The sequence below is a fragment of the Emydura macquarii genome, unplaced genomic scaffold (genome assembly GCF_026122565.2).
Source record: "Emydura macquarii macquarii isolate MOO-44397 ecotype Brisbane River unplaced genomic scaffold, CSIRO-AGI_Emac_v2 contig_1876, whole genome shotgun sequence".
Classification (NCBI taxonomy): Eukaryota; Metazoa; Chordata; order Testudines; family Chelidae; genus Emydura; species Emydura macquarii.
Genome location: NW_027132013.1, coordinates 3,364,392 through 3,612,907, shown reverse-complemented (window position 1 = coordinate 3,612,907; position 248,516 = coordinate 3,364,392). Strand labels below are relative to the sequence as shown.

The 248,516-nt window shown below is 39.7% G+C and overlaps 2 protein-coding genes and 1 long non-coding RNA gene across 6 annotated transcripts; all 3 read right to left on the bottom strand.

The window, feature by feature from the left end:
• Positions 1–6,368: 6,368 nt before the first annotated feature.
• On the bottom strand, positions 6,369–14,922 carry LOC137159611 (uncharacterized). Its single transcript, XR_010921663.1, has 3 exons — positions 14,897–14,922; positions 11,196–11,270; positions 6,369–6,500 (listed from the first exon to the last, which is right to left on the bottom strand). It is a non-coding gene; the product is annotated as an uncharacterized lncRNA (long non-coding RNA).
• A 6,020-nt stretch (positions 14,923–20,942) lies between these two features.
• On the bottom strand, positions 20,943–27,669 carry FADD (Fas associated via death domain). 3 transcript variants are annotated; one of them, XM_067558227.1, is made up of 3 exons: positions 27,650–27,669; positions 23,628–23,936; positions 20,943–22,957 (listed from the first exon to the last, which is right to left on the bottom strand). In XM_067558227.1, the coding sequence occupies exons 2-3, from the start codon at positions 23,923–23,925 to the stop codon at positions 22,680–22,682; spliced, it is 576 nt and encodes a 191-aa protein (XP_067414328.1). In that variant the 5' UTR covers positions 23,926–23,936; positions 27,650–27,669; the 3' UTR covers positions 20,943–22,679. The 3 variants fall into 3 exon arrangements, with proteins under 3 accessions (XP_067414328.1, XP_067414329.1, XP_067414326.1); XM_067558228.1 differs by lacking the exon at positions 27,650–27,669 and adding an exon at positions 24,522–24,572; XM_067558225.1 differs by lacking the exon at positions 27,650–27,669 and adding an exon at positions 24,258–24,332.
• An 18,042-nt stretch (positions 27,670–45,711) lies between these two features.
• ANO1 (anoctamin 1) lies at positions 45,712–168,290 on the bottom strand. 2 transcript variants are annotated; one of them, XM_067558224.1, is made up of 26 exons: positions 167,963–168,290; positions 115,328–115,506; positions 109,969–110,295; positions 103,474–103,572; positions 101,574–101,725; positions 99,990–100,044; positions 95,873–95,924; positions 92,508–92,573; positions 91,722–91,777; positions 90,002–90,043; positions 82,871–82,935; positions 81,703–81,837; positions 77,081–77,241; positions 70,773–70,855; positions 67,678–67,749; positions 64,452–64,526; positions 62,390–62,591; positions 61,213–61,324; positions 60,621–60,678; positions 60,409–60,509; positions 59,741–59,886; positions 57,678–57,830; positions 54,739–54,791; positions 51,339–51,523; positions 48,235–48,340; positions 45,712–46,291 (listed from the first exon to the last, which is right to left on the bottom strand). In XM_067558224.1, the coding sequence occupies exons 1-26, from the start codon at positions 168,018–168,020 to the stop codon at positions 46,031–46,033; spliced, it is 3,054 nt and encodes a 1,017-aa protein (XP_067414325.1). In that variant the 5' UTR covers positions 168,021–168,290; the 3' UTR covers positions 45,712–46,030. The 2 variants fall into 2 exon arrangements, with proteins under 2 accessions (XP_067414325.1, XP_067414324.1); XM_067558223.1 differs by lacking the exon at positions 92,508–92,573.
• Between the last annotated feature and the right edge of the window lie 80,226 nt (positions 168,291–248,516).

Here is a 248,516-nt window from a genome sequence, read left to right as displayed (position 1 = left end):
GCTGCAGGCTATAGATTTCTCCTTGTGTCCCTTTGCTTTTCTTATCAATTCCTAGCTTCTGATTTATATTCATTACTATTAATTTCCTCCTTCTTCTATTTGTTATTTTTAAAATTGTATTATTAAATGCAGCAACAAGGTTTCCCTACTCCACCTTGCTGCAACTGAGGAACCATGCTGCAACTGATTCTTTTTGTGTGGATGCATGCTACCTTCCCTGTTTAAAGAGCTGCAAAAGAGAATTAATTCTGCTTCTAGCAACATTAACTCCCTCTTCTAGCAGTCCATGGATGTTGGAAGGGAGCGTTTTATCTATATCGGCTTCCCCTCAATTCCAGCCTGCCCCAATTCTATCATTCTCCCTGTTCCACAGATCCCTGACTGCACAATCAGGTACACAGATACTTGCTGGTGCATAGGCTTCTGGAAAAGAAGTATGCAGAACTGGCTTCTTTCTCCTCTTCTGATATTTTTGGGTTGTATCTGCCTTTATTTATCCCATTTGCCCCTTTCACACATTGAGTAGAGGAAAGAATAGATGCCATGATGATTTTTGTATCAGCAGCAGTTGAGGTCTACTGTAGAAATACCCAAGGCCCTGACTTTGCAAGCAGACCTATGCACATTGAGCTCTACCCCTATGCTGAGCCACAGTGATAGAGCATTGCATGGATACAAAATTTGTATCCGCATCTGATCCACAATCTGCAAACATGGTCCACAAATATCCACATCTGCAGATGTCTGCAGATGTGGATAACTGCAGCTATAAAATCTATATCTAAAGATACCTATATCACAGATTTGCCGGGCTTTACACATTGAGCTAAGTTGGACTCCACATAGGCATAAGGGTTTGACCAGGTGCAGCAGATTTCAGGATCAGGACCAAAATTAGCAACCTTTACATCAAGTAATGTTATACTCTACACAATATCTATAAAGTATATTGGATATATAAAATTAATGTAAATCCTAGTTATTTTCATGTTTTTACAAAGAGTGTGTTTTACAGATTATTTAGTGTTCATAGTCACTCACTAGTTAGTCTAGTATACCAAGAAAAATACTTTTTTCCTTACCAAAAACTTAACCAGAGCGTATAGAATAGGCAGTGCATGGGGAGAAGAAAGGCTTGCCACCTTAGTTCCCTATAATCAAAGGAGTTTTACACCTCTCTTTGTACAAGATCAGCAAGCCGTCTTGGTACTTGGGTGTATCTCCGTGAATAATAAGAGTTTATTATACTTTTAGCCATGTCCTCATAGAGCCATTCTCTACGTCAGTGGAAACAAAGTCATCAACACAATGAACCCCACAAGTCAAATGTCTCTTTCAGCTGTTTCTCTACAAAACAATCATATAATCAAGTTCAAAGAAAAGGAGTTGGAAAATGGAAGAGGAAAAAATCCTTCTTTGCTTGATGACATGGTAAGTTAGAGCTCAGATTTTATCAAGCTCAGCAAAAGAGCAACTCCTACCACCCTCTTCCCAGCCTAGCTAGTTTTACACAATAAGATCATTGGGTTCAGCTGTACAATGAGGATAGACACCTGCTTCAGAATAAGAGTCATGGGGTAAGGTTTTAACCCAAACCCTGTCAGCTATGATGTAGGGTGTGCAGCCAGAAGCGGAACAAACAAAAGGGCTGTTCTTTCATGGCAGTATATAATGGTATCTATGCCTTAAATTCAAATGCTGCCCACATAGTGCACTGTGGTTCAATGTATTGATATTTTTCTTTTTGTTCCTCAAAGCTACCCTCTTACATAAAACGCCCATTAGAAAAATCAGATTGCGTGCATAGCTTTTTCCCTCTGAGTTGAGCTTAAAGTACCTTATTTACTCCTTGTCTTTATAGATGACTTTGACTTATCAGGAAAATGTGTTTTGTACACATTTCAAAGTCACTGCTTGCTGAATTGAATGGGTAGAGAGAATGGGTTTGTCTGTCTTTTTTTGCCAACAGCACTGATTATTCTTTTGTTAATAGATAGATGTGACTTAGAGTCTGTCCTTGCTATAGAAGATGCATCTTCTGGAGGTAGGTAGAAGAAAGAGATCACTCTCCAGGGAGGAGGAATAAGAGGGGAAGAAGCCAGAGGGTAACCTACAGACAAGAGGACAGAAGTAATTAATGGTAGTGTCCATTTATAAAGATAAGTGCATTCAAATGTATGTCAGCCCTTTGGCTATAGAAGTCAAGATTTCCAGAAACTAGGGTCTTATTCACTTTTCCTTTACATCAGCTCTGCACTGATGTAACTCCATTGACTTCTTTGGAGTTACTCCTGATATACATTAGTATAAATAAGGTCAAAATCAGGTCCATTCAATGCTAAAGAATAATTGCATTTTTGAGCTGGATACATGTTATATAAGCCAAAGGAAAAGATATATCAATATCATATATTTTATTTGATTTAGCTAGAACAAAAAAACCCTCCAGATTTCTTACTATGCACTAAAGATGTTCTTTTCCATTTTTTTCCAACAAAACTAAACAAAGAACTTTGTGGGTAAAGTTTTAAGGCACTGGATAACATGAGCTTATAGCATTTACTATATGAGGAATTATGCATGGCTAAAAATCCTCCAATGTTTTCAAAATGTAATCCCCATTCCTGCAATGAGAACTGCATAGGCAGCCCTAAGTGCAGCCCCACTGAACTCACAAGGGCCCTCTGCCTAGGGGTTTGTTTTTGTGACTCTCAGTTTAGGACTGGGGTCTTATTACTTACTCCTGTCTTAATTGTGTGATTTATAATTGAGAGGGACATCTCCAAAGGGGGAAGATTTTTAAAATAAATAATATTTAGATTTATCTCAAAGTAAGCATCCACCAAAATTCAGTAATATGCACTAAACTATCAGCAAGGAAATTAATTTTAACAAATGTTCATCAAATAGCTTTTGGAAATAACATGAATTTTAAATAACCAATTTAAAACAATTATAAATTCAGAGAGGTCAGATTGTACAGTGGAGATGAAGGAAGATCCATTTCTTATTTACTTTTTGTTACATGTATTTTTTTTGTTTAATGAAAATTTACATTTTGGAAGGGCCAGATGCATGCACAAGTCTGTGACAGCAACAGGGCCAGTGCAAGAGTATTACGTGCCGTAAGCAAACCTTCAGCCTTGAGCCCTTCTACCCCCAAATTTTTTTGAAAATGAACATTGTGTATTAGTATGAATAACAATTCTGTATTTATAATTACAGATATAATTACATGAAAAAGGAGAATATTATACTGATTGTACATTCTTATTGTTCTACACTCTTCACAGGATCTGTGCTAGAAGAAATGCACATTATAATGTGTAATATGGCTCACATTATGTAATACTGTGTGTTCCTGCAACAAAGTTGATCATTAGAACTTAGAATTTAACTTTCCGTGATTTCTGCAAATGCAGAAACAAGTTCTTTTGGGTCAATGTTTTGTGCAGTTTCATGTTCTATTGACAAGGTGGATAGTCCAACAAGTCTTTCTTGCGTCATTGAGGAACGAATGTATGTTTTGATCAACTTTAGCTTGGAAAAGATTCACTCACCACTGGTCTCAAAAACAGGAAGGGTCAAGAGGATGTGGAGAGCAATAAATGTATTGGGGACACTCATTTTATTTTTGCATACTGAGTTCAATACATATTGAGGTGATGCAAAATTTGGAACTCATCTTACAATGGCTCTCAATTCACTTCACAGTATCTTTGGAGTCCCCATGTTTTAAAGCAAGCAATGTTCCATAATTTGCTTTGATGTTCTATTCTGCAAACTGAACATCATAGAGGAAGCCAAACACAGAACTAATTTGATGCATCTGTGTGAATCTTTCTTCAACCAATTGTATTGCTGTGTCAAGGACTGCAAAATAAAAGTTCACTTTGAATTTTTCCTTGGAGCTCTGAATAGACTCATAGTCTGCTTCATATGTGAACTGCTTCCTCTTTCTCCTAATACGGACCGGATCTGGTTCAAAGGTATCTCCAAATCTTCAGCAAGTTCACGTGCATCTACCAGGGTTTTCTCAAACTTTTTGTCACTCCTACAGTCTGCAAGAAACTTCTTGGTTTCTCTCAGTTGATTAATGGCATCATGTATGTCAAATTCCTTCGCCTGAAGTTGCTTGCTAGTCATATTGATCTCAAAAAGGATGTCACACAACAAGAGAAACCACAAACTTGAAAACTAGAAATGCCTTTTGCAAGAGCTTGTGCATCTACTTGTGAGGTATTGCCAGATGATCTGTTAGGGTAGTGTCATCAGAGATTTCAATTAGTGTATCATAAATATCACCTAGCTGATAGAGAAGAGTTTTCAAAGCATTAATATCAGTAGCTCTAGACCTTTCATTCCCACTGCTGAAGCCTGTCTGTTTACTTATGTAATTTACAAATAGTTCATTCAGTTTTTTGATGCCCCCAAATTTTGCCACTCTAAGTGACCACTTAGTTTACCTAGTGGTTGCACCAGCCCTGGACACCAATAATAATTAAGAATAATAATTAAACAAGATGTGGCTAGAGTTAGTATTTCAGAAACAGCTCCAATAACGTGCCATAGTTCTTGAATAACTAACAAAATACTCAGATGTTTGTGAGACTTTGCAAAGTGTGTTAGTAGGAGAAGTAAATCAAAATGAACATGAAAAGAGACAGAAATAAACAGTTGTGTTATGAAGCCTACAACTGCTTATTGCTTTGGATTCAATCATTATTGCTGTTTTTTGATTTATTGATTTTAATTGGACTGAAGTTCAGCAGCTGTGTAAATATTTGCAGGATTGCGGCCCAAAGCAGTAGAATGAAGAGATATGCAATGATGTTCTCTTAGAGCTTGATCCAGCCTGCACTGAAGTCAATCAAAACTCGTATTGATGTCAATAGTGTAGGATGAGGCCCTTGCACTAATAAAATCCATTACTTAAAGAAAAAACAATAAAAATCCAAAAAATGGTATTACTATAGTGCCTTTGATCTCGAAGGATACCAAAGCACTTTACAGACTTGGCCTTAATCATAAAGTGAGCTCCGTGGAAGCAAAGCCTGCGCCCACTCAGTCTTCAAATCAATGAGGCCCCAAGCAGATGCAGAGGTTGGCCTGTGTGGAGCTTACTGCAGAATTGAGGCCCAAGTTTGTAGTGTTGTGAGATCCTTTGGGATGGAAGGAGCTGCTGAAATTTAAATTTTTATTATTTTAATACTCACACATGTAACTAACTTCATGTACATTAGTCACAATGAAATAAAAAAGGATCTGCATAAATGAACTGTTATGCCTGTGCAGAGTCCTGTTGACTTCAGGAGGATTCTGAGGAAATAAACGTCCGCCCACCTTGGATCCCTTTGGAGGATTTTGCAGGATCAGGCCACAAACTGACATTAAAAACTTCCACCACCACCAAAATGTATCCGTCTCTGAAATGCCGTAGACTATCCTTTTCTCTGATCTTTGTCCTTTATAGTGAGTTTAGGTATTACTTGTAACAATAATAGGTAAACAATTTTCAGAGAGGCTACCCTGTTGCTGTCGTACTCTAATTTTAAACTGGGCTATTCATAATGAGTGAAATTCACTTCACATTCACAATACCTGAGTAAGTAGACATTAATGTGGGTGAGATCTGTGAGGGGTGTAATAGGTAAAATCCATCATTCCCCAACCCAGGGCCAGGGGACTGAAAGACAGCCCCCTCCATAATGACTTCCCCAGCCTTGGAGCTGGAATACTGAATGATGGCCCCTGTCCCCTTGCATGGATGGTTAGTACTAATGGATCTACATACTTTTTTTATGCCGGTAGCTGGCTGGCTGAGTTTGTGATTGAAATTATTATTGTAATGGTGCTGGAATATTACTGTATAACTTTTTATGTATTAGGGTACCTAGAGGCTTCCATAAGCATCATTTTATTATTTAAGTATCAATAAATAATAGATCCAATAGCCTCTCCTCTGGTCTGGCATTAGTGATGTCATCTGTACTGACCTGACCAGAGCCATCCACCCTGCACACAGGGAATACAGAGACCTCCTGTATATCTCCTTCAACCATGTGTCCTCCATCAGCATACTGCACATGGAGGATTTAAATGGTGAGGACGTCCTTGTGCAGACCATTGCACAGGGATGAATTGCATTCACTATGCAAAGTCATAGAGGATAGATACCAATATATAGCCTCTCAGCCATTATAGGTACATTCTGTAGATGCATCTTCGGTGCAGACATAACTAATTTGACTGTTTTAGACCTTACCTGTTCTGGAGGGAGTACCCAGAACCCCCCAAACCTAAATCCTACCTTTTGACACCAATCTTTCAACTACACAATTGGATTTCAAGCCAGATAACCAAGTAACTAGATTTCTGTTTTTAATTGATTTTAGGCCAGTAATATGTCTGAGAAAATAATCCTCATGGTAACAGCCCACTGAAGCCTCCAGTCGACTCCTTCCTCAGGCACTGGTTTCAGTATAGCTTCTTCCCCGCCCCTGCCAGAGACACATCCACTGATGAAGTAATGGCTACCATTCAGAATGAAACGAAGCATCCTTATTTTGGACTACTAGCAGTCTGCATTTCTACTGTCAAATAGCTTTTCTATACCTATGTAAGCAGGGTCTGAATGAGCTTCCCCTGCCAAGCTGGCTGGGGGAAGGGGACCAGGCATCAGGGCCAGACTGTATTTGCAGGAGTTTAGGTGCTCAGCATGATGGGATGGGACTGCTTTGCCCAAATGATCCCTTGGTTGGTATTGGGTTACAAATCACTGTAGTGTTAAATGCAGGGGTAATGAAATGTTGTTCTCATTACTGCATGAGCAAAGGGCAGCAGAACTGAGTTTAGCCTGGGCTGATTGAAGGGTCACTATCATCTGAACCAAACTGGCTAAACAAGGGATTGCGATGCTAGCACTGTGAAGGTTGAGGAGGGTGGGGACAGGTATCTGAAAATGTGGGTTTTGCCTAAGTGCCCCAGGCATATTTAACCTTCTTCTCCCATTATGCAAAGATAGAGCTAATTGAGATTCTATGATGAGTCCTTTGTTTTGTTAAGTGCTTGCTAGAGCTGAAATCATCTACTGTAGGACAGCGCTCCTGCCCAGTTTCATCAGCACTGAGGCTCACCCATTAAGTAAGAGCTGACAGTCACAAAGAGCTGAGAGATTCAGGGAGCTGGGAGGAACCTCAAGAGACTTAGTCATAGTGGAGAAGCAGGTGGTAGCAGGCAGAAGCACAAGGTGCTAGTGTGCACGCAGCAGAGCAGCTAGTGGAGTGACTGGCAGAGCAATGAGTGGCCTGGGGGGTGGCAAGTGGCCAGACAGCAGAGTGAGCAAAGTGCCTTCTTTCCCTCTCTCTTCTCCCCTCCCCTCCCCACCCCACACCAAACAGCTAGGGAAATGAACTCCGCAGCTGCACCTCTAGACTCTGTATCTACCCTGACTAAAACAATACCTGAGTGGGGTGCTATGAAGAGAAGGGCACATTAAAGGAACTTCTCGTTGCTGGACTTAAGAATCTGAGGCAAAAGGAAACTGCTCAAAGTACTCTGGGGTAGGTATTCTCTTCATGGTTTTATGCGTATGAATTCTGCTGTACTTGCAGCATTTTCCCTAGTTTGCTGAGTTACTTTTCCCCTTTTTATTAAAAATCTCTTTTCTACACTCAGTCTCTGTGCTTGCAATAGGGAAGTATTGCCCCTAGAGGCACCCAAGGGGTGGTGTATCATTTTTCCAGGTTACGAAGGGGGGGCTAGGGCCAGTTTTGTGTTGTATTGTTGAAGAAACCCCTAGATATTGAACCCAGCCCTTGTTGCTGGAAGAAGGGCTACACTTAGTTCATCTTCTTTAAGATGGTGCAGTCCAGGGTGCCATAAAGCTGCATTTTTATACTTTATGACATTGGATTTTGGACCCAATTTTGCCATCTTTAAGCAGGCAAATCTCCCATTGACATCACTGGCAAATTTGCCATCTAAATACTGTAGGATGTCATACGCAGAAAGAGTTAAAAATTGCTGCAAGTGTGCATTGTTCATGCCTGTTGAGTATGTCTTTTGCTCTTTAAATGGGTGTCATATTTCTTTATGATGGTATCACACAGTTTTTATGGAGGTGTAGCAAAAGCTGGTGACACCTGTTTCCTTCTATAAAAAGCCACATAAAATCCATCTGCAAGATTCGTAGACTAGCTATCTCCGGAGATGGGAAAGATGGGAAATATCCTGTCGTGTCGTCCCCCCCCCCACCTTCTGACAAAACACTTATTGTCTTGAGGGAGTGGGGCAAGTTCTGTGACCTGGCTCAGGCCTGCTTGTTGCTAGATAATAATTAGACTTAACACTTAATTAGCACTGTACAAACATTAACTAGTTAATCATTAGCTAATATCTTACTGCACTGTGATGGCAGTACAGACATAGCAAATGAACAGTAACAGTCTTGTGTATGCAATGAAGGGAATGAAGTCCAGGAAGGAACAGTTAGGATTCATTCAGGGAACCAGTTTATAGTCAGGCTGATGCAGTAATAAGCAAGGGGGACATTTTCTTATGCCCTCTGTTTATTTCTGGGCTAAAATTCGTGTTCTTCTAAAATCTGCTCTCATGAGACTTTTTGACTTATGCCATATTATTAACATCATGACTCTCATATAAAAGAGCCAGCATAAATATTTTCTTAAGAACAGACTCCTAGGCTGGGCCATAAGTAAAGCTGTCAAAACAGAGGAAAAAGAACTCATTAAATTCTTGTACATAGAGATGCAGTATGCTCCTCACTTTGCCTACTTTATGCAACACATATAGCTTGTTTTAATTCCAACTATAGTTCAAAGCCCATCCCAAATCAATATACATGTTATTTAAAGGACAAAAGGTTATGCTGTTATGTGCACAGCAGTAACTTTTCTTTTAACAGTAACATTTCTTTTAATGGTTCATATTTCTTCACCTACAAAGAACACTATTTTGTATATTTCAGATTTGGAATATTTTGCCTCTGAAATTAATTTGGTGATCTCAGTCCACTTCCCAGCACTTAGATGCCATCCTCACAAAAGCCATCATTGCAACTGGCATCAAATAGCCCTCTTGTTGGCTCTCTCATCAGTGAAGCCAAGGACCAAAAGGGCAGAGAGAATGGCCTGTCCTTTGCCACTTAGAGACAGTCATTCAGGGGAGCACAAGAAAATTTGTACTTCTGCTGTCTGAGCTGACTTAGACCCTGTCTACACTTACCTCCAAGATTCGGCAGCAATCGAGGGTAGTTATGCAAGCTACGCAAAAAACTTGTGTAACTCCCGTCGACTTCTCTGCTTCTCTTCTGCGCACCGTCTTCATTGCACTGCGCCGACGGGAACCGCGTTCCCATCGACGCAGCGCTACGCCACTTGTGAAGGTGGTCTTAGTACATCGATTTCTGGATCGACTGAGCGGGTCTTCACTGACCGCTCAGTCGATCCACAGAAATCAATCTGATGGCGGTGACTTTGCCGCCGTCAGTGTAGCTGTAGCCTTATTTATGAATAACTAAAAGGCTTCGTTCTCCAAAACTTTCAGTCCAATGTTTCATGAGCATTAAACTCACATGAGCAACTAAAAATGTACATCAAACAACTTCCCTTTTACTGTGGACCAGGCATGCTGCTCCTTTGCCATAAAAGCCCTGCAGCCAGTGATGAAAATTTTTCAGGTGTGTAAAGCTATCATAAATTGTCTTACGGTGCCATCCTGCTGGGTGCATGAGTATAGGGGCAGAATAAGTTGTTTCAGTAGTACATAGATTTTGTGCAGCTCCATACAGTGGAACAGCTTCTAGGAAGCCTTTGTGGGGCTGCTGTAAATTAGAGAAGCCTATGGTTGCTCTAATATACACCATATGATACATCAACAGGCTCCTGTAACACTCCAGAATTGGGAGAGTGTAAAGATGTCAAAGCCATCTTTGCCCCCTCCTTCCCTTGGGCTGCACATTCGCTACTTTGCCTCTTGGAGAATCAGAACAGAATCTCTCCTAGAACGTACACCTGATGTTCTTACGGTTTATCTAAAAGTAGAATGCAAGTAGTGTTAACAAAGGTAGGGCTCCACCTGGAGCTTGCCACAAAGACATAGATCCATACGGAGAAACTGTCAAACTGTAGTCCAAAGAATTGAGTTGGCTTAATAAATAGTCCTTACAAGATAGTCTTGGTTTTCCAGAACATTTTACAATAATTTTGTTTAGAAGTGTTTGAATATATCAGGGCAGGAGGAGGCACTTGACTTTAGTCTCAAGCTCTTCATTGGAGTCTCATGGTAAATTGTGCCTTTTTTTTTTAAGCATAAATAGCATAAATATGATTCCCTACATATATCTTCAAAGCAAAGTACAAACATTAATGCTTTCTGCAGCAATATTCAGCTGTTGGATACAATCTTGACAATCCACATGCCAAGTGGAACCTTGAAGAAATTCAGCTAATTAACCTTTTGACTAATCAAGGGAATTTTCAGTGTAACTAGTAGATGAGAGGACCATAACCCTATTTCAAACAGGGAATTTTGGATTATCAAGGTTATCCTCTAAATGAAAATGTCAATTTTCAGGCCTACCAGAACTTAGGGTGTTCATTTAGTAGTTTCTGGAGATAGGTCTGAACTACAAAATGCAAATCTTAATCTGGATTTTGGAGCTCCCAAAAATTATGAAGTGCTTAGTTCCAGGGGGTGGTTCAATCCAATATTCAGAAATGTGTTAGCAGTGAAATTTGCATTGAAGTCCAGGTTCAGATTCTATACTGCTCCGGTGGCTAGAGGTGTTTGAGGCTGGAGGTTTGATTCAGGCCCTTAACTAATTGTTTTATTATAATATCTAGGAACTGTGGACCTGAATCTGAGAGGTGCTGAATTCTTCCTGCAGAAGTCAGTGGGAGTTGAGGTCATTTAGCATGTCATAGTAATTTTTGGTATTTTGCTGGACTGGGCTGAAATTGTCTTCTATTCTTTGAAATTCCTTTCTTTTATAGTTCCAAATGGGATAAAGCAGCTTTTTGATGCTGCATAAAACCACATTGAAATACGGAGGATTTACTTCTATTCTGGAAAGACAAGGACATGTAATAATTGCAACAGTGCTGCAGGCAACTACAGCAGAGAAGTCCTTGTCCCAGAAGTTGAACTGCCAGAAGACACACAGTACATCTTACCTTTATCTGTTTACAGTCAGAATCCTGAAGAAAAGTCTGCATCAAAAGTCAGTTGTTAATGCTCTTGAGAAGATTCTGTAGAGAGCATGAATGAAAGGTTTTTCAGTTCCTGTGGTTCATTTCAGTTGCATGATTTGTGTTTTGTTTTGTTAGTATTCAACAATGCCACCACCTTTGTGAAACCAAAAAATTTTGTAGAAACATATTAGAAATATTCCCTAATCAACTCTTACCAGAAGAAACAGGACACTACTTCTGCTGTAGTGATGAGCATGATAACATTTCCAAAAACAGGATTTTCTCTGTCCTGCACACAGGTGTTGTGGCAACTTTAGTAGTAGCTCTGTTTGCTACTTTAGGTTGGTAAGCAAACTCAGCTATTCACCTTATTTGAATACACTAGATTTAACTGCAGCTTGATCATCTGAATCATTAGGGTTTAATTCAAGCAAATTCGCAGCCCTTTGCAAAGCTATAACCCTCATTGCAATGCCAGCGTTTGACCTGCCCTAAGCTCCTGTGGCACGATGGATGTAAGGTTGTTCAGCTCTTACATGGGCATAAGGGTCCAAACTAGGGGTTTGTGTTTGTGGAAAGGAATTAAAGGGTACCCACTTTCCTTTTAAACAGGACAATGGAGTTAATCTGTGATGTGACCCCAGGCAGGGCTGCATTAGAAAGAGAGATGTCCTGATTCCCCAGGAGCTCAAGTTATTAGCCCCATAGCTCAGTTCACGCAAATCAACTTATGCTCCTCATAATGCAGCACTGGATCACAAGCAGTAAAGATCACAGCACATTAGTGAGTCTCCTTGTAGATGTGGGCTTGGCAGCAGCATCTTCATCCGTCATTGTCAGGTACAGTGGTCTCACTTTAAAACTTTCCAGTTTTGCTTGATTACAGTATTGCCAATAATATGCATATGCTATAGTAAGAATACTAAGTTTTGGGAAAGTGTGAACACTGAAGTAATGTTATTTACTTACTAAAACAAATCCAAGGCTTTTAAACCATGTCATTTTAATATTAAATGTTCATACATATACCTTTTAAGTATTCCAGCTAAATCTCTTACAAGGGAGTTAACAAGGCTGTCAATCCACAATCTTTTGTGATCACTAATTCCCATGAATAATGAAGAGTATATAAAGAAAACCTATACCCTGTGCTTATTTCTTCATTGCAATTTGCCCCTTTTACACTACCCATTAGAAATCTGATTAAAATGGTCCCTAGGGAATATCTGCAGAGTAGAGGGTTTCCCCATCTGGACTAAGGATTCTGTGCTTTCCCCTCTCCAGCTCCTATCTTAAGTGATATCAGGGAGAAAGGAGGCATTCTGGGGAGATTCTACAGAGAGGGAGGGAGGGAGGAATTGCCAGAGGATGCTGTGGGCTAGCTATTCTCAGCTGTTCACAGGGATTGTGGGCAGCCCTCTGGCTGTTCAGGTCTTTGGCTGCCCCAAAACTACGGGGAGCACAAACGTGGATTAAAGACGCCTTTGTCCATCCCCACACAAGAACAACTGCACAGAATGCAGAAATGGAGAATCAGGGCCCTTATGCTGAGGGCTGATCATTCAACAAATATTAAAAACAACAATCAAAGACCTCTGTTGGCAGCTGCCTAGGTTACATAGTTAAGGACTTACTTTGTTTATTAACATTGTGTTCATTTGAAACAAAATATAGGGCATCAGTCAAATTCTTACTTACTTGGGTATCTTTAGTCATATCAGTAAGGGTTACTCACGCAAATAAATGTTTGCAGTGTTGGGAACTATGTTTAATTGGTCCCCAGAAAATAAAATAAATGATTTTTCTCTAGAGAAGCAAATAGTTAATAAATAGATTATCTTGCCAGTCTTTTTGTTTGTTTGTTTTTAAAATTGCTCCTTGTTAATACCCAAGTGTTTAAATCCAAATGGTAGCTATAAAATCATTCTCTTGCGCAAATTTGGACAAGGCCAATTTCTGTCGAATCACAACATAAAACTGTAAATTAAAGCAACATGCATCAGCTTCCTCACTGACCTATTTTCTCCTTAGATTTTTGTAATATACCCCTGGTAACTCTCCAAATATAGCTTGTACAGTAATTTAGGCTTCACACTGAAACTTTGTTTTAGATTTAAATCTATTATGAGCCCTGAACAAAATTCCAAGGGGACAGGAAGTTTTCCAAGCCTCTCAGTAAATGTAACTGCTTGTCTATCGCTGGGTTATCAGGAATGTGTGTAAATTAGACGGATTTTAACATTTTTCTTTTTAAAAAGGTGATGTACATATTGAGTGAAAATATAATCTATTTTGCTTTCTATTGTTAAAAGTGATGTTTTTACCAGAAAATAAGATTGCTAAATTATACAAAAAAATCTTGGCTAAGTGACATATAATAGCATTGCAAATTCAGACAGACTGTACACTACATAGTTTTTAGCTCTAATTAGTTTTAATTTGTGTGCATATAAATTAGTAATTGCATGAACAAACATGCCACTAAACACATAATTCCCAGTTTTCATGAGTGAATGTGGCTGCAAAAACTGATGCACCCTCAAATATTTTCAGAATATTTTTAGAAGACTGTTGAAAATAAGCTCCTTAATTCTTAGGCCAAGACCCTCTGCTGTGCCCAGTCTCTGCTGGATACAGCAATGAGGAAGGGCTCTCAGTTGTAGCTGCCTGATCCTAGGACTGTTTTTTGTCAGAGTGTAGACTAGCCTGAAGGTTGCTATGAACTGTGCCAACTTGTAACAGCTCTCAGAGTGCTCTGCTAGGTGGAATGGGAGGAAATCAGCACAGTCCTGCCACACACCCCTACTTACTCCCTACGTAGGAGGCTGCCATGGGGGTGGTAATTAAGGAGTCAGCTATGCCAACAGTGTATGACTACTAGCAATTTCCCCACACTGGTTCTGCCCACTTTGTGCCACTGGAGTAGGGTAAAGGGACTAGATGATGATCTATCTTCTAGGGTCTGGGGTTCAAGCCTACAAAATACTTCACACTCTTGGTTCCAACTGTTTCTTCAACTTACTAAAATTGGGCAATAGATGCTGGAATGCCACAGGAAGTATTCACCAATGAGTCTACTGTTCAGAAAATAGGATAGAAGGACTGACTGGGGGTGTGGGTTTTATTGTTTAGATATAATTGGTTCTGTGTGTAGTGTACTAGATGGCAAGGGGTAAGAGAAGTTACTTTTAAGAAAAACAAGTGGGGACTCATGTGCCTATTTAAACAAACCAGAATTTTTATGAGGCCTTGAATAACATCAGAGAGTAATTATTCTAAGAGAAGGGTAGCCTTGAGTAGAACTACAAACAAAAGTTTAAAAAACCCTCTAAAATCAATTAAAGGCTACACACAGACAATTATTTTTTCCACAAAGTGTTTTCATACAACCTTTTTGATCTACCTTTACACATGCATGCTTTCTGCAGATGTCAGTTACTGATTTGTGTACAAAATCAGCTATTGATTTATATGTACAAATGCCTTTTTTGTATACAAGTGTCAGAGAGCACCTCCATTGCTACCCAGTGAACCTCACAGTTTGACCACTTCAGATGGTTTCACAATCAGAAACATATACCAAGCCCTTTACCTTACACCAAGATGTGTATTTATTTCCCTCTTACATAGTAATACTGTGTAATACAGACTTATAGCAAAGGCAGACTCCAGCACAAGCTCACCCTCTGAGTTTCCTTATGAATGCCTCTTGAGCTACATTACTACTAGTTGCTGGTTCCTCCCCTTATATTCACCTCCCCACCCCCCATTACCTTGTTAGCCCAGTGATTGACATCCACATGTTTACCATCCCCCTCCAGAAAGTGTATAATTGTCCTCAGCTGAGCCTGCAGCCTCCTCCATGCTGTAGCCATGTTAATGATCATGATGCTGTGATAGCATCCTGTCACAAGGTCACTTTTTGCACAGACAAAACTTTGTCACAGGTAAATAATAGTGCATGCAAAACTATACCCATAGTTCTAGAAGAGTGGATAAAGCCCTTCTGAAAAAGCAGTTCAACATATGAAGTACCTGTTGTTCTGAGACCACAGCAAGCAAACTTTGATCATGTGTGCTACTGACTTCAGCAGGAGTTTAAAAAAGCAACAAAAGCATGCAGAACAGGTTTACCAAAATTTTCACTTGCAGTTGTTATTTCTTAATCACAAAAGTAAGATGAGAACAGGCCTTCTTGCACATTTTTAACAAATAGTGAAAAAGGCCAAGTAGTATTTTACACTATGACAATGGTCCAAATTTATCTTTGGTGTAATTCCATTTAAATTGCTTTCTTAAATTCAAGGTTGGCTAAAATGCTGTCAGCATCCACCAAAAAAAAAAAAAAAAGGTTACAGCGCTTTTCTTTATAGGTATTTTTCTTTGAACAGCTAGAATTCAGAAAGATGGGGAAAATGGACATTAATGCTACTTGAGCTTCTGCAGTTAAAACACAAGAATCTGATATGCTTGGAAATACAGCACACTAAAATTAAACAACTTCAGCCTCTGTCATTTGTCATATATCTCTGGAAATGTCAAAATTACTAAATGAACATACAGATTAAAATAAAATTGTGCATGACAATGAGCATTGCAAAAAAACCACTGAGATTCTTTTTAAAGCTGTAGCTATTTTAGAGATGAATGGTAAGATACTCCAAAAAAGTAAAACAGTATGAAAGAAATAATTCTGCTGATGAAATTTATGCTTACTTCCAGTGCTTAATTTGTGCCAGGGCTGAGCCCCGGCATCTCTAGGCTTGGCACTTCATAGTCCCAGCACCTCTGGCCTTGCTGCAGCAGTTATGGAGGTAAACAAATATTGCTTGAGCCCTCCCTTGCACCTCTTTCATTAAAAATTAAGCACCGCCTACTTCAGTACACACTCTTCATAGCCCAAAGGGTGGCTGCAAATCTGTATAGGTTCCTATATGCAAGTGGGCATGTGTTTCTTCATGTTATATGCAGGTCTGTATGTGTTTCCTTATTAAGTTAAAGAAATCTTTGCTTCCATGCCAGCAGCCTTGGCAGAATATAATGAACTTCCTTTCCTTTAAACCTACAATTCCCAGAATCCAGTGCAACACGCAGACTCCTATACAGCCCTAACTGCTCTAACAATGAAAGGGTTATGAAAGTAGCAACAATTTTTTAAAGTTCTTGTAGTTTAACATCAGGGAAGGAGGCAGCCCCTTCCCCCCAGTAAAAAAAAACTCACTTTTCTATGGTATATGGAAGAGGCAGTTAATTCATTTCTGTGATTTCATCATTGTACTTTTAAAATTTGCAGTAAAAACTCTGGCACAGGAAATAAGTAATAAACCAGAGAGCAGTTCAGAAAATCTCTCCTAATGATGGAAATTTATGAACATATTTCAGAGGGTAAAAGAAGATCCATGAAGGGAAAGGGAAAAAACTGAAAAGAATAATATGAATCAGACTTAAAATGAAAGTTAAAGATATTCAAGATGAGAAAAGTATACGTTAAGAAGACAGAGGTGAAAGGTACAGCTCAGAAAGATTCAACATGTACACAATGTGCTGCTTGTGTTAATAAGGGGACTGTATGGAGCAGTTAGCATATGTGAAGCATGCTGGTATTTCAGGGCAGTGAAATGTGTGTGATAAAATGTGCTCCAGAAGCTAGAGAATGTGGAAGCAAAACAAACATTTCACTTAAAACCTTATTGAAAACGACTTTGCATAAAAGGAATTTTAATTATGGCCCACAACATACATACTTAAGTTCTTTAATTTATGAAAAAAATAATGGCACATGCATTTTTTTTTTTTACATTTAAATATATTATGTATGATTCATATCCCAAAACACTAAGGCAAGTGGGGTGGGGAGGTGGGAGTCAGGAAAGATGACAGCCCCACTATCTCCCCTCTCCAGTGACCTGACGAAAGAGCCCTCCAGAAGTACGCTGTCTGAGATCAGAGATGGGAGAGATGTCCAGCACCACCTTCGCACTAGTAGCTCATTTTGATTTTTTTTTTTAAACAGCTCAAAAGCAGACCATGGGGTCAAGTCAGTAAGGCTTTAGTAACTTTCATGAAGTACTTGGCTCTCACAGGGTAATGGAAAGATAAGATATGAAGTTGGTAGAATGAGCATGACAAGGCACTCATATTACAGGAATACATGCAGTGTATAAATTATCTATATTTTCAAATGGTATGATGTAATGTTAGTACTGGATTGGCTATGCTAATTAGGGTAGCCAGATGTCCCAATTTTATAGGGATAGTCCTGATATTCAGGGCTTTTTTCTTATATAGGCGCCTAGTACCACCCAATTGCTGTCCAGATTTTTCACACTTGCTATCTGGTCACCCTAATGCTAATGTGTTGTTTAATCTCTGAGTATGCCAAGATATTTCCAGAAGGCTGAACAGACTCAGACTGAGCCATGTGTTCATGGTTTTAAAAAAAAACAAAACAAAAAAACAGTGCTGTGCCTTCTCTCCTGCCAAATAAGACTCCTGAGTCTTTAGGCAACATTGCATGTGGAGATCAAAAACGAAAGACAATATTAGGGAACTCTAGTACATTACATCTCTTGCCCATACAACACTTTGTGCAGGGATTTGGTTTCAGGCTCTCCAGAGAAGGCAGAACCTTTCTCAGATTACACTAGCCTGCTGCAGAATGATGGGATACATTCACTTCTCCATACTGTGGCAATTATGCCCCAGTAGTAATTACAAGAAATTCCAAGGGGGACAGTAGTAAATCTTATATATTGTTTGATCTTATGAAAAGGAACACTAGTAACCTATGCCCCAATGTAGATTTTAATATTGCTACTTTTTAAAAACAAGATTTAGTATCAATGTAAATGTTTTAATTCAATTTAAGAAGTATAATTGAAAACAGATTTTTGTTTGGCTTTAAGCATTCTCCTACATTTTTTGTAACCTGCATCACTGCACATGAGGACCAGGAAGCAAAACTGTGTAGCAATATAGTATGTTAAAATATATCTGAAACTGACTAGTCTATTTTTATTGTACACAAAGTGAAATGCAAAAAGTAAATACAGAATGGTGAAATATTTCTAACATTTTTTAGTTTTCTTGATATTTATTATTTTAAGGATATGACTTCATGCTCTCTCTTTGAATGGTATTACTTCATTTATTAGTCACATAATGTAGAGAATTTAAATTAGAGATTAGCTTTGCATGTCTTTCATTTAAACTTCTGCTGTACACAATCTATGAGTGGGTGAGGGAGTGTTAATGACAAAACTTTGCCCAGTGCTCTCAGAGCTCCTGATAATGATAATGAACAATTTTTACCCCCATTTTATATTTGGGGAAATCGGGGCACATAGAGGCCAAGAGATTTTTTCTTTCCCATGCTTAGAAGAGGCTTATTGGTAGTTAGGAACAGAAGAGAGGTCTTCCATTCCCTTTATTAATCAGACACAGATTCCCTCACAGTTTATGTGACTATAAGTTGAATTTTAGATTTTTAATCACAATTTTTCTATACTGGAAACTCAAGAAAAATTAAACTCTGAATGAAGGCTCCCCTATTTTTCCTTTTCTGATACATATGTCAAAATAGGGAACTATATAATAGAGAACTGCACATTTTTAATTTTTCCTCCTCTATCAACATAGATACCAACTTCATTTTTTCACAAAAGGAAAGTTATTTGCTTCTTCAGACTGTGATCTCTGTCACGCACTTGAATGCTTCGCTGCCATGTGTGAAGTGTCTGGGATGAGAACCAGGACCTCCAAATCAGAGGTCATAGTTCTTTCCCAGAAGAAAGTGAATTGTTCTCTCCCGGTGAAGGGGAAGCAGCTGCCTTTAGTAGAAGAGTTTAAGTATCTAGGGGTCTTGTTCACAAGTGATGGTAAGCGGGAGATTGACCAGTGGATTGGTGCAGCAGGGATGCAGGTGCTGTACTGATTTGTGGTGGTGAAGCAGGAGCTGAGTTTTCAGACTAAGCTCTCAGTTTACAGGTCAATCTATGTTCCCATCCTCACTAATGAGTCATGAACTTTGGGTAATGACCAAAAGGACGAGATCACAGGTACAAGCAGCAGAAATGAGGTTTCTCCGCAGGGTGACTGGGCCGATTCTCCGAGATAGGATGGGAGGCTTGGCTGTTCAGGAGAGCCTTGGAGTAGAGCCACTTCTCCTCCAGCTCAAGAGAAGTCAGCTGAGGTAGTCTGGGCACCTGATAAGGATGCACCCAAGTAGGCATCCTTTGGAACTATACCAGGTACGTCCCACTGGCAGGAGGCCCTGAGGCTGACCCAGGACACACTGGAGAGATTATATCTCCTGGCTAGCCTAGGAATCCCCCAGGAGGACCCTGTTGCAGAAGAAAGGGCGATCTGGTCCTCCCTACTCTCCATACTGCTGCTGTGACCCTCAAAAAGAAAAGTAGCATAAAGGAAAAGAAGAAGGAAGTTGTTTTAGGAAATAACATTTTGTGAATTGTATATATATGTGCATAAAAAATTCCCTGGTATAAAATCTTACATTACAATTTCAACCTTACATGCAGAAATTCAAACATGATCTATTTGGTGCATCCTACCACTCCCCCTTGCTTCCTTATGCCACAGCATTAACAAATTTTATATTATGTTCCACTTCTTGAGCAGATTTGGTTTTTAACATAGTATGGGTCAGGTGTTGCTATCTCTTGTAGTTATTCTACCACAGGTGAAAACTATTCCAATTATTTTCAAAACAAGATATTCTAATTACATGTAATTAAGTACCATACTTGTAATCTTTGTGTCACATATACGTATATCTTCTGTGAACCAAAAGTCCATCTGTTATGTTAAATACTGGGAATAAGGGGGGAAAAGTAACGAGGACAAAATACTTGGGACATTGAACTGTGAGTTGTTGCAGAGCAGGCTTGCTATTTCATTACAAAAGTACATTTGCATTGTCTGTAAACATAACAGCTCACCCAGCCAATGTTACTAAAACCCCCCTGAATATAGAGAATGGTAGGCAGAAAATTTTATAAGAGATAGTGTTATCTTTACAGCAGGAAGAATGAAAGAATCCATAGATATTTTAACATAATAAAATTTGTTGAATTAGTCATTCTGCTCCAGATTAGCATTTTATTCAGCACTGAATTCAAAATTTGTGTTTACTTATTCATTAGTTCTTAAGAACTAAACTCTTTTGAAGTCTGTGTGACATACAGGCAGAACAAGCTATTGTTCTATTATAGTTCAATTACTTAAAACTGTACATGCATAAAGGCAGACGTGGAAGCTACTGCCTCACCCTTTATTCCTTTCTATGTAGACAGTTGAAAACATTGGTCTCTGGCTTATTATGATCATAAATATCTTTGTACCAATCTTTCATTGTTCAGCATGAAGGTACTGGGTACACATTACATCAAAGTTTCTATTAATTGTAATCAAGTGTTAACTTATCAATTTCTGAAGCTCAGACGTCAGCTGAATTGAAAATTTGGGGACACTCATGACAGTTTTGCGTGGCTTCTGTGTGCGATCATTCCTACTGAATTTCAGGCTTCTTGTCAATTTCATACTGTGCTGAGTGCAGTGATGCTGCCCTGTGGTGAGGAGCTGACAAACAGCAGTACTGTGTCAGCTACACAGAACAAAATGAGAAAGGTTCAGGAGCATAGTGAAGCATCTCGCTTCAGGTATGAATTTTACATTCTGTTCTTGGTAGGATGTTTCTGAGGCCAGCAGCTGTGCTAGTCAAAGTTACATCAATATTGATTTCAGAGGAATTCATGCACGGTGCTGGCGCTAGACGTAGGAGACATGGAAGGCATGAAAGCAGGTTTTAAAGTAGGTGCAGTTTTCACAATCGTGGGGTAAGGGCCAAATTTGAAGTTTGCAGGAGGCCCCACATGACCTTAAACTGGCTTGCCCAGCCATGCTTTTTGACTGTGGGCTGTTTCTGGCTTCCTCAAAGAGAGTGGTGTTAAGGAGCTGAGGTGAGAGAAAACTGGAGAAAGCTGATTGAAGGAGTATTGGACCAGGAGCCACGCTCAATTACAGCACCATGTGACGAAGGAGAACCGATTCTCATCCGCATAGTAAAGTGGATAAACTGTAGGTGATGGGATTATATTTCCTTCAGTAACTTCATTTCTCCATAAGAAAAAGCTTTTGTTTATTCATTGTGTATCTCTTTATCGTAACATGCAATATTATTAAGAGCATAGACAACTGAATTGTACTTTCATCATTGAAAACTGTGGACCATCAGAATGGGGTCAGTGCTTTGGGTTCTACTCACAGGGTGGGCTCTCAGATTCTCTGTGGTGGTGGGTTTGAGCAGAGTTCTCAGAAGGACGGTAACAATGGGAAGGAATCTTTTGCATTCCAGGAGGAACATGGAGGGCCCTTTACACAACTACATAAGGTCTTTTATTTATTTTACAGTGTTGGGATAGCAGCCCTTTCTTTATGGCGGGGAAGGGACTTTGTCTCAGGTAATTTGTTCTGAAAATAGGCACTTTTGAGCTGAAAAAAGGCCATCAGAATGGCTCGGACCCTTGCACTGCAATATTAGGGCCTAATTCTATATGGTGCTTAACATCCTTGCATGGAAAAAGAGGGCATGAAGGACCACTCGGAACATATTCCTTATCTCTCATGATCTTGCAGCATGTGGCTAGTATCTGTTTTGGTGTTTTTTCTTATAAACAAAATTATTCAGCCACCTCAAATTTGGAAATGCATAGATGTCAGGAAATTTTAAATATGGTTCCCACGGCAATCATACTGAGTACAAATTTCAAGGCAAAAATTTAAAAGCAGCTGCAGTCATGCAAAATGCCATGTCTGGATAGTGAGCTGAGTTATGGCTGCTGAAGGAATTGCAACTTTGAATTTCTTGATTTTTGCAGATTTAAAAATAATATTTTGTACGTAGGAAGCACTTCATCCAAGGAGCACAAAACTCTTTATAAGCTTTTTTTGAATAAGCTCCACAACACTCCTTCAAGATAGGTACCACAGATAACTAGTAGTATTCCTATTTTGCAGATGTGGGAGGCAAAGAGCATTTCACACTCAAGTGCCTAAATATGACTCTGGTCACCAAGCTTTAAGTATCTACAAATCAGAGGCTAAGGCCAGACATTTCATAAAATACTAATGAATCTGGCTGCCTAACTTGAGAAAAGATAAGAATTTTTACTGGGCAGGCACTCATGTTTTCTGAAATATAAAAACCCTTTAAATTGTCTCAGACTGAAAATTAAGGCACCCAAAATCATAAGTGTTTTTTGAAAATCTTGGTCTGTGTTTCTAAACATGAATGTAAGCTCTTAAGTCAATGGCGAGGTAACGAATAGAACTGTCAGTATCCTGACTCTTGTTCTAATAATTCAACTGCTTTCCCTTCCTTTTCATTTAAGCTTTTTCAGTTGTAATGTTGCATTTATATATATATATATCTGTATTGATTTCATTGTTTCAATTCTCCAGTTGTGAAAGTTTGTCTTCGAGTTTGTCTGCTACCAGGTTCATTCTACAATCCCGAAGGGCTTTTAGTAAGTCAGCAACCTTCGCTTCCTTTCCCTTCAATTTCTGCCACTCTCGAAGTGACTGCATCAATTGTTCTTGCAGGTTATAGGGATTGGCTGTTAGAATTCTATCAATTTTTGTATCAGAAATTCCTAATTTTCGAACTAGCACTTTCCAGTTTTTCCCAACGTTTTCACATATAACTTCAAAAGCTAGAGTCTGCTGACCTGAAAAGTAAACAAAATGACAAAATCCAGTTTATGCCAAGTGAATGATTTACAAAAGAGACATTTAACAAGTGCATTTCTCTATTCATTTTTACTGTATAGATTTGTCCATGTACATAGTAAGGACCACACTGTAGTTGCAAAGCCACTGGATGTGCTGAGCTGTGTAGGAACACCTCATACCTGATGTAGTTTTCACAGGCCTTGTGTCACACAGTGACAACACTTCTCCATGAGTGCCAGGGGAGCTGCTCCTACTCCTTCTGAAAAGCTGGTTGCGGCGTGCACTCCCTCACTCTCCTGTGTATATGTGTGGCCAGTGCAGGAAGAAGGTAGTTGTGGAACTCCATGGGACAGTCTAGAGCCATAGTGCTAGATTTGGGGTCCTTGCTAACAATGAGTAAGACTCAAATAGTGCATAGTACGTATACTGGTCTTTTGCAAAGGGGTGAATTTCACAACAAAACTATTTCCAGCTATTTGAAACATTATTCACCTTTTTTTTTTTTTTTTTTTTAAAAAGAGTAAGGCAGAACTCCTCTCCAACAGTGTTTGCGGGTTAGTTTTAAAGATGTCCACATCTAGCTTACTAAAAAATACCCAAAACATTTATCAGTGTTTGCCAAGGTGTTAGTTTGTGAAATAAAAATAAGAAGATGTGTCCACCTACGTTTTTCTTTCACATCTAATTGGTCGACAACTTCACCTTGTCCACCGTCGATGAACTCCTCTAGCTGCATTTTCAGATCTTCTCTTTTAATGGTTTCGATCATGCACTGGAGAAAATCTAACTTCTCTCTTGCAATCTCCCGCTGTTCCAGGAGGATGGTGAAGAGATCATTGCCACTTTTTACAGACTCAAGCTTCCTTTTGCCAATTTTCTCCCGGCACAGAAATTTAAGGGCAGAGAGCTCACTGTCAGATAAGCTCATGGAAAATGAATGCAGCAGAGACAAAAATGAGTCCATTTTGGTAAGCTCTGTGAAAGAATATCAAGAAAAAAAAAATTTTTTTGTATAAGAAAACATACAGGAAGTCTCACAAATTGTCTGCTTTCTACATTCCCAGGAAAAGCCTTTTATTAAATATACAAGTTATTAAAAATGAAAGTATAGTTCTTTGGCATGATTACACACCTGGAAGGCAATTAAACATTAGCTATTTCTCTACAAACATTTCTTACTTTCACTTTCACAATCCTTATTATTGATAAAATCTTACACTTTCCAAAGTTTGGAACAAACTTCACTACACTTTCTCTTGGAAAGACATGTTTAATTTCACGGGAGTTGCTACTTACTTCCTGGTTTAATCTGTTGCACTGAAAGCCTAGCTGCGGTGAAGAAAAACTTCACTGTGCGGAAGGCAAGCTTGCTTTCCCTTTACACAGGCTGCCTGTCACCGGAAATCACATGAATGAGTGATGCAAACATTTCAGCCTCAGGGAGTGCTCTATTTTCCAGTGAACAGTAGATGGCAATACCATACAGCTATCTATCCTACCTTATACACACACACCCCCTGAATACTAGTGCTATGTACACACATACTACTGAATAAATACATCAAAATATGTAGTCTAAAGATCCACAGAAGAGCCATCCAAAATGGTCCTAAGTTATTATGAAAAAGCAAAGCAAATCAACTGAATGTTAAGTAAAACATCGCAGTTAAGGATTGTGTATATATTTAAATTAAATCCTTCCCCTTAAGTATTATAACTCATTAAGTGTAAAAACTGATGTTAAAAAATACAAAACACGGAAGACAGTATTCTGAAAGTATTCAGAAGTTTTAATCTGAATTACTATGGTAGCTGCATAAAGGTTTATTTCACACTAAAAAAGGGGGACAGATTTATGCCTGGCGTAACTCCCTTTAAGTCAGCAGACTTACACCAAGAATTAACTTAGCCTATTCTTTTTACTATTCCAATACTAAGCCCTAATCATAAGAGACTCACAAGCCTATTTTAACTCTTTGTTCAGTTCTGGGCATCTAAACTGAGATTGAACTATGATATCATGTTTAAACCAGACCGCTGGAAGTGTACTTTCATTTTTCAATGTTGTGGGAGGCAGATGTAACCCCCTTTTTTTTCTGGGTTACTTGGGAGCAGGCAACACTCACCGGTGTGCCTGACGTTGCTAACAGCAAAGGAGATCCTGAGTATCCTAGTGATGATGTAGGATAGGTGGGAATCCTCTATCCACCCCTCTACTGCAGTCCCATTACTTCTAAAGGAATTTAAAATTGGCGGTGCCTCCACCTGGCTGGCCCCTACACACGCTCAATAGCAGGCCTTGGGAGCTTCCAGGACTAAATCTAGTCTAAGGATTATAATAATCCGAGACATAGCTCTAACTCAACAATTGCAATTATGCAAACTAAACATCCAATACATTTAAATTAATTAGAGTTAACACACCTTTACTTAACAAATTAAAGAAAAATGGCATAAGAGACTGAAATTAAACATCCCTATTATTTTAAATCCACAGGGACAGCTGAATAAACCAATTAATAAAAATAGTCTACAGTAACAAATGAAACTTGTCTAATTGGCATCTACACTGCCGCTATTTACCTCACTTCCAGAGTGTACACTCCCCTAGAGTTCAGCGCTCTAACCCCTTGCTTGCGTGGGCGCGCTTGAAGATCTGAAGAAGGAGGCAGCACTCTGTTGGTTCAGTGTACCAGTTCAGCCCAGTTATCAAGCTGGAGATCTGGAGTTGGCCCAACCAAATGTCTGCAGTCCTGACCCTGCTTGATGGGACACTCACTCTCTCTCTCTGCCTCTTCTCAGGCCCAGTCAAAGTCTCTCTGCTGTTCCCCTTCCTTTATATGCCCTGCCCCCAAACAACAGAGGGAGAACACTCAGACCACCTTCACTGCAGGCCCACCTCAGGCAACTCCAGGCTCAGTCCCTGCCCTGGCTTGGGCAATGCCACCAACCTCCGAAGCTCCCTGCTTGATCAAAACTCCAGCAGACTCTCAGCAGCAGCTTGGGGATCCCAGCCTCAGCTGTGCTCCACCCCAGCACCAAAATGGAGTCCCCCACATGCTTTTCTCTGATTCCCTGGAAGGGGAAGAAGAGCCTCTCTCCTTTTTCCCCAAGGCATCATGGGAGTTGTAGTCTCCCAGCATCTTCCCAACTATAAAACTCCCAATTAAGTTCCAAGGCCCCTGAAGTACAGAGTGCCTACACAGAGATAAATTAGGATGAGGCAATTATGGAGTGAATCAGGGTGCCTGCTGCTAAGTATACTGTGCCTATTCCATATAGCGTCCTGCAGAGTTAGGGTTTAGAGTATTGATGGCACAGAAGAGTAGGTGACCAAGTTCAGAATAAAATGAGGGCATCTTAAATCTCAGTTGAGAACTATCCTCAGAGTGAGGTATGCATAATTAACCGAGGAATTTTATATTATATTATACAAAGTGTGTGTTTTTGGTGCCATCTTTCAGGGCAGCATCTGCCTCCTGCTGCAAGAAAAAAAGCAGGTCCACCTGCTTGGATGATTAGCTGTGCATAGTTTCCCACACTTTGAAAACATTTGCAAATGGTAAGTGGCTAAATAAGCCAGGACCTAGGGATAACTAGGGCCCCCATTTGCAGGAGGATTTTCTGGATGCTGGCCAAGTTTAGCATTTACATAGTCCTTTACAATCATTAATTTATCAATCAGCCATAAATCTGAAAGGCCTACTTCTCTTCTTTTTACAAGAAGGGAATGAATCACTGTAGTGGAGTGGTGAAATGAGTTGACAAAGGGACCCAGTGTCATAGCCAGGATCAGAACATAGGGACGATCTTGGGGACAAGGAATAAAAGACTCCTATTGCCCCCTCATGTTATTACGCTGCTTCCCTTGTGGCCAGAAGTCAAAATGGCTGCTCAATGGAGGAGTCAGCCCAGCTGCAGGCCATCGGCAGGAACAGGAGCAGCTGTCTGAGTGAAATGCCATCCACACCAATGAATTGATATCAGATTCTTCTAAAAGCTGAGGGAGCCTATTATCATGAATTTCACTGACCTCAGAGGTGAAGCCTGGAATTACAAATAACCCACAATTGTTAAGAAAAATCAGACAAATTTTCAAACCCAGCAACAATTAATATTTTCGAGCTTATTTTTATACAGAGAAAGGCGGGGAGCTTTTCTTAAAAATGAAAGCTAGGTTTAGCCCAGACATTTCTAACTCTCTAAGCCCTGGGGGAGCTTGCAGTTGTGGGCTTTACAAGGACCTACCGCTGGACTTCTCTCATAACTTTGTAAACCAACCTGAAGTTCTCCTGTGTACTCTGGTGTGGGTGGGGGGGACGGAGAGGTCTCTCTCATTTTCTTCCCCAATTCACACACATTATTAATTATTTCTAGCACAGCCTTCAATTTGCTAGGCACTGTACATACACAGCAGGCACAGTCCCTGCCTCAAATATTATTGTCTGTGGCTCCCACATCTTTATCCTCATGCTCCAGTTTTAGGGAGAACAAAAGCCATTTTCTATAACTTAACTTTCTGGTTAAAAGAGTTTAAAAAAAAAAAAAAAAAAAATCCCAGAAGAACAAACCATCTCCAAACAAATATTCCCATTAAATCATTTCCTCCCCACGCTTACAAGTGAAACCTTTGACTCTACTTTCAACTAATCACAAAAATCAGGATTACTATTGGTGCCTTCACTAACCTCCTCTCTTCTTCTTTGTTCTCCTGATGTAGGGGAAGTGATTGCATTTCCTATCAGGCAGGTGTTATAAGCTGGCTAATGTGTATGCGGCACCACTGCCCTTCACTGGATGGAATATCAGACCTGCTTAAAGGGCTTATCCTTTGGGAGTCACATAGGTGTGGGAAGAGGAGAATTACCAGCTACAGGGTGATATGGAGAGGATATGCTAATACCTGGAGAGAATTATCAACACTGAGGATGTGCATGATGGGATTCACTCCTGGCTGTTTCCCTATCTGTTTTCTAAGGGACAGAGTAGGTCTAAGTATTTTCTTTCTCATGTCCTGATGATTCCTTTAAATAAAGGCATGAGACACCAGAGACACTGTGGGATGGTGTACTGAGGTCAAACAGGAAAGATCCATTCACAACACAGCAATTTGAAACACACAGGTTCAGAATGTAAGAAGTTATCAGGCATAAGACCCAATAACAAACAATATAAAGTTTCTGATTGTACAGAATGAGGCATCTCAGTGTACATTTTTATTCTGCAATAAAATATGAATCTAATATGACTCTATCAAACACTGCACCAGTGAAAAAAACAAAATACGCGGAGCTCAAGTCAGGCTTGGTGTTGTCAGTGGGCCAAGTTCACAGCTGAGTCTATGTTAAGGAACTCTGAATTACCATAATTTACACCTTTTTGGTAGCGCCCTCAGCCGGTAAATTAAAATAATTTAAACTGGATTAGACACCCATAAATTCAGGGCCAAATTCAGAGCTGATAGGTGAAGTGGTGCAATTGCAGTTCACTATGTAAGTGTGTGTGTAAGGGAGTCTAAATTGGCATCATTGCACATTGAGGGGCTCAAAGATATAAATCAACACTTTAATTCCTTTAGACTCACCTTTGAAATTTGGCACAGTGGAGTTTACCAGTTTTTTTTACCACTTTTACCAGGCCTGAATTTGATCTGTTAAGTCTAGTCTGACACATGCACAGCTGGAAAATGAAGGAGCTTGCTGTCCTTTAGTCTACTGCCTCTAAAGGCAATTCACAAGGCTGAGTGAAGTTGATGTCTACCAGTGGGCAACAAATGGTAACCTTTTCAATGTGCAGAATGAAGTTTAACAGAACTATTTATTTGAACAGTTCAACTTTCAATGGCAGTTTCCCAGCTAGTTAGCTGTGTGAGTGATCATGCCACATAATCAAATGGTGTCTAGATTTCATGGGCAATATCTTACAAAATCAGACAGAGGGAGCTCAAAGCTTTATAGAACATTAAATAGATCTTCTGTTCAGTTTCCGTAGCAGTATTAGTAAGAGCGCCAACTATCTAGACTGCTATAAGGTGTCAATTTCCAAGGTATCTAGGCCTCCACTACAAATTTAAAGACTGCAAAATTTATTCTGTAAAGGATTTTGCTCTCTGCTCTATGAGTTGGCTGCAGTTACTTTGTGTGTGTAACTGTGGTGTAAATGGTACAGTTTAGATGTCTATTGAGAAGTACATCATTTGTTAACAGTTGCTTTAAAAGCAGCATACCAAGTTGTGTGCATTGTACGCTAATGAGATTTAAATAAAGTATATAGTACTGTGCTTGAAATTTGAGCAATTTGTTACGTGGGTTTGTATTACACTTTTGGAAGGTGCTTTTTGTAGCCCAGCCTTGGCGCATCTGGCTGAGTTTTTCTCATTCTGGGAAACCTTACAGTCTGGTCCCCTGTTTATTCTTTCTGTATTCTAATAGCTGGGATCACACAATGCTTGCAGTAGGAGCTAAGGTCTACCTGCTCTAATCTAATGTAGATACCAGGGCTCATTGTCATCATATCGAAGCCGCTGCATCCAGTTGTGATTACAGTGTTTTCTCTGTTACTCTTAAGCAGCCTCCTCTGGGTCTGAGGTCAATGCGTCTTTATCAACTGGCCAAACAGCCTCATCTAAATAATGTCTGCCACCCCTCTCCTCGAAGACACGCTGTGGTAGGCTTGAAACATAAGGAATCTGACAGCTTTACCAGACCACTCTTTCTCATCTAATATTGATTGCCCTCCCTTCCCGTGACTAGACTGGGAGCCATGGGTACAGAGTATTAGGTGTTTATATTATTGCAGAAGCGCTGTATACATTTCATCTCTTGCTTTGTTTCTGAGTTACAAGCCTTTCAGTTCATATTTATTTTGCTTGCCTTTGATGTGGTGAAATTCTAAATCAATTTGATATTTTAGCAGGGTGCCCTGCTCCCTCATTTACCTGGATCGCCAAGGGAAGAGGACATGTTGGTCAAAGGATCTATATTGGCCCCATGACTGGGATTGTTCAGATTAGTGGAGATCTCAGAAACATGTCTTTTAAATGGCTGCTAACACATATGTGACCTGAGTATCTGGATCAAAATTGGGGCCGCAGCTGCAGGGTGAGGAGAAAGCCAACAGGCAGCTTCAGAGGCAGAAACTACATTCAGACTGGATGGGACTTGAGAAAACTTGCCTCCCTGCTGCAGTTGCTTTATAGGTGGATAAATAGGTTTTTATGGGACTGGCTGGGCTGACTGCCATAAGAGTGGTTAAATCAACAAGGACCACTTGGTTTTAATCTTAGCAAATAAGAAGAAGGGGGGAGCGGGGGTGGAATCCAAAATGATGTGATATTGAAATTCATTGCATTCCCAGCATGGTGTGACAAATCGTTTTGCTGGCATCCTCTTCCTACAGAACTGAATGGATTTCCCAACACACACTCCAGCCAGAATGAGGCTATGGAAGAAAGCAGACTTACTTCTCTGGCCAGACAAAAAAGGGAAAACGTAATTGAAGCCAACAATTGTCAATTGCTTAGCAAGAGAGATAATTAGTACCTGGAACTGATGGTTGATGTCTTCTTTTTAAATAGACTAACATAGATATGAATGATGGAGATGTTATCTACCTGACTTTCAACAAAATGGGTTTCTAGTATCATTTTCTTTTAAAGAACTTAGGGGGCATCTCAGAAAGAAATACTGAAGAATATTTTAGTTAAGGAGAAAGTAACAATTCAGAGGGAAAAAAAAGAAACCAGGACAAAGAAAGTAATTTAGCTGAATAATAGCATCTCTTGTAATTCTAAGATAGCTAAGCTGACTCTCGTTGTTTTTGCTATCTATCCAGCTTCTTGTGCTACTTTCATCTTGAGGGTCTTTTATATGTGAGATCATGAGTGCTCTGCATGGACGTTAAAGGTCCCTTGGTACTTTTCATTAATGAAGTGGTTTGCCTTTGTGTCTTTGGCCAAAATTTACTCTTTTCTACAAGTGTGCTGTGTGCCATTTGGTGGCTGCCCTCCATGACACAGGTGGTTGCATTTGGATAAGGAAGCTGTTTATGTATTATTTGTAAAGTTCTTCAGGATCCTAAGAGGGACTCGTCCAGGGTAAAAGAATCAGAAATGTAAAAATATTTTGACTTAAAAGAGAGAAAATTTAAAGTGGACTTCTGAAATAGCACCCTGTTGGAAAACCCCCCACAACTACAGCCAAGGAACTGAACTTCAGCAAAATATCTTGCAAACAGTTAAAAGATCTGGCCAAGTAAAAAGAACAACAAAAAATAAGTTAGCTGCTGAACTTAATATTGAAATAAGGGGAGCGTTAATCCAACCAACTGTTGATACATTTATGTTGTGTTACTATTGGCAGGAGAAGGGTAGCATTATTTAAATTCACTTCAGGGGAAAGGTAAATTTTAAACTCCTATTTGTTTTTCCCTAGCTTAAAACCTCTTATATTTGATTTTTTCCTTAAATATTTAATATCATTAATGATTATCATACAACGTATTTATTAACAGCCATTATACATGTAACTATTATGATACATCCAAACATTAGATTAACATTACATTGCAGTCCTCTAAAACAGTGTTTCTCAACCTTTTAAGTAGCAAGTACCCCCTAACTTATTAAAATTTTAATGAGTATCCCAACACTCTATTTTCCACTTTGAGAAATACAATCTTTTCCCCCTTTACCGCTGGATGACTGTATTTCTCATAAAGCAGGAGAGTTCTGAGTTCTGCAATGCTGTGTGGCTGTGGCAGATCACAAACCGCCTGCTGTTTTTCATCTCTTTCCTTCTCCCCTTCCTCCATATAGGAGCAAAGGTCAACACCAGCCAGTCACTGTGACCTGATGGTGGGGTCACATGATGTTCTCCTCACACAGGTGGGAACTTGTGAGGTATGAGCAGGCATTAAAGGCCCACCAGAGTGAATAACAGTGCTCCCCAGGGCCATCCCTGCGGGCCTGGGGCAAATCACACTGTGTGGGCCTCTTTTAAGATTTTTATACTGGTAAAATCTGGGGCTGTCATAGTTGTCAATTTCACTAGCTAGAGCTAGAGCAGTGAAATTGACAAGTAAGCCTGCTGGTAGAGCCCGGCTCCAGGACTGGGCAAACTGCTGGGCTCTCCGCCTGGCTTTCTGGGCACCGGCCTTTGAGCCAGGGAGTGGAGCTGCCACCTGGGCAAGTTGCAGGCAGCTGCCACCTGGCTGCCAACCCGGGAAGTTGGTGACTGCCACCTGCTCCGAGCTGGGGCGGAGAAGGCTTCCGCACAGGCTGGGACCTGGGGATGTGGGCAGGTGGCAGACAGCTGCTGTCCATCTTCAAGCCAGAGCATGGGAGGCTGTCTCTCAGCTCAGAGCCGGGGCACGGGTGGCAGCCACCCAGCTGTGAACCCAGCTCGCAGGGCGCAGGAGGCTGCTGCTGGGCTCCCACCTGGGAGCTGGGACTAGGCGGGATGCGGGTTGCTGCTGCCCAGCTTCCCAAAACTGGGGCAGCTGCCACCCGGCTTCCCAGGAGTGGGGCAGCTGCCGTCTACCTCCCAGCTCGGAGGTGGTACCGGGCGGGAAGCCAGCGGCTGCTGCCCACCTCCCCCAGAAGCCAGCGGCTGCTGCCTGCCTTCCAGCTGGGAATTGGGACCAGGCAGGAAGCAGGCAACTGCCACCTGGCTTCCCCAGAAGTCGGCAGCTGCCACTCGCCTCCCTTCACTGGGTTTTTCACCATGTACCCCCTGCCTGTCTTGCATACCCTCAGGGTAACCGTACCACAGGTTGAGAAACTATGCTCTAAAACCACACTTTTTAATTAAGCCACAAGACATCAGTTTCATACATGGGGAAACTGAGGAACAGAGAGACTAAATGACTTGTCCAGAGTCACCTAGTAAATCGGCGTCAGAGCTGGCAATATACTCCAGGAGTCTTGACTGCCAGTCCCCAAACCTACCATGCTATCACTTAGTGGCTAAGTATTGTATACATTTATTCTCTTACTTACCTGCCATCTTCCTTCCAGTTCCCAACCCAATAAAAACAGGAGAAGGGAAATACTTAACATAGCTGAATCATTTGTGTGTGTGTGTGTTAGTTTCCTGTCTCTTCCTATGTTGGAAATACAAACTTATAGTTATAAAAAAAAGAGATTTTTTTTTTAAAGTGCATCACCGTGAATTACTTTACAGGGAGTGGGTCAATTTGTGCACCAGTGTAGACCACACTCTGGGGAAAATTTTGTGCATGTGCCCTAGCATGTGAGTAGTCTCACTGATCTCAGCCTTTGGATTCCTGCTCCACCCCTGCTCAACAGAAAAGCAGCAGCCCTTTTGCTAAAGAAGCCTCTGTGGCTGCAAAAGTAAGGACAACATTTTCCCTGTGTGAATATTGCAGCCACGAGCAGTTCCAATTGAACAAGGTTTCCTCTGGAGCTTTTCAATGTTATTCCTTTATTTGGCTGAAGGGGATGCTGTTGAGTAACATACACTTTTTCCTGTCAACACTCAAATATTCTGCTTCTGCAGCCATTTACCAACCCATTCATGAACCAAAAAATAAAACCTTGTCCACCCACCGCACTCCCCTACTGCCCCCATCAGTTACTAAAACCAACAAAGAGAATGAATGAGGTTGGCTTCACATTAAGAAAATGGGAAGTAATACTGAATGGGAGCTCTCACACTAGTTTTACACCAGTAGTATAAAAATTCCACTGAATTCAGAAGAGTTACTCTTGATTGATAGTGATGTACATGCGAACAGAATCAGACCTATTGTGTTCACAGGACTGAGTATAAACAGTGACACATAATTTAATACCACAAATTAAGGTGTGTTTATTTTTTAAAGCACAAGTGCCTGTTCAGACACTTGGGATTGTTTATTCTAAATATAATCACTGATTAGAGGTGTAACTAAGTGCTTTTTATTTCTCTCACTACAAGTCCTTCCCCTCTCTGTGTGAGTCATCACCTCACCCTTAATGCAGTTGGAAGGTGCATATTTTTTTGAAATATGATTAGAAAGGGAGGTGCCCTGCCTGCTCAAACAGTGTTCTTCAGTAGTCATTTCCTTTCACAATCTGGATAATTCAACGTTGCCAATAAATGACACAGGATATGACTGGACTGGTTACTCATAGGAATTCAGAAATAGTGAATAAGAAAGCAAACCCACTGTCACAGAACCCCACCCTTGGCATTAAAAGTAAAGACTATCTCTGAAATATTTTATTTTTCTATTCTTTAAAGAAACCCTTTAATACACGATGGGTTCATGGTGCAGTGTTGAATTCAAATGCGTATACAAACATATACAAATGACAAGTTGCTTGCACCCAAAGGCTTATAATCTAGGCAGACAAGGGACACATGAAAGGTGTGGGAGGTGGATGCAATCAAATATATACCATTTTTATATATACAAATTATATACATTTTTTATACTTTAAAACAATAACAAATAAAACACACCTCCAGTCTGCCTAATTGTACCGCAACATAGTTCACACACTGCATACTTTTCTTGTGATAATTATACAGCATCTTAATCAGATACAAAGTGCACACAATCACCACAAAGTGGCTTGCAATCTGAGATCACATATTCACTCTCTCTCTCTCACTCTCTCTCTTTTTGCCATTTTCATGCAACTTTGAGGGAAGACCTTTAAGAGCAGAGGGGCCTTTCCTTCCATCTCTGTTCAGTCACTTAATAGTGAATGACTATTATTTCTTACTCTTGGCAAAAACCAAACAGCAGCAGAGAGGACATTTTGTTGCCTGCAGAGCTACATCCCTCTATTTAGCGATGCACCTGAACTAAAAGTTCAGAACCAAACATCTGTGGCTTTGGAAGAAATTTGACTCAGATCTGAAATTTGTGGTTTTTCCCTATAATGGTCCAAACCAAATCCTGTATCTGATCATACTGGAACTTAGAAGTTCTTGCTCTGAACTTTGCAGTTTGGGTCCACCTTTATTACTTCTGCTCTCTGATCTTATGGAGAAGACAGGGCACCATCACTGACATGTAAACTCCTATTTCTCTGTTCCTGATCACCAGAATAAGGTAGTGCATGCCAGTTTGTTCTGCACAGGCATCTAATTTCATATCATTTATATTCTTCCCCACCCTTTTAAATTTATATTCACTCGGCTGCCAAGTGCTCAATAACAAAGAAAGACTTTGGAGTCATTCCCACTGCTACTTTCTTTTCTCTAGATTAGTATTTTATGTGACTAAAATTTTAGACTTCCCTTGGGAACAATATCATTCTTGGGCATTTAGGCTAGCTTGATCATTGGAATTGGACATCTATAGTGTTTTTAAATGTAGAGTAGTCCCTTGCTTTGATTACACTATGAATAGAATAGAAGTCTGAATCTTGAGCAGGAGCATAATCACCATTGAGAATGAAGTAATTGAGGTAATCTATACCTGAGGCAGAGAGGAATGGTGTGTCACTGCTTTAATCCTGAGAAAAAGAACAACCTTCTCCGGAGAGCTCTTTGGAGTCATTCTTAGAAGCCATCTCTTAGAGTTACTAGTGAGCTGGTTTGTATCACTGCATCCTTTCAGTGAGTAGTCTGCTTGAGAAAGGGTTGAACAACATCTTGCCTTTAGCCTTTGTTTGAAAGTTTGAGGCTAATGGCATCCCTATTTTAGGCCATAACTCCACGGGGAAGTAATATTACTGAATGGACAAAGCAGGAATCTCACAGTGGTGGTGAGATCACTCTCTTGCCCGAGATTTATTTTCCTCTGGTAATTTCTTTGGGCCCAGGTTTTGCTTTCATGGCAAAAAAAGGAGTTCTTGCCTACAAATGCTACATTTCACCATAGCAACACATCATGGCAAACACAGCCTTTCACTTTACATAATTCAAGATTTTAACAGTTTTGGAAGCTCCACAGAGATTTACAGCAAATACCTTTACTTTGTTTACATGTATACAGGTATATTGGAGCCAAAAATATTCAGTACGTGTATAGGACAACTTGGGCATCTAGCAACACACTCTTCCTGTTCACTTGCATTACTTATAGCTCCTATATCCACTGTTAGCTTTTCACAGGAGGATACGGTAAGCATGAGCAGCACTATATCCTGCCCTATCTGTGGGTAGGAAATGTCTTTGAATTGAGTATCCTTTCATTCACTCTGTAGCACCAAATCCACAAAAGGAGAAATAACACAGAGCAGTTCTCTTAAAGTTATTAAGAAATGTTATGTGTAAGTAATAAAAAAAGATGACATTTTTAGTTCCTTGTTTACAGACTTTAACCCCTCCTCCCCCTTTTAAATGTATTTAGTTAAAGGGCTTCTTTAGAGTGGTTAATCCTAAATGTAACATATTTTTTTCCTTCAGGTCTCTGCAAAAATCTTTCAAGTAGTTTTATTTACCATCCCCTCTCCTCCCTCCACAACAACAACAACAAAAGCGTAAGTGATTATTTTTCTAAATTAGACACATCAGAGGCATTATCTCAGGACTCATAAGCAACCATACAATAAAACACATGAGCACATGTGGTGTAGAAAGGTGTTGGACTTGCAGCAAGTTCTGTGTTCTAATCTGCGCTGTGGCTTTGGCTAAGTCGTGTCTCAGTGACTCAGTTTCCTTATCTTTAAAATGAGAATAGTAATACTTTCTCATGGGAGTAATTGCTTCCTATATTATGACATGATCCTGGGGTTAGGGCATGAGCCTGGATCCCTTTCTGTTCCTACACAGACTCCCTGTGCAACCTTGGGCAAATCACGTAAGTCTTGTCAACACTACACAGTTTTGTTGACAAAAGTCAGCTGACAAAAGAGTGGAGGGGTACATTCTGAAATGCTCCTCCCACCCATGTAACTGTCTTGATATGCTGACATAATAAAAGCAGCTCAATGGGAGGCATAGGGCTTATGTCAGTGTTGTTAGGGTGACACATTGTCTGTGTAGACGCTGAGTTCCTTATATTGGCTGTTGGCTGTCACTCTTGTCAATTTCACGGCTCCAAACTGACAAAAAAGTCAGACAGCTAGAGACCCCCCACTCCTCTAGAAAACTTGGCAACATCTCCCCTGCTCCTGGTGGCGGATAGGGAGGCAAGAAGCCCCAAGTGGCTTTCCCCACTCCCAGTGGGGAATGGGGAACTGATGGGGGTGAGGAGTAGTCCGCCAGGAGCCCAGGAGCCTGTGTAGCAGCTGGGTTCCTGTCAGGGAGCTGCCAGCAGAGCTGAGAAACTGGTTCAGCTCCCCACACTGCCCGTTAGGTTGGTGGAAGTGCTTCTGAGGAGGATGTGCACCACCGACCCAGGAGGGTAGGGTGGACATCAGCCAGCACAGTAATTAATGTAGTGGCTGAATGTCGAGCTAACATAGATCGACTTATCTTTGTAGTGTAGATATAGCCCTAGTACCTCTGTTCTTCATCAGTAAACTGGGAATAATAATACTTCTTTACCTCATGGTGTACATTAAAGAGTATGAGCTGCTCAGATTTTCATATGGTTCACAGTACCATATGGAGTTTGTTATTTGTTTGAATGGTGCTTTGAAGATGAAGGGCCAGATACTCAGCCTCTGCTTTTTTCATGCAAAGCAGTCAGAAAGACAGTTTAGCTGGGCTACCTGAGGATTCCCTGAGGCACCTCTTAGCTATGCTGTGAACTGAACTAATCTAGAACTGGGTCTTGGATCAGGCAGTCAGAAACAACTCATTTACTACTTCCCCATCTCAGCTGCAACTAGCGCCTATTGTAATTGTAGCTGTATCTGATATGCTAGGCCATAAAAGTCACCTATAGTATGTCTTAGAATTATTACTACATAGAGGAAACAGATTTCAATTGCAAGCTTAATCAGCCAGTTAATTAAAAGTGTGCTAAGGCCCTGATGCAAAGATACCTAAATTCATAGATAATAAGTCTGAAGGGGCCACTTTGATCATATAGACCAGTGGTTCCCAACCTTTTTTGGCTCAAGGGCCACAAATAACATTTTTACAACCCTGAAGGGCCACCAGTCTGTCAACTCATAAAAAAATGTATTGATGGACCCAGGTGGAGCACTTTTCCATACTCCCTGCTACAGCCAGGGGGAAGGGAGCGCTGATCTCCCGTCTCCTTGGATGCAACAAGGAGCCTGTACCAGTCTTGTAGCCCTGTGGCAACATGCTCCGTTTGGGTCCTTAGGCAGCGGCTCTCTTCTGTAGCTAGCGAGAGGGCAGCGGCGGGCCTCTTTGAAAGACCCTGCGGGCCACTTTTGGCCCCAGGCCACAGGTTGGGGAACCACTGATCTAGACTGACCTCTTGTATAAGGGGCCACAGAACTTCCCTGGATTAATTGCCATTTGAACTAGAGCTTATCTTTTAGAAAACCATTCCATCTTGATTTTAAAATTGACAGTGATGGAGAATCCGCAACTGTTGTTCTGGTTAATGACCCTCACTATTAAAAATTTGCCCCCTATTTCACTCGGATTTTGTCTAACTTCAACTTCCAGCCATTGAGTCATGTTACACCTTCATCTGCTAGATTGAAGAGTTTATCTGTTTTTTTTGTTCCCCATGTAGCTACATACAGACTGCGAGCAAATCATCCTTTAACCTTCTCTTTGTTAAGCTAAATGGATTGAGCTTCGTGAGTCCATTATTATAAGGCATGTTTTCTAACCCATTAATTGTTCTTGTGGCTCTTCTCTGAAACCTCTCCAATTTATTAACATCCTTATTGAATTGTGGATACCAGAAATTAACATGATATGTCAGTACTGGTCACACCAGTACCAAATACACAGGTAAAATATCCTCCCTACTTCTACACAATAGTGCTCTGTTTAACATCCAAGGATCACATTATCTCTTTTGGTCATAGCCTTGCACTGGGAACGCATGTTCAGCTGATTAGCCACCATGATCACCAAGTCTTTTCAGAGTCACTGCTTCCCAGGATAGAGTTCCCCATCCTATAAGTAAGGCCTAACTTCTTTGTTCCTAGATGTATAACTTTCCATCTGGCCATATTAATTATGCATATTGTTTGCTTGAGCACAGCTTATTATTACTTACCACTCCCCAGATCTTTGGGTCAGCTGAGAATTTTATCAGATGTTTTCTTCCAGGTCATTGATAAAAATCTTAAAATAGCATAGAGCCAAGAACTGATCTCTCTGGGACTCCACGAGGAGCATACCGGATTGAAAATGATTCCCTGTTTACCATTACATTTTGAGACCTATCAGTTAACCAGTGTTTAATCCATTTAATGTATGCCATGTTAATTTTGTATTGCTGAAGTATTTTTTTTTATCAAAATGTTGTGCAGTACCAAGTCAAATGCCTTACAGAAGTCTAAGTATATTACATCAAAACTATAACCATTATCAAATTTCTAATTTCATCAATAAAAATACTGTTAGTTTGAAAGGATCTATTTCCATAAGCCAATGTTGATTGGCATTACTTATATTACCTCCTTTAATTCTTTATTAATTGAGTCCCATATCAGCTGTTTCCATTATTTTGCCTGGGATCAATATTAGGCAAATAGGCCCATAATTACCTGTGTTGTCTGGTTTGTCCTTTTAAAATATTGGCACATTAGCTTTCTTCCCATCTACTGTAACTTTCCCAGTGTTCCAAAAGTTACTGAAAATCAATTATCTATGAGCTCCCTGGCCAGCTCTTTTAAAGCTCTCAGCTACAAGTTATCTGGACTTGCTGATTTAAAAATGTCTAATGTTAGTAGCTGTTTAACATTCTTCTGAGTTCCTATTGGAAAGTGTTTCATCCTCATCATATGATATGACTACATGAAATAGTGTTCCAAATACGGAACAGAAATATTTATTGAACACCTCTTCCTTTTCTGCATTACTATGTACAATTCTACAATTTCTATCTATTAATCATTGTTAGGATTCTTTTAGTTCCCAATACACTTAAAAAGCTGCTTCTTGTAGTCCTTAATGTCTCTGACCATTGTGTCTTTGCTTCCCTTATCAATTTTCTACAATTCCTAGCTTCTGATTTGTATCCATTACTGTCAACTTCCCTTTTCTTAGTTGTTTGATTTATACTGAAGTCAAAGAAAGCCAAAGAAAGACTTCCTTTGACTTCAGAGAGCTTTGGATTAGGCCCTAAAAGAGGAAATAAAAAGTTAAAAAAGACACTTTTTTGGTGTCCTTTAGGTCTTTAAAAAAACCATGCTCCATTTAAATAATTACTCTCTTTCCCTAAGTATAATGTGTCTGTTTAGCTAAAAAGAAAAAAAATTACTCCTCTAATTTATTACTATATTACAAATATCATATTGTGCTTTAGTCATAAAAATAGTAACATGTGAAAATAATTGCGCAAGATAAGTAGAATAATCGTGAATTTTACGACACACGAGGATAAAAAACAAGGAGATTTCTTTATTTCTGGAAAAGTAAAATGCTTTCAAATAATCTAAAAAATGTCAGTGCTGCCACACCCCTCAAGAAGATGAAAAAGCAAATTGTTTTATTATTTGTAAATATTGGGCAACAGAAAGATCAGAAAGATCTTTAGCAGATACAGCACCATACATCACTGAAGGGTTAAAAATAAAAGCGTATCTGTGCCTTAACTTTAGACTTATCTAACCTCAAGCTATTTAAATGTGCAAAGTATTTGTAGTGTGGTATCTTAAAAACATAATGACATGGAAATCCAGAAGGTTTAGTCTTGTAATGTCAACAGAATAGGGTGTGTATAATTTCCGCTTCAAACATACAAACAGAAATTATGTATCTTTCCCACAACTTTTGTTAGCGAAAGACAGTAGTGTATTATAGCAATATTTTAAAATTTTCCAGCTAGACACTTTCAAATCTAATCTTTCCTTCCTTTAGGCCTTCATTTGCTAAGTGCACAGTGGACATTGACTTTTCTATTTCACAAATTTAGTTGTTACATTTTTGCATTCAAATTATTTTTTTGCTCCTTGGAGAAAATTAGTTTTGCATTTATTGGATCACTAACTTGTAACATTCTCCGCAGGAAGCACTCCTAGAGTTCTAACTGAAAGGAATTCAGAGTGTAGGTACCTTCATGTTATAATGCAGTACTCAGCTGAGGGAGATGTAAGTGCTACCTGTCCTCACACACTAGCCTTTAGCCCACACTGTAGCTGAGAATCACATTCATTAGTACTAACAAAGAGCGTCCTGTAGCACCTTATAGAATAACAAATTTCTGCGGGCATAAGCTTTCGTGGGCTGCAACCCACTTTGTCAGATGCATGAAGTGGAAACCAGAGATAGGAGGTAAACTTCACACAATCAGAGAGGGTCTGAATAGGGACTTGGAATGGTTATCTCATTACAAGAAGTAATTGTCACTATTCACACATTCTCACCTTCTAGTCAACGGTTGTGAATAGGCCTCATCTACCCTAACTGAATTGACTTTGTTAGCACTTGCCCTCCCCATTGTTATGTTTCTCACCCTTGGGTGTATATATATATACACCTCCTATCTCTGGTTTCCACTTCATGCATCTGACGAAGAGAGTTGCAGCCCATGAAAGCTTATACCCGCAGAAATGTGTTAGTCTTTAAGGTACTACAGGACTCTAGTTGTTTTTGCTGTATACAGACTAACACGGCTACTCCTCTGGAACTATTCATTAGTACTATTATTTCTTCCTCACTCCCAGCACTCTGGTTGTCTAAATGGAAACACCAGTGAGCATTAAGTCAATCTTTTATGACCATAATCCTTCCTCAAAATGCTATCTGAAGGGTGAAATCACAAACTTGCCTCCACTTGCACCAGGAATATAAATAGAGCTTTCATTAGCATCAGATAACTAACTGAACCCTCATCTCTATGGCACACCTACCTCCTACTTTGTCATCAGTCTCTTTCAGAAGTGACAAGTCAAGCCATCCACCAGTTAATCAGTACCTTATTGGCTTTTAAAAAATTTGCCAACCTTGAATAACATGAATACATGAATAACATGAACTGGGGTGAGTTTGACATGGATTATTTATTGTTAATGATTGTTCTTAACCTAATTGATAAGACCTCTTTAGTACAAAACTAAGGCCTTACCTTTGTTTGGATAATACACTGGCCCAAGCACAATAACATGAAACACTGCACCTTGACTTCAGCGGCCTGACTAATGTTTTCAGTATCTAATATCTCAGAACATTTCATGCTACTTTCTAGTTAAATTCTAGCTGCACCAATCAATGTTAGTTAAATTGCATTTTTGAGGTTGAAAGGAAGGAGTGGTGTGAAAGAACTCTTTTTTGCTCTAATGGAAACTCCAGTCAAAAGGCTGGAGGACATGAAGATTAAACTCCTAAACCCAACCATGTTATCTGAACAGATCTGACAACTGTAATAAGAATATAATCTGCACAATCTAGCCCTTCCATATTCTCCACTCTTCCACATTCAGAGGTGGGTTAAGCAAAGAGAGATTGGAGAGAATGAGCCAATGTTACTACTTTACCCTTTGATAGAATAACATTTTTACCTGCTATTCAAACACGTATCATTGTCAGGAGTCCAATTTAAACTATGCTAATGAAGACTCATAGGTGCTGAGCAGCTTCAGATCTGACTGAAATCAATGGGAGATGAGGGCAGTCAGCATCTCACATGAGGGGTTTACAATCAGTGCCAGTGCTAGCCCATTGGGGGCCCTAAGCAGGAATATTTTTGCTCCCTCTCCCCCACGTGCTAATAATTAATAGGGGAGCCCTTGGAGCTGCTCAAGGCACTAAGCAATTGTTTAGTCTGCTTATGCCTAGCGCTGGCACTGCTTACAATAGTGTCTGTAAACAGATTGGTTCATGTATAATGGCAGAAAGCTCTCTCAGCTCGTCACTAATGCCCACACAGACAGAGCACAGTGCTAAGAGTAACACATGAAACAATATTACTACACTTGTGCAAGCTGTAACGCATTCATTCAACTGATTTTCCTTGTCTCTCAAGTCCAACAATACTCATATGTTTGCACACAGAGTGTGGCGATGACCAGGGAATGGAATCTGTCCCACAGAAGAAAATCTTGCATATTTAAATTTATTCTGAATAAATGTTCAACAAAAAAACTAAAGCATTTACTTTTCTTAAAAAATGGTTTCTGTGAAAGATTTTTATATAGTCATCTAAGTAGTAATACAGTATTTATATACAAAATCTCATTTCAAACAATTTACTGTACAAAAGAAAAGTATAACCAACAATTACTCTTATGATTTCAGCAAATAATGAAAATGTATGACAAATATGTACTTGGGTATAGTTTTACTATTACAGGAATGTCAGTATTAAGCCAAGAACATTAGATAATTTATTTACAGTAGTAATTCCCTTAGAGGAAGTTCCCTAACATTTATCTTCATAAAAGGTGTCCATCTGTTGGTTTCCTTCTAGAACATTTAGGTTATCAGTGAATTCGATGGAGAATATATTTTCTATAAGGAGTATGGACAAACCTCTGCTTGTTTTACTCATGCTAGTAGCTCTTTTGCAGTCAGTGTGCCTATCTTGCATACAGGTACTAGCAGGCATGATGCTTATTATGTCTGAGAATAAATCAGAGAGGATTTTACCCTATTTTACTAACATCTCAAATTATAATTAAAAAAAATAGTGACATTCCTGCAAGTCAAAATATAAGATAAACAAGTGTTAACAAAATATAAGCCCTTTATTAATAAAACTCTTTGGTTGGATCAATATTTTAAATTAGTTTTAACAATATTTGGTTATTAAAATTCATTTCTTTCCACATAATTTCTCTTTTTGGTGTCTTTTTGGACAAACTACAGAAAAAATATATGAAGGTCACCACGTACATTATAGTAACACCAATAAATATTACAAAACAAAGTGTGGTATTTTTAAAGTTCTATTTTAAATCTTTAAATTACTTTGGCAAAGGAAAAAAAAAAAAAGAAAGAAAGAAAGAAAAGAGACTCCTCCCCTCCCCTCCCAACCCTGCTTATTTTCATGAAATATAAGTCTTTTGACATTTGGTTTTGTAACAAACCATACAGTAGATAGATTGGGAAAAAACTTTTGTTTTTATTTTAGTTATTTGGTTTAGTTTATTCTTTAGTTTGATATTTGCATGATAAGTGCCATGGACAAGAGAAGGTGTTAAAAGAAATGAGGTTAATTGCACCAATTTTATTAGGAAGCGCAGTTTATTACTAGACAAACCTTAAACTAAAAATGTACTGAACATGAAAAGAGTTACACTGATGTGGTCTAGATATGCATTACAGGTAAGGATTTTAGACTTATTTTAAGGAAATGTCATATATAGAAGATAAAATATTTTAAGGACCCCCCTGAAAAAAAAAAAAAAAAGTCCTATAACTGAAGTTCTGGTCCTGTAGTTCCAGTGTAGGCAAAACTTCCATTAAAGACAATAGATCATATTCACCCAGAATCTATCATTACTTTTCCTGGCATAGTCTCTGGTATATGTTAATAGTAACAGAAATCTGCCATGTTGGGGACTCTGTAGCCAAGGAAAGTGGCTGTGACCTCCCCTTCATTGCAAAGAGGAAGGGACTATAAAGAAGGAGCTGGTGGGGAGAGGTGGATTCAGCATATCCCTTCAGCAACAATGTAAATTACTGTAAAATACATGTGCTCTGATTGCTGGGAAATTCTAGGAAAAATTGTGCTGCTGTGGCTGTTGCTGCTTCAGAACCTCTGGTAGACTGTGACAAGTCCATGGTACAGTCTATGGCACTGGAGCACCTGCACCCACATTAATCATTCACCTGCAAAATGAACTTTTTGGGTAAGTGAACAGTGGTCAGAGGTGCACAGAGTTGGGATTAAGGTGAATGTGTTCTATGCTGACTTCATCTTCTTATTGTTCTGAGTGGAGAAGTGCCCCAATGGAAGACTCTAGTGCACAGCAGACTCTGCCAGCAGGGTCCTTATGGAGTCCCAGCTGAACAATAAAAAAGCTATTCCTCCTGTGCCCGGCTATGAGGCAATCTCCCAATTGGCCATTTACCCTGCACCAGCTTCAGTGTATATAGCCTAGTGACTGCAATGGGAGTTTTGTTTGCCTAGGATCTGCAGGTTCAAATCCAGATTTTGCCTGCCAGAGGATCTTTTGAAATTGAAGATGCCTTATAAGATTTATGTTGTTTCTCTTCTCCTTTGAAAGGAAATGCTAGAACACATTGTAAAACGGACTTTGCATATATTTTGTAAAGCTGCCCTGAAGTCTTTCAGGGATGGGTTGCCAAAAAGATTTACAATTATTATTATTATTATTTGAAATTTACTTTTGGTTATTTCTTAATTAATAAGCTAAAGTCAGAGTCTCAGAAAACATTTCTAAGTACCCAGGGCAAGATTTCCAATTAGGCACAGTAGGCACATGCCTAGGGGCGCTGGTGTTCTAGTGGCACCTAAACATTGACAGATTATCGCACAGGCCAACAGAGCCCTTGCCTGGGAGCCCCGGCCAATTTGGGGGCCCCACATGAGTGCAGGAACATTGACCTCACCCCCTGCTCCTCCTCTTCCCCCTGACACCCCGCCCTCTGACCAGGCTGGAAACCAGATCCCTGGGGTGAGCATATTCCCCCCGCATGGAGCTGGCTGAGCTGGTTGCCCCAGCCCCTAACCCCTTTGTTGAGCTGGCCCAGCCAGCCCCTCTCTCCCCCGAAGCCTCCCCCATGCCCAGCATGTAGAAAACATGAAGGTCAGTTGTAGACTGGGGGGGGGGGGGGGGGGGGCGTGAAGATGCTGTGCCTGGGGACACATAAGGTGTAAATTCGACCCTATAAGTACTTGTGTTTTGTTAACACACACTAAGATCCATAGTGTTATCTAGCTATGAAATATAAAAATTCCCTGCTTAACTTAAAAAAAAATCCTATCAGAAATAAAATGTGGCCCTTCATATTTGTAAGAAGAGTATTTCTCACAAAGATGGGAGCAAAATGGTTGCACATACTTAAACATTCACCTGGTTGTCCATAAATCAAGTCTTGCCCTTTAAGTGATGGCTTGTTTATCAATGGAATGCCTCGACATAACACAACTGCCCTCCTCTTCTATACATCAATGTGATACGAATGGCAGGAGGACATGCTCCCACTATGGCTCCTTGAGAGCTTGGGGCTGTGGTTGTTACAGTTTTCACCTTTTTTCATGTCCTTGTCTTTCCAGGTTTCTAGCATTTGCAGCTTTCCCTGTTCTTCTTTCATGAAGACCTCCACCATGAGAACCTTTTCTTTATGAATCTGCTGACTAATGTCCTTGGGAATGTCTGGGATAATCCAGTCCACAAAGTCACTCATAAACATGACCAAGTTCTGAAAAATAGATTTTTGAGAAAAAGTTAGCAAGGTCAAATGAAACGAGAATATATATATATAGATATTTAGATTTTTGATGTATTTCAGATAGTTCAGAAGGGACAGTATTTTAGGCTGGACTTTTCTCTGCCTCATAAGCACGTGGAAAGTTCTATGTGTCAGCTAATTAGTTTTACCATCACCTTCCCATAAGTATTAGAGAGGTAGAGGAAAATGGCTGGAGTAGGTCTTTCTGACTGATGCAGAAAATATACACTAATGAGAAGACAGACAGAAATGCTGTAGTTGGTATATGGCTGTTTATGCGTCACATTAACAGTGCAGGAAAAATGACTAAGTAGGCTGAGAATTTTCTGATGGAACAGTTTATTGTTACAAAATGTGATTTGACAAAACAAAACACTTCATGGAAACATAATGATTTTGTCAAAAGTTTTGATGGGATATTATCAGAACATTTCAATAAGATTAAAATTTTTAGTTTTGACTTCCATTTTGATATTTATGTATTCTATTATATGAAATATTTTGTTTAGCAAAAAATGCAGAGATTTCGACTTTTTACTCCACCCCACACCCGCATTTGAGAGGAAATCAAATTCTGAAATTTTGGCATTTCCCATGGCCAGAAATTCGGTGTTTGGCCTGCTCCAGAAATGACTCTAGATGAAATTCATTCAGGGCCAGCATATCAGCCTATGTATCACTTAAAGCAGGGCTGGTTTAAAGAATGTTGAGGCCTTGTGCTCTATGGAAATCGGAGACCTTTATTCAAATTAGGCCCAGTGACCCCACAATTCCCCTGCTGTCATGACACAGGGGTGGCTGAGCAAAACCTGAGGGGTGCTGTGACTCTGCTCTAGCTTTGCTCCAGCTGCTGCCAGAGCTGCATGACATGAACAGAGTGCCGCTCATCAAGCAGCCCCAGCCCACCCATACCTACCACACACAGAGCCCCGAATGCACCTCCCAGCCAATACAGACCCGAACAACCAGCCCCCTCTTATTCTGACAGCCTCCCATCCCAGCAGCCTTGACATACACCCCCCTCAATGCAGCCCCCAATACCACAGCCCCACTGGCCACAACCCCCAACATCCCAGCCCTAACCTCTTTCCCCTAAAGATGCCCCATTCCCTCCACAGCCCCCACAATTCACTCTACTGCTCCCTAATATTCCCCACTTGCCTCCAACCCTTCACCCCCAGCCTATATCCCTTTCCACTCACCCAACAGCCCACCAACAACTTATCCCAAGCCCCTCATCCACTGCCCTGGGATCTTTCTGGGTGCTCACCAGTGGTCCCTCCCATCCCACTCCTCCCGTGCCGGCTCAGCGCTCTGCTCCTGTCCCAGGCTAGGGAGGCTCTTCCTGATCCTGGCTGCCCAGTGACTCCGTCTGCTCCCATTGCCTGCCCTGCACTCACATGACAAGATGGATGGGCAGTCAGGCCACATTTGAATGACTGTCATTTCTACATGCCACTCAAATTTGGCCCATCACAATGCAACCTATCCAAATCTGGTGAGCGGGGGTGAGGCTCCCTGATGTTGGAGGCCCTGTGCAAGTGTACTGAGTACACATTGTTTACTCCAGGTCTGCCACTTAAATCCTTCTTAACGCCTTTGGAGGATTTAAATGGGACCTAAGTGATGCACGGGCCTTGTGCCTCATCTCCTATTAAAGTCACTGGTCTATCTACATTGCAGGTGGTGTAGGGAGTGCTAAATTTCCTTGTGGGAGATACACCCTCTGGCCATTCAGTGGTTTTGCATCATGCTTGAGAAGGTTGTGGAGATCAGCGCCCTCAGGGAGGAATTCTGGCTGGTAAATGATAGCCAGTGGAATCTCACCTCTCAGTTAAGGAATAGTTGTATGTATGTATATGTGATGTCTCTTTCCTTGCTATGAGTCTGAAAAGATTTAGATCAAACAGTACCTGAAAAACTATCACAAATGCTAATCTTGCTGCCAGGACAGCCCAGAAATCCTTTGAAATTTCATACTTGTTTTCAGACCACGGCGGTTCTCGGTAATCTTTGTATCTGTAAAATAGGACACAGTAAATCAAGAATGTTGTTTTAAATGTTAACACAATTAGGATTTAGTACTGAAGATGCATTAAACACTAATTCAAACCTTCTTGAAATAAATCACTCTTACAGATTGTACAGTCTGTTTAAAAATCCAGCCAAATGAAACAAAACTGAAAGCCTGCCACAACTTTGAAATTGTATGTGGCTCAAAGGAAGAAGACTCTTAAATATTTATGCTTTCTTATCAGTATGAACAATATAAACTCAGAGAGGGGCTGAGCTGCAAAATTCAGATCACAATCTGAACTTCTTCCAAGTTTGGGAGGTATTTTATGTTTCAGACTCAGCTCTAAGAGCAAAATACTGATCTCAGATTGATATGGTGGATCATAACTCCAGTATTTGGATTTCCACACATAGGAAGAGCAGAAGATTGGAGTCAAGCTCTTGCTGAGTGGATATGAAAGGAGCATTTCATCCTAGCATTGGTTTATATGTTTTATGAATCAATAATATATCAATAGCAATTTTCTTTTGTTTTTAAAAAGTAACCTGACCAAAATTTGGAAGAAATTTAAACTAGCACCATTCTGACTATTATATATTTATGCAGGAATTTATATCTCCGTAGTTTGAAATATGATTTTATAAGAAGAAAGGGAGAGTGAGAGAAAAATGAAATGGGAAGAAAAAAGGGACTTGTGGGAAAAGGAGAGAAGAAAACAATGTGTATTCGGCCATGAAGCCTACTCTTCCCTTCTAATCATAATTCTTCAATGAAAACATTTCAATCAAACTGGTATTTCTTCCCTCAAAAGACATCACCTCAGGGATACAGAAGAAAGCAAAGGTAGGCAAGATTAGATAAGTTTGCTGATTCTAGTTAATTTTCACTTTCATGTCACAGGACAGGTGATTTCTAATTTCAAGTGACATCTTAACAAAGTAACTTTTAATTTCTTCCACAGTTTGTAAATAATGTTAAGAAAAACTTTGCATGATCTGCTTTTTTTTCTCTTCTCAATTTCTGTAATTTTCCAATAGAAACAGAGCAAAATCCTACATTTTTTTCCCTGTAATGTCTCAATTTTTTGTCCTTATCTTTGCTGTTTTAATTTCTTTAATTGCTGCTTTTGGCTTTGGTCCCCAATTGCAGGCTTTAAGAACATTTTGAAACTGGTGCATATCTAAGTCAGTCTAGGCAAAGAATGAATTTCAATGCTGACCCAGATTTCTTGGGAAGCTGAAATATTCAGCAAGAATTCTCCTTCAAAAATGCCAATAATATGTAATATGTAGTTCCATGTATATTAGAATTTTAGATGGGCCGAGGACCAAGGACTTAATTCTGTCAGTCCTGAAGTCAATGGGAATTCCACACAAGGAGGGATGGCAGAATTGGGCTTATAGGTAGACAAGGATGCCATTATCATCAGCTTGAGCTACTGGATAAACTGGACAGGTAGATCTTGAAGCTGTGTCATTGCATCAATACGTCATGATTAGGTTTAGCAGAATTCAATTTTTTTTTGGTCATTTTGATGATTAATATCAATTATTATTATTATTTTAAATAATTTATATTTGTAAAGTTGTGGGAAATTAAAGGAGACAGGGTTTGAGTTGGAGTTAGGGAACGTGCTGACAGCAACGTTGCAGGGAGTTCCCAACACTGACAACTGGGCTGCAAGAGCCAAAGGTCCCAAGACACCAAAGCACAAAGTGCAGGCAAGGCTGCAGTGCTGGCCCAGCAAAGCAGAGACTCCTGGCCAGGGCTTCAGGGAGGACAATAAGTCTCTCGGCTACGGGGAAGGCCACTCTGCTGTTGAACAGTTCTGTTTGGGAATGGCCCTTGTTCTCCTGCATGGTTAGTGAGTGAGAGAGCAGAACTGCAGATGTCTCCCTGCATGGTTGTGGGGCAGATGACACCAGATCCCTGCAGGCACACGTTGTGGGGATGGCTGCAGCCAGAGCAGAGACTCCCAGCCAGGACTGCAAAGAGGAGGATGAAGATGAACACCCGGTTTCAGGGGAGGTCACCTTGCTGCAGAATTGCTCCATTCCCAGGCCAAAGCCATTCAACAGTGGGGTGAGGTACAGAGAGGAGGCAGCACTTGTGCTGACTGTAACCAATGGATATTTTTCCCCATTGATTTCAGTGGGTCAGTTGAAATGGACGTTTACCCACTATCGATTTAAATTGAATCCGGCCAAGCTTAGTCACGATGCAATATTGTGATACCTTGGTACAATGTCCTCTTGTTGCCCCAAAGCTGTGAAGTGACTGCATTAAAACATCATGTCACAACACATTATGATCTGATGATATTTTACAAGCCTCAAAAATATAATCATGGAAACACCTCAGTAAAATGGCACTATCCTGGAAATATCATGATGCAGAAGATACTAATTTGATTACGAATATCTCCCTCTAGGTCTGGAGGTGATGCGGAGGCTTTTTGATCAAGCAAAGGAGAGAAGTGCCTTGCACTGACCAGCCAGCAGCTTTAGGTGATTAAGGAGTGGTGTTGCCCTGTCCTGAGTTGGAAGGAGGGTGGCTATGACTTTGTAAAAGTGGATGAGATAAATTCCTAAACTCACCAATCACGCTAGATCCTGAAATTGGATAGGAGAGTTCCATACAATGTGGGTTTTTTTTTTGTCCCCTCCTCTAACGCAAATAGTTGGTAAATACTTTGTCAGTAATAAAAACTTTGCAAATGCCCTGACAAGTACTTCATATTAACATGGTAAACCTCATTTCCCCAAACTAAGCGATGTAGATGCTCCAAGTGCTGTGGTAACTGTGCCTACATGCAAACATTTCAACAGTAACTCCTCTACACATAGGATAAGGAAGACCAAGCTGCCAATAGAATGCAATAGGACCTAACTCAGATAGTATGTGGCTATATAACGATGAGTCCCGCCAGACACATGAAGAAGCTAGTATCTCCATTCCGCAGGGAAAATCATTTAAAATGGCTGTCATTCAGGAGAGTACCTGCATATCTGAACCTCGTAGCCAAGTTCCATAGGGTCATTTGGAGCTGTTCCTTCTTGAAAATCGCTGACATTAAAAGAGGAGAGCGTATGGTTCACGAAGCCATGCATGGTGCCATTCTCACTGTACATATACAGGTACACGAGGCGTGGAATGAAGTCGGATGTGAATGAGATCACAAATGCCTAAGCCATAAGAGTAAAGAATGAACGCAGTATTCAAGTAATGCTCAATTGATACTGTACTCAAATGTATCTTCCCTACATAACGCTTCTGAGTCAAAGAAATGTTATGCAGTGGGCAGATTCAGACAATAAGCCTAAATCTGAAGCCCCTGGGATGCTAAGGATACAGAAACCCTAACAGTGCATCAGTATGATGTTTACTGCACAAACTCCAGAGCTGCGTGGTGTCGCATATGAGTAGTTTCATATTGGGCTGAAATCTCTGTGCAAATAATAACTTGAGCTCCCTGGGGAATCCAGACATTGCCCCCTTTTTCATGATTCTTTCCCCACCACCCTTATGTAACACAAAACCTCGATCCACTCTTCCTCTAATTCCACATACACATGTACTAGGCCTGGACACATTACCTTTTCTGTTCCCACTTCAGCTTCTTCCCAACCCCATCACAATCCCTCATATTTTGTGTGTAGGGCAGATAGAAAGAGAAGATCGCAGATTGAGCTTTGGGCCTTGAACATGGGGGATTCCAATAAAAGACCTATGAGTCTATGAGATCTTGCAGAGAGCCTCAGGTTTGTTTCAGCTGGCCCTGCATATCAGATAATAGCTGATTACAACAAAAAGGGAACAAGATTTCCTTGTAGCAAAAGCTGCTAAACCTTGATAAGCCATTATCAAATCCAGGCACTGGAGTTTCCTTAGATTTTGCTTTATTTATTTTTTTTTGGGCGGGGGGGTCTTTTGCTGTTCTTAGATAAACGTCTAGAATAAATAAATAGCAGGTATTTTTCTTATTAAATACCAGTAATGTTTTCAATCTATTCTCTAGCCCTTAGATTTTACTGTGCTTTCCTGTTTTGTATTAATTTTATTATCTATGGCCATACAAAATAACTTGTGCAACATTGCAAAAAAGCAAAACACCATGCTGTTTCCCTCTGCTCCAATTACAGCTGGTCCCAGATGGATTGTATAAATCCTGATTGATTGCTCTGGATGTACTTTTATGTGCTGCAAATAATTTATAGTGAATCAACTCTTTAAATGCCCTCTATAATGTGAAAATCTATTAATTTTAATGAGGTTTTTAACTAGATCAAAATAAAAGGGCAAGCATGTTGGGTCAGATGGTTTGCTTTACAGTCACTAACATTTCTTATTCTCCTCAGTTATTTAACAGGTTTTATAAATAAGCGTGATATGCAAAATGCAAAGACAGCCAATTTAGTTGTGTTCTCAATAACTGGTCTTTCTCATTTATTGTTATCATGGAAGAGATTGTAATGTGCATGCAGCTCATGTATGTGCAGTACAAAAAGTTTTACTGATGCTATAATAGAAAACGGAGAGTAGATAGATTATAGTAAGGAGAACAGCAGTGGGTAATGACTGAAGAGAGAGATAGCAGGGAGGAATGTGGAAGAGCAGGAAAAATTTTCTAAGGCAAAAGAAGAGAAACTGGAAAGAGGAGAAAGGGGAAAGTAAAGGCAACACACCAAAATGTAAGATCGATGGGGAGCTACCTCTGCTAGCAATTCTGGGTGCTGCCTCTGTGAGACTTTCCTGCTTGGAAATAACAGCTAGATCGAAAGTCCTCTGAAGTCAGTGGAAATATTTCAGTGGAGAAATCGCTTCTCAGGTTATTGAGGTGCATAGTGGAGCTAACCTGCTTGGAGGGATGGCAATCGGCTATGTGCTCTTTCCTATCCTGGGGACTACTTCAATAGTGGCACAGGCCTCTGAGTAGCCTCTCATCTTTTCCTTCCAGTTGGAAGAAGACACTACAGTGACAACTGTCCAAGACTAGAGAGGGAACTTATAAGTAGAGCTGTACAAATAATAGATTTGTTTGATTCTTGGTCAATTCTGAAAAAATTGAGAAAAAAATCATTTTGGATTGACCTGAGAATGAAAATTTTTAAAAGTTTTGGTGAATAGAAAAGTAATAAATAAAAAAATAAAAATAATTTTGGGCCAAACTTTGAGCCTTTTTCTTTTTTAATTAAAAAAATAAATAAAATTCAAGGTATTTTAAAAATAAAAAGTCATTTTGAATCAAAATGTTTCATTTTGAAATGTTGAAATGAAACATTTTTACTTTTTCAGAAATTTTTGTTGGGTTTTTTTTTGACCAAAACAATTCACCAAAATCTATACAAATTTGCACAATGTTTCAGTTGACCCAAATCTGCATTTTTCCAGAAAAAAGTTTCAGTCAAAATATTTCATCCAGATCTGTTTATAAAATAATGTAATGGGAAATTACATCTTTAGAACTTAAGGTTGGGAGAAAACCAGAGACTCCACAGCTGCATTATATTCAAGACAAGCCACATGTTCAGCATTGTCTTCTCTCTTGTTGCTTCTAGACCCTCTTTTCATTTTGTTGGTTAACTTTGACGCAGATCTAACTTTTGCTGGCTGTGAGGGGACTGTGAGATGAGATGAGCTAGTGTTTGTTTGTGTAACATACGGAATAGATACACAGACACAAACAAACAGAAAAATATGTAAATGTAAACAAAAGTGAGAGCTATTCTATTCTTTTAGCCCCAGTATAAAAGTTTTCTGAAGACTCAAAATGATTCAAAGCAGATGAACAGAATGACACATTGAAGTAGTCTTGCATGTTTTCCTAAGGGCCTAGCTGGCACTCACTGAAGTGAATGAAAGCATTCCTATTAATTTTCATAGCTGCACAATAGAGTCCTAAATACATGGATCATATCACATCAGAATATGAACACATTACTAAGAACCAGATCCCCAAGTGGTGTAAACTGACTGACACCCCCTGAAGATCTGGCCCAATAAGTTTAAAGGGGTTACAGAATTTATTAATTCGCATTTTTTTAAAACTCTGATCAAGAAAATGTTTAGACTAATAGGAAGCAAGACTAATTTAAGGTCAGCAGATGCATGAAAAATAGTCTGGAAAAAAAAGATGCCCAGGCTACCACTGATTATTTTTACTATGGCTTTTATTGCCAATTAGCCCTTAGTTCTGAATCTTTTAATTTTGTAAGTTTTTATAATGCATAAATAATATATGATACACTGTGACAATGTAAAACTAAACCCTGGACCATTAGATTACTTTAAACCATGTGACTTCACTGATTTCAGTGGAGATTAGTTAGAGTAAAACCAGTGTATGGAGTAGAGAATCAGGCCCACTGCATTCAAATTTTACGTATACAGAATTACTTACATTTATTATTACAGCAAGTTTTCCTACGCCTCTGAGGATATTATACCAGATTCCTAAGGGAAAGACAAACCTGGTGTTAAATGCTTTCAGGTTGTTAAACTTATCATTGTCAACTGAAAATATCATGTATCTACCACGTCTCATGCTTGCACATCACTACAGCTTCATTTAGGTTTTTACATTTTTAAAAAATGTCTCAGTTTGTAGCAAACCCTATTTCATACAGTATGGACCAGAAGGAGCCTAAAATATGGCTCCATACATCCATAATTAGGCACCTGCTTCATTTATAAAAGCACTGAGCCATCCACTCTGGTGGGGGGAAGGAAAGGCAAAGTTACTGCAAAATGGAAGAGAGTAGCAGGTACATAAGGAAAAAATCATGACATTTGATCAAATGGGCCCAAATCATTCTCTATAGGAAGGAGAAAAAAAAAAGACACATGGGGGACTAGGATCTCCACAGAAGTTCCCTTTGAAGAATATATTGCTTGTTGAAAGTACCAATCTTAAGGATCTGTCAAAAGCTAAAGCTTTCCATATGGATGCCCTATTTCTTTGCATTGCCTCTGCCCTCCTCACTGGCAGGATTGTTCCAATGGTGCCACTCTGGTAAGGTTTCTCCTGCTGCCCATTTCACTGTATCTGGAAACCCCGGAGTGTGGTTTCTGCAGTATGGACGCTGTGCATTCAAAAGATATACTGACTTGCATATTAACTTAGTATCAACTCCTGTGGGGGTGGTGGAAGGACGATGCACAAAAATCACCCAGTCCCACTGCCCTGTCTCTTCCTACATTCTGTACTGTCTTAGGGTAACACACTGGTTTTGTGTACGTGATCGGGCACCCTACCAGCGACTATCCCCTGGGATTGTAACAACCTTCTGGTTACTAGTCACAGCTAAAAGAGTTCTCTAGCTCGAGTACTAGGGGCCTGTGCTTTTGGTGCTGAATATTCCAGGTTTGATCTGTGCCAGTGACTCTGGTATTTGGATGCATATGACCACAGTTCATGACAAAACTGTACCCCTGCTAGGAGTTGAGCTCCTGTGGCCCTTAAACACTCAAGATGAGTTTTTCTAACATATACTGGTTTGTTGCATGCTTACTGAATATAAATTATCCAGGGACTAGTAGTTTGTAACTTAGAAAATCCTATGTAATTAAGATAAACCCTGAACAACTAATAAGCTGGAACAATTTTTACAGTGGGGGGTGCTGAGAGCCACTGAACCAAACTGTAAATCCTGTATATGATGGAAACCGCTTCAAACCAGGAGGTGCGACAGCACCCCCAGCACTCCTAGTGCCAGCACCTATGAATAAGCATAAGGTAAACTCTGCCTTTCTCATTTTTTATTGAGAATCTGGTCATTGTTAGTAGCTCTCTATTCAGCAACAGTGACTTAATGCATGTTTCAGAAAAACTATGGGAGCAGACAAAAGCATTTGTTTTTCCAACAGAATTGTAACAGAATCAGATATAGGGCCTGCTCCTGCTTCTGTTTCAGGCCAATCTTGGGCGTTGTGCTTGGTGAAGAACTCATTGTGGGGATTGCAAAGATGGCTTTAGGCACCCATGATCCTAGAGCTGGCTGGAGACTCAGGACTGCTGTTAGCTATGCCCAGCTACGCATGACCCCGAGGAGACATTTGCAAGTAAACTAACTATAAGGTTGCTTTGGTCTTCTGGAACTGTGTATGTCAGCCTGAGTGGGGCTGAGGATCTGACCCTAAACCAACAGGAGACTTATTATCAGCAACCTCAAAGGGAGCAGGATCAGGCTTCTGGTCACTGTCAGTGGTTGCATATGATTTCCTTTGGCCTGAACATCCCGTCTATATACATCCCCTCCTTTCTGTCTGTTGATTCCTGTCTCACGCCTTGTGTGGTTTTCTTCATAACAAGGTGATATTTTAGCCCTGTGGAACCTTGGTAGAAACTCAGTTAATCTGGAATTCTGCTAACATATCTCAGTAGGATTGAATGACAACAAACAGACATTTAAAAAACATAGCAGCTACTGAACAAGCTCAGGAAACTCACACAAACTACATAGAGAAGGATGTGATGGTGATGGAATCAACTTGAAAAAAGGAAGGGAAAAGACCACAGAGACAATACGTCACGTGTCGTTCAATACCTAGGCAGAATGGGGAGCACTGAGAAATGCCCCACAACTGGGGAACACATTGTATAGTAATTAACAATAGATTTTCTTTGCTCATGTTGACTTGCACCGTAACTTGAATAATTTTTTTCATTGAGTTTTCTATTTGTGAATTTCCAGTATCTCAATTAACAGGTAACAAGGGAAAACAGCTTGTAGGGGCAAATCCATCTTTCATCTCCTCTGCAGTCAAGAGATCCCTCAGGTAACAGATCTGGTATTGTGCTTCTGTGCAACGGTAGAGACTGGTTTCACCCAGATCCACTGCTGTGTCTAGCCGCCAGTTTCCCAGAATTCATACTAGCCAGGAAGCAAGCAGCTGAAATAACTTCCACATGTGTCAGCAGCCACTCAGCCTTCCCTTTCCCCCTATGTATCTCTTCTGCCCAGCTGAAGAACTAGAGTTTTTAATGCAGAAGCTTTTGTTTCTGCAATAAACTTGTATGGCCAGGAAGAATTATTGATGTGAAAAACCACGCACTGTATCTCATTGTTTTATTGATCATTCCTGATCCTCAGATGTTTTATGCTTACTTAATAAAATATTAATCTGAATTTAAAACATTGCTCTTAATATTTTAAAAGTAAAGCTTTGATAAATTATGACAATTCGCAGCTAAGTTACACTCTAATGTTTTCAACTATACTATAAAGATCTTCCTGTTAATTAAGCCAACTCAGCATAAAAAACCCTGCCATTAATCAATCAATCAATAAAAAGAGAGTAACATTATCTCATCACTCTTATATTTTATAATCTACTTACCTATATCTTTTGCTCTGACTGCAACTGGTCTTCTAAGCTCAGTGACAAACTTCTTTGCATCCAGACGTATTTCGATGATGTTGTTCAACAACGCAAACAAAGGAGCCAGCGGGAAGGATGCAACGAACAAGGTTACAAACCCAAACTGGATAACTGCAAAGAGAAACTGTTTCACTGATTGTGCCCTATATTTATGAACTGTGCTTTGGTGCGTTACAGCAAATTAATGCTGTCCCCCAAAATGTTTCCACAAACTCTAACAACAGAGAGACACTTGCCAGGGGACTGAGTTGTAGCTCACACAAATTTCAATGTGTAGTTGATTAATTGGTACTTCATCCAAACCTAAAGAGCCATAAGTCCCTGTTCTGACAGTTTGTGCTGCTCAGGCAGCACAAACCATCCACAACGAAGCCCTAAAGGGGCAACTTGGGATTCTTCTGACATAATGGAATCCCCTGAGTGGCGCAAAGATGGCTTCCCCAGCTCCAGGCCACCTGCTCCCCATCTGAATAGGAAGCATGTCAGAGGCAGGGAGGAATCATGCTGAGAGCGGGGCTGGAATACACCACACTCCTGGACTGCTGGAATGGTCCTTATGAGACAGCAGCAATGAGCATAACATAAAGCAATCCTTAGCATCCTCCAGCTGATCCCAGGATGAGGGGAATGTTCTCTGTACAATGTATTATTTTAGCTAGGGTACTGTACATATTGTATACTGTATCTCTGTTATGGGTCGCTTTACTCTTCTAATTTCTGAATCACAAAAATAAAAATCTTGGGCCTTCTAAAGTCTCTTGTTGTAGCTCTCCTTCCCTTGCTGCCGGTCATTCTAGTTGCACTTCTCTGAACTGTTTCTATTTCTGCTATTTTTTTTCTTACTGGAGATGAGGTGGCTGAAACTGAATGCACTGGGCAAGGCAAAGGCATCTTTCCCCTGCTCCCTCAATAGCACTAAAGCTGACACTCTATGCTTAAATTAAGGACTAATTGATCAATTACTAATAGAAATTTGTGTGTGATCTATGTGAGATCTCTGGGATTTCTGTGAGGATTCAGCCAAGAATTCAGCAAACAGGGCCAAATTTTCTGCTCACTCACAGCAATGTAAACCATAATTAACTCTACTAACTTCAGTGGAGTTATCGCTGAGGTACATGGGTGCACCTGAGAACAAAATTTGTCCCTTGGAGCCAAATGTACCCAGTGCAATAAAATATTGTGTATTTTCAACTATGTGTTAAATTGTAACAAAGATCAACAGATAGCATCTGGCATTTCAGTACTGCATTGAAATATCCAAAATTATGGCTGACAGCTGTTATTGCAAACATACAATATGGGAGACAGCAGCCAGCCCTTTTCCACTTGAGCTGTTGTTGTAGGGCTTTTTTATCTTCTCTAGATTAGGGGACCGGAGCACAAGACTAATGAGGAGAGGCTGAGGGAACTAGGCTTGTTTAGTATGCAGAAGAGAAGAATGAGGGGGGATTTGATAGCAGCCTTTAACTACCTGAAAGGGGGTTCCAGGGAGGATGGAGCTAGGCTGTTCTCAATGGTAGTAGATAACAGAACAAGGAGCAATGGTCTCAAGTTGCAGTGGGGGAGGTCTAGGTTGGATATTAGGAAAAAGTTTTTCACTAGGAGGGTGGTGAAGCACTGGAATGGGTTACCTAGGGAGGTGGTGGAATCTCCATCATTAGAGGTTTTTAAGCTGCGGCTTGTCAAAGCCCTGGCTGGGATGATTTAGCTGAGGTTAGTCCTGCTTTGAGCAGGGGGTTGGACTAAATGACTTCCTAAGGTCCCTTCCAACTCTAATATTCTATGATTCTACTGTAGGACAGTGGTATACATACATACAGGCCACTATGCCATACCACGTAAACCAGTTTGTCGCCTGTAGCAGCCAGTGGTTTCTCAGTCAAGTGTTACAGCCATGGAGGACATTTTTATAAAGCAGTGTAACATGAATCATATCCATTAGTTCGAAGAACTCAACTGACCATTTTCTCAATTATCATCATTACAGTTTAAACTTAATTATTTTACATCTCACTCACTCATTTCCATGTATTCTGGAGTAAGCCCAGCAAAAGGCTCCAAGTTATAGTCCACTTCATAGCGTTGTTTTTTTTTCATATGCTCCTCATGATCTAAAGAGCTTTGTCGCTTTAATTTAATGTATCTTATTAATTTCTTCATTTTTCTGGAAGAAACAAAAATGATCAGCTTAGCAGTTTTTATCCCTTTAAAAACACCTACTATTTGGGTGATTCAGAAATGACAGTTAAAGTCACACTAATAGATACAAAAAAAGCTTTATGTCATCAGTTTTCATAATCTGTATAAAAAACTGTGTAAAAGCCAATCCATGGTAAAGATAAAGACCAGCAATTAGGGATCAGCACTAACTGATATTCAAATATGGTAAAAACTGAACCAAATAGTCAACATCACACTTAGCTGTAAATAGTGGAAAACCAATAGTCTTTAACTCTTCAAAAAAGTCTGAATAGTCAAAAAAATACATTGGGTGTTATGAGGACTTTGAAAATGCTGTAGCAGTGCAAAAGCACAGGATATTTACTGTATTGCAGGCATAGTCCTGCTGTAAAGATTTCTTGCACGAAGACCATAAACCAAAATAAGTCCGAAGTTTGCATCATAAAAGGTTGATATACAGTGTATTTTACATATGGTATAAAATGAATGTAACTATATTACTTACGGGATGCCAATCTCAAAGAGATTATTCTGAATCAGCTGTTTGCCCAACATGATAATACTAAGCTGGATACACAATTCCATTAAGCAACCACCAGGAGCACACTAAAGCCAAGAATGGAAATTAAGTCAGCATTTTTGCCAAATCATTTGATCGTGAATTCACTGTTATTTTCTTGATCAGTGATGAATACGCACAAGATAAATTGCAATTACCTCTTCCATTCGGAAAGAATGAAAAATGTAGACATAGTCTCCAGGACGTCCAACAAATCTAGGACAGTTTGGAAAAGAGTGGTTAGAATTATGCTCTACCTTCTTTATACACCTGATTCTGCAGTCCTTCACACAACACAGCTAATGATTAGAATGGGAGTTACACATGCGTAAGGACTTTAGGATCAGTTAATAATTTGTCATCACATAGTAAAGTTCAGAAAGGAAAATTTTAGGTATTTGTGTTTGGAATATTTTTCTTTTTTAAATTTAATTGCTGAATTGATTAAATTAAAAAGGTTTTACTGAGTTTTCTAATATACCCTAAGTATTACAGACATATGTCAGCAAACTTCTTTTAAAAGCACATCTAACAAAGAAAAAGAAACAAGCTTTAGTTAAAATGAGACAAAACTGAGGAATGAGAAGTCAAGCAAGGGGACAACATTAGAAGAGAGGGACAGATAAATTCTTTGGGTGTAGATCAGACTCCCAGTACTAGATGCACACTGAGACTCAAACAGAATATGGCCCTCCAGAATAATCTCAAAGTAACAGCTGAAATTTTAAACTACATGTTTAGGTTACTCACCGGCCTTTGAAGAAAGCAACATAGAAAATGGGAGTATAGGCATTGACAAATTTCAGAAGGAAGGCCTTGAAAATCAGCCGCTCTTCAAAGCTCTTGTCAGTTTTTGGGACCTCTGAAGTAAAAAAGACACATAAACTGTGTTTGAAAGGAAACTTCAGGACTGGAAAGTGTTAATGGTTTATAAAGTTGTGACTTTGAAAAACTTCCCAATGTAATCCAAACAACTATCCCTTAAGGAAATATGTACATATTTACATGGAGGTGCAGAAACCTAATCCCATTGAAGGCAATGACCAGTGGGAAAAGAAACAAGTCACACGGATAACTCGTTCTGATCTAATTAATATATGTGAGATTAAAAAAAAAAAAAAAGCAAAAACAGCATAGCAAAACAGGAGGGTTGTCCTCAAGTGAAGTCCATGGAAGCCGCTTGCGTGTATTGATAGCAGAACTGCATATTTAAACAAACAGTTATGGCAGGAGAAGATAAGAAAATTGGTTAGAAAAAAAAGAAAAGTAATTTGGGGACCCTACTTTACAATATTTCTCAAACAAGAGGCCCAATTTGATATCAGCTGTATATCTGGAACTCCCATGAATCTCACTTGCAATGAAAATATCCAAACTACTCGTGTCTGTAAAATTAGTCTGGATCTAGCACAAGAACATGAGATTGGATAAAATTTCTGGCCCTTCTGCTTCTGATCCTGCCTGAAAATACTACCAGTATATTAGTTCCACAGTGTTTTAGCATTTCCTTTTTCTATGTCTTTATATTTTCTGTGCTAAAAAAATAATGATTGGAAGTGAAAAAAAATTGCCGAAAAGAAAAGAAAAAATATCTCTACATTACCAAACCTTAGAAAGACACAATTTAAGCTGCATCCTCAAAATAAGTTATGACTGGGCACAAGAGTTTTATTTATCTGGAGCCACTTTGCCCATTCATAATTGGAGCAATACCTGCTGTTGAGAGAAAAGCAGCTAAAATAAAGCCAATTTCATGTGCTCTTTCATTTATTTTTCTTTAAACTAAGGAGATAGAATTTCAGCCTTATATCTGAATTTCCTGTTTTTGCTTATCTGTCTGAATTAGATAATGATGTCATGGAAATAGGTAGTTTTTATACTTTATGAAATAACTGATCTAACAGAACTGACAGTGATTTATACCTACCAATCTGAGTCAGCCACCTGGCTATGCAGCCATATACTTCATCCAGGATGATGATCACCACCAGATTAATAATAACTGCAGTTGCAGTGACAGTTACTCTAACACTAGACCGGCCAGATGGAGTTGAGCTGATGGCTAAGGCTGCTGCAGTGGAGATTCTGTATATAATGACTCCAAAAACGATAGCAAATGTCAGTCCAATCTGGAAATAAAAGATAGCATTATCTGTTATATAACACCCAGCTGTCATTCTTAGCAGCAAGAAGATTTAACTCTGAAATGTCTCCATGTACTCCCTGGACCTGATCCCAATCCCACTTGTATCACTGCAAAGACTCTACTGATTTCAATGAGCTCTGGAACAGCTCCTCTGTTCCTAGCACTTTGATTAGAACAGTAATTTCATATTATGGTGTTAGCACTTTAGTATAGAAGGCTTAATAAAAAGGAGTCTAAATGCAAATGCTCGAGGTACAGTTTATGCACTTCAGTTTTAATTGATGCTCATAACATTAATGGATATGTATTAAGTGGCTTATTATAAAGGAAAATCCAGGAATGAATCTGGCCTGTAGATATGAAGAGGAAAATATTTTGGTGAGTGATATGGTTTAGCTTTTCTTCATGTACAAATTTCTGAATGTCCCTCTGAGACTTCCAATTTTGTGAGAGTTCAAAGATTAAACTAAAACACAAAGGTGTGAGAAATTTCAAGAATACAATTAAAACCTGGAAAAATATAATCGACTCCCTGAAAGATTTGGGAAAAAAGTCCGCTTAAATTGGTACAGTGTTTAAATAGAAGAGTATATTTAAGAACATGATTCTGTAAGATACTGAGCACTTCCTGAGAGGTGATTAGTTCCCACTGAAATTACAGGAGGCTCTCAGAACCCTTCAGGATTGGGCCTAAAGAGGACTTTAAGAACATATTTCTGCCCTCTGATCCCAAATGATGCAGGCCCACCAGTTTGGAATAAAGAATTAAAACACTCAACAATGGGCTACTCCACATGTAGGCCCAGATCATCGTTCCCAGAACCAGCCACCTCCATGAATTGTTTACTCTACCTTCAGTGCAGAAGTGGGGGGCCAGCTACCTGTGCAGCACCTCTGCCCCCTCAGAGGCCACTCCATGAGTCTACACTGGGACAGGGGGCAGCAACTGAATAGGCCAGGTACAGACTTAGACTAGGACCTTGGACAATGCACATTGTCCTTCCTTATCCTCACAGAGATTCTCAGAAAGCGATAATATAGTCTAGGGCCTATATCATCTTTTCCATTGAGATTCTCTTTTCTCTTGCTCGTACACACACACTAATGCAGAGGGCAGATGAAGTCAGAGAGAATCCCTGATAATGAGGCTGTACCAGAGCTGTGCTGTTATGGAGCTGAGCGGTTGGTAGCCACTAGGGATCAGAATTGGTGTGGAGGCACAGGGTCTCCATTTGAATGTCCCTGGCCTCCCTTAGAGTATCCAGATTTGGAGATCCCTGGACTTATTCCATGGAGACAAACCCAGTTGGTTAACAACTGGTTAAGAATTCTGGAATAGGGATCCCCAGACACCCCTCCCTGCAGGTATTACCATGAGAGGGGACAATCTGGGTCATAATAACTACAGCAGTTTCTGCCCATCTTCTGAATTATAGACCCTGCAGTGCCATACGACTGGTGAACTTCCAGTGCTCTGACTCAGATGTAAAAGAAGACATACTTAATTTGGAACCTATGATCCAAAAGAACCCATGATTGACAACCTCTCCAAAGCAGACTGCATGTGGTAAATTAAAGTCCCCTTCAAAGCAGTGCATAAGAAGTGTAAGTTCTGTAGAGAAATGTATCTTGTATCTCAGTCCTCATTCAGAACACCATGAAAGAAAGACATACAAGTAAAACAAAAGTCAAGTATCACCTGAGCAAAGTGATTTTCAAGTGATTTAAACTTTAAAGTGATTGAACAGTTTTTTCTCCTAGAAAAAGAGGTGTCCATTGTAAAATGCAGGTTTCAAAGTGACTCACTAAGGTGAATCTTAAATATTTGCGAGGAAATACTTACCATGAAGATAATGCCAACAAAATTGGTAAAATATGCTGGAAAACGATCCTTCCATGTCAATTTCTCTTTATCAGTCTAAAATATATAAATAAAAACCCTGCAATTTAATACAGCATCTAAAAAGATTCCTTCTATTTGTTCTCGTAACAAAAACATCAAGACACAGGAAAACAATGTGGAAGGTGGAAGCATACAGTGTTTAAAGACACAGTTTTATACAGGTAAACTTCTTACAGAACATTCAGTTTCAATTTGGTGCTAACTCCTGCATTGTATTAATGAGTCTGAAAAACTTTTTTTAGAAAAACAATTAAGTAAGCTATCACACTGTGAAATTAGAGTTCTCCTAGTGTAAAATATTTTATTTTCCTTTCCCAGAAAATATTTAACCTTTTTTTTGGTTAGAATATGTTTTCAATAAAGCACCATTAGGGCTGTCCCTGCAAGCCTTACTCACATGAGGAATACTTAATCTTATAAATAGCCAGATTGCACTATGGATTGCTCACATGGGGGAGGCTCGTTATGATCAGGCCCTTAGCAATGTTGCCAGGGTTGATTTTGCTTTGCTATGGATCTAATTCTGCAAACACTTGAATATGAGTAACTTTTACACACGTGAATACTATTGAAGCCAGTGGGACTTCTCATGAGTTAAATTACTCACATGCAAAATCTCTGCAGGATTACATACTATAATTGATCACTCTGTTGATTTTGATCACATCATATATCTGGGAATGACAATCTCATTTAGAAAGTCATCTCTGATCTGATTTCATTTGTAAAGTTTGCAGAATGAGAGTGATTTCTTAAGAGCAGAAAGAAAATGTCAAGGGAAAGTAACATTAAAGACACTACATTGTACTGAACAACATCTCATTCAAAGTTACATGCATGTTGTCTGATAGAAAAGCAGGCAACTTTGTCAAACATGTGGCACATGCTATACTACAATATCCATTCAAGATTTGCCATGCAGTGCCATCCTCACTATACGTAAACACAGTGTCTATCTGGGTGCTGAAGAGAGGAAAAAGGAAAAAAGAACAACTGAACGTGAATATTAAACAAAGGTTCAACAGCCAAAGGTTCAGAAAAACAATCAATTTGTGTCTTCCATAATTACTCATAGTTTGAGTTTCTCCATAAATTTGAATGAAATGTACCAATTTCACCCCAGCCATGACTGTCTTAACTCTTTGTCTCCATTTGTTTGCTGTCTCTTCTGGCAAATGTCGATGCTTCTGATGGCAGTCAAAGGAAACAAAAAAGGACCATGCAATACAACGGTTACAAAGCACTGACTTAACAATGCCAAATTAATCCACACTCTCTGCAGAGTAAGTACACACTGCAACTTAGCAACAAGTTCTCCATGAGTTTGCTCAATACTTTGTGTTCCAGCTTCAGGTTTCTTAAAAAAACAAACAAAAAAAAAAGAAAACCCCAACAACCCATTATCTGGTAGAAATCCCACTTTTAAAGGTGACCCGCACAGAATTTACAAACTATTGAGCGCATGCCCTTTTGATTGTCTCTGATGTACAAAGAAAGCCTGAAAGGCTTTTATTTTGAAAATTTTTTCATCTTGAGGTTTGGTTTGAGAAATATCAGGAATTTCAGGTCTGGGTTTTCATGGTTTGACTGGCCTCCAAAAGGTCTCAGGGATGTTTACTGTGAACTTTAATACACTGGCACTTTAGGCTGAAATTTACAGGGGTGAGACCTGTATTTCTAATGTATAAAAGAGAGTAGAAAGCCCTCCACTTTTCCTGGGAAAATAAAAATGACCCACTATTCAGACCTTCTTTCTTCATCACAAAAAAGCTAAAAAGGGCAGCAGCCTTTTTTGGGGGGGAGGTGGGGAGGAGGAGAGGGACAGGGCACTTTTAAAAGAAATGCTGTATATAAGGTATTCCACACTGAAATTAAAACCTTTTAATATTAAAGAGGTTAAAAGCTTGAACATTTTCTGCTCTAGTCTAACTAAAATGGATCAGAACCATTCTATATGAATGGCCAAACTATACCTAACTATAAGCAAGTGAGAAAACTAAAGAGAAAATTCAATCTAATTCCAGTCCAGTCTATCTAACGTATCCATCACTAGGTAACCTAATTGTCATGTGGTATCTGGCTATAATAATATTTTACATTTACATAGTACTTTCTATCTTGAAGGATCCCAGTGTGTCTTACAATCTAAATGTCTGCTATGCTGCACAAGCTACTCATGGGGATCACTTCATCCATCATTGAAATGTAGCCACATTTGGGGTGAAATGTATCAACTGTTTAACCACCACACAACAAAAGAAGTTGGGACCAGAAGTGAGGGATACCTTACTCAGCTGAGATGGCAGGGGGATTATATTTAGAAATGCAGAAAGTTATTGCCCAAGTTGGAATTTGACCAGGAAATTGGGGTTAGTATTGTTATTAATTATTTTAGTAATCTTTATATTTTATTAAAAGCCATAGGATCTTTAAAAGCCACAAACATCTCAAGAGCTAAGCGCAGAAAGCCAGATTCCAATCCAGTGGCTGAACATTTGCCTTTTAGAGGCATTTTTAAATTTGTGAACAGTCCTTTCCAATGGATCCTTACACCACGAAGAAGGAAAAAGCAAAACTTAATTTCCCAATGGAAAAGGGAGGAAACTCCATCAGAGTCCCTTACAGAGTTTTCCTTTTCCAGATACCTCTCCTGTGGGAAAATCTGCATTAGGATATGAATTAGCATTCAGTGTTTGCTCAGTTCTTATTCAGCCAAACTTTGACTGGAATAAGTAAAGGACCTCAAAGTTTGGTCCAAATGATTAGCATGCTGCTATGATAGTAGATGCTAGGAAGACATGGGAATCTCTCCTGAGAAGTTTTAGTTACTTATAATACTGCAAGATACCAGATTTAGTTATAGATTTATCACACTTTATCTGGCAGCCTAAAAGAACTCAAATGATAGAATTATTCTATTATAATACATCTTATACACAAACTCTGAAGTCATTTCTAGAGTTGTACAAGCTTTATATACATGAAATGAATGTGCTATTGCATATGTAATTAATAGTTAAAGAAAATTTTGGAAGCATACACATGATATACAACATTGTCTTTATGTTTATTTTTGTTTCCAATATCTTGGTCAAGTCACCACTTTAAATGGATTTGTTCACCAAAGGGGTTTACATGGTTAAATAAACAGATATTGTTACCATACCTTTTTATGTATGTATTCTTTCCTCAGTGATTTTTCTAATACTTTAGCTTCATATTCTGCTCTCGGATGAGCCTGTGAAATAAATCATATTTAATAGTAAATAAATTATTTCTATTTCCTCGTTCAACTATATATGAACAAATGACAGGTCAATTTCCTACTAATTTCCAGTTTCTCATGCTGAATTCTGATTTACTATATGTATAAGTAACATCAGTTGATAACGTATTGTAGCTAAAATCTTTGAAGTACTGTATCTTTCTAAAGTCCACTTCATGGAATAAACGTAAACTGAAAATAAATGAAACTGAAAAAAAGCTCTACAATGTAACCCTGTGCAGATCAAGCTTGGTCATTTTGATTCACAGCGCAGCCTGAAGAGACTACAGGTCACTACATGTGATGTTCCATCTTGATATAAGAGACATTGCCATTTGGATCAAGATGAAACGTTGCTTTCTGTAAACTGTAATCTCTGTGTATCATGCCTCATGAAAAGTAACTGTTATCTGCTATAATTTAGGCAAAATATTTGTGGCTCTTGGGATCCAGGCAAACTGCCAATGAGGCCCTCAGGTGAGCCAAGTTTGGATACCCACTTTATTCATAGCTATGTCAACATCCCTAGAAAGGTTCATCCCTGCAGCGCAATGGACCAGTGGACACTGCACATTAGACTAGCCACATACAATGAAAAGAGAAGATGTAAGAAAATAACCAGAAATAGAAGGAAAGAGACAAGTGAAAGATTCCGAAAGTACCCACAAGAATGCGCTGGATGGAAAATAGAATGGATTTGAAAAAAAGTCCAACCACTGGAAAAAAGGAATGAAAGAATTTCTGCAGTGGGAGCTCTAAAAGAAATTAGATGCTGGAAAAAAGAAGTGGGTGAAATCAAAAGATACCTTTCATTGGTAGACAGGTAATAAAAAAGGTAGAGCAATTAAAAAAATTCCAAACCTTGACTGCCTCCTTCAGGAAACCAGAAAAGAAAGGAAAAAAAACATAAAAAAACAAACAAACAAAAAAGATGATTACTGAACTGTTGCAAATTACACGGAATTTTTTTTTTTAAATCACATGGAACAACATGATAGATAGAGTGGATGGATAGACATAACAAGGGAATATCAGTCTGCTTTTGTTTTCACATTGAAGATGTACTAACATTATTGCATGAAAAAGTTTACTGAATAAATGTCCCCAAAACACACAAGATGATTAAATATTTTTGGATGCCATCTGAGATCCTGATTCAGCAAACATTTAAGCATCTGCTTAAGTCCCATTGAGGCCAAAGACTTAGGCAGGTACTTAAGTGTGCTGCTAAACTGGGGCTGTGTTAACTAGAGTGGAGCATATTAAATGAAGAACAAAATATACTTTATTAACAGCTGCTGTCTCTGGTCAGACATTGCTATTGCTTCAGAGAACTCTGAGCTCATCCATGAAGGGGATAGCTATTGGAAAGATACAGTTAATCCTTTCCACTTTCCTGTATGCTAAAAACTAGATACCAAAAATAAAATGACAGTCATCTTATGATATCTAGAAAAAAAGTATCCTCGTATTGTCATCCAATAAAATAGCAGGCCCTGATCCTGCAATGTGCTCAGGCACAGGATTGGCCTGCATGGAGCACTGACCAGGACTGGAGCTTTAGAAACCAATCTTCCTTCTGACAAGTCAATTAAAAATAAAAAAAGCTTTCGTAGAATAATTATATCAGGCCCATCAGGTAGCATGACACACAGTTTAATAAAAGGTCTCCTAAAATACATTCCCATAATTGAATAATATTTATTGTGCATATATATTCAGTATGTCTAGATTGCACAGGCAGCCATATTTTTCATAAAAGAACTACAAGCATAATATCCAAGAAATGAACTTATTTACAAAGGTATAGAGCCCAGTCTCCTGGAAGTTAGTGGAACATCTGCAGCTCACTGATGGCTTTGAAGGGTTTTTTTGGGCTGAATAAAGCCCAAGATACTTACCACTCAGAACTCCTATTTCCTTCAATTCCAATTTGTAATCCAAATATTGCTGATAAAAAACCCAAAACACCAGGGATGGAATAAATTTAAACTGTCTTTCTTATCTTCTATGGGCGTTTTGGGTATGCCAAAGATGCTCAAACATTATGGGACTTCACAAATGAATTGTGCAGCTAGGATCTCATTCAAAATGTATTAAAGTCACTGATAAACTGCAAGTGCCTTCAATGGGCTTTGGATCAAGCCCATAGGAAGGATTTTAATTAAAATTAATTAAAATTAACCCTAATGTAGATCCTCAAAATGGCTCTATCTTTTATGCCATAAATACTTTAATATTTAAAACTCTTTTTCATGGATGTGTGTGTGCATGTGTGTGTATTAGTACTCTTTTGCTTGGATTTTCCGATCTTTAACCACTCCCAAACACGCTGAATATAAATTTAGCTTAAGATTTTTTGGCATGCAGAGCAAAGACAACCTCCAAATTAGTGTTCTAGTGTTTTTACACAATGCTCCATGCCAATGTACCTGCACTATTTTCCACAAAATTTTCCTCGATCCTGCACCATTGAAGTTTATGGGAGTTTTCCCCATTGACTTGAATGGGGGCAACTAAGTCATTTTTGGAACCTGATTCTTCATGCTGGTTTTACAATGGTGTAACTTCATCAACTTTGAAAGAGCCATTCCTGATTTACAATGGTGTAACTAAAAGGAGCGTAAGTCTCTCTGTTTTTAGTACACTTCCTTGAGTCAGGGAATCATGTCTGAGTAATATATTCCATTCCTGCATTACTAGGTATGATCTAACATCATTAAGAAAAAGAAAAGTGAGTGTAGGGGGGTTGTAGATATACAATTATGCTTCCATGGTAACAAGATGTGCTAGCAATACACCCACAACAAAAACTTGGAAATAGTTCATACATGGGATTTTTCTTTGCACCAAGGAACTAATGCAAACATCTTGCAGTATTCCATGAAACAAAGTCTAACAGTTTAGAGTAAGGAGCCATTTACAGTGTAATTATTGAATTTAAAATGTAACAAAACAAAATAATGAAATGGAGTCAAACCAACTTAAAAACTAACCTCCTCTTCTTCAAACCCAGTCAGATCCCATCTGTAGTTGAGACGCATCTGTTTTCTCTTCCAGTGTTCCATAAAAGTGGCAGCTGGGAATTAAAAGAAAAATTTGTTACAGCATAGTTATTTGGACCATTCAAATTCAAATTGGCCTAGGTTAGAATTTGTTTAAAGTATCTAAATCTCATGGCTTAGGTGTGTTGCGTCAAATTTATTCTCAGTTATGCTGGTGTAAATCCAGAGGATCTCCACTGGGATCAACTGAGAGCAGAATAGGCCTGATATCTTCAAGCTGTTAATACGTACAACTATTATGCATAAGGGCCTGATTTTGCATTTCTGGTACATCCAAAACTTCCAGTAGGTTTGAACAGAAGGTGGTTAGTTATTAGGGCAGTTTAATTTCAGGATCTGTTTTTAAACATCATTTAAAATTAGATTGTAAATGGAAATTTATGTCAGTAAGAATTCTGAATTCTCCAGTAGGAGGTCTTGGTAAATACTCAGGGCCAAACTCTGGAGGCCAACTTTTAACTAGGGGAACCAAAAGAAATGCATTCTCACATACCCGCAAAACCTTTGTTTGTACCTGCTACTCAGTGGATAGTTGGGATGCACAATTAAGGCTGGGATTTTCAAAGATGCCTCAGGGAATTAGGTGCCCAAATGCAATTTAACTAATATTTTGTGTCTGTAATGATATTAGCAGGCATCATTTGTATATAGTTGTCTAGAAATCTTATCAGTATTAGGCCTTGTCTATACACAAAAGTTGCACAGCTCTAACTATACTGGTATGGTTAAAGTTAAATCCACGCACCCCCAACCACTCCCAAGTGTGGACACAGTTATATTAGTATAAAGGTGCTTATAGGTTATTCCCATATGGAAAGGAGAATAAGCTATACGGTATAAGGCACCTTTATACTGTTAGAAATGTGTACACACAAGGGGTTGTACTAGTATAACTCTTTCAATAAATAATCACATCCCTAACCAGAATAGTTATATAAAATCTGCACATAGACCAAGCCTTACTTGTGATGGAAACAGGGAGCTTTTTAATGGCCATTGTAGGGGATCCACTGTGCAACAGTCATTTTATATTTAATAGGATAGACCCAGGAAAAAGGAGCAATGTGAAAACAACTCTTGAGTTGCAGCAAATAACCCCACTCTTTATCAGTCTATGTGCCTTTGAGGTGGAGGAAGTTCTCAGAGGATATACATTGTAATGCTGGGAACAAACCAGCACGGTTCAGTAAATAAGTAATTATGAAAGAAGCAAGTCTACTGAGAAAGGCTAACCCCACGAGAATTCTTCTGCAGTGAATACTAACAGATGTGCTCAACAAGATGTACCATGATATTCAGAAAAACCTTGGAGGCAAAGAGGGAGAGAGACTAATATAGAAAAAAGGATGACTGGAATCAGGCTGTACTTTTAGTGTTCATACATCCTCCAAGTGAAACTTTCACGTACAAAGCCTGCAACTGAACCGCTTTATAACTCTTGTGCTTCCTGTAAATTGGTAACATCATAATTATAACTTAAAACAGTCTATGATATAATCCTTGAATCCCTGCCCCTTTCCTGTACCCCTGGGAGTTCTTACGCTGTGGTCTGTAGTTTCCACATACAGTGAGAAAATGAAAGACTCATTGTTTTTGTGCTGCTACCAGAAATCATTTCACAGCATCAATTTAGAAAAATGTAAAATGAAAATATTACATCTGAAACATAGCCAGCTGTTAACTCTTATGAAAAGCACCAAGTGAGTGTGCCAGGTTCAAAGCAGTAGCAAGGGAATAATAACTTTTGACAAACACACATGCATTTTCAGATTTCATCTGTGTCCATGAACACAAACTGAGCTCAAAAGTTCTGGTAAATTGCTTTCTAGATTATTATTTGAGCTGGATTTTTGAGGGATTCTGGATGAGGTTTCATACCATGCAAATTCAGGCCTTGTTTTTAGGGGAAAGAAAATCAATGTCAGATTGCTAATTTAAGATTAGATTTAGAGATGGGTCCCGGAGGCACTGTTCTGACCAGAATCTAGATTAAGTTTAGGCTATAGTCCATCTTCAGTGCTACAACAGGGTTAGGGTTCAGATTCAAAGGCTGTGAGCCGTTTTAAGAGGTTTTGACTCTCAAATGGTAGGGATTTTGTGGGCTCTTGAAAGATTTCCACCATAAAGAGGAAGGAGGGGCCAGTGGCTAGAGTGCTAGACTGGGATTTGGGAGATTTAGATTAAATTCCCTGCTCTGCTGCAGATTAGCTGTGTGACCTTGGGCAAATCACTTAGTCTCTGTGTACCTCAGTTCTCCATCTGTAAAATGGGGCTAATAGCACTTCCCTACCTCACAAGAGGTGTGGTGAGGGTAAATATATTAGAGATTGTGAGATGATCAGATATGGTATTGTGCCTCCCTTTGCACAAGCTCAAAAGGGCTGAAATACAGTTGAATTTCCATGGTTTCAAAATGCATGAGGGGCAGGCTATACACAGCTACTCTCCACTACTGATAACTAATTAATGGACTCTTGTGTCCATAGTAGTACAACATATGCATTAGAGGTGGTATAAGAAAAACCAGCAGACCATTAAAACATAAGGTTATGGGAAAAACCCTGTGTCTGGGAAGCACAGTGTGCTACTGGCTTGTAGCAATAGCAGCAGATGTGGAGCGGCTGTGTGGGTGCCAGGCAGGTTGGCTATGTGAGAGAGGAAGGATGATCACATAGTTAAGGCACTATCCTGCAAGTCAGGTTATCATGGTTCAATTCCCAGTTCTACCAGAGATTTCCTGTATGACCTTGTACAAGTCATGTAGATCCACATCCCCAAAGGGATTTAGGCATCCAGACAATTGCAGGAAAAATACTGCAATCCACAAAGCCTGAGTTAGATGTCTAGGCTTCTGATACAATGTCTGGAGAGACACAGGTGCCTAAGAATGCAATCCACAAAAGCCAATAAACGAGGCAGGGAGCCACCTAAATTAGCCAATAGGATACCCTCCTAAAATAGGTGTGTCCTGGGGCCCACCCCTCTCAGGGAGAGAGGCACTTAAATCTGTGCTGCATGGTGGCTGCAAGATCTCAAAGGTGGCAGTCTCTGCTTGTGACACATGGGCAGAGGGAGGGAGATCAGTGTTCATTTGCCTAACTTGTGTGTGTGGAGGGTCTGGTTCAGTAGGTGTGCTCAGAGGCTGCCTGACTCCATACAAAACAGCTGGGGGCAACAGCTCTGTGGCTTGGGGTACTCACCTGGGGTGTGGGAGACTCCTGGTTCAAGTCCTCCCTCTGCCTGATAAGAAAAGGGATTTGAACAGGGATCTGCCGCCTGGTGTGCTAACTACGGGGCAGTATAGTGATTCTTACTCTTCCTCCAGCCCTATTAATTATACGTGTAAAGTGGAACAACCTCAAAAGGTGAGGGACAGAGTCCCACATCAAAGCATCCCATAGCTCAGTAATTAGGGCTCTTACCTGAGTAGGTGGCAGGTCCCTGGTCAAATCCCTCCTCCTCATCAGGCAGAGGGAGGACTTGAACCCAGGGGTCTCCCATTACCTAAGTGAATACTCTCATCAGTGGACTAAAGCTTATAAGGAAGCTCCAGTCTTCCCTTCCCCCCGCTGGTTTGTGTGAAGTTAGGTAGCAGCCTCAGAGCACACCTACAGAATCAGGCCCTGCACACAAATTAGATGAATGGATGCCTGTCTTCCCCTGGTTTGTGGATTGCTCTGGGGCTTAGGTGGGAGACAGGCATCTGGGTGCCTAGAGCACAGCTGCCAATTTTGAATGAAGGTATTCCTGGAGGTTTCATCACATGACAGAATCTTTAATTAAAGAGTAATCTTGAGTCTCCAGGAGTGTCCAGGAGGGTTGGCAACCCTAGCCTAGATGGAGGCAGAAAGGCTGATGCCCAGAAATGGAAATATAGGTGCTGAGTCAACTTTTACTCTCAGAAATGTAGGCAGCTGAGTGGGTGGATCATGGTGGCACCTAAAACCAGCACATAAACGCCTAACTCTGGGACCTTTATGTATCCAGGCCTAAGCCTTGCTTTGAGGTACTTCAGAATGTAAGTAGTCCTATTAAAGTTATTAGAAAAATTCAAGTATTTAAGTTAGGCATATGCTTAAGTACTTTTTAAAATCAGGGCCTTGATATCTTTATATCTCAGTTCTTCACTGTAAAATAGGGGCAATATCTCCCTGCTCCAAAGAATAAATTCATAAATATCTGCGAATCATTCAGATGCTCTGGTGATGGAAGAGATACAAGTATCCAAATACACAAGCAGTTGTGGGGGAGGTGTTTTGCTGACACCCCCCGCCTCCAATTTGTTTGTTTACTCTGGCTTTGCATAATAATAAATATTGCCCCTTCAATGTGCTGTTTTGTGTACCTGTACATAAATCACCAAAAATGGGTGGAGGGGGCCAATATACTCTACTACGGAATAGAACCCAGGCAATTTTCCATGTCATGCTACATTTGCCTAGGCTACAGACCAATTAGGGTACCTGTCAATTCACACTGAGAAGGAGAGAGCAAGCAGATATTTGATTACCCACATCGTGGAATCAGACTATTTAAAGTCTCTGACATGGGATGGCATGCTGCTCTGGGTTAGATCACATTTCTCAATATATGTAACATGACAAGATGCTGTTCAAGATAACAGATCACTCATCTCCACTGCATAGCTGGTTTAGTTCAGAGTCTGCACCTCTCCTCTCCAGATTTCCTGCTGATTATCCTAGTATGCTTGTTTGCTGAGCACATTTTAAACCCAACTCTCAACAGGACCATATAATAGATACCCGTTTCTCTCCCCACCTTACCTTATATTGAATAGAATATTCAGTCAAAGCTGATGGCATTGCAGCTTCTATAAACTGATTGCGGTCAGGAAAACAAGGTTCTTGCTTTATTTTAAAGGATACACTAACCTCAGCTTAAATTAAGGCTAATAAAAATGGCTCCCTATATATCTCAGTAAATGGGTTGTATTTCCAGAACTAAATGAGACACAGAGACATATTAGGAATTTGTCTCTTTTCAGTGTGGTGGATGGTGGGAATGAAATCTATCCCCCTAAACTGGAGGCAGGCTGTGAGGCTGGAATGGCAGCTACCAACCATCTGTGCTCCCTCGGTGCAGGGTTCCTATATGCTAGTTCTGTACACAAGTGGCTCCAGACACATCTATCCCCAACTCTTCTAATGGAAACCCCCTGACATGCAGAGGGTGTGGTTAGCCACTTAACTTCCCGCTCATACAGGGCCACTGTGAGGATTCCATAGCCAGGAGGGCCTTACATGAAACCTCCTCCAAAAAGTGAATGTCACCCACAAAGATTAGTAATGCCAGAAATTGGAGTTCTCTCTATTCACCAAATCAGCTAAAAGGAAATTATTGCCCTGTGCTTCCCATTGGTGGCAATGATCTTGGCTAACTGAGTTCTCTATTCTAAAGGAATAAGTCCTGGTGTTACCTCAGCACTGAATCTCTCTTCAACAGAAATCTCCTGTGTAGTGCTTTTCTGATACCCTCTGGGCTACTGTCCACACTAAGGAATCTAGCTGAGACAATAATAATAATGCTTAGCACTTAACACACTGCTTTCCACCACTTTACAAACTTTATCTAGTTCATTCTCACAACACTTCCATGGGACAGCTAATTTTGTTAATTCAATTTTACAAGTGGAAATTGAAGCAGAGAGAGGTTTCTCAAGAGTTTGAGAGGAGTCAGCATCCAAAAAATAATTAGAATGCAGCAGCTCCAGGTCCATGGTTCCTTGTGCAGACTGCTAGTCCATGCCTGTTCCCTGACAAACTTAATTGCACTTAGGAGCACAATCAAGACTCAGTCATGTTTTGTTCTGAGACTTGAATGGCTTTTACGCTCCTCTTTCCCCCCTCCGCCCCACATACTCTATACATCTCTTCAGCAATATTCTAATTTGGAAGCTGGCGCTGCAAATAGATTTTGTTAGCAAACTATGCAATCCCCTTAATGAAATCTAGACATACAAGGCAGCAGTTTTATGACTTATGCTTAACAATTTCATTTTATATTCATCTGAGCAACTCTCTGAATTTTAACCTTCAGCCCAGAATGTAAATTTAGGGATGACAGTTTCACTGGAAAGTGGGGATGGGGTGGATAGGAAGGAACTTGACATAAATAACTGTCCCAGCATAAAAATACTGGTTTGGCTTTTATTGTTTTTTGTTTTTCCTCCTGTATCTAAGAGAATTAAAACCCCCACATCAAGGCCATATATTTCTTACCCCAGAGAGCCATAAAGACAGAGAAGAAGACAGTTGCTGGGTTGTCAAACAGGTGACTTGCTCGAGCAGTGGCACAGGCAGAGCTCATTTTCCAGTAACTGCATGTTTTGTCACATAAGGGACACATGGTGATGTTGTTTCTGTCATCACACATCTCCATACTGCGAGAAAGCAACACGTAAATGGAAAAAAACAAGGTCAATACATTTCATCTTCCTTGCTCAGGTCATCTCTTCTGATAAGACATTTGTCCTCTGCATATGTTCCCTGTCACTGAATGCACATTCAACCTGTAGGACTGTTAAACACTCCCTTCATATTTCTTCTCACTTCCCAACCTCTTATTAGTACTGTTACTTACTTTGTATTACAGTAGGTCCTAGAAGCCTCAGATAAGATCAGGGCCCCACTATTGGCCTGATGCAATTCCCATTCAGGTCAACAGGAGTCTCTTCGTTGACATCAAGAGGAAATGAATCAGGCCCTATTCTAGACACTGTGTAAACGCAAAGTGAGAGACAGCCTATTCTGAAGTGCTTACCATGTAAATAAAAGCAGACAAAGGATAGGAGAAAAAGAGTATAATTAACCCCATTTTACACATGGGGAACTGAGGCAGAGAGAGAGAGAGAGAGAGAGAGAGTCTGTGGCAGACCTGGAGACTGATCTCAGATCTCCTGAAGCCTAATCCAGGGCTTTAAATGCAAAACTGTTCTTCCTCTCTATTGTCCTCAAGACTATCCCCTCACTTAGCCCTGAAACTACACTACTGGGGATATGTGACCTCAGCTTAAGGCAACGGACGACAATGTTAGAAGACGCACATTAAATTAAATTGGTCCAATATTTCTGGCTTTGACCAGCACTCCATTTAAAGGGGAAAAGAGACAGTCTGGTAATCTGGTCTAAAGCTTGCTGTGTGGTATAAGAAAGAGTACCTTGAACTGTCATTAGAGCACTACTACATTCATGGATTTTAGCACCACATTTTTAAAGGCACCTCAACTGAAATGCTAATTTTGCATCTACAATCAATTGCAGGTGCAATCAGTAGCGTGTGAAAGTGATAGAGTTTAGGAGCTAAATTCTCTAGTCCTGCTAAGTTAAGCTAGGGACAGGACTGGTGGGGTCATAGGCAAAACTGATTTCAACTTGCACTAGTACCCAGCATAAGGTACAGGAGCCTGGGGACTACTCTACTTTAAGCTTGGCCACCTACAGTTCCCAGCAAATATTCTAGCAGCTGGGGCATAAAGATGTCCTCACTACATCTTCTTTACACCAGAAAACCCCCTGTGATAGGGCTGGAAAGGGGATATCAGAGGAGCTTCTATTCTGGCTGCTAAACTTGTCAACTATTGGAGTGATGCAAAGCAAAGCTTTCAGACATGAAAATCTGCCCCTAGACATCCAACCACATGATTTGTGGGCACAGATATCATTGCTTCTGGTTGATATCTAAATTCTATCATTTGCACATGAAACACATTAAGGAAGCAAAACTGGAGATGCAAAATTAGAGGCCTTTTTTGAAAATTTATAATGAGCAAATAACTAAATTCTATAATTAAAAAACACCAGCGCACCTTGATTTTACTAATTCGACCAGATTACCTAATTTAGACGTGTATTCTTGAGATGCCTTTGTGTTCACAGTAGATGCTATCCATTACTTAATAACAGACAGTCTGTAGTCTGATTTCACAATTTTTAAATGTCCTTTAATGATTAATCTGTATAATGATCTGATCTACAATTATGAAAAGGACAGAAAAGTTGCTGGCAACAAATTAGCTAAAATAAATTATTTTTTAGCACATACTTCATCAACAGGCCACACATGATTATTTTGTCACATCTCTGGAGATTTAGGTGTATATAATCTCACAAAACTAAGCAAGTGCTGACTTATCATAAATTTAACCATGACCTCCTATTTTGTCTACATGCTATCTCTTTTTTACCCATAGCTGTTTTCCAGATTCAACTTTCTGAGAACATATATTTTGTTCTGTACATATTTTATCTTTCCACTGTGGAGAACAAACTCTTAGATGAATACTGATCCAGTGTTATGCACACGTATGGCACTGTCTTAATAAATAATAATAATAATTATTATTCACTATTAGATGATTGGGGTGGTAGAATACTGATAACATAAAAATGTTTGAGCAATATTGGATATTGTGGTCTTAGTCCTGAGACCTGCTTCAAACCCTTTGCAGAATTCTAGCATTAAAAGGGAAAAGAAAGAGTCCCAATCTTCCCTGCTAGAGATTCCCCTGGTGTGGAAGAGTACCCATCATGTGTAAAGTGTCCCCAAATGGATGAGATATGCAGAGGGTGTGACCAGAGCACGCTGTGCTCTGGCAATTGCAGGCTGGCAGATGGACCCTGGGAAGCCATTGCCAGCCAGCATATATTAATGCTGATGTAGAGCTGGTCCCAGGACTGGGGAGCTGCAACTAGCTTCCTGGCCTGCCAAACTCTAGGCCTTAATGACACAACACTTTTTACAGATATGTAGCATATTATTTTGGGTTTTTAGTTGCTTCAACAAAATACCAGAAGGAAAAACTGTTGTTCAGTACAAAATCATATAATTATCTTCATATTTTTACTGAGCAGTCAACATATCCTACAGCACTGATATTCCCACTATACCCAATAAATGAAAATGAACCCCTGAAAACTAATCTTTTCTCATCTCCCATAGCCTGATTGATGTGAACTATTGCTGATCAGGCATGTAGAAGTTTTATGGTGCAGCAATTGTAAATTATAACTGTTCCAGAGCCAGGCTGCCTTGACTCTTAAAGTACTGGCAGGAACATTCTATTTTATGATTAATTGTACTTTTACTTCAACAGCTAAGAAAATTTACTGCTGTTAAAACTTTGCCAAATTATCAGATATGAGCACATTAATTCACTAAGGCCTTGATTTTGCAAACACACGTGATTCACTGTATACACCTGAGTAGTCACATTGCCCTTAATGGGACTAAGCATGTGCATGAAGTTAAGCATGTATGAGTTTATATGACTGCAGCCTAAGTGTGGAATTCAACTTGATGCAGGGGGCAAGGCTTGTACTGAAATTGTGCAAAGGAAACAGACTGGCTGCACACCTTTCCATAGATTTCATAGCGTTTAAGGCCAGAACAGACTTTTAGATCATCTAGTCTGCCACAGAGGCAATGCGTGGGGGGGAGGAGGGGAGTGTCATGCTGGGTCATGTTTCCCCCCAGATTTGCTGCTTGGCTTGTCCTGAGCATGCTCACATGGACTGAGCATGCTCAGTAGCACTGCTGAAACGGGCTGCCCTCAATCTGCACACCCACTATCGGCAAGCACCGGTCATCCCTGGTCTGCCCTATACATTACAGGCCAGTACATTTCATCCCATCTATACTGAGCCTGATAACTTGGGTTCAAATGTTGTATGTCACAAGCAGAAAATAGGAGAGACTGAGATGCCACCAATGCCTTCAGGAATTGGACGGGAATTGATTAGGGATATGCCCAGATGATCCTAAAAGTTGATTCGTGCTCCGTGCTGCAGAGGAAGGTGATAACCCCCAAGGTCCCTGCCAATCTGACCTGGAGGGAAATTCCTTTTCCACCTCATATGTGATGATCAGTTGGATCTTGTGCATGTGAACAAGATACAAAAGTCAAGCTTTTAAGAAAAAGGATTTTCTGTAGCTACTTCAGAGTATTGGTCCATGCTGTCTGATGTCCTGCCTCCTGCTGTGGCTTGATGTTTCAGAGGAAGGTGACCAACCCCTGCTTTCATCCCAAATACATCTGGCCAATAGTGTTTTGGGAAAAAAAATCCTTCCTGACCCCTGCAGGTGATTGAATGAAGCCCTGAAGCACCACAAGTGACTCACTGCACACATAGGCATAATTTTCCCCAGAAGCTGAATTAAAGTATGTCTTTTAGAAAGATATTTAATCTCATTTTAAAGACTCCAAGCAATGAGGGCGAGTCCACAACCTAACCTGATAAGCTGTTCAAAGTTTAATCATCATTACTGTTAGGAAATTGCATCTTATTTCAAAGTTGAATTTATCTAAATTCAACTTCCAGCCATAGGATCTTTTTATACCTTTGTCACCAAGAATAAAAAGCTCCTCCATCAGCTATCTTTTCCATGTCTAGATACCTGTACACAGTGATCAAGTCACTTCTCAAACTTCTCTTTGATAAACTGAAGAGATCAAGCTTCTTAAGGCTCACATTATAGGTCTTGTTTTCCAGCCTCTGAAACATTTTTGTGGTCTTCATCTGAACTCTATTCAATATGAACTCTTGCTATACCATGAATTATATGAATGAGCTTTATGAGGGATGGGCTAGTGGCATGTAGGGGAGCGGCTCCATGATCTTTGTTTATGAAGATCTAATGATTCTATCACTGCATATGTGATGCAAAAGGGCTGTGGCTAGTACTCCAGCCCATGGGCTGGTCCCAGGTAGGATTGAAGATTTCACTGCTCCAACCCTGCTTAGCACCAACATAAAGGTTGTCATACACATATGACAGCCTGGATTCTGAATGCAGTTTTGGATTTGTAAAGAAAAAAAAATGAGCATTTGCATTTTTTTTTTACCTTGGTATATTCTCATCCACAGTTGCACAGCCATACAGAAACACAATTACCCCTACAATGGAAGCTGGAATGAGCATTTGAGTATAAACTCCCAGCCAGGCAAAATATAGTCCAATCTTCTCTCCAAAGTATTTTCTGAAATACATTGAGAAAAAAAAAACCAAAATATTTACTATATCTTAAAATATATCATGGCTAAAATTATGAATCACAGCAATATTGAACTTAAAGGGGAAAGTGAACTCTATTGACTAGCTGGAATGCTTTTCCCCTTGGAGGATTCCTTTTTGCATGCCTCTTGGAATGAATCCAATGATGGAGGCACCAAGAACGGCAGTTATCCCTCCTAGCCAAACTCTTTTGTTCTTCTGTGCGTCTAAACTGATATCTTTAGATTTACCATAAGTAAATCCCCTGAAACAAGCATTTTGCCTTCTTCTGTATTGGACTTACTCCATGGACTCTGAATCTCAACAAAAAAACCTCAAATTCATCCTCAATAAAAAGAAGAAAAGTCAAATACTTGCATTCTTTTGTGCACCTTAAATTCCCATTGTGGTAAGCAGGACTTTTGAATGTATTGGGAATGTATGGTCAACCCAAGAGAGAGTGAAGCATGAATTCAGAAAATAAAGCCTTGCCTCTATTCCCACGGGAGCTTTACATTAAATTTAACTGCAAACTCAAATGCATCGTCTGGGTTAAGTTACTTGAAGGGGCAGCTCTAATGATACGATATGAGAAATGCCTGTTTCTCATCTGGGCCCCAACACTTTCTGGTTTTCATGCTTTGTTGGTCTATCTAATGGTCTATAGTCACTGTAACAGCTAAGTCCAAGTATCTAGGTACTATAATATCCTGCCACAGCGCTTCTACTGAGGGAAAGTAGTGTTATGTTCTAGTCAGGAAATCAGCACGTCTACTGGGTGCCTGGGCCCTGACCCATACGTAGCCAGCTCTGCCCCACTCTCTAGGCTGCATCAGCGGCTCCAAGCCTATTGAGGGTTTGTGTCTTTCTGTATCATCCTTCAGGGAGTACTTTCCACTGTCAGGGATCCCACATCCTGGGAAACCAGTATAATTAGTTCCTATATCTGTAAGAAAGAATCAGCTATATGAAACTTCTAAATTTCTGCATGGAAACAAGACATTTGGAATTCTCCTTACCTCACCAGGTCAATTGGCTGGTATTTATAAAAGACTCCGTAGCTTGCCCATTCCTCACACAGGAGCTGTAAAATAAATCACAAATCAAAGCTAAAACTAAAGCATCACATAAATGAGCAGTTTTTTCATTTGTTCCAACTCACTGCATTGTTCATGTTGAGATCTCATGTCACTCTTTTTGTGGTTGCACATACCTCAGTCTACCAATACATGCATCTGCATTAACTATTAAAAACAAGCTTGATGGTGTGGCACACTGCATGCTACAATGATGAATTCTACTGCAGTAAAAGCTCTCCAACAACAGAACTAATGAATAGATGTAAGGGGGAGGGTAACCCGGATCTTATGATCTGTTGCAATCCATACATCAGACAAGTATTTAGCAGAATGGATATGCATGTGAAGGTTGATTGTTCTTGGAGTTGTTAGAGAGAAAGACCAGTCTGGAATAAACTAGCTTGCTGTTGCTGCACTAATATTTGCGTCCATAGAGAGGAAGTACACTGAAGTGTCCAAGAAAACTGCATTTAAGATCCTAAGAAGAACACAAGGATCTTCACTCATTCTTTTCGGTCAAGATTTGAGTCAAAGAAAATAAAGGTCACCCCATCAGTGCTCAGAAAATGAAATTAAATACTCACAAAACTAGGTTCATTTGAAAGCATTCAATTTATTACATAATTTACATTATAAACAAGGCTACACTTCTGAGATCTGATTCTTCCTGAACAGTCCAATTCTGGAGAGAACAAGGGGTATTCCTAGGTATTAAACTGGCTACTTGACATCCTTCTTGCCATTCAGCACATATTATGGACTATATTTTGCCACAGAATATCAGTTTTGGTACAAAAATCTCATTGATTTCTGTGAAAGTTCTTCATACAGAACAAGGAAGAATAAAACCCTACGTTCCCATGATCTACCTGCAAATTCCAGTACAATGATAGTCTCTCTATTTTGTTTTTCTTTTTAGTTTGCTATATTAATATAAACAATATAACAATGAATATCCATGCAAGCAATAACAACGAACAGGACTGTCCTAATTGTCACCATTGTCTGCATTAATTCATTTGGCAATGGTAAAATCTCTTAAATTTAAATGCATGAGTTGACTGACTGCTATTAACAGGTTTCTTTAACTGTAACCTTTGGTAAAAAAAGCCCAAAACACATCAAATGTAGCACAAAGAATCAGAATCAGATTAATTTAATCAGCAAGTACATTCATATTCTAAAATAAGCAGAATCCCTTTTAAAGTTGCTGCAAATTGCATCTGTTTTTCCCTTTGTTTTTAGTTTAATTTTAACCAAATTTAGCATTCCACATATCATCACCACGTACACATATTCTAACTGTTGTCAACAATAAGGGGTAGGTTTATTTGCAGTAACAACTGCTTTTAATATTAAATGCTACTCTCCATTACAACACATATATCCTCAGTGTTTATTATGGAAACCCAAACTGATTGAAAAGGTTGGGAAGTTCCCCAATCACATGAACAATCTTTGTGTCAACACCACTCTGGACTCATATTCTTAAGAGTGAAGGACCAGCATTTGCTACCCAGTTTATATAGGCCTAGACTGTACAACCCTTACTCTCATTAGTGAATGCTTACTTATATGAGTAATCCAACTGATTGTGATGGTACTACATGTGTGAGTAAGAATTGCACATAGTAATGTGCTCCCACGAAGTAAATGCAATCTAAGCAGTAACTTTTGAATGGGGAAGGATCATGTTTGCTGATACAGAGTACATGTGTAGATGCTCTCACTAATGTTGGTGGGAAATTGGAGTTTTTCCCCATGGAATACTTCAATTTTCTGTCAAAAAGTTAAACATTTTGGTTTTCATTTTTTTTGTCAAAACGTTGAGTTTCTGTGGAAAGCTAACACTTTCTGTGAAAATTTGCATGTGGTCAAAAACCCAATTTTTCCACTGAAAAACAGTTTTGATGGAAAATTTTCAACCAGCCCTACAGTACATATACTCCTAGAGGGCCACAATCTGCTTTCACTCTGCACATGCCACCTTCATTCCAGGCAATGGGAACTTCATGCCAAAATCAATGGAAGAAAGCAGCCCCCAAACTATAAATATGGCTATAGGGTGGGATTTCAAAAGTGCTTAAGAGACTTAGGAGCACAAATCCCATTGACTTTCAATAGGACTTGTGCGCCTGTGTTACTTAGGGGCTTTTGAAAATCCCACAACATAGTGCACTTAAAAATATAGAAACTGGGAGGGAAATCAGGTAATCTAACTGGAAAACAAATTTAGAGCTAGACTGTGATGCCCATTCAATGGAGTAAGAACTCATGCACGTTACTTAGACCTGGGGTCTAGACATGTGGAAGCAAGCCAGTGCTGCATGCTCACTTACTTCCCACTACCAGAGCATGTGGGAAGTGACTGGGTAGGGATATGAGCAGACCTGGGCCCTATCACCCCTACTTCTGACAGGCATGGGGGTATAGCACAGCAGCAAATTACTAATCTAACCTACAGCATGGGGACAGCAGAGCAGGATTTGATTTGGAGGTGTGCCTCTGTGTGTCAATGCCAAACATGGCTCGATGCCTGGGTGGTACAGTTTATGCATCACTTTTACCTAAAGCTGGGCTTAAAGTCAAAACCTCTATCTGAATTAACAATTAAAAAAAAAAACAGTAAGTGGAATATTTAACGGCATGTGTGGGGCAGAGAATGGGGATGTGAATACCGCCTATTTGTAAAAACCAAAGAGCATGATATTTTTCTTTAGAGTTTTAATTACATTGATTCATAGATGCAAAATAATTAAATCACAAAAACTAGCATTGCCTCATTGTTAAATAGTTAATTCAATAAAATGCTTTTTTCTTGCCCATGTCTTAGACATAAGGAGAGCTAAATTCCTTACCCTTAGGTGCAGATAAACCAATTTCAGATATTTTGTTCATATAAGAACAGGTAACAACAGGCTGATGTTTCCTAAAGTCATTAGCTTATTTGTAACACAATGTGGTGAAACCTGGCACATCTCAGCAGCTTACACTTCTATCATAAAATCCAAAAAAACTGAAAGCCATATTGGCAGTCTAACTGCAACCCAAATTAGGCTCTCAAGTATTCTCTCATGTTCCTACTTTTAGCAAAGGAGATAATACAAGGGACATTATTCTTAGAGCAGTTTTGCAGTTCTCTTGCAAAATGATTACTAAAGCCTTCAAAGCTTGACTGCTATAATGCACCTCTTCTCTAAATATGTTCAAATCATTTAGAATAATTACATTTTTATTTATATAAATGATGTGTAGTCAATAAATACTTAAGTGCATTGCATATTTTCCTCTATGCAGCTCAAATCAATCACCATTTATTGATTTGAGCACAATAGTAAGAACAGTCATTTTAGGAACTGAAAGTTAAAAGTCAGGCCTTTATTATACACAAACATTGATGCTAATTTGCTACATAGATATTTATTTTAATCTATTTTACACCAGTGATTGAGATTCTTGTGCTACATCACCAAAAGTTTTGTTAGTTGAGTTCTATAGCTTAAAATTTAAAAATTGGTTAGTGATTTTGGGCACCTCAATTTTCAGGTGCCCAAGTTGTGACATTATAAAAAAGACCTTATTTGATTGGGCAGCTGCTCGGCACTTTCTAAAAATCAGGCCCCTTTCAGGTGTCCTAAGTTGGGCACCCAAAAAGTGAGGCATCCAAAATCACTAGACACTTTTGCAAAGCTAGGCCTATATGTCTATATATTTATATGTGTAGTATGGTCTTCCCAAAACGCATCATAAATTTATTGGCATCAATGCCAATTTTTCAATTTTGGAGGACACTTCACACCTAAAGGTTGATATTTGTAGTTCAAATATAAACTATTACACCTGTCCTGCTGTTTAGCTGCCTGAACTACAGAGTGCAGCTTCAATCAATGACTATGATGTATCAGTGCAATGGTGCTAAATATTTATTTCAGGGCCATCTCTCAATTCTTCTTTAGATGTAAGGTCAGAGCAACTATTAAATTAGATTTGGGAAGGTTTCAAAAGTAACTATTAAAATCCATGATTGTTTGCCAAAGAACTATTTGAAGGAATTGAATGTCCGTAGACAGTAAATATTTTAGAATTTGAGGAACTTGAGAGTCTTGGAAAGGCACTGTTCAAAAAGAGAATCCAAAAGCTTTGAAGCAATTTAGTCTTTTGCTCCTGCTTTTATTTGAATAACTTGTTTTTCAATAGGAAATTACACATGCTATTTTAATTTAAGTATAAAGGAGAAGGCAGCAGAGTGCAGAGGCTTAGTCACAGAACTAGAAGTCAGAAATCTGACTATGAATCCTGGCTCTGCCAATGATAATGAGATGTGATTTTTGGTAAGTCATGAATACCCAAATTTCCAAAAGTGCTCTCTGATTTTGGGTGACTGAAAATCAGACAAAAGGCATCTCAAGTCAGACATGCCAACGATCTACAGTTCCCATTGACTTCATCTGGAGTTGTGGACATGCAGCAACTGGCCCAAACTGTCTCAAGTTTCAAAACCCAGTATCTGAGGCACCTAGACTTAGTGTTCTCCTTTGAAAATTTTGGCCTTAACTGTTCTGTCTCAGTTTTTCTGTCTGCAAAATGGAAATAATAGTTACTCTCTTCACGGAAGCATTATAGAAATTAATTTGATAATGCTTACAAAATGCTATATATGTATCAACTATTATCTTGTTGCAATTGTCCTACTGTAGTTATTATACCTATCTTATCTATCACCTCCTCTATCTCCTTCTTGCTTTCTTGTTCTTTCTATAAAAATATTTAAAAATAGAAAACAAAAAGTCTGATGAAATATATATATATATCAGTTAATATAACATAACACAGTGTCTTGAAACACAGTCAGTCTCAGCCAGTGTGAAGCATCCTACATCAGGAGAGTAACATTTAAACAAATACTTCAAGTCGTGAACTTGGCTAAACAGGAATTAAAGTGGGGTCCAATACTGCCAATAAAGCCCATTTGGAAGATGCACTGTAGCACTCCTTAGCACAGCCTGTGACTTAAAAGATAAAAATTAGCCCTAAACTGAGCAGCAAAAACTTGTTTGAAACCAAGCAATCACTTTTTGCCCCAATAACTTCTAAGTATCACAATGGTTACTTTTGAAATCATTTTCCTCAGGACCAGATTCAGATCCCCTTACTCCAGACTAGCAGTACCTTATTCCATGAGTAGTGCCTGTGACTTCAGTGTGACTATGTGTGGAGTTAAGTGCTATTCCATCCAAGTAATGGGATCAGAATCTGGCTGAAAATGTTCATATATGTGTTGGCCTGAAATTAAGTTTTGCAACTGTGGCACTCTGTACCCTATGTTCACACCTTTTTCAAGACTATGATACATTTTGTACAAACTATGCCTTGTAAGGAGTCATTTGAAAACATTGTATGTAAAGTTATAAGATTCTACTCTATGATGTTACTAAGACATATTCTAAATGTGGGGAAACAGCGACAAAAGAAACAGCCTCAGAGACAAAAGGCAAACTGACGCCTCAGCTAGATGTCAAAAAAATCCAATGGACCATCACCTGGTTAAATGGCCATTCTTCGGCAGGAAAAAGAGTGTGAGCGAGAAATCTATATTTTGGCAAAGAAACAGCTGGAGATTCCAGTTCACAAAGACTTTCTGTCTCCTGAACCCCAGCCGGAGATTTTCAAAGAAGAGGAAAAAGTTTAAAGAATGGGGAACAGATGCCCCAATTTATCTTTCTCTTCGTCTCTACTCATGGCATTGACAACACTTGAAGGACAAAGGAAGGACTGAGGAGGAATCCTGGCTGAAAGATTCAGCCAGTAAGACTGCTAGAACATGTGGTGAGAGAGACCTTTTGCTTTGAATTCATTTAGCCCGTTAAGTAAGGCATTAGTTGCGATTTAGTTTTATTTCTTTGTAACCATTTCTGACTCTTATGCCTCATTACTTATAATCATTTAAAGTCTATCATTCTGTAGTTAATAAACTTGTTTTATTGTTTTATCTAAACCAGTGTTTCTCAATTGGTGTTCCGCGGAACCCTAGAGTTCCACGGGAACACTGTTAGGGTTCTGCGAGCAGCTGTTCTCCGTCGCCGAGAGCAGCTGTTCTCCACGCCGCCGATCAGCTGTTCGCCGCCACCGAGAGCAGCTGTTCTTCACGCCGCTGAAAAAGGGAAGATGTCCAGCTGTTCTTCACGCCGCTGAAAAACGGAAGATGTCCCGGATTTTTCGGCGGAGGGTATTGAGCATAAGTGTAATTTAATTGAGAAATGCTGACCTAGTTGTTTGTATATAATTTGCTTATTTCGACATTTTTTTTGGCCCCATATGTAAAAATACTGTTAAGAGTTTGGGGGGTTCCGCAATTATTTATCGAGTTCAAAAGGGTTCCGTGGCCAAATTTAATTGAGAAACACTGATCTAAACCAATGTGTATGTGGATTGAAGTGTTTGGAAAACTTAATTTGGGATAACAGGATTTGTGCATATAATTTGCTACTAATGAAATAACAGACTTCATATGAGCTTGTGTTGTCCAGGAGGGTACTGGGCAGTACAAAACGGACATTTCTGGCAGAAAGTCTGGGACTGGGAGTTTGCTGGTGTTCCCTTGCAGTGTAATTCCTGGGTGGCTGGCTATATCACTCATCACTCATGCAGTTTAGCTGGGAGTAATTTACATGTTGGTAGCTGTGTGTGAACAGACCAGGAGTGGTAGCTCACACAGCAAAACAGTGTAAAAGACACCCAGGTTGGAGAATTGAGGGGACACAGCTGTCCATCAGTCCAGATTGTACCCTAGGTAATGTCACAGTAACCTTAAGAGGAATTAGAATGTAAATGTTGACTTTATTTTTCCTGTGATGATGTGAAATGCACCATTATTATATAGGGTAATTTATACACATCCATGGTGTATTTTATGTTGGAGTAAACTTAACATTTAGAGGTACTTCTATTATATGACACTGACTGCCTTTCCGTGATACGTTTTGGGAAATCTTGGCAAATGTCCAATTCCGCACAGGTGATTCTTGAGGCTGACACTCTTGAGAACTTGCTGAATTCCATATATCAACTTACTTTTCTGTCATTGAGCTCAACATTTTCACCTTCGTAGTCACCCTTTAAAAAAAGAAAAGTTGCATCATCCAATGAGTCATAGCCTAAGCTGTTATGCATCTCACATATCATGTTTCTCACTCACTTAATGCATCAAAAACAGCAAGGCAATCTGTAAAATAATGCTGTATTACATGGGGTGATTTCTCATGGCACACTTTGTCTTCTGTCATCAAGCACATTAAGAAAAAGTAATAAAGTCGGTCACTGGGTAAAAGGAATGAATAAGTAATAAGGTGGCCTAAAAATGTCAAGGGGAAGAATATTAGAGATAGGCCCACATTTGAGTGGTATGTGAGGTTTAATTAATCCATTATAAAAAGAGGAGACCAGCTTAGAAGACTAACCCTTATCCAAACTGTCCCAAAACTCAGGGGTGATTAAGTCTGGGACTTTGATTTGGGACCATTTTTCAATATGACAAGGAATAAAATTATGGAACAAATAAAATATACATGTCATTGGCTATCAGTAGCTGTCTACATGTTTAACAAAGCACAGGCGAACATTAGCATGTGTATGAAGCAGAATTTATTTAATCTTTTTGAATGCTAAATGACATCTCTATTGCAGATACTTGTGATAAATGCCAGACAGATAAAGAGCCTGATTTTTTTCTGATCTCATTCACACCAGTGTCAACCAGTGACAAACCCATTCAAGTCAATGAAGTTTCATTAGTTTTAAATCCCCTGCGAAAGACAGGAGTATGAGGTTCAAAGGGCCTTTTTCACCACTGTGTCACTCCAGTTTCACACCAATGTCCATTATACATGCAGGGAACAGGTGCAGCAGGGGCATCAAGCACTGCTCTGTTGGCATTCATGAAGCCTACACAGGAAGGGACCACCTGTAAATGTTTTCACTTCTCAATCTCTTGGGTAAAGGTATAAGTTAATGTTAACTGTGGTGTACTTAGCAGTCCACTAGGGCATGGTTGGTGATCCCCAGCATCCCCAACTCATTTTATAAGGCCATCAAGTCAGAAGATGAAATCTTTGGTCACTGCCAACTGGATAGAGATCCACACCAGTGCACCAAGGGTAAAAGACTCTCTATAAAATTTCTTACTGTCCTCTGATCCTACCAGTCCCTACTTGCATTATAAATTAAAGTATTTGGACAAATTAAAGAACTGGTGAGAGGCAGGCTTTGGGTAATACCTGGTGTCATGAAATACATCACTTTAGAAACACAGGCTGGAGTTTAAAGTGTGACATAGCACTCAGAGTATGTAGTTATATCCCCTTTCCCAGTGGCAACCCTTTATACATACAATCATTCATATTTGCTAGGGGGATGCGAGGGGAATTTAGACCAGCCCCTTGGAGTCACAAGATATTAATACACCTCCTAGCAATGGTGCCAGAGTTCTTCAGAGCAGAAGGTCAAAAACTAGCAAAAATATTTAATTTGCCAAGCCATAGTAATAACGCCACTACCTTTATATTAAAATAGCATTTTTGATAACCAAGGGAACTAACTTGGCAGGTATTATTAAAAGACAACACAGCTGACAGGTAAAAACTGTACAAGTTGTGGAAACTCGTAAAAGTAGAGCAGGAAATTAGGCTCGTGAAACACTAAAGATGTTTGGGATGATGCCATTAATACATAACACACTAAGGATTTCTTGGTGTCAGATTTGTAGAAGTGTAAAATATATTCCAAGATCACTTACATCATGCAAGGGATATGCAGCACTGTAAACGCCGTTGGCAAGCAGACTGGTGATTCCTTGACAGACAGACAAAGACATAATAGCGATATACAGTTTTAAATTTGGACAGTCTCAAGTTAACATCCAACATTTCTGGAGAATTCCCTCAAAATAGTACTCATTTGGTTAGGTAATAAATCTTCTGCCATCTAAGTCCTCTGCATGTAGTTCATACAGATCATTAAACATGATTCATTTTACAAAATGGAAAACTGCAGAGAGTAAGAGGAAGTCATATATTTGAGAAAGGAAGAATTAGGAGACAATGATTTGAAATCAGTCATCACAATAAATGACATTATCTGAAAAGTCAGTCTGATTTGAAGGGCAAGGCTGCAGATTTGAAAGTGTGTAGCAAAAGGCTGGATCATAAGAAGAATATGATTGGAATGGATTGTGTAAGGGAACATACATAACTAGAGTTGCCAACAGTCCCTTATTACAAGAGATGGCTTTTATTTGTTCACCCCTGTACAACAAGCTCAGGAGTTGGTGAGTGCTGCAAAAAGCAGCAAGAAACACCCCAGGCAAATGCAGGTGGGTACTGCTTATTAATTATTATTATTATAAATTATGATAATAATAATAATATTGGGAGGAGAAGTGGAGTAGGGTGCTAAGTCCCTTATTTTTTAAATACAATTGGCAACCCTAATACATATGCACTCATCATACACTCAAAGGTTTTCAGTTTGGTTAGAGAAGTTGTAGGGAAAGCCTTTGCAAAGACCTTGGCATAATACTTACCATATTTACCACATTTCCATCTTTTATTTAAAAGGGTAGTTTCCGTCTTTCTTCCCTCTCCTTTCCCTGTTTACACATTTGTCTGTTAGTTACATGAATGAGCCTTAAAGCAGTTAATGCTGCACCTGTAATGTGTGTGGGATGGGAGAGCTCTGTGGACTTTATTCTCTGCCCTCTGGAGAATGATCTCATTCTTTAATTTTGGGATAAACTAAGAGAAGTGAGGACTTAACAGGAGAAGTTATATATATGGTTGGAATTGTGCAACGGATGAAGAATTCACTTAGAATTCTTAGCTTGCCTTAGACCCGCCAACAGGTGAGGGAGGGAGGGGTGGCAAAGGGGTCAATTGCCCAGGGGCCCAGTGATTTAAAAGGGCCTGGGCAGATGGGATAGATCTATGGTTGGTGGGTGAAGCTCCTCCCCAGGGAGGCTAGCTCCTGTCCCGCCTCTTCCGCCTGCGGCCCCGTCCATACTCCATCTCTGCTCCACACCAGGCCCCCCCCTCCCGGTTGGCCCTGCCGCTCGCTTCTCAGAGCATCCCTCCTTTCCTCCCTCACTGCTGGGCCCCCCCTTCCACACACCTCCATCCCCGCTCACTCGCCCTCCCTCCCCCCGTCGTCACTTGCCATATGCGTCCCTCCTCCCCCGTTCAGCTCCTCGCTGCTGCTTTCCACCTCCCCCCCTCCCTTCTCAGCCCTCCCCAGTCACTCACTGCCTTGGGGAAGGGTGTGTGTGGAAGAGAGGAGGGGACTGAGTGGGTAGGGAGGGACATGGCAGCGAGTGGGAGAGGGACAGGGTCCGGGGTGCAGCGGGGGTGGGACTGCAGGCAGGAGAGGCAGGACTGGGAGATAGCCTCCTTGAGGGGGGGAGCTTCACCCGCCACCCATGACTGTGAACCTCAACCATCTCTTTCTAGGAGTGCCATTGACTATTCTCCCCTGGGGCCTGGAATTGCTGTCGATGGGCCCGAGCAGGACACAGATCCTTGGAGGCCATAGTATATAATTTCTAGATACTGTATGTTTTATTATAGCTGTTGGCATTAATATAGCTAATTCCAAATATGGAGTTTCTACAAGTCTTTGAATGGGTCTCATTACACTGAAGATATTTTTGGTGACTCTGCTACCTAATCTTGAATGATGACTTTTAAGACCACATCATCAGTTGGTGTAAATTGACATAGCTCCATTGGTTTCAGTAGTTAAACTGATTATCACCAGATGAAAATCTCACCAATATGTTTAAAAACTGTTTAAGAATATTACAAAAAGAAAACAAAAACTGATATATTGTGGTATGACCTATCTAAACAATTGCTTTCAAAACCAAGCTTTAAAAAAAAAAATTCCTACCAAGACTGCACAGATATCAAGCAGTAAGAATTTCCTGCAGACAGATGAAAGGTTCATACTACCTTCAGTTAGAAATGGGGAGCAGGCAGGTAATGCATAGTTGTAGTGGTTGCACTACTGAAGATTTGAGAATCCTGCCCCCTACATATTGACATCAAATATTTTGGATGACATTTCGCAGTTTCACAAGTATGCACTAATAAACGGCAGAAGATTGGAGTATTCTCTGGGCAACGTAGTTATTCTTATTTGGCAGCAAAATTCAGAGGAAAGCACTTCCAAAATGTCCCAGTGTTACTAGTATTTGTTCAAATCTGTTCCAAAACTTGCTTTAATTATATAATGACCAAACATACAAGGTCAGATGGAGCTACACTGATTTACACCTACTGATTACGTGGCCCAACCACCTCTTTAAATCATGCACACTGTGTGGTTTTTCCATGCCAACATCTGGTGAAGGTGGTAGAAGGAAAGAGGACTGAAAAATATTAGGTCTTTTCCCTCATTCAAGTGACTGTTAATATGTTCCTGTCTCTGACCAGGAAAGCAAGCAAGCAGCCAACTCCAGGACAAGATTCCACATTGAGCTGTGGGACTTTCCGTCTGCCAGACTGTTTGTTATTTCTGCTATGAAACCGATCCAGAAGCAGCTTTGTGAATGGGAAGTCGCTCCTGAATTTGGATTTCTGACGTTAAAGGAAACAGCATTTCTGCAATTTTAGCAACCTGCCTGCCTGCACCCAAAGCAATCGTAAGACATAGAAGGATTTGCCACCTGTACACTGTAGATTGTGACTTAAACTGAAAAGTCAGAGTATACAAAGCACTTCTGGCTTAATCATCCCTCCGTTAGTTGATGGATTTCGTAATAGCATTTGTGTCAATATTTGGTCAGAGCTACCTGTAATTCAAGTTTCTATACTTGTATTTAACTATGTGGTATCAAATAAATGTTTTAACAGTTGCCAGTAGCCATTGAACATTTTTTTCCACTTGATTTTTTCTTCCATTGGACATCAGTTGTGGAGACGACTGGATTTGAGGAAATTCAGCTTTTTGCCATATGTTATTTGGTTTATTATGAGCTATTTATTCACTTCAGTGCTATAGTCTAGTGGAGGGATCCCTATGTATCAGACTTAAAGAGATTATAAAACAGCTGGAGAAGGGATACGTGGTCAGCAGGTCTTTATCAGGGTGACCTGATTTTTATTTTTTCCTGTTTAGTGAATTTTAACAGTAGGATCAATTCTGAAGGCTAAAATCCCACACCCATAGGAAGCAGCAGTGTAAGCTTCCCCATATTACTCCTCCACTTTGTCACTGAATTGGAGAGACTACTTCTATGGATGAGGGATTAATCTAGTCTCCATGCCCACTCCAGTCCATGGCTTCTCTGCTGAGTTAGTGAAGAATGCCAATAAGCGCCAGTTATGGTACTGTTTTGAGGACTTGTCAACTGAGACCATTTTACACAAGCCCTTGAAGAGCCATCAGATGATAACAATTTTAGATGACTATTGAAATAGGCTGGACTTATGTGGCTGGATCTAGACTGTGATCCTGAAGCTGCTGAAGTCCACAGCAATACTCTCATTGACTTCAAAGTGGACAGGATTGAACTCTTGGTAATCAAGAAGTGATCACATTATTAGTTCCCGGGCCATATCTTAGTGTTTTATAGTGCCATCCAGTCCCTTTGTGAATGACCTCTGTATGCATGAAAATATTAATCTTGCTTTACAATTTGCTTAAAGATCTGACCATAGAACTGGTTTACAGCAATTGGTCTACATCTTTACAGATGAAAAGTTTTCCTGACTAAACATAAATCAAACACAATAACTAAACTAAATGAACGTAAATCAGAATATGGAGGAAACAAACAAACAAACAAACAAGAAAACAAACAAACAAACATACTCCACCCAAGCCATCCCCTCAGTCACAATTTGCAAACACCTAAAAATGATGTTGATCTCAAGCCTACATAAAATTCCTTACCCATGCTGTACTTGGCTTTGGTACATGTTGTTCTTTTCAGTATTTCATAAACCTGTATTAGCAAGATGAAAGAAAAGAAAGGGTTGTTTCAAACACTGCCTTTGAGCATCAAGATGTTCTGTGCAAACAAACCTTTTTTCAGAGTACAACCCAAATAAAAGTTATGGGCACAACTGAGCTGTTGATCACAGCTATAAATTAATGCTCTCTATTAAAAGCTGGGGTATCATAGTGTTTTAAGGATGTTGAACTTTCTTATTTTCACATATGGTATCTAGAAAAAGGAAAAAAAGGCTTGATGACTAAACTGCCAGTTAGTAAGTTATGTGATTTTTATTTGTTTGAGGGGAAGGAAGTTAGATTTAACTGTTCACTATGATAGTGATGCTATTCATATGTACAACAGGAAACACATAGTTCCCAGATTAAAGACATTTTGCTATAAACAGCTTGTATGTTACTAAACTGGCATATAGTGCTAGAGCCTCAACTGGTGTAAATTGACATAGCTTCATTGACTAAAATGGAGCTGTGCAGATTTCACTGTCTGGGTGTGTCTCTAAGTACTCACCGTTTTGTCAATCACTGAACTACATAAAATAACTTGACACTAAAATTTCCTAGGTAGCAGGACTTCAGTGCCAAAAATGGCATTTATTATCAAACAATGTTTGTATGTTCCACCAAATGGCTGGAGTGGCTGAACATTCACCCCTGTTGTTTTGGTTGCAATGCCACACACATCGAACCTGGAGGGGGGCTAGGGGGAAATTTGTTTGCAATTAAAAATGAATGAATGAATGAATAAACAAACAAACACTGTGAGGGACAGCACCCTGCTCCCCTTTACTCTGTCTAGTCAGGAGAACCACAAAGTGGTATCTTGAGGATGCTGGCCTGCTCTCTCCTCTACTCCATGCCCTAACCTAGGACACCATCATGTAATTTCCCTTCCCTCTTGAACTGAGTGGGCAGATGGATATATGGAATTCCTGTTTATAACTTACTAGGGCAGCCACATCTATAAATTAGTACTTTGAGGGAATAATCTTCAAACGAGGCTCAGACAACGGTTTCAGAAGTGCAATAACAAAGGACTCTACCACACAGACCTTGATGGAGCCAAAAGAATCTCTGAGGTCTGTTTAGTGAAGAATTCACATGCTAAGCATGCCCATGTAGGCTCTGGCACTTAAATTATATGCCTAGTCATATAAACATTTAAAGGGTTGATTTTGGATGTCTTTGCTTTTATCTTATGAGGTACATATATGACCCTCACCACCACAGAATCTGAGTGCATCAATCATGGATGGATTTTATCCTTGCAACACCCCAGTGAGGTAAGAAAATGTTATCCTCATTTTACAGATGAAGAACTGAGACACAGAGTAGTCTAAGTGACTTGCCTAAGTTCATCTTGGAAACCTGTAGCTGAACTGAAAATTGAATTAGAATCTCCTGAAGCCCAATCAAGTTCCCTATCCACTAGGCCATCCTTCCTCCAATCTTAAATCTTACTGTTTGCAGTGTTGTATACATGTTGGTCCCAGGATTCAAGAGAGAAAAGGTGGGTATCTTTTTTTGAACCAACTTCTGTTGGTGAAACAGACAAGCTTTTGAGCTTGTGTAGTTTGAAAGCTTGTCACTTTCACCAACAGAAGTTGGTCCAATAAATGGTATTGTCTCACTCACCTTGTCTCCCTTAAATCTTACTATTCTTAATTTAGTTGAGATCTTGCTCTCTTTCTCACATATGGAGACTTGGTTGAACTGAGGGGTTGTTACAGAAATCAATTACATTGTCTCATATATTTATTAATGATTAATTATTTTGTATGTTGAAAACTATAGTCTTATCTAGATTAGCAAACAACATAACTATTATTGAGACACATGCATTAGCCTCTCAAGAGACTGCTTGTTCATATTGTCTTCGTCCTTGTCCCCTGCCCTCACGTCTGCTCCTTTCTTTGTTCTTTTCTTGATTTAAGGCTATATTGAGATTAGTCCCCTCTTGCCATCACACAGCTGTGTAAGGGCTACCCAGACCTTAGTGCCTGGGGATGCTCAGGGGCTGTAGAGCAGATGAGTAAGGAAACAAGTGGGTAGGAAATTAGAGGAGCCCCAGAGGAATCATTCCTCTATTATTATTTGCACTTAGAGGTCCCAGATGAGATTGGGACCCCATTGTTATTATGTGTATTATGGTAGTGCATAAGGACCCTAAAGAATATCAGGACTCCTTTGTGAAAACATGGCAAGAGACAGCTTGCCCAGAAGAGCTTACAATCTAAATAGACAAGACAGACAAGACAGGAGAGGAAACAAAGGCATAGAGAGGTAAAATTACATGGTCATGGTCACATCATAGGTAAGCAACAGAGCCAGTAATACGACCCAGGTTTCCTGACTCTACATTCAGTACCCTATTCACTAGACTACATTACCTTTGACATGCCTAAAGGCACAGCCTAGCCCCTAGATTATAAATGCTTTGGAGCAGGGACTATGTCTTTATTTGCTTTGCACATCTGTGGCACAAAACAATTAATAAAGAATAATAACTCTTCAGAAGAGCTTTGTGTGAGCTCAAAAGCGTCTCTTTCATTAATAGAAGTTGATCTAATAAATGGTATTACCTTACCCACCTTCTCTCTCTAATGGTTTGTATGGCAGTTCTCCTATACACAGACCATTAAATCCTGCAATGGAGTTGTAGGGGTATACATTAGGGCAAATTTATAAAATCCTCTACAAGCAGTATAAGTAGTGTGTCTAGGGGACAGAACACCAGAAGTGGAGGCAGAACCTGTATTCTATTCCTGGCTCTGCACCAACTAACTGTGTACCTATGGGCAAGTAACTTCATCCCCAAATGCCTCAGTTTCTCCATCTGTAAAATGGGGGTAATACTGACCTCCTATCTAAAGAACTCTATGGATGAAAGATTCCATATACCTGCTAAATATTATTAGAGTTCTGAAAATCTTCCATAGCACTGACTAAAGACCACCATAGAAGTGAATGTCACAAGTTAATCTATTAATGGAGAATATTATTCAAACAATAACTTCGATTGAAATTCAGTGACTTCTGTTCCTGTTAAGCTTGGTTTATTGTGATTTTTGTTGTTAAATACAGATATTATTTTAAAAGTGAGGCAATGTTAATCCCAGTCCATAACCTAATGCTGCTTTAAAAATATCCATCAGTGCTGGTAATACCTAGATCTTAGGTAGTGCTTTTCATCAGTAAATCTCAAAGCACTTTACAAGGGAGGTCAGTATCCTCACTTTACAAATGGGGAAATACAAGCATAAGGTCACCCAGCAGATCCATAGCAGAGCCAGGAAAGGCATCAAGATCTTCTAAGTCCCCGTCTAGTGCTCTATCCATTAGCCCATGCTGCATCCCAGAATTATTGAGAGTCTCAGGGTATGTCTACACTTTTGGCGGTGTGTAGAGTACAGACACTGCATGCAAAACTAGCATGGGTATAAACAAAAATGCAGATGATGAGGAACAGTTTAGGTGAATAGAGTAGAGTGCCCTACATGCCTGAACCCCCAGTGTAGGTAGCCTGCACCACTCTCTACAGGCCAAAAGAGCACCTCCCAGGTCTACGCTCTTTCTAGCAGTGTAGTGGCCCACTGCCTCCCTGCTGCCAGAGACTTTCCCCACTGCAGTGAAAGGCTCTGACAATGCTGAAAGGCTCTGGCAGGGGGGAAGCAGCAAGGAAAGACACCCCATTGCCACAGCCTTTCACTGCCACGTGTAGCTATATGCAGCAGTGAGAAGTGTGGACACATTACCTTTCACTGCAGCATGTTCCTACACGTGTAGTGCCTGTACTCAACATGCCATCAAAAATACAGTCAAAGCCTGAAAGAATCAAAACTGAGCTACTGCGCAAAAGGCGGCACACTGTTCATCTCAAATAAGTATTTAGCATACACCCTGGAAAGGCTTCATTTTGTTATTTAAACAATTTCTGTCACTGACAATTAGTGGCATTTGGTATTGGAAGTTTGGACTAAACCTAACTAAGGAGCACTTAAAACCCCATAACTCTGGGAATACCTCTGCTGTATATGTTTAAAAATTCAATACTTACTATCGTGCTTCTAGTTTTGCTGTCAAAAAAGGACTCTTTGTCAGACAAATCAAATCTGTTAAAACATTAGAAAGGAGAAAAAAAAAAGATTGCTCATTAGGTAAAAAACTGCCTACAATGTTCTACACTTGGTGACCTCTTTTCATTTACTCTGGGGATAGTACTGAGTAGTAATCTTCACTGCTTATAATGAGTGTTATTGTCAACTAATAAACATAAAATAAATCTAATCTAATATCCCTTCTAAAAGAAATGTCCATCCTTTTTAGGGGATTTGGCAACACGTTTATAGGTTCATAGATTTTAAGGCCAAAAAATGATAATTTAATCTGACTTCCTGCATAACACTGACCTAGCATTTCATCCAGTGATTTTTTGATCTAGTCAATAGCTGTTTTGTTAACCATGTTGGGCCAGCTTTTGCCTCCTTTGTTTAGTAATTACTCCAAAAGTAGTTTCATTGGGAAAAAAAAGTGAGACTAGACATGATGTAAAATACTTCTCAATCCTAGTGCAGTTTACTAAATCTGATCATTTGTGATACTCTGGCATCAGATTATTTTATTGGATGAACATTCCTCATATAATTCACATATCAGGTCAATTTCTACAAATCTGGGGACATATCAAAGGTGACATATACTCTGCAAACATGTCATTTACATGTGCCCATACTCTGCCTGATACCATCCTAATGCACAGCTCCTTTCATGTTCTGTATCCACTAAGAGTAAAAATAAATGTCTGTGCGGTGGAGAAGCTGTGCCCAAAGACTATTATTTGCTTTAGGTGGCTGAACGTGGTTTTATATATATATATATATATATATATACATATATATATATATATATATATATATATATATATATATAAACCATGCCTCTTCTTCCAAAACCACATCCTTTTAAACCCCTCTGCTCCTGGGATGAGACACTAGGGAGGACCTGTAGAATGGTCTTGCCAGAGCTTTCCAAAGGGGACAAAACTTTTGCCAAGCCCTCCCTTTTCCATTTTTTCTGACATGCATTTATACACAATTTCAGTTATTCTCGATATCTCATAACGGGCCCAAACTTGTTCCCATTGAAATCAATGGCAAAACTCCCACTGACTACCAGGAGAGCCAGAACAGGCCTTCTCCTTGTAGATGGTACACAATACATGTATTACCTGCCTATATAATATTAATGAGGCTATCAGGTATTTTTATCCTGTCTACAAATATTATTGAACATTTAATTTTTTCCATGAAAAGGACCACAGTAAAACCATAAATATTATTATATAAATTTATCTTTATAGTTGAAAAGGCATATTTGTTACTCTGTTAAAAAAGATTGTTACTATATGACAGCTGAAATGAGCACAAATGCCACAGAGAAATTCTTTAAAAGCCTGATTCCTGCACAGTGAACTAGATAAGATTTAACTAACTGTGAAAAGGAAAAGCAATCATTTTAATTATCATAACCCCAATATCAGTGCTGATGCACATTTTTCTATTCATTCCAATGTCTCAAGCGGTATTACAAAGGCTGGATCCTGTTGACGCAAACAGTTAATTCAGATGAAGCTTTCACTTACAAGTGTTGTTTCTCCCGAGAGAAGGGGTAAGAGAGGCGTTTCACTGTCTGTGGTTTGTGTTCTGCTACTTTTGGCTGGATAGGTTCTGTTATTTTTTGAATTACAGAATTAATTTTTTTCAAAAGACCATGGGGTTGATTTATCTGATACACCTGAGAAGAAGGAAAACAAACAATCAATCTTTATTGCACTCAAGTTATTCATAAAAGATACTGAAGTATATGTAATAAAACCATCATTTAAATAAATATTTTCAAATAAACTAATGAGGACCAGTGTGCTATGGCTCTACCTTCTTTAAAAGGTAGAGAAACAGATGGGTTGTGAAAGGGGCAAACTGAGGCAAACTCAGAGTCCAATTATTTCCTAAGAGTCAAATCCTGCCCCGTAAGTAACTCCAAATGATAAGACTGGACTGCTCCAAGAGTTAAAACCATAGAGCTACTCGGTGGCAACTACTGCACCTTAAAGGTTGAAGTAACTTCTATGGCCCTTGCAAGCCTCTCTGTGCAGTGAGAGCAAGGACTTGAGGATCCACATAGCAATGGATTCCTTTCTCCCAAGAACTGCTGAGCTTAGCCACATCAGAAGCACTCTTCTGACCTCCCTAGTACATAGGAAGGTTTGCATGTTCATGCCCTGCCTGGGCTTTTGGCATCCAACTCCTTCCATACAATGGAACCACAGTGGAACCACTTTTCATCAGTGCAGTAAGGGCAATTTGGGCCTATGGTACCAAACAAGTGTCAAAGTTATACAGGAATTGTATTAGATGATAAAGAAGAAAAGGATAAACTTCACAACCTGAGCCACAATGTACTGCTCTAAATCCAGATACAAACTTCCTGAGGTGTCCAGATGAAGGGGTTTGGCTTGAGCTCATTTCTAAGCATAGCCCAGTAAAAATTCATGCCTAACTTCTACCAGGTACAGGCAATAACTGGACTATGGGTGAAAGCTTAGAAACCTCTCACTCACTCGCTTGACAAATATGCCCTTTCTTGTGTGATACAATAGCTCCAAGGAACTTAATGGCCTTAAAAAAACAGGAAACAAAGTAAATAAAGCGATAAGTGGGCTAGGATGGCCACTAATACAATATTTAAACCAAAAGTTTAATTTTAGTTTCACTGCAATAAATTACTTTCAGCTTTGAGGCTGTCTCTTGTTCCATTAGAGACTTCTTTCTCTGCAGTGTCTGGAACCTGCACTTAGAGGTGGATTAATATTTAATGACCTCCTAAATTATGTTCACTGAACAGGATATAGCTACATATCAAAGATTATTTAAATTTTGGTCTCTGGAGAAAATACACTATCACTTTTTTAATGGCACTTCAAATATTCCAAAGGGTAATTTATTCTAAGGTAATTTAGTTCCAGACCCTGCAAACACTGACATGCATGATCAACTTTATGCACATGAGTTGTCTCTGAGCTCAATGGGACTATTTTCATGCAAAATGCTACTCTCACATGTGTGTTCAGGATTGTGGCTTTACAGCGATGAGAAAAAAATAAGCATTCCCTATAACGTATATATTTAAGAGCCCATTATCAACTGCAGTCTACCATTTCAAAATGGACTGAAGGTACTGTACAAACGCATTTGTTTCATATAAAGAATAGGACCAGGACCCTTGATTTCTGTTTACAATTCCGACCACGATTCTTTCTGTGGCATTAGGCAAGTTAATTAGCCACTCCTCCTCAATTGTCTTACGTGTAAAAGGTAAATAGAAATACTTATCTCCCTCACAAGGTTGTTGTGAGGATTAGTTAATGCTTGTAAAGTGCAGTGTTACATAAAGTCTCACATAACTGTTGCATGTAAATTGTGCGTGCGTGAGTTGTGGGGGAAGAGGGGCAACTCTTGGAGAAAAAGAAAATCATCACTAACCTTTTTTGTGGGCATCTTGAGTTTCAGAAATTCTGCTTCCCGGCACAAAACATTCCAAGGTGCATGTATTTTTACAAATCCAACCCCATGTATTTTAGTCTTAAAAAAAAAAAGGAAGAAAAAAGGAGACAATAATTTAGATGAAATAAGATGCTATTTTTCCTCCAGTTTCATACACACTGAAGAATCAAATCGTCCACAACAGACAACATTATAAATCTCATCTGTTTGAAACATAACTGGGAAACAACTACTTCTAAATAGCTATGATACAATCACTGAATAAATCATCTGATTTACTGTCCACAAGGTGTTCACACCGCAAACATGAAACACTATAGTCCTCCAACAGAATAATTATCTTATTTTAAAATGAGAAAAGAAGTTTTGTTTGGAAAATAAAGGCTATTTGATGAGGACAAGGAAAACATACCCAGTCACTCAGATTTGAATCAGACTAGAGTATGTCTACACTGCAATTCAAAACCCACAGCTGGCCCATGCCAGCTGACTCAGGCTTGCAGAGCTACGGCTAAGGGGCTCTTTAACTGCGATGTAGATGTTCGGGCTTAGGCTGGGGCCTTGGGCTCTACGACCCTGCGAGGTGGGAGGATTATAGACATACCAAAAAGGGCCTAAGCCTGTGAGGTTGTTGAGTATCTTGTGCAAGGCGTTAAATGGACTGATGCAAATGGAGTTGAGGATAGACAGCATCTCACAGCATGAGCTCAGAACCACTATGGTCAGAAAGAGGCAAAGATCCTTCATCTGCAGAGCTGTTGTATACATCTGAGCTTAAATGGTAAACTTTTAAATTAATGCTACAGATTTATAGGAAAATATCCAATTTCTTCATACATTGGTCCAGATTCTTTCTTGCATTAGGGACACTTTATACTGCATGGCTGACATGAAGCTTTCCTAAAGACAGCATAGCTGACGCAGAGATCACTCTAGTGTAGGGGAAACCTTTGGAAGCAGAGTGTTGGTGTAATGACTCCTATGATAATTCCCCCCCCCGCTGCTAACATACCGGGATAAGGTTGGTTGTCCCCAACGAATTGTGTGTGAATCAGGATTCAGTCATCTTTTCTGTTATAAAACTTATTTTCAACAGACACATTTGATCTCAGTAGTGTGTTCCTCACTAACCCCAGTGGTGACTGAGTTGCTGAGAGCATTCATGCTTGTTGCTTCTGAGCGTCATATGCTGAGTGCACTATGCAATGGCAAAGAGGGCCAAACAATGCATGCCAGTGCATTTCACAAGAGCAGATGGGTGGCATTTGATTTGAGGCACATTGCTAGCCTTCAAAATCAGCAGTTAGCATGAAGAGGAAGGCATAGAGCTCACTAAGACATGCAGACCACAGGAATTGCTCCCATCTATTTTCTGCCTTCCTTTGGCAGCCAAGATTACAAGTAATCTTTGTGTCTTCAGGTTTTTTTTTTTTATTGTGCAACCTAAGAGCTGAGGAGCAGATTTGACTTCCTTGTTGAAGTATGTACTTGCCTCATCTTTGGTCTGCACATAAACTGAGGAGCTTTCACATGAACAGCTTTGTCATCTACGTGCAAAGGCAAGTAAGTCTGCAGAGAGCTTCAAATCCAGTAGTACAGATTCTGTATTTGAAGAACAGGAATCTTCAAAAGCATAACCACCTCTCTTGTAACAATAAAAGCAAGGAAGTGTTGGAGGCCCTGGGGTGATTCCATGCTTTTGTAAGTATATGTTCCACACTGATGACAGATAACAGCAGTGGGCTTTATTGTTCCAATGTTCAGTGGAAGTGCTGGAAGCTCCAAATCTGCACCAGAATATAAAAGCCTTTCTCTTCATTCCACCCAAAACAGAGTGTTGCCTTCATGCCAGCATGCCACTGAAAAGGGAAATCCTAGGCAGGTGTGCAATGAGCAAAAAGAGGAGTTGGGATGACTGAAATAAAATAATACATGTCCTGGGAATTGAGGGTGCTTGTAAATGTTGGAAAAATCTCTACAGCACATGTCTGAGGATGACAAGCACAGGAATCAGACCAGGCACCCTGATGGCAATTAAGGGTGGGACAATGTAAGAGGAGGTAGGCTGAGGAAATGAACTGAAGCAATGAAAGTTCAAGATGGAGATACACTGCAGGCAGAATGGTGGTCAACCCTCATCATGGGCACAAGTGTCGACCTCATCATACAGCAGGAAACTGGATTATAAAGGCCCAACATCAGCTTCACACAACAAGGTGGTGTCTGAGATGGCTAATCTCGTTTCCTGATGATCACCACTGCGTTACCTGTATGATTGGCAGGTTATGCGTGTCTGTATCTTGTTCTTAGTCCATAAATGCCCATTAATAGAAACCTTTGGTGAACCACTCTGTATGATTCTGTCATTTCCTGGTTTGCCCTGGGCCCTCTGACTCTGCCACTGCCTCTTGGAGTTCTACAGCCAGACATGCACATTAGCTCTCCAATACTAAGGGATGATCGGGAACATGGGGAGGAATGTAATTTAAAGCAATCTGGGAACTGCCTGAATTATCATAAACATTGAGCCCCCTCTTAAGTGCCTGGGTAGGAAAAGCCACATTCCTGCAAACACACCCATTTTTCAGCTGACCACTCTCCTATTATGTGTGTATGTATAGATTCTGGGCATAGCAACTGCAAACATCCCAAATCAGTGCTACCTGTACATGGAGGCACCCTTTCTTTGCTACTCCGCATTGGGTGGCGTGTTGTTTCTCATTTTGCTGTGGCTGTGTCATGCGGCAGACGGGATGACTGGACTCTGTGCACATGTGCAAGACCAAAATTGAAACAAAGTTTGGAAAATTGAGCCAAATTCATCCCTGGTGTAACACCATTCCATACAACTTCATCCAAAGGGATGAATTTGGTCCATTAAGCCCAACATTCTAAACACGACTCTTTTAAGGGCCAAATCAATTTCTTCTGCACCTGAAATTTATTTGCATTTGTGCCTTTAGAATCCAAAGGGAGGGTAGTAACTGACATGGATAAACACAGATATGGATGATTAGTATTAAAAATATTAATGAAAAGTTGGCTAAACTATTTAAATATAAACAAATTACAGAGGGACGTAAGCCACAAAGTTTAGATGCTTTGTTGATCTGAACTTGCCTCAGTTTTGGGACACCTGGCTCTGGGGTTCTACTTCAGGCCCTTGTCAGATGCACATGTATTTAAATGTACATTATACTGTGATAGTGGTTTTATCCACTTATCATTTCAAATCATTAGAGTGAATGGTGCCAATTATTCATCTGTTCAACAGGTTATTCCACTGAAACTAAGGTATAGCTTTAAACAGCACAAGACTTCAACTTTGGCTTTATCTTTCCGTTCTTGCTGCTGTAATTGCTTATGCAAGAATAAAAGCTTGTTTTCAGTCTGCAATACTCTGCACCTGCTTTCTAGAAACACATTACTCAGGGGATATAAATAGTTGCCAACCTCCAGTGTGTCACAGCTTCAAAAACATGTATGAGTTAACTTCACAGAAGAGAATTTAAGCAACTTAATATAGGTCTTCCCTTTAATAAGTGCTCACTTTTACTAATATTAAAGACCTGTAGTGTGACTTCATGGCTTCCCAATAATGCCTTTCATACTGAAGCAAGCAGCTGCAAGCCTTTTGCCCTACACTCAAGCTTTGGACATGGAAGTTGATGTTGATCCCTGTGGCTCTCATCACTGTACATTTCTTTTCTATTTTGATATCTTGTATTGAGAGGACAGTGTCCCTCAGAATGGGTATGCATGTTGTCCTAGTTTGAACTCAAAGACCTTCAACATTATTTAAAGTAGTATTACATGCCGTAGATGGGGACACCCTGCCATGTAAACTATTTTAAATCTGCATGACTTAGCACAAGGAGATTTCCAATCTACTATGGTAGTTTTCAAATTAGATGAAAGGCTCTTGATACTTACATTTGGGAATATAGAACTTGAAATGAAAAATCATTTCACTTTCCCAGGGTTTGTCCTATTTGTACATTCATGAATGCTTAATGGACATATTTAGGATTTTTTAATGCTCAAATCACAGATATAAGACCCAGCTTTTAGATCTTGTAAATAAAACTGACAAAATATTTACCTTCTCCCTCCGCAACCCCAGGCATACTGGCTGGATCAGTTAATTAAAACACAATCACTTCCTTTGAAATGAATCTGACCATGGGTCTCTCTACTAATCTCACTGGCAGCAGATCACATATACCCCTAGTGTTTTACATAGTCAAACAATCTTTTAATAGAATACACTGTTTTTGATGTGCAGGTGAAAAGAGTTATTTACTGTACAACTGATCTCTAATCATAGTGGAAAGATGAAGAACATCTGAAATCCATGCACTTAATCTAGACCATTTACACAAGGCCCCCATAAACATATTTCTAGATTGAGATGTGACAATTTCAGTGTAAATAGCTCTTTTTCAAACAGACTGGAATTACTAGTGGGCCCAAGCCATAGAATTTAGATGCAGTCTAGATATTGACCAAAATTTGAGGGGTGTTTGAAGCTGGAGCTGTTTTTCTGATTCAGTTTTAGCTGTAATGTTAAAGTGTCAGTGTCTTCTTTTATAATAAAGGATACAACATAATGTGAAGTTTCTAGAGATAGTCCTAAAATGAGAAACTTCAGATCTAGGTCAATATTTTAAACATACCAATAGAGAGTTGTTCAATCTAGGGGTTAGGTCAAATTCACATCGTGACTTCGAACGTTCCAAAAAGTTCAGCGATGTTCAGACCTCAGGGTTTGATGTGGGTCCAATCTTAAAAGGTTTCAAAGTCTCTTAAATTGCATATTTAAAAAAAATTCTAAATGTTTTAATAAGGAGGCTAATTATGAAGAGTGCCATGTAGATCAGCTAAAGATCAGTTAGCAATTCATTGAAGGCTGGATCCTCTGTGGTACTCTCCAGGCTTCTCTCTTTCCCCAGAAGTAGGACTGCCTCAGGAAACATGCCTCTCTGACATCTTGTTCTTAACATCCCCCCACTACCTGTGGGGGAGTGAGGGGGTGTCATAGACAATAAGAGACAGGTCCTGGGAGGCAGTGTTTAATACTGACAGGGTCAGAACTCACTTCCATGGGAATTTTCCAACCAGTTTGTCTTGGGACAATGCTACATAAAAAACTCCCCATATCACTGTCTGGTCCACCATCCACCCCAAACCCACAAAAACCTGCAGTGTCTGCATGGAGAGCCTTGTGTGGACTAAGTGAGAGAAGAGTGCCTGAACAACCATTTGTTTCAGCCCCTCCACATCATGAGAGGCAGGATATATGCCACTGCTCTGAATGTTTTCACAATACGTTTGCTTGTTTAGGCCCTGAAGTAGATTAATGCTATGGGCATTATACATAATATGAAAAACTGAAAGAATCTGAATATTGCTACTGAGAATATAGACACATTTTCCCAGTGTTTTCAGAATGTGCAATCAGTTTGTGTTATATTATATTTATGAAGAAACAAAAGTTATATCTTATTATGCTAAAACAAAAATTAATGTAACATGATTTTTCTCACAACTACTGGGGTTTATTTGTCATCTGTAGAAATGCTGTGTGTAATGGGTTTATGAAGTCCATGTTTTGTTAGGTTACCAGTATTATTCTTTTTAAAAGAGGTTCAAACAACAATAAAAAAAACTTATGAGTCAAACCAATGAGAGGCTCAATCCTAAATCAGAAAAAAAAAAAAAACCACTTATTGGCCCAGATCTCTGGTATGGTGTGGCTGTTTTTGTGCTTCACTGCTGATATAGATATTTATGGAAAGATTACCCCAGGATAAAGGGATTCTCTAGTGGCTTCTAATCCATCCCTCTATCATGGCATGGTGGGTGTGTTTGTGGAGAAGGGGATGTGCCTGCTTTCTAATGCTCTGCTGATCTCAGCTGCCACATCAGGCTCTTGAGGGCTGTTGGTATCTGTCTTAGTTTAGTGCATATTTTAGGCAGTTAGCATCTAGAAATACAGTACACTTGTATACTCAGATCAGACATTTCCCAGAGAAATATGGTATCTGCCTGGAAAATGTCAGATAAAACAGTTCTAGATGTGCTCTAGTTTTATTCTTCACTAAATGCTCAGAGCACTTCAATTCCTGGCTGACGAACATGCCACCAGAAGCCTGCATCTCATGTTTTTTCTTGAGAAATAAAACCATGAATTTAAAAAAGTTAAAAAACAAGTATTCACTTCAAAAACTATATTTATATACTAGGAGATCAACTCCACTATCGGCCTGATCCCTGTGAGCTGCTGGGATGACTGGTATTGAAGGGAGTTGGGGGTGCTATGAAAGATAAAGACCAAATATCGGAAGGCGGTAAGCACCTGTAATTCCCACTGGAATCAATGGGTATTTCAGTTTCTTAGGAACTACTTGATATTTCTCGGTATTTGGCCCTTACTTATCTTATTAAGGTAAAAGAGTTAAAAAGTTTATTTACATCTTCATCTCTTTCCAATTCCAGACCAGCCTCCATGAGGTTGCCTTCATACTCCTCTCTGCGGAATCTCTTATCATCTTCATGATAGTCCATGTGGGGCTCACTTTCTCCCATGTCAAGGTGTCCTCCTTTCCCAGGAAGCGGAAGATCCTGTTTGATGCTTCGGGCACTTGAGTCATTGTGATGAATTCGCCTAGTGAGTGTCCTACTGACTGAGGACTTCTTGTAATGGTACACCAGGATGTAATCCACTTTCCTCTTGCCATCTCTAAAATAGACTCCATATTTGCAGTTGGCATCTGGGTCCTGACACAGCGAATTTAATAACTGTGAACACAGGGGAGGGAAGAAGAGTAATTAGTGTACATGCAGACATGGACACCAAACAAACCAAATATTAAAATAAATCACCTTCACATTAAGTGTTTCATCTTCTTCAAAGCAGAGAATGTCTTATCTTCAGACACATGAGAGTTTGAGGACTGCCCCCCTGTGCCACTTAGATTTTGCAAGTTAACACTTGTTATTCTGTTGATTGACCAGCTGGAGTTTTATTGGTCAGAAATAAATAGATAAAATGACTAGGATTTAATCTAATTACCAGCACTCTAGCTCATCAGTCAGCTACTTGGTAGGTTTAGTTTTCCGCCTTTATAGGTTAATCACCAGTAAGATCATCTGTCCTTCTTCACAAAGACATCTGTGTTTTAATTCTGATAAACAGATTAATATCACGTGCAAACGTTTCTCACTTTTCTCTTATCCACAACTGGAATTTTGCATTATCTGAGAAAGAGATCAGCTTAAATAGAGACTGAAGGGAGCCAGCTGGCTATGTAGCTGAGCCAAAAATGCAAGTGGACAGCAGACAGGGAACTAGGTTCAGTCCTAGCTTAGTTTGTAGTTTTTTTTCTCATGTACAAGCCATGTCTCAATGCAGTTTGTTGGTAGCAAAGATGTATTCCAGACTGGAATAATTCATTGCAAATTAAACCTATTTACCCTGGTGTTACAAGATGCAAGAAACACCATTTCTGAAATTGCAACATCAGTAGAATCCTAAATCAATAATTTCTTTATTAATTCTAGACTGCACAGGGCAAATAAAAAAACATTAATATTTATAAAATACTAATACATAACACTATTAATACCTATCTCTTATACAGTGCTTTTCTCATATGATGCAAAATTCTGCACACACAACTGTGAGGGCAGAAATTGGCCTACAGATTTTACCTGTTTTCAGAGTAAATACTAATGGCAGCAGGGACACTACAAAGATTCAGGGGCCCTTGTACATTTTATGGCTTTTAATTTAGTGGGAAGAATTTTAAGCCCACACATATTTTCCCCATGTAATGAATGGTTGGTGCAAATGGTAGCAATTGGCCATCAGCTGCAAATCAAAAAGTTCAATACACACTGCAACATGTGTATCTGCAGTTTGCTGGTTTTATAAACCAGTGGATGCAAGCATTTGCGGGAACAAAACTGTGTTCACAAAGAGGCCAGGTCTGAGATCCTCAAATGAGAAGAGCTACATATTGTTGCCCTAGTCAAAGTTTGGGGCTCTGGGGATGTTCCAGTTCAGAACAGAAATTGGTGACATTCAGGTATATAGTTGATGCATTTTTGTTTATTTAAAAAGAATGTACCAAGTCCTGTTTCTCTGAATGTAAAAGGAACCAAATAGCAGAAAACAGCTTCTTTTGTTCAGAAGCACCAAGAACACTCATACTTACATTTGCGCCCCACTGTTGGTGGCAGTGGCAGCGCCCCCAGGGGGAAGGGGGGGGATCTTTGGGCCCATTTCCCACTCCCCGCCACACTTGGGGGGGGGAGGGGATAGTGGGGGAGAGCAAGAAATGGGCCCACAGACACCCCCACGGGGCGCTGCCACTGCTGCTGCCGCCGAGGGTGGGGGGGGCCCCACAAATATAAGTATTGGCCCCCGGGCGCTGGAGACCCGTGGTACACCACTGACTCTCACTGACTTTGGGCAACATTTCCCATCTGCCTGAGTTAGAAGGAAGCTAATAAACACTTCAAATAAGGAGCCAGTCTTGGGGGACCAAGCAAAAGACTCTTGTTTTACAAGTTTAGTAATAGCAGTTAAAGATAACAAGATATAATTTACTCATCGTTCATTTGATTATGAGGGAAGAGCCCAGATGGGACCATTCCTCTCTTTAGCATCCTCACTCAAAAGCACCAGTCAGGTATTTGGTTTCCAGGGGGCAATTCAAAGATGTGCAGATTTTATGACTGCAAAATATTCTGGGATACCTTCACGCAGTCAAACTGCTTAAGTACAACTGGCCACTCTCAGTAAAGCCTGGGAACTCTTGGGGTTCCATCAATACCACCAATCTCATTTCATTTGGAAAACTTGGAGTCAAATGATGAATTCTTCAGTAAAATAGAGTCAGATCTAAAAGGTAAAAGCTAGGGCTGGATCCTATGAAGTGCTGATCACTTTCTATTCCCACTGGAGTGAATGGGACTTTCTGGAGTGCTCAGTATCTATCTGTGGGACAATTCTGAAAAGTGCTGAGTGTCTTCAATTCTTATTGAAATAAATAGGCTAGACTGTTGAAGCCACAAGGAAACCATTTTCAGCCCCCAGGTTCTGTGGCCAGTTCTGCGTTGGATCAAGCAGATGGTTCCAGCAGAGTAGAACAAGTGTGCCAGTTGTTTATGGCCCACTCCCAAAGGGCCATCTGCCATCTGGAAATCATCAGAGAGCAGTGCATTGTGGCCATACCTTTCCCTACCTTCAGAACACCCTCCATAATGGGGGGTGTGAAGAATGGCATAGAAGATTTATTTGCTTTCTGGTCCCTTTTAGCCAACAGAGCAGCAGGAAGGGGACAGATTGCATTAAAGAATATGGCCCAGTGGGTGATGAGGACCTGCATACTGGTTCTTTATGGTTTGCATGTGTGGTCTCTGTCCAGAGGACAATTCTAATGGAAATTTCCTCTTTGTAAAAACAGATGTTATTCACTTTTGGAAAACAAACATTTTAATGCTTTTTGTCATGTTATTTCCCCCAAACAGCATGGTCAATGCACTCAAAACGTGTTTTATTCTAGAGTGCTTGAGTAGCCCTATGTTTGCATTGGACAGTACAGATGGTTTAATTTTAGAGTCATTTACTTAGTGATTTGCTAAAGTTTAAGAACTGCACCAATGCTCCAAAATAACATGGGAAGAGCACCAAGATTCAGAAACAGAATGGGAACTGCACTGAGGATCCAAAAAGCAGGGAAATGTGCCAATGCTCTAGGATACAAAAATATATGGCTCCTTCCTCACTCAGTCCCAAATGGACTCATATTTGTTCAGCTTTTCATTCCCACATGATCTTCTATGGAGACTATATGCACTGAAAGGATTCAACCAGGCATTTAAGCAGCACGAGTTCATTTCATTTTCTAAGACCTGCACAGAATCTAATTGATCTTAGAAATTGCTAAAATCACTGGCATGGGGAAACACAGAGATAAACACTTTCCATCCCACAGCTCATAAACACAAATCAGAATCAATATATCATAGACACTGAGATTCTCAACTCTGCAAGGATTCCTGCTGAGAGCCTGATCTCCTCCTCCCCTCCATCTCTGAGTCTTGTTACATTGTGGTAAACCCTGATGGGTTAAGGACTTTAAGGAGTCCATAGACCTGGCCTCAATAAAATTACTAAAGAATGAGGATATCATGAAGTCCAGCTCTGAACTAGCGAGGTGATAAGATTTTAGGAAGCCTGCAAGTACAGCTTTGCAGAAATATTGATGCCATTCTATTAAGCAAGTGGCTACACTCCTGTAATCTAGAATATAATGTTGATTATGTACTTGAAGGAGAATAAACATTTTCCCATGGCAAGTATATCAGAAGTTTCTTATTATAATGTTCTTAAAATGCAAAGGAAATTCCCAAACCAAAAGTGTACTAACCTGGAGTTAAGGCTGAGAAAATATTGGTAGGCCACATCCTCATTTGATGTAAATCCATGTAGCTATATTGAAATAAGTGGAGCTATGCTGATTTACACCAAACAAGGATCAAATTCCTCAATCTAAAGGGAAAATCACTAAAAGGACATTTTAGTTTTAAAAACCCACACTTAGGAGGCTGTTCATACTCTGACCATTCTTCACTTCATTCAGTCAATTCCAATTAAGTATTCTTTCTCCATTGTGGAAGAGAATATTCTTTTTGTAGTACATTTTCCTATAAATTAAGATTTGTGTTCCAGTCCTTCTCAGCCTATATTCCAGGGGTGGCCAAATTTACTGACTCCCGACACCCCCCTTCCCACTGGGCAGAATCCTCTAGACCCACCACACTGCTGCAGGGCAGAAGCTCTGAGCTCCCCACCCCATTTTGGTAGGCAAAGAATGGGAGGGGGGGCATATGGGACTCCGTAAGCCGCACTTCAACTGTAAAAGAGCCGCTTGCGGCTCACAAGCCACAGTTTGGCCACCCCTGACATATTCCCTCATTTATTATGATTATTAATCTAATTATTAATTTGTATACCATAGTACCTAGGAACCCTAATCATGAAGCAGGACCCCATTGTGCTAGGTGCTGTACAAACAGGAGAAAAAGACCATTCCTGCCATAAAGAGTTTACAATCTAAGTATAAGGCAAGAGACAACAGATGGACACAGACGGACAAGGGAGTACAAGGAAACAATAAGACAATATTGATCAGCATGATAGCAGTGATATCAACACACCGATACACATTCTGACCTTTTACATGTTTGTGACATTCCTGACTTCTAACCACCTGAGCATCTACATTACAATATTTAGAAATTACTCCAGGAGTATTTAAAGTACAAAAATTGTAATTAAAAAAATGTAATCAAGGCATAAAAATGACAGTGAAAATCCATTCAGATGACAGGAATCGATACTGTAGGTTATTGGTGTAACATCAATGCAAGCAGATGTGTAGCTTTTGGGTACACATTTTTAGACATTTAAGGGCTCTCTTCGATACAGCTACACAGATTCAAAAAGCCTTGGCCTTATTTACTGGTTTGTTTAATCTGGAATAAGCAGCCCTAAATATGATTTATGCTCAAACTAGGATCCCTCATTCTCTCCCTTCCTCCAATACACGAGTCAACACAAACCTCTTAAAGTTGCCTGTTCTGTGGTTGCTGGTAACTCTTCTCATATGACAAGGAATAGTCCAGAACTCACACTATCCCAACCCCCAAACACATGTTTTTTAACATTCCTATGTTTCTGCGGAGGCACTTGGATACCATGGTGATGAGCAAGGTACAAAAACCCAGAAGTTAAGTAACATCTAATAACTCTTCTACTCACTGTGCTTTCATGCTGGACGTATCCGATGTCTTCAATAGTTCGGATGTTGATAATGTGAATCCCCTTCTCCTCATCAGGTAAAGAGGAGTATTTCTCATTCACCCTCATTCCAGGCTTATTCGGAGCCTCACCCAGCTCTTCTGGCAGAAATTCCACCCCATTCGATGCACTGTCAGTGTCTAAAAGAAAAAGGAACAGGTTGGTCTAAACACTTTAATCCCAGTCCTAGTCCCTCCCAATGCTACCCCAGTTGAAACATAACCGGTTCTTGCCTTTCCCTGCCCCCGCCTGACTTCTCTGCTCCCACCCTTTGTTTGTGCCTCCCCTCTCAGACTTACCTCCTGCTACCCTGACTGTGCCCTCAGCTCTTCCCAACTCCCTTCTGGATTTTTACTTAAACGGCTTTCTACAGTGCTTATTAAAACTCAAGCTTTGTTTACTAATGGTCTCTTCTCAGCCCCACAGGAACTTGAATACATTTTAGTTAAAAATAAAGTTATTATGCACATTAGCAGCTGAGTGGAGGCTGGATGCCATTTTCCCATTGTACAGTAGGATTTTTTTTTCCTATATGATTACCAGTGACTCCACATTTTTACCTAAAGGGAGACTGAATACAGCAAATTTCCCTTTGAATTGTTATGTACTGAGGAAGATTCTGCTTCTTATTTAAACAAAGCTCTCCTTTGTCTGAAAGGGATTATTGTTGTTTTTCCTCCTTTCAGAGTTTATAGTTAGATTTAGAGAGAGACTAAAGGATTTTGTGTCACAGTTTCTAATACAAACAATCAGACAGCATATGGTAAAATGGAAAGTACATAGACAGGCATATCTATATACAATTGATATTAGGTATATTGTTGTGATATTTCACTTATTTGGCACTGAGGCCAAATCCTGCAATACTGCAGTTTTTTCACTATTTCTGAATTCACTTGGGAGGAGTTTTGTTTAGGTAAAGACTAGACTACAGGATTGGCCTCAAATGACTGCTTTTAAAATACACAGATAAACACACTGCTGGAGCTGTAGCAAGAAGCCATCAGTCCAGCTATACCCTCCCTGTGTCAGATGATTAAGAGGAATCAAACAAACAACAAAAATGCATCTGAGCAAAGCTGTACCATAGTCAGAAAACTTCCTTCCCAGCTGCAGTTGCTGATCAGCTTATGACTTAAGCCATGAGGACAGCTATCTCATCACTTTTTTATCCAATTATCTTTTAACTTAAGAGGACATTTATTGCTCTTAATTTAAGTGCCTTTCTGGATCTTGCTGAACTACAGGGATAAGTCAGGGGGCAGCATTTCATTGAAAATAAAATTCTACAACATTTTACAAGTTTTTATTTCTCCTGTTTTTCTCTTCTCTGAATGTATTCAACCCATATCTCAACTGTGAGATATATTTTCAGAGGGGTGAAACTCAGGTAGTTAGTAATACAAGTACCTGTGCCAGCAATCCATTTTATGGGTGCAAATTTGAGCTGCCAGAAAGGAATCTGGCACTTAACTGGACTGATAATATACCCTTGTATAACTTTAATACAAATCATACAGGCAAAGAAGTTCTTTGAGTTTTTTTAGTGTACAAATTTTTAGCTCAATCTGAAATTGCCAAATGTCAGCCAATGTCAGTACCAAATGTCAGTACCTGCACTGGGTGTTTTCATGCTATAAAATTATGAATTGAACTTACAATTCCTGCCTTTCTAATGTTTGGGTTGTTAAAACTACAATGTTCTTGTGCGTATTTTTTCTCTATAATGTTACTGATGCTTTCAAAAATTTAATTGTAGCTTAAAGTCTTTAGGGATTTATTTAGTGTTTTGATAAAGTTATCAAGGAAAAATTCTGGTACCTTAGTGTATGGAACTATTTATTTTTGATTAATTACAGGATATAAATTACAATATATCCTAGATATATGGTATTTTACATGCTAGAATGGTACTAGAATGTCTTCAAACTGAAACCAGTAGACTAAAAACTTTTCTTTGTGGTTCCTTTGGTATGGACTTTAAGAAATCTGCATACTTCATTAAATCTACAGAGACAGAATATCTCTAACATCCAGTACATCCTACTAAGGACTTTGAGGTATCCTTCAAAATCAACGAGAGTTCTGTGGCACTTTAAAGACTAACAAATTTAACCTCCCCCATTGTTCTCTATGCACTTGTATATCTATGTTTCCTATTTACTGTATCATTCTACTTCTGCATCTGATGAAGTGAGCTGAGTCTTACGAAAGCTTATGCCTACAAAAATTAAATTTGTTAGTCTTTAAAGTGCCACAGAACTCTCGTTTTTGCTGTATATAGACTAACACGGCTACCCCTCTGGAACTAAGGTATCCTTGTGAGTCTTAGAATCTCATTTGTAATTATTACCTTAATCCAGATGCATTGTGTGGTGTGATTATCCTTGTGTTTTGAGGATTGGGGCAGAAGAATGTTCTTGCTCCAGTCTCAATAAATCTAGTGGATTCAAAACTCACTTAGAGGCTAGGCAGGGCTAGAAGATGGATATTATAATATCTTCCTCCTTCCTTGAAGGATATATGAGTTCCACAGGAGGACATGTTAGTTGTTCAGCTGTAGTGAAGGCATTGACTCAGGATGTGAGGGGAGACGTGTATGTAGCCTTGGCATATTTCTTGTGCTTATCACAGATTTGGGGCAGCTATCAATCTTCTTTGGAATTATGCAGATACATGACTCTTTGGCGTTCCTGTTCAGTTCCCACACTTCTTTGAAATCTTGACCCCAACACCCATGCCACTTTAAAACTATGTGAATTTCCCACCCTTCTTCAGAACCTTGGCACAACTGCTGTGCTTCTGCATTTCTGACACCTTCTTCAGAATACTGGCGCACAGCTCCATGCTACTTTAGAACTGTGGTGCATTTCCCACACTTCTTCAGTTTCTTGGAACAATTATAACATTGCTTTGGAACTTAAGCATTTCATCAGAGCCTAGTTGCCCAACTTTCACACTGCTTTAGAACTGAGGTGCCACTCTTCTTTAGCATCTGGGCACAGATCCCAAACCTTAGCAAATCACAAATGAATAACAGTAAGTTCAAACAACAAAAGGATTGTCTTCTGAGGAATGCAGAGCTGGGGCCAAATCAGATTTTGATTAGGAAGCTCAATGCAACTTTATATTATGGAACATTATTTTTTATCATTCATATGTATGCACATATACACATACTCCCTGCATATATGAAGGGGATATCCCTATGCTCATCTACAGAATCCTAAGGGCTGAGGCATTCATTCTCCTTCTATGTAGAGTTCATATGGTTATATAGCATATACTGGACACTACTCTGAATTTCTTGTGTGTGATAAAATCCCAGTGTCTTCAATGGAACTTTTGAGGTCATCAGGAACATGAGAGCAGATCTTTATCTCTTCCCTAAAGAATCTGTATATATTTAAGCACTTGTAAAATGTGTGTTTGTGAACTTATGGGTGTTTGTGTAAATGTTATCCAGAAAAACCTAAGTAATCTAAAAAAGATTAAAATACAGTGGTGCAGCTAAATATAAGTATGGGTAAAGGTTTAAATAAAGAGAAAGTTAGAAGTGATTAATTGAGCTCTGGTTATTGTGAGGTTGCATTTCTGAACATGATGCATTGAGCCTACAATGGGAACATACAGGAGCAGAATGGAATTCTGTCCAGATGACTCAGTGCTATTGTGTGAATTCAAACGATCACCCATCTGCCAGTATATATTTACCCTGGTGTTTGCACATCAGTAGCCTGGCAATATATGAAAGAACAAACGTAAACGTAGTAGGTAAGGAAACATAACACTATGTTTTATTATGACTACTAGAAAACACGTGAAATGTGAGTCCTTTATTGATATAATCCTAGTTAGAACAAATTTGCAGTCATTTTTCTACTTCAGAATATAATTTAATATTGGATAGGTCAATATAAGTCATTTAGCTAAAATCCCAATCCGCATGTAATTAGCAAATTCAAATTTGCTATCTGGCATAGAAAGTAAAAGCACACTGGTGCAAACCATCAAGTTTATTTTCGGGGTACTGTTCAGAAAAGTAAGCATAACTGTATTTTAGTTTGAATGGTGTATGGCCATACTTTATACCTCAGACTTTCCCTTTGTACTTTAGCATCACTTAAATGTCTATTAAATATCTTAAACAACTGCTGAAGACATTGTTCCAAATCCAGATTTTCCTTTATGTAAAACAATGTGGATTTCAATTCCTCAGTTATTTTAAAACATTAACTATGGCCCATACTCTGATTACAACATAAGTCATGTTTTCTTTGATTTGGAAAAAAATTTCAGAGGTATTTATGGAAATATAGAAAAATTAGTATACATAGCAAAAATAACATGTTAACACACTCACACTCTGTAGAGTCAAGGGCATAACCGGTGTGTATAACTATCACAACTCTTTCCGTTAGTCAATCAGAAAACATTTCATGAGATGCATATAAGTATTGACACAACTACTGCTCTCTCAACGGCCAACAGAGCGGGCTGATCAGCCATTTCTTTTCTATCCTTGCCCTTGATGGTGGACCCAATTTCTTCGCTTTGAAGTCAATGAGCATTCTCAGCGTGCATGGATGCCAGCACAGGTCTTAAAGATCCATCTCCTATGATTTTTCAGGCCTTGCTTTATTTTATCTCCTAGCATTTGGTGTGCATTTCATAAAACCTACAGGTATGTAGTATATAACAAAATACTATACTCTGCCTCACCAGCCTTGATAGTATATGAATTACGATGCTGTTGTATGCACATGGCTAAACAACATTTGAGCAATAGTTTCAGTGAATGGGGAATGTACGTGTTCAGTCAACATTAGGCATAAATGTCTTCTATTTTCTTTACCTGTAGCATTGCCAGGCAATTCCATTATTCATTAATGTCCTAATGTCTCTATATCCCCTGACACTTAGTGAAGAAAGATAGGTTCTTGATTTGTATGCATGTGTTTTTAGGGAGAAGTCACATTCAAGATTCCTGTTCCATAGGATAATTGATCATATTACTTATTGTTTCTCAGCAGCAGTTCTGTTTTTTGGAGAGCAAGACAGAGGTGATGAAATGCTAATATGGACCCTTGTTGCATCTCTCACAGACTCTCTCTCTCTTTCTCCACATTGAGGTATTAAGGGGATGAAAGTAACCCAACTACAGGCCAAGTATGGCCTATGGGCATAGAATGCAGGGTTGGAGAGGGATGATGGGATTGGAGTCAAAGCTCCTGCAGCGGTCTCCCCTTCTCCAATCTGAACACTGTGTGGTTGTAGCTCCATGAATATTTGGGAAGATCAGTCATTTGAAGGGGGAAGTGAAGCCAGCTGAAAAGGAGCTTAGAGGTGTATGGCATCATTCCCTAGCAGCTCCATGGAAATCCTACTGGAAAATCCACTGTGAGGCTTGTGTTGGTGGTTTAAATGTTAACTTTCACACTGCAATTCAGACGGAGGGTCAAGTGCAAGCATAGCAGCCAATGAATGTATTCAACATTTTGAAGTGAGCTACGCTTAGGGAGGAGGGACTAAGATGAAGAGGCATGCTCTCCCTAGGGGGCTCTGGGGTCTATAGAATTTTCCTCTGGATTCTGAGACATCCTTCCCCAAAAGAAATGATATGGCAGGATCTCCACTGGTTCAACTACTGGCACCCATATTGCCAAAGCTGGACTGGCTAGAAAGTGAGAAGTGTAACCAGTTCCCAGCTACCTGCTCTGGAGTGGGCACTAGAGCACCAGGGGAGTGTAGTCCAAGTCAGTTCCAAGTGGAGATAGTGTTACAACAGATTTTTTGTCCAGTGATTCTGCTTCTGACAAAAGCTTTCAGTTGCTATGATCCTATAAATATTTTGAGGTCCATCAACCAGTTGTTCCTTAGGGCACTACCTACTATTGGAGGCTGCATTTTTTTGGTGGATTGTTGTGTTGCCTATACAGGGTCAACTAAATCTCGTGCTTTCCCCCTTCATTCTTAAAAAAGGGGGATGTATGTAGTTCCCTGTTTACCTCCCAAATGTGAATGCAACAAGTCAGCCAAACACTGCCCAGAGGCAGATGTGTAAGTGCATGTTTTTGGGAAGAAGTCCATGCAGGTTATAACCAGTTTTGTCAGACAGACTATCCTCAGGGAAAAAGAGGTACTCATTAACTGAAAAACCCAGAAGACATCAGTGGCGATGAAAACAAAAGTTAAAAAAAAATTTTTAAAAAAAATCAAGCACTGGTCAAACAACTGAGGTTGATAAAGCACAGCTGCGAATCACATACTTGTATGAACCAAAGAGAAAGGAGCCTGAGGGAGGAATATTATGAATAAGAAAATCAGAAGAGACAACAGGGATACTGAAAAAACAGTATTGTAAAATCTAAGTGGGACAGTGGGGGTGGAGGGAGGAGAATGGAGTGTGCAGGTGTCTTTGCCCCAGTGAATTCCCTCCCTGTTGAAAACATTTGTTTCACTTTGCTCAGACTTTAGAGACACCATTGCTAAGATTCTCACCCAAACTGTCCTCTCATAACTACAAATGGATTGTTTTTTTATGTGAATTTGGGACTTGAATCTGCAACCTTAATTCACTTGAATAATGCCTTCTCCCTTTGACTTCATGGGGAGTAGGACTTTGGGCACCAATAAGAGCTACAATAGTAGATCCCTGGTTGCACACTAAAACAATTAGTTTCAATATTTTAGTAATAAGCACTTAGGGCCATTTAATACTCTCACACCACATAAGAAATCTGCATTAAAATCAGTGGAAGATCAGCAGGCAGGCTGATTGTAACATACAGCTCTCCTTTAAGTGTGTTCACAGCTAAGTCAATACCATAAAGTCACTCTGACTGTATATCAGCAAATTTTGCAGATAGCTGAATGAAATGTTTTTCACATTTTCTTCATTTGTTTAAGGATTATGTTTAAGAAAGTGGCTGGAACTAAATGTTGTAAATAAATACATCTAAGTTTGAAACCTCAGTAATTCCCAACACACAATGAAATCCAGCACAATAAAATCCAATCGTTAGCACATTGTTCTGCCAATATTTGCATGAACAAAAGGATGAGTCAGTCTCTCGTGTCAAACAAATAATTAGTTTTATTGCCATGTAGGAACTATGGTATCATTTCTATGGTGATAATACTGGCGAATTTAAAAATCATGCCGTGATTAGCAGTAAAAATAAATAAGAATTTTTAACTGTGTGAAATAATTGTGTTAAGGTCACATTACAGGTCATTATTTGTTGTATTACAGTAGTATTCTGAGGCTCCAATCCTGATCATGGCCCCATTGTGCTAGGTGTGTACAAAACATGTTAAGAAAGCTGCGTGGCAGTCTGTAAAAAATATATGTTTGCCACTTGTACTGACTTCTCCCCTCTCTAAATTCTACATTTGGGTTGTACTATACTTCCGCCTGCCATTAACAAAAAAATACTGTTGCACAACAGAGTTTTCTGGAAATCTGACTTCTACAGCATATCTTTGTTTAAGATACATTACCACCAAGAACAGGATTCTCCCACAGCACCTCCTCCTTTTCCTTGATTTTATGCCTACGTGCAACATTCAAGCTACAGGTTATTCTGTCAGGCTTAAGCTAAGATGAGAACAATCTTTCATACAAAGTTGATCCATTCACCACCTCCACTTTTTTTTTTAAATATACATTTTAGTGCTCATAGAAAAACAAAAGGCCTGGGTTAACAGATTAACTGTCCTGGAAACTGAAATTCTCTGCTGGTCCCCATGACTAGTAAAGCAGGGATGTTAAGGAACACTTTGCCACCCCATCATATTAAGATGCCTCATTTCTGACCTACGGTGAGAAGAGAGTTCAGTCTCCATGGTCCAACAAAACCTGTATTGAGAATGCCAACAAAGATACCCATGGTTGGCAACTGTTTTTTTGATACATGGACATCAGTTTACCAGGAAGGGGACTGAGACAGTAACTTGTTCAGAGACGATTACACTCTCCAATAAGAACTCACCCTTAAACATTAGCACTGCTAGACTCCATTGAAGGAGTATTGAATGAATCTACATTCTCAAACCTTTTATTTTAGTTTCTCCTCATCACTCTGTCTGCCAATGACAGAGGCTGCCATTAGTCACACTAAGTCAGCTGACACATGGAGGTTGCAACAGGAACACTAACTGATCCGGCAGCCAGAGAAGCAGCTGTAATAGACCGCTGACCTACTCCAAAACTAGATTTATTGTTTCAGCAATATTAACATCTTCTATCTATGCTGTTGCAGTGATGTGAATTCTCAGCTTTTTGATCTTTGCAGCAGTGTACTATGTATGACACTTCAGAACTGGCCATGCTTTAGAACATATTTTAAATTTGGCCATCCCCAGATCTTTACAGAATACAATTATCTTAATTATGTGACCACAAAGAAAGGCCTAAATCTAGCCATTTTTTTAAAAAGTGGAATAAAATATATTTCCAGTGGCAGTTTTTCCCCCACAGTACTACTTAGAACAACAGTTTTAACACAGCTAAAGTAGATAGAACTTAATTCTGGCTTCAGATTACATGGGCTAGTGCTGCCCGTTCAAACATTTCTCATCTCCAACACTTCGACCCAATCCTGCAAGGTTCTGAAGGCCCTCAACTCCCTATGATGTCAATAGGAAGGAGAGAGTTTAGCACCTCACACAGGGGTTGTTTCAAACATTGGTTTACCTATATCTATCTCACGATATGACTATATCAATATCTCTGCAGGTCTCTATAATGGAAGTGGAGTGTCCCCTGAAGGATTGTGTACGGGCTTAAAATCATCAGCAAGGATTTTAAAAAAGGTCTATTTCTACACTGATACTTTTGTTTTTAAAGTGGAAAGTGCACTGTTTGCAATAACGTAGTCCAACATTGGAATATAAATGTAATCTAACAGGATACATTAAAATGTGAAATCTGTATATAAGAAACACAAAAGACATTTCACCATTATTTGATTTTTCAGTAAACATTTGGGGTAAGATTTTCAAAAGCAACCACGTGATTTCTGAGCATAAGTTTCACAGAAGGTCAATAGAATTTGTGCTCCTAACTCACTTAAGTACTTTGGAAAATTCCACATTTTACCTTTAAAAAAGCCAAAATAAAATCAAATTTGCTTTTCTATCAGCAAAGATATTTTATAGTTTTTGGACAAAGGCTATTTTTTCCTCCCAAATAATTAGTATGAAATGCAAAAATTTGTCTATTACCAAAAAATGTGAAATATTCCAGATTTGCTACTTCACTCTACACACAATAATATTAATAGGTTCTTGTGAGGGAAGCCATTTATTTGCATGATTAATTGAATAATTTGGGAAATTCTTATTATCTACCTACCCCATAGTTTTTTATGGTTCTTTAGAGCCAAATAAAAGACACAATGAGTCAAATTCTGCTCCCATTATACTGACGTAGGTGTGTGATAACTCCAGAAAAATCATTCTATATTTACATTACTGCTACTGAGAGCAGAATCACTGGAACCTTTGCAAAGAGATTACAATTGAAAGGCCCTAATCCTGCAACCCTTACTCACATGAGTAATCATTTGATTTCTGTGGGTTTACTCAAGTGATTAAAGATCACTCCATGTGACTGTGTTTTGAAGTGTTGGGTCCATGACAGAGACAGAACACTAGAAAAGAGTGCAGAGCAGGTAAGGAAGGGAGGTTAATTGTTTTTGTAGCCTATGAATCCTGACAGTTCCTTTTAAAAGGAATTTTTACACATCAATTGTTATTAATCTGCATGGTCCATGGGATATGGAATGTCATTCCCGGTATGAGGGGCAGGGCAGGAGAAAGGACAGAGGCTTGTGTGGGAAAAGGATTTTAAGGGAGATATTAAGATGCTTTGGTCTAATGTGTATCTTTGAGCTGTCACAGATATCTAACTATTGCTTTCTTTTTTTAATCCAAATAAGTAAAATACACTTAACCAGACTAAGTCATTACAAACAGGAAAAAAACAAAGCAACAGCTTGCAATACTAAACTTTAAAAGTGGGGGCACAAATCTTATTACTTTTATTGCTTTAGCATCATTGGGGCTCCATTGTGCTACCCCCTGGACACATACAGAGAAGACAGGCCATGCCCCATCTAAGGCCCTAATCCTGCAATGTTTTATGCACATACTCCGCTTTACACATTGAGATCAATGGGATGACACACTGCATTAGTTCTTGCAGGTGGGAGGCATAACTAAACTACATATTGTGTTATCTATACATTTTATTGTAAATTAATACTACTTTGTGCACTACCACCTTTTGGGTCTCTACAGAAGCAGGTATGCGACAGAAGCTGTTGCAAGCATATTAATGTGGTCTAAAGGCTACTTAGCAGGGTTCCATATCTAAATATCGCCATTTCACCATGTGCTGTGATACTGTCAGATCTCTCAATCTACACATAGCTGAGCTGGATCTGTTCTTGTATGGGAGATTTAGACAGAACAACAATAGTATATACTGCAAAATGGAGTGGGGGTGATTCAATAGGTAGCCTAGATAGTTGGTCTTGAACCAATGCCTCAACACATGGCTAAGAAATTCTGTGCTGTTAGTATCTTCCATATGCAATATGAAAATAAGATCCTGTAGTCATTAAAGATCTTGCAGTTTCACCTGGATGCAGTCGTCTTCTTCATTCTCTGTCCTAAACTGTAACACAGTGTTATGTATGATGTTAATAAGCTGCTAAATTTGGGAGGGTGAAGTGATCCTTTTCTGTCTCTCACTGACAAGGTAAGCACAGGATTATAATAATAGAAGTCAGGGTGGAAAGACTCATTAGGTTTCATATCCACCCAAGATGGTTCCAAAGGTGCCTTTAATTAATTGGGGTAAGACAGCATTTGTTGGTGTTCAAGGGACAGGGAGGTAGACTATACAGGGAGCCTCTCCCCCATCCAGGCAGAATCTCTCCTTAGTTCTCAAGAAATTGAAAAGAGAGATCTGACTACCACACAGATCCACTCACTTCAAGAGGGTGTGGTCTGCTAGCTAAGAAGGATGACCAGCCCCAGAGTCCGCTAGTGCACAAGCTGGGGTGAGTGGCACATATTGTCCAGGCAAGCAAGCTGTTCATCTTTAAGATTCCTGGGGGCATCCCATCCTGGTGGCAAGGTTCTTGGAGCAGAGAACGCATCTTTCAGCATGTCCACTCCCCCTTTCAGTGCTACCCAGAGACAGAATTTGGACCAATGTGTTTGTAAAGAGTTTTGAGATCCTCAGATGCAAGGCATACTAGAAGTGCAAAGTATTATTAATATAATGCTTAGTCTAAAATCATGAATTACTGCTTGAAGCAGCCCATAAAATCTTTATATTTTGGCCCTCACAAGGGAAGCCAACAATGACTGTGCAGCCCACAGTAGGCACCATAAACAGAGTCTCCTCCTTAACAAAGGTCTATTGCAGCAGTTCCCAAACTGTGGTCTGTGAGGCTACTACAGGGGGTCTGCGGAAAAGAAAAACAACATCATCCTCACCAAAGAAATGTATCATCTCAAATAAAACTAGGAGCATATGGGAGTCCGCAAAATATTTGGAGGTTGAAAAGGGGTCTCCACACTTGAGAAGTTTGGGAATCGCTCGTCTATTGTATTAAGCTGCCATTTTGTAGATGAAATAAACACATCTATGGCAATTAGTTACATCATGTTATCTCAGATTTAGAATGGATTGAAATGTTTCCAGAAATAGGCAGACAGGGTGTTGCCCGTTAAATTAAATACTTTCCCAACATACATTCCTTGTCAGGGAAATGCAAGTTTTACTACAGCCAGGGAAATGAATAAAGATTCACAGAGGGCCAGATCACCCTCTCCTGCAGTAAAGAAGGCAGTGTATAGGAACTGGGTAGTATCCCTTTTAAACAATTGTTTTGTCTTTGCTTTCTACACAACACTAAGAATATGAAGACACCATGAAGACACAGCTGGATTCCAAATAACCATGTTTACTACCTATATGCACACATACAAGGCCTAGCTATGCACCCACACTGCTGTTCTGTCAAGTTCTGGTGGCTTCTGCAATAAAAGACAGGGAGTCTCATAAGAGGGCTCTCAAAAACTATCAGAAGAGATACTACCCCATTCCTATACACTACAGAAAGGGATAAGACAGGAAATCTCCAGGAGGTTCTCTTCATGGAGTTTCTTCTCGATTGTTCCATTGGCCAGCTGGGAAACTGCACTCCCTGGAATGAACTGTGGAGCCTAACCCCAAACCTGTAGAATCTCATGAGGTCTGCAGGTGAGCTGGGGCGTGTGCATGAGCACAGAGACACAGTGCTTCTATGCCTATCCTGTTCCCAAATCATCCCAAAGGACAACATCAGAATCAAACAGGACTTGCCGTACCAGATATTACCACTGTTCTAATGTGGTCTCGTATCTTATCTCTGAAAGCAGCCAGTATTAGATGCTTCAAAGAAAGAAAATATTATAGCATGCTTGAACTATGAGTTTGCCATGTAGCTTACTAATTTCAGGATAAATTGGTTGTCTTATTCAACATCCTCTACGCAACACCACGAAGAAAAAAGACCTGCAACTAAGAAACTTCGGCAGATATAGACTAATTTTCAGGATGTACTCTGACCTGACAACTAGACAGAACACAAAAGAGTAAGTCACCTATTCGGTACTATCTACAGATTCTCAGAAACAATTATAGTTACCATATCATTCTTATTACCCCAAAAAAGCTTAGCTACAAATGACTTTATGCAATAGTGTTACTGAAAAAGGGCCTGATTCTGCATTTCTTGTGCAGACAAATCTGTTCATTCCCAAATTGCAATGAGAATTGTTTTTGCAGGACTGAGCCCATAAAACCTATTTTTATATTGGGAATGGAAAAATATATAAAACTATCATGAATCTAATTTAAAATAAGCAGCCAGCAAATGAGATACCAGTAGATTTATGGTTAATGTAGTTTTTCCTGCTTTCCAGAAAAATAGCTTTTTTACCTTCAAATCGATGATACAAAGGAGTGTAAACAAAAATGTTTACAGCACACAGAGAACTTATTGTTCTCTTGCAGAGAGGAGGAAGTCATTTATAAAATTATTAATGGTTTCTTCATGATCAAAGGAGTTTTAATATCATCGTGAATCTTTACTGTAGAAGCTTTAGACCAGCAAAATAAGTCAGAGCAGACCATAGCGTACCATACTTATTATGTGTTCTGTGATTATTTGCCTGATAACATGAATGATAAGTAGAGAAATGGGAAATGCATTCCTGACACAAATTAAGATATATGGAAAGGGAGAGCACACATTCTTTCTTTCTATCATTTCCCAGTGAAATTCCTGAAGGAACTGTATTCTTATTAGTAGATTTGTTCTAGGATGCACTTCTGGCCCCAGTGAAGACAATGGCAAAAGTTCTATTGACTTCAATGGAGCCAGGGTTTCACCCTAGAAGTTTACAAAGAGGAATTTTTTTCTCTCTCCCTGCCTCTTTCCGAAATGGGATTAAGTTTATATGCTTCCACCATCGTTTCATATGATTTTTCTATTTTTACTTTACTGAAAAACAGTTTTGCTTTAAAGAAACTAGTAAACAAAATCCCTAGTTCATTTATCTGTTACATGTTTGTCAGATAGTTCAGTGGGAAAACTAAACAGTGACATAAAATTAAATTAAACCTTAATATTTTGCTCTCTAAGCATAGAAACATGATAGAAAATAATATTCGATATGACAGAAAATTTGTGTTTTTATCAAAATATTTAGAGAAGTCATTTGCTTTTTATTTTGGATACCTTCGTTCAGTATATCTTTAATTCTAAAAAGAATTTCAACAACATATGCAACTACAATCTATCTGCAAACTTTCCTTTATAATTTCCATTCCACACTGATATGTTCAACTTGTTTACAAAAGCATCATGTATTGCTTGCCAACTAAAAGATTTTTGTTTTCATGAATGTGCTTCTATTTCTGAAATGAAAACATTAACATTCAGTATTTGTGTCCTTCAAGAAATCACATCAACGTGATTGCCTTTAAAGTTACTATATGCAGGGAACAAATTTGTTCTTTGAAAATGGAAAATACGTTCATTTCACCTGGCCACAGTAATTTTATTGATAGTAATATTTGACTGCAGTGAAGGACAATGGTAAAAAATGATGGCCTATAGATTAAGACCAAAGATGGGGCAATATTGAGTTACAAAAGGAACTGTTTTAATCCCAATGTAAAAAGTTTGCTGCTATTGCCTTTGAACCTCCTCACAAGGCTGTTTTTTTAACCTTTTGGATTTTTGGAACTCTTTGCTGTTGCTATTTTTTATTAGGACTGGCTGTGCACTGGAGATATTCTATGATGTGATGTGATCGAGCAACAGTGGTAAGGGTGGAACAAATGCTCTGACACTGGATGGGCTATTGTCCTACATAAGCAATATTAACTTCTGGCCTTTAAACCTCTCCCTCCTCCCACCTGGTCCCCTACCTCACCATCAGAGGCAAGCTCTCCACCAACCAGGACACACCAACTCAAAGTGGCACCAGACCTTGCCAGAATAATAAATGCAAAACGTTCAGGCATATGTCCACTGCTATGAAGTTCAATACTACCCACAACACACCTTTCAAGATTTATGGGTCCAACATATGCCCATCACAATGCGTGCTGTACCTCAGATGCTCTGACAACAACTATCTGGGTGAAACCAGACAATTACTATGCTCTCAAATGAATGCAGAGAAAAATTGTAAGACAAAACAACTGTATCATCCATGGGCAAACACTTGTCACAAAACCATCACTTCATATCTGAACTCTCAGTCCACATCCTCAAAGGAAACCTGCACAACCTCTTCAAAAGACAAGCCTGGGAATTTAAATTCATAACTTTGCTGGACACTGAAAACCATGGACTTAACAGAGACACTGGTTTTATGGTTTTACAACAACTTATAAACACACCCTGTTGTCTACTAACCTTCCACTGTCCTGACTGAAGAGGTGTTAATTGAACTCCTCATTTTAAGGGGTCTTGTACAACATGTATGTTATGTGTAACAATCTGCCCCACCTTCTATTTAGCTTGGACACACTAGTTTCTTTCTCCAATCCTTGTGAAGCTCAAAAGCTTGTCCCTTCCACAAAACAGAAGATGGTCTAGTAAAACATATTACCTCACCTACCTTGTTTCTTGTATAAACATATCGGAGGACAATGCCCCTGACCTGAAAAGCATACAGTCCAAGAATTAATACACACATACAGGGCAGATAGCGGGGCCCATTTCCAGCTTCTTTGCTTAGCAAAGTAGCCAGATTTGTCCCTGGCCTAGGTGAATCCCCAAGTGATATTAACACATCATAGTGGCCTCTGCACCACACGCTTTCCAGCACAGAGGCCATGCTGGAGTAGTGTGTGTAATGGGGGCTATTGTATATTGTGCTCCAACAATTTTCACTGGCATAATGGCCCCTAAGAGGGCAGCTGGTACAAAATAGAGCAGCCCTAGTCAGTGAGGGAAAAGGAGGGGAAGTAGGTGCCATGATTTTCATGGAGGGTCAGCTTGGCCCCTAGCTAGCTCCAGGATTGTGGATGGAATGGAGAGGGAAAAGCATAGTGGAAAGGTGGTTTAGAGCCACCTTTTGTGCCCAGTATGCGTACACAGCACACATACACACAAATACACAGTGCACACAGAGGATGGTAGTAACCGTATACATGATCTAGCGACTGCATAGCTCAACTAGCATACATGTACAATTAAAGGAAAAGTTATTTCAATATTAATACAAAAACTCAAAATTCCCTAACCTACTTTCTTTATGTACTTTTTACCGAGGGCCTGTGGCCCTGAATTCAGTTTCTTGATATTGTTTAACTCTTATTGTTTGGCCCAACACCTCCTAAACAAAAGTCAGCAAATCAAATACCAACAGCAGCTGATGACAGACAACTCGGTGTCTTCATTTTTATTATTAAAATGAATATGTTTATTACATATTTTCAGTAAAAGTAATGGTTTGGAACTGATCTCAACAACTTTCATCTTGTTTATTCATGGTCTCCCTGCAGGGCTAATTCCTGCCCTTGGCGGCCCTATGAACCAAACAGAGGAAAGGAAATTTGTACCTCCATAAACTGTGCTGTAATTTCTGGATTTGGCAGCCAGGCACAGTATTTCCAGAGAACTCAAGAGAGCATTCAAATGTTTTGCTGGCTCATGTGCTGGTATGTTTCCCCCAGCTTGAGAGGTTGCAATAAAATGGTGGCTTGTGGAAAGAAATGGTGGCTTGTGGAAGGGGATACCATGCTGATAGATATATAAATATCTGCACCATTAAGTTTAGATAGAGCCTGGCTAGCGCCAAAGCTGTTGAGTGCATACTATTACAGAAGCATGTATATGCACACTAACATTGTTACCACTGAACAATGTGGGCCAGCTGAAATGAGTAACAGGGCAGGTCCCAGCACCTATTCCAGCCTGCCATGTGGATTCCTACACTGAACTATCAGGATTTCTTTTCAACTGGATGTATCAGATGGCTTCTCTGCTCCCTCTGGCTGAGCAGGCCTTCAGGCACAAGTGCAGGATTTGGCCCAACACCTCCTAAACAAAAGTCAGCAAATCAAATACCAATAGCAGCTGATGACAGACAACTCGGTGTCTTCATTTTTATTATTAAAAAAAATAATTTAGGTGCATGTTGACATAGCTGGAGACACACTGATAATCTGGAGCTTTTCTGGTACGCTAATGCCCAATTTGGCTCTTTTCTTTATGCAAATTGCATTCATGTGATTTATGATATTCGCCCTGGAGGTTTGGATGGCATATCACATACCAGCTCAATAAACAATCTGGAGTGCTGTTGAAATATTGAAATACTGTGGCAGCAGCGCACCCAAGTGAAAATATATTCCATAAAAATCAGCGGGGAGTGGTGGTTGCTAAAAAAACCCCCAAGCTATTGTCTGACATCAATTGTATTTTGAATTTACCATATTGCATCATTGAGGAAGGCCAGACAATTCTAAGATTTACAAACACCATTGGTGATTACATCATTGCTTACCCCAGAAGATGGACATTTCTATCCACTATCTTTTAAAAAACCTAATGTTGGCTTTGTCTTAGTAAAGCTATATTGCATCATCAAGAGCTATGTGATGTGCCAATAAATGGACACATTGGTAACATCAAAATACTCGTTTAGAATCTTCACTGGTATGTATTGCCTATGGGGAAATAATTCCATGTGTGAAAGAGAATTTTGCATTAACTGTCCTGAGGCTCCCTTCCTCACTGGGTGTGAAATTATCGGAGCAGTAATGAGTGGTATAATCCATGACAACACAGTGGAATCCATCAGAGTCATGGTGGGATGGGGGAGTCAGGCCATAGGCACCAGGCATCTGTGGCACAGCAATGTGCCTGAAGTGTATACGAGGGACATTAGAAGGATTCCCACGTCTTGTGGGGCTGGCAGAGCCTCAGTGCTCACCCTCCATCAGCTCCCCTCTTGTAGGTTTTACAAATAAATGTATACAATTATTTTTAAATGTCTTTATATTCTCCACACCCTTCCTGCTTAGACTCTGAAAAACAGCACAAAACACAACAGAAAAAGGACAATAGCTAGCCTTCCCTTTCACTACAATTCAAACAAGAAAACCAACTAGAATGGTCCTACACAGAAACTGGGGGTGGGGGGGGGGGGGGGCAGGAGGAAGGAAGGAAGGAATGGGAAAGGCAATAAATATGGGATCAACAGCATGCATACTAAAAACCCCAAACATATCACATCTGAATTGTTTTTTATGTGAGGTGAAGGATGAACTCAAACACGTCAATGGATTGCCAATTCCATGCTCTCAGGCCTACTCCAGCAAAGCCCTAATTGCCTGTCGCTTACCTAAGATGTGATGGTGGGACTGATAAAATATATGAACACAAATACCCATCAGGGTGAGACCAAAGGAGAAGGTCTCAAAAATACACCCACGGTAGGGGTTTTAAAACAGATGTCTAGTTTTAACCCCACAAAATGTTTTCCAGTCCTATTTTCTGGAATAACTATGGAATTGCCCTTTACATACTGGAGCTGAGACTGAGTTCCTGAATGTCACCAAACTACTTTTATGGAGATCTCTCCTGAACAGGAAAGACTAGTACATAAATGAAGATGAGCTTTTTTTTAGCAATGACTTGGATAATGGAGTGGAGAATATACTTAATAACACCAAGCTGGGAAAGGTTGCTAGCATTTTGGATGACAGGATTGGGTTTAAAAATGTCCTTGACAAATTGGAGAATTGGTCTGAATTCAACAAGATGAAAATCAATAAAGATTTCATTTAGGAAGAAAAAAAATCAAATGCACAACTATAAAGTGGGGAATACCTGGCTAGGTGGTAGTACTGCTGAAAAGAATCTGGGGGTTAAAGTAGATCACAAATTGAATTTGAGCCAACATGCAGCTTTGAAAAAAGGCTATCATTCTGGAGTGTATTAGCAGGAGTATCATATGTAAGACATGGGAAGTAATTTTCCTTTCTCTATCCAGCACTGGGTGAGGCCCCAGCTGGAGTATTGGGTCCAATTATGGGCATCACACTTTAGGAAAGATGTGGACAAATTGGAGAGAGTCCAGAGGAGAGCAACAACAATGATAAAAGGTTTAGAAAACCTGACCTATGAGGAAAAATTTAAAAAACTGGGTATGTTTAGTCTTGAGAAAAGAAGACTGGGGGGAAGGAGGGGACATAAAAGTGTTCAAATATGTTAAAAGCTGTTAAAAAAAAGGACAGCAATCAATTGTTCTCAATGTCCACTGATGATAAGACAAGAAGTAATGGGCTTAATCTACAGCAAGAGCTATGTAGGTTAGATATTAAGGAAAATGTTCTAACCATAAGGGTATTTAAGTGCTGAAACAGGCTTGCAAGGGAAGTTATGGAATCTCCGTCATTAGAAATTTTTAAAAATATGTTGGACAAACACCTGTCATGGATGGTCTAGGTATACTTGGTCCTGTCACTGTGCATGTGGCTGGACTGGATTTCTTGAGGTGCCTTCCAGGCCTACATTTCTATGATTCTATAACAGAACAGGAAAAACTACCACAGCAATGAAGATTACCTGGTTCTGAGCATAACAAAACCTTGCTTAATGGATAGGATGAAACTCTCCTCTTATTGACACCAATGGAAATCTGTGTGAGATGAGAATCAAGCCCCAATGATGCAATTAAGATTACACTGCCAAGCAACTGGCACGTCAGAATAATTAACAATGAGAAACTAAAACTAAGAAGAGAAATTCAATGTACTTCTTAGATAATAAGGGTAATTTTAAAACTGGATTAAGTTCAGATCTTTAAGTCACTCCATTTGAAATCTGTACTTCAGATTTAAAAACCTGTTGGTCCACAACTGAATTTAAAAAAAAAAGATGAAATGAATGTGATTGAGCAGAATGTGAATGCTTTTGGACAGAAAAATCCCTTCAGATGGAACTTGCCATGTCCGCACAATTTTTAAAGTTATTTTCTTTAACTGTGTTTATACTCTAAAAACTGAAAGCTCAGAGCAGAAGCAGCATTTAGATTTCAATGAAGTAATTTTTAACAATTCAGTTTTCAACCTAAATTGAGGTATACATTGACTTGTCCAACCTTAAGGAGTGAGTTAATGGCACAACCCATTACCTGGGCCCCAGTCTTTTATTCGAATGACTTGAAAAGACCATCTTTATAAAGGCCTCCAGAAGGTATGAGCAAATTAACTAAAGGAGAAGAATTAGGGCTTGATTATGCAAGGTGCAGAGCAACCTAGGGAGGAGGGCTTTAAGCTAGGTTCTAAGGAGGCAGATAACTAAAGTCCACAGGTAGGTATAAAAAAGGTTACCTTAACAGAGGGCTAATTTTTCGGGGGGGGGGGGGGGGCGATGGAGAGCGGGGAGAAGCACACAAATAAAACATTACAAACATTACAATAAGATTATAGGAGCAACAAGAGAGAAAACAATGGGGGAAATCAGCTCAACAGCTTATATATCTATGCACAAATGCAAGGGAAAACAGGAAGAACTGGAAGTATTAGTACATAAGATACTTTTTGACTTAATTGGCATCACAGAGACTTTGTGGGATAAATTTCATGACTGGAATAATGGTATAGAGAGGCATAGCTTGTTCAACAAGGGCAGGAAGGGGACAAATGGAGGTTCTGTTGAATTATATATCAAGAACATAGGTGTGTGCAGCACATTTCATTATGGTGTGCACCCAGGGAATTTTCATTAGGGTGTGCACCCAGGAAATTTTCATGTTCTTTATCAAGAGTGTCAAACTCAGTTCCACTGATGGTCCACATTTGAATTACCCGCCAGCGGAATTCTCACTGCGTCCTAGGCTCCACCAAGAAATATTGTGAGGAACGATATTTTGGCGGCAGATCGCAGCGTGTTCCCATCTGCTGCAAAATCTCGCAGCTCCTTCTTTTTCAGCGGCAGCTCACTGTGTCTTGCCGTCCGCTGAAAATTCGCACGCCCTCTACTCTTTTGGTGGCAGCTCTACCCTGCAGTGAGATGGCACCACGGGCCACATCAAAAAGGTTCGCAAGCCGGATGCTTGACACCCCTATATTAGGGTGTGCACCCCGTACGCACGCCTATGATCAAGAATATATAAACTTGTTCTGAGATTTAGAAGGAGGTGAGAGGCAGAGCAGTTGAAAATCTCCAGGTGGAAGATAAAGGGAGGGGGAGTAGGAAAAAACAGGAGCAATGTCATACTAGGGGTGTACAACAGACCACGAAATCAGGAAGAGGAGGTAGATGAGGCAATTCTAGAAAAAAATATCAGAAATATCCAAAACACAAGACCTGGTAGTAATAGAGGAGTTGAACTTTCCAGACATATGTCAGAAAAGTAATATTTCAAAACACAAAATGTCCAATAAGTTCTTGGAATGTGTTGTCCCCCTCTCCCCCCCCCCCCCCCCGACCCCTCAGAGATGGAGGAAGTAGCCATCTTAATTGGCATCACAGAGAATTCATGGGATAAATCTTGTGATTGGAATATTGATTTTGAGAGGCATCGCTTGTTCAGCAAGGACAGGAAGGGGAAAAGCCATTTTAGATTCCATTCTGACTAACAGGGAGGAACTGGATTGAATTTGAAGGTTGAAGGAAATTTGGGTGAAAGTGATCATGAAATGATAGATTTCATGAGTCTGAGGAAAGGAAGGAGTGAAGCACAAAATAAGGACAGTGGACTTCAAAAAAGCAGACTTTAATAAACTCAGAGAACTGGTAGATAATTATAGAATCATAGAGTTGGAAGGGACCTCAGGAGGTCATCTAGTCCAACCCCCTGCTCAAAGCAGGACTAACTTCAGCTAAATAATCCCATCCAGGGTTTTGTCAAGCCGCAGCTTAAAAACCTCTAAAGATGGAGATTCCACCACCTCCCTAGGTAACCCATTCCAGTGCTTCACCACCCTCCTAGTGAAAAACCTTTTCCTAATGTCCAACCTAGACCTTCCCCATTGCAACTTGAGACCGTTGCTCCTTGTTCTGTCATCTGCCACCACTGAGAAAAGCCTAGCTCCATCCTCCCTGGAACCCCCTTTCAGGTAGTTAAAGGCTGCTATCAAATCCCCCCCCCCCCCCATTCTTCTCTTCTGCAGACTAAACAAGCCTACTTCCCTCAGCCTGTCCTCATAAGTCCTGTGCTCCAGCCCCCTAATCATTTTTGTTGCACTCTGCTAGACTCTCTCCAACTTCTCCACATCCTTTTTGTAGTGGGGGGCCCAAAACTGGACACAATACTCCAAATGCAGCCTCACCAATGCCGAATAGAGGGGAATAATCACTTCCCACGATCTGCTGGCAATGTTCCTACTAATGCAGCCCAATATGTTATTAGCCTTCTTGGCAACCAGGGCACACTGCTGACTCATATCCAGCTTCTTATCCACTGTTACCCCCAGGTCCTTTTCTGCAGAACTGCTGCCTAGCTCGTCGGTCCCCAGTCTGTAGCTGTGCATGGGATTCTTCCGTCCTAAGTGCAGGACTCTGCACTTGTCCTTGATGAACCTCATCAGATTCCTTTTGGCTCAATCCTCCAGTTTGTTTAGGTCCTTCCGTATCCTATCCCTATCTTCCAAGGTATCTACCACTCCCCCTAGCTTAGTCTCATCTGCAAACTTGCTGGTGCAATCTCCCCTATCCTCCAGATCGTTAATGAAGATGTTGAACAAAACCGGCCCAGGACCAACCCCGGGGCACTCCGCTTGTGACAGGCTGCCAGCTAGACATGGAGCCATTGATCACTACTCATTGAGCCCTATGCTCTAGCCAGTTCTCTATCCATTTTATAGTCCATTCATCTAACCCACACTTCTTTAACTTGCTAAAAATACTATAAGAGACCGTATCGAAAGCTTTGCTAAAGTCAAGGTATATCACGTCCACCGCTTTCCCTACATCCACAGAGCCCGTCACCTCTTCATAGAAAGCAGTCAGGTTGGTCAGGCATGACTTTCCCTTGGTGAATCCGTGTTGACTGTTCCTGATCACCTTCCTCTCTTCCAAGTGCCTTAACATGGATTCCTTGAGGACCTGCTCCATGATTTTTCCAGGGATTGAAGTGAGGCTGACCCGTCTGTAGTTCCCTGGATCCTCTTACCTCCCTCTCTTGAAGATGGGCACTATATTTGCTTTTTTCCAGTCACCAGGGACCTCCCCCAATTGCCATGATAAGATTTTATGGGAAGAAAATCTAAGGGAAAAAAGAGTTCAAGAAAGCTGGCAGTTTCTCAAAGAGACGATAATAAAGGCACAACAGCAAACTCTTCTGATGCAAACAAAAGATAGGATGAATTGTAAGAAGCCAATATGGCTCCATCAAGAGCTCTTTAATGACCTGACAATCAAAAAGGAATCCTACAAAAAGTAGAAACCTGGACAAATTGCTAAGGATGAGTACAAATGAATAGCATAAGCATGTAAGGGCAAAATCAGAAAGGTTTCGCTAAAAAGGTAAACTGATATCAGATTTTTGACAGAATTATTATTACCAACAAGCGGGAAGGAATGCAAGCCAAAATAGGGAACGAACGGGTTAAAGAATATTTAGATAAGTTAGATGTATTCAGGTTGGCTGAGCCTACTGAAATTCATCCTAGGGTACTTAAGGAACTCATTGAAGCAGACTCAGGTTCCAGAAGACTGAAGAAGGGCAAACATATCTTTAAAAAGAAGGGCAGGGAAGAGGACCCAGGGAATTGTAGAACAGTCAGTTTAATTTTGATATCTGGAAAGATACTGAAACAAATTGATTGCTTAGTAATTTATACGCACCTAGAGGATGATAGGGTTATACGGAATAACCAGTATGGATTTGCCAAAAACTCATGCCAAACCAACCTAATTTCCTTCTTTGACAGGGTTACTTGCCTAGGGCAGCGGTTCTCAAAAACTGTGCGTCAGGACCCCATTTTAATGGGGTCGTCAGGGTTGATGTTAGATTTGCTGGGACTGAAGCCCAAGCCTGAGGTCTTCAGCCCTGGGCGGTGGGGCTCTGGCTTCTGCTTCAGCCCGAGGTGGCAGGGCTCAGATTAGAGTCCCTCCACCCAGGGCTGAAACCCTCAGGCTTCAGCTTTGGGGGCCTCCCCACTACCCAGGCTCAGGATTTGGTCCCCCCTCCCAGGGTCATGTACTAATTTTAGCTGTCTGAAAGGGGTTGCTGTGCAATGAAGTTTGAGAACCACTGGCCTAGAGGATAGGGTGGAAGTTGTAGACTAATATATCTAGTTTTTTGTAAGGCTCTTGACACAATCCCACATGACGTTCTCATAAACAAACTAAGGAAATGTAGCCCTATTGAAATTACTATAAAATGGATGCACAAATGGTTGAACAACCATACTCAAAGAATAGTTATCTATGGTTAGCTGTCAAACTGGGAGGATGGATCTAGTGGGATTCAGCAGGAGTCTGTTCTGGGTCAGGTACTATTGAGTATTTTCATTATGATTTAGATACCAGAGTGAAGAATGCACTTATAAAATGTGCAGATGACACCACGCTGGTAGGGATTGCAAGCACTTTGGAGGGCACGATTAGAATTCAAAAAGATCTTGACAGATTGGAGAATTGGTCTGCATTCAATAAGTTATAAATCAATAAAGACAAAGTGCAAAGTACTACACTTAGGTAGAAAAGAAAATCAAATGCATAACTACAAAATGGGGAATAACTGGCAAGGGAATAGCACTGCTGAAAAGGATCTGCAGGGTCTAGGGGGGTCACAAATGGAATGAGTCAACAAGGTGATGCAATTGCTAAAAAGGCTAATCTCATTTTGGGTGCATTAACAGGAATGTCCTATGTAAGACATGGGAGGTAATTTTCCCACTCTACCCAGTGCTGGTGAGGCCTCAGCTGGAATACTGCATCTAATTCTGGGTGCCACACTTTAAGAGAAATGTGGAAAAATTTGAGAGTCCAGAAGAGAGCCTGCATGGCACTCTGCCTCCTGATAGTTTACTAGTGGATGGTACTGGAGACCTTGACCATCTAGAGAAGCTCGGCTCCTCTAGCTGCTCTGTGCTTCTTCCCTGGCACCAGAGAAAGGGAATGGTGCCGACTTTCCAATGCTATGTCCAGAGGGGCACTCCTAACCAAGGTAGTATACTAGGTGCCCACCCTGAGCAAGAAGGTTCAGAAGGTGGCCAGTCTTGCAAGTGACCCTCACCAAGGTTCTTTAGGCACCTAGAACAAGGGTCACTCATCAGCATAGACATTTTGTGGCATGAGGCTTAAAGCTTGGAGATCGATGTAAACCCCAGTACTGGGAGACTATTCCCCTTGTATAGTAGGGATCTGATGCTTACAGCTGTAATAAAAAACAACAAAGAAAGCCACATTAACTTACACTAACAAGTATTACTAGACTATTTACCGAAGGGACATAAACCTCCTGCAGTGGAAGAAAACTTCCAGTAGCAAACTGACATGCTCTGACAACTGATCATGGGGGGAAAGAAGGAACTGAGGGTGATTGGAGCAGCCCTGCCCCATATACCATAGTGCAATGGTGCGAGAGTGCTAAGGGCACACGCACTACCCTGCAGTGGACTAGACGTGGGAAAAATCGTGGGTCTAGTGCACTGGGCACATACACTCCTGCAGTGGACTAGACGTGCTATAATGCAAAGAAGAAAATTATTGGCACCTACATGCTCCGATAATGGGTACATAGATAATAATACTCTGATAATGGGTGCATAGATAATTGCACATGCCCACATTATGCTTCTTTGTGATACTGGAGATATAAAAAATATGTATCTGAAATACCGTAGAAATTCTAGAACTGTGGAAAAAAATGGGAAAGAAACTTTGAACTTTTGATTGAAAATTTTTCTCTCTCCTCCTGTTTTTTGTTGAAACTGAAAATTTCCAGGAAAAAATCTTAATTGAAATTTAGAAAATTTCAACCAACCCTAAAGAGAATTTACAGAAAACAGAACTGATTAAAAAAAATCTTAGAATATAATGCAGTGCATTCTACCAGAACTACCCTATATGAATAGTCTCTATATACAGGCTGAATATGAAATGTATGGATACCTTTATATATTTCTTTAAAATCTGAACAATCATTCATCCCATTTGAGCCTCACTAAGATATGAACTTAATTACACTGCTGAATGGAGCCTAAGCAAATGTGTAAATTTACACATGGGAGTAGTTCCACTGACTCACTTGCTTTAAGTTATATACCTGCTTGTTGAATTAGGTCTTTAAACAGTTAAGCAGTATCACTAGTAAACCCCATTAATAGGGTCGACCTTAAGGACATTTGAAACAAGAGCCCAGAGAGAGGGCATTCTCAGTTGAGAGTATACATGGGCTTATTGCCACCAAAACTCCTACACAGTTCCATCATGTTACTTTTAAAACAGTTTCTTCCCACTGGCACTACTTAAGTATTTAATTACACAGAGGGAGAGCTGCAGACTTCCTGCTTCCTTTATTTGCACATTAAAATAAGCTTCCCCCTGTCCAAGAAAAAGGGCTGGAAAGACAGAACTTGCACCAATATATCTATATCTATGGTAACAGAGTCCAAAAACTTTTGACATATCATCCCTTTCTGTTCATGTTGGAAAGTTCAGTGGACAGGGCCAGAAATATATGCAAATTGTAGGCTGAAGAAAAAAGGATGAAGATAATGGAAATCACCTAGAATTTGACCTAACCCCTCCATCTTCTTCTTTTGGTATATACACATCTCTATTGACTCCTCTAGAGACCATCCCTTCACCCTGGGGCCTTGGCTCTTGCCTTTAAATATCAAATTTCTAAAGCCACCTAAGCAAATAAGTGTTCAAATGTTATGCAGTACCATTATAAACATTAGCTTAACACACTCTTACCTTAAAGGCACATTAACTAGTTCTTAGCAATTTTCTTTTCAGGGGTGCAATAGCTGTTGCTATCAAGGAAAACAGAGGTGGAAGTACTTTTATAAAGACCTTTCCAAAATGTTTTTACCACATCCTAGATAATGGAAAATGTACATATGCTGGGGTGAATACGAGAATGTCTTACTAAAAACAAGACAGAAGTCTAAAGTTTTCCATCTGAAGGTGATCCTGTAATTTTTCTTAATTACCTGCTTACACAAAAGCCATCACAGTATTCCATAGTAGAGCTTAAAAGTGAATATAACTTACAGTACTGTAAATGCAACATTTTTGCATCATTTCTTTAAATACTGCATAGTATTTTATGAAATAAGGCCCAATGATTTTGAAGCTGCAAGAACACAGAATACTAGTGGGAAGCATTTCCCTCCTTGTATTTATATTTTAAATTCAGTAAGATCACACGGCTCTTTCCCCCTTCATTTAGCATCTACCAAGAACTCCTTGATTCTATGTTGCAAACTCCAATTTTAGCAAGTTCTCTCCCCATCAACTTTTGTAAAATGCTTATGGATTCAATGACTTGGGCATTGGTAATATTGCTGTCTTCAATTCCTCCTTGTTTGGCTTCTTCTCACTAACGACCTCTCACAGGAGTCTCCCATTACATACCATAAGAGATATTTTGATAACTATCCATTTCATTTACACCAGAGAGATCATTACATGGTTTTCTTTTCATGTGAATAACAGAAGGGTAAAAACTAATACACTACAAGCCAGTCCCTTGTAAAGCACTATATTCAGGATTTACATAGTAAGCTTTTCTTTTCCACTCTAGCACAGTACTAGTGCAGTAGCAGTTTGTGGTATACTAGTGTTATATGTGTGTACATTGTTATTAGAGTAAAATGGTTTATAGGAGGAGGGAGCAGGAGGGAGTTATCATAGATGGAGGGGTGAGAGAGGCCAGAGAGACAGGGGAAAGTGTCATTGGTGTCATAAATGTATTTGTATCCCTGCTCTGACTACTGTAAAATGTTGTAGGTTTACTAGCCTATGCTAGAGCAGTGTTGCTTATCTCTCTCTGCATGCAGCTGAAGCCTCCTGACATGTAAGCTCTCTCCAGCTCTGCTCGTCTTCATTCTGATTGCATGTGTGCCTAGACCCTTACACACCATATGCTTTACACACTGTTTTGCTGGACTTTAGACCGAGTTAAAACCTTAATTTCTCTGAAGTCGCTGAAAAGTTGCAGGGTAGTCATTTGAATCCGTAGATGTTACGGTAAATTGGCATTGAAGCACTGAGTCAAAGAAATGGTGTAAGTTGAGTTCAATTGACCTAAGAGCAGTTGATAAAGGGTTTTCCAAAGCTCTTGGTGAAGTTATGGAATTATTGGACTAGACTAGAACCTTCATAAAGTGAAAGGTAGTGTCCATATGTGGATGACAGGAAAAAGGTTTTGATGGGCTTATGTTGGCACTCCCTTTTTAACATTTTATTTTCTAAAGCACTTGACAACTTTCTATGGCAGGGAATTTAAAGCACATGAAGGGCATCTTCACCAAATCATGCTGATACTCAGGCAATTATCACATTACTGGACCTACTTCCTGATCCTGAAAAAATGTTCTGACCAAAATAGACAAAAAGAGGGGAGCATCATCTCCACAAGAGGTGACCAGTTCGGCATACTAAAGTGATTCCATGTGCTCTGCTCCGCTCACAGTTTTCCAGTAACTGAAGTGCAAACATTAAGTGACAATAGGGGCATTTTCTCTTTCTCTTGGTTTTCTTTGCTTTCCCTCTTTATGTTCATATGTCTTTTTTTGTCTCAAGAAAACACAGGATCAAACCTGAACACAAACTCTGAGCACTACATCTTAAAGCTGACCCCCCCTCCGCCCCTAACAAAAATATTGGAGAGGATGTGAAAAACTTTGAAGGTAGGATTTCTCCCTTTACAAGACTAAGAGAAAGAGAATATATGAGTTTACTAAGTGAAGATTTACTTGAATTTTGGAGTTTTAAATTTTAAACTTTCCCCTCCTTTTTCTTTTGGGCATGTTCAAACTGAATTCCTTAGTTTGCTGTTATACAGCCAAGCAAAGGAAGTTCCCGGCACCAGAAACCCAAATACAAATTAATGTTTATTTGTTACTTTTGTACTGCCACATTACTGAGTAATTTGCACGTAATAACGTCACAAAAATCTTGTTTGACCCTCACATCATCACCCATGCCTCCCTCCTTACTCTCGATTCTGGACCAGATCCTCATCTCATATAGATGGCCTTCAATGGAGCTACTCTGATTTATAATCAGTTGAGGATTTTGCCTGCCATGTCTTCTTCCAGTCACAGTAGTTGGCAATGAACCAGCTTCCAGATCAATATTCACTAAGCTCCTTTAAATCACTCCTAACTCTGCCGCCTGTTCAATGTCCAAGGGGACATTAAATGAAACCAAAAGGCAGAAAAGGGAAACCTGATAAAAAGAAATACTTAGTAACACAATGTGCATTAGCCTGTGGAACTCATTGCCACAAGATATCAACTGAGGCCAGGAGTTTAGCAGAATTCCAAAAGGGTTTAGACATTTAAATGGATAACAAGAATATCCAGAGTTGGAATAGTAAATATTACAAAACCAAACATGAGTTTTGGAAGGGATACAAAACACTAATGCACTGGGGCTTTGCTATGCTTTAACTATTGGGGCTGGGAAGAAACTTCCTTTGGGGCAAGTCATCTCATACCCATCTGCTGCAGGGTTTCCTACACCTTCTTCTCAAGCATCTGGTGCTGGCTAATGTTGCAGACAAGATACTGGACTAGATGGACCACTGGTCTAATCCAGTATGGCAATTCCATGTTCCTGTATTAACATCCAAATGCAACTTGCCTTTCAAGTTCTTGTAGTAATGGTACTATTCTATGTTCATCCTTAGAATATATGTTCTTTGGAATATTTTTACTACCGCAAAGTGTTGTATACATCTGTCCTGCAGCAAAAATAGTAATAAACTCTTTATAAAATGTAATCTACAGGAGACCAGGAGTCCCACACAAAGCCCTTTAAAATCCTCCCAGACTCTTCTTCCCAGCTCAGCTGCTCAGGCTAGACGGTATCTTTTGTGCAATTCCCAAATGGACTCTTATCTTCCTTCTGCTCCTGAATCCTTGATTATTTTCCCAAGTAGCGCAGCCCTGCTCTCCCCAGAACACATTCATCAGATGCATGTTGCATAGCTGCCTAATACTGACTCATTGTTCCATCTGGGTGCCCTCTGACCGTGGGAAGCTAGGGGAGTTGAGGGCACTCAGCACCTCTCAGGAGCTGCTCAGCCTATAGTTTACTGTTGCCAAGAGAATGTAGCAGTAAATGTAGAGACATGAGAGATATGGATATCTGCATCTATGTCTACCCTATATACTAATCCAAGCTCTGACTCAGGTTTGAGCTCAAGCCCCTCTTCCATCCACACACAAATCAGCCTGACTTGGGACAGCAAGCTCTCAGGTCCTAGGGCCCTCCTGGCAGTGGATCACAGCCTGAGCCTCTGTAACTCAGGTTCAAGGCCTCTCATTTTGCAGCGTGATGAAGCTGAAGCAGAAAACTGAGTCAGAAGGTCTGCGTAATGCAGCGTGGATGTGTTAGCATGGTTGTGAGACCCAGGTCCAGCAATTGTATGCCCAGGTTTACGATACCATGTGGATGCTCAAGCGCGGGCTTGGAAACACCAAGTCCATAAGCCCCAGGTTTACAATGCTAAGGCACAAGATGGGTTAGCATTTCTCTTTGGAAACCTAGCTTCAATCTCCTTTGTTCCAAAGTGTTCTGCTCTGACACCCTCGTTGGTAAATATTTATTTCCACTGCAAAACTATCACACAGTTTGGCATATTTCAAGATAATTTTCAATCTCTACTCAGGAGAAGCTGGGGACTGAACCTATAGGAGCATTGTGAACGAGGTGAATTGGAACTCTGTAGGGATGCCTGGATCTAGCCAACACTCAATTCCTCCCTTGTACAAGAAATAAAATTTGACAAAAAATGAGCTTAAAGAAAAATGTTTCTTCCTTTCCTTCCCTGCTGACCAACAGATAATTTAGGAAGATAAGCTCATTCCTGGATAGAGCTTCAGATCCTACAGTCACTGGTTATACAACGATCCCATTCACTTCAATGGGAATTATGTCTGCATATAGACCATGGGAGTTGAGGGCACTTTTTCCTAAAGCCAGAGAACTGACACCTCAGATATAATCCAGCAGTTCTCTGTGTCCATTGCTTCCTTCCCAAATATAACCATACCTCAAACTCAACAAATAACCAGCGTCTTTGTATGAAAAAAGAGGAAAAGTAACCGGAAAAAACCAAGATGTAGAATTAAACAACCTTCCTTAAAATAAACACTGTGGTAATGTCTGCCTATTGTCAAACGTTATTAGGGAATAAATGTGACAGACCTATCTGCTAAGAGACTTCACTTGAATAGGGGACATACTTAAAACTTGTCAGAGATTTTCCCTCTGTTAATACGTCTGCTTACCCTTACTATACACACCCTGTTACATTGGTATATACTCTTGCATTGTGGAAAGAGCTGATTTATTTGTTGAAGGAAAGAACACTCCTTTCCCCAACTAATTCTACCCCTTGGGGTTACAACCTTTGTTTGCTCTGAATATAAAATAGCAAAGTTTTAGACTAAAACCAGACTACCTAAAATTACTTCTGCTTAAAGGATAAAGTCAACAGGGACCGGCTAATGCAAACAAAGGTGGAATTGAACCATCAAACACTTGTATTCTGACTAAGTTGCCTACGCTAGGTATTCTTTAAATATACAGCTAACACTTGTCAATATTTTATCAGGCAATTATAGATGACTCTGAACTATAGAGGGGACAGAACAATTTAGGGTAAAAGTCTCAAGAAAAAGAATGAATAAGCTAGAGATGGCCCCAGTCCAAACACCAATGAACTTTGTGAAAGTTGGATATCCAGATCTAGTCTTGATCTGAATTATTAGGGCCAGTCAATGTAATGTATCAAACCAGAACTCCAAATCCAAACTTCCTCAACTTTGGAAATGTTTGAAATCTGGATGCCATCCTGCACCTGAATAGCTTGCACACATATCTAGCAAGGGCTAAAGCTTAGAATGGATGGTGTGGGGAAAATATATTTGTTTAGGAGGAAAATCTTCCATTTCAGGGCCTAATCTGTGGAATAAGCTCCTCTAGTGGCATCAACAGAAGGTGTAACCATGAGCATATTCAAAGACCTTAGAAAAGCATTAACAGCTGGACTCCCGTGGTTTCTTGTCAGGCAAAACTCCTCATGGGAATTAAAATAAGCAAGTAAAATAAAAATATAGCAAGCTACATACATTGGGCAGATGGGATCTAAGCCTCCCTCTGTACAACAAAATGGGTGCATATGAAAGAGAGGTGCTCCTTCTTCCATTTCATCAAAACATGCCAACCTGCTATCTGATCATGCAGTTCTTTACTATACCAAACTGCCACTGAATATTATGAGAATACTGAATGCGCAAGGACTCCCATAAATGTATATTAGTCAATACCCTAACAAGGGAAGCAAAATCTCTCACTTCAAACGGACAGCTTTGAAAGCATCTTCTAAACCTGAATCCCAGAGGGCTTTGACTTTTATTATAATTAGGGTTATTATGATCCTATCTGTCGCTGAACTTGGGGGGAATTTTTGTTTGCTGTATTAAGGCTGAAAATGGAGAGCTAAAACAAATGATTTGACAAGCACAGTTACCCACAGATACTCAAACAAATGAAATCATTCTGAAAAAATGAGCAACTAAGTACAGGCCAGATTTACTCCTTACGTGCCCCTAGGCACAGTACCTCCAGTGCCCCTTTTGCCTACAGCTGACCATGTTTACTGCACAGTGCAGGAGATGATGGGGGAAAGAAGGGCTGTCTGGTCCAGCTCTGTGCGGGGGAAGGAGTGTGTGTGGGGGAGAGTGGCTGGGGCGATTGGCTCAGCCAGCTCCAGGTGGGGGGAATATGTAAAGCCCTGCAAATCCACAGATATCCGCTTTATATCTACAGACCATTTTTGCGAATTGAGGATCAGATGCAGATGGTCATGGATTTCATGACCTCTGTAACTTCAGGACAGGGCTGGAGCAGCTGTCAGTCCCGGCCCCCGAACAGCTGATTGGCAGGCCAGCCCCCTCCCAGGTTGGCCACCAATCAGCTGTTCGGGGCCCTGGGGCTGGCCACCAATCAGTTCTTTCACTGATCAGCTGCTGCAGGGGCTGAACAGCTGTTCAGCAGGGATCAGCTGTTCAGTGGTGCTGGGTCAAACAACTGATTAGTGGTAGGGGCTGGCCACCAAACAGCTGATTAGTGGCTTGGGGCTGCTGCTGCCACTGCAGATGTGGATGCAGATATCCATAAAAGTGCAGATCATGGGTCGGATAGAGGTTCATTCTCATGGATGTGGATCCACATTTTTGTATCTGGGCAGGGCTCTAAGAATATGCTCACCTGTGGGCTCCAGCTTCCAGCCTGGCCAGGGAGTGGGGCTGCAGGAGGAAGAGGAAGAGTAGGGCAGTGGGGGCCTGGAAGAGTGGAGGAGGAGCAGGAGGCGGGGCCAGAGTTCCAGCACTTGTGGGGGGCCCCCCAAATTGATTGGGGTCCCAGACATAGACCCTGTTGGCCCATGTGCTAATCTGCCAGTGTTTAGGCACCCCTAAAATGCCGGCACCCCTCGGCACATGCCTACTGTGCCTAATTGGAAATCCGGCCCTGCTAAAGTAATTTTGTAATAGAGGCAATATGGTCTGGTTGACTGAACACAGGCTTGGGGGACAGTAACTTCTGAATTCTAAGCCCAACATTACCACTGATTCCCTCTGCAGCCTTGGGCATGTCCCTTAACATCTTTGCACATCAGTCAGCAGGAGTCATAGCATTTATCTATGTACGTCACAGAAATGTTATGAGACTTAACTATGAGGATGTGAGGAAGATTCCCAACATCTGAGCAAATTCGTTTTAGGTGACAAATCTGAAGAACTGTCCCAAATTGAGGTGTCTATAGATGATGTTTTGGGACAAGATAATAAATACCAGATGGTATTCACCTAAAAGTTCTGAAGGAACTCAAATATGAAATTGTAGAACTACTAACTGTGCTATGTAACCTAGCACTTAAATCAGCCTCTGTACCAAATGACTGGAGGATAGCTAATGTAACGCCTATTTTTTTTTTTTAAAGGCTCCAGAGGCGAGCCTTGCAATTACAGCCTGGTAAGCCTAACTTCAGTACCAGGCAAATAAGTTGAATCTATAGCAAAGTATAGAATTACCAGACTCACCAATGAACACAATTATTGGGGAAGAATCAACATGGCTTTTGAAATCATGGGAAATCACACCTCACCAAACTATTAGAAATCTTTAGGTGGGGGTCAAATACACATGTGGACAAGTGCGATCTGTTTAATATCGTGTACTTGGACTTTCAGAAAGCCTTTGACAAGGTCCTTCACTAAAGACCCTGAAGCAACTTATGGAGTCATGGGATAAGAGGCAAGGTCCTCTCATGGATCAGTAACTGGTTAAAAGATAGGAAACATAGGGTAGGAATAAATGGTGAATTTTCACAGTGGACCGAAGTAAATAGCGGGGTTCTCTAAGGATTTGTATTGGGACCAGAGCTGTTCCACACATTCATACATGATCTGGAAAAAGGAGTAAACAGTGAGATGGCAAAGTTTGCAGATGATATACAATTACTCAAGATAACTCCAAAGCAGACTAGCTGTGAAGAGTTACAAAGGGATCTAACAAAACTGGGTGACTGGGCAAGAAAATTATAGATGAAATTCAGTATTGATAAATGCAATGTAATGCATGTTGGAAAACGTAATCCCAACTATATGTACAAAATGATGGGGTCTAAATTAGCTCAAGAAAGATCTTGGAATCATCATGGATAGATCTCTGAAAATATCTACTCATTGTGCAGCAGCAGCAAAAAAAGCTAACAGAATTTTAGGAACTACTAGGAAAGGGATAGATAATAAGACAGAAAATAAAATAATGCTGCTATATAGATCTCCCGGATCTCAATCCACACTAGCCCGAGTTTGATCTTGAGTCAGCATTCTGAACTCCACCGTAAGAGGGCTCCAGACTTGAAATGAACACTGCCTCCTCAGCTCACCACTATCATCAATAAAGCATTGAACAGAAAAGTGTTGCTATTGTAAAGTCATGCAAGAAACAGCATTTCCAAAGTTTCTGAATACAAGTTGAAAACCCACCCAATTGGGGATATTTTATTATGTGGCTTTTTGGAACAGAATGTGGAAGGACAAAATAAGTTAAAACGATAAAAGACTTGAATAGAAAACTGCAGTTATAAATGGAATGGTTGATGTGAGCAGATAGTTCTGTACATCCACATCTGTTCCAGTTCAAAGCAGTTCATGTGAACCAGTGGGAGAAACAGTTTTTTTTTCCTCCTTAACTACACTGCTACAAACCTATCTGCATTTGCTCAACCACGGGAAGTAGAAAGAGGTGGCAACCACCCAAACATTGGTTCAACCTGCGTTTCATTGGAACACTATTCCCCCCCCCCCCCAATCCCTTTGCTTCTGCCTCCATGCACCACTGCAGCATTATTAGAAAAAAACAGATGGATTTTCAAATATTTATGGTAATTCAAAAATGTTTGGTTTTGCTAAATTTATCAAGTCATTTGCAGTTTAACAAAAGCTGCATTTTTTGTCCTTCACCTACAGATTAGTTTGTTTCACAAGTATCCCTTCAGGAGTCACTTGGATGATAAATAAGGGAAAAGATGACAGGAGAGTCAAGTGGGGAAATAGATGTTAAAAATAATAAGGCTGCTCTAAAACCAATTCAGGTTCCGGACAGATTGCAAACTTCCAGCGCAGAGTTTATTTTACAATGTCTCCCTCCCCCTCCACTTCTCTGTCTCTGTTTTATCTCCTGTTTTATCTCTTCATCTTTTTTCTTTTATGTCTTAAAATCTATTCCTAAAAAACAGTAAAAACAGAAGCAACCACAGAGAGAAGCAGCAAGATGTAACTATTCTGTTCCAAAATTTGCTGTGAAACAAAAGAGCAAAGGGATTACATTTGGTAAGGCTGAAATTTGTCCAGTGATCTGAGCTGAAACTGAACCCTGCTGTTCTGAATGTGTTTGAGTGTCACCACTCTGAAAAAGTCTGGCTAGGAGAACGGATTATTTTTTAATTTGAATATTCTTCAGTTGATTAATATTGGGCCACCGGCAGTTTATACATGGAATACATTCGTTTCAACTGTTCTTTAAATTAGAGGGTAGGTGGGGTTTAATTAGATCTTTGGGGTTTTTCCACTTTCAGAACTTCCAGGCTTAAATTCTGCAGTTGAGTCTATGTGGACAGTTCCCTGCCACTGACTTCATCGTGTGGTGGGGTCTGTCTGGAGAGAGTTATTTGCAGGACAGGGGCTTCATTGATTTCAGTGAATTATGTGAACATACCAAAACAGTATCAGGCCCTCAAGGACAGCTTTGACTGGACATTGCTACGAAGATTTAATGCTAGATCCTCTGAGTTAGTGAACTTTTAACTCCTATTAGAGTGGCGCTCCTGCTTCAGAACTGAAGTCAATAGCAAAGCCCTGACTGTTGGAGCTAGAATGGCCACTCTTGTAATTTAACTGGAATTCAGGGTACTCACCACCTCACAGGATTGGGTCTTTAAGAAAGAGGGGGCTGATCCCACACTTCTAATTCAGACTAAGCACCCACTGAAATAATTTAAAATATTCCTAAAAAAGGGAAGCACGGTCTGGATTGTAATGTGACTCAGTAGTTAAAAGAAAGAGTTGCATCCTGTGTTTCATTTTAGGCTATTGTACTGTGTGGTATCGAAAACATCTTGGAAAGTACTGTGCAAATTCAATTCCCACTGAAGGCTGTTAAAATGGAGGCTGCTTAAATCTGCAGGATCAGGTCCTCAGCCACTTGACCACCTTGTTCTTCACCAAAAGTGGTCACTGGGAATATTCACATGCTTAAAGTTAAGCACATGCTTAAGCGCTTTGATGGATTGGAGCCAGAGTACTCAGAAACTTGCAAAACAAGCCCTGGATAAACTATTCTGGGAAAATACATTGCAAAAAAGAGAATTTGACACAAAAAAAGGAGGCTTCATTATCTATAATTGAAAAAAGGCAAAGATTTTCTGTTTTGGAAACAAGCTCCTAGCTCCTTTAGCAGAAGGATTATCAGCAAACTGCTAAGAGGAGAAAGATTAAAATTAAATTCATGAATCTACCATTTAAAAATCAACTAACTTTAAAGGCTTGTATCTTTGCAGCTGGTGTTACAATGAAATTTTAAAAAGTCTAAAGTGTGAAAAAGGTTTCTGCTTTTCCATTGGCAGGGAGTAGAAGTTATGCTTTGTATCATCCAAATGATCATTTATATTCTGGCAGTTGAATTTTCAAAAAGGAAAAAAATATTTTTCTATCATAAATTGATTTACTAGAACAGCATGAAGAGAAAATACCTTTTATATAATCATTTTAAATGATATTGTTAAAGCACTGTTTTCCTTCCAGGTGATGTTAACATTATTAATTCTCCATTACTATTATTATATTACCCTAGTCGGAGAGATCCTGTTTGCTCCAGGGTGAAACTAATATGGGCCTAACATTAAGCCATATTTTCTAAATGTGCTGATCACCCAATGATCCCTTTGAAGCAGACAGCACAACTAGTGAGTGTAGCATGGCAGCATTAGGCCCAGATCCTGAGTGGTAGCTGAGGAACATTTGGAGCAGCTCAGAAGTTGGATTGCAAAAATGGCTTAAACACGATCACTGTATGCCCCTGATTCTGGGCAGAGATGTGCTGTTTCGGTCTCCCAAGTGCAATTTGCAGCAGCCTACTCTGCAAAAATGCAACCATGCATTTCCACATTTTATTGTCTCTCACTGACTCCATTTCAAATTTACTCAGCATAGAAGGAAAAGATTTTGCACTTAACTGCCAGCCCTGCAAACTCAAATTGAGATCTGAAAGTCAAGTCAAGTTCTCTCCTCATGCATAATCACTTGTAATAAAGTTTTGGCAAGCCAAATCATATTCTCTGAAAGACCTGCGCAACTCCTATTTTCTCCAAATGATGCCCTCAGATATATCTGTACAACCCCATTGCAAGCTCATTATAGTTTATAAGGTACTTTGATATCTGCAGCTGAAAGGTGCTATAGAAGTGCAAAAGATTTATTACCTTATAAACCCACCTCAGTAGGGTTATTCAGATTAATGTTACATTTCAGTGTTTAACCCTTGGACCTCAATCTAGCCTCCTACCACCCAACTTAAAAGAGAATTTCCTGAGCATGAGAATGTCTTTATGTACTGTAGATCAGATACATTCCTATGTTTTGGAAAACTTGAACCTCCTGTACAACACCTTGGCAAAAAGGCTGAATCTATCCCAGGATTTCAATTATAATACTTCCAGAGGGGTAGCCATGTTAGTCTGTATACAGCAAAAACAACGAGAGTTCTGTAGCACTTTAAAGACTAACAAATTGAATTTCAGCAGGCATAAGCTTTCGTGGGCTCCAACCCACTTCCTCAGATGCAAGTAATAGAAATCATACTGGGGGCAACATACATAGGAGGCAACATATACATATCCAAGGGAAGTGACAACAATGGGGGCGGTGGATGAAGGCAGGGTACTTCAGGCCTAATTACAACCATTGAGTAGGAGGTGAGAATGGGTGATCAGAGGTAATTACTTCTTGTAATGAGATAACCATTCCAAATCCCGATTCAGACCCAGTTTGATTATGTCAAGTTTGCAGATGATTTCAAGCTCAGCAGTTTCTCTTTGAAGTCTGTTTTTGAAGTTTTTTGTGAGAGAACAGCAACTTTCAGGTCAGAGACAGAATGTCCTGGGAGACTGAAGTGCTCTCCGACTGGTTTATGGATGTTATTATTTTTATGTCTGATTTGCGTCCATTTATCCTTGTGCATAGTGATAGTCCAGTTTGTCCAATGTACATGGCAGAGGGGCATTGCTGGCACATGATGGCATATATAACATTAGTAGATGTGCAGGTGAATGAGCCCCTTATGGTGTGAGTAACATGGTTAGGACCTGTGATGGTGTCACTAGAGTCAATGTGTGGGCAGAGCTGGCAACGGGGTTTGTTGCAGGGATAAGTTCCTGGATTGGCCTTCTTGTAGGGTGTATGGTTGCTGGTGAGTATTTGCTTCAGGTTGGGGGGCTGTCTGTAAGCAAGGATAGGTCTGCCTCCCACAGCCTGAGCGAAAGACGTATCGTCTGCTAGGATAGGTTGTAGATCTTTAATGATGTGTTGGAGAGATTTTAACTGGGGATTGTAGGTGATGGCCAGTGGTGTTCTGTTGTTTTCTTTGTTGGGTCTGTCCTGTAGTGGGTGACTTCTGGGTACCCGTCTGGCTCTGACAATTTGTTTCTTCACCTCTCCAGGTCGGTATTGTAGTTTTAAGAATGTTTCATAGAGATGCTGTAGGCATTTGTCTCTGTCTGAGGGATTGGAGCAAATCCGGTTGTATCTTAAGGCTTGGTTCTAGACAATGGATCATGTAATGTGTCCAGGGTGGAAGCTGGAGACATGAAGATATGTATTGTGGTCAGTTGGTTTTCGGTATAGGGTGGTATTAATGTGACCATCCTTTATTTGTATTGTAGTGTCCAGGAAGTGGATTTCTTGTGTGAACTGGTCAAGGCTGAGGTTGATAATGGGGTGGAAATTATTGAAATCCCGGTGGAATTCTTCGAGGAACTCTTTCCTGTGGGTCCGGATGATGAAAATGTCATCAATGTAACGTAGGTAAAAAAGAGGTGCTTGGGGACGAGTTTTGAGGAAGCGTTATTCTAGGTCTCCAGTTGGAGAACACTTCAACCTCCCCGGACATTCTGTCTCTGGCCGAAAGTTGCTATTCTTTCACAAAAAAACTTCAAAAACAGACTTCAAAGAGAAACTGCTGAGCTCGAAATCATCTGCAAACTTGACACAATCAAACTGGGTCTGAATCGGGATTTGGAATGGTTATCTCATACAAGAAGTAATTACCTCTGATCACCCATTCTCACCTCCTACTCAATGGTTGTAATTAGGCCTGAAGTACCCTGCCTTCATCCACCGCCCCCATTGTTGTCACTTCCCTTGGATATGTATATGTTGCCTCCTATATATGTTGCCCCCAGTATGATTTCTATTACTTGCATCTGAGGAAGTGGGTTGGAGCCCACGAAAGCTTATGCCTGCTGAAATTAAATTTGTTAGTCTTTAAAGTGCTACAGAACTCTTGTTTTTTGGTTTTTTTTAAAATTATAATACTGAATTTCTTGTCTGTATTTGGTTTAAGACAGTCTCCAAGGTGTGCGTTAAAACTAAGCTTTCATTCTGAAATGCATTTTTGCCCAGATTCAACTGCCTGCCAAATATCATTACTGATAATGACTGTAAAAGGGAAATAATACTTCAAATCTGCTTCCTTGTGATTAGCCAAGGACCTATCAAACAGTTCCGACAGATAAATTCAGGTCACCTAGGCCTCGCCTACACCAGAAAGTGTTGTTGATGCAAGATACGCTGTTGATCAAAAAGGGCTGTAATTACAATACTTGTGCCTGTCCACACAGGTTGCACCTGTCCATTGTGTTGCCAAGTTGTTCATTGCATTGTTCAGTGTGTCATCCATTGCATCCACAGTTAGTGCTCTAGCATCAGCAATGAGAGCAGTGCACTGTTGGCATCAATCCCACTGTACAACTCACCACCAGGTGCTGCTAGGAGTTGTGGGAAGGCGGAGAGGATTGAAGTGCTTCATAGGTGTGGGCTCAACATCCCATGTTTCAGTGATTTCTGTCCCATCATTCCATGGGTTTCCGACTGTGTTTCACAGCCTCTCTCAACGACCCCGGTTTCCTGAGCGCCCGCCATGCGAAATGATGGATCCTGCACTGCTCTCTATTGTTGTTGTCAGTGTTCTGAACACTTCGCGGCCGGTCATGCAACAAATCATGAGCTCCCTGTTGGAACAGGGATCCTAGGCACCTAAACTACTGTGTGCTATTCAAAGAAACAGTCCCGGCTAATTGTTTGCATTCACGGAGCATCTGCACATGGTGCACCGCTGCTTTTAGGTGCGTGAAACAAGCACTGAGTGGTGGGAATGCATTGTTATGCAGGTCTGGGCTGATGAGCAGTGGCTGCAGAACTTTCAATGCACAAAGCCACCTTCATGGAACTCTATGTGGAGCTCACCCCTCCCCTGCGGTACAGGGATGAGAGCTGCCCTCTTGGTGGAGAAGCGTGTGGCAATTGCCATATAGAAGCTGGCAACTCTAGACTGCTACCGGTCAGTCGCTTATCAGTTTGGAGTTGGGAAGTCCATCATTGGCGCTGTGTTATAGCAAGCATGCAGGGCCATAAATCACATTGTGCTATAAATGGGTGTGAAATAATGGATGGCTTTGCAGCTTTCCCTAACTGTGGCGGGGCGATAGATGGCACATATATTCCAGTTTTGGTCCCGGACCATCTTGCGATGGAGTACATCAATAGCAAGGGGTACTTCTCTATGGTACTGCAGGTGCTTGTGGATCACCATGGGTGTTTCACAGACATCAACACAGATTGGTCAGGGAAAGTGCATGATGCATGCATCTTCAGGCACACTGGCCTGTACAGAAAGCTGCAAACGGGGACTTTCTTTCTAGACCAAAAGATTCCAATGGGGGACTTTTGAAATGCCCATAGCAATCCTGGGAGACCCAGCCTACCGCTTACTGTGTCCTGGCTCATGAAGCCTTATATGGGTAATCTGTATAGCAGCAAGGAGCACTTCAATAACAGATTGAGGGCAGGTGCCGAATGACCATTGAATGTGCATTTGGTAAATTTAAAGCTCACTGGCGATTCCTTTATGGCAGGTTAGGCCTAAACAAGGAAAATATTCCCATGGTGATAGCTGCCTGCTGTGTGCTCCATAACATTTGTGTTGCTAAGGGTGAAAAGCTTCCCCCTGGATGGAGCGCAGAGATAGATCGTCTTGTAGCTGACTATGAACCACCAGATGTCAGGGCTATTAGAGGGGCACAATAGAAGGCCATTCAAATCAGTGAGGCCTTAATGAGCCATTTTGACAATGAGCAAAGGTGTCTTTGTAAACAGCACTGTGCCATGCTATGATTGCTATCCAGCTTGCACTGTGTATCAATGTGAGCCACAACCCCTGTGTACAAGAGACAAATAAAATTTTCTTATTCTTCACAGAGTGTGTCTTTATTAAATGACAGTTATGCACAACACACTCACTCCTGGTTTTCCCTTCTTTCCTGCCTATCAATTTTCTGATTTTTGGACACTCTCTCCATTCCCTTTTTTTCTTCCTCCACCTCAGAGAACTGGAAGAGTTTTTGGAACATCTCCTCTTTGCTTCTCCATGGTCGTTTTCTTATCAGCTGCAGCTGTGGAGGGGTTTCCCCTCAAGGCCACATCTGTAGAAGCACAATAAACAATGAATAGAAGCATTATTGTGAGTGCAATAACAGCATTGACTCATTACTGTAAAATGCACCTCTTTCTCATTGTCCTCTGATAAGCATATAGCTTGACGATCAACCAGGGCATGGAGAGTTGTGCCTGTGGGGAGGGGCACTCAAGCTGGGGAAAAGGTTCTGGGTGGTTGTTTGGAGGTACTGATGCAGGTAGATAGGGATAAAATTTGAAATTGTGCCAGCCTTTTCCACAGGCAGGGAATAGAAGCCAATATCTCACTCCTGAGACTAAGAGGGATTCTAGGGTGTATCTCCTCCATGGGAGCAGCTTCAAACCAGGTCCCTATGCTGCTTGTCTGTGTGCCGCTTTGGTTCCTGAACAAGTGATTGCTGATTAGCACAGGAAAGTTTCCTACAATGGGGGAAGAAACAAAGCAGTGGAGCAGAGGAATCTCCGGCAGACAATTGGCAAATACCTCCAGGAAAGTTTCCTAGCAATCTCTGAAGGATTCCCATCAAGTTTCGGTGTGTATTAACACACTTTTCCACTGCACTGCCTAGCTGAACAGGGGAATGGGAAGCACATGCAAACACAGCTATTTGTGCATTTCTATCCCTTCAACCAGCTGTATAATGCAACAAAGCAAAGGACAGCTGCTGCCCGATTAAATGAGGTACATCAGCGCAAAAAAATAAAAAATCACTTACCCAAGCCCCCCTCTCCTGCATCCTGCATGCCAGAGCTCTGGGGGTCAAAAAGGGTCATGTCCCCATATTGGCAAATGACCCGGTCCCCTGCTTTACATTGTCCTCCAACTTGACCTCCTCATCCAGAACGTCTTCATCTGCGTTGACTGCGAAGTCCACTGCCTCGGCGCCCATGGAAGTGTCCACAGGTCGTTTGGCGGCAGAGGTAGGGTTGCCACCGAGGATGGCTACTGGCTCCTTATAGAAGCAGCAGGTCTTTGGTTCTGCACCAGAGTGATGGTTTGACTCCTTAGCCTTTTGCTGCAGCTCCTTGATTTTCACATAGCACTGCAGCATGTCCCATTCATAGCCCTTCTCCATCATTAAAACGAGAAGTCTGACCGTAAGTATTGAAGTTCCTTCGGCTGGAGTCGAACTGGGACCGCACGGTCTCCTCTCCCCAAATGCTGATCAGATCCAGAAGCTCCCGTGTGCTCCAAATGAGAGAGTGTTTGGTGTGTGGAGCCGCCATGGTCAGCTGGGAAGATGAGATGTAAGTTCTCCACTCTGACCAAGCAGGAAGTAGAATTTTAAAAAAGTCCTGGGACTTTAAAAGGGGAGGGGCAGATGGCTGTTGGCTGCGGAGTTCAAACTGATGGCCAGAGAGGTCAGGGTGGGCATCGTGGGACACTTCCTGGAGGCCATTTACCACGACAGAACCAAGCATGGTATGTATACTGACACTGCTGCTAAAAGTTCGGCGCAAAAAGCTCTATGCCGCTTGTCAGGGAAGTGGGGGGGGGGGGGGGGGGCGGGGTATGGGGATTCCAAAGTGTACACCATCACTATTTTATGCAAAAAGCTGACTTTGGTCCACAAAAGTCTGTAGTATAGACCAGGCCCTACTAATAAGATTCTATTTTTAGATCATTGAGTTCCATGGCCCTGGAAACCTGCAATCCCATGATACCACATTAAAATGATGTGAGCTAAATTCTGCCCGTGTTTGTGGAAGACATAAGCATGGATCCAAGGATAAAACTAACTTCTCTTTCTGTTTTTTTCCTGGTCCAGCTTGCAACCTTTTATTTCATTTCATTATCTAGACATTAAGAGTCTATTATTTGGATGTAATTCACCCCAGTGCAGAAGATTTTCACAAGGCCCTATACACTGACATTCACAGAAACTCTATTTTTGAGCGCACAGTGCAACAATAAGTCTGAGGACAAGTGTGGATAAAGCTTAACATGTTATGGTTTTAAAAAAGACACACACACAAAAAAAACCCCCACAATCTTTCCATACAAATTATTTGCAAACAGAGGATACAAAAACGCTATCTGTGGATTAGAACACACAGACATAGTACATACCGTACGTACCAAAAACACCCAGAAAAGGAATGCATGGATGGAAAAAGGAAAATTCTAAGGTCAAAGAGTGGATATCAATATACTGTATGTGCTTCTAAGAGATATGGTCTAAATTTCTTTAATCACTTGTCTGGACACAGCAGCCCTGAGGACTCTACCTATCTTATTGAAGGGAGATTTTAACATTACCCAAGTCATGTCTCTAGACAATTCAGTCATTCCATGTTTATTAGGTGAATATTTTGACATCTAGTACAAAGCACTGTGGACTTCAGTAAGTCATTCCCTTCCATTGGCCATTCAGTATAACCTATAAAACAAGCTCTTATATCTGGCATGTATTATACTGCCTAAAGATATACCTTTCAGCCAGACATACAGTATGTTCTATAAGGTTTGTTTTTGCATTGGATATACAGTGTGCTGGGTGGACCTGATCCTGGGAGGTGTGCTCAGCCTCCTCTAAAATTATGCACTCCCTCAATTCCCCATTGACATCCAGGCACATTTTAGGTCGGACCCTATATTTTCAAGGACATCAAAACAAGATAGTACATCAAGTTTTGTATAGGCTGGAAGAGCCTGATATTTTAGTAGATAATCCCCACAAAAAGTGGGCTTTTCACTTACTTAAAACCTGAATGAAATACATACATCTTCATACCTACTGGAATTCATGATTATGGGCTGGCTATCAGCAATATGATGAACTGAGAGTAAGTGCTAGGAAGCTTAAATTATTAAAATATGTTGCTTGACTTGATGAAGTGGAAGTAATTGTTATTTTGGACTATAGCCTGATAATATTAGGGTGGTATTGGGAGGAACAGTTAACTGGAAACTCCCTCATGATTAATTATTTTAGTAATTAACTAACCTTAATAGAGCTCTTAGATCTCTTTCACTCATTGTGCAGATGCATTTATTTACAAGATCTTTACAACTATCTCCATGGTGCTAAAGGGACAGAAGAGGCCATTCCCAATATTCTACATACTAAACTTGTGAACATTTTGTATAAGAAAGAGACCTGCAGCAGAACTCTGGATCCAGTCCCCTTCCATCCTCAACACAGATCACAAACCCAGGATCCTAATCCTCCACACCACTGTGAACGTTGAGGAAGTTCAGCTGCATATCCAAATACGGTGACTCAGCTAGTACACTAAGTCTACTGGTAATTATATGGTTGAATAAAATATATTAAGTCACAGGAAATAAAAAAGGAAAACCCATTAATTTATTTTTAGAATCCTTGACTTGTCATTCATCAAAAAGAACATCCACAATATGCACTCAGATACCAGCATCTGTGTGAGGTTCGCCTGACCACATGCTGAAATGCATATTACTTATAGAGAACCATTTTTCTTTTTTAGATTAGGTTCAGACTCCATGCCAGTGAACACAAGATAAATACAGCAATGTAATAATTTCCACCAGTGAGTAAGACTGTACCAGGGCATCACTGTATATGTTAGAGCTGCCTTGACACAATCTGTTCAGCCTTATCCTCTCACTGCTGCCACAACTGCCCCAAACCATTCAATATACATCTTATGGTGATAGTGGCAGTGTGCACGCTTGAGTACTAGAGCAGAGGACACATGGCCTAATTCAGCAACCTCACATACATAACCACCAACGGCCTCATACTCATGTTTAAGAATATAGTTTTAATGCTTGCCTAAATGCTTACCTCTCAACAGTCCCATGAACAGATTGTTCCTGCTCCTAACACTGAATGTGTGTGTGCATACACTGCCACTATCAAGTCAGGAACATATGCATACAAACCACACCCACTAGGTCTGCTCCTCACTCTGAAATTTTTCCTGCAGTGGATCTGATGGTAGAATAGGAATGGAAAAGCAGGTGTGCATGTACACATAGAATTCCCTTTTAAGACATCAGTACCACAAAACAACTTGGGCGAATTTAGTGACTTTTGGCAGAAACACATCCTTCTTTTGTACATTGCAATAATTTTTTCCTAGGTTGGCACAAAGTTAATTTGAATGTCTACTTGCCAGTCCAGGGGGAAAAAGATCAGTCTCAATACACAGACATATGGGGTCTGGGAAACATGATCTACTGTGAAAATATTACAATATGACAGACCACATAAATGAATACATTTCTTCCTGTTATTGATCATACTAAGCAGTCCCAGGTCCTGTAAGGGATTAAACACTTTCAACCCCCCACTGAAGTTAAGGAGTCAAATCTTGAGAGCCCTAAATAAGGCCCTATCCTATCCTATCCTACTGAAGTCAGTTGTAAAAATTGAGACAAAAATAAAAGCAATGGAAAAAGATGGCATGGATAAATTATGTTTCAGAGCACCCTATCTGTACTTAAGAGAAGACTACACTGAAAACAAGAGTTTAAAAGACTTTCATCCTTACTTTAACATTGGTCTTGTGGTGCTGCTGAAGTAAATATTTGCTCAGGATAGCTGGATCAAAACAGGGGTCTGGTAATTTACCTTGTAAAAAAATATCACCTTTTTAAGACACGTTCTGACTTTTGTATTTGTGAATTTAATTGTTGTCCATGCCTTTCCTTTCCCCTCATTTTTAACCAGGGACTTTTAGATTTGTTCAATCTGATCTTATCAGCCAGGCAGATTTCTATTCCATATTCTGGGCTTGTTCTGTGAGCAGAACTTCAATGAACATCAACAAGAACGAGGAAAAGCAATAAATATCTATAGTGTGGACAGGAGACAGAATTTTGCACATACTGATCAAATTTGTATGGAATACAAACAGGTATGGTCTGACCACAGGCCTGGTAGCCAGAAACACCTGAGTTTTAACCCCCAAACCTCAAATCAAATTTGCTGCATAGCCAAAGTCAAGTCATGGAATTTCTCTGCCTGAGTTCTTCCCTCTGTAAAATGGGGATGATAATATTTACCAACCTCACAGGTTGTAAAGCAATTTGAAACATACTGAAAAAAAGGCTTAGTATCAAAATGATAACATAACCAATGTTTATCAGTGCTGTGTAATTGACCAAGGAGAAAAATGCTTTACAAGTTCCTTTGTAACTTCTAAAAAAAAGTGATGATTCTCTATAAAGATAAGCAGCTGTCCAAAGAGCTGTAAAGATTATTTAAAAAGTGACCAATTCCATCTTGGGAATTCCACTCTAAGGGTTTGGATCCTGCAAAGCCGTATACATACGAGTGCTAATAATCCCACTGAGAATAAAAGTTAGCAAGGACTGTTTGCATGATTAAGAGTTTGCATGAGCAGGCTCTACGTTACATACACAACTGCAAAGTGTGATGGTAAACAAAGTTATGAAGGAGAATGGAGAACATGGGAGGGCAAGTGATATCACAGTGAAAGATCAAGAAATGTGATGGGGGGCATCATGTCATTATTATTATTTTATGAATTAAAAGTCTCTGGAATAAATCAGCACCAGAAGGCCACAGGTGTGAGCTCAAAGAGAAATTTGAAGGAGAGTGAGGTTACTTGGCACATAGGCTGAAAGTCAGACGAGAAAGGGGACAGAGCTCCTCTTGGGAGAAGACAACAGGAGCATCAAGGCAAGCTGAAATGGCAGAGCACACAGTGCAAGCAGAGAAATAGGTGAACTAGAGCTGGTCAGAGGGTTGGAGGTGAATTGTCTCAAGGGGATACAAAAGGGTATAAGGAGGCTGCTACAGGGTCCAAGGAAGGAGGTGGCCCTCCAAATACACTCGAAAGGATGTATTATTACTTTCAGAAATGTAGGATGATAGATGCATTTATTTGGGTTAGCTTTTGTTTTGTATTTCCCCCAACAATATGGCTGTAATATTTGAAACAGTGTTTATTACTAATGCTACTCAGACTTAGACTCTTGTAAACAAGTCCCCATTTTGTTCTCTACTAAAAGGCTAATCTTTTCTGTATGTTACCTCAGAGTAGCAGCTAAGACTTGCTACTATTTCCTGTTCTAAGTATAGGGAAATATTACAATTTCTCAAATACTACTGTGTTTTAACAATTGGTAAAGAAATTGACTTTTTGTAGTACCACTGAGGCACTGAAGGTATCAGTGTGAAAGGTGCTCTTACAAGTGATGAAGATATATGCATGAAAGCATTGCTGGAACCATCTAACTGTTCTTAAAATCAAAGTAAGCTCTGCCTGCATCAATATTGTAGGATCCAATTATAAAGGCAGAATGTTTGTGATCAACATGGCTGGGGCTGGTAATTTTAAGTTTGCATATACACATTTCCCTCTTGTCCCTATCCATGCTATTATTGTCATCTCTCAAGGTATGCAGACCAATTTCACATAATATGATCACTGGCCTAGCAGGTTCAGTTAGATATTACATATCCAGAGGTGTACTGTTAAAACCCATGGCCATCATCAAAAGAAATAAAACAAATTAATTGTAGCATATGCCTGTTTATGCCCCTGGAGTAAAAATAAATAGATTAATAATTTACCTACAAAGTAACTGTGACTATATATGAAATGGATCTCTGATAACTACTGTATTTGAAATGCTTTGTCACCATGCCTGAGGTCAATGTATTCAATACAGGCCTGATACAGACAGCTGCTCAACACTCTCATATCTCATTGATCACCATACAAGATTCAGTCCTTAGAATATACATTGTGAGGCTGCCCAAGTAACTCAACAAAACAGCTCCATTGAGCTATTAGGCTACTAAATTCTATACAAAGGAAAATTTAAGCACTTTGAGTTATGCTTAGCTTTGTTTTTAGAATGTATGGAAAAATACACCTACCGCTGGCAGATGAATTAGAGCTAAATGCCTCTCTCTTATTTACCTGTTGGGTTTATTCTGACATAATGCATGAAAAAGGCTGCCATAAATGCACCAGAAAAAGCTGCTAGCCATGGTCCGAGTTGTGCAAGGTTGTGAGTAGCTCCTGGGAAGTGCTAAGTGCCCTGCACAAAACTAATGGGAGAGGAGGGCATTCAGTATCAAGATCAGGCCCAGCAATCTGTGATGTCTGCTAAGATTCCCTAATATAATAATGTAATACATTGACTACAATCTCTCTCCCCACTCCAGTGAGTCCGCAGCATTTCCTTTTCTCAAGGTCATCAGAATCCCGGGAGTACAATTAAAATCAAAATGGACATTTTCCCCCCCTTTTGGTGCCAACAAATGCTCCCATTTCCCAGGGTGACTCTCCGGCCTTCTGTTTTGGCAGGCGACCCTTCTTCCATATTTCAAAACTATAATTGCATAACAGAGCATAGAGACAATAGCTTCTGGGTGTGGTAAACATGCTGGGTCTTAACCCCATTGCCAGCTTTGCTATGTCACTTATTTCCTGATACTCGCTTGTTCCATAACCCCTTGCAGTAACTGTTGAACTGTCCTGTTTGCCAAGCTTATGCAGGACTAGACATACTGTACTGCAAGTTATTTCGCAGAGTGAGAGACATGGCTGCAGACCCCAAGAACTGTCACTGAATCAAAACTACCTGCTAGAGGTGCTCGGGTTGAACATGTACCCATTTCCATAAACAAATAAGTTATTTCATATTAAAACAAAGTTAATGATGTGAATGACTACAGAGCTGGAAGAAAAAGTCTAATTAATTCAAAGTGGTTATTAGTCTCTTGTCACTTCTGATTAATTATTAGCTGGAGATAATTTGTCACTTTAATTTGTAGTGGAAATAGCTAAAGTATTATCAAAAGCAGAAATTTAATAAAAACCCCCAAACCTACAGGCCTGCTATGGAAGTCCCAATTCAGGGCTGAATAATTTTTCTAGAAGGAGAGCCAGGGAAATGTGTTTTAACTTCTGGGGTGAAATCCTGGCCCTATAAAAGTCAATGGCAAAGCTTCCATTGACTTCAGTAGGAACAACGTTTCACCCCCAGAGGTGCTGATGGTTTAAACGACATGTGGCAGTGGGGATTTGCTTCCATTCTAGCCCTGCAGCAAGCCTGTCCCTCCAGCCCCAAAGATGTCCTGAATACCTATGACCATTGCCTCCAAACTGTTCCCCAACGTACCATCTTGCCTATGCCAGCATGCTTCCTTCAGACACCAGAGAGGCCGTGCCTCCTTTATAGAGGCTGCCCCAGACCTACCTCTACTTGCAACTCGACATCTCACACTCACTTCCCTAGAATACAGAGGGGGTTCAGCGTACCATAATGCTGACAAGTGTCAGCAACGCCCTGCACTATTACATGCCTGTAATGACACAATGTATACATGACACAACAGATGACACTCATCCCCTTTGACCTTTCCCCTTCATGCTACCAGTGAAGCCCAAAATTCATGGAGGGGCTTCTGATGTGTCAATGACAGAGGGATATTGATGACACTTTGGCTCAATGATAGTCTAGCATAAGTCAACCCATATTTGGGGATTTTTATTTTCTTTACTCACTCTTCTGTTTTTTTTTTTTTTTAAATATGTCCTTCAATTCTTACTCCAAGCTAAATTTCCACAGCAGTCAGTGGAAGTTTTGCTTGAGCAAGGACTAAGTAGAGACTTCATGAATGGGTCCTGCATCTTTTTGCAGTGGGAACAAAGGTTCCCAAAGTAAACTGACAATCTACAGCTCTGCAGTGTAGTTAGAGGGCTTATATTTTATAAACATCCAAAAGAAGCTTTTTGGATGGTTCATCTATAGAAATGCAGTGATGTATTTGTGAGACTAACATTGTTCACTGTTCATATTGATGAGATTAGGTACATTCAGTTCATGCTGCTAATGGGTGACTCAGTAAATTAAATGGAGAATGTCACTAAAGTATTATTTATAATTTCTCAGAGCTCTTTTGGCTTATCACTTTGATTCTCTTATGATAAATAGCTGCCCGCCTCATGAGTAATAGTATTTCTTTTTAGTACCATTCTAGCATTTGGTCCTCATATTGATTTCTTTGTTAATGTACTTTGATGACACCTTAGCTTCCCGTTTTTCCTGCTTTTTATTTCAGAGTGCTCCTTCATGTTCAACTTCCACATGAAGTTATACCTCTTACTACTATAAGTATGTTAACATGTGGCAGTTAATGGACAGCAAAAGAACAATATTTTGATATAAAACCCAGCTGTTTTCTGTCCGGTTGATTTCCACAAGTGTTTTTTTTTTTTTCATCCTGAGACACTCTGGCTGGTCTGAGATTTGATGAGCATAGTGTTACTTTTAGAAATGGGCTGAACTCCAGTTAAATATTTGGTTGTTTAATAAGCAAACTTTAGGATAACAGTCTTCGTGGGAATCCAAAAAAAGGGAGGAAAGAAAGGGCTCCCCGTGCTATTCTTAGCAGCAAACAGTTAGATTTGGAATTTTGATTATAAAGCATGGAATTTGTAAACCTAGCCATTCTAAATGTACTTCATTTGTATACAAGTCAGCTGGATAATCAAGTGTTACACTATGTTCCTGCTTCACAGCTCAGTTCTGAGTTTAACAGCCTCTAAATGAGGAGAAAAATTTATTCAATAAACATTGATTGTGTCATTTGTTTTCCAATTGCTGAAGTGAGTGAAGATTGTGAGTGTGTGTGTGTATAAATACACACGTACACTCACCCACAGATACACATGGCAATGATTTATTTCTAGGGAGAAGCCAAGGAAATTCTCCCTCTGTGCCCCATATCATCTAAGGCAGTGTTTCTTAACCTGGGGGTTGTGACAGTTTTAGAGGGGTCGCAAGTGCAGAGCTGGTATTGGGGGTGGCAAGAAAGGCAATTGCCTGGAGCCACAGGGGCGCCATGAAACTAAGTTACATGCCTCAGCCCCGTGGGGGTGGGACTCAGGCTTCAGGGGTACAGTAGTTTGGAAAGGTTAAGAACCACTGATCTAAGGTATCTGCTCGTTGGTTCTAAACATTCAGTAACTTCTCGGCCAATGAATGTACTTTTGCTCTCCAATATATAATGTCTGTTTGTGCTCATTTTTTAATTATATTGGGATACACAATTTACCTCATTTATCAAATACATTATTGATTAGCTGTATATCTCATTTACACACACACAAACACACTATAAAGAGACATTTCAGTTTAAATCCTTCTTTGTCTTCAATTCTATAATGTGAATTCATTGAAATAGTATTTGTTTATACATCATCATCATTACCATATACTGCATTTTTCAGTGTTTCATGGGTAGGTTGGCTTCCTAAGAAGTGATAAATGAGCTTTTAATTGCTATATTTAGGCCACTATGACTGATCATGTTTTATGTTTTAGAAGAAAATAAAGACATTTTGCCAGTCCTTGCTAAGTAGGATATTGCTCTTGGATTTTTGAAGTATTAAATAAAAAATGCTAACAAGTTCCTTAAGATGGCACTTCTGATGGGAAGAAGTGGGGCGATAACTGGACACTCCGTTCTTCTTTTAGAATGACCAAACTAGAGTAAAATGACTTTCCCCTCCAATGACATCCCCAAGATCCAAACTCTAAGACCTTTTGCATTTTCCCCATTGCTAAAAACACTTACGTGGTCCCCAAGGTGCCTCTGGGGGGATTCTGTGAAGATCAATCTCATCCTTATTCATTTCTTATCCAAGCCCGGGAAGCTCAGCGGAAATTGGTACCACAAAGACTATTTGAACTTGAAGGGCTCCTTCCTCTTTTGTTTCTTCTTTATTTTGAGGGCTTTCATGCAACGGGCACAAAGCCAGTCAACTACTGCAGCCACTTTGGTCAGACCGCATATTTGCAAGCAATCCTACCACCTCCACTAATAAAAAGAAGAGGGGGGTCCCCTGGAATTGAAGGCAGCCAGATTTAAGAGAAAATTCCCAATGTGATGCCCTGGAAAGCAAAGCCACTTAAAACGAGGTGACCCTGCTCCCCTTGCAGAAAGTCACTGACGCAACCTCTGCCAGGCAGAGGCGTTTTAAATTAAGCACGGATGTTGCTGCTCCCGCCGCCCGAGGAACCCCCTTGGCGAGGAGAGAGGCGCTGACTTTAAATAGCTGCGCTTCGGTCTGAGTCCGGCTCACACTGACTGCTGCAGCTTGAGACATCAGGCAGTGGGAACCCAGCCCTCCACGTGACTCAGACGGGTGCAGAACTATGCACGAAAATCCAGCCGGGGAGCGCAGGAGGAGGAGGGTGGCTTCTCTCTGTCCACACGATCTGAACCTCTCTCCGATCTGGGGGTCACCGCCGCACACACTGACCCTGAGCAGCCGGAGGAACAGCCCCAAGAAGGGTTGGGGGCGCTCCCAGTTCACGGTATCGCAGGGACCAGCTTCGTGCTCTAGGCGTCACCTGGAGTCCCCACAACGCCTGTCTGCCTCCTGGACTGGCTACTGATCCGGTTCTGGGGCTCTGCCCTGGGACTCAGGTTGTGGTGCTCAACGGGAATATGATCTCTCTCTCTCTTGCCCCGTTGGTTGACGGGCGTTTTAAAGTTAAGCACCTGTAGCAGGGCTCGTGTGGACAGGATCGTTCACTTTCCAGGAGGAGAGGTATTATGGCTGAAGAGGGGGCGGTAAACCCAGGCTCTGAAGGGGTGGCAGGGCGGGGTGAAATTGGGGTGCCTAGGAAATGGAGGGAGTTTAGGATGGAGTTGCCTAACCATCTCTGTAGTAAAAGCATCCGGATCTTTTAATCTGCTGGGTTCAGATCGGAGATTTTAGAGAAGGGGACAAGGCAGAGCTGAATGTCTGCGAACCTCTCTCAAGGCAGAGCTGAATGTCTGCGCCCATACGTGACTCTTTTGTACACGTGAAATACTCCCGATCTCTTTTTACGTGCTTTGAGGCTAAACGAGATTTCAGGCTTTCCCTCCCCCAGTTTTGCAGCAGGCAAGAGGGGGAAAAAGTGCTGAACCACACTCTGTAAAACAGCAAGGAAGGCGCCTTCTTGTGTATCCATAAAACCCAGCCACTGACACCCATAGATAAATATAATAAATCCCAACCCCGATCTCCCTTAAACAAAGTGCTTTGCAGAGAGGGAACTGACCTTGGGCATTTGAGTAACCCGCCTGAATGATGGCAGCAGCTGACGTGCAGGGAGAATTCCTCTCAAAGGTCACTAACATTTTTTCTCCAGCAGACTGCAGAAGCACAGGCAGTTTTTGGAAACCGCAGGCTGAAGACCCATAAGGATTTTTAATGGGGTTGGGGCGAGGTCTTGGACATCACCACTGGCTTTAAGGGAGCCCAGAGAAATAAAATGTCTTGAATGCTGATAGCAACCAGAGTAAAATATAATTAAGAGGCTATTAGCACTATAAAGTCTTTGGTGGTTCATCTTGACATCTCCAAAGCCAAATGCCACTTAGCAGGGTAATTAGTGAGGAAATTGATCCCCTCTGTGTAATATCTGACCTTTTTGGAGGATTTTCAATTTCCCACTCTCTTTTTTCCCCCCCTAGTATAGTTTAACAGTTTCTTTAACCTTCCCAGTTTTCATGGATGCTGAACCTCTCTAGGAGCCTTTCATGAAAGAAAATAAATCCTTTAGCACATTTTGGGCTTTTACCCAAGGAAAGGTCAAAATTTAATATGACTGATGACAAGATGCTTCTCATGCATCCTGCTAGTGCTCAACTGCCTAGTCATAACATCATGATTTAATGGTTGAGTGCCCACCAGGAGTTTTATTTTTAACTTTATTTCCCCCCTTTTTATAGTATATAGCTCTGCCATCTAAAACCATTACAAAGGGCCTGGTTTTTAATGTAAGTGCCTAAAGATGCAGATAATCCCCCCTTTTGAAAATCCTACTAGGCGCTTACCTGCACTGTTAGGTGCCTACATATTTTTAAAGACCTGACTAATTGAACCTCGTAACTGATTTTAGAGATGGGGAAACTGAAGCAGGGTATTTCAAAGCTCATTGACACCTGTGCAAGGGAGTAAAGTACACAATGAATTTCCTCACTCCCCTACCTATACTACTTGCACTGCAGATTACATGAGAGTGAGCAGAGCTGCTGTTAGGCTTGTGCAGAAGGGGGAGTGGAAGTAGGCTGGACCTTGGTTCTTCTGTCTCCCCAGTGCACTGGCCACCACTACTTCCAAAATAAGCTGCACCAAGAAAAAGACAGGCACAGTTTACTTCTCCTCCAGAACAAAGAAGAAGCAAGGACCCTATGGTGACAGTCAGTTTGGTTTGGTGCCTGCATTGCTCCTGGAGCAGTGTAGCTATGGTCTGCCCCTTACACTGGCACCCTGCAATCTGCCCTGAGTAACTCCATTTGGCTTACCCAAAGCCATAAAAGCAGTAGGGGCTAGAGATAGTATTAGAACTCAAACTCTTACCTTCTAGTCATGTGGACATAGCAGTAGGCCACAGGGCTGATTTCTTCTCTCTCACTGAAGGGGTGCTTCAGTAATCAAACTCCTAATTTCACTCATTTTTCATGGGTGGTTTAAGTGGATAAGCTTTTATGGTCACTGCAGTGCTAAAACAAAGAAAACAATCTTTCTCAGAGTAAGTTTGAAGTCTAACATGATGAAGTGGAAAGTCACAGTTGGGTAAATGTATAATCAAAGGACTTTTAGAATGTGGATACTTTCTGGACAGAATGTAATCCTGAGAGCTCTGAAAATGAGTCAATATGCTGTTAGGCTATTTTTAAAACCCATAGTTTACTCCCTTTTAACTTTTATGGTTATGCAAATATGGATTTAGATACTTTTGAAAATGTACATTATTTACTTTATTATTAGAGTAGCAGTACAGTATGTTGTGTTGTAGATCTGTAATATTTTAGAGCCTAATCTTACTACATCTACTCATCATCTGCTCATGTGAGTATACCCCACTACAGGATCATGCCATAAGTATCAAAGGCAATTCTCTTTTCCTTTGTCTAAACTTCATTCATTCCTGCTGGAGAGTCACAGAAGAACCCAATATATGCACAAGATCAAAAGATGTGTTTCACAATGTTTAAAATATTAAAAATGTCAGTATTCCCCCCCAAACTATGATAAAAGGTTTTGTAAAGTAGAAACTGTGGAAATCCTTCACATGCAATAAACCAATTCCTTACAGTAATATGGGTCCAAATTCTAAATAAAACCTTATCGATACAAGTAGTCCCACAGACTACTTAGGTGGTACTCAGAAAGACAGAATATCAGAATCTAGCCCATACATCCCACTTCTAGGTTTTATTCTTGTTTTATTGCATAGAGTAACATTCAGAAACCTGGGCTTCAACTGATCATTTCTGATAAAAGTTCTCATATACATAATTGTGGCTGGTACAGATATACAAGTATAGAAGCATCCAGTTAAAGAGTAGAAATGGTATTTTCATGACTGGTGGCTGTGAAATCACTCATTTATCTGGCTGGGGCTGTCCAAAGTTAAGCCATCACTGGTAAGTGAATGCCTTGGCTAGTTGAATATAAGCAGGTGGAATACCTCACATCATGGTTCTTATCATCTGTGAAGATTCTGGGTGTCAGGACTTTTCCTAAACAGACACATACAATACATTGCAGCGAAGTAGTTGTGGCTTAGTTGTCATCACAGAGCATTTGCATTTTGATAAAGGCTACTCTTGGCAGATGACTCTGCACTTATGGCCCATTCGAAGGCAGATCTCCTAATGATGACATTGTTTTGTAACTGCTTTGAAAAATTAGTCTGATGAGAGAGTTCAAGGATCAAGTTTTTTTTGCCAACTAACCAGTGTAATAAAACCCCTAAAATAATATGTTGAACCAGACCTCTGGATGAATGGGGACAACGCTAAATGTTAATGACTGATCAAGTCTTTATAAAAAGGTGATGAAAATTAAAAATACAGTAAGTGCCAAGTACTGCTATAAAGGATTAAATTTAAGGCCAAAGTCATGCATTCAAAAAAGCAAGCCTGTCTCCATTAGGCTATAGGCTATGTTGCCTCTATTTATGATCATTTGCCATCAACAATGCTCAAGGCATACAGTGCAGGAATACTTTTCACTACATTTGTGAGTGCAGGGCCATGGACTTCTTACTATCCTAATGTCAAAGGACTAGATAGTTTTCATAAGGAATGTTGGTCCATTCATGCAAATAAAATGGTCAGATAAAGTAACAACCAGATGCTGGTTTCACAGTTGTACAGGCACTGCCACTGGAGATGTGATTTGGATAGAACACTAACATCCTGTGAACAGTTAAAGATCCCCTACCAAAGCATGGAGCTCAGACTAAAGGTCTCTTCTTGCCTTCAAGTCTATAACTCTAACGTGAATTGGTTCCTGGAAAACCAATAAGCATCAAATCTTGCTCATTTCATTCATATGAATCATCCCTTTTACATCAGAAGACTCATGTAAGTATAGCAAGCAATATTTGCCCCTCATAAAAGGTACCATACTCAGCTAGAACGTGCACCTGTACAACATTAACATATATCCATCAGAGACTAGGGCTGTTGTCACAGGGTGTCCTGGCCTTACAGCACCTCTTTCTGGCCAACTGTGGCATTATAGGTGCTCCCTGCCTCATTATCAACCTATCATCATCCATAAGGTCACTGAGGCTTTATGTAGGGAACTTTTTGAGGGGGCCAGAGGTTTTGTTTATTTACCAAAGATCCAATGAAAATACAAGCAAACCTTCCTCCCAGCATCTTAGTTGGGAGACACAGTCAGTCTCAGGTTATCCATTCCTATCTAGGTTCATCTTTTCACTCTCTCTGTCCAGGTCCCTTTCCTACTTCTTGCCACTACTTGGCCCTTCCCCAGAGCCAGGGGTCTACACAGATCTGACAGCTGCAGCTCTTCTCTGGTACAGCATCTCATTCACGATAGGCTGGATTTGCCTGCCATTGCTTGGGAGTTACCTGTCCTTCAGAGCACACGTTCCAGAGCCATTGGTCTGGTGAGCTCTCCTGGGAGCTCCTCTCCTCAGCAGCTTCTAGTCTCTACAATTTACCTCAGCTGTACCCTGGTAACCCTTTATCTGGCTCATTAGCTGCCAACCAGCCACCTAGAGATTTAATTCCTTCCAGGTGTGTGAGTTGTCTCATTCTTTTTTACAGAAGCCTGTCACAGGTAGGCTGACTCCCTTTAAAAGGCTAGGCCCTGTGATAGCTGCTATTTGACCTTCTTGACAGGGAACTGTAAATGTCAGAGAAATTCTGTCAGTGTTTTAACAAGGGGCTCTAGCAACAGTGTTCCTCCTTAGTCTGTGATAATCCCCAATAGACCATTGGAGCATGTACTTGCAAGGAGGAAGTGGAATAGGCTAGTGAATCTATTCATTTGTTTGGCTATTTACACAAAAATGCTTTCTCACAAGCAGGGAAGGAGACAGACCACTTGGCAATCAAACTTATATTAAGTGTACGTGCTGGCAATGTTTATACTTTGCTCCTGAAAAATAAACTGAGTACCTTGATAGTATAGCAGTGCTCCTCTCACATAATTTGAAACACAGAGATCAGACATTTTATGGGAGTACAGGGTTTTCCCAATTGCCCTGCAGTTGCCCTGGAATGATTTAATTAGTTTTGTCCTATAATTATTTTTATGATCCTCTTGGATGGCTTAGAGATGAACTCTATGGGAGGCAAGGAAATCACTCCAATTCTCCCTTGGATTTGGTGGTAGAATTTAAATAAGGGGCACCCAAGAGAACCCCTCTGGCGATAGTGTGAAACTCTTTGAAGATAATCATATGATCATGAAACAAAACACTGACTGTGTTTGAAAGAACAGTCCCATATGCAGTGTAGTCTCTTCAACAGTGACACTATAAGTAATAACGCCGAGCCACCAATTGTCAGTTACAAAATATCAGCTGGTAGAGCACACACAAGCGATACAACTGGACTATGTAATATCCAATACCTAGCTCTTATATAGTAGCACTCTTCATCCATAGCTCTCAAAGCACTTGGTATCTTACTGTTTATATCTTACTATCATTCCATCTGAGGAATTCTCATTGCAGTCAGCTGAAGTTTTGCATAAAAATGAACCACAGGATATGGCCCAAAATGTAAATGACACTGCCTCACTACTATGTGATTTTTATGAGACTATGCAGGGTAGTAAAGGTAAGCATATGTGCAAGTGTTTGCAGGATCAAGGTCCTATTGCATGAACATCATAACCAGCACTGACTGACTTATTTTTTCCCTTCAAATGAAAAATCACATACCAGCTTAAGTGCTTTGCTGAAGTGCTAGTGCTGGATGGACTTTAAGCACTTTGCTGAATTTGGGATAGAGTGAGAAAGGTATTTAGATTTCAATTTATAAATAAAAATGTGCATTATGTCAAATCAACTCTCATCGAATACAGTAACATGCTATCAAAATGGGATGTATTTTTAGGGCATATGACTTGGTAAAGATGTCAAGTTGGGCATTTGCAATTCAAACAAGTTTATTACTTTGTCAATAAACGCTTGTGCCAGGGTTGTCTGCAATGAAACAGGTGGAAGTTAGATCACAATACATTTAAAAAGTCATTTAGGAGGAAGATTTTATTGTATTGACCATAAGCAATGACAGGAAAATGAAGAAAATAAAACCTGTTAGCAGAGGAGCAGGAGAGATAAGGAATGTTTCAGATACAAACTCTCTTACTTTAAAATAAAAAGGAATCCCCACAGTTTCTGCCTTGGGATTTTCCCTTCTTAGCTCTACATGAAGAAAACATGAATAGTGTGCAAGGATCACTGTGACCCTGATTCTGCAAACACTTATGCACGTGCTTAACTTTAAGCACAAATCGTCCCACTGAACTTCTCACACGCTTAAAGTTATGCTCATGCTTAAGTGCTGGTAGAATCTGGGCCTAAATGATTATTTTATAGCATCTGCTTACACACAAAACACGTCTGTCATCCCATTCTCCCTTCTATTACTTGTGTTTACTTTGCTCACTTTACAGCAGATTTGAGGTCTCCTCAGTGGCTAACAGTAACTAGTACAAGTTTTAGCGTTAGTACTGGTAAAAGCTTTCAAGAGACAGTTTGAGAAAGTTAAAAACTCAGTTTCTCTCCCACTGAGGAGGATACTGCGGGGAGTAATGCCATTTGCAAGTCCAGCTAGGACTTTGAAAGCTAGATTTTGACTTTAATAGCAAGAAGTTGTGTATAAGCTGCATTGCCATGGGAGTAGCCAGAGAACCGCTGTGACTCAGACACACCTCTGAGTCACAATTCCTCTTCTGCTTCTTTCTTGCTCTTGAGGGAAGGAAATTATAGCAAACCTCATGCCAGCCCAGCTTCACTGGCTAGTGGAGGGAGGAGTGAAACCAAGCCACTTTTCATTTTCCTCCACTCCCCACCCAACGACAGCCACTTGTTCTGGCATGCCTGGACCTAAAGTCCATATAAGGGAGCATGTCATAAGCTATGACTCTTCTTACTCTCTTCCATGTGTGTGTAGTTCAAGTCACAATCTAACCCCAAATATAGGTTCTGAATGGCAAGTCTACTTATGCCAGCCACAGCTGGCTTCTGAATCTTGTCTTTCTGACTCCGTTGAGGTGCCAATTAGAAAAGCAGATAGTGCTCCCCCTAGAGAAAGCAAGATTCTTCATGGTTCTTGTTATAGCTAAAGTTCCTTCAGCCTCCTTTAGATCATATGGAGAGAAGAGGCGAGTATTTGTCTGTGCACTTTGGCATTTATTTATTTTTTTAAATTTATAATATACTCTTCTCCATAGACTTGTGTTGAATTCAGTGATCCATTCAACACTGTAATGTTCCCTTTCCAACCTAGGATCACTGTACAATTTACAAAGAAAAGAAAGGAATAGTACAGAGAAGAGGTTAAGCCTTTTATCCATTCCAGGTATTGTGAACCCCTCTCAGTGCTACTTCTAGTGCATTTCTTTAGCAGTTTGATTAAATGGATATTTGAAGACAGTGGCATATGTATCATCAAAGTTATCTGAACAGCATAAGAGCAGCAATCACTTCTGTATGCACATTTATCATTTGATCAAAATAGTCCCTTCTGGCCTTAATCTATAAATATACTTCCTCTCTGATTTACATTGAAATCAAGAGGAGTTTTGCCACTGGTTACAATGGTTTGAGGTAGATAAGAACTTGGAACAGACTACTAGCTATACATTGATACATCTTTATTACATATGACAGAATAAGTCACTATAACGCCTATCTACCAATGTATCAATTATTTAACAGCAAATTTGATGCAGAAACAGCAGATAATTTAGGGCCAGATTTCATCAATCTTATTCACAAAGAGTAGTACTTTATTACTCACATGGTCCCACTGAAACCAATAGGGCTATTCATGTACTAAGGTGCTACTCAATCTGAGTACAAGTTTGAGAATCTGGTCATTACAAAATGGTATGAAAGATACAATATATTGCAAAGCTATCTGGATGATGTTACCTAATGTACTATGGTTATGCAATAGGTCAGGAAACAACCGCACGTTTTACATTCCTCCACTCATGGCATAGTGGTCTAATATGGTAATTATTTCCCCTCATATTTTACATGGAAGTATTACAAGATTCTTCTATAGCCAACCATAATTAGAGGAGTACTTATGCCCAAGGGCTGCCACAATTTCCTGCTTTGTGGATGCTTATGTTTCGTCCAAACATGAAATATTGACAACAATAGAATACAGTTAAGTCAGTAGTGCTATCTGTGTTAATATCAAGAATTCATCTTTAGAGAGCTTGTGTTAAAAAATAGGTAAGGCCCAAATTCAAGCAGGGCTTCTGTGAAGATTCATGGGAGAAAAGGGAATAAATATGCAGAAATCAGATACGAGGACTGTGCTGATGGTTAAAGGAAAAGATGGTGTCCTTTTCAGTCCTTCTACCTATATGCCTCTATTGTATGTGCCCCAAGAAAAACTATTTCCATATGGAATAATTTGGTCAGGGCAGACTATATAGATCCAAGCAGGACTGAATATCACATATAGATAGGAGTGCTGGGCTTGGGTGAATGTAGACATTTGAAAAGTGAAATTAATTGACTGAATATGCAGTCATTTCTGTTGTCACTATTTATTGAGTTGTTGGGGAATTGATAGGTTTCTTTATATTAGTGTATTTTAAAAAAATAGTCAAAGGTGCCCAGAGTATTAGATGAGCACATTCTTGTTATGCTTTGTATATACCTAATAAACAAAATAAGACTGCTATGACTGTTTCCAAGGACGCAGTGTGTTTGCATCTACACACCTATATGTGAGCAATCAGCAATGGGGTAAAGTATGCTACACTTATCCCATTGCATAATTAAAACTAACACACCCATAAAGTACAAATTTACACCAGGTGCAGCATGTGCAACACAGTGAACTTCAACACAAGCAGTAGTGTGTTAAAAACCAATAAGAGTAGTTTAAGCCTGAAAGCAATGGGCATGGGATGAGAAACATCACAGGGATAGCAGTAGTGTAGGATGGAGGTGTCTCACATGACAACATGCCAGGCACATCAAAGAAACATTAAAAATCCAACAGGGTAGGAAGTCAGGTAAAGTGGGAAGGGATAAAACAAAAGATTGTAATTCCTGATCAGGCTGAGTGACAGAAAGGGCCAGGGAGGAAAAATATATATTTTTTAATTCATTGTAATTAAATTTAAGGTGAACCGGTCTAGATGAATTTGTCACATTTCAGTCTAGAAGTGAAGCAAGCCATTTTGTTTTAATCTCATCTTCTCTATATACTCTTCATTTGAGACTTACTCTCCATTTGAGACTTAGACTGTCGATCGGGAATTTCATGAAGGCTGTCCCAGAGAGCTCAAACATAAAACCTTATACCCTAAGAAAAGGTAGCTGAAGATAAGCTGTTTAGATCTTACCTGCTTGGGATTCTCAGTCAAGAGCCTGGAGCAAGGAATCCTCTCCCAGAAAGTGTGCCACTTGGAGGGCAGCAATCTGATGTATATACAGGAAAGTCCTAATAACCACAGATAAAAATTCAGTTTAAGGGTCTTCAGATAACAGCGAATATTCCATCATTTGTTTGCACAAGCAGTAGTGTGCAAAAATGCATGCACAAATTACTGTACTTGCACAAGCAAACTTGTGACTATATGGTGGCTAGATGGAGGTCCCTTTCAAAATTTGCTTAAAATGTCCCCTTTTGAAACACAATGCATTTTGGCACCTCTTAGAACTTGCTAGACCTTTGTACTGTACATGCATATGCCATTCATCAAACCTGTATCTGCGCCTCACTATTCCAACTGCTCTGTGCCCCAATCTAGTAGTTCTCTTTTGTATATATACAGCTGACATGTTATCATATGCTGCTAAATCAGTCCAGGCTATACACCAACACCTGAGTTGCAACGGATATGATGAGTGTAATATTCTACCATTAACCCCAACCAAATGTGTTCATGGCAGTTTTGCGGCTGACTCAGAGAAAAATTCCCAGATAACATTTGTGTTAGTTCTGGGACCTGAATGCCATATTTTTTTTCTCCCCGTGTCTGTTTACATGACTAAACACAAAATGTAGTCATTATCCGCTACGTTGATATTATATGTCTATGAACAACAACATTTTATGGTGTCAAAAGAAAAACAGATGTATACATGGTACTTTTTATAGTGCCTTTCACCCTCATCTCAAGATGCTGTAAAAGGTACAGAGTGTTAGGCTCAGCATAGTTAAGTGACTTTCCCAAAGTATGAAAGTAAGTAAGTGACAGACCTAGTTGTATAATACAGGTGTTGATTCTGATCTCAGAGAATTTCTATATGCCTACATAAAACATGTGAGAGTGACATCAGAATCAGGCCCCAAGTCTTGTCAATCCTTGCTTACCATGCCTTCTTTGATTAAGAACACAGGGCGAACTTCTGCCAACCTTACACGGAGTAGTAGCTTCTGCCAACCTTACACTGAGTAGTATCTAACTCCAGAGGTAACTAATTTTATTTTAGTAATCATGCCCCTATGAAATACCTCTATAATAGTGAAACAAATATTGTTGGTTAAAGAGAGCCATTGTAATAATAGAAATGGTAAAAGTAGTTCTTTGAAAAACGGTCTTTTTTAAAATGAAACTTTTAAAAAAAATTGTCAGCACTGTCCAAATTTTTCATTTTCATGTCATAAATTGTGTGCTTTTTCAATATTTTTCAGAACATTTAAACATATTTTTTAAAAATGTATGAAAAATTAAAACAAAGTGACCTACTTAGAACCCCTTCAAAATAAAAAGAACTTCAAATATTTAAATTTTTCTCAAAACTAGATTTAATTTTTCAACTGTTTCTAATATTTCAAGTTCTGCTGTATGAAGTTTATTTTTTAAAGGAGTAAATAGCATCAAGCAAAATTTATTGGGTTCTTTTAAACACAAGAGGGCACCAGCAAGCTAGTGGAGCAGGATGAATGGTTCAATTTTTCTAACATATGTTAAATTAGAAAAAACTGCTGCAAATCTTAATGTACTTTTTAAAGTGAAAGTGATTATGAGAACAAAGGGTGACAATGCTATGTGCTCATTCATTTATTAGATATGAATTAAAACAAAAGTCATTGTTATGTGACTTGTATGCTATTTGTTTCTTTTGCTAGGTGGAGTTTGAATGACTTCATATTACAGAGGGTAAAATCCAGTTTTTCAATGTGGGGAAGATATTTTAACACCTCAGTAGAAATTGTTGAATGTCTGGGGATGTATGAGTGAGAACGCTGATCCACAGGACACGCATATGCTTTTTTGTTTTTAAAATGAAGACCACCGTGGAATTTGCAGGATTAGGTATTACTCAATCCAAATGTCAGCTCCAGATCTGAAGTTTGCCTTCCTTTAATAAGCAATTCCAAATACTCAAACTTGGGAGCTTGAATGTAGATTCCGATCTGAACTTTCCCATTTTAGAGGGAGGTTTGATTGTCAACTCTGTACTTGAATCTGGTGGTTGGATTCATCCCTGTGCAGAGGCTCAGCATGAGATCTATGCACCATTAAAATCCCCAAAACAGGGCAAAAGTGGAACTAGGTCTTGGATTGTCCCTTTTCACAGGGGTGAATTTTACTCAGAGAGAACATATAGCTCTCTCCCCTCCCTAAATAAATAAGAGTTAGCTTGAAGCCAGTGCTGTTCTGTATGGAAATAGATATTCATTGAGTGGTGTGTTACAGGCTTCTAGAATTTTTTCCCTTACTGTGGGGTGATATGAGTTGTACCTGTCACCCTGAGTTATGAAGCAGTATTTCCTTGTGATGTCCTAAGATATATAATTGAGAAAGTGATAATTAAAGCCCTGAATGCTCAAGTTTCTATCTGCTAAATTTATGCCTTGCTTTCCTAATCCTTGCAATCCTACGGCACAATCCTGTGTTGTGTTCTGAGGTGACATATGTGAAGGTTCACTTACCACTCATTTACTAGTTCCACTCTTGCTCATAAGAGATACTCATATTCAATGAACCGATGTAACATTAGAGTGTAATTAATGGTGGGGTGAGGGGACTGAGGGGGAGGGAAGCAATCTTTGGAATTTTAAGATTTTGGGAATGGCTTTGACAGAATGCTTTTGTTTCTAATGTTTGTTTGTTTGTTTGTTACTCTCGCCATTAACTTCTAATATTAGGGATGTTTAGTTATTTCCTGCTTTCTTAGGTGTTTTCTCTTTCTTGTTGGGTTTCATATGCCCTTGTAATTCTCAATCTAATAATTATCTACCTAACCCCTCCTTCTGCCCAGCCTACACAAACACAGATTGAGCTATTTTTCAAATGAATAAACCCTTTCCAGATGAGCTATAGGTTTAAAAGTAAATTCTTCTAACTAACTAAAAACTGATTCAGATATGTAGATGAGCATAATTCAGATTTATTATTCACAACTGTAATTAACCTGAATAATATTAGTATTAATATTAATGTCTTATCCAGTCTGCCTATAAATGTTCCAAGCCAGGATTTCCACTATTTCCCTTGAGAAAATTATGCTAATTTCACCATGTACTGAATTGCACAAAACTTTTTTTTCCTGTGTTCATACATCTTAACCTGCTTGCTCTATTTTAACTCTTACTTGCTAGCCGTTGACTTGTTTTATATAGAATTACCAGTAGTGTTTAAGATTGAGAAAACTTTCCTGCTACTGTAAATAAACATTGAAGAAAGTGCATGATGTAGTCCCTCAACAATAGGCTAGCAAACATCATGCAATCTTAGAATAGTTCTGAGATGAAAGCACAGGTGTGGGAGTCAATAGATCAGATATTTCCCAACTCTGGCAATGACTTGCTGTGTGTGACCATTAGTCACTTAACTTCTCTGTGGTTGAATTCCTCGTCTATAAAATACTTACATGTTGTGAGGAATCCTAACAACAACAGACACAATTACTAGGAAAATCAAACACTCCTGCAGACCTGGGACTGAACCCCTACTTCACCAGCTCCAGAAACAGACGCCTCACTTGTCTGACCTAAAGGACATGTCCTCTACCTGACAGTAGCAGCAAGTCTCTTATCATCCCTAGAGGGTAGAGGTCACACATCGAAAGCAGGTTAGCATATTTCATAGGAGTGTTGTGACGCCTCTCCTCCTTCTCTTATTTAATATGAGGCTTTTGATGGGGATGGAAATGGGGAGGGGAGGAGAATTTGGTTTAGAAGTATTAAGCCAAATTTTAACCAAATTTTTAACCAATTTGTTTAAGCCAAATTTTAGTCTTAAGCAAATTTTACTCCTTTCCTCCCTCATCTCTCCGAAAAACATCAGTGGCATTCACTTCTTATATATGCACACCCTTCTCCGAATATGATCATGATTCAGCTATTTTATTGTGATTGGGTAGCAATGCTGTTGGTTCTTGCACTTGCAAAAGCTTGCGTTTCCTTCTTACTTGTCCACGATGTTTTCTATGTACCAGAACTACCCTCAGCTGCACCATTTGAGCCAACAGCAGTCACCTTACTAACTTTGAAGGCTGTGGAGCACCATTTAAAGGAGGAGAGGGGGAGAGATTTACATCCCCACCTAACCCTTCTCTTCCCCTCTTCGGCATCCCACCACCAGAAGCCTGACCCCCTTGGCCCATGAGCTCCTACTCCTACCCCCTCCAAATTTGAGTGAGTAGCACTTGGGGTCGCAGCACCACTGGAGTTTGGCTAGCCAAAAAGTGGTCGTTCCACGGCCCTAGTGCCTCCCCTAGCTCTGTGTCCTATGAACTGGAATAAGTTTATTCACTAGAATTTACAACTGGGACAGATAGTTTGGCTTATAGCAAATGCAAGGCATGTATTTTACTTCAACCCAGGACTGACACTTACGTGTTTTTGTTGATCCTTTATTTACAATTAATACATGCTTTGGTGTTTCTATATTTACCTTTATATTTTCTCCCCTGTGCAATACCTTTGATTCCTATTGCTTTCTTTCCATTATGCTCACTTTTTCAGCTACAGATATTTTACATTTGTACACTGTGCTTTCATCCCATACTACTTTATAGACAGACCTATATACAACACCAATGACAACCTCTGCTTTGGGTAGTATCCAACCAGCATGCAACAAAATGAACAATGGAGTGGGGTGGACCAAGGATACCAGAGCAAGCCTCTACTATTTCAGACAGTGCCCTTACATCCTTAATGTTCACATAGAACATCTGGTTCTTATCCAAAAGATCCTCATGCAAAAAAAATTGCATAATTATCTATCTCAGAAGTATGAATCAACTGTGTTGGGATTTGAACATGTTGTTCTAGGGAAGTGAGACATTCCATACATGATGCTTAAGTTAATATCTAGAGCTTGTAAAAAAGTTTTCCATTGGAAAATGCTCTTTTGTCAAAATCAAAACTTTCTGCAGTAGTGTTTCTCTTTCAACAAAATTTTATTTAGGAAAAAAAAAAATTAAAAAGTTTCAATTAGGTCAAAATGGAACACTTCAAACTTAACAGAATGTTTCAACTTTTTGTTTTAAAATGTATTTTATTTTATCTTGTATTATAAATTCTAACTTTATGTAAAATCAAAATCTGAACAAAATATTTTAAGACAAAAAAAAATGTAGTTTCAGGTCAATAAAAACAAACATTTTCTTTTATAGCATATTTCAAAATGTCAGAAATGTCCATGGAATTGAAATTTCAAATTTTGACCAGTTATATTATTAAACCATCCCCTAAAAAACAAGCATGAAAAAAGTCTAATGGTCAACACTCCATAATTCACTTCATTTTATTTTCACTTTCCAACTAAGACTATTGTTTTGGCTTTTGAAAAATAATGGCCCGACTTCACAGCACTGCACATAACACATTAATAAAAGGCAGCTCCTAATACTGTGCATACTGTGGACACTATCTTTCATGTCGAATAATGCACATTTGAAGGCAAAGCTCTCCAGTCCACAATGAGTCTTTCTTATCTATACTGTTCTATGCAGTGTTATTGTAGCCAGGTTATCTACAGTGTGTAGCTCTGCTGGAGATTCTCCATTTGTTTTGAACACAGAACTTCCACTGACATCAACTGAAACTTGCATCTGCAGAGAACTGTGCTCTACACCTTGTTACCTCTAAAGCTTTAATTTTAAAAATTATTGTAATGCTTACTCAGTGCATTTGATTTTTACAGAACTGCTGAGCAATCTACAAACCACAGATAAATTTGATATTAAAATATACTAAAGAATCAAAAAAAGATTATAAAATTAAACAAAAATGATTTCAGTAAGTTTAATGCATAGTAGTATCATCAAAGGGCTTCCTTACTTAGTAACAGTGGGGAGAGATACATTCTCCAGTGGAAGATGCAGTTGCGGTCCCCGCTTTAGGTATTTCGATTTCAGATGCCACAGTGTACTAGAAATAAAAGAAACCTTTAGTGAAAATTGGACCCCTTGATTTAGATGAACAGGAAGTTAATGGGAAAAAATAAAAACACTGCTGTTAAATAAAGGTGGAGTTCAGTGTTCTAATGGAACATCTTGACATTCTTGAACAACAAGTTTATAATTTTAATTGGCAATTGACACATGCCAACTCTAGTTAGAAGTTTCATCTTCAGGACAAGTTTCAGAGGTTAGGCAGAGTTTGCAAAGGTTTCATAGGTTAAACAGAGTTTGCAAAAACACAATGACATGATTAAATGATAAAAACAAATTTTACTTCAGAAGTGTTTTGTTTTTTTCTTTAAAGTGGAATATTTTGTGACTTGTACCAGGACCTGATCCCAAGGGATGCTGAGCACCAACTGCAAGGCGAAGTCAAAGGAAATTGAGGATGCTGTGCACCCTGTAACATTGGCCTTCCACCCACAAAACAGCTTAGGGCATTATTGTTAAATAAACAATTATCATGTAAGAAAACATTTAATGAAAACTACATGGGGATCGATTCTCCTCTGTCTACACTGGTGTAAATCAAGAGTATCTTTACTGAAGTCAAAGCAGGTTCACTCATAAGACAGAGTTCTAAAGTACTGGTTTGAAAGTCACCTAGCAGGGTTTAAACATTTACACTCATCTTATTATTACAGTAATGTTAATGACCAAAACATTGCAGTACCAAATATATTTATAAATACTGCCAGGTATTAATATTATCCACGATACACTGCAGCAGTAACCTTGCTCGTGTGATAAATATTGAAATAAGTTTTCAAGGAAGACATGGTTGTCTGAAAAAATGATCTCTGCGGTTTTGGTCTTTTTAATTAGTTCCGCTTTCTGTCAGTCTCTGGAATTGATTTTTACATGTTTTTTATTCGTTCCAAATGGCATGCACAATTCTTATATAAGTGCCAGAACTCAGGTGATAGTTTGTTAGTCTCTGAAGCTTTGTTAAAATGTTTTGAAAGTGAAAAATGGAAGTTTCTATAAATCTGTCAGAGAATCATAGCCAGTTTTTAAACTGATAAAGAAACTTGGATATGGGCAGGAAAGGTTGAAATGTGTTTTCTCTAACAGTTTGAAACATCGTATTTCATGTTGCTATTATAAACAGTGTAATGCTATATTACCTTTTTTGGTTAAAAATGCCGATGAGCTATATGTAGAAGGTATTCTGCCTTAAAAGTTTTTTTTCCACAATAATTAATTACATTACATTGTAGTTGGCATACCATATAGCTGCTACTGATTTGTGAAGAGAACTATTGAAAGGTTCTTTTTGGAGGTACAGTTCATAACCTCTCTGTTTGGATTAAGAGGAGAAGAATGTTTGTATGAATTTTTTGTAAAACATGAGCTTCCAATGTTTAATGGAAGTGATAGAATAACACAGTCCATGTCTCCAAAGTTATCTTACAATGAACAGCAGAACAGTTTAAAACGCAAACATAGATTCCATAAACTTGAGTTTATTTATTTGAACTTTTAAGATGAGGGGATGAATTTTACAGGCCAACAAAGTAAAAATCTGTTAGACAAGCATTATATTAAAACGTATGCACCGGACAACCTTTTTCAAGGGTTTGTACACTTTATAGTAAAGATAGCTATTTACCTTAGATTACACAACATTCAACAACTGGAAGCCTAGGCTATGTAAGGGTCTTTATGTAGCTTTGCTATTTTTTTTCTAGGCTAGTTATCTGTTTGAATCTGGGTCTAAACATACGTTTAGCATTTAAAAGCTCTGACCTGCCCTCTTATAATCAGACATGAATCACCATGTACCTTCCCAACTCAGTTATCACGTTTGCAAAAGTGAAGTAGCTGATCTTATGAGCTATGTGCCAACACCTGCACATGTGCTGGTTGGCAAAACTGGATTCTAGCTCAACTAAATCACAGAAAGTATGACTATGGAAGGATGTCAAAGCTCTCCCTACTTAAATCTGCTATGGATATAAAATAAAAACCAACCAATTTGGGTAGGGGGAAGGAGTAATAATGACTAGACTTGGTTGGGAATTTTCCAATAGAATAGTTTTTTTCAAGTCAGAAAATGTGGATTTGTTGAAATGGACTTTTTGCAGGAATGTGCTATGTTTGACTAAAGTTTCTTCAGGTCCAGGATAGAATTTCTAGTCAAAACCAGAGAGAACACACCCCGGAATAGTCAGTAGCTTGGTGGTTAGGGCACTAGTTCCATTTTGTGTAAATTAATATCCATAGGGCCAGAGAGAGTGACAGACTGATTCTGTAGCTCAATGGTTAGCACGCACCTGGGATGTGGGAGAGACATGTTCTCTCTCTCTGATGAAAAACTTTGAAAAGTCGCAGTTTTTTTCTGTTGTGGAATGGATTATTTTCCACTCTTGAAAATACTTGCAAGATGGGAAAACCATTTCCTGCCCAAGTATATTAATGACTTGCTGGTTCAGTATTCAGAATCAAAGTTGTACTGGAATTTTTGGGTGTAGTTGTAGGAAATGACCGAGATGATTTTCACAGGATTTTACTAAAAAGAGATATGGAATCAAGGCACCACAAGATATTTTATTTAAAATAAGTCAAACCTTAATGGGGCCTCATGTGTACAAGGAGAAAGTTCATCACGCATCTTCAGTTTCCCTAGCCTAAGCACCAACATCTTCATTTTCACTTCGTCATAGAAGATCATGGAGATGATGCAAAACAATGCATATGCCTGGTCACTTAGTTACAAGAGAGGGACTCTGATTCTATTCCAATGGAAGTCAAGGGGACTTTTGCCATTTTGAGCATAGGTGGTATTTGCACAATATTCTGAAAATAAATGACTAAATGCTAGACAGTATGGAGGCTTTGTAGATTCATGTGAAAAATAGCAGAAGTCTTGAAAGTGATGTACAAATATTCATAACTTGCTTTTTCCTCTTTAAAATTCAATATTATTTTTCCAGTTTTAGTTTAAGTAAAATGGACAGTTCACATACTGTGATGAACAAGTGGGAAATGACTGCTTTGGAAGAAGTACTGCAGAAAAGTATCGGGGGGTTATAGTGGGTCACAAACTAAATATGAGTCAAACAATGTAATACTGTTGCAAAAAAAGTGAACACCATTCTGGGATGTATTAGCAGGGATGTTGTAAGCAAGACACAAGACATAATTCTTCCACTCTACTCAGTACTGATAAGGCCTCAGCTGGAGTACTGTGTCCAGTTCTGGACACCATGCTTCAGGAAAGATATGGACAAACTGGAGAAAGTCCAGAGGAGAGCAACGAAAATGATTAAAGATCTAGAAAACATTATTTATGAGGAAAGATTGAAAAAAATAGGGTTTGTTTAGTCTGGAGAAGAGAAGATTGAAGGGGGACATGATAACAGTCGTAAAAGATTGTTATAAAGAGGAGCGTGATAAATTGTTCTCCTTAACCACTGTGGACAGCATAAGAAGTACCGGGCTTAAATTGCAGCAAGGGAGATTTAGGTTAGATATAAGGAAAGAACTTCCTAACTGTCAGGGTAGTTAAGCACTGGAACAAATGACCTAGGGAGGTTGTGGAATTTCTGTGATTGGAGGTTTTTAAGAAAACTTTAGACAGACAAACACCTGTCAGGGATGGATAATACTTTGTCCTGTCTCAGTGCAGGGGACTGGACTAGACAGCCTGTCAAGATCTCTTCCAGTCCTACATTTCTATGATTCTAGGACTCTGTAACAAAGAGCAGCTTCTGCCTGTTTATAGGCATTATATACATAAGCCGTTCACACAATTCACCCCAGTTATTGACACAGCTTTGAGCTGCAAATTCAGATGAACAATGAACACCAAGGTTTTTGGTTCAGTCTTGTATCAAGTGTTAATTTCCAGTAGTAGTTGAAATGCAATTATTTGGAATAGTGAAAAGTATAATTTAGGGCCAAATCCTGCCATCTCTATTGTGGGCCAAATCCAAACGCCAAATCCCAACATTTGAAAGTTGAATCTGGGTCCAGCTACTGAACCCCTAAATTCAGGAATGTTGCACTCTCCAAGTTTGGGTATGCATATTAAATAGAGTGTCCAATCCAGCTTTCAGATCCAGGGTTCTGATTCAGGACCATCTCTAATTTGCATGCCAAACTGAGGTCCAGAGGATGCATTAACAAAGTAATCACCAAGAGTGAAATTTTCCCTCATGCAGAGAGCCATGCATCATTTTATTCCTATTTAAGCTTTCGAAATAGGGACTAAAGTGGTGTGTGAAGTCTATGCTGACCCCTTGCACAGGGGTGAATTTCACTTATGGTGAATCACTAAAAAGATTCCCAAATTTTTGTCTGTTTGTCACTTTCTTTTGAAACAACTGTTAGGTACTGATGGAAAATATCACTAGGTGGCATAAAAGCCTGGTCATTGCATGAATACTGCCAATACTGTAGTAAGGGCACCAAGCAAAAACACTGTGTGATTCTACTCTGAAAAAAGTGACTGTAAAAATTGCAACTTCTTACTGTGTGCATTCACACAGCTTTTTCTGACTTTTTCTACTGATAATTCTGCAGAACCAAAGCAATAAAATATCGTGAGCTGGATCCTGTTTTCTTTGTGCATAAATCAACAGAATAGTTTGCCAAGTTCCAATCAACTGCACCTTATGCAACCTTGTTAACATAAATGGGTTTGCTTAGGCATCACTGAGGGCATAATTTTGCCTACAAATATTTCATTACAGATAATATACAATTAGGAAAGAACCCAGCTTGATTCTAAAATCTCAGATTTAGGTTGCAGGGCGGGCAGTGAGGGGGGGGTAAGTGGGGGGGAACCTACATCTTTGTTATTGAAAATTTGAAATTAAGAACACATTTGATATTGAAATTGTTGAGTCATGAACATGAAACGCCACAATTTTACAATCCCTTTTCAGAGTAGAAATGGACTTTGTTTACTGGAGAGAGAGTGAGTGAGAGAGAGAGAGAGAAAATGGTCTACTCTTTGTATAGTTAATTACAGGTAACTTCATAGTCTGTATATGTACATATGCAGAGTTATGACCATACATTGAGTGCATTGTGTATGTTATCTGAGATTTAAAAAGTTTTCTGCATGCCTACATATCTCAAATAAAAACTCCCTTGTGCCCCACCCTACAAAACACAAATCATAAAAATATTAATTGAAAATATTTCAAAGCTATAAGGTCAGGTGCCACCTGTCAATTTGTGTAGATAAAGGGCTGCTTTCCAGCTGATCCTCTCCTTGGTTATTAACATTAATGTGGATAGCAACTGCTCTGGAATGGGGATGGAAAGGACCAACCGGGTGGGAGGAGAAAAAAGTTATAAAACCAGTAGATCTGACAAAGACAACAAATCTGAATAAATATTGCTAATGGGGTTTCCAGCCCCTGAGAATCTCCTAAAGGGCCTTATTTTTGGAACACAAAGTCACCGTGGGGGAGTTGCCAAGAATAAACCATAATTTAAAAATAAATATCATTGCTCTCTAGTTTAGAAGAACTCATCATAGCGTCATAGTTTCCCACAGACTTGAACATAGTTAGTGAGATGCTCCTTCTAAAGATATTTCCATTCTAGGGGGATTCCCCTTCAAAGATTCTAGCATGTTCTCACAGAGTCACTGCCTGGCTGCCAAGAAGAGTCCTATGAGAAAATGACTACGTGACATTGCCTTGTGAGTTCTCTCTCTTCTCGTTCTCCCCTTAAAGAACTTCTCTCTGGGATTGGGAGAAAATGAGAATTGTGGTGGTCAGCATCACTCAGAATGTGGCCCATTTTGCACTGATTTCATTCTAATCTACATAGATTCTTATGTTATGCTCATGGCCCTATTATCTGAACTCCTTCCCGTAGTTCATTCAACAACGTGACTAACATCCATCACGTATGCTCTCTCATCCTCTCCCCAGAGGGACGGAGTGTTCAGAAGAATGTTTATTATGGAATTTATTTTTAAAACATACACGTGTTACTATATGTTTATGTCAGAGAAGGTCAGGTCAAAGAACTGTGCCTTGCTCTTAGAGTGGAAGGTTGTGAGGATTATGATGGTCCTCGATTCAGAGGGGAGTTCATCCCACAGACTTGGGGTGGTCTCTGAAAAAGTTCTGGCTTCTGAACAAATGAGTTTTATCCCTATTGCAGAAAGTTCCATTGTGCCAGAGGAACATGGTTGCCTAACATTGCCTAAAGCTCAGGATGAAGACTATCTTTTAGATATCCTGGGCCTAGGCCACTGACACCGTGACGATAAGGATTGAGACCTTGAACTTGATTTGATATTCAATGGGAAACCAGTGCAGAGAACAGAGCACAGTGCCGATGAGCTCACGGTAGCCTGTGCTGCTGAAGGAGATGCACTGCAGTGCTCTATCCTAGTTGCAGTTTTCTAAGTGCTGAAGGCTTCTGTTCTACGTTTATCACATTGCTATATTTCGGCCAAAAAATGACAAAGGCAGGAATAACTGAGGCTAAAACACTGTTCACCAGGGTGGGATGGAGTTTCCTAGCTAACCAGAGAAGGTAGAAAGCATTATTCACTGGTTCTGCTATGTGGGAGTCTCATGTCACTGAGGAAGGAATCCAGGAGCAGTCCTAAGCTACAGACTGTATTGACTATCTGTGGGTGTGTACCTTCAACCAAAGGATCTAGAATCTCACTGTCTTTGTTAGTGTTTCTCTTGGATACTTTTTATCCATTTGGGATGTTTCTTCTTCTGGAAAGATTCAGACTGCAGGAGCTAAAGACTTCTCCAACTTTGCCTGCATAATGGAGTCAGATTAATGTATAATTAGAACAGAGAGAATAAAATGAAGATATACAAAGTAATTCTGAAAATATGGTAAATAAGCGTGTTCTGCCTGGAGCTGTAAGAAATTTGGCGTTTTGCTTCAGAAGTTACATATGAGCCTTTGTTTTTGTTTTAGGTCAGGCCAGTTCCAATGCCTTGAGTCTCCCTCAAACAACCCCCAAACTCACAGCAAAAGGTATAAGAGGAAGAGAGAGGCAGTGTGGGTGGGTGGATAGGGCATGGGAGTGGAACTCCAGGGGCCTGTGTTTCATTCCTGGCTTTGCCATTGACTTTGTGTGTGACCTTTGGCAAATCACTTCTGCTCTCTGTGGCTGTGTTTCCCCTCCTACCCGTTGTCTGTTTATATTCTAACCTCGTTGGGGCAGGGACTGTCTCTTCCTATTTGTTTATTCAGGGCCCATCACAATGAGACTCTGATCTTACTTGGTGCTTCTACGTACTATTGTAATACAGCTGTGAATACTTAAATAATTATAAGAATGGCCACACTGCGTCAGACCAATGGTCCAACTTCCCCAGTATCCTGTCTCTGACAATGGCCAGTGCCAGATGCTTCATAAGGAATGAACAGAACAGCAAGTTCCAGTGTCTGGTATTTGGAGATTTTAGGACACATGGAGCATGGAGTTGTGTCCTTGACCTCTTGACTAATAGCCATGGATGGACCTATCCTCCATGCCATGAATTTAATCTAATTCCTTTTTGAATCCAGTTATACTTTTGACCTTCACAACATCCCATGGCAATGAGTTCCACAGGTTGACTCTGTGTTGTGTGAAGAAGTGCTTCCTATTGCTTGTTTTAAATCTGCTGCCTATTATTTTCATCCTAACATGTTGTTACCTTTTTTGACTGTCACTGTACATTGAGCAGCTGTTTTCAGGGAACTATCCACAATGCTCCAAGATCTCTTTCTTGAGCTAATTTAGACCCCATCATTTTAGACTACACTCCATAGTTGGGAGTATGTTTTCCAATATGTATTAATCAACATTGAATTTCATCTGCCATTTTGTTGCCTGGTCATCCAGTTTAATGAGATCTCTTTATAACTCTATGATTACAAAATCTGATTAATCATGGTAAAAACACTGGACTGGGACTCAGGACATCTGGGTTTAATTTCCAGCTCTGCCACAGATTGCCTGTGAAACCTTGGGCAAATCAGGTGATATATCTATGCCCATATTTCCTTTCTCCATCTTGTCTAGTTAGATTATTAAGCTCTTGGGGTAGGAACTCTCTCTCACTATATCTATGTACAGCACCTAGTATTTTGGAATCTCAACTGGGACCTACTAACCTAATACAAAATGAATAATAATCAGTATCACACCTGTTGAAGAAGCCAGGTTTTTCATGGGAACTATGCAAACCACCACAATTTGCATTATTTCTATGTAAAGGCCATAATTCAGTGTAAGTTCTCTCACAACAGTTCAGATTTTCTTGAAAGGTTTGCTAACTTGTGAACATTTAGTAAGCCTAGGCTGAGCTGTTTTTTTGGTTGGTAACCGAACCTGAAAGTAAATAAACTTTGTCTGGTTTCATATTTTGTTAGCAACATTTTGCAAAACTCTAATTCTTGCTGTATTTCAAGTACAGTTAGAATATTCTTCTATTCTAGTACAGCAGTTCCTGACAAATTCTGAAGTTCTTAGACAAAAAAAACTTTTAGCTTTAATACTCAACCACAGCTCTGAAGGACTTCTGCATTTGGCCTTTATTGCCTAATCTTAGTTAAAGTTGGCATCACTATGGTGTAACTAAAAGGAGATGCTGATTTTTTTTTTTAAAGAACCGAATCTATAAATACAGTAGGAGGACTCCCTACACAATCCATCCCATCCATCATGAGCAAAATTCAGGGTCATGGCTTCGTTGGCATCACTCCAGAAAGTCTAACACAAATATCCTCTACAGAAAAGTAGAGTAGATCATATTTTAATTGGAAATCCAGGTAGCAGATTGTTCACTTTTCCATTTGTACTGTACTTTAGAAATTACCCTTCACCACTCAATGCAAGAAAAAATTCTGCTTTTAAGTGCATTTCTCAGGGGATAGAAGACTATATAGTTACTATATTAAAAAGGATTGAATAGAGCTATGCTTTGGAAATGTTTTAATCCAATGATGGGCTTTAGTCCTTGCCATGCTACAGCCATGATGCCAAAACTGAAGTATTTCATAATACTCTTCATTCTCTAAATGAATTTTCATGCTCCAAGAAGCTAACACACTAAGGAAGAATTGATAAACATAGGTCATATTCATCCATGGTGTAGGTCCATTGATTTCAGCTGAGTTGCACCAGGGATGAATTTGACCCAATTTTTTTCTCTCTTTTGATTTGCTCTAGTAGATGCAGATAGTAAATCCTAAAATAAGATTTGCTACCTACAAGTGCCATGTAATTTATGAGATTCTGTAAGCAATGGTATTAATGACCAAGATAGCCAGAGAGGTACAATGATTCATTTTGCTTGTATCACTTATGAGTGCTCCTATAGTTTTGTTTTCATTCTTAATACCAGCTAATCATTCTAAACCTTGGTTAGTATCAAAACCTGTATTTATGTGACCACTGTTGAATTCAGTCTGACATCCTGTTTATCCACAAAACTCTTACCCAGTATTCAAGCCTCTGCTTGTGTACAGTCAATTGTGCACACATAAAATAAATAAAGGAATCATTCCTTTCTGATCAGTTATGGTATTAAAATGGGTGTTTCAGGATTGTTAATTCTTTTCATACTATTATTTCTTGTACTGCTAGAGCTCATTCCTTTTGTAGAAATGGATTATGAACTTAACTGAAGATGCCAATACTCATTACAGAAAAATTCCTATAGGCTGAGTGTATGAGTTGGTATTGCATAAATAGATACCAAGTTTAGAAGTATTGCTTTTAAATATACAACATAAAGGGGATGTGGTCTATTGATGAAAGAACAGACCTGGGAGTCAGCAAATCTGGATTCTGTTCCTGTTCATGCCATTGACTTGTAAAGCAAAGCAAATTTCTCAGTCTCAGGTTTCCCTATCTGTATATTAGGGATAGTTTGCACCTATTTATTGTGAGGATTAAAGTTGCCTTGAGCAAGAACTGTCTTTTCATTTATACAGTGTCTAGTGCAGTGGGATCCCAATCTCTGACAGGGCTCTCTAGGCACTATAACAGCCCAAATAAATAATAAAGTAACTAACACTGGAAAAATACCTTGAGAATGTTGGATAGCAGCTCCTGTTGAATGTCATAGAAAGATTTAAACAAAGGATATTTTTAAGAGATCTATACTTGATTGTGCCTTTTCATGATTTTTTGTAACCAGAAATTTAGGAGCTTGATGGCTGCAGACATATAAAGACTTATAAATGCATTACCCTGTATACCATGTCACCAATATAAAGTCAACCAAACAGGAAAATATTTTCCTATGAAACAAAACATATTTGTTCTATCATGCTGTTTGTTCCATATGGATAGCATTGCCTATAATTAAGGTCATCCAACACTTTTCATTGTAAGATTCTGTTTTTTGGTTATATATAAAACTATCAGAAAAACCATTTGGGTCAAAATTTCATATGCTGGGTGTCTGCTTAAGGCTGAGTTTTTGGGGAAAATTTCAGCTAAAACAGTTCAGCTGTTGAAAAGTAGATTGGGGGAAATATGTTTTGCCCATGTTAAAAAAATTCTTACAACCATTTAATTGAGAAGTTTTAGTGCCTCCATGCTTTGGAGCTAGAACTTGAAACTAGAAACTAAAGACTGTGTCATAGTGCATACACATGAGGGGGCTGAATTCAGGTTACACAGAAAACATGAAATTTGGCATTTCCTAACTTTGAAGTGCTTGACTTTGCAACTTTCATGTTCTAAAAATGTACGGGGTTTTTTTGGATGAAATCATCATCATCATCAACTTCATATAAAACATCACCCAAACCATTCAAAATAAAATTTCTCTCTTACAATGCAGAAGTTTCACATGCTATACCCATGGGCTTGACTCTGCAAACCTCTACTCACATGAATAAATGTTACTTTCGCAAGTAGTCCAACACAAGCAAATGGGCACACGCAGGCATTTTGGAACTACACACCTGAAAGGAGACATTTCTCGCTTTGGTCTGTGTTATACTGGAGGTCAGATTAGATTATCATAATAATCCCTTCTGGTCTTAAAATCTATGTTACAAAGAAGTGTATATTCTACAGATACAGAAAACTTTCAAAAGTGGGACAAGGTGAATCTATTCAAGGATATAATGGGGACAGCAAGAAAGTGAAACAGTGCTCTAGTCTTTCACCTTAGGCAGCTGTGTCCAACTCCTGGCTTAGGTCAAAATTCTTTAAGAGCTTAGCTGTTATGGTCCAAATCTAGTCTCTCTTTGTTCAAGTTACAAAACTGCTACATGACTGGCAGCCCATTCTTAATGACCTGTGCATGGTTTCATTACAGTAAATAGGAGTTTTGACACTGATTTCAACTGGAGCATGATGGAATTATAAGGGAGGACCAGGAACAATAAGGGTTGGTGCAGAGGAGGACCAAGACACCCTGGCTGACTTGTGTGAAAATTGCACGCAACCTGGCACTTTATAGCCAGTGGAACTGGTTCATTAACATTACATTCACACACTATAAAAAACAGAACATGACTGAAAGGTGTTAAAATGAATATAACTCTCCTAGGCAATGCTAATGAACAGAGAACAAATTAGACTAATCTTATAATCTTGTATTATTGCATGATGAACTGCATCCGACGAAGTGGGTTTCTGCCCATGAAAGCTTATGCCCAAATGAATTTGTTTGTCTTTAAGGTGCCACAGGACTCTCTCTGTTTTGTCTTAAAAACACACACATTAAAATGCTGAGCAAGCCTATACATTTTTAGAGAGAGGTGCAAAGCACTGAATGTTTTTTAAGGTCATAATGTTTGAAGAGAATAAAAGACAGCTGATAACTTTGTGAGGACTCATATCAAAGATAGTGAAGGTTTAGCAGAACAACGAGTAGAAACTTTGTAACCACTTTGTCATATTATCTTTTGATTTCTAGAAGAAATCTAGTCCCCCTTTATAATTCTTTAAATTTAAAAAGAAAAATGTAAGTTTAGTTAGTAAACTGCATTGTCCATCAACCTTCAACAACAGATGCTTAAAAAAAAACTTTACTGAACACTGTTTAGAAACAATTCTGTGTTTTACTCTATTTGGTACAGACAATCTGAAAACTTAACTTTAAAAGTAATCCCCTCCAGGTTAGGATGATGCAATAATGTATAGCAGTTGCCCATGCTTTATCTGTTTTAGGGTTGACAGACAGCTTTGGACTCCAAGACTGGCCTTCCGCTATCTTTGAGGAGCCTAAGACTAATTCACTTTAAAAAAATGTTTCATTTAAAAATATTTGTTTGATTGCAAATGAAAGAATATTCATTAATACCAGTAAGAGCAACACATTGATTTAAAGGCAAAAGATGGACAGTGAGAATAGAATTATACTCAGACTGACCTATAAGAATATAGTTTCTATGAGTCAAATGGAAACTGACAGTAGGAGCTTTTAAAAATATATACCATGTAATATGATACACCACCATTTTAATCCATCAGCCTGTGGAATAAGGTCAAGATCCTGCAAGTTACTCTAGGCACCGGGATCCAAGCCCACACACTTTCTAATTTATATGCATAGAATTTATTTTATTTAAAAACTACCTTGTGAAAATCCAACAGATTCATGAACAAAACTAATACATAAAATTGTGTTCACTATTTGTGGTATTATTTCAACTCTTGACTGCAGTCTACAGAAAGAAAGAGACCAAGTCCTCCACCTTGATCCATAGTTGACTGGGGTTTTCAAAGTAGACTAAGGGAGTAAAAGCACCCATTCAATTGGAATCACGTTCCTAGCTGCCTCAGGCTCCTTTGAAAATCCTAGATTACACATTAAAATAATTAAACAACACTTCTTTAGAGTATGTTTTATTGGTTCACGGACATAGCAACACTTATAACACGTCTCACAAATATTAAAGAATCAGACCAACAGTAAACAAGACTTCAAAGACAGTGGATATGACATGATAATTTCATACAGAGACTAAATATTTGAAACCTGACCTTTTCTGCCCTCCTCTACCCCTCAAACTAACACGCTTAAATAAATACATAAAAACCTCACACTTCCATACCGATGATTATTGTACTGCCTCAGTGGCTAAATTGGGGTCATGGTCCCATTGCAGTAGACACTATTCTTCAGCATGTACTTCTGAAAGATCTAAAAAACCCAGCCTAACTCCAGTATTTCATAGTAACAATTCAGTTTTGTTGTTCTGTCTGGAGGACAGTTTGGGCCTGGCCTCCATACAGTCCCCCTTCTATCTCCTGAGGGAAGTGTGTTTAATCAAATACAGGGACCTACATTTTTGGAAGTTACTAGTTATTTTGCATTCCTAGTTAAAGGGTCACCCAAAATCTATCATCATTTTTGAAAATGGCCAGGAGATTGAACAGTTCTCCAGAAAGAGAGACAGATGAGGGACTGGCTTGAACACCATTTCTATAAAACTTGAGATAACAGATAGAGGTCACTTGGCTTGAGAAGATGGCTGACTGACCCAGACTTGTTAGGGAAAAATAAAAGCCCTGCTGCAAGTGGACGATAGCAAGATATTTTCTATACTTCTGTGTTAGTCCTTGCTGAATATATTTGAGTTAATTAATATACAGTTGTTAGAAATGGAATTAGAAATAAGCAAAAAGCTTACCCCTAAATAGACTTTTTGTGATCACATCAACCAGGTTAAAAAAAAAAAAAAAAATCAAACAGCACAAACTATTTCATGATGCAGTAAAACAAGCCTCAAACCTCTCCCATCCAAAATCAGTGAAGAGAAAAGCATTTGCGTAGTATAAGATGGCTTTCATGAGTGAAGCATAAATGATAGCATGCTTGGAAAAGCTGCAATGGAAAATATCCCTGTGTTTCAGAGTCTTGATTTTTGCATATATTTGGAATTCATATTTTTGTAATTCAGTGAAGCTCTGAGCACATACATACAAAATCAATATGGGCCAAATCCTGCAGTCCTTAAGTCAGGCAAAACTGCCTCCAATTCTAGTGGGAACTCAGTTAGTCAACGCGAGTTTTGTCTGCAAGATCTAGTCCTGTAGTTAAATTTTATTTGTCCTTGCCATCTTCATTATGACAGTTTAGAATTTACATTATTCCCAGAACAGACTGATGAAAGAGAGCATGCAATCCAAAAGAAGGCTGATCTGAATCCTCTGAGTGGTTTTTCTACATTTTATAGGTCAGGTCAAGTTCTGCTTACCTTTCTCATGGCAGTAGTCATATGGACTCTAATGGGATTACTGATGTGAGTAATGAAAGCAGGAACTGGCTCATCTTTGTCATCTTGCTGCATTTCTGTAAATTTAAATAATCCTTTTTCAAGCATATGCTTCTGCACCATACCAAGGAATCTAGTATTAAAGCACATTAAGAACAATTATTTCCATTGCAATTAGCAACCTTGTTGGCTGTCTTAGAAAAGAGGCTAAGGCGGCTAAACCATTGTTTCAAACCCAGCCCTAGATTGAAATTCTTTATGCCCAGAGCAGATACAGAAGGAGACACAGAAATCCAGGCTTGCCTTACACAGCCACCATTCAGTGGGATTGGATGCTGAGCCAGTGTCTCAAGCCTAGCAATGAACATGTCTCTCTGTCTGTATCTGCTCTGTGCATAGAGAACTTCAGCCTAGGGCTTCTAATTGCATGTATGTCATGAATGCTTACATTTATTTAGGGAAAAAAGCCTATTTTAAAAGGTGTGCGCATTAGAGGCATACTGTTCGGGTCCAGTTCAAGGGTTTGTAATTAGACCTACAAGAAAAATAGGACAGTTGATTAATTAAATGCCTTTTTGTTGAGATATAGTTCTTCCTGTAAAGCAACAGGATTTTTCTACTCTAACCATCAAGGTTCTCACATCAATTAGCATGGAGTTAGCAAAAAAGATTGGATTGATCCAGAGAGACACAAAACCAAAATGGTACTTCCAGTACACAGGATATTCTACTCCAGAGTTTAAATCATATGGAATTACATGACCTTCCTGAAAGGGATATTTTTATGTCCTTTTAGCTGCTTTGTCTGTACATGGCCACCAGTGTCAAGGGTGACTAATGGGCCAAACTCAAGTAGTTCAGGCATTGGTCATTTCATATTTAGCTGAATAACTTTTGCCTGGACTTCACACTTTAGATCTCATGAGACCTTTAATCAGATTTTCATTACTTTCCCATTTCAGTGTGGTCAGAAACACTGCAATAAATGTTCTTGCAGTATTTTGGAACCTCCATTTCTGGCCGACATTGGGCAGTGCAGAAGCATGCAAAAATTAACACAAATGAACTAAAAGGTTAACTAAAGTAATCTAAAGCTTAAAGAGTGAGGGTCATTTTGGTTCAAGATTGGACCAAGGATTCTCTCTCTATATATATATATTTGATAAAAAAAACCCTGTCTCCCTTATCTTGAATAACAAAGAGACAATGGCCAAAAGCAATGGCCAAATAGCAAAACAGTGATTGAAATCGAGGAAGTAATTAGTGAACAAACCTGAGTGACGACGTCAGGATTCTATTTAGAATAATATCTAAATAAATACATTAGCTTGTGCATAACTTTACCCAGGCAAGTAGTCCAATGGATAGTCATATAAACATGTACATAACTTTAATGTTTTCAGGACTGCTGCCTCACTTTTTACAATTATGTTCATTAAGCACATTACTTTTTATACCTTATTTAGGTGGGGTTCTAATTAAACCAGACAGGTCAGTTTCACTTTCTGTTTATATTCAGTTTCACTTTCTGTTTTTCACTCTCACTAAATGTCCTGATCCAGCTAAGCTCTTAAACTCTTGCTTAAAGTTAAGCACAAGCTTAAATGCTTGGTTGGATCAGGGCCTAATACATAATGCTGTGGAGACGTCCAAACACAACACAGGAGGGAAATAGTTTCTCAAAATAAAGTTTCCTTTTCTGCACACACACAGACTCATGAAAGTTTAAAATTCCCACTATCCTAAGCTCTATTTACAGTTCTAAAAATAGAATTAAAGGCTTACACACTTGTTTACATTTTACAATGATTAACACTGCCACTTTATCAAGTCTCCTTTTCCCCTCAGCTATGTCTCACACTATATCCTTCCATTAAACACAGCAACTTTATAGTTTAACTATGTTCTTTTGATAATAAACATGATATAAATATCTCATTTGTAATAGTCTTCCTCTTTTTGCAATAGTAAAGCCTTCCCACAGTGGGCTCCGTGCAGTGTGGTCTCCTGGGATTAAATTAAATTAAATATAGATGAATTTACTATTGCAATTACTCCTGAACATAGCCAGCAAGTGGCTCCCAGGCATATTGACAGAATAAGATTCATTAGATCTAGATTTACACTGAGGATCAGAGGGCTTTTTGATTGCACTGATGTTGGAAAAACAGGATATTATTTGCATAACCATATTAAAACGACTGGCAGTTTTCCTTCATGAGGGCAAAACAAACTTCCTGACAAAGATAATAACTTAGCAACCCTTTGTGGCAATTGAAACACCATTACAGCAACAGAAACATTTACACTGTGTTTTTATGGCCCTTTAGGATTTAGCTGGAGGAAGGCTGGAGGAATTGCTCTGTACTTCTAAAAATGGATGCTAGACGCAGTACAATTTTTTTATTTTTAGTCCCTAATATGTATAGCTACTATCAAAGGAAAATTTGACATTCTCAGTGTCACTGCCCAGACTCCAATGCTGCATTCTTTGTAAGATGCAGTGGTGAATCTATTTGGATATTATTTTAAATATTCTTACTATTGAATATTATCAGTGGTCAGAATTTCCAACTGATATCAGGTATTACAATTATGTTCTATTCTGGAGTATAGGGAAAGACTTGTAAGCTGGCAAAGGTTAAGTTTTTCAGTGTAACCACTGCCATGACTATATGAAGAAAGGAAAACAGCAAGAAGCTGAGAAGGCCACGTACATTTGATAGTGAGTAAAAATAAAAAAAGGTCTAAGAACCTCTTAAATTCCACATTTGATACTTAAGATTATTATATATGCCATATTAAATACATCAAATATACTTAGATTACACACAGACACACAATTTATACTGCAGAAATAGTGCATACACATGATGCTATTCAGTTATTAGAGAGTGATGATAGTATAAGGCCTGGTTGTGAAACACTTCTTGACACTGGAGAGGAATTACACAGATGACTGAAGTCAGTGAGACTATGTGGATGAATAATGTTTCATTATGGCCCCTGTTGAAGAAAACATACCTATTCAAGAAGGGTGCTTAAATACGTCCTTAATATTAAGAACATGCTGAAGTACTCTATTGAATAGGGATAGACTAAAGCATATACTTAAGTGCTTTCCTAAATTGGGCCCTATGTGAGGAAGGGGGTTTGCAATCTGGTCCTTAAGATCTAGTGGTTTAGTCACTACTAAAATGTCAATATTTACCAACAGCTACACACAGAATTTTATCTGAGATATTGAAGTTCTTCCTATTCTGAGCAGAGACAAGTAAAGTTATCTCAGATACTGACTGTGCATTCAGTGAGGGCAAATGCTGATTTTTGACTACTGACCTCCATATGGCAATACTAATGTACAGGTGGATTTGAAAGCATCTCCAGTGATTTACTGAGATATATGGCATTGCTCTCAAATATGAGTGAAGGACTTGAAGGTGCAACTCTTGTGCAAGACTCCTTTGCATCATATGCCTGCTCTTTGTCATAATTGGGAGTAGACGGGGTTTAACTAGTCTTCAGAGAGTTGTTTCATACTGAGGAAATCAATGTTTTCTTTGAATGAAGGCTTTGCTACCCAGCAATCGAAGAGAGGGGTTGAGAGCCAATCACAAAAAGAAAGGGCTAAAATCCTAAATCTATTATTCATGCAGCTAGTATAATAGTTGTTTGTATTTTAAAAGTATCTAATCAGCTTTGAGCATGAGTACCAAACGCTGCATTACACAGGTATTCAATCCCATGCTGAAATTCAGCCAAGTTCAAGTTCCACTGGCATTTTGTGAAAAACATTTTTCTTTGTGGCTGCAAATCTGGGTGTGGAAATGTATTCTGCCATTTTTTCTACTGTGCCATTAATGTAATTAAACTAAACTGCAGAGATGCAGTTACATTATGCAATCTCCATGCTGCTCCATAGACAATTCCCTGTCTGGAAATACAGTACTTGCAAGACTTGACTAAATTTCCTTGTAGAACATCATATTAAGAATCCAATCTATCAGACACTTATGTGCATTACTCATGATGAAAATACGGTTCTCTCACTGAATCTCAGATAAGGATGCCGAAATAGGTGCAAATCAAGAGCATCTGGAGAAGGATTAATAATTTTCAGAAAGAAAGATCAAGCATTATCATGGAAAAAATACACGTTCCTGCTATCTCAGGCCTTTTATTATGGGATGGGGAATAGCCCAGTCCACACAGCCAAGAAAAATAAATTCTCTTATCATCACTGTGTGCTATGAAGACGTTTAGTACGGTATGCTGATAGAGTGTTGCTGAGCAGACAAACATACAACAAGGCAAAGTTGTTGTTCTGTCTTGTTTAATTCATCCTTGCTCTTTAACTTATCCTTGTGTGAGACTGTGTGGTGGGGGAGTCAAATCCAGGTTTGTCAACTATGCCTCTCCATCATGGCAAAGTTTACTGATAAAGAGAAAAAGAGATGGGACTCTCCCATGCTTATCATTTTAGATGAATGGGTGTGGCGAGGGAGCTGGAGGAGTCTTTCTCCACTTCTCCATATTTCTCCATTGATAATGCCTCAGCTGGAGTATTGTGTCCAGTTCTGGGTGCCATTACAGGAAAGATATGGACAAATTAGAGAAAATCCAGAGGAGGGCAACAAAATGAATAAAGGTCTAGAAAACATGACCTATGAGGAAAGATTGAAAAAAATGGATGTGTTTATCCTGGAGAAGAGAAGACTGAGGGGGGACATGGTAACAGTTTTAAGTACATAAAAGGTTGTTACAAGGAGGAGGCTGAAAATTTGTTTGCCTTAACCACGGACGATAGTACGAGAAGTAATGGGTTTAATTGCAGCAAGAAAAGTTTAGGTTGGACATTAGAAAAAACTTCCTAGTTGTCAGGGTAGTTAAGCACTAGAACAAATTGCCTGTGGAAATTGTGGAATCTCTGTCACTGGAGGTTTTTAAGAACAGGTTAGACAAACACCTGTCAGGAACGGCTGAGTGCAGGGGACTGGATTAGATGACTACTGAGGTCCCTTCCAGTCCTACACTTCCATGATTATGTTCTTCTAGATAGCCCTCTGACACTCTACTGCCTTTGTGGCCTTAATATATCACCACCATTTTCCTTCCCACAATGGTTTTACAAAAAATTCACAGATTAAAGTTACTTTGAGCAATTTAAGGCTTCAATTCATGCTAGGATTTTCAGCTTAGTTTTGCAGACACAAGTGGTTGGATAAAATGCTTTTATTCCTGAGATGATCACTGGCAGCAGAGATCAAATGTAGGACCTTTGGATCGCAAAGCATGATCCACCACTGCTCAGCTAAATGAGCCAGCTCTCTTAGCCTGTAGTAGGCTCATCCATTTCTATAGATGGCTTAGCCACTACTAGAGGGAGACAGCACCACACTGAGCAGGTCTAGGTTACACATCCAAACTTGAGGTTTGATTCAGATACACATAGAAAAATTAGGGCAACATTTGGAAATCTGGGTGACTGAGGTTAGACCCTTAAAATCCATATATCAGACCTAAATAAGAGTAGCCTAGTTTTTTTGACTTGTGAGTGCTCAGCACCTCTGAAAATCCTGCCACTCTTGTTTGGGTGGATAGATATATTTATTTAGACACCAACTTTTAGACACTCAGGTTTGGAAAATTTGATTTTACCCTTAAGAAGGTCACCCATCATCTGCATTGCCTGAAAAAGCTGTAAGTACCCTTCTAATATGACTAGTCTGAAGCTATCCTTTTGTCTGACCCTCATAGAAAGTTTAAAAATGCCCATTGTTGGTAACGCAAAATGCATTGACTTACGGGGACAAATCTCCTCTTGTGAAAACGGTCATGCTACCAGCCTGGCCTCCAATCCATATTTAATTAACCACCTGCAACGTGTGTCAGGAGTTCTGAGACATGTCAAATGAGCACCTTGAAGCACCTCAACTGGTGTAAATCTATGTAGCGTTGCTGAAGTCAATAGAGATACCTGATTTTTTGCTGGTGAAAATCAGTGTCTCATGTTGAGATCTGTGTTTAGCCTGGTTCTAAGGAAGTGAGGTGCCCAACTCCTGTTGAAAGCCAGTGGGATTTGGGCATCTAGCTCCTTGCAGCAAAGGTTTCCCATGAAGTCTTTGAACAAAAGTTAAGACATAGGTAGAAAGAGGGGTAATAACTAGACCATCATTCCTTGTATAATTTAATGTGAAAAATGCATATTGGAAGTTAGCATTTACTTTCAGCATGCCAGCTGAGATTTCTTGTTAAACAGAAAATGAAGCTAGTCAAATCTACCTACTGCTACAATCTGAATCTGTAAAAAATGTTGCCAAGTTTTCTAAACAGAAGAATCTGTGTGGCTTTTTGTTTAATTTGTTTCATTATCTTAGTCAAAAAATGATACAACACTTCAGAACATAAACACTCTGACTTATGACAGTTTGTTGCTATACAAGTAAAAGGCTCTTTTCTCAAAGCCATGGCAGACATGAACATACACAAAGATGTTCTGCATAGCAGAGAAGGCCACACACAAAGTTCTGTGAATTTAATTTTTGATTCACATTCCTTTTCTCCCATAAAACCCAAGGTGGGCCATGGCTGTTTTCCCATAAGTGCTGAGAATTCTCAAAGCCTTGCCATTAGAGCCCCAAGTATGGAGTGTCTGAGAAAAATCAGACAAGACCCTATTTTCAATATGTATAAGGGAGTAGTGAATTCCTCAGAAGAAAAGCTTAGACTTAGTGAAGTGTTATGGAGACCTTATGCTTCTATATTCTAAAGGAAATTCCTTGGTTGCCATCAAATGTTATTCCTAATGCCAACCAGAGAGTCAGCCACAGGAGATACACTGCTAGAAAATGCATTCTGAAGGTTGGGATCTGTCTTACAGCTGCTAAGCACACAGGGTAGGTGGTCAGAGCTGTTGATTCCTATACTGCAACAGACAAGAGACAGCAAAGGAGATAACAGCAAAGGTAAAAAGAGACAGTGTTCAGTAAACATGTACCTGACCCAATTTATCTGGTTACTGAACCTTTATTTAGAACTGAAGTATCTAGAAACACGTGGATGTCAATGGAGCTATGTGAACTTACACCAGCTGAGGACCTGGCCCTTAATAATGGATTTTCAAACAGTGCAAAAATACAAGATACTGTATGTTTAGGAGATTGAAGGAGTGTGAGAGCAAAATGCTCTCAGCTTAATCCTTTAAAGCAAGGAACCTAGAAATACATTCTTCCTTCCTTAAAGGACACTTCCACTATGAGACTGAAAAGAAAAAGGTAACCAATGACATTTGTCTATTTTACTTACATCTATTTAGATAGACAATTAACCTCTCTCCTACTTCTTTGCTACCTCTGTTTGTTGCATTACATCTGAAATTAGACCATAAGTTCTTCAGCTCAGGGACCATGTCTTACCTGTTTTGTTAGGTGACTAGCATAGCTGCGGTGCTACAGTATATATAAACAACAATCCTGTCAAACATTTTAAAATGTCTTCTGATGTGCCAAGCAGCTGGGCAAATTTTCAGGCAATCTAGACTTGTGTTTGCCTTGTGAGAGTATTTCTGTACCTAATCTATTAGTACATACTTAAACAAAACTCAGAACAATTGTATCATGAATGAAGGGCTCTGTAAAGTTGGCTTTAAAGGGAAAAGTGACTTTACTAATTTGGGAAGAGATTAGGCTAGATATTAATTCCTTGAAATTTTGCAGTATTTAACATTCTGGGAAAACAAGAACCTTCCCCCTCATGAAAGAAGTTGGAAGTAACTCAAACCCAGCAGTTATGCTTGATTCTGTCATCATTGCTTCCTGAAAGAGGAGAAAACCTTTGGCCTCTCTTAAAAAAAAATGTAGGCTAGGGGTGATATTGCAGAGAAAGTGTGTGGTCTAACGGAATACAGGAAATCTGGGTTCTACTCCTGGCTCTGCCACTGACTCATTGCTTGGCCCTGAGCAAGTTGCAAAATTTCATGCTTCAGTTTCTCCATCTAAAAAACGAGGCCTCAAAGGTGTTGTGAGGACTAATTCATGAATATTCATAAGGCAATCAGAAATGTGGAAGTTGCTTTAGAAGTGTATTAATTGTTATTACTCTGCATCAGTGATTCTCATTCCAAAGTATAATAGGATCACAATTCATTCCATTAACTCATTTTCCTGCCTTGCCTCTCAAATGTTCCTCATTAAAAGAGCCATTCCTCATTTTACACCCAGACTTGCCTCTATCCCTTGACCACCAGTTCTCACCTCTGCAACATGGAGTCATGAAGCACTGAGATTGTAAAGTGTTATTTATGAAATTCATTCCTTGACCATAGCATTTTAAAGCTTCCTGCACTGTTCTTTTCCCGCCTTTTTACTACCTCTCAACACCCATCATGTGAAGCTCAGATTCATTGTACCATTTTTTGACATTAACACAATTAAGCTGTAGTTCTTCTTCCTCATACCAATACCAATATCGGAGTAATTGCTACTTACTCGTGCACAAAGGAAATACATATATAGACAGATTCAGAGGCTGAATTATATTGAAACAGCAAAGGAAGCTCTTTACAACCTAAGGAACTGGGGGAGCTGAGGGAGAGCTGTGCTTCTTCCAGGCAAGGAGAGGAAGGGGAAGCTTCTCTCTATTTTAGCAGAAAAGCAACAGCTTTCTCCCATGAAATCTCTTTACTTTAAACCCCTGGGCACATTGTACTATCGGGATGATTTTTGGAAAAACCAAAAATATAAAGGATCAACATTCCAATCATCCACAATAAAGGGGCTTTTAGGAGCCTCAGGGCAGGAATCATGTTTGCATTTGCATCTTCTATAAAACTGAGCACAACATCAGCACTAATTGCTTAAAAAACAACAATCATAATGGGACAAAGGAACCCCAGTGGGTTCATGGACAAGCCTTTCATCTCTGGAGACCTGGGTGTATCCTGATTTACAGTAGGTCACAAGTAAAAGAAAGCTTGGTGAACTCATCCATCTCCCTATCATGTAAGTTGACATAATTAAGCATATTAGATCATTTATTTACCCCCAAGAAAAATCCAGGGATAGGAGGGATATTGTTGCAGGCAGGAAATGGGTTGTATTGACAAAGCTTTGGCAGGGAGCTTGTGAAATTCTTGTTCGCAGCCTTTTTAAAGACATTGACTCTCACATTGCCCTGTTTTAAAAAGGGAAAAATAAGTATAAAAACTCTACTAATCTAAAAATGCAGTAATTTATCCAGAAGTGCCTGCATTTCTGGTACTGGTAAAGGGTGGTATGGAAAGAAAACCCCAACTTGAAGATCACCAGATATTTTCTCTAAAATTTTGAAGAAAGATGCATTTTGAGACTTCCATGTTTCAAGCCTTGTTGGACTTTTTTGGTTGTCGTGAATTTAAAACAGATCTTTGCATTGACAACCATAACTATCAGCACTGAAAATAGTTCATCGTCTCAGATAGCACACTGACATGCACTACGTGGGAACCTAGACAGAGAGATGGGTCTGTGTGTGTGTATATATTTATATTTATTTATTTATTTGCATGTGATGTGCTTGTGCTCAAGTCCAGCTTCTTTTCTTATCGTCACCTTGTTACTGCAACCATTCATTTACTATATCAAGATCTGAGGTTTCCCTGTGTAACATGATCTTGGCTTCCTATGAGAACTTGTATGATCTCTGGGAGTTTAATATCCTGAGACTGAATCCAGCACCTCTTTAATAGATGGGTAAATATTTATACCACATTGTCCAGAGTTTAGCATAACAACTTCAACTCTTTCTGTCAAGAAAGCCAGCACAGGTCACTCAGTCAATGGCAAGGCTTCTTGATAACTAAACAACACTCACTGGCCACTAATTTATATGCATTATAACTCAGATTTAATAACTTGCATAGACCAATAAAATAAACCATTCAGACACCGAATATTAATTTGCTGTGACATTATATTTACATTTAAGAGCACCAAAGGTAGTAACTCAAGGGAGGACTTTAGAAGAGGAAGAATAGAGGATGCTTTTACTTTTCTAAACGTTTAATATCTTATTGGATTTATGTAATAGTTTGATGCAATAATGGCAAAATTATTTTGGGTGGGAGATTTTATTACTGACTTTGATGGGCCAAATGATGTCCATCACCCCCGGTTTTCTTATAAAATACAATGAAGAGATGGGACTCACACTGCAAACCTTTACGCTAAACACACTTAAGTTATGGGTAAGTTTTGAACCATACCTTCAGGGCCACGGCCCATTCCTGATAGATGGATGGTAATTGCTCTTGATACGAAGCAAGAGACCTCTCCAATATAGGCTGTAGTGTACAACAAGCTTCTAAGTCATATCAGATAGTGTGCCAATTAAAAGTTCACTTATTATTTATTATTTGTATTACCATAGTGACTAGGAGCCCCAGGCTGGACTAGGACTTCATTGTGAAAGGTGCTGTACAAACACAGGACAAAAAGATAGTCCCTTCCCCAAAAAGCTCACAATCTAAACAGTTGTACATTATTTTGCCCTTAAAATTTGACACATTCTGGAAAGACATAGAATAGAAAAAATTGTGTGTATAATTTTTGAAAAAGGAAGTCTTGCTTTCCTTTTACAATTCAGGATAAATGTACATTAATAGGCTCAAGGGAAATGTACAGAGGCTAATTCTGATTATTATCTGTACTGCCCATTGTGTTATAGTGCAAATGTACTTTCTAAACACTTCAGTACAATGCTAGGTACAATCACTTTCTACGTTCTCTGCAGCAGAAGTGTCAGAAGCAGTTTATAGTTGATGCATTTTCACACCACTACACTCTCTTACCCTGCTCAAAAGCCTTAAAAAAAAAGGAGAGGGTTTTTTTTAATGTTACCCCACTTTCCTGACTATCTTACTAAACATCTCACAGTGTATTCTGTCACCTTAAAATATCTTCATTCGTCATAAAAAGGCCTTTATTTCCTGGGAACGTTCCCTGCATTCTCATATTGGGTGATCAACTGTTTCTTTATCCTTACATGTGTCACATAACCCATCTTTGTATCTAGTCAATAAATACAAATTATGATTCAAACCACAGCTAAACTAAAAATGAGCACTTTTCTGATCCTTTTATACCTTTGAAGTAGTGCATTATCCTCTATCTGGTGCACACTTCATAGAATCCTCTTTTCTCCTTGTTCCACAATTCTTGCCATTCCTTTTTAAATCCTTTTAATCCCCTTTCTGCACCAAACATCCTCTGTTTATAATACCACCCTGCCCCTCCCCAGCTGGGTTTCATCATTAATTAGATCTGACACATCCTCCATGTGCAACCAGGTGGGCTAACTGAGTTCTCCAACTGCTTTTAACTCTTTGTGCACCTATGTGGGGTAGACACCCCATCACAGATGGTTATTATTATTTATTATTTGACTTACAGTAGCACCTAGGAGCCCTAGTCATGGACCAGGACCCCATTGTACTAGGCACAAACAGATGGTCCCTCAAACGCTCCTTAAAACTATCCTTTTCTATGATGCTTACAAAAAACTTGACACCTGTTGAAAGTGTTTTTTTTCTAGGCTTCCCAGAAAAAAGGGTAGTTTTCAGAAGAGGAAGGAGTTAATTGTATTGATGTTTTAGTTCCAGTGCCTGCTCCACTGCCTATTTAATTATTTATTCAGCAGGAGAGATTGAAGTATTTCCCCCCAAGAATATTGCAGAGCCCATTAATTAGGGCATTTACCTGAGAGGAGGCGGCTGTTCAAATAAATATTTTCTTCCCATCACACAGAATGGGGAGCTGAACCTGGGTGTCCCATAGCCCAATTGAGTATGCTACATACTAGGCTGAAAGTTCTACTGTAGGCACTATCATCATCATCATCTCCTCCTCCTCCTTCCTTTCATTCTCCCATTGTGAATGGGCCCCAATAAGAATAACCATATTGGGTCAGCCCAGTTTCCTGTCTTCCGACAATGGCGAATGCCAAGTGCTTCAGAGGGAATGAACAGAGCAGGTAATTATCAAGTGATCCATTCCTTCAGCCATTCCCAGTCATTGGAAAACAGCAATCCCCACCCATCTGCCTTATAGCCATTGATGGACCTATCCTCCATTAACTTACCTAGTTCTTTTTTTAACCCTGTTAAAGTCTTGGCCTTCACAACATCCTCTGACAAGGAGTTCCACAAGTTAACTGTGTACTGTGTGACAAAATACTTCCCTTTGTTCATTTTAAACCTGCTGCCTATTAATTGAATTTAGTGACCTATGGTTCTTGTGTTATGAGAAGCAGTAAATAACACTGCCTTATTTACTTTCTCCATACCAGTCATGATTTTATAGACCTCTGTCATATTCCCCCCTTAGTCGTCTCTTTTCCAAGCTGAAAAGTCTTATTAATCTCTCCTCGTATGGAAGCTTTTTCATACCCCTAATCATTTTTGTTGCCCTTTTCTGTATCTTTTCCAATTCCGATATATCTTTTTGAAATGGGGCAACCAGATCTGCATGCAGTATTCAAGACGTGGGTGTCCCGTGGATTTATAAAGAGGAAATATAATATTTTCTGTCTTATCTATCCCTTTCCTAATGATTCCCAACATTCTGTTAGCTTTTTTTTAACTGCCACGGCACATTGAGTGGATGTTTTCAGAGAACTATTCCCAGTGACTCCAAGATCTCTTTCTTGCATGGTAACAGCTAGTTTAGACCCCATCATTTTATATGTATAGTTGGGATTATGTTTTCCAATGTGCATTACTTTGCATTTATCAACAATTAATTTCATCTGCCATTTTATTGCTCAGTCACCCAGTTTTGTAAGATCCCTTTGTAACTCTTCGCAGTCTGCTTTGGACTTAACTATCTTGAGCAGTTTTGTAGCATCTGCAAATTTTGCCATTTCACTGTTTTCCCCTTTTTCAAGACTATTTATGAATTTGTTGAACAGCAGTGGTCCGAGTACAGATCCCTGGGGGACACCACTATTTACCTCTCTCCATTCTGAAAACTGACTCTTTATTCCTACCCTTTGTTTCTGATAGCTGGCCTCTGAGCACACCTAATGGATTGGGCTCCATGTGTGAGACAGGTGGAAGAGCGCCTGCCTATCTTCCCCCAGTTCATGGGTCACATTGGGCCTTAGGCAAGAGATACGCTTGCCAGGCTTGCCTAAAATGAGGCAGCAGTGTGCATGCCCAAAGGCAGAAACTTAGGAGTGTAGGAATTTGTTTCCTGAAAACAGGTGCTGAGTGAGTTTAGATGCTTACCAGGTTAGGTGGCAGCTGAATGAGGGTTTTGTGGCTCATGGTGGTGCCTAAAACTGGGACTTAGGCATCTAAGTTCCTTTGTGAATTTGGTCTGAGGAGCTCAATCTATTTAGCTTAACAAAGAGAAGGTTAAGGGTGGCTTGATCACAGTGAATAAGCACCAGAGGGGGGACACAAATTTGCTAAAAAGCTCTTCAGTCGAGCAAACAAAGGTTATAACAAGATCCAATGACTCGAAGTTGAAGCTGGACAAAGTCCGACTGGAAATAAGGTGCACATTTTTAACAGAGAGGGTAATTAAATATTGGAACAACTTACCAAGGGTTGTGGTGGATTTTCTATTACTGGCAATGTTTAAATCAAGATTGGATGTTTTTCTTCTGTTTTGTTCTAATTGAAATAGGAATCAATTCAGGGAAGTTCTATGGCCTGTCTTATGCAGGAGGTGAGACTAGATGATCACAGTGGTCCCTTCTGGCCTTATAAACTATGAATCTATGAAGAAAAGCATGGCTGACAGTGACAGGTCAAGGAGGATGAGAATGGAGTACAGGTTCTGACCTTTGGCAAGGAAGATGTTATTAAAGACTTTGGCAAGAACTGTTTCAGTAGAATACAAGGAGGTGATGACCCCAGAGGAGTGAGTCTTGGAGTTAGCACTCCATTATGATGATGTCTGGGATAGTTCATTTGTCTCAGAGCTCTTGTGTCAGGCTGTCTGCAGACTCTGGTATGTGTCACTGCACCTGTTACATTCAGATCATGTTTTCAAACATTTCTTCACAACTATCAGCGCTAGAAAGTTCCTTAAAAAAAAATAAAATAAAGCAGGCTGAGATTCTTGTGTAATCATTTCACTTCATGGGCTAGGGTCCTTCCCATGGGCTTGTATTACCTATGCCTCAGTCTGGCCATGTACACAATACAATAATAGTGGATGCAATTAGAGAGATCTATCTATCTGTATGTTAACTAAAGTCCAGATGAAGAACAAAATTACCCTAACATATGTTGTCCCACAACATTAAAACATATACTCTGATGTACAGTGCTGGGTGTTTTGTTACCAATCTATTCTATGAAGGTGTTGCATTTCAGGGAGAGCTATGCAAGACTGGTATCATAAGCACTCTAAACAAGCACAGCCTATAACACAATATGAATAGTTTCTAATTCTTTGAAAGAACTGATTTCCAACGAAAGAACTCTTTTAGAAATCATTCATTTTAATGCAAAATAGATATAAGTATGATAAGCACTTCCTTTCTTCTGTTCCCGCACCATAGTAGACAAAAGTTCTAAAAACAACTAAAGGCCCTGATTCACTCCTAGACAAATGATCATTTATATAGGCATTCCTTGCCCCTCACTTTGCAGAAGTAATTCAATAGAAGATAAGAAGATAGGAAATTGATAATGCGTCCTGAAAACATCAGTAATAAATCTGTTTTGCCTCCTCACTGTTCACTGCAGTGAAGCAGCCCATGCAGCATATGATAAATTCCAAAGTTAAGTGTATCTTCTTCTCAAGGTTGGAGAGAGGGAGAGTTGTGAATTCCAGTATGTTTCTATTGTTTTAGTCAAAGTGTTTGAGGTTTCCAAATAATTTTTGAATGTAATATCTGAATTTAGAGCAATAGATGGAGTTTCATCCAATTTTTTTGACAACAAAGTTGTATTTCTTTTAATGAACTTATTTACAAATTTCTAGAGAGTACTCCTTTGGCATATCTCCTGATTCTCACTGACTGATAGGAAGTAAAGGAAAGAAAGGATATAAATAGGAAAACCTCCAACAGTATTTAATACAGTAATATAGGTGGCTCTAATGGACTTCTAATTAACTTCTATATTCATTGAAATTAGAGGCACAAAGGCCTTTTGGGCTTGACTTAGCAGGGCAGCTTCTGATTTTACACCTTCAGATGATTGTTTGACATGTAGTTTACTGACTGTTGATAATTTTCTCTTCTGAATGGTCTCTTTTGGAAAAGGATCTCTAAATTGCATAAAATGGTCTAGCCTCCTCCAACCCTACCTTACATTCACATAAAATAATACTGGGAAAAACTGTCAAACATACATGTTTAGTGGCAAGTAGAATTTGTTTGGGCTTCTCTTGGAAGAAAATAGCCTCTGGTACAACAGATTTCACATATATGTTAAAACCAGGTTATATTTGGCCTCAATGAGCAAGAGTTTAGATCACCATATAGAGATGAAGCAGAGCCTTGTGGCTAAAAACATAGAACTGGTCATCAAGTGGTCTGCTTTTTATTTCTGGCTCTGCCACAGACTTGCTGTCTGACTTTGGTTGAGTCACTTAACTTCTCCCTATCTCATTTTCCTCTAACTCTGAATATTAAAAATATTAACTTATCTCACTGTGGTATTGTTAGGCTTAATTCACTAAAGTTCTTAAAAATTCTTTGATAAAGAATGCTCTACTGATGCAAAGTGTGGTAGAAGTTCAGAGCATCATTATTATAACAATTTCTTTGTAAAGGAAATGGGTGAAGACTCTACAGATCAGATGTTATGATATTTATTGGTCTTTAATGCAATCACAGAGAATACAAGTAAAAGTGCAATCTCATATTCCATGATTAATTCAATATAACCTGTAAACTATGATCAAAATTTCACAAAACACAGAGAAAACCCTCTTCCTTGAATTTCCTATCACAAAATAAGAAGATCTCAGCTTTTCCAAATCTTACCACAGAGTAAAACTAAATGGAACAGCCCCATCTATAATTCCAATTTCATAAATCCCACATCCGAACTGTGTATTGTTTGTACTCCAGGTAGGCAGGATGTAATGTACTAGTTTACAAATCCAATCTATGGCCTCCTGTGTTTTGAAAGCTTTGCCAATGATTGAGTTAGAAATGGAGTCTCTTGATATTCTAAGGTGCGCTGAGAATTTGTGAAATACAGTTTGGAAAGCATCACAGAGTGGCAGCCTTGCACAGGAAATTTGATATGTAGCAGATTTAGAACAGTTATTAGGAACAACTTCCTTTATGATGACGTCTAGGAAGTCATTTATCATCCCAAAGAGGAGTCTGGCACCTTCAAGTGTTTATCTAGGGAAAGGAAATGAACCCTGGCTTCAAATAGAAACAGTATTTGATTCATTTCACAATGAAATCTATTGGTCAAAAGAATTTTAAATAATTGTGAACTCCAGCATTTGACTGTACCTGGTTCTTGTCTTCAGGAAGGGCTCAATCCATTATTTTCTCGGTGTTTCCTTTCTTTTCAGCCCTTTCCTTATTTAGGCAATCTTCCGGTTTGAAGATCCTCATAGATTCATGTATTTTCTGACACAATGTAGAAATATATTCAATTGAATAAAATAGATTGTTTTTAGATACACCAAAAAAAGTGACTAATAAGAAAAACAATGAAGAGTACATTCTATCTTTCTCATGTCCATAATGCAGACTATAATGCACTGGTTCAAAGACAAAGCTGGCTCCCATACATGGGGCCTGATCCAAACCCAATGAAGTTTTTTCCATTTACTTTAGTGGGCTTTGAATCAAGCTGTTAGTGCATATTACACTACACTTCTTCATTTCTGTGCTCATCAACAGCTAATGCAAACTCTGACATCTATTTATAAGAGTGGAAGTGGCATTAGGATTGAAATCATCCAATAATGCACTGCCAGCAGGTACACACAGTTCTGGAGGTCTCCTTTGCCAGTGCATTCCTTTTAAAAAATGATTAGATGTGCACTGAGATGTGATTGATCTTTAATACCCAAAACAATTCACCACCAGCAGTTTTTCTTTTCATGCTCTGATAGAATAGGAAGTTGTAGATAAAAGTACAAGTCATCAGTCTTCCTTGAATGAATTGTTATCAATAACCTTTGCTTGCATAGCCGAAGGCTATCCCTGAAGCTAGCATCCAGTCACTTTCCCAAGGAGTACACTGCAAACAGTGTAACAATATTATAGGGCTTAAAATTGTAAAATAATATTATCTATCTGCTTGGTGCTGTGTACAGTGGAAGACATGTTCCTAGCCTTCAGGGATAGGTGGATCTAGGGTCACAGTTCAGATACATAATACATAGATTCACTAGATGCAGGCCAATCTCAAAATCATGCAGGTTTGGATCTGGTTTTGATGGATTATCATTAAAATCCTAGTGGAAGAAGTGTGTTTTAAGGAGGGATTTCAATGAAGAGAGCATGGCTGCTTGGTGGACAAGAGGAGGGGAGATTGAATTCATGTCTTCTTTCAGGCTTGAAATAAAGTGGGAGGAAATTATTATGAGAGTGGGTTAAATGGGTAGTATGAGATGGAGCAAAAATAGCAAGAAGATGTCTGAGGAGAAATGAGAGCCTAGGTACGTGAAAAAGCAGATTTGCTCAGATCCTTGGAGGTGAGGACCAGAACTTGATTTGGAAGGGAATGGGAAGCCAGAGAAGGGATTTGAATAATGGAGAGACATTCTGAGAAAAACTGAATGGCTTTTTTTGATAGCATTTTGGATAGACTGGAAGGTAGAAAGGAGGAGGCCTGGGAGAAGAAGGCTGTAGTAGTTAAAGCACATGTTGGATTTTACCATTGAGGATGGAGGGGAAAGGATGGAGTTATAGACATTTTAAAGGAAGACTTTAGGGGATCAAGTGACATCCTCGATATAGTGGAGAAAGCAGTCAAATGTGACACCAAGGATGTGATCCTGGTGTCTCCAATCTTCAAGAATAAAACTGATAGGGCAGGTAGGAAATGTAATATGTGACAGGGCATTTTATCAAGCCACAGTTTTGTTCATACCAAAGTATCACACCACACACAAATAGTCATCTATAACAGCTAATACAGTGTACCAGATAATTGAACTATATGTGTACAGGATGGAAGAGGAAGGAACAAGAAAGCTGCCCCTTATTTTTTCTCTTTGCAGGGGCCAGGCACAATTCCAGTCTTTACACTGAGGTGAAGGATCGAAGCTAGTCTTGATAGCTATGCAAACCTCCTGAAAGAAATTTAAGAAAGAAAAGTGGGGGATGGGGTTATGACCCTGTCCTGCACTCCCTCTTGGCAAAAGAGCAAGAGGAGTGCACAATGGATCCTGTAAAAGGACCTGCACACATTTGGGACCTGAAGTTACCCTTGTAACCTGACAAGGGGATCATTTTCCTAAAGGAGAAACATTGCGAGCAACTGTTGAAAAGTATCAACTTTGTGCTATTGCTGTGAAAAATCCATAGAACTGGATAAACGGTCCCGGTTTGCAGAGCATAAGTGAAGCTCAAAGCTGTTCAATCTACAGCAGGGAAAGGAACTAACTCCTCCTCTGAGGTGAAATAGAGCAACAGAAACTAAAACCCATTGGTGCTCCTGGGACTATTGTAGTGGGTCCCCTTCTTCAGAGTTTAAAGTGTTGAAAGGAGGAGGCTGAGGATGAACAATGACTTAGGGATGGGAAATGGATGTCTTCACCCTCCAGTGATACCATACCATGTCCTCCTGCAAGACAATGAGAGTGAGCTATGGACTCTTCCGCTCTCCCTCTCCCAAGAACTGTATACAGGTGCTTTCTGCCAGCCTTTTCTCCATAGTTACAGCTCTCTCTAACCCTTGCTTCAATGGTTTCCTTTAAGTCTGTGATTTTGCTGGACCCCGTTTTCATCATAGCTAGCACCACATGGGTGCCACCACAGGATGATTCCCTGGCATTACCATCCTTTGAGATTAAGAATTTTTTTTAATGACCCTTCCTGTCTTCCCCGTCTGCTGTGCTCAGAGTCCCAGACCATTATCCATCTCAAGACTCATATTACTCCTCACTGACTAGTTCAGATAAAACAACAAAATCCTCCTCCCAAAACCTCTAATTTCACTGTGATGCTGGCAGACCAAGTGCCAGCTCATGCCAAGGCCCCTAGGTCTCACTGACAAATGCATAGCTGGAAGCACAGTCTGGCTCTCCTGTGTGTTAGCATTGTTAAAATAGATGTTAAGTTGATAAGAATGTGTTTAGTGTTTAGACTTGATTAAATGATTGTAGGATGATCTCACTTGTAACATCTGTAGCCCATGGTATAAAGTTACACTGAGTGTGTGCATTGTAAACCTCTTTAATTGTGTAACTCACCAAACAGGAAAGACGCATTAGGTAGTATAAAGTGCTGGTCCTCAACACAAGAAGTCCCATTGAAATCAAATGAGCCATTGTGAAACATCAAAGGACAAAGACTTTGTTAATTTTTCCCCATTACGCCCATGAAGAGGAGACCATCATGTGAACTCATCCCATCATTCTGAACTCTGGGGGAAGGGAATAAAAATGCTTGACAAGAAGGAAATGGTTCAGTATTTCTAAGCATAAACAAGGGATCCCCAAACTGATTGGCTTGGGTTAACTCTAATGGACATATAGGGCTTGCATACTGTAGCATATATAGCTTTTGAAACCTAAGACTATCTTAGTAGTGTGTGTATGTTTACCTGCTTTAACCTTGTAAAATAACTCATTTCTTTTTCATAGTTAATGAATCTTTAGTTAGTATTGAAGGAATGGCTACAAGCGTTGTCTTTGATTTGTGATCTAAGGTACAACTGACCTAAAGGTAAGTGACTGCTTGTAACATGAATATTGTAATTTTTTACATAAGGGACCATCTGTCACAAAAGCCGACTTGCCTGGGTGGCAAGATAAGCGGGAGTGCCCGAGGAGACTATCTGTGACTCCATGCATGTTAAGGCTGTTATAGTCCTTTAGGCGTTCACACTTGTTACTTGGTTGGTGAAATCTAATTATAGAAAATACAACCAGTATGGGGTTTGTGCCCTGTTCCTTGACGGTCTGCCCTGAGATTGGCACTCACACTTGTGTGCTACTCTAGACAGCTTAACATTCACTTTCTCAGCTGTTCTACCAGAAATATGTTTATGGTAACATCCTTTATTTTGCCTTGCCATATCTATGGATGCTGTTGCATTCTCTAATGCTTTGGTATACATAAATTGCACTGTTATTTACTACATTTTTATTGCCTTATTTTTATTCTTGCAGACTTTTTGAGGGGGCCTGATCTTTTCCCTCACTGGTCACTTGATATTTTCCATCCCTGTTGATTTCATTGGATTCTTTGTATCTAGCCACTGCTGTGAACTGTACCTCCTCCACCCTCATCAAATTTAAAGAACAAGTTTATTAAAAAAAAACATCAACATCTTCCTGAGAAGCCCCAACTCTGCCCCTGACCTATTTGAGTCACTCAGTAAAAAGCTGTGTAAACATTTTTAGGAACTGCCAAAGAGAAAACAAACTTCTCATGCACAAATTAAAACAAGAAATGTCAGTCCAGCTTGGTGGTCTAAAATTACAGCAATATTGCTACAAAGGAGCTTCACAGCTCATGACATCACACACTGGTGATGTGACAACAGAACTTTGCAGAAATGAGACAGCTTTTGATTTTTGGCACTTCTCCATTGATTTGGATACACAGCTATTTAGCTCCAGATAAAGTCAATGGGCCAAATTAAAACCTGGAATAACTCTGTTGACTCTCCTAGACTTCAGTGGTGTTACATTAGGGATTAATTTGGCCCTGATACTCCTACCTAAATCCACTCCTCCAGTGCAATAATACTCTATGGCATTTAATAGACTTTGTTTAGAACGATGAATCAGAGATAAAAGTATAAAGGCATATGGAATTGCTGAACAGGGAAAGGTTGCTGGGTCCAACAAGCCTTTTATGTTTATCTCTATTCAATGTTCCTGCTGTGTCACTAAATCCTTAAATCCACTCTCTCAATTAAAATGTTCGTCTTCCTCCCTAACTCATTAAACTTTACTTTCTTTGATGGCCTTACTTGGCAAATTAGTCCTTATGTTTACAGCATCTGTGAAATCTCTGGGCCTGAATTCCCAGTCTGTTCTTCATTTTCCTTTTCCCCTTCACTTGTGACATTCTCAGCCTCATTTCTCATTCAGTTTAATCAATCTCCATTATACATTTTCAGTACCTCTAGAACTAACCTTAAAAGTTCGCTCTCCTCTGATGAATTAACCCAACTTCTTTAGTGTAAGTCTTCTGGTCCATTCCCCCCCATCTTTGAGGTGCCCTGTACAGGGACTTTCCTGACTTGCAGGAAGGTAGTCAAAAGCAAGGACACCAGATAGATGTGAACCTCAATTCAGCTTTAAGAAATAAATGCTCTGGCCAGGCCAGCTTCTCCTCTCACTTACACCAGTGTAAATCTGGAGTAATCTCAGTGAAGTCAATTGAGTTACCTCAGGAAAATCTTGGTGTAAGAAGAAAATCCTCACACTGACCCCCCTCATGCAAAATGGTGACACTTACATTTTCTTTACTTTAATGGCAAAAGGTCTTCTACTGGTCTAGTTGCATAACTGGCTGAGTTAAGAAAAAAGTAGAGCCACCAAGCAAATTCAGCCCAGACTCTGCTAAAAAATATCTTGGCTCACTATGCACATGCTTCTTTGGAGAAAATTCTTTTTTTTCTTCAGAAGAAAGCCAGGAAAAAAGCAATATAAAAGGAGGAGATATATACTTACTAACTGAAAGGGAAGGAGCAGTCAGAATCAACCTGCAGCAGCCAGAGCCAAAATGAACCCCTTACGGCTGCAGCTGGTCACCAATCAGAGATCTGAAGGACCAGCTAGCCATTCTGAAAAAAGAAAAATGCACTGAACCTCCCTGAGGGTAGACTCAGAGTCCACCAAATCAGTGGGGCTGTGCATGGGTCCATTACAGGCTTGGGGCCAATGAAACATGCTGCAAACTGGGCAATTCAGTGATACTCAGGCAGTCAGAAAACAGGAGCTCTTCAGAAAGTGGTCTGAATTCCTCCCTTTTTGAATATAAAACAGCCTAAAATTTCCAGAAGTGGAGCCTAGTGAACTAATTCCTTTCTTCTATTTATTTACTAACAATTTAAGATTGACAGGACCGGATCTAGACCAAATAGCACGCCAGGCGAGGAATGTCTTCGGCACCTCCTCCCCCATTTGTTAAACTTTTTTGTACCTTATTTTTATTGCATTTGTAGCCCATTTCATCACTTTGAGGCTCAGTTTGCATGCATGATTTATCCCTGTTGTATAAAATGATAAATTTGCACCCTAGGGTCTGTAAATTGGTATTTCAGAACGTCTGGAAGGTTCCACAAGATTCTACAATTGTTCCACGAGAACATTCTAGGAGCTTAGTGAAAAACGAATCCACATACAGAATACCAGAAACATTTTCCTTCAAACATTCTGTTTTCCCTTTTGTCACTAACAACAACAGCACCCTGAGCCTGACGCCCCCCAAGCCAGGTACCCCAGGAAGTCACCTGGTTCGCCTGCCCCTACATCTGGTCCTGAATGTTTATACAGTAAAAATCCAAAACTCTTTTTTGGACAGCTATGGTTTCCTCTACTGGTGAATAATTACATGGGCCAATCTATTTAGAGGTATTTGGGCATTGCTGTGCTCAATGTGGCAATGTCTAACTGATTTAGGAGCCTAAATCTCATTTTTAAATGTGACTTAGGCTCTTAGGGTGAGATTTGCAAGGGGGAGTTGCTTGAGCACTGGCAGTCTCTAACTTTTAGGTGCCCTACCACCGGCTCAGGCATCTTGGCTCCTTATAAAACACATGGGGAGAGTTGGGCACTTCAAGTGGGGATTAACAGACACCTGCATGTTGAGTGGGGATCAGCCTAAAATAGCCAGCAGGAAATACCAAGGAAAGGGCAGGGCCTAAACCCCCACTCACAAAGGGAGAAGGAACCACCTTCCATTTGGGATTCACAGCTGTGAATGTTTTCCTGGAGTTAGGCTAAGCCAGGTCAGGTCAAGAAAAAACGAGGAGGAGTAACCTCTTCATTTAGCCCAGTGGTTAATGCACTCACACAAGATGTTAACTGCCTAGCTGTACTCCACCTTCTTCTACCAGAGATGGAACAGGGATTTGAACCATTGTTTCTTAAGTCCATGTGATTGCTTTAACCACAGGGCTATGGGGCATTTGGGGGTAGAGTGCTTGTCTGTGGAACCTGTTCCATATTTTATAAAATACTTAGCCACAGGAGCACAGCCTGAACTTGGGTCTCTCACTTGCCAGGTGAGGGCCCTAACCACTAGGGTATAGAGTCAACATCAAGCTCTCACTCTCTCTGGCCCAATGACTATTTAAGTATTTTACATATGAGTAGCGCAACACCCAAATACCTTTAAAAATCTGGGCCACAGATATGCTCTTCTTCATGGAAAATGTAGTTTAGTATTTTTGTCATGTGTTAAGCAATTTGTCAAATTTACTAGATTTTTCACTTGTGGCAAATCATGCCAGTTTCTGGGAGCTTGGCTCAGACTCTTGTAGAGCAGCTTTACTTTTTTGCCTAGGACTCTTTCTTTCTCTAGATACATCTCTGTATTTCTTCATGTCATACATTGAGGCTGATGACAATCTACCAGAAGTTCCATTACATGGATCAGCATAATGCTTAATTGTTCCACTCTACCCTGATCTATCTTTGATGTGTATCCAGTGACTTCATTGTCTAATTTATCTATGTTGTAACAGAAGCCACTGCACTCACTGCAAATTGACCTCTGCTACATGACAGGATAAAATCTTTAGTAATCCTGACCCATCTCATATGAATTTGGTTGGTAAATACGGTCAGTCTCTTCTGTGTATCAAGCCTACTTGACATACATCAACCTCTCATACTCATTTATCTGAAATATCCAAATCCCTTAAAATCTTGCACCACTCTTTTTCATTTCAATGTTTTTAATTTTGGTATTAGCCAACTTTCATTTCTGGCTCTCTCCCATCATGATCCCTTCCATGATCCTTGGCATTTAGTCCCCAGGACAAAGGAATTAGCAAATATCTAAAAATATCAATAAGGATGTCATTAATTTTGGTCACTTCCTTGGAAACTCACATATACATACTGTTCGGACTTCTGTCCACATAAGAGTATTCAGGCTTTCCATAGCCATTTCCCTTATGATCTATTCTAAAGAATCTTTCACGCCTCCCATCCCATGTTAGGAAATCTAACCACAATGGACCAGTAGATCTTCAGACTCTCCCTGCTCTGTAAAGACAGATGCTAAATAATTATCAGATTAATCAGCCATTTCTTTATCCTGTCTGAGATTCACCATTTCTTCTTAGCGATTGTTTCCTCATCTACTTTGTCTACTCTGAATCCCCAGGGTTTCATAAGTGTCAGTTAACGTGTTCTATTACTTTGTTTAATATTTCTTATTAACATGTAACATACTATGTTTTCTTATTCTTATCAAATGGCTCATCGTTTTAAAATAACAACATTTTGTATTTATTATTATTCAAGTGCCCAAAGATATGCTAGGTGCCTTGCAAAAGAAAAAACAATCCCTGCCCAAAGTAGCATACAATCTGTTTTCAGCATGATACAAAAAGCATACATGTATATATATATGTGGATGATGAGAGTGATCAAAAACAGACTAAACAGTGAGAAGGGAGAGGAAAAATAAGGGAGATGTCAATAAGATAAGGTAATAATAATAAGTGCCTGATCTAATGCCCACTGAAGTCAGTGGGAATCTTTTCATTGACTTAACAGTCATTGGGTAGGGCTCTTCCACATGACCAACATTTGATGGTTACATTAAAATAACTTATATATTTATTTATTAGTGTGTTTAGCATTTCCTCCTATGCACTTCTCAGAGGCAAGATGGCAGAAGTGAGGTTTTTAGAAGGGATTTGAAGGTGATGCGGCAGGTGGCTTGGGTTGAGGGAAGGCATTCCGAGTGTAAGGGGCAGCACAGCAGAAAGCACAGAGGTGTCCATTAAAGAAGGATACAAGCAGGGTCTCAAAGCTGCTGTGCCATTGGGGGAATGAGGTAATGAGGCTGGAGTGCCACTGGTGGAATGAGGTAACAAGGCTGGTATGTCACCGGTAGGAAGGGATGAAGAAAACGTTAAAGGCTGCCTGGTCAGTGGAATACACTGGGATATGGCACCAATTGTTTAAGAATCTCAAAACACCTGAAAAATATTAAGTAAGATAATTAAGCATCTAAATGTTCCATTGTACAGATGGCTCCACTGTGATATAGAGTGGCTATGTGATTTGCCCAGAAATAGGCAGCAAGTCAGTGGCACAACTGACAATCCAGGCGGCTTGAATCCCAGCCCCCTACTATAAGTTCTAGGCAACTCTCCTTCTATTTTTCTTCCTTGACCACGTCATTTTGTCAGATTCCCTAATCAGGATGACTTGGAATGAGTTTTGATTGTAGTTTTGCTTCTTTCATGTTCTTGGCTTCTCTGGAGCAGCTCACATTAAAGAATTTTAATTAAAACTCCTCAGGGCATTCGACAGCCCATGGAAGTCTGGTTTCTTAAAGCTGAAATTGTTCCTATGTAATGCTGTGCTGCTCCTGTGAGTTGTTCACATCTATGGAGAAAGTGCAATATTGCAGCTTTGATAATTTTGCCAACATCACACAATCTATCACATCTCCTCCACAATCTCTTTATACTGAGAGACTGATAGGAAGAACAGATAATATACTAACTGCCACCTAGTTAGCAATGTCTTCATCCTCCAACAACCTCTCATGTGCTGCATGTTTAAAGACCAGGCCACTTACAGAGAATCACTTGACTTATCTCATCTAACTTCTGTTCACACTGTTCCAGCCAAAATATCTCACTGCATTTTATTTGCAAACTCACTGTGACTCATCCTAAATGCAGAAACCACCTCCTTCTGCCTATCAACTGTCATCTTCCTAGGTTAACTCTGTTTTTGTTGCTGTCATTACAGTGGCATCCACTCTTGGGAGGAATGAAATATGCTTTCCGTTCTAATCCTCTGCTTCCCACAACATTCTTAAAAAATATCACTATCTACATATTTTTTGGGATGAATATTTTCATGTTTGGGGTTAGTCCTAAGAAATTTTGAGGGGAAGTTTGAACCATTTGTCAATTATTTAGCATAAATAAAAAGTACATTTTCTTCATGTCTTCCAGTAGTGATCTGATAACTCAAAAATAGACAAAGTAGAAACTTGTACATGGCTTTGTTTTGTGGAGTTCAAAATCAAGCCGGGACTGAAGACTATCAGTTTTAAGTTTATGAATGATTAATTGAATTCTCAATTTTGCTCCAGAACTTCTCCATTACTATTTTTTCTAATGCAATTGAAGGACCCATTTGTTAAGGATTTATTTGTGTAAATGTAAATCCCACAGGCTGAATAGCTCCATATCAAGCAATTTACAAACCAGTGAATCATGTCTGAGTTAAGGAGAGTTGTCTGCTGCCCTTATAAACTTTGCAGAGGAAAGAAAGCCACCTGAATCGGGAACTTTAAGTATATGCCCAGGAACAAAGCATATACAAGATCTGTTAATAAAGCCAAAATCCTTAAGCTAAATAGCTCTGAACTGTTCTTTTATGTTTGAGAGGGTAAATTTTCTTCTGAGTTACTCCTATGACTTAAGTGGGGCATAAAACCTGCACTGGGATGGAACTACCACACTAAACAAGCCTCAACCCTTATATGAGGAAATGGAGCCTTCATTGCACTCTATCATTTCTGGAAATTGGCAATGTCATTTTTCACATCTGATACTTGGTTGCCAGTCTAAAACTTGTCACGTTTTATTGATGACAGGAAGAGGTAACAGATCATCCTCATTTTTTAAACACACACCTGTAACTGCTTAAAACCTACGGATTAGAAAATGTATTTTTAAGATCAAAACAATAGAGCCACCAGACACCATTTATAGCTTGGCAAAAAGGAGTTAAATAAATTAAGACCAAGATTCTGCAAAACACTTATGTACATGCTTAACTTCATCCTTTCTCAGCAAAGCATTTAAGAACATGCTTAACTTTAAGCACATGCTAAATCCTGTTGTCTTCAATCAAATTCAAGCACTACTTAAAGTTAACCAAGTGCTTTGCTGAATCCCCTCTATGAATGTTAAGTCATAATCCATGTGGAGCAGAACAATTTAGAAGTTACTTCCTTTAGCAAGAAAAAGACCTGGGAATTAGAATAATATGAAACAGTTCTTTTAAAGATTTACTATAAAATATTAGCTTTAGTCCGGCCAGTCTACCTTATCTCTCTATTTAGATATTTCTGTGGTCCCATCACTGTAGTATCTGAATACTTATTTCAATAGCTTCTTAAAACTTGGGCATTATTTATTTCTCCCTAGAAATCAGTATTATACCACCAACCAACTAATACATAACAGAATGACAACAAATCAGACTCTCAAATTAGCCAGAAGTGAAAAAAAGCATTGAAAAAATCCAAAAGAAAGAAAGAAAGAAGGTTCTGCCTTCCCAATCTAAATAAATCAAACATATCTTGGCAGGAGATGTCAAGCCCCATCTACTGGCTACTAAACTGTACTTCCAGTTTACCAAGCTTGAGAGCATGGGCCACATACATTAAAAGAACAAGTAGATGCATTGTCTTTGTAGAATTTCAGTCCTATTCCCATTTTGCAGTATTTTAGTCCCTCTTCCTTGAACATCTGCTGCATTTTCAAAATATTGAATTTTTCTAGTGATAATTACTGAGGTCTTGTACAGTTTTCTGTAACTATACATCATAGCAATATAAAATTGCAATATTTGACAATACGTAGATAACTTCTTCAATAAACATAAAAACTCAGGAATTAATTTTTTATCCTGTTCACAATGGCTTTTATACACATCAGTTCAGATTTTCCATTTAGGTTTCAATTTTATGGTAACCCTGCAGTTCACACTGTTCATTGACTCAATCAGAACTACCATTCAATACAACAAGAAACAACAAACAAAGGGTTTACTTGCAAATAGTTACCTAAAGTGGTTGAAGTAAATTGAAATAGGAGGGGAGATCTCATCACACCAGCCGGAAGAGGGAGCTCTGCTTAACACAAATCAAGAAAGGGGACACTCTTCTTCTGGTTTAATGGAAGAGGGGGAACTGTCCTTCACTGACGTTACACCTTGCTGTTCCTCACTGTGGACGTGCCCCTAGAACCGGGGAGCAGCATCCAGGTTTTTCCCTCTCTGGGTCCTCCTCAGAGGGGGACCACCCCTCCCGGCTACCTCTCACCGGGAGCAGTCTTGTGCCCTTCTCAGGGCAAGCAGTCTAAGTCGCCAGGCCCTCAGGCAGGGCTGGCAAGGCAGCAAGCCGCTCTCTGGAATGGCACGGCGGGGAAGGCTTTCTCACGGAGGACAGGGAAGGGGGATGCAGGCCCGCCCCGTCTCCACTGCGTCCCAGCCCAGGGCCCTGGCAGTGTGAACGGCGTTTGCCACTGGGTCGGTGGGGCTCTGGCCGCAACACGCCACCCGGGTTGCCCCTGACTCAGCCACTAACTTGCGGCTATCCCTGGGCTTCTTCCTCCCCAAAACCCCCGGTACCTGCCTCCTCTGGGTCGCTGAGGTGTGGTAGGCCTGCTAGGCCCTCCTCGTCCACGGGCGGCAGCTCAGGCAACTCCATGGACTCATCCTCGGAGGGCAGCTCTTCCAGGTCCTGTGGCCCCCAGGCCTCGGGCAGGGCCGGTAAGTTCTCGGGGTCCCAGGCTCAGTATTGCTCTGGCGGATCCGCTTCCAGCTCCCAGGCCCCAGGTGTCTCTGGGGGGTTCTCCTCAGGCTCATAGTCAGCAGGGAGCTCCGATGGGCCTTCTTCCGGCTCCCAGGCCATGGGGGCCTCTGGTGGGCCCTCCTCCAACTCCCAGGCCATAGGGTACCTGGGGGAGACCTCTGTCGATCCCCAGGCTGGGTTTAAGGCCGGCCGCTCCCTCTCAGCACAGCTCCCCAGTCCGGCCTTAGCTAGGAGCTTAGGAGGAGACACATCCTTCCCCTTCAGCCATCTCTCCCCAACTGAGCTCACTGGCCTGGCTCTTAAAGGCCTAGCTCCGCCCCCCTGCTTCCGGTCAGGTGGGGCCACTGGGGCCTTTAAAGGCCTAGACCCGCCCCCTTGCTTCCGGTCAGGGCTTCCCCTGGGGCAGGCCTCTGTCAGCCAGGGTGGGTCTGGCTCCCTCTCTGGGTCCTCCTCAGAGGGGGACTACCCGTCCCGGCTACACTCACCCTATGTTATTTCACCCCTTGGTTAGCTACCCATATGTGGATGAATTTACCTTATTTTCATACACAAATACCCATTTGGGAGCACAAATGAAACCAATGAGGGTTTTGAACAAATAAGGACTGCAGTGTTTGGGTCTTGCGTTTTGAAGTCAATGGAATTTTGGTTGAGTAAGGACTGCAGGATTTCATCTAAAGTTATTAAAATAAAATGTGCACCATTGCAGTTTTATTCATTTAAGAAAAATGGGCTCTTTGTCCAACATTTTATATTACCAAAAAAAAAAACCCCTTAAAAAATCTTATTTAACAGACTGAAAACTTTAGCTGGTGCAAAAATTCAAATTTATCGAAGGACAATGAAGATGTACAAGTTTTGGACAGAGATGGTGCATTTCCACATTATAGAGTGTTCAATAAATACTTCAGTTTTCCAACACATTGAGCCAAAGAGAGAAAAGAGCAGCTCAACTACAAGTCTTGCGTACAGAAAATTTAACAATCAAGAATGGATGTGATTAGTTCTAATAGAAAATAAGATCCCATCTGTTTTATGTTTATTTACTTTTAAGGGAACATTCTTGCTTCAAACTTGTTTCAAAATGCCGCTATACTTAGCTCTAACATTTATTATTATTAAGAAACTGGGAGAACAAAATAATTCTAACCTGCATCATGTCTCCGTTCAATGAATGTACCAGCTTCACTGCTTTTCCTCTAATTCCATCTTCCATACTTGCACTCCACTGAAACTAGTCTCACAATTGCTTCCTGGACAAAGGCCAGAATTCAACCAATTCTATTCTTGATAAATGTCATCTTGTCATCCTTAAATACATTAAAAAACCTGCTAGAAAAGTCTTCTGCCTGACTCTTCATTTCAACCATCTCACCAATTTCTTTGTATCCTTATAGTGGCTCTTACCCCCCACCAAATCAAGTACAAACTCTGTCTTCAATTTTAAGGGACTGCATGGCTTATTCCTAACCCCATATGATATCTCATAGCTGCTGACCTTTAACTTAGCCACACTCACCTATTAACAGATGGATAAAATGAGGTCCATAGTGGGTAAGTGACTAAGTCAAGGACACAGAGGATCTGATCCATGGAGTATTTCCACTTGCTTCAAAGGGCTTTGGATGAGGCCCAAAGTGACTCAGCACAGATCTGGGAATAGAGCCCTGGGGCCCTGACTTCAGTCCCAAGAACAAAGTATTAAATGAGTTCTATTTATTTGTATTTGCTGCAAATGCTACATATGTAGATGCGTTCATTGTATTTGTCAGTCTTTATATACCAGTTCTCCCACTCCCACCCCTCTTTTTTTTCTCTCCTGCTTCTCTTTCTCCTGAAAAAGGATGATTTATTTTGTTGAAAGTTGTGGTATGTAAAGATCTCTCTATTGGAATAGGCCATGATTCAGAAAGGTACTTAAGCACACCCCTAACCTTAAGTAAATCAGTTGTCCTATTGAAACAAGTGGCAATAACACACACATGCTTAGGTATCATCCTGAATTGGGGCACTGAACTTACTATTGAAATTCTTAAACATTCCGGTGAAATCATAACCTGCCATGCTCCTAAATAAAAGGGGCATATTTTGGTAGCTTTATTTTCTGGAAACATTATTTCAGAAGTTTTGCAATGTGTGGTCATTAGGAGATTCTGGTATGTGTATTAGTCACATAATTCATCTCTGTGAAGAACAGAATTCCCACCAATGTTTCCTGGAACAGTCTGAAGTACTGATGATTTTAAGGGAAGAGAGATCATAAGTCAAATGTGGGTAGCTACAGAGTTCTAGAGAGTTCAGACAATTTTAGTCTTTTTTATGCCTTGCCAATTCATAATGAGCAGACACAACAATATGGATGAGATAGAGGCAGAGACATTTAGAGAATCTGGGGCTAAACTAATGCAATGAAGAATCAAGACTTCGGTGTCTACAAATTCAGGGGAAATATCTCATTACTTGTGAAGCTGCAGGGTGATATACAGTATGGGTAAAATTCACCCCTGGGCAGAAGGATGCACAAGACTTATGCACCATCAAAGACCAACTTAAGTGCTTAAAGGCTTGATCCTACACTAGTTCATATCAGTGGCAAAGCTCCCATTGCCTTTCATGATGCAGGATTGTATGTTGCCCCTCTGTTCAGGGTTATCTTTATGCTTATCTACTTCTGTATACCCCAAAATGAGACTTTTATCCTACAATCACCTTATTTAGTCTTTACTTTAGGCAACATTCCCATCAACATCAGTGGATATTTAGGATGAATAAGGTCTTCAGAAATGTCCCTAAATTCTCACTAAAGTAAATATAGTATGCTACTGATAATGAATGAGCCAAGATGCTTTATTCTTCCTCTATGTTCCAATATATATATATTTTTAAAGCAATTATTTTAACAGCTGGATTTAACACTGAACTATATGGAACATGGTTTGGGATAGCGAGGACTTTGTCTGTATTTTTCTCTTGAGTTTCACTGCATTAAATTGTGGGCCATACTGGAATTCTGGATGCAAATGTGCTGAAGATACCTAAACATGAATAATATTTACAATGTATTATTGTTCAGTTAGAAAATCTTTCTGCATAATAAATTTTGCCTGTCAAAAAACATGGTTTAGTTGAAACTGAATTTTTTGCATGAAAATGTCATTTCTGATTTAAAAAAAAAATGATTTTCCACTCCAGAAAGAAAAGTTGAAACAAATTTTTTGTTTCAAATCATTATTTCAAAATAAGATGATGATTTGGTTTCATTCCAGCATAAAACATTGTTTTCTTTTTTGGTTTAAAAAGCTAAAACTATGTTGGAATGTCTATTTGAAATAACAGTTTTCATTTGAAAATGTATAAAAGTGTTTTTTGACGTTTCTGATTAGGAACTTTTCAGTACTTTGACTTTCTGTTCCAGTGCAGAATGGAAACTAATTTTTGAAATGATAGAATTTCTTGTGAGACAAAAGCTTCTGTTTTACAAACAGTTATATACACATGTATGCACCAAAAATTCTGAGGGGAAAAGACCTGCTATGCAGGGAAAACATATTAGTTTCTAATGCACTGAAGAAATTGATCAAGAGCTGGGTATTGCAGTGACATTACCCTGCATCATAATGCATGTCTCTTCTTAACTTTGAAAGGTAAATCCCTATTGAAATGATCTTCTATGGCTTGATTTCACTTTATGTGCATAATGTGTGTACATTACTACCTATATAAGGACATTATTACTTTATAAGAGCTAATTTTTATGAATTTATTCATTATTAGTTGTATTATTTTCAGTCCCTAATTTCTTAATAATGCCACCAGATGGCAGCCTCTACCCATGACAGTGAAATGAAGGAATTATTGTGTTAAGGTTATTACAGTGTCATTCAAAGTTATTCTGTCATTGTACACACTGATTCCCAGGAAGCCTTCATTTCAGCCATATAAAATCACATGTAACTGAACCCTGTATGTAAATTATCAGCTTTGGTTCACACTATTGTGCTCTGTTATGTTTTAAATTGTTACTATCTCTAACCCTCCATGGCAAAAATGCTAAGGGCCAGATCCCAAGCTGATGTAAATCAGCAAAGCTCCACTGATGCTGCTGGAGGGGAAGAACGGTAAAATCAAATGGCCAAATTGTTTGTGTGTGTGTGAGTGAGAGAGAGAGAAGCTGCTGGAATGGGGAAGTGCCACCGCCAATCTTGCTGCTTCCCCCAACGCAGCCACCCACCCCCAGACCCATGGAAGTCCCTCTATGGGTATTCTCTATGGTCCCAGCAATATGGATTTGGAAGGGGAAGGAAGCGAACCATTCTCTTCCCTCCCCCAAACCTATGGGCCAAGCAGAGACCCTGATGCCTCCTCTGTGGTTTTGATGCTGCCACCTCATCTTTGCAAGAAAAGTAAGGGGAGCTGGCAGGAGCTGTACAGTCTGGTGGCCAGTGAGAGATGGTGGGTCCAGGTGACAGTATGAAGACAAGAGGCCTCTTCACAGAAGACATATGCAGGATTAGGAAACAGAGAAGGATCTCAGCTTTTTCTCTGTTCTTAGTTAGGCAAAGCTCCCATGGACTCAGCCCCTCTAGGAAATGGCAACTCCAAGTCAGTGGGACTTTTGACAGTATAAAGGATTGAGCAAATACTCCTGGATTTGGTACAGGAGAATTAAGCACAGCAGCAACATCCTAATCTCCCCCATTAGATGGGCTGACAAGGTAGGGATGTAAAAATTTGTTTAATTAATAATCCGTTCAAACTTCTAAAAATAGAATGTTAAATTTAAATGGGGAGGAGCTGGCTTTGTCCACTTGTTCTTTGGAAAGTGACATTGGGTAAGGTAAAATAGCTCACAGGGCAATGCACTATGTTGTGACATAATCTATAAAATGGCATTAGGAAATCAAGTAGTTTGATTGCCTGTTAGTGAGTCATTGCTGAGAAATGAAAGTACAGTGAAGGGGCAGGAATGTCACAATTAGCCATAGGTATTGTCACAGCTGTTCTAGTAAATTAGGTATCATGAGAAAAGTAAAGACTGTAGTGGAGAAAAGATGGTCAGAAAAAAATTCTACTAAGTGCCTGATTTTGTAACCCTTACTCACCTTGGGTAGTAGTTATGGAGGTGAGTGGTCCCACTGAGTTCAGTGTAAACACTGCTCAAGCTGCATAAGGAGTAACAGAACTGCTCTCTTGTGAAAGTGTCAGGATTGCAGAATTGAATCCTAAGTCATTTCCCTCTTTTTCCTCCCATTATGTATATATGAAATGATTTTCAAGAAATTATGTGTCTAATTAAGGGTTTAGTAGCCTAACTTCAGGCTCCAGTTTGTGCAAATCTCAGCCACCTACTTTAAATATAGTGTTATATAGACTATATAAGTGTTACTGCATTCCAGTGTTCCCTTTCTGAGTTTCCATGCACCAGTGATCATGTTATTTCCCAACAGAGAACAAGTTCTAGCACCATTATTATTACGGATGGCTCTGAACCAAAACCATGGATAGAAGCATCTTTGAACTTTCAGGAGGGGATGAGATTCTGGATCCAAATTTTACAGCTGGCGCATATCATTACAAGGGGCCATACCAAAACTCTGCATCTGAACGCACCTAAACTTTTGGGTTGTCTCAAATCCTGATCCTGAACCTGAATCCTATAGCATGCTGTACATCGAAGGACGTTACTATGCTTAGGTATCTTGCAGTTAGGACAGCTAAACTGTAAGGCCCCAGTCCTGTAATATGGTCCATGCAGGCAGAACCCTGCATGCACCTGGATCATACTGCAGAGTCAGGACCTTAAACTTAGTTCTTTCTTCCTTTCTTATTAAGACATTTCTATAATTAAGCTAGTATAAGACTTGACTTATGGTATAATTATTCATGGTGATGTTCACTGTTAGCAGGAGACCAAATATACCAAGATATGAATCCCCTTCCCTATTGTCCTTATTGCTTTTCTCCATTCTTTTGTTCAGAATGTTACAAGTGGATGCAGCGCTTATGAAATGAATAGCTAATAGCACTGACTCCAGCCAGGGAATGTTTCCTCTCCCCCACCCGTCTCAGCCAACATACCATACCTCAGTCCTGATGTAACAGTACAACAGCACTGCTGATAGTACAGTCCAAATAGTGGGGACTTTTTTGGAAAGAGACTACCAGTCACATGGGGATTTTATTACATCCACAAATGGGGTCTAATCCAGCAAACGCCTATGCACATGCTTAACTGTGAGCAAGTTATTAGTCCTATTGAAGTCAATGGGCCTATTCATGTGTTTAAATCAAGCACATGCATAAATTTATGTAGGATTGGGGCCTTAATTGGGATTTGCAACCAGCTGTTCAGAATTAATGAAGAAAGTTAATTAGTTGGCATGGTAACCAGATCTGTACCAGAGTGACCTAAAGAACAAAAGGACTCTTGCTTTTCAAATGGAAGTGAGGAATAGAGGTAAAGAGATTTTCTCCCCAGTACCTGCTTTTCTCACTTAGGGAAGGAAAGTGCATCCTGGCCACACAAAAAAAGCCAGAATATAGCCTGCATTGTTCACCAAATTTAATTGTTGATTGACTACTGGGCGTGATATAAAAAAGCCTGTGAATGATGGAACTTCTATTATATCTTAATTCCTATTGAGTTTCCCTCAAAATATTTATCTTAAAAATCGTTCCTGGCTCCACATTGATATGGCATGTTTACACTTAGACCAAATTTTGAATGCTAAACTAGGATTACAGAGTTGAATGGCCCTTAACTCTACCACAGCGACCAGATGCTGCTCCAGATAGACAATTAGAAATATTGATCAAATCAACGGTGCAGACAACCAAACCACAGTCATTGTATGATCAAAGGGCAAGCCAGCTAATGTATTGATCACCACATAATGGGGTATAGCACCCAAAACCCAACAGAAGCTCAGTAAGGCAGTTATCCTCCAAAGGGAGATGAGGTTGCTTAGCACTTCACAGAAGTTGTTTAGCATTGTACAGTTTCAGACCCTACCTTTTTCTGCCATTATGGGTTTGTAAATTCTCATCTGATCTCATATTTAATCAATATTAATGTATGACATTTTTATGTGTTTGTTTAACCTTGTATTTCATCTCCATTTAAAAGTAAGCAAATTTTAATAATATACTTATAATGAGCAAATCGGGCACAGAAGTGACATGCTTTCAAAATCATGATGTTGGGGGTTTTCATCTGATTTGACTTCGCAATCATAGCTTTAATCTGATTTGATTTGCAAGACTTAAATGTATTTTTAAAAACATTGTTTTAACCAGGACAGACAAACATGTGTATTTGCACTGTGAATCTACAAGCATCTGCCCACTTGTGTGTAGGAGTAAGTGCAAATTGATCCTGACACTCTGTCATTAGCACCCAGTGCACAACTCCAACTGGGACTGCCACACACAGCAGTTGTGAGTTCATGCCACCCCTTCTAAAGATAGCAAATGATAATCAAGAAGTCTTTGCTCTTGTTTCAAGCTCATTAGATGAGTGATGACAGGTTATAGAGGGGTCCCTTGTGGCCAGACAACAAGCAGGACCCCCAACTGCTGCTGTCCGCTGCCACTGATGTTGAATTTAGCCAGCTGTTGTAACAACCATTATAACATAAGATACAGATCTCCCTGTGCTCTGATTTACTAGCTTGGCACTTTTTGTAACTGTTGCTTTGTAAGAGCCTTCTCAATCACAGTGCTTTATGCTATTGATTAAATACATGATTATATCCTTATTCTCTCCTCTCCAATACGTAAGAAGCAGCTTTCCTCCCAGTCATGCTCCTTCTGCATCTGCTGAGCTGAAGCCAGCTGAACCCATGGAGTTCAGTAGGGGCAAGCAGGTCTAACTAGCACTCTCCTAATTTCTATGGCCCTGCGCTCCTTTGCTTGCAGAAATGGAGGGAGGCATTGAGATTCTGTTTTCACATCCTACCTAATAAACAAAGACCCAAGAGAAGTATGTGTTATTAGCTCTATTCTGTAAACTCTAGTCATCATTTCATGAAGTCAAACATTGGATTCTTTTTCTGGTGTAACCATATCTTACTATTAATGGAGCTGGGCCCAACCAGAGGCATTAGCATAGTGAAACTGGAAAATTCTGTGAACAGAGTGAAAATGTTTACAGTGGAAATTTCTACTGTTTCATGAAACTTTATTTTGATGGTTTCACTTTATGCAGATGAGATTTTTGGAACATCATGGTGAATGACAGAGTGTTAGAATATTCTGGTAGGAGTAAAGTTGTTGACATTCAGAATCAATAAAAAGTGTAGTCCAGAAGGATTAGTAGCTAATTAAAGGGAAGCCAGCAAAAAACAGTTTAAGATGGATTTATGGAATTGTTTCCCCATTATAAGTATAGATGAGTAACGAGTTCAAAAATACAAGTTATGACCAAACTTTCACCTTTTACTAGAATCAAACTAAAACTTTTTGGTTCTAAAATATTCAGATAGTTTTTTTCTAAATTCCAGATTTTTGCCTGAGTAAAGTCAAAATGTCTAAATACCACAAGATAGGTTATTCTCTCATTGTTATGAGACATGAGCAGAAGCAGAAGTTCCAGGAATCTCCCAATCTCCTTCTACTATCGTAAGATTTCCAGACTAGTATTTCAGACTGAAAAGTTTTATATAAGTTTCATATAAGCATCCAAAATGCAGGATGCTTAGTCAAACCAAGCCCTCAGTCTGAACCTTTTGAGGTTTACTTAGTCTTGGTTATAACATTACTTAGATTCAAAGAGAGCATCTGAACCCTCCTCTGCACCCAACATTCACACAATTCCCCCTTCCTACTAGTTCCTCAGTTTCTGGTTACTGCCTGAGTCAGATGGAGCAGTGGTCTAATAATATTGTGCTAGGTCCAATGTTCTAACTATCTGGATTTCAGCGATCCAATATGTTGCAGTACATTCTGGAGGAATATTAGAAGGAAAAGTCAAATGCACAAGTACAAAATGGGAAATAATTGACTAGGTGGTAGTACTGCTGAAAAGGATTACAGTTATAGTGAATCACAAAGTGAATATGAGTCAACAATGTGATACAGTTGCAAAAAAGGCTAATATGATTCTGAGATGTGTTAACAGGAGTGTCATATGCAAGACATGGGAGGTAATTCTTCTGCTCTACTTGGCACTGGTGTGGCCTCAGCTGGAGTACTGTGTTCAATTCTGGGCACCACACTTAGAAAGATGTGGACAAATTGGAGATAGTCCAGAGGAAAGCAACAAAAATGATAAAACTTTTAGAAAACCTGACCTAGGAGGAAAAGTTAAAAAAACTGGGCATGTTTAGTCTTGAGAAAAGAAGTCTGAGAGAGGTCCTGATAACAATCTTCAAATATGTTAATGGCTGTTGTAAGGAGGACTGTGATCAATTGTTGTCTGTATCCACTGAAGATAGCACAAGAAATGATGGGCTTAATCTGAGGTGAGAATGATTTAGGTCAGTTATTAGAAAAAACTTTCTAACTAGAAGGGTAGTTAAACTCTGTAATAGGTTTCCAAGGGAGACTGTGGAATCCTCATCATTGGATGTTTTTAAGAACAGGTTGGAGAAACACCTGTCAGGGATGGTCTAGGTTTACTCAACCCTGCCACAGTTCAGGGGGCTGGACTTAATGACTTCTCGTGGTCCCTTCCAGCTGTACATTTCTGTGATTTCTATTATTAAAGTGATTCCAGGAAATAAAATAATCCTGCTGTTGTGTGTGTATGTGAAAAAAAATAGGATTCTAAAATGCAAAGAAGGGGGAAAACCCTGCAAATTTTGTTTTGTCTTTTGTCAATGAAGTTATGGATTCTGTTCCTGTTTAGTTTGCAACTGGTGGATAAATATTTAGTTAGATCTCTAATCACAGTCCTATCTTCCAGAATAATGTGGGCAACTAAAAATAGACAAGGGTTTTGAACACTGATTTATGGTATGCTGGAATTTCTCAGAATACACTGAAAAGATTTTATTTCTACTCTGCATCACGGATCCAAATATTGATTCATTGTCCTCAACCTTTTTTTAAAAGCATAACTCCCTATCTGCTGCTGTATGAGGCAACGTTGGGCAGCGAGGCGCAACTTGCAGGCTAAGAACATGATGCAGCCTTTGTTCTGTATGTGGTATCGAGTTCTTTATGGCATTTTTGAAATAAATTGCCATAACAACAAAAACAGTATTCTTATTTCAGTCACTTGTTTTCTGCTCTCAGAGACACAAGAATCTTCCTTCTTCCCTTTTGAGAAATTTGTAATGATGGATGAAAGGTCAAGATTCATTGAACAAAGTATTGATCTAAATCCAAATAGAATAAGAGACCTTTTATGAAAACCTCCTACCACATTTGTGAGAAGCTGCGAGCCATGGTTTTGAGAGAGATTTGTTCTCTTAATGTCTCTGATTTAATACATTCTGAATAATGTAACAATTTGTGGGATGTTTGCCTTTAATTTCCTTCTTACTAATTTTGTTCTAAACATGAAAATATTTTTTTCCTTTTAATGCCAAGCTATTTTTTGTCATCTTATGCCTTGAATTCACTGCCATGGCTTTCTCAGTCATACTGGCTAATTTGTAAAAATGAGCAGATATGTTTGTTGTTATTGCACTATGAGGATGTAATCTGTGCAATCTTGATACATAATACAAATTGGGAGAACACACACTATGGGAGAAACTCTTGGCCTTCTGAAGCCGATGCCAAGACTCTCATTGATTTCAGTCAGGCCAGGATTTCCCCTAGTCCTCTTACTCCTTTGTGTCTACTATATAGATAAATAGATTTAATAGATTCCAAGGCCAGAAGGGACCATTGTGATCATCTAGTCTGACCTTCTGTATAACAAAGACTATAGAACTTCCCGAAAATAATTCATAGAATATATCCTGACACAGACTTGAATAGGTGAAGCTAACCTGGTTTAAGGCAATGAAAATTGGGATATAGAAGTTCATGTAACTAACTAAACTTTTAAACTAATTCCCCTCAAGTTGACCAGTAGAAAACAACAACCTGTTATGAACCATTCATCACTGTGATACTGAACAAGGAAAAAATTTCAATGCATTCCCAGGAAATATTTGGCACTTGTAGCATTTGGAAGCTCCAAATGTTTGCAGTCTTGTTTGTGTCTGTAAGAAAAGGTTTCAGTCAAAAGTTGAAAAGTTTAAACACCAACATTATTCCTTCTTTTTATGCTACACACAACAAATCTATGTTAAAAGAACGTTGTTAAGGTTGTAAAGTCAAGCACTTAAAAGTTAGGAAATGCCAGAATTAACATTGCCTTGCAGCTTTAAAGGGGACCCGTTTTGCATATGTATTATGACAGAGTCTAAATTAAAAGATCACATACTATTTTTTTCCATAGGAATCAGACCTAATTCAGTGCACAGAATGGATGATACTCACTTAATAAGCAACTATTCAATATTTTGTTTTCTCCTCATTGCTCAATGTGTGGCCCTAGGCCTTAATTACTGCACACTTCATACCCTGTGTAGGCTGGTAGCATGGTCCAGCTGGGGGCGTCGTGACCCTTCCTCGGGCCCAGGCTCCAAGGAAGGCCACAGCGCCTTTGCCTTGGGGAAAAAAGCTCTCAACCTATCAAGCGGTCAGGCAAGGTACCCAGTTTACAGACCCCGGCCCTCGAGCTGGGTGGGTCTGATATGCAGTCTGTTGCCCCAGGCCCCAAAGCGGGTGGGGCAGGCAAAGCAGTCTATAGCCCCCAGCCTTCCAACAAGTCGGGCTGTTAGGCAGTCTGATGCCCCTGGCCCTCCGACAGGGTGGGGCAGGCGAAACAGTCTATAGCCCCCAGCCTTTCAACAGGCAGAGCAAGAAAAGTGGTTTACAGCCCCCGGCCCTCAAGCCGGGCAGGGCTGGTGACTGAGTCAATAGCCCCCAGCCCTCAAGCGGGCAGGGTAGGTAAAATAGTCTAAAGCCCCTGGCCTTACAGTCAGGCAGGGCTGACAAAGCTCAGGGTCCTCTGGCCAGCAGTGCAGAAGACGCCAAGCACTTCCTGGGTGGTTAGGGAAGTGGGGAGGAGGATGCAGGCCCATTCGACTCCACTGCATCCCAGCCCAGGGCCCTACCAGTGGCAAAGCATTTTGCTACTGAGTCAGCGGGGCTGCAGCCGCAACATACTGACTGACCCAGTCACTCTCTAGTCGGCTGTCCCTTGGCTACTTCCTCCCACCCAGTCCCCAGGTACCTGCATCCACGTGTCTCCCTCTGGGTCACTGGGGGAGGCAGCGAGCGGGTGTCCTGCGAGTCCCTCACCGTCGACTGGTGGCAGGTCCGGGAACTCCTCAGGGTCATCTGTGGATGGTAGCTCCTCCAGGTCACAGGGCTCCAGGGGTTCCTCGGGCCCCCCAGGTTCAGTCCACTCCAGTGGGTCCTCCACGTCTGGCAGCTCCTCCAAGTCAGGGCCGGCCTCAGGGGGTTTCTCCCACCCAGGGGGCTTGGGTAGCTGCTCCCAGCCATTGGGGCCCGGCGGCCCTACCCAGTCACTCAGGCCCGGTGGCCCTACCCAGTCACTCAGGCCCGGCACTTCAGGCAGGCTTTGGAGGCTCTGGTTGGCGGGGCAGTTGCTCCAACCACAGCAGTGCTCCAACCACTGACTGAGCTGCTGGGCTGCCTTTCATACTTCCCTCTCTGGCCCTGGCTCCACCCCTCTGATTCTGGGTGGCTTGGCCTGCAGGGCCTGGTTCTGTCCAGCAGGGACATTGCGACCTTCCTCGGGCCCAGGCTCCGAGGAAGGCCACAGCGCTTTGTTACACCCTGCTTTGAAGATAGAACTATTAATTTCCTCAAGGGCTTTTCTATGGCACTCATCACTATTGTATCAGAGTGCTTCACAAACAGTAATGAATTTATTTTCATAATATCTCTAAGAGATTACTTTGACAGGGTCACTGACCTATTGGATGGGGAGGAAGCAGTTGACGTGATAGAGACTCTCATAAGCAAACTAGAGAAATTGATTAAATTACTATAAATTAAATTAAATGACTATAAATTACTATAAGGTGGATGCACAACTAGTTGAAAGACCATGCTGAAAGAGTAGTATTCAATGGTTTGCTGTCAAACTGGAAGGACATATCCAGTGGGTTCCACAAAGATCAATTTTGGGTCTGTTAATATTCAATATTTTCATTAATGACTTAAATAATGGAGTGGAGTGTATGCTCATAAAATTCATAGGTGACACCACGCTGGAGGGGTTGCAAGCACTTTGGAGGATAGGATTAGAATTCAAAACATTCCTGACAAATTGGAGAATTGGTCTGAATTCAACAGGATGAAATTCAATAAAGACAAGTGCGAAGCACTACACTTAGGAAGGAAAACTCAAATGCACAACTACAAAATAGGGAATATTTAAATATGGCCAAATATTTCATTTAAAATGAAAACTGAATGTCCTTTTATTAATCTCTTTTCCACTAGTCAGTACATGACATGAGATTATGCACATTATACATGAAGTGAAGAAATGTACTCAGTACTTTTTAACCATGTTTTGTAGAAGATTCCTTGATGCCCTTACAAGATTTATTGTATTCACAAGATAATGTACTTTGATTCAAATTCATCCTTGATATAACTTCAATAACGTTGTTGAAATTCCAACAGAAATTAATTTCTCAGTTTGTTTTTCTTCTGATTTACTACAATCCTGGGAAAAGAAGTTTTATTTTAGGATGATTATTTGTATACAAGTTATTGCCATTAATTCTTGTATTGTTTAGTTAATTAAAAATGGGGGTTTGTGGAAGTGAGGTCCGGTCATCTGTCACTTCTAATACATTCTGTGAGGCTTTGATTCCTACCCTCTTGCCAAATTGTGTTATCGTTCAGGTTCTTTGTCTTCCCATTAATGTCCTTAATGTTATGGTTTTGTCTGCAGGGTCAATGAGATTAGATTTCATTAGCACAGCAAACTGAAAAAATATATATAGAAGTTATCAGATAACAATTAAAGCACATCTGTTGCCTTTTTCACGGTGCCAAAGTCTGAATTCCATTGAACTAATGACATGGCACTTGACCAATGCTTAATTCAGTTATGGTCAATGAACTGCAAAAGGATTACAATATTAGCAGCTAGTTGGTTCAGCCTAATCCCTGACAGTTTTGTTTAAATTGCAAAGAAAGGTGCCTCTGTGGAAGTGAAACAATTACAGCATGAAAACTTTAACTTTCTCTTGGCCCATTGCATAAATTACACTGCACGGGTGTTCTTCTTTGGTATTATGCTAGAACTTCAATACCCCATGTGACCTAAATACACTCTTATTTGTATTTTCCCTATTGAAGCAAAGCCCTGGACCAGTTCAAAAATCTCTGGAGATTTTTAAACCTGGAAGTTTGGCTGCTAGAGCATGGGACCAGATATTTTTCTGTCATACAGGGATCTGATATGTACAGTAATTTGGAGATCTAGATGAGTTTGATGCCCAGTTCCCACTGAATTTCAGTGTGATTTGGACAACTAACTCAATTAGGCCTCTTTGAAAATCCTAGCTTCATTGTATAAATAAAGTAAATATGAATTCACACACCAAACTGTAACTAATTATCTGGAATTAGCTTCTGAAAACGACAGACGCAAACAGAGAACCAGCAAACATATTTTCAATTCATACAAAATAATACAAGGAGTTTTCGTATGTTTGTAACAAAACTGCTGCATATTCATCCATGCTCCTTTTATAGTGATTTATCTACCTTATGTGGTGACATTATCCAAAACACCAGTGTTGAAGTTTGATAGTAATCATCTTATTAAAGACAAGAGTTACTTTGTTTTTGTATATTAGACACATAGGTCCGAATCCTCAGCGGTACTAAACTCAGGCTAGGCTCAGCAATGGCAGGTGATGCAAAAGAGGCTCTAAGCCACTTTTCTGCCTCCCCTTATCCTGGAGCTGGCGAGAAGTCATTTTGATCCTGATTCAAGTTATAGCAGCCCAATCGCTGCTATAACTTAGACTGGTTGGACAGTCCCTTAGGGACCGTTGGGCTGGCCTAGGATGACTAGACCACACTTTATTCTGGCCACTTCCCATTCCAGTCAAGGCTTCCTCCAGAACACAGAGAGGGTGAGTGGGTGACATTAAAGCAGCTTTACGTCCCCTTCTCATTTCTGCAGTAGAATAAATTGGACTTAGCCTGTACCAAGGAACTGGTCCATAACATGTTAAAGATGCTAGCCACTTTCTATGAAATGCTGAATGCATTTATGTCAGTGGGAATTGAGCATGAGAATCTTGCTGGCATTGCTCAGCACCTCAGAGAGGTGGGTCTGACAGAGTCAAATTGTCTTTCTTTAGAATACTTTTTTCAAACTGAATAAATACCCTGCCATCTAGTTGCATGTGTATGGAAGAGCAGAATCTTCCAGTGGCTGCCTAGGTTCAACAAACATCTCTTATGCTTTGTCTCCTATTTTAAAATGGCAGCAGAAACAGAAGTCAGGTTCATTGTTCACGTGAAAGCTCAGCTACCTGTATTGGTTGTCCTGTTATAAAACTGTTTGATAACATGCTACTTACTACCTATTGAAGCTTTAAGGCAATCTCGGCAATGTGCCAGCCTGAGGATAGCAATTGATACCCAGCTTATGTCTTAGTAAAGATTGTTGGTGCATACTAGTGGAGAAATATTTTTAAACATTTAGAATTTCTCTTAGAATTTGCTTTATAAAAAATTGTGAATACTTTGAAAAAGCAGGAGCCATACCTTTTACAAACCTGCTCTGGAATGTTCTTGGCTCACAATGCTTAGTAACAAGGGCACACACACTGGAATTCAGCAAAGCATGGGAATTACATTCAACGTTATAGATTAGATTGCTTGCTCTGTAAAGGCTTGATCCAAAGCCCACTAAAACCATTTAAAATATTTTCATTGACTTCAATGTGCTTTGGATCAGGCCCTAACAATCTTAATAGTGTGTTGACTTCATGTTCTGTTAGATATTCAGCACTGATTGAAACTGCCTTCCTTAGGAGTGAGCTTTTCTATATCCAAGCAGAGACATGTTATGGGTACATTACTACCCACCTCGGAGCAGTACACTGTACTCATAGACTAGACATACTTCCAGGTCTTGCACCTGAAATTAATGGGTAGTGATGGAAATATTTATATGGCACACAACTGAATGCCATCAGGACATTATTGCCAGCACTGTGTTCTGTGGATTTAGCTACAGACTATTTGCAAAACAACCTTTTAGCTAAAATTCCAAATCGAACTAGATCTAATTTGATGTTGAATTTATTTTGCCTCTGCAAATTTAAAACACATTGAGCGCATATTACTGTCTCTTAAAAACGTACAAATAGAAAACAAAAACAGGTAAGGTTATCTGTATGTACAGGGCCTACCTCAATGGGGTTTTGCTGCTCCATGACTATGACGCTTAGACACTGTGGTAATACAAATAATAATAATAATTAATAATAATATAGCTGAAAGGATGGATCCATTTTAAATATTAACTGAATACCATCTTTTTGGATGCCTTTCATCCCACAACCATTTTCAGCATTTTTTATGTTTCCTTATAAGTATTGTCGACCCTGCCCTTGTTAATCACAGTAAATAGCTGAGGCTATATGATTTCTCTTTATTGTACTCCTGGTAAATAAGCACTCCCTGTCACAGCTTGATATTACTCACTTGAGATATCAGTAATAAACAAGATAATTGTCATAAACCAGTAAAACTGTAACTGGTGGTGAAAGGCAAATTAGAGATAAAGCCTGTGATTAGATGTTTATAGCTGATGAATAGATATTTAGTCAACTGACTGTGTTTCTCTTAAATTTTGTTTCTTTCTATTACCTACTTATCTATTTGAAATCGCATTTGAAGGCGTAGGAGGCTAGCTATGTGACTGCTACCCTTTACCAGAAAGTAAGCATGTTCAAGAAAGCTCTGTGATTGGATAACTAATGTTCTAATCCAAGCAATTAAGGAATAACAACTGTGTAACTCTGAACTCCTTACCTACATTAAAAGGTCATTTGTATATTTTATTTGCTTCCAGCCTTGTAATACACTGGGCACCAGAGTTGTTTATAAACATTATATACCCTGCTGCACAGCTGGAGTATCAGACATTCAGCAGGGTAGACAGGGTTAAATAAGCTCACACCTCTGTGGTTTTGTGCTATTTAGGCCACAATCTCATACTCAGGAATAGTCATTATTTAAATTGTATTGGGATAGCATCTGTAATGTAATTAATTGATGAACCTGAAAAACAGTCTTTGTTTCTTTGCGTCCTGGTGGAATTTTGTAAGTTAATATATCATTTTGTAGAGTTTACTTTCAAATGAAGCCACAAGCTCACTTTTGCCAGGTGATGATTCCCTCTGGTTTGCAAAATGAAACAGAAACCTAAGTACACTGGATGCATTGTCTTGTGACATGCTGAACAATGACACATCACTGGACCTATGGGATAAAATCTCATGTTACCTTAAATGAGGGAATGAGACACATAAAAGAGAGCAGACCCTTTCCCCACACTAAGTATTTCAATAACATATCATTAAGCCAGTCTTCCTACTTTTGAGAAGAAGAGAAACAGGGTACAAGTTCACATTACTCAGGCATCTGAAAATACACAAAAAGCTTAGCTCCCACACTTAGGCCCAGATTTTCAAAAGAGTGCAGCTCCCATGTAGGCATCTAAATGAAGTGGCCAGATTTTCAGAAGTGTTCAACTCCTAGAAGCTCCCCTTGAGGATAATAAAAAATGTCAGTGCTGGGCTTTTTTGAAAATCTGAAAGCATATGGATATTGGCACAATATTTAGCACATTAATTCTGCTGCAGACAAATCCATGCTATTGCTCTTTCTGAGCAGCTATTCATTTTCAGAGTGTAGTTTATATTTTATTTGCTAAAGCATTAGAATAAAAAAAATAGATTGACTATATCTTATTTAGTTTCACTTGGTCCAATAGTATGAAAGAGCCTAGAAATGTCAAAATTTCTGAAGATTTTGTTACATTGTACCATAAAACCACAAAAGTGAGGAAATTCAGAGATGCAGCTGAAATGTACTGCATCTCTCCAAAGCCTGTGATAACTAAGGAGCTATCAAACAAAGTTATAGTTATAGGATATGCCTTATCTGATCAGCTATTGGACAGTACTTGGTATATCTCATCTTTATTTTGTAACACCTTACTTTTGTGGCTGTAGGAATCTCACTAGGGTTAATTAGTGGCGTGAGTAACAAAAAAGGTTCACGCTTTCTTAAGCCTCCTTTTTCAAGGATGGCCACATTTTTCTGGAGCACTTTGGTAAATCTTCTTATAGTTTTGGGGCCTGATCCTCAGCACCTCCTAAGACTCCGACACTGCAGTGAGACTTACAGCAGCCTTGAGGTAGCAGATGAGGATTCTGCTGGTATAGAAGAACTGACACAGCCAGCAGCTGGGCTGGGACCGGAACCAGAAGAGGATGTGCACTGGCAATCATGACCAGCAGAGCAGCTCCGTGTGAGATATTATCCACCGATGCAAGTTAGATCAGTATTGAGTCTGTTCTAGCTTGTGCTGGGGGCCAGTTTGCCCCACAAGTCCCCCAGGCTCACAAGGTTAGAAAGCCCCTTGTACTCCACTCTCCCCTGGTGCCAGGATTGATGTTCTGGTGTACTTGCAGATCTGGTCCTTTACTTTTAATAGAGCTTTGTCAGGCCCAAACCCTAGATTCAAACAATATCAGTGCTGACTCTAAATGTGTAACTTGGGTTCATCTCTAATTCTTAATGGTTACAATCAGGCTGAATAGACCTGAGGTGACAAAGATCCGGGTCTCTCCTCCATAATGAATTTGTGGCAGAATGGCAATCCTGTGAAAGATATGGCTTGCAGGATGCAGAGTTTGCTTGGGCAGATGGTTCACTCCATATACATTGTTATTTGCTTCTATATATAATTACTTTCATTAGCCACTTTCTAAGAGTTAATCTAGCAATACCATACTTTATAAAACCCTATGAAATATTAACATTGCCTTATGTTCATGTTACTTTAGTTTTTCAGGAGAAACTTCCAGTTGTTGTGACTCATAACACCACCTACTGGACAGCTAAACGGTGACTAAAATGCTCTGTTAATCTGTGCATTGACCTATATGGAACTATAACACATTTATATACGTACCTGCTGCCGTCATAATCTAATATCTAGCTCATGGCCATTTGTTGAAATCATTTACTTCTTAGTGTCCGTGAATAAATATGTACCAAGGTTTAGAATATGATGCTTTACTGTGTTTTAGGCCTGGGGTATATTTTCAGAGCAAGGATTGTAAATAATGAACTAATGATTCACTTTTGGCATTTTTTAAATACCAGCAAGGAAATGCTCATTCAGCTAAGCCATTCTCTGCGTCTTTGTGTGTGATTTTATTTCTGTTAGCAAATTGCATATTTCCTTCCCTCTCCTTATTTCAGTCGCTGTGGAAGCATGAATTACTTAGATACTAAGACTCTGTTTTATACTCCACATTCATTCATTAATAGCATCTCTCACAGATGTCAGCATACGGCCCTAAAGGCTCAGCCTAATGTGCAATGGAAGGAGTCCCTCTGAGTTAGTAAGTCTCTATCCTACAATGAGCTCCATAGGGGTGGTGCTCTGAGCCTGTGCAGAGTCCTTATCAACTAAGTAGGGCGCTGTGTGGGCACAGGGTTCCAACCATAGGATGTAATTTGTAGGTTCACAACCTAAGTGAATAACCATGGACCAGATTATGCCATCAGTTGTTAGGCCTTTTGAGACAAAGTGAGAGTTCGGTTTAAAAAGTAAAGGTAAAATATGGGACAATGTTAGCATCTACCTTAAAAAATATGGATTTTATTGTATTGTCATTACAGTAGAGAGGGAATTCTCAAGAGCAAATCTCAGGATTCTTGGTTTAATTTGGATAAGCAAGAAATGTGGGCCTTAGCTTTGGGACATGTTTGGATCCAGTTCTGAACTTTGAAATTTGAGCCATCTCTAATAAGCCTGCAAACATTTGGATTCTTTTCTGATTCTTGTGGTACTGCAATATAGGGCTGAAAATCTCACAAGAACAGCTTCTTATGAGATTACCAGATCTTCCTGTCTCTGCTAATGCTGGAAAGCCTCCTAGAAATCCTCTTGCTTAAACATGTCTGCTTCTGGGCTCTGCAGAATCGTTGGCCTCTATGCCCTATAGTGAGGTGGGAAAGAGATACTTTATGTAGTAGTCATTTAATAGTAGAGGCACTGATTACTATTGACTGGCCACCTCCTGCCAGCACAAGACCCAAAGAGGAGGAGAGCTACCCTGGGTACATGGTACTGCCTCCCCTTAATCTTTCAGGTCAGATTCTTATATGAGTTAATTCGAAAGGTTTATACAACAGCAGGAAGTTGTCCAAGGATGAATGAGATAGGATCATTGAATCCCTGTGACTCAGGCCCAGTGGTCTCTGACTACAAAAAATGATCTAATTTATGAGATTCCAGAGACTATAGACCTTTAATTTGAAAAGAGTATTTAGTTTAAAGGCACCTGAAAGAAATGTTGAGAGTCTTCTTTTCGCTATCTCAAGGGAAGAAAGTAACTTCTCCAGCAATATTTGTGAACAGTATACATAAACTAGGCTCAAGGCTTTCTCACCCCACCCCCCAAAATCAGGGAATCTGGGTCTGAGTGGCTAGTGTGGTCCCATCTTTCTTTCCTTTTTTGTCAAAGAATAATTGATGTAGGCTGGTGGACCCACTCGGGATAAACAATTGGCCACACCCAATTCAGTTTGTAGCCCTTTCCTCAGGACTTAATTTATTCCTCAACACACATACAGAAGGAAATGTGGAACAATAAAAAAAGCAATAGTTTGGTTCTTTACTGCGACTAAGGGGCCCTCTGGCCTCTGCTAGCTAAGGGTATATCTACACAGCATTTTGGAGTAAGCCCTCCAGCCCAAGTCATCAGATTAGGGTTTATGGAACATGCACTAATGCTGCAAAAATAGCTGTGTAGACAGCATTTTGAAGTTATGGCTCAGGGTCTGGCCCTCTCCTGGTCCCAGGCTCCCTCATGGAGATGGGGCCCTCATTTACATCCCCCAGCTGGGACTCAGGCTAT

Excerpts from the sequence above, each read along its gene's own strand:
- FADD (XM_067558227.1), bottom strand. The coding sequence starts at position 23,925 with ATGGACTCATTTTTGTCTCTGCTGCATTCATTTTCCATGAGCTTATCT. Across the intron at positions 22,958-23,627 it reads ATTAGATGTGAAAGAAAAAC|GTCAGCAGACTCTAGCTTTT; the intron begins GTAGGTGGACAC and ends TTTACTTTTCAG.
- ANO1 (XM_067558224.1), bottom strand. The coding sequence starts at position 168,020 with ATGAATAAGGATGAGATTGATCTTCACAGAATCCCCCCAGAGGCACCT. Across the intron at positions 103,573-109,968 it reads AATTGGAAAGAGATGAAGAT|ACTAAAATACATGGGGTTGG; the intron begins GTAAATAAACTT and ends TTTTTTTTTAAG. Across the intron at positions 51,524-54,738 it reads AACTTGCTGTAATAATAAAT|GCATTTGTGATCTCATTCAC; the intron begins GTAAGTAATTCT and ends CTTATGGCTTAG.